Consider the following 217,750-nt stretch of genomic DNA (forward strand, 5'->3'; position numbering starts at 1 on the left):
TGAAATAAAAAGACAAAACAGAGCATAAAAAAATTGAGGCTGTCTGAGGAGAAAAAAGCAAGCAGGAATACCAGATGGCAGATTTACTCTTGTGTGCTGGTGCTGAGTATTGCCTCCAAAAAAGGTCTGGAGTACTGACTCAGAAAATGTCTAGTGGTAGAGTTGGTATTTTTATGTTACAGTAGTGAACAGAATGCATTTTGTAATGAAAAAAATCCAGTAGGAGACATAACAAGTTCCAATTAAACATTCTCTTTATTGGGGCCTTGCTCTGAAATGGCACAAGTGATAAACGCTTAGAGTGCTCATCGGTGCTGCTAATGAAAAAACCCAGAGTCACATGTTACACTTTTATTTGGATTTAGATCAACACCACAGATAAGATACTTTGGTCAAACACAAGAACAGATTGCTATGCTGCTCCTTCCTGGCTGCAATAAGTACAGTAATGTGTAAAAAAAAAAATATGCTGGTTCTCCTGGAACACCATGTAAATCTTGGATTGGCACACACATCTAATAAATACGCTGTTTGCACTTAGCACTTTAAAACGTAATTGCACATGCAAGATGTAACCGGGCTACTGATCACCTTTGTCATGGTCCCTGTCCTATTTTTACTTTATAAGTTCTTTGCTTGCCTTTTTCCCAGCAAGAAAAAAGAATGTAATTTGCTGCTCTACTCAGTATTTCAGTGATTAATCTGCTGATTTTGACACGTTTAGCAGAGGTCACATTGAGGCCTTTCTGATAGAACTGGTATCTCCCCTACAGCTTGGCTTGAATCACAATGCAGGTGGCAATGGAAGTCCACAGAAGTGAGGCGAGGGGCGTGCCCAGAAGCTGATGAGGAGAGGTTAACATCAAGCGAAGATACAGTAGAGGGACAGGCGTGAATGCAGTTCTTACAATATCAAGAGTCAATACTACTACCACACAAATAATGACATACCAATAATATATTGTACAAGCTTATACAGCAACACATGTTGATTTGCAACATTGTACAGTTTAAATCTAAAGTGCACAGCCTCAATCTGAGGTGACAAAACAGTACTATCAATATAATAAAGGCAACACAATTACAGACACTATTTATTTTCTCTTACTTCATGTCCTCATATTACATTAATCAATACTCCATTTATCTATTTTAGATGAAATTAAACCCACATTGCACTTCTTTTTTTGTTTTCAAGTATTTTAGAGACAGCAAAACCATATTGCTTTACAAACACAAGTTGGCCATTTAGGCAAAGTTAAAACCAAAACTTTAGTAGGGTTATAAGTAGACAGGTCAAAGCTGCAGAACTCTTACCAACACTTCCAGATGTTGGGGGGAGAAAGGATAAATTTAAGTTTCCATGCCAGAGACACCTCTAAAGCTAAGGAATGATGCAGCAAATAATTTCTGCAAGAGCTGTGCCCATGGTTTCTAAAGAGGTTGTGAGGCTCTGTAGGGGCTGTTCTTTGGCAGATAGTATCTTGACTTCATTGTAGACAAGGACGGAGTCCAACATTGTGAAATCCTTTGACAAACCAGTCTGTACCTAGACCCCATCCCTGTCACTCAGATTACAGTCATATTTAATTTAGGCCTTGTCTTGCAGACCTGTACATCTGTAAGAAGTCTTCACCTTCTTAATGTAGCTGTGAGGTTTTCAATGTAGTTTGGGACTGCTCACAGCAGAAATAGTTTTGAGATAAGAATTTACTCAGACGTGACCTTTTTTTTTTTAAGTAGGCTTTTTAAACACAGAAACCATCCAAATACAACCTTATTTCAGTCTTGGTTAGCACTGTATATTGATTGTGTGTCTGCTTAGGCCACGTGGGAAACATAATCAGGAATAATAGCATCCTATTGTTGTACTGTAATTGATCTTATTAAGTGGTTGTAAGAGCTGCAGTCCTCTTGAGGTTTTTCAGTAACCAAGCCTGGAGATGTACAATCCATATGACATGGAGGAAAAATGTATTACGTGGGCTTGTCTTTCAAAATAAGCAGTAATAAATATTTGAGGCACCTCCATCAAAAGAAAAAGAATCCCAGTTAATTTTTAGCTTCTGTACTTGCAGTTTTATAACCCATATAAAATAAAAATATATAGTTTACAAAATAGGATTTTTTATATATATATATATATATTTCCTTTTGTAAAACTATACTTATTTAAATACATTTGAAATGTTGCTATAGGTAAATTAGAAATTCTGTTCTAATACTACGAAAAAGGCAAAATCCTTTCACTTTTAAACATATAGCATGTATATTCTGCATCTCACAACCCCCTCCCACTTCCCCCAGCCTGATTTTGTCATAATTTTGGGCAACTTTGGCATCATTCAGTCTGATTGCTGTTAATTTAAAGTAATTAGGTTAAAATTTGGGGTAAAATTTTAAGTATCTTCTGGTCTTCCTTATTTGTTTCAATGAAGCTTTTTTGTGCAGCTAATTATTAAAGAGGCATTCTAAAACTCAGGAAAGGACTTTAAAGGAGCCATGTTTCTTGATTTTAAACTGTACTCTACTCCAACGCCACAATACAGAAATAGATTTACTTTGGAACAAACTACAAATACATTCGCACAGTTTGTGACAACTTAATTGTCTACTTAGAGATCCAGGAACAGACTTTCACACCCAGTTATTATAAATCTTGTCCCAGGCGTTCTATTTCATCAATCAGGAAATCAATGTCTTGATGAGTGGCCGCAGGGTTGGAGATGACCATCCGGAAGAAGTTCACTTTGTCTCCCAGGGGCTGATAGCTCACCATGGTCGTGCCATACTCCATCATCCTGGCTTTTATCACTGGTGCCACCTGCAGAGCAACAGAAAGTAGGGGATGATGATGATGACTATTATTATTGTCATTACTATCATTATTTTCATTATTGTCATCACCCTCATTGTTATTAAAACAGAATATACTTCCTTTTCTTTATAGAGGATGGAGAGCTACAAGCAACTGAAATGAAATTACATCCAGTATTAACAAAAACATTAACCTCCAGTAAGGAATAAATGCCACACTGAAAAGGCATTCAGTTTATCCTGTTTCTTTGTCAGGCTCTTTAACTGACTGGGGAAATTTCCCTCTGCTACTTTCTCAATGTTGCTGACAGGGACACAGTAGCTGTTTTTTGTACTACTCACAACATGGCCACAATTGTTTTCATAAGCTCGGGTGCTGTAGTGTTGTTGAGCTTTTGCTGCCCTTGCTGTGTTTAGTGACTGCAGTTCACAGTACCTTCAGTACATAAAACACTGAACAAATACGGGCTCTGGACATCGGGCAAAGCCAGGGAACATCACACGTGGGGACCAGAGCAAGATGGTGCCAGACTGACCAGCAGTAAAATGACCATGGAGCTGTCATTTGCCAGAACCTCACTTACCCTGTGCCCTGGGAAATCATTCTGGGGATTGCCTGCCTGCAAGGGTTTCACTGCTCACCTTCATCAGGCGGCTTGTTCTCTCTTCACTGTCCTCCACTCCACGCAAGCTGGGAGGTATGTACCAGAAGCAGACATTGGTGTGCTGAGGCTAAGCACAGAATAATAATGGTTTACGTGGTAAGAAATGCTCATAATGTCTCAATTGCAATTAAGTTCATGCCTTCCCTCCCTCTCATACATCATCTTGTGACAGCAGTCAATGATTTTCATTATTGTGGTCCACTGAGAGTCATCATCATTATTAATGCAGAAAAGATAATTCTAAGCAATTTATTCCCAGGGTGTCAGATGCAGAAACACATCATCCAGCTGGGCAAATATATTTACACCTTTCTGAAAGGCATCTGGATTTTGCAGCTCTTGTCCCCTCCAGGGGCTGAAGGGATTGTGTGGCTAAGGCAAGAGTCTATTACAGATAATTTAGAGGTGAGGACCGTGTCATTTACTCTTATTACGTGACAGAATAATACAGAATCTGATTCTGTAAACAGGACCCACAGGTGTTGCATAAGATAGTCTAAGATTTTCTTACATTTAATGAAATTTATTATGTCTCAATTTTATTCAGCTAGCTGCTGTATTAATACGCATGCACCACAGCATCTTAGCTCATCTAACATCTATGGGACCACTAAGCAGAAAGGCATAAAGTGAGAACTAGTTGACATTTTTTGTGCATTTTGTGGGGTACTGTACACCCACTCCTAAGAGACCCTGCTATTAGCAAACTGCAACTTGTTTTTACAACGTAAGAGCTGGTTCTCATTTTACCTCTGTGTGCTGTGTTAGGCTGAGATACCGGGGTTTTGTTTCAGCAGGGTTAAACTGAGCAAACTGAACACTTATGCACAGCTGCCTCATCTTCCTTGTCCCTGCACTCCATGAGGAAGAGAGGAACAGGCACAAGAGGTTTTGTTACAAGGGTCCCTGCTTTCTGTCTCATACTGCTTGATTTGACCTGTTGGTGGCATCCCACTAGGTAATGAAGCAAACACTGCTGACCAACTGAGAAAAAGAAGTTGCACTACATACCTTTCCATCAAACACCATTTCATACCCTTCTCTGTTCTTTATTTTATTGTATAGGTATTCAGCAAGTTCCAAGCACTTATCAATTTGTGCTTCAAATCCTGTGGTTCCCTTTACAGAGAGATGAAGAAAAGAAGTTACGTAAATATCTGTTCTATGAATTAAAAGGGCAAAAGGACCATGCAATACTTGCCAACACATCAGCTGAAGTCACCTCTCAGAAGTCTCTGTGAGATCAAGGATCTGATTCTATGTGATAAGGGCACTTTGATAAGCAGAGCTCATTTGTCTCTAGCTCTTGCCACTGGCACCCCTATAGCCAACTCTGCAAAATAAGCGTCAGGTACTTGCTTGGTTCTCAGGAATATTTTGCTGAGAACCTGAATAACACCTCAAAGGGCACCTTTGGTAGATTTTGCAGAGAGGCTGAGGATGGTTTTGGACAGCTTGGACTGGCACGGAGGGGGGTCTTCAGGAGGTGTTGAGTTCCAGACATGGGGAGTCTCACACTATTTTCAGGATAGGGGATTTTCATCTTCCAGGAATGACATGCTGGGGACTTTCCAAGATTATTTTTTTCTTTTTTAGTTAAGCACAGAATGGGTAGATACACTTTTAGAGCCCTGTCTGATGCCTGTGGAAATGCACACTTTGTTTAGATACTACCCTGCCTCTGTAGTGTTCTTTCTTCTTTTCTAACAGATACCATGCAAACTCAGAAGCTGTGTTTTTAAGAGCTGCAGAAAAGCCTGCTTTTTCTTCCCTGGCAGAAGTCATAATCCTCTCTGTGACATCATAATTGTTCCTGCAATCCCCAACTGTGATGCTTCAAACAAAGGATGCAGCTTCAAGAGGGAGGAAGGGGAATAAACAGATGGAATAGACAAACTCTTTAAGAATCACACATCCTATTTTGTAATGTTAGTATTACAAGCAGAGTGTGAAAAGAGAAAAAGCAGTACAAGCCATATTGAAAAAATGGGCTTTAGGAGAAATGTCTCTGAGTAATAGATGCATGTGCCTGCTAAATCTGTTCTGGCAGTGCAGAACTGACTTAAAAGCCCATGTCATTATCCCTCTGTGTATAAAGATTTCAAAACAGAGTAGAGGTAGCCGTGGGAGAAAGGCTTGGAGTAAAAGAAACATGTGGCTAAAATCGCCTGCCACTCTGCAGACCCCAGTTAGCACTACAGCTATTGCATCCTCCTTTACAGACTCCCACACCTCCTCAGAGGTTTAATGAAGCACATGAGAATCTTTAAGGCTTTCTGGAAATGAAAACAGTGATGTCATCTCCTCTGAACCAACCTTAGGCAACCTGACATAATAGATTAAATAAATACACACAAGAACTTATTTAGCAATATAGATAAGACACTAGAGCTAGTGTTTACAGATTTCCCAATGAAGTTATCCTCTACTCCTTCAAAAGATTACTTCATATCTACTGCATGCAATTAGGTATTGCCTAGGTATTCCAGTCTTGATTTGCCATGTATAATTTCTGAATATAATTAAAACATCTTTTTATTTCCAGAAATCTTTGTAACAACATTCCTAGGCATATGATTTATGCTGTTAGACTCCTATGGTTACACAAGGCAAATGCTATGCAAAGCCATATACAGTTCAAGGTTCAAAATCATGTGTGCTGCTTTGAAGCTCCATCCTTAAAAGTATAAAATGCCCAGAAAATAATAATGTTCTTTCTTTCATGTTATATATGTGAAATTCAGGTCAGGGATTTTCTAAAATTATGATTACAGAAAAAAAATCCCTCAAGTGTATCTGGTGTGCATTATTTTAATACAAACAAATGTGTAGCAGGCAGTCCTACCTTTGCCCTCCACATCAGCCATAGCTTGAAGACATCAACATGCCGTCCACACTGCAAAGCCTTGTCTCCCGTGTCGTAGGACAGGTCGTAGTGCTTGTCTTGTTGAAAGAGGTAGGAAGCATGCATTTGATTGCAACTCTGCATCAATCCCTTATGGACACAAAGACACAAGCAGAGGGATGTCAGCACAGATTTGACTACTGCTTTGAGGGTTGCTTTAGGTGAAAAAAACACCCAAATTCAATTGAATATATGTCCAAGGACAAAAACAAGACCAAAAAAAAGCACAAAACTAGACTTAGTTGCTCAGTGGATTCATCCCTATCAGTGCCTAAGATGCCTTGGTACCTGATCCAGCAATGTGTAATCCACTCCCAGATCCAAATAATTTTTTAAAAAAGCTGGACATTGTGCCTCCTAGCATTCTTATGCTTAACTTAATTTTTGGACCTTGCCTTTTATTCTTTGTTCTGGTTCCTTTTCATCCTTTCCTTTGAAGGCTTCTTTTCTGAGTCAGACCAAGACAACTGGTGACTAATCTAAAGAATATCACAGCACTTTTCAATTGCTTTTGCCTCTAAAATTCTGATTTTTATTGTTTTCTTTCTTTGTAGGAACAGCTCTTTTCTGCAAAGCCCTCAGTTGTAGATTGGTTGCTTCAGCAGTATAGAAAGCTTTGAACAGACAGACGAGCATATGGCCTTTAAAAACCCAGCTAGACCTGGGCTGCTAAGAGGTAACTCTGTGGGAGGGACAGAAGCCAACAAGGTGAGGAAACCTGGCTCATGAAAGCATGAGGTTTCCTTTTTAGCTTTTTAAGTAAAAGGCAGAGAGCCACATTCTGGCTCTAGTTAAGATCTCAACCAAGTTTATGGTATACCTTAGGGCTGTTGCCTAAAATGGCTATTTCCAGTCCAAGAAGAATCATAACATGGCTGTTTATCATCAAGTCTAATCTTTATGTGTAACTCAAAACTGAGATAGCAAAATGAGAGGGAGAAAAGAATTGACTTTCTCCTAATCTGAACCATCTGTTCTCACTAGAAGTGAGGGATGGTAGACTTCAGCTGGGCAGGCTTTGTCTTGGGGAACTGCCCTAGAGGGCAAATAAAAGCCAGTTTCTCTCTTCCTAAGTGCAATCACTTTGTATACAATCTGTTGTACAGCTGTTAGCAAAACAGCAACCAGCTTTTTGATAGCTGGTCTATTAAGTGGTGGCTGTACGGCAGCTGTCCCAGTCAGTGATGGTTATATGAAAATTACAGGCTTGAAGGGTAATTCAAATTCTAGCACTAAATGAAATGTTTACTTTTTATTCCAAGTGCACTTTGTGTTCCATTTTTACTTCCATGTGCCCCCAAGTGGATATATAGATCAAAGTTGGGTAGGAATATCATAAAAGTCTAGAAAGTGTAATGATGCCTCGATTCTGGACCAAATGTTGTGCTGCATATAAACCATGACTTTCACCCCAAGAGGATCAGAGTTCACCTGCAGTTACATCTTACGCTACACAGCAACTGGTGGCGTTACACAGTCATGCAGCCACAATTTAACCATGGACATTTAGAATGGAAAGTCACAACATTCTGTACAGATATTGCCATTGATTGCCTCATTTTTGCTAGGTATCTGCTTTAATTCCTTCTGCAGTCATGGCTGTCTCTTCTCAGTTCATGTTATAATCCTCATCACATTAGCAAGTATTAGCTATGGCACAGTTATGAAGAAAATACCCAGGATTTTTAGAAGTAAAATGCCAGAAAGAAGCAGAGAAGCACATATATTGTGACATACCTCTTCTCTTACCAGCAGGGCTGAACACTGCAGTGGGACGCCCATCATCTTGTGAGGGTTCCAGGTTACTGAGTTAGCCCTGGGCAGAAAACCACATGAAACTCAGACATTGTACTATGTGATGAAACCCCAGAGGCATTTAGAAATAATTAGAATAATACCAAACATGTAGCAATACTCACTTTTTTCCTTTTTCTGAGCAACCAAAGCTGAAAATAATCATGCCTGATATTAGGAAAGCAATACCTTCACAGGGGACCTAATCCACTCCAGTTGGCTTTTGGATGACAATCCTGGCAAATTACCACAGGATAATTGCTCTATCCACTAAATTTAATCAGCATTAAACTTTCTGGGGAGTCATCTATAGTTTAGAAACATAGGGCAAACTTCCTAAAAACATGCACTTGACTGATGAACTTTCTAAAATTGCACAGTCAATTAAATACACAGATAGAAGCTGTCAACCTAGCAGATCTCCCTGCCTCTGATTCCAGTTTCAGCAAGATTTTAGTAAATAGCTTACACAGGCATTTTGAAAAATTCTTTTTAATACTTCTGGGTATCAGTAAGTCTCTGAGTAACCTGGAAAAGCTGGCCCAAAGTAATTTTTCTTGTTGCTCTGATGATGGCAAATTTTCACAGCTCCCTAATTTTTGCTTGGCTACAGCAATTCACACAACTACAGTAATAAGCATGGAACTGGCCCATCTTGCCAGAAAAAAGTCTTATTCTGCCTCCCTTCAGGACACATGTGTTGGAAAACCTGCTCTCAGCCTAGGTTTTGGGAACAGAGAGCTGACACAATACAGTCTAGAGAAGAGACATTTGAGACGGTGGTGAGGGCTGAATGGAAGATTGTCCAGTTGTTTATTATTTTAATTTTGTGTTATGCTTGACTGGCTATTTTATAATTACTATTGTTACATATGATGAGTTAGCTGATAAACATATGTATTTGCATCCTATTTGGCAAGCTGTCAAGGACACATAGTGCAACATAATTTTATCTAGTGCAGTGATTTGTATTTTGATATTTTGATGGTATAAATTGGTATAAATCAGTCAACTGAGGGATGGGAATACTTAAAGGACCCAGGACACACTTGAGGTAACACTGATGTGAACAGAGGAGAACATGTTAGAATCTAGCAGTGTTTTCCTTTGTAAGACTTGGAGACAGTTCTACAGGTTTATGCACCTCCTGCCAAATTGCTTCCACTCCTTCAAAGCAAGCGACTTCAAAATTCATATGGACATCAGGCAGTCTTTCTTCTGTGCTTTCTTCTTTGCTATTTAAATGGGACTGTGCAAGTGCCTTGTGTAAAATCTGTAGGGAACAGTCTTCCACAGGCAACATCTGGCCACTTGGCTTGGCTTTTTGAGTATTTGGCAGATTTTAATCAGCACAGTCAGTCATCTGATTACAACACCAAAGCTAATGGTTCTGAACATCCACTCAGGTCTATGAGTTTCCCTTGATATGCTAGTTTTTAATTTTATTTGTGCCTATGGAAAATCAGATGGAAATTCTTTAAGAGATCTCTAAGTAACAACAGTGGTATGCATTTTCTCAAGCAAAAGGGTTACTTACTGACAATAGCCAGATGGGAATTATCTGACTAAAACACTTAATTTACCCTACGGTCACTTATTTACCTAATTACATACCAATTGCATACAGAAAAAGCATTTATTATGTAAAATCAAAATCCACCATTTTTCATTTGTTATCAGTTATTTTGGGCTTCTGTCATCAGTATGTGTTTGAAGAAATTGCTGACCAAGACAAACAGTGAAGTAAAAAAATCTACAGGAATCCAGAGATGTTTTCCAAAACCATGTCATGTTTGCCCAAATAACCAAGCACCAAGAACCTATGGGATTTTTTGGCTATGGGTCAAAGACAGAAAAAAAATTTTTCCTTTACAGATTTCAGATTTCATCAAATGGATGAAATTATTACAGATTTCATCAAATGCATGACAGAAGAGATTCATCACTGGCAGAATTTGGTCCTGAGCCATCATTAAATACAGACTGATGCAATCGCTGACCAGCCACAGCCCCGGGAAGGATGTCCAGACCCTCTAAGGGAGCACTCACCCACTGCAGGCATGTTGTTCTCATGTAGCTGCGACCCCCTGCCTGAGCCTCTGGACAGGGGACACCAGGCTGGAACTCCTGATGTTGGCCAGACCTATCTACTCCACACACTGGGGCTCGTGCTTCCTTCAGTGTGCCCTCCAGCACCTTGAAATCTGCCATAGGGAGACTGGAGGGCATGGTAAGGACAGTCCTGCAACTCGTCCTCCTGTGACAGGAGTATTCCTGCTGGGCTGACTGTTACCAGAAGGATGTGAATACTCAGGGCACAGTGTGCTGCAGTAAATGTTCCCTCTCCCATCAAACATGAGTAACAGCTTCAGTTCTCTTCTACTCAGACCTGTGATGACTCCATTATCTACCACAAAACAGAAAAGTCCTTAAAAGGTCTCCTCTAAAGGTTCCCACACTTGAGATCTGGACAAACTGAAATGAGCCGCCGTGTCCAGCAAGGAGAGGAACAGTATTCAAAATACCAAATATCCTTAATTCACTGCCAAACATATTGAGATGGTACTTATCAAAGCACTTAATAAAATCCAGTGGAGTTCTGGATCTAAAGCTATTATGTGGAAAATGTTCCAGAGTAGATTTAACCTGAACTTCTCATTCCAGCACAATTTGGACAGCAATTTGAGAGGCAATCCCTTTGTTTCATACTCTGCCCTCAAAGGCAATGAGGTAGATTTTTGCTTGTTGGATATTTGTCCTTTTAATGCATGATATATAAGTCTGGAGTGCTGTAGACAGTCTTAACTAAATGAAATCATAGAATCATTGGCTGCTTTCCAAACTTTGCATGAGAGATGTATGAGAAAAGAACTGAATCAGCAAGGTATCCTCCCAATCTCCAGGATAATGATTAGGAAGTTTTTTGTAATTTTAATTGGCAAGGAACAGCAATTTGATTTAGTGATAAAGAGGGAGGAAGGGAGTAATGCTTTACCCTCAAACATCATGAGCTTCAGTAAGTACAGAAATGCAAATGACTCCATCCAGCCCAGTATACTGACTTTAGAAAGTGGACTAAATAGGTGACTGGGAAGAATATAGACCAGGGCAAGCATCTCTGAAATGTCTCTAAATACTCTCTGAGCTTTCACTCATTTGTGGCTCACAGAAATCCTGAATAGTTTTTATCTTTCCTTGAATGTAGATAAATTTCAACATCCTATAGAAAGTATTTCCACGGCTTAACTAAATGTTTCTGAGAAACCAGCTGGTTTTAAGTTCAAGCTCAGTCCTTCCAGCCTGGACCAGCATCACTTACATTCATCTGCATTATCTGCAATGTGTATGAGCTCATGACGATAACTGTGTATATGTCCAGGCGCAGATTTGCTGAAGACATCAATAACACAGTCTGGAGAGGGCTATTCTCTCCAGAAGTGACAGAGCAGGACATGTGTCCTAACTGCATGTGTACTCACATTTTATACTTGAAGTTTTATACTTCGGTGTACAAGACCTAAAAGATTCACTTCTTAGAGAAATTAAATTGCTTATTCATGTTGGATGCTGAATTAGAGAATGCTGCAGCAAACTACTCTGGACCTGTGCATGCATGGTGGGAGATGAAAGAAACAAGCATGGAATGTCTGTTGTTTATACTTCCAAACAAATTGCCACACTACTGTAGCACAAAGGCACTCTGCAATGCTGCTTCAACTGGAAGGACAGTTTGTATGATTTCTCCCAACTGTATCTCAGAGATAACACTGATCCTTAATTTTTACAGGCATTGCTATGGTAATCAAGAGTATGTTAAAATGCATTTAATAAATGTCTTTTACTGATACTAATAAACCATACCTTTCGACGCCATTTAACTTCCATTTGTGTTTCCTCGACATCAGGAGCCCACCACCCCATGCTCCCTGGAAGGCAAGACACATTATCTTAATGAGAGCTCTGCTTTCCTCCGTGATGACATCTGTGCCTTCCCATCAGTTTGGGACCCTTTTTATCTCACTGATGTGGCACATTCCAAAATGACCAGGCAGATGGGGCCTGAGGCATGAGCTGTGCAAACAATTTTCTTCCAGTAGCTTGGAAGCAGCAGTTAATAGCCCCTAATCCAGGCTCCCACCCTCATCATCTGCAAACGCCTCACTCGCCCCCTCTGACACTGGCACACGGGGTGGCCCCATGATGTAAGTAATGACTCGCTGATCTGCTCCTGGGTCAGCTGCCTTTTGTCTTGTAGTCACTAAGTTATAACAACAAACCAGGCTGGGATCTCAGCTGCTCTGGGGGATTTTCATCATATTTTGGACCCACTACTGCTTGCCCTCTACTCATTTGTTTTCCTCACAGAGATCTGGGACAAGCAGGCATTTCATGTGACTGAGAAGTATTTAAGGTAAATACAAATTCTTCCTCTGAATGGACTGATTTTGGCTGACACAGTAACTCAAAATCAAGACTCACATACTTATGGGAAGTCAATTACCAAGCCTTTTTGGAGAAAGGATTTGCAAAAATGACATAGAAGATATTCTAGGGCTGAAAGATGATCCTTCAGAAAGATTTCTTGGCAAGAGCCTGGATAAAGCTAAGAAGCCAATCTGATAAATTTCCCTAGCACTTGCATTAACCTGATCGGCAATTTGCAGTACTTTAGTCCAGACAAATGTATCCTTTTCCTTAATATATTTATTTTGCAGCTGCTGCAGAAGCTGAGCTAGTGCTCAGTATACTTCTTATGCATTTCTTTACTAATAGCATTTAAAGATAAAGCTGAAAGCCAAAAGCACTAAAACTAGGTCAACTTAAGTGTCCCAGTTGCTACAAGTACAACTACAGTCCCAGCTCCTAAAATATCCCTCTGACCTGAGCCTTTCAAAGGAGTGGGAAGTCAGTGCTTGAATGTTAGATTTAATTACAGGAACCAAATACAACGGGTTTTGAACAAAATGACACTCTCCAAAATGAATAAATTAATGTTAATGCACCTTGTAATCCAGCCCTAAACGTATGATGGTACTTACATCCACGTGCATCCAGATTTTGTATTTCTTGCAGATGTCTGCAATAGCTATGAGAGGATCAAATGCCCCATACACTGTTGTCCCAGCTGTGGCACTCACCAGAAAAGGAACAAATCCCTGCAAGAAAGCAGAGAGACATTATGGATGGTCAGAGTGCTGCAGCCCCCTCATATCATGGCAGACCCAGCTCCCCTTTTGCTGCCCCCACAGTGACCCCACAAGTGTCTGCCAGAGGCCATCCCTGCTGTGTTACACTGGTTTTCTCCACGTTTAGATGCCAGCGATATTATAGTTTCTACCTTAAGGTGGCAGCAAACTTCCAAACCAGCATCCTCCATTTATTACGATGCATGACACAGGTAAGGGCTCAACAGAACAATTCTGCTTCACATCACCTGCCTGAAACAAAAAAGTCTGCTCTGCAGGATGTCACATAAACAAACCTCAACCAGGCACCACAGTGAGAGAAGCATTTCTGGCAGACTGTGCCCTGGGCTGCATTGCAATTATCCCAGCGAGTGTCTGGCCATGTGGTGCCCCAGTTTTGTCAGTGGAAACATCGTGTCTGAGGGAGGCTCCTGGGCAGCGGGCAGGGGAGGTGTGGGGCTCCAGCCCCTTCCCTCCCGCAGAGCAGGGAGACAGCTCCTCAAAGGTAAGAGCAGCAGCTGCCACAGGGGCCAGGGACTATCTCTTGAACTCCCTCTGCTAAATGCTGTGCCTCACAGCAGAGCATTTACCAGCCATCACTTCTGCACTATGAGAACTGGGGTCTGCTACGATTTATAGCAGTGTTTCATTTTAATTTCATTTTTAGTTTTGTTGATTTCATAAGGAGTATTTAGAGGTCAAGAGTGGCTATGTTTTTTTTTTTGTAGAACTGGGGTTCAAACCATCAAAAAGTCCAAACTTCCTTCTGCAACAGTCAGTGGGTTTGAGTGGCACTCTATTACCATTCTGCCTTATTTTCTAATCTACTGTATTGCTTTTATTGGAAAAAATGTGCTTTTAGTGAAGATTTGTGTTATTTATCAGGTTTGGCTGCTGTGTGTCTAGTGAATATAAACGCTGTAAGCACTGGGCTGAGTTCATTGCATACTTTAATCTGATGCTTTAATTCTAGCTTCTTCTAGTGAACAAATACGAAAGTATGTACATTTTTAGAGATATGTGGATTTTAGTTCACCTTCCATTGATCTGGTGAGTCTATGAAAAGTATTTTCAATGCATTAGAATAAAACAAATTTCCCAAAATGATGACTCAAGTTTTGACAATATTCAGCTGAGAACCTGCATCATTGTCTGACAACATAGAAGAGGAGGATGTTATGCAAAGCATCATATAAAAAAGAAAGCCAAATAGCTCATGGATGTTATAAAGTAGTTTTAAACATATTTTCTCAGCAACTCTTGCCTCATTAATTGGCAGGCTACATTTCTCAGAAAGAAATCAAAACTTAATGGGCAAGCCTGTGTTGTTTTACCAAGGAAAGCAAACAACTGGCTTTACCATTCTTCAGGGTTTTTCATCTTTGGAAGCAGAAAAGCTGGTAAACTTACTTTTTGTTTGGCTTCAACAATTCTTCTTTCAAGGTCTGATGGGATCATTTTTCCTCTAGAGGAAGAGAGAGTTCTATCAGTAACTTGATCCTGAAATCAACTTTTGCTGTTACTTCTTCACTTAACAAGAAACCCAAAGAAGGAGCAAAGTGACTTTTTTGGCCAAGAGTTATGTTGCATTGAAGAGCACAGAAAGACTCTGTCCATTAGTCTGAGTTTTTACCCTGTTTATTTAGTCAATATTTGCAGCAATATAGTGATGGTAACTGAGAGAAAGTATCTCATGGCCACCCCATTAAAGACTGATGCTGCTCCTTGGAGCCTCTTGGTTCTGTCTGAAGTTACAGTCCTGGGAATAAGCTTCAGTCTCCCAGGAGAGGCTCAGCCCGGTGTCCCAAGAAGTTCACTGGGTGCCAAATCCCATGGGCCTCTCTCAGCAGGCACAGAAAATGCCAGCTGAGCTGCACAGCCTTGAGCAGTGCAACTCAGTGGTGCTGTCAGCAGCTGTCTCTGTGATCCCTTCCCAGGGATGAACATGTTTCAGGGTGACTTTCCCACGGTTTAGTGAATTACATGTTTGCATTTACTGAAAGCAGGGTGTGAGAAGCTGCCAGTCTAGACTTGCTAAATGCACTGTCAGGCCCTTTGCACTGACTGTATTTGCAACACCCCCAGTATGAACCATCCACTTCAGATTCAGTTGGGTAAGGCATGAAGGCTAATTTAGGAAATCCTGTAAATTAACTAGGTTCAAGATAAAACAGAGCTGATACTGAATATTAAGGCTATGGTTTTCTTTGCTTTAGACACAAGCAAGTCTATAAAAGAAGAGGCACTATGAATACCTGCAATACAAACATGATAGATTCCCATGTTACAGAAATAAAGTCTTCACTGGCTTTGAATGTTGTACATTTAGTTTGCTATAAATTTTAAAAGACTTTTTCAGATTTTTTCTTCCACTAGGCCCTCATTTCCCACTGCTATAAAAAAACCTTAATTAAAGCTCAAAATGTAGTGGAGATGAAAAAACTCATTAGCTTTAGTTTTCTTTTGCATATAAACCCTTGAACTGTTTTCATGATATTTGGATGCATGACCTTTTTTAAAAATTATTAATTTATTGTAATAAGATACTATTGGTTTTTTAAGTTTCCATCCTCACATAGCTTACAGTAAGATGGTATTTATTTAAGCAGAAATGGGTTTGTACTGCTGAGTTTTTTTGCAAAATCTCTCCTGCATATTCAAAACAGTAAAGTATGGAAAGGATAACTAAAAATAAAAAGCTCTAAATCTAAAAATTAACCCAATTTTTTTTTGCAGAAGTGCAAGGAAGTTCTAAAGAGTATTCAGCTCCTTGTGAGCTCCCCCCAGACACATGTACATGATCAGAGAAAAGCAGTAGTAGTCTAATGCTCAAAAAATGCTCCTGGGATCATTAGAGGAATAAAGAAAATAATTAGAGGAATAAAGACAATAAAAACAAAACCATGTCAAAGGAGGGCAATGAGTTCCTCTTCAAAACATTATTTAGATGTTGATCTTTATAGTTTCTGATTTAGTGAGCTTGTGCACAGAAACATACACAGAACTTGGCAGATGCTTTCCTTGCCCAAATTTTTTTACCAAAGCAAGCGATTATGCAGCCCCACACCACATCAAGTAGATGCAGGAATTCATGAGTGCAATACCCAAACAGTGTCAAGGTTTACCAGCTAAACAAAGCAAACTTGGCAGGCGTGGGCCAGAATGGGAAAGAGGCACCAGGAAATATGCTGGGTCATACATCAAACAAGATATCAACATGCTCCTTCCACATGCCCACATCTTCACAGAGGCTCTTCTCAACCACACTAGCCCACATGCTATGCAAACAATCTGCTCTGTCTCTGTGCTGTCTGCTGTGTCCCTGTGGTATCTGTGAGACACACAGGAATCCTGCTGTTTACTTCAGCGTGGGCAGGCCAACCTTTGTGGTCTTCACAGAAAACCATCACGCTGAACTTGCACAAGGAGAAAAAGAAGACAAGACTTCATTGATCCACATCCATCTCTAGTGAATAGAAACAACTGGGGATTTATTTTGATATGTGTTGGTTGCTCTGACGTCATTAAATCCTCTTGAAGGTGTGTTCAGTCTTTTGTTAATAAAGAGATAATAGGATCATAAGTCAATACACAGGCACTGTGATAAGCACAGTAAATTGCTTACTTGATGCTTGTTTTTTAATGTAGGAGCAGAGTATTTTGATAGCAGCAAAGCCTTCCATTTCTGTTAAGAGATTCAATACCTTATAACAGTGAGGGACTCAAATAGCATTTTCTATTGGAAAGACTCAATAGAATCAGTAAAAATGGTTCTATTAATTTTTTGTCCCCTAGAAAGTGTTTTGCCTAAACGTGAAATTTTTTATCAGAACATGTTGATTTTGTTAATATACTGTTTTCTCAAAATGGGCTTTCACAGAAAATTGAAATCTTTAAGTTGGGTGAGTTAAGCAGTAAGGTACCTACAACCCTTTCTCAGAGCCTGTGTGAGCTGCAGATTAGCTGCCTCCTGAGCTCTTGGTTTCCAGGGACCACCATCCTTCCTAGCCTATGCTTCCCACAATGCTGCCAAGATCCTTCTCTTCACATCCTATCACAAACACATCCCTATCAAGGGCACTGAGGAAAATGCAATCCAGCTGAGAAAGATGGTGGGGGTATGAAGTAATAGAATTATAGTAGCAAATGCTCCTAAATATTTTATTCCTATGAAAGGCCCACTGCAGCTCATTTTAATGGATTAAAACACGAGAGTCTGATTTGACCAAAACAAGCTTCCTCCTGGTTTCTTAGCACAAAATGTCAAGAATTGTATTAGTTTGATATCCTGTTTCACATCAGAATGAAACAAAAAAAATATCAGAAACCTCTGAGGAAAAGAGCATTTAAGGTATTTTATGAACTCTGAAAATGGACCAACAAAGAAGCTACTAACAGAGCCAGTTCCTCAAGTGGGATAAATTAGTGTAGAGCTGATGAAGACGACAGTGCTATGACAAATTATGCCAACTGCTGACCACATCCTACATACTCGGTCTGAGATAAGCACCTGATGATCCTCTGTTATGCACCACAATAAAAGGTGTATTTGACATCTTTACTTACCTTTCATCACATCTAATCAAAATCACACTATCTGTACCAATACCCAAGGCTGCAGCTCCTTTCTTCACAGAAAAGTGACTCTGAAAAAATAAATTTATTATTATTTATTTGTTTTATTATTTGTTATTTAATTTAATATAAAATACTACGGTCTTGCAAATCCTTCAGCAAGAAGTCCCACAAGGCATTCAGAGCCCTTTTAGAAACTGATCACTGTAATTTGAGGCTTCAAAGCAGGTCACTACCATCAACTGGAGAAACAGTGATCACTCTAATCTGGGTTTGCTGCTGGAATATTACATACACAAGTGTGGTCCATGCTGGACCTTCATGCATACTTGCAGCTTCTATTGCTTGTACAAAATAAAATGTGTAAGTTACATACTGGAGTGCATGTCGTCCTAATTTTCTCTTGCTCATAGGACTTAATTCCCAAGCCAGTGTTGGTGCATAATCCTAAATTGAATCCCAGTGACTATGATAATGCAACAGTTTTATATCAAATTATATCCCAAAGAATTTGATTTTGTATTAACTCAAACCCAGCTGTTAACAATATTGTCTAAAGTAATTTTAACTACAGTTTATTAAACACTGAAAAAATGGAAATTCTTTAGATACTACAGTATCATTAGCCTAGGATGTAACACTATAAAAAAGATCCAGAAGACAAAAACCTAACAAGACTTTTTAAGTGTCCAGAATGTTAAAGAAGAAAAGAAGACCTAGTTTGCAGATTACAAAGCTTTGTCAAGGGAGTATTTGCAAGCAGCAGAGAGCAGTAGGGGAAGAGACTGGCACAGTGGTTACACATGTGGACTTCACTTAAAGGCCATGAGGGCACAGATTCACTGCATGCTAAAGGACTCTATACATTATGAACACTTTGAAAATTACAGTAATTCTAAACCAACTTAAAGAAAGAGGAAGAAGAGTAGAACTGCAACATGTACATCCAACTTCAGAAGTAAAAAACCTCTGTGTTTTAAAAATTGCTCAGGGAGTAGTTTTCATTGAGGCTTGAGTGCTATGGTTAATATTGCTGTGCTTAAGAGTTTCCAGTACAAATTCCTTTTTTATATGCCTGTATTCTCACCATTTTGGCTGAAATTCTTAACGTTTTCATGATGTCTGCTGATTTTTTCAATATCCAGAGATTTTTAAGAAGTTCAGATTGCTCTTAAGTCATGTTTCACTGATGATACATGAACAATTTGAAAATACTTTCTCAGGTAAATATTTTTAATACTAGATTTATTTTTTAAAGGCACTGGTTTGGTACAGCTTTTCCCTGTGGGATATGGCTGCAGTGTATGAACAATGTGTATTGAGCAGCCCTTGAACATGTTGCCTAGATGAAAAATCAGTTTTTGAGTACTAGTACAGCAAACCACCCCAGTCCCTGAACTAAGCACACTCTGAAAAGTAAACATACACTCATTAGACCAACTCTCACATGAACTGATGATAAATGAAATGCATACTCATCACTTAGATGAACCACAGGGCATTTGTGCCTGTGCTTAAGTGCTCTGCTGTCCTAGACTTCGTCCTTTTCAGGTAGCCTAACCAAGCTGACATCACCAAGTAGGCTTCCTCTGCATTCTGGGGGGAAAAGGCACCTCCAGGCAAAGATTCATCCAGTGTAAAGGTGGCTGGTTTGGAGTGGGTGCTGAATGACATCAGGTGAAGAAGCTTCTACCCCTTCTCTCTGAACAAAGTCCTTTGATACCCGCTGTGAGAATGGGAAGTGTACAGCACGTGCAGCCACCAGCACTCCAGACACTGCAGATGTTTAACACCCAGACATCATCCAGCATATTAAAGCCACTGGTCACTCGTATGTTCATCTTGGAGTTTGCTTTGTTGTTTTTCTAAGCTGGGAGTCACAAGGTGCTATGAAGTATTTATACACTGAACATCACAGCTCAGCCATCACACTTACATTTTTCATGCCATGTTATTTACTTCACAAAACTGAATTTTTGAACAAATGCATTTCTATGAGTTTCATTAGCTTCACTAAATTCAGTGAACTTTTCCCCAGCACAAATGCACTGTAGATGGAGGCTTGGATTGTGACCAATCCAAAAACCTCTACACATCAAAGATACAAAAGCCCTGTTCCCAGCTCTGTGGGCCTCCCAGAGCCCTATGGGGCAGCAGCGCAACTGCTGAGAGAGTGGGAAGGAGAAGAGGCCATGAAATGCCTATTGGCAGGACGAGGCTTATAAAAAATTCCCAAGTTTAGGGAAGTATCTCGGAACTTTGTAAAAATTGAAAACAGAGCAAAAATATTGCCAATATAATGACAGTTCACAGATATGCTATATGAAGATAGAATTGAATTCATATACTTAAAAAAATTTAATCTGTTTTTTATTCATGTATTACACAAACTGATGTCCACATACTGGGTGGTGTAAATGTATAATTGCAGGTAGAGATTTAGGAGTGAAGAGTTGCAGATATATTTCACTGGGGTTTCAGTCGATGACATTGCATTCATTAATTTTGCTCCTTACTCCACACTAGTTTAAAAAGATTTACTGTTGCAATTTATTTTTCTACTAAAAACCAGAACTAGTTAAAGTGTCTTAAAAAAGAAAAGACAGATTTAAATGGTCTACTATGAGGAAAGAAATTAAGCCCATGTGCTCAAAGGCATCTACTGGAATATGGCCAAGTGCAGCTGCCTTGCTAAGAAGTCTCATGGCACTGCTAAAAGAGCACTGGAAAAAAAAAAAAACGAATGTAGTGCTGATAGCTCAGTTGCCTGAAGGCTTTTTACAGACTGAAGGGAATTCAGTGGTCAGGAACCAAAACTGGTTTACAGATAAATTGGGAAGAAATACAGAAGTCTGTGCACAGAAGGGCAAATGCAATTACAATTTTTAAACCAACTCTGAATATGAAATGGCTCAATCTGTGTATACAGTCACAGATATATGACTGCTGTTATGTTTCCATGTTTTAGGGCAACACTACAGGGATTACTCCAAGTGCTTGAGGGGCTCTGAAAGACCAAGGATGAAAGCAAAATAGAAAAAATATAGTTGTAGAACCAAAGAAAATTTTCACAATTATAAGTATTAAACTTTGGTTTAATATTCCTGTGATGGTGCTGAAAGTTTGGTTGCCTGTGTAATATAATGGTAAACACAGAAAACTATAAAGGTCAAAGAGATGAAAAGGTTTGCAGAAATAAACCTGATCAGACAGAACTATTCACAGATGATTTAACTGGGCTAACAAGGAAGGACATTAAATGTGACCCCTTTGCAAATACCAGGGCTACAGACTTTTCAGACACACCAAGAAGGGAGCTTGAACACCATCTTTCACAACACAGCTGTGTAAGAGTTACGTGGATCTGAAGCCTTATGGTGGGAGAACCAGGGAACAAAGAGGGAGGACAGGTGCAGGCTGCCTGATGCCAGTCCTGAAAGACAAGCCAGGCTTGGGGACGCTGGAAGGTCTGGAGGTCTGTCCTGGGCTTGCAGACAGAGGAGGACACACAGGTGGGAATGGGCTGTCACTTCGGCTTCCTGGCCTCCTCCCTCTCTCTCCTCATGCACTGCAAAGGGTGCATGGAAGACTGCAAATACATCCCCAGCAGAGAGGAAGCTAATTTCTATACGTAAAGAAATATAGTGGTAAAATTCAGTGGTGAAGGAGAAGGTATGGATATTAGTGACTAAGAGCATACTGACAGTCAGAAAAAAAAATCAGTGATACTGAGCCAGGGGAATTTTCCCTTTATGTAAAATTTCAAATGCTGTTAGGTATAGGTTTGTTCCCCAGATAGCCATTTTTACATGGTTAGCTTTGTAAGGTAGAGACAGTGTAAATGTATTACACGTGCAATAATGAATAGGCCTCCTGAAAAATGGAAGAATAATTAAAAATGCTATGATGCTGAAAAGTACAGCATTGTTATCTAAAGTGCTTCAATATACAGATGCTTCTATTTTTATAGCTTACTAAATTACTTGCTCATCATCTGGCATGGTTAAAGCTGTCACAAACAACCATCCTAATGCCAGAAGCCCCACAGGGCATGGCTGTTTTTTCAGATTGCTGCTTCTCCTTGCTTACATAAATCCAGAGTGACATGAGCTTTGTGGAGGTGGCTTATCAGTAACGAGTTCCCAAATGCTGAGCAAGCTATGACAGACATCCTGCAGCTGAAACTCCCCGGAGGTCTGTCACTGGCAGCCTAGTGCCCAGGAGATTGGGACCCCCAGCCTCACCTTATCACCTATTCACCAGCAAAGGAGAACACACTTTCCTATTCACTTCTCTTGGGCTTTAAGCATTGTGCAATCCCTGGATGTGTAGGCTGGGCTATATCTCTCTTAATAATCTAAAAATGTGTTGCCAGTTCAGACTTGCTGTTTGGGCTCCCAAAAAGTTGGTGAAGAAAAGGTACCTCCAGAAGGCACTGATCTCTTAAGGCTTTGGCACCTGTTTTAGACTTAAGATGAGTTGTCTTCTGCAGATCTTGCTTTTTTTTTATTGGCCATAAAAAGTGTATAGACTAACTCAGATGAAATGTTTACACTTTAGGTGATTAACATTAAGCAACATGAATCCTATCTTTATCATCTGATTTCAAGCTACAGCTTCTCCTTCAATTACCTACAAAAAGAGCACACTGTGTCCTATCCAAATTTTAAATACACTGCAATGAGAGATATATTTGTTATGGTTTCATTTACCTACTGCTATTCAGTTTTTAAAGTCCCTTGTTCGTATCAGGTGAGAAACGAGGATATTAATGTTTCTGAAAGTACTAGTATGCACATCTTTTACATTTTTCAAACACACAACTTCATGCTGCTTTTCTAATAAGAAAGACTAATTTGTTTTTTTTTTTTTTTCTAGTGCAGATAGTTTTGCAGCACTGTACATGATAAGAAATGTTGCACTGAGTTCAGGAGGATACTGTAGCAGTGTAAAAGCCACAAGGTATTGACCAGATGAAGGATTAGACACAAATGATGATTTTCTCCTTTAGGATTGACTGCACTAGAGCACTACTTTTCTAGAAAATGCTTCTACTTTGATTTGAATGGTGCTATGTGAATTAAGTTGTTCCTCAAATAAGACCAAATTTTCAGTTTCCCCTGGCTTTAAATACTATAAAAATAATTTTCTAGTTATTATGCAGTAAGTAATGCAAATAAAAAAATGTGTAAATCTATCGGTTTGATTTTGAGTTTCCTTAGGTGTAAACAAATCTAATTCCTACTCACTCTGTATGCCCAGAGTGTAATTTACAGCATTGTAGTCTGTGCTACAAAATAGAAAACAGGACCTTTCAAGCTCCTCAAATCTTCCTCTGGACATAGCACCTCACACAACACCCCTTGGACTGCTTCTGGCAGGTGGCAGTTCTGCAAAGTATCTCCTAAGTTGCAGGGACAGAGGGCAACACTATGTATCATGGAAGTGGTAGACTAGAAATCAGATTTTCATTCATTCCACACAGAAACCAACCCAAAATCTTTCATAGCCTGTGTGAAATGGTCTATCAAGCTACAGACATAGAAGACACTTTTTAATTTCCCTCTGCATCAGCACCAAGAAGCTTCATAGTAGGCTTCTGGAACTATTCAGATAAAAGCTTCCCAAAGCCACTCTTCTCCCACAGATACTAGAATTGTTTGACACACTCCCTGCAACTAATGGGGTTTATTCACAAAGGGAAAGCAGCATGCATGAAGCTGAAGAGGTGATTTATTGCTAACTGCCTCCTCTGATCTAGCTGCTGTGTGGATGCCGAGTGCATTGTTGCCGGGAGGGTGCTCCCCTACCACCCCAGACCACCTCTCCCAGTGCTCACCCAGAGGATGAGGTTCCTCCAAGTGTGTCCAGCTCCAGCTGTCTACAATGCTGATGCCTTCAGTCAGCACATGCCAGAGCTGCACTCCTAGTGAAGCCTTCAGCAGCAGCTACTTCAACACAGGAGCAGTGCAGATGGAGAGATGCCAGAGGCAAGGACAGCCTCCTCTGTGTCCTCTGTGATCTCTAACTGGGTGAAGAGGTCCATTACGGTCAGATCAGCCTGAATCACCTGCCAGTTCTTAGCTGTGCTCTTTGTTTTCTAAACCTATGATAAGGAAGAGTGTTGCTATTCTCTCACTGAGCACCTGACAAGATGTTCCTTCTTAGGGGGCTTCTAGATGAGTGGGAAAGTAAGAAAGCTGTTGTGAACTACATGAGAACAGTCTTGCTGGGTTGGAGAACAGTGAAGATGAAAAATATTTTTGTCTTTCCAATTATGACCAGCTTGTTTTTCATTCTCTGAACTGTGGATAAGCCCATACAATCCCTAATTAATGAAGTCCACAGAAATTATGCAAGTCTCTTAAAGCTATTTTCCTACTATCAATGAAAAGGGCCAAAGGCGGTTTTGTGACTTGAACCCACCTAGTTCTCTACAGCTAAACTTCCCCTTTGCACACTTTTCCTCCTCAAGGGCAGCATGACTCTGTCCTTTTGCCTCCTAGGTGTAATCCCTGCTCCATACAATCTCTAGCTACTATTGGATACTCTTTAAGACAGTGCTGGTTGGGCAAATCAAAATTACAGTAGGGAATTGGTTAAAATTTAACAGGTCTTGCCTCGTGTACAAATGGAACAACTAAAATATTCTGAGAAGGCAGCTATCCCTTTAAGCAGCTTTCTCCATGCTGAAAAAGGGATGGACTCCTCTGAACAGCAGCCTAAAGCTGATATGCTGAAACACAGGAGGAGGCCTTCACTTCAGATTTTTCATTGTATTTGAAATGATAGACTGAAATAGGTTTTTACAACTGGCATCCATCACTTTTTCCCCTCTGAGTCAAGGTGTCTTGCATCATATGTAGTCCAGAACAGCTGTCCTGAAGGACATCACTGCTCCTGCAACAGTGCAAATGAAAGAAGACTGATGATGTCCTGATGAATACAGAGGACTGAATTAAATCCTGAATGCAAGTGTGTCTCAGTGAAATTAAACCTGAGGAAGACCTACCCAAGTAGTTGCATTCATCACTGGTGATACAGAAACAAACAGCAGCAGTGTGCTAAGTTGTGGGCTGGGGAAAATTTGCTGGCTGGGAACATGCACAGTTGGAATAATCACATAACCTATTTTAGGCACCAAATGTAGGTTGTGTATATGAGGAGGCTCTTTATGGCCAGTGCACAGAAGTAGGTGCAGCCCTCCCAAAGGTGATTTAGAACACTGAAATTCATTAATATTTAGGTTCCTAATTTGGATGCTCTGAGTTTCTCTCCAGAGGTGCTTCTCTGCACTGGTTGTGCAGAGAGTGTAGCTCCTAATTTTGGAACATGATGCACTCCTAAATTAGGGAAGTAATTACTTAAAAGCTGTGAATTACTCCTCCCTTCCCTTCTCCCCAACTGGTAGCTGAACCTGTAATGGCATCAGACTACACCAGATTCTGATTACAGTAGTAGTGGTGGCAACTGTGACACAACTTCATTCATTTATAGTACAGGAAGCTCTAGACTGGTAATAATGAAAATAGAATCTCATCTGGGATGCTGAAATTCTTCGCAGAGAATTGCTGATATTAAAATCTTTGCATCTGACTGAAAATTTCAAAACCAAAACCTACGAGTTTCTAAACACATACAGTTACTTTAAGCTTTGTATACTATCACACCATGCATGCAGAACATGGGAAAATGATACTATGGATCTGCTGCTCCACCTAGATCCCTACAAATCTTTGGGGCTTTATCCCTACAAATCTATTGGACCTGAATTCTCAAAGAGCTGGCTGAAGTAATCACAAAGCCTTTCTCACTGATTTTTGAGTGGTTTTAGGAATCTGGAGAGGTCCCAGCTGACTGGAAGCTGGGGAACATCATCCCAACTTCCAAGAAGGGCAAGAAGGACCCCATAAACTACAAGCCTGTTAGTTTCATTTCAGTAGCTGGTAAATAGACAGAAAAGATTATTCTGGGAAGCACTGAAACACAACACCTGGAGTACTGAAACACAACACCCAGAAGACAACACAGTCATTGGTCAGAGCCAGCACAGCTTCATGGAGGAAAGCCTTGCTTATCAAACCTGAGTTCCTTCTACGACAGGGTTACCCATGGACCTAGGAAAGCCAGCAGATGTAAGCATTTTGGACTTCAGCAAAGCTTTTGATACTGTCTGTCATAGTTTCCTTCTGGACAAAGCATCCAGCTCACAGCTGGACCCTCCTGATACACAATGGGTGACCAACGGGATCATGGGCTGGGCACAAAGGGTTACAGCGAATGGGGTGACCTCAGACTGGTGACCTGCCACTACTGGGGCTCCACAGGACTCCATCCTCATCCCTGTGCTCTTTAACACCTTCATTAATGACTTGGACACAGGACTGGAAGGGATACAAGGTAAGTTTGCTGATGACACTAAACTGGGGAGAGATATTGACTCCCTCAAGGGCAGAGAGGGCCTGCAGAGAGACCTCGATAAATTAAGAAGACTGGGAAATCACCAACCATATGAAGTTTGACATGGGAAGTGCCAGATTATTCACATGGGATGAGGCAACCCTGGTTATGTGTAAAGACTGGGGAAAGAGAGGCTGGAGAGCAGTGGCATGGAAAGGGACCTGGGGGTCCTGGTCCATGGCAGGTTGAACCTGAGCCAGCAGTGCCCTGGCAGCCAGGAGGGCCAACCCTGTCCTGGGGGGCATCAGGCACAGCATGGCCAGCTGGGAAGGGGTGGGGATTTTCCCCTGCTCTGCACTGGGACTGCCTCCCTTTGGATATTATGTACAGTTTTGAGTGCCACAATATTAAAAAGACATTAAGCTGCTAGAGGGTGTCCAAGGAGAGCCTCTGAGGATGGTGAAGGGTCTGGAGGGGAATCCCTATGAGGAGTTGCTGAGGTCACTTGGTCTGTTCAGCCTGGAGGAGAGACTGAAAGGAGACCTCAGTGTGGTCTTCAACAACTTCATCAGGGGAAGCCAAGGAGCAGGTACTGATCTCTTCCCTATTGTGATCAGTGACAGGACACGAGGGAAGGCACCAAGTTGAGTTAAGGGAGGCTGAAGTTTAATATCTAGAAAAAGTCCTTCACCCAGAAAGTGGTTGAGCACGGTAATAGTTATCCAGTGAGGTAGTCACCAGCACCAAGCTTGACAAAGTTCAAGAAGCTTTTGGACAATGCTCTCAGGCACATGGTGTGGTTTCTGGGGTGTCCTGCACCGGGCCAGGAAATGGACTTTATGATCCTGATGGATCCCTACCAACTCAGGGTTTTCCATGGGCATTGTCTTTCTAGAGCATCCAACTGTGGCAGAGAGAAACCTCAGTCAGGCCAAGGAGTCTTAAAGTAGGTAGATAATCAGCATGATGTGATAAATGAGACAAATTACATTTGCATATCTTAAGTGTCTGTTCAGGTCCTGCATGACACTTCCTATCTTAAAAAGGATTGTATTTCTAGGCCTCTGTAATTTCTGTAACAGCTTCTTCTGTTTTGAGGGTTAAACCATGATCCCATATCCTTTGGGCAATTAAGAGTTAAAGGGTCCTGTCTTCACATAGTGCAGTTTCTTAACTTCTCTAGAAGATGAGAATATACTTTTTATAAACCTTGATTGAAGAAGGGACAAAACTGCAGTTTCAAGATACTTTTAAAATGTCATGGATTTCAGATGCCATCCTATGAATTCTCTAGTATATTTGATTTTTGAATGTTTAATTTGCTAAGGGAACAGCTTCTTCCCTGGCATGAAAACACAATTATTAAAGCTCATTTCATTATTTTGAGACTGTTAGCACAATTTGTGTCATTGTTTAACACTCCATCACTATGAAAACAATGAAATTCTCTAATGATCAATAGAATTTGTTACTTTAAATAATCATGTTGAACCTCATTTGCTCGACTTAGGCTTGTTACTTCCTTATGACTGATGTATCTCTAGCTGTACATCCAGCTTTGGAAAGTTGCTAGTCATCTCTAGACTGTCCTCTTTAACTGCTATGGGGACAATAATTCTGCAACATGGAGCCCACAGCTGTGTATCGCATCTCATCCCATCCTGCTGCTATGAAAGGCATCCTCGGAGAGATTTCCTCCTGCACTTTTGTGGTAACTTTTAGGGTATTTTGTTCTTCACACTTGCATAGAATTGCACATTATATGGTAAGTCAAAACAGGCACCAGGAGGACATTGTTACCTAACATGGACAGTACCCTGCTGAGCCTCAGCCACAAATGAGTCCTTTCTGGCTGAGCCCACACAGCTGGAGAGAAATTTAGAAGTGGACAATGAAGTCTGAAAACAGCTCACAGCCCCTCCTGGGGATTAACCTTCCTCTTTCTCTTCCTCCTGCACCCACATTCTCCACTCTAAGCTATAAGGAGTTCTAAATGATCAAAAAGCCAGTAAGAACCCTCCCAACAGAGACTTCCATATGGCTGTACAAAGAGCAAAGAGCTCTCTCTGTTTCTCTTGTGCCCACCTCCCCTTGCCTCTGGCACTGCCAGGTGCCAGTGGTGCCCGTGAAGAACCCCCATGTGCTGAAGCTTTTGCTCACAGGCAGAAATGCACAGCAAAGGCCAGCTGCCCAACAAATACTGCAGCTCTTCTGCTGTACACACACACAGCATCGTCATATGACTGTCTTCATGTATGTTATCACCTTCTCATTAAATAACAGCAGGAATGGTTTCAGATGGGAAGATTTTGACTCAAAAGGATTTTCTGTTGCCCCAGAGTGATCAGAACAGAAGACATTCCTGGCAGAAAGTGCTGAAGCCCAATGACGAGCTCGCCTCGTTTGATGTGGTCCTTACTGCTCACATCAACATTTATATGGACACAAGTGAGAGCAAAGAAATGGCAGTGGTTTGTAGAGACTGCTCTGCCTGGATTTCAGCCACAGAGAAGTGCAGAGATCACCCCTCTATAGATAAAAAAATCACCCTCTTCCCATGTTTTTATTCCCAGTGAAGGCATAACAGAAATGAAGACAGTTGTCAACAAATTCCTGTTCAGCTATTTTCTTCATCATAAATTCATACAAACAGATGTAACAGATAGGAAAAAACAGAAACACATACATGTTCTGACGTGAAGGCAACCAGTCTGGGAATAGCTGCCATTCCTTTTTCTTTAACTTCTGGGAACATCTTGAAACGTGCAATCAACATAGCATACATGTTAGATATGGCACCACCTGGAGTCCACAGTAATATACTGTTACTTTTTCTATTCATTGTAATATCATTTCAGAACAAACAAGTCTTGTTACAGTTTATCTATATAAATGTCTCTGCCTCATGGCAGAAACACAGATTCTTCTTCCCGATGCTCCTCACAGCTGGGCTGTGTAATAACAGGATCTACTACACAAAAAAAAAACTTATGCAAAAAGTACCACTGCAAAAAATGACTGGTGCTTTCTTTCACCCTCATTCTAACTACCATCTCTCCTTCAGTCCCCAGTCTTAGCTTTCCATGTGCCATCAACACATAATCCCACTTTATTCCACCTCCTAAGCAGATGCCCCCACAAGGCAACTTCCTAAGGGATTTCCAAGTGCCACCTAATTTGTGCTCTCCCCTCCAACATCAGGGTGGTGTTTCATGCCCCAGCTTTGAGCAAACCCACCCACTGAGACCCAACAGCCACTATCTTCTGGATAATGGGATTGGAAAGAGGGAAGAGAAAGGAAAGGGGTCATTCTAACAAATATTTTTAATTTTAATTGTTCTCTGATGGGAACAATGGGAAAAGATTAAACGTCCCTAATACTTGCCTTAAAATCACTGGCATACATTCACTTAAAATAGCCTTTTCAAGATGGGTATTTAAACCACTTCAAGATGGGTATCAGATCTACAGCCCTGCAGTAGTCTGTTTCTCCTTTCTGAGATTTTTTTTACAAACTGAGTCTCTGTGTCTACAGTGGAGCAATGTTTGGCTTTACATTAATGCTGCATGAGCACTATGGGAATATAATGCAGTACCTGAGTCGGAAGCTGAGAATTTTTACATTTGTATGCACACAAACACACACACAGGGAGACATGTATACATGAAATCCATCAGGTTTATCCTGTATATATGTGTGTACCTCCAGAGGATGGTTCAGCTCATCCTATGGCAGCTGTTTGTGGTAGGTGGAACTTGCCCTGCAGAAACATTCCCACTCTCCCCTGAATACACAGGAGTTGCTGTAACTAGCCCAGGGTAGACACCCAATGCTTGGACAGCCAAAGTGAGATAAGATAAAATCCATCCTTTGAGATGAAGGAAGCACTGTGGGTATCTGTGCTGGCAAATTTAACATTGTTTTGACTTTTGTAAGATTTGTTTTAATCTCACTGGATATATATACTGTTCTACAGCCCACACAAGCTGTGCCCTTCATTTCTAATCAGTATCCTAGCTCTGCTCTTGCAGTGAGGCTGCCCTGCTGTGTTCTTTCCCTGACCTCTCTGGCCCTTCTGTGAATCCAAAGGAAAATGCCACGGAAGAATGGCATTGCTGCCATACGGGTCAGTACAGATTGGGGTTTTCTTCCCCTTTCAACTACCTTGGGATATGAGCATATTTCAACACCTCTCTTCAGAAATGACAAAATAAGAAATGGAAAGATTAAGAGGAAATGCTCAGGTACCTGTCCCTAAAAAATGCAGATGTCATGTAAGAGCTGCTATTGATGATTTAGGTGACTGAACTAAGTTGAGGTAATTTGGCCTATCTTGTCCAAAGTCATTGGCTCAGTGTCAAAAGAATCAAGACTGAAATGTTTAGTTTCTTCAGTACCAAGGTTTCCTATTAGTATTTATCACTCAGTCATTTAACCTTAAATTTATTCATAAGCCTGCATTCTGCTTTTAATTGTGTAGTTGTGTTCACGTCCATAGTTAATTGCAGCTAACAAAACACACCTACAGAATTTGGAGAAAACAGTCAGGCTTTTATGCTTCACATGTATTGATACTGTATATTTCATTCCAGAGAATGAAGAGAGAAAGAACCTTTTCTTCGCAACAGTAAGGTCTTCAGCTTAAGGCCATGAAGTGAGAAGACAGCAAAGAAATTATTTTGATTATTGTCTAAAAAAGCAGAACATGCATACTGAGTATTGCTGCCTTAAGAGAGAAAATTAGAAATACGCACTTTGCACAAACCAGAAATTGCAGAGAAAGAAGGAAAGGAAGGAAAGGAAGGAAAGGAAGGAAGGAAAGGAAGGAAGGAAGGAAGGAAGGAAGGAAGGAAGGAAGGAAGGAAGGAAGGAAGGAAGGAAGGAAGGAAGGAAGGAAGGAAGGAAGGAAGGAAGGAAGGAAGGAAGGAAGGAAGGAAGGAAGGAAGGAAGGAAGGAAGGAAGGAAGGAAGGAAGGAAGGAAGGAAGGAAGGAAGGAAGGAAGGAAGGAAGGAAGGAAGGAAGGAAGGAAGGAAGGAAGGAAGGAAGGAAGGAAGGAAGGAAGGAAGGAAGGAAGGAAGGAAGGAAGGAAGGAAGGAAGGAAGGAAGGAAGGAAGGAAGGAAGGAAGGAAGGAAGGAAGGAAGGAAGGAAGGAAGGAAGGAAGGAAGGAAGGAAGGAAGAGAGAGAGAGAGAGAGAGAAAGAGAGAAAGAGAGAAAGAGAGAAAGAGAGAAAGAGAGAAAGAGAGAAAGAGAGAAAGAGAGAAAGAAAGAAAGGGCAGCCCTGCAAATGCCAGTGCAGGTACACGCCTGCCAGAGAGTCCGTCCCCACACGGGTTTCAGCTCGATGAAGTGAGCTGACACACCAGCAATACCCTGGCCCCATGCCAGGCAGCACCTTTTGCAGCCCTAGCTGCCAGCAGCACCTCCTAAGGCACATACCTTTCCTGACTCACACTAGCTCTACCTGAGTTTGCCAGAGTCGGGCAGATCTGGCACAAGCACTTGAGCCTTTCACCCAGCCCGCTGCCATGGCCGGCTTTGCCCTGCAGAGCTGGCTGGGCAGCACTGCTATTGCTCTTCTCTCACCCTGCACGTCCCTGACCAGCCCAGTGGGAAGGTGAGGAACTAAGGGCAGCTGTACCGAATCAGGTCAGGGTTGGTAACCAGCCACCAATCAGTTTCCAAAAGTTTTCACTTTGGTCCTAGGCTCATAATACACACTCAGATACCCGGTGTGATGGAGGCCAAGGTTTTCAGGGGGATCTCTAAGCACCACAATAAAAGCTGTCAGTGCTTTTGGTCTCAGGCTTTTTAACTAAGAACTCATGAAAAAGCAATGTCATTTCTTCTCATCTATTTCTCTACATCTGTGGAAAGGGACAGAATAAAACTCCCACATCACTTCCCACATATGCATTGTGGGAAGATGTGGGAAACTGAAGATGAGCCTTGCCTGACCTTCATGGCCTCGGAGAGCTGAATGTCCTAGGCTGTTACCAGTGAGGCCTTTCCTCTACTCAAGAGTGCACTCTTTCTCTCTCCATTAGGTCAACTAACTTCCCTTCCAAAAAGGCTCCTTCTGCAACAGCTAACAGTCTGTTCTCTTTTGACAAGCCAAGATATTATACCCAATGTAAATTCTTTCATTACTTTGCAATTTCATAAGATAGACAGGCCAAAATTTTTGAGCAATGAAATTACAGAGTCAGAGAAGAGGTGACAAAGAGTATAAATCAAAAGACTAAGTGGAATGATTAAAAAAAAAAGTCTTAAGAATTTTTGTTAATGATTTCTCTACACTAACATTTTGCCTTACTAACTTGCCCTGAAGAAACCAGGTTTCTAAGCCTTTAAGAACTCAGATTAACTAAGCACCCAAGTCCCCCACTGAGAAAAACAGGTCAGCTTCACATGAAAAGCTAACAGTATGGTCTAATGCTGGCAGGGTCTTCCTGACTCTACTAAAATTGCTGGAAGGTATGCTACGTCTTTCCCTGTTTGCTCCAATTTCCCCTGAGGAGATGGAGAGCTTTGTTGTGTTTCTTCCCTCTGTTATTAATACAACAGTCTTTCTATTTCATGGAATCCATAAAAAGTGGGGGCCAAGCAAAACTGCAAGGCAAATGTCTGTTCTCATTATGTTTCCCATGTGCCATTACAGCTGCTCATCATGCAGAGCAATTTGCTCAAACAGATCCTCATAATCACATCCCTGAAATTCATAAACATGCAATACTTTATCTCAAAGAGGCCACTGGTGTTTACTAGCAAGTGTCCTCTCGAACATGCATATTTAATTATATTTATTCTTTAGCTGCAGGGGATGTCATATACCACAGTCTGAAAAATAGAGAAAGCTTGAAATTTCATGTACCAGGTGAAAATATCCCATCGCCACAGCCCCCTGGCCAGCCAACCATCTCTCTCATTTTCCTTAGTGTGACATATTCCAAAAGTACAAACACTGGAGCAATTTCATAGGTGAACCTGAAATGTAGTAATGTCCATATTTAATGCTTTCATCTACAAAACTAATACATCTTTTTCCAATATTACATTACATTATAGCCACAATATATTCTATCTTATACTGGGTAAAGTTCTGTTTCACAATATTTCCCATGGTCTTCTTTCTGATTTGACATCAAATGTCTAGAAGGAGAAATGCAGGGAGTGCTTAAGAATCCATTTCCACCCAGTTCAGTGAATAAAATCTTGCCCACCTCTTCCAGGTTCAAGGCTTTGCCCTTCATCCAAGAGATGCTGGGCAGAGCCCCTTTGCCTTGCACAAACCCGTGTGCATGTCTGGAGGCACGTGTCAGCAGTCCTATTCATAATGGCCAGACAGTGCATGAAACTAAGCAAGTACACAAAAATGCTTCCTAATCCCAAAGTGAAAAAAACCCCACACTTTAAATTCCACATCTCTTTCTTACAGAAAGCAATGGCTTTGACTGCTTCGGGTATGAATTGTACATAACCCCTCTACATGAATGCAACTGCTCACTCAGGACCCCTTTCATTTTACATATTTATGCATGCAAAATGCTAGTCTGTATATATTTTTTGTGTGCTTTTGGGAGCCAGCACAACCAACAACCTATCATGATGATGAAATTTTTAAAATGACAGCCTACAGGACAACACTGAAGGTCTTTCTATAAATAACTGTTGCAACCATTTAAAAAACAGCTTATTTTTTCCCCAGCAATTTTAACATAAAATTATGCTTTCATTCAGATACAGGAACTAGTATTTTAGTGTATAACTGTGAAATTACATTAAATATCTATATATTAAATAAAAAAATCTACTTACATATTAGTATTTGCTGCTGACGTCAGCCAGTCTGCCGCCAATCCAACCATGTCCAACCCAGTTGAAAGTTGATTAAAATATCTAGGGTGCCCTGCAGAAGATGGAAAATGTTATCAAAAGGCTGATGACTCTGAATGAAACTATTCAGTGCTGAACAGTATATTTACCTCCATATTTCTATAGAGAAGGAAGCGCTTTCAAGGTATGAAACAAAGCAAATGGCAGTAAATACATTTCTTGAAAAAGGCAGGATAATTTCTCTTCTTTCTCATTCCAAAGTCAGTAAAATCAGAGTAATTATACTCAACACAGAATAATGAATTCCAACATTCCCTATTATCCTTTCAATATGCCTTGAAAATTAGCACATTGCTGCCTCACAAAAATAGCTGTTTGCTCCCGTTAGTGTGTCACATGTTGTCACTGGATATGGTTTTGCCTGACTAGGTTTGAAAGGCACACATGAGACACCATCTGAAAAGCTTGCCAGAACATATAACATCAGTGATGAATAGCTAATGATTGTAATAGACAGGGCGAAATGAGAAAATGGAATATTTTGGTGACTGCTTTGCACATGACTCAATGGCTGATGATTGTACGAAGATGGCAGGGAAGGTGGTGGTCCTTGTCATTTCTTCACTGTCAGAGTGCAATTACAAATAGCCTGGCTACTTGCAACTGTGATTTTAATCAAACAATATAAAAACAAGCACTACTGCTCCAGCAGAATTATGCACAGGACTATATTCAGTGAGCTGATAATCTCTTTACTTGGTCAATCTAACTGGCTCCTGTTTTTTTTCCTAGAGATTTTCCTTAAAAACGTGCCTAGAGCCATTAAACACAGGAAGCATTAAGATTCCATTTTTAATAGTTACTTCCCACAAGCCCTTGATAAGTGGCATAATTACTGGTACAAATTATGGATGGTCCACAATTACTTAAATGCCATCCAACTCAAAGGACAGCAGCGTCTGCTTGGAAAACACCTGTCCTGACCCTTTGATGATGTACTGTTATTGCCATCAGAGAAAACAAAAGATAGAGCAAGATGATTGAGGAAATGCAGACCCAGCACTGAGAGAAAACTTATCTTTGGTCTCTTGTGGCCTCTTATCAGGCGTGGACACATGGCTGGCAGAGCAGCATGGGGAATTACTCCCCAGCTCCCACCCTGCAGCACACAAAGGCAGAGTAATCAAGCCGAGCAGGCAGACCAGAGCTGAGGATATGGAGCAGGGGACACATGCACAAATTCCAGTTGCCTGTGCCCTTAACCTCAGACCAGCCCTGTGCTATTGCCGTCCCGCCTGATTGCATTTTGCATGGAGCTCCCCTTCTCACTGACAGGAACTGCCACCTTTCCTTGGTCTGTGCTGCCAAAGACAGGCAGCCAAAGCCCCTGAACACCGAGGAATGACGCTCAGATCCAGCAGAATGAACTGGATCTTGCTCCCTGCTCTTCACATTCTTGAGTGGGCTCGGTGGACCTAAGACAAATGTGCACCCCATCACCACCACCACAACCTCAGCAATCCTGCTCCAGGGTCTATGCCTGCAGAGAACTGCACCTCCCCAGACGGAGGAATTTTGAAGGAGATTTCCATGTTTATAGCTTAGGTTCTATATCATAGCTGGATGACAAATTTCACCTAAAAGCAACAGAAAATTAGGAGCTAAAAGCCTTTAGTGGATCAGGACTACAGGAAGACTCAAAGAAGGTTACAAAAATTTCTGTTTTGGAAATAAATCCACAAAGCTGGAGAATAGCAGAATTTGTATCTGCAGCTGCAGTGTCTCAGCGGTTTTCTGTCAGCCCCACAACCAGCCCAAGGAGACAGCCCTGTTGTCACTGCTTGTTTCTTCAAGCAAACCTCGCAGCACACCACCTGCTTTGGGAGCCGCCATAGGAACAGGCCCGGGCGCACGCAGGGCTCGGGCAGCTGCGCCCTGGAGCGAGCGAGGTGGAGGGAGCACTGCTGCATCGAGAGGTGTCAGGACAGAGAGAGCAGCAGCTGCTGCTGCTGGGAGAGCACCCTGCACCCACACCTGTGACACAGCCGCCTCCACTCCGTGCCCTTCCCTTCTGCAGTGCGGCTGTAACACAGAAGGGCAGGGAATGCACTGCCCCAGACTGACCCCTGCCCCAGCTGCAGGGCTTTGCCTGTCCATGTGACACTTCACTAGGTGAGCGAGCTCTCTTCCCTTGGCTAGATGGCCATAGAAAACTGAGGCTTTGCTTAGAACACAGGTTCCACTGGCCAGGTAAGAAGAGTTTGTGAGACCTGCTCAAAAATCTCTCCTCTGCCTGAAATACACATCCTTTGTTGAAGTTGTTCCTGAACAAAGAGGTACCAGAAAAGAGATTGTGACAGGGCGAAGAATTGCTTGAGAGGTGAAAATAGGAGATTATTACTTAATGGTTTGTTTAGCAATACATAACGTATTCACAGATATCCCAGAGTAAATCGGGAGATGATGGCCAAGAACCAAGGCCAAGGCACAGGGACACCCGAGGCCGGGCTTTCCCCACTGAGGGCGTTGCCTCTGCCCCACACACCCTCCCAAACACACTCCCACCTGCTCCGGCTTGAGGCACGGGCATGCCCAGCGTGAACACCCGGCCTCCAGAGCCCCCACAGGGAACCGACGAGAAGGGCTGGGCACGGCCAGACAGCACGGATAAAGGCACGGCTGGCAGCACTGAGTCTCGCCGTGCTTGCAGCTTCACTGCGTGCATGGCCAGCACCGGGGCTGCCAGGGAGCAAGGCTGGGCCAGAACCGGCTCTTCGCACCCTTCCCGGAGTTTCCGAGCTACTTTTAAACGCTCGTATTTCAATTCCCCTGCTCATTTTCAATTGTCCAGAGCACAGTAACTGAATTTAACACCCATCTTTCCCTGCATTCGCAGTCACTGCCTTTTACATCCTCTCATCTGTCTCTGTTGGTAAGGGGGCAGAAAGCGTGGCTTTCCCGGGCACCGCAGTGAGCCGTGGCATGCAGGCAACACCTAGGAGCAACCCACACCTGCCCCTCGGCCGAAAAACCAGCCATCTGCCTCGTCGAATCCCTGGACCTGGGTATCCAGCTGTGAGGCTAATGCAATACAATTTATTTTTCAATCAGCCTCCCGGGCCCCTGCAGCCAAACGCCGCCCAGGAGGGGCCGTGTCCGAGGGGCTTCTGCGGCAGGAGTGGAGGCCGACGCTGCCGCCAGTAACCTCACCATACTGTCCTTCCTCTGAGGGTAATTTACTCTGAAGCACATGCTGGGGGGTTCTAGGTGTAAACCCCACGCATTTTGTGAACCGCCAGGCTGGGGTTGTCACCCCAGCATGCTGACGAGCAGCAGCAGCCAAGCGAGGTGGCTCTGCACCCTCTGGGTTGAACCCTGCCACGCCACCACATTTCACAAAAACCCCCAGCACCCGTTTTCAGACTTTAAAAACATTATTTTCATTAAAACAAATTATAAAGTGCCAAGATGGGAAAGCCACCGATATTTACAGAGAGGAAGAGAAATGGTAACATTGTTTTAAAGAGTCTGTTTTGGATGCACAAAATTAAATAGGTCTGTTATGTGAAAACAAGCTATAACAGAAACGATTAATGCAGATCAGCTGAGAAACCCTATTTTTTGATTTCCCAGAATCACAGATCCCACATTCTTCATCATTCTGTGCAAATACGTTTCCTGTTTCCTATCCAGACACATCATATAGATCACTGGACCGATCGACTTTGCTCCTCTGGATATCATTTAATCCAGTATTTTACAAACATCTTGACAGCACCCGACCCATGCATCAAAACATGCGGATGGTCATTTCCACCACTAAACGAGGAGGATTACACCGATCCCTCATAATCTTTACCAGGATCAGTCTGTTTTGTTCTCTTCTCAAAACCTGAGATTTTTTTTTCTTTTCCTCTCAACCTCTAGTCACAAATCAGCCTTTTGTCTCTTTCAGTAAACGGCTTCACATTTATTTCTAAGCAATTTCTCAGTAATTCAAATTCCCACTAATTGCTCTCCGGACCCCTTATTATTTCCCAATGACAACCGTAATTGCCGCTCCGGCTCTGCTTTCTGCCTGCTCCGCCGCAGTTTAAGGTGGCCCCGGTGCAGAGTCGGGCGCTTCCCCACGCCTGGGCGAGCCCCACGCTACCTTCCCTCCACGAAGCCCACAGGGGGGCACGACTAACGGGGCATCCCATCCAAGGAGGAGTCAATCCATCCCTGCTTTCCTCAGTGAAAACCAGCAAATGGCTGTTGAAACAAATCGGACTTCGGTTTTATTGCTTGAGCCTAAAGTTGAAACTAAAACCTCGATATTTCCGTGTCTCTTTTTATGTCTTGCAGGCGAAGTGACAGACACGGCAAATGGCCGCTCAGAGTTCGAATTTACAGACCGTTTACTGCGATTTCGGCTGCTAAATGGGCTGGTCCCTGCTGCCCCCTTGCAGGGACTCCCCTCTGCCCCGAGTTCCGCGCCCGCCGCACCCCGCTCTGCAGGGAGCAAGAGGCAATCGCCGGGGCATCGCATGTGAAATGATGAAAAGGAACGGCAGAAAGTGGGAAAGGCGATGCAAAGTCTGCTCAGGGCACACTCGGCATCTCCGACGCACAGACGCATTAATTTTAAATCGGAAAGGGTGTGCGAGGCTGCACTGACAGCTACAGAGATGGAGCTGCTGGAGTGCTTTATCATTTTGGAGAACGATTTCTGTCTCTGCTAGAAATTGCTTGGAGCTGACAAAATACAGTTGCTGCTTCAGTCTTTAACGTTTCAAGCTAAATTGAAATGACACCTTTAATCAATGGATGAGACCATACAGGGTAGAAAATGAGCATTGCTATTACCTGTTTTAATTGCATACTTCAGAGTTGTTCTGCAGTTCAATAAAATTTCTTCCAAGGTCTGTGGCTGGTCTGCCAGTTCCCAGTTATATTCCTGGAGCAACTCATTTGGGTAATGGAAATCAATAACTTTTGTTGATCTATCAAAACTTTTCACCACATATTGAAGTAAAATGTCCACAACGTCTTGCAGGAAAGACATAGTAGTTATTTCTCCATTGCATGTCGGCAGAAGATCTGGGAATGGACAAATTTAAAAGTTAACTTCGTTTTATGACCACATGCATAGATTCTGAACAAAGCCTCTCCCATTTATGTTTACAAAATCTTTACACTGTAGTCAATAAAAGCAGGTTTTGTTTTCATTTAATAACCAAATTGGCAAGGTTGTATTTTGAGGAATGTTCTGAAAGATAACAAGATTGAATATCTTATCTAAATTGGCCAATTCTGTCCGCAGTGTATTTCAGACTGATTTTTAAGACAGTGAGAGGAGGGAAACAAAAGAAAAGACAAAAACGAATCTCACAGGAAATAAAGATTGAGCAACAAATGCTACAAGCAGCACCCTTAAAACTGTCATTTGCCTTGCAATAAAATACCTTCCTGGTGACTGGCTCTCCTATGCAAGTGACTTGTTGATAATGTAATGCCTTTTTCTGAGGCAATGCTGCACGGGGTCTTGGTGTGCACAAAGCTTTTGTTTAAGAGCGATGGCTCAATCAAAAGCAGACTATAGTGGAAGCCCCTAATTTGGGGTCCCAGGCTGCCGAGCAAACGGGAGAGTCCCTGGCTAGTGCATGTCGGCGGGGAGCTGGGATCTATTCACTGGAGGAGACGATACCTCCAAGGTCAGAAAAGATGAAGTGCAAAAATATCTCGAATTAAAGCAAATGAGTAGGAGAGTGCTCCGTCTCCCTCCTCCCCTCCAACCTTAATTACATCGCAGGGTTTTCAATGAGAAGGTCGATGCTTTCAGTGCTTCTTAGAAGGAAAAACCTGCGGGCTCCAATACGCGAGATTTTACTGCTTTGGGTTTTTCTTTTCGGGATTTTTTTTTTTTTTTTTTTTTTTTTTTTTTTTTTTTTTGTTGTTGTTGTTGTTTGCGTGATTTTTCGCAGATTTGAGAAATGCCCGGCGGGGGCCAGGGCTGAGGGCGCAGAGCTCCGCCGCGCACCGCCGGACCCCCCACGCCTCAGCGCAAACACGGGCGGGGGCGATTTCCCGACCGAACCGCTGTTTGTTTCTTGTTAGTTTTAGAGAATCAGCGTGTCCCGGGAGCGCCGTTACCTGTTGAGTGCAGAAAGGCGTAATTCACGTCTGCTTTTTGACAACCGCAGGGCTTTTTGTCGCAGGTGCAGGTCGGCCTCGGCTCCGCTACCCCCGGGGTTGCTGCTCTGGCGCCGGTTTCCACGGGCTTCTCGGCATCTCCGTAGAGCAGGGCTTGACAGCGACACGGACAAACGGCCTCATTACCGGGGCATCGACCCTCGTCCCCCGCCCCCCCGGCCCGAGGCAGGTCCCGCGGCGCTCCGGGGGCGCACAGCCGCGCCCCCGCCGCGGGCTACCGGGGCCTCCCTGCCCTTACCACAGAGTTTGTTTCCGATCCCTCCTGTGAACTTCTGGGCAACCTGACACCAAGCTCTGGCTGTAAGAAAAAAATCGAGGGGAGGGTCCGTGGGGCGGGAGTGGGCTGAGGCCGTCTCGCCCGACCCCCGGCCCCGCTCCCCAGGAACCGCCTGCCCCGCAGAGCCCCGCGGCGCTGGCACGAGTCGCCGTCGGTCCCCGCCGCCCGCACCGCTGCGTCCCGCCGGTCGAGCTGTCACAAAGGGGGCTCCGGCGACCGGGCAGCGCTGTCTCGGCGGCTCCGTCGGGCCGGTCCCGCCCGGCCGCTCGGCGTCCTCCTACCTGTGCCGGGGGTGTCGGCGGCTGCGGAGCCCTCCTCGGCTCCAAAAGGCCAGAAGCCGGAGCCGGGGCTTGCCATGGCGGAGGCGAACCGGCGGGGCGGGCGAGGAGCGGCGATCTGCAGCCCAGGCGGCCTGAGCGAGTGTGCGTGAGTGTGAGTGTGCGGGTGTGTAAGTGCGCGCGGCTGCGCCAGGCGGCGGCAGGCGAAGGGGCGGGAGCGCCCCGGGCACGCGTGGGTGGGAGCGTCTCCCGTGGGCGCCCCCGGGGCGCGCTCCGCCGAGCTGCTGCGGCCGCGCCCCGCAGGCGCTGCTGCCCGGGACGGGGCGGGTGGCTCCACGGGAAGAGGTGCCCGCTGAGGCGGCCGGCGGCGACGGCGTCGGCTGTTCTAAGGCGTGTCCGCACCCTGCTGCATCGGAGGAGCGGGGAGCGGCGGTGGGAGAACGGCAGCGCTCGGGGCAGACCCGAGCTATAGGCGCTGCTTGAGCTGGGGCTGCAGCTGCCCTGGGGGGCGAAGGCGAGCCAGGGTGCCTGTGCCGTCTTCACCCTACCGACGGTCCATCCGGCGGGGCGGGCGGAGAGGGTTGAGCCGTCCGGTGCCGCTGAGCGGAGTGGAATGGTAGTTTTCCAGGTCTTGGCGTGGGCGGCCGCGGTGGTCCAGCCTGGTACCTCGAGGGGAAGGTTGAGACTACGGCGAAGTGTCCTCAGTCCTTTAAAATGCAAAGCGAAGGGAAATCTCCCCACCACACGTCCCACTTGTGCACCGGGGCACCTCCGCACTTGCGAGCCGGGCGCTCCTGGGCGGCGGCGCCGAGGCCGGGCCAGCCCGTGCCGCCGGCGGTCCCGGGGTAGGGAATAGACAGCCCCCGAGCCCCCGCCGTCCCATCGGTCCGGCCCACAGCGACTGGCGGGAGCCCCGTCGGGCCGGGCCCCGCGGAAAAGGCGCTGGTGGAGGGGCCCACGGGGGGGCTGCGCTCCCGCTGTCCCTCCTGCTCCCGGGCAGGCAGTGGCGTCCTGGCTCGTAGGGATATGCTGGAGGAGCCTTACGCGACGACGCGGCTGTCCCCGCGTGTCCCTGGAGCCCCGGGGCGCTCCCGGGGGCTTCCCACAACATTCCGACTTGGGGACCCTGGAGGAACCGCCATCCTGGCTCCAGCCTCGAGGAGGCAGAGGGCCCGGCGGCCAGACGGGAAGGGCACGACAGCAATTGTTCCTATTCCCTTCACGACGTCTCTGAAGGCATCCAAACCTCCCTTTCCCACCCAGCCGGGTCTTCGCGGGAGAGTTTCCCTGCCGCAGCTGTCTCTCCTCTGACACAGGAGGGATTTCAAACCCTGGCCTTGGAGGGGGACAGGCAGGACCACACCAGGTGAGAATGTGGGTCTGCCAAGACGGCTGGTCAAGCAGGGCCCCCACGCCGCTCGCAGCCAGGCCTTGTGTTCAGCCCGGGGCATCTCTCTACTTTTTGTAGGCACCCACATGGTTATGAGAAATGCGTACCATGAGACCTCACAGAAATGGCTCAATGCTTTAAAACACTGCTGTGGTGGGAAAGCAGAAGAAAACCAGTCCAGGCATCTCTTCGTGTGAAATTAGTCTGTTCCAGTTGCCGTATCACACTGGCTTGCACATAGACAATAACTCCAGCTTTCCACGGCCAGAGGCTGCTGCGAGCCCTTCCCTGCCTTGTTCACTCATGCCCCAGTCCACAGTGTTTTGCCGGTTCTGGATGTAATTCAGACACAATCAACCGTATCACTGCTTTGTACATTTTTATTTACCATTTTATTAATACATGACAAAGCAACTTTAGAACAGATTTTAAAATTTTAACAATTTATAGCAAATTTTACCTTGTAGTACGTTTTAATCCAGTGTACAGCCTTGTAACTAGTTACAGATCAGGAAGCGATGGTTATCTGTCTCTGGGGAAAAGGCCAAATGTGTGTGGGGAATGGACAAAACCCAGCCCCTGTGGCTGACTGCTGCCGCCAATTGTCACATATAGGAGAGCTGAGGAACAGAGTAGGATCAGGCCTTTATGCTGGCATCATGAAATTTGCCTTCTCTTGCTTTGCAGCTGGGAACATGCAATTATGAATCCTGAAAGGAAGCGCTGCAATTATCTGTGTGGTTTCTGTGAATTAAGGTCTTTTGAATACGGAATCAGGGGGAAATTTGAACACTGGCTATTGCTTTTATTTTTATTTAATTTCTAGTGGAACTGATTAAGAATGATCATTACATTTCAGCAGCAATCAACCAGAGAGTGTATTTCTATTCCTTTCTTGGTACCCCAGAGATTAAGATTCCTAAAAATCTAATGCAAATGAGAACAAAGCAAACATGATTTAGAAGTTCATCACTTAGTCACAAAGCTCAGACGCAAAGGAGAGGGCTGGATATACTTCCCATAAATGGACATCTCCAACATAAAGATTATACACACAATATTGACCTTTAAAACTAGCTACTAGCTTTACAATAAAGTCAATAATGAAATAAATTGCCATAGTATACTATTCAATTAATTGTATACATTTTCATTAAAGGAACACTTGCCACAAACAGGTCATCCCAAAATTTAAGCAATGTAAACTAAAAGAAGCAGAAATTCCCCTATGGTGCTCTTGTATTTTTTCTTCCCTGTAGAACAATTTATTAGAAATAATAACTAAGGTTTTCTGAAGGTGAATATGGAAATTAGAAAGCTTAACCAGGGAACTATAAAGTAAATTATTATTTTGATTGGATGAGACTGATGAAATGGAAAAAAAAGAAATACGCACTGAGGAAAGTAAACTAGACTTAAGCTGTTTAATAATTTTAGGATGTAGCAATGGTACACAAAAGAAAGCTGATTTTTATATTAGGGAAGAATAGGATACATGACTGACAGTGTCCCTTTGCAATGGTCTTGGGCTGTAAACCATAGTAATTCATATTCATATGAACACACACATAAACTTGAAACACTGAAGATTAAAAAAAAAAAAAGGAAACACGTGGTATAAAATGATAAAAAAATTTATGCTAATAAAAGCCAAATGGCAGCAGGAACAGCAGCAGCAGCTAGAACTGCTGGATAAGGCGCCGGCGCTGTGAGGTCTTCCGCAGCAGTCGTCTGTAGTCATAGGGATTATCTTCGGCTTTGCTCTCTTCCAGGGGTCTTTCTACAACCCTCGACCTAGGGATTAAGCACAGAAGTGTTTTAGAAATTAAAGTCAAAACATTTACCGTGGCAAACACTCCTAATCGACTGCTTAACCTCCACCCTTGTTGGGGAAAAATAAAAGGAGAAAGAAAAAAAATCAGCTGACTTTGCTAGGCCTCTTCCTGTGCTGCACAAAACAGGCACCTCGGAACAAACACATTATATGCTAGAAGCAGATGAACACAGTAGAACAACATGTTCTCCTGTGAAGGGGACATAATAAAAGGACATAAAAACGTTAAGAGCATGGGGATGCTTTGCAGCAGCATTTGCCTGATGGTTACTGCACCAGATTTTCAGTTGGCATAAATTTGTTTGCTCTGTATTTAACCTGCCTGCAGAGTTCACTGTAAGCGTCCATCTCATTTAATTTTATTTTCAGATGACAAGATGCATTTTGGATGCCACCTCTGACAAGCTGGAATAGTGATGTGGCATCAGCTGTTACCATGAAGCAAGATTAAAAATAAAAGACAGTTATTTAAAAAGTAAATTACTCTGAAATAATTACAAAATTTGTAGTGTTCTACACTTAAGGAGCCCCCACCACTGTCAAAGGTAAACTGCTAAATAAAAAGTACTCAATGCTTCACTTCTTGAAGTAGATTGAGATGGCTGTACAGTCATTGGTTGTACAGTCCTGGTGACCCTATTCAAAAGATACTGAAGTGCAGAAATGTTTATTAATTGCATTCATCTGCCCTCTGAGGTAACTGTAAATTTAGAAGTTACACATATTTTTGTTCACTATGGCTACTTAGGCTGCAATTAGAACAGCAAACAGTAAAGGGTAAGAAATTTGCTCAGTAGCACAACTCACTCACCTAAACCAGACCTCAGGGTGACAGATTTGATTTGGTGTAACTAACCACCTTAGAAATGCAACATTTTCTCATGGTTGTAAACTATATGGTAATTCCCTGATACTTTTAATTACATGTTTTCACTTTCCTGAAACTAATTTAGATACTACGTGAAAAAAAGGCCAGAAATGAAATACATAAGGTGCACAAAATATTCTACATTTGTAATGTTCTACAAACATTTCCTCCATTACTACAGATGCGTTTTCAAATTCAGTGCTCATCCCAGGCTTAGCATTTCCCTTAAGACTTTGACCTAGATAGTTTTCCAAGCTTTTCTTACATTTAGGAACATGCAAGAAGATACAACTATATTAAGATACATAGATGTGTGTTTGTATGTGCAGTGTGTGTGAGTGCACTGGCAAGAGTGAGAATATGAATTTCCTTAGCCTCTCAGTGGTCACCCTCTATTGAAGTCTATGTGGGAAGAAAGGAGGTTGAGCAAACCCTCCTTTTGGGGTTTTTCTCCTGGCTGTCCACCTTGGCGAGGTGCATGCAGGCTACAGACAACTGTGCTTCTACAGGACAGCAGGAGAAGGAGGCAGTCAAACTGGAGTCCTACCTGCAGAAAACATGCAGAAAGTTTGGTGCACATCCACCCTGTTTAAAACCTAACTAATCAGAAATACCGTTTTTAGGTTCTGCTTCAGTTTAATTTTATTTTAGATCAGAGATGCAGAATGTCTGTCAATCTGGCCCTTGGGAAACCAAAAACTGGCAGGTAGGCTGAACACCAATCACACTGGAATTTATCCCTCTTGCACAGAGAATATGTGAGATATTCCCATTTTGAGATGGAAAATTTTAGCTATATGTTTTACAACATAATTTGGCAAAGTTTCATGTCTAAAGTAATAGATTTATGTGTAATTTGAAAGTGCATTTCTTTTCTTTTTATTAATATTTTGAATATGTCAACAAGGATAATATTTATTTTTTCCTATTACTATTCTGTATGAATTACCGCTCAGTAGCTCGTAAAATCGAAGTCCTGCGCTCAATTGGGTATCTCTTCCTTCTTGTGGTAGTGCTGCTGTCCTTGGAGCTGGAGTCAGTAGATGAAATTTCTTGGTAGTAGATATCAAAATCTAGCACTTTGCTCAGACTGTCAATAAATAAGAACACTAGGTCAACAGTTTCACTTTTCAATATTATTTTCAGCATACAAACCCAAGGCAGCCAAATATCATTATTCTGTTTACGTGTTGAGGATCTAAGGAAAAATATATACAGGCACAAAAAAATCAGTCTCTGAAGTGTGACTGCTGTACAACATAGATATTGAGAATTTTGAAATGCTAAGTACTTTTATATATTCATAAAGGAGACATGACTGAAATTTTTGGGGTTTGCCATTAGACTCAGTGGAGAGGCATTTTTATGGTATAATTAATCTGATCTATTTTAGATATCTCTTTGAACAAAAGATGAATAATTTTCCTAAATATGACTACTTTTTTCTCTGAGTAGAGAGTCTAAAGCAACTAGTTTAGATATGGGTGTCAATAATGCAGATATCTCTTATTTTGTTAGGTGAATGCTATCCAGGATATTATACATACAGAAAAAAAATCAATCCCAACATCCATTTTAGAATGGCTAAGGAAAGAAATAATATCCTAAAAAGAAACTGAATAGAGAAGTTCAGAATTCAATCCTCACATTGTTAGAAACCAGAAGTAATTAATTGATTTCACTTGCTATGTTCCACTAATACAGAGTCAACACATGAGAGAAGATGCAGTCAGAGAACTGGTTAACTATATTTAAGATGAGTGAAACTTAATTGAGGCCAATGAGAGAAAACACTAGATTTTGGTGTGTTAGGTTTTTTTTTTTCTTTTCCTAGACTGGAGTCAATAGGTGTGAAATTTTTTTAGGATCCAAATGACATGAGAAAAAATGTTGAAAGAGACCAAATGTGGGGGACATGGATATAGCGTCGATCCTTTAAGCTGCGGCATAATCAAGTGCAATTTAAACTGTGGTTGAATGAAGCTCAATGCTGTGAGCATATTTTAAATAAATGTAATGTCATGCAACATCCTCTAAGATACATAATTTAGCCATGGAATTCGTATTCTGCAAGTTTGTATTGAGCTGAGGACAGTGTAGAGAGCCCATTCATCTGGCAGCTGAGCGAGCTGCTATCGCACACGTGGTGCCACAGCAGTGCCACTGAGGGGGCAGCAGGAAAGCCTCAGTATAGAAACACAAATAAAATAAAGCTATGATGTATGTTAGGAGCTGCCAACCAGGTCTGCAGCACACATAAGGATCTACTATACAGAAGGACAGAATATACCTATTGCTTACTTCTTTGCTGCAGAGATCCATCAAAATAGGTTAGTTACACTGGGAAGAAAACACTTCTGGTTCAAATTTCAAGGGCTACTCTTCTTTAGCTGTTATTCATAGTTATTGTTTTAATTTTTTATTATCTATTTCCAGACACTCATATATTTTTAGGAGAAAATTTTGACAGTCTTTGTATTTTTGCTGACAAAAAAGAACTGGTTGCCCATTTGCTTTGACTAGAATTTTAAGCACCTTCAATTATTTTCTGTGTCAGAACTATCTTTGATGAGGACCTTATCTTATTATAATGCCTGTGTTACCATGGTAAAGGACCACATTTTAGGAAAACTGAATGGCTGAATTCTGTAATGGATTTTAGTCAATGAAAATTTATTCTCCTGGTTGAAGTACAGCTAAAAACTATTCTAGAGTACTGGAGTGACAATAGTGAGATAATGAAAAAAATTACCTTTCTTTCCGTGGTTTCCGTTTTTCATCTTGTATTGATTTCTAAGAAAAAAGAAAAAGTAATTAAAAATAATAAAAGGAAAGCTTATGCAAATTTACAATTCATCAGTGTTACGTAGGAGAGTGTTGTATATTTTTCAGTAAAAGAAATTATAAAAAATGAGCAAATGACCCAGAAAACCCTCTTTTAAGAACCTCTGAGACTGCAAATGAGATTACCATTGTTGCTCCCAAATTTGTTGCCATACTGTGAAAAAAAAAGCCAAAGTAATGATGATCAGAACAGAAAAAGGAGGTCTAAAACTTTCAAATAGCTATAGTTGTTTTAATGAAGTTGACAACACTATCTCACTGAGGCATATTTACTGTGATGCCATAAGAATTTCCATTAATAGAAGCAATGCAGTGGGAAGAGGCATAATCCTATTCTCATTAATGCCAATGTAGTCTTCAAACAGGTTTAGTAGAATAAAATGGACAAAGGTCCCATTTAAAAACAATAGAATAGGTGACAAAAGAACCTTTAGGATATAAGATTTCTAAAAATGCAGAGGAGAGAAGATTTATAGGGAGTGTGAATAATTTCTTATCTCTATTAGAGTTCTATCCCTACAGCCAAAACAATGCTATGTTGCAGCACCTAACACATCATACTTCAAAGGCAGTATTTTTTAGTGCAGATTGTGGTCTTAATTGTGTTTCTTGCAAATGAGTGAAAGTGTATTAGAACTAGGGACTGTAAAGTCACTGAGAATCAGAAATCCTAATGGACTTCAGTATGCAGGCAAATGAACATGACATATAATTCCAAAATGATAGGATGATTTAAAGAAATATACCCTAAAATAAAGTTCTCATGCCTTATATAAATAATGGGCTATTGTCAGGTTTCATTTATACTTGTATACCCCTGCAGGTCATCTGATAGGCAAGATGTGTGAGAATGTAAGGCCTCTAATTAATGTCTGTAGCATGACATGAGAGAAATTTCTGATTTTGCAAAAGATAGAGATTTTTTTTTTTTAAAAATGCACTCATTTTTTTTTAAATGCACTCAAGAAAAGCATTTATTCACTTTCATATGATCTGAGCTTGATAACAATCTGTGAATGCCTGAAGGTCACAGAGATTTTTAATAAGGTAGAAAATCTGTAACAGCTGGGAAAGCTGACTGCCCTCTAAAGCTGACTACCATCCTAAGTTAGATCTTAATGACTTACTCAAGGTCTAAGAATTTAACAACTAGTAGGTCTCCTTTCTAAGCTTCAGCTTTTTATGTTGAACCTTTCCCTGACCAGTGAACTTCATGTCACGAAGTCAGGTTAGGTTTCTCTTTTTCACACCTTCTTGAAAATACAACTCATTGAAGGTAATGTTGATTAATACCTTGAAAAGCTGTTACTAAAAAATTGATTAAAAATCTCCTGGCACTACTGCAGTTTTTGTTTGCATTGATGCCATGGCTGTTTTCTGGTATGGAGCTGGCTATGTAACAAATTAGCTCTCAGAAAATACTATACTCCTGACCTTATAGTCTTTAGTTCCCTAAATAGGCATTTACTTCAGAATTGTGCTTCTCAGAAATTTCCAAATACAGATTCTGTGTTGGGCCTTTCATTTCAGTCCACAAAACAAATTTTATTCTTACATGCAAATTTATTTTTAAGAATGTTTTTTTTTTTCAGAATATCACTGTTCCAAAGCTGTGTTATTTCAAAGTCCCAGAATAAAATATAGCTGTATTTGTCTTTTTTTGGTATGCCAGACACAACCGTCCCTACAGGCCCTGGTGACACCTTCTGTTGAAAGGAGAAGCAATTGCTACGGTTAGTTTATTAGCTGGGTTCTCACCGGCTGTTAAAATAGGTCACTAAGATACAGGCACCTCGAGCAAATCAGTTTAATTGCTTTTTTTGTTGGAAGTGCTTTCTGAGCTGCTTTTACATTTTCACTCTTTCTGCTTACTTTCTTGCCTTTTTTCCTATGTTTAAGGGCACTGAAGTCAAGAGGGGAAAGCAGCACTCGGTATCTGAACTTGGACCAAAGACTATATATAGTGACACTCAAATCCATTAGTCTCCTGAGCTGTTGGTATTTGCCAGTGCCTTCATAATCACAATCTGACACATTTGTAAAGGAAGTTACAGTGTGCATACTAATACAATTTATTTTAGTATTTGCTCTCTTTGCAAGATCAAGTACTAATTTAGATGCTCAAAATAGCTCCAAACAAACCTGTGCCTCTCCTGGTTCTCTCCTGTGACTTACAAAGAAACTGTGGAGACAGGGCACTTGATGTGGGTATTGAAAATGCATATGCTACTTATGCCCATCATGAAAGTGTGTTTAGGTGCAAAAGTAAATACTAGTCTGGCATAGCTCCCCAATCTGGGTAACTCTGTACTTCCATTTCAAGTCTCGTTTGAAATTTGAGGTTTGTGGCCTGCCTCCTTTCAGCAGGACACAGGTTTTATGCTGCATTAGAAAAGAATAATGGGAATTGGGCAATTAGAAAGATAGTTTAGGTGGGAATTATCTCACAGTTTTAGCCCAGAAAAGCTTCTTAAACTCACATGTATTAGAGTGTAGTAGGTGGAGTCTTCTGGATTATTTAATGTCTTGGGCTTCCGTGGCCTTCTTGGGGGTCTCTGCATTGGGCGAGAGTCTTCTACTTTGGCCACAACTGTAAAAAAGCAGAAGACAGCAATGCTTATTTCTTCACAGAACTGGAGGCCTTTAGAAAAAATAAGAGAGAATTTCACCAAAGGGAGAAAAAAATCCACACAGCCACTTTTACTGCTTGCAGTAATTCGAGTAAGCAACTAATTTGGACATTTTCATCAGCAGAGAATGTGTTTATCCATTTGAGTCCTGACTGCCCACAGGGACAAATGCCACATAATGAATGCCAGGCTGGAACAGCCCAGAGGTCTGCCTGGCACAGGCCTCTCCTTCTGAAAAGGGCTGATGCTCCACATTCAGAAAAGGGCTCCGAAGGGTAATGACTACTGTGAGGCCACTGCCTCGTAATGGGCACCTGTGTGGCAGGGGTGATGTTTTTTTCAGACTCAAGTAATCTTTAAGATGCTGAATGAGGGAATTAGCATTAGGCCTCTGTTTCAGAGGTTGTCCTCTACATTATCACAGTGAAGATCTTCCTCCAGATCTCCTGCTGAGGCTTTTCATTTCAAGCCAAATCACGTGCCACTGGGCAACACAGCATGGCCATGTCCATCACATCCAATGTAGTCTATGTTAGTGTACTCAAATTCTGGTCTCTATTTCTGCAAAAAACATTCTGCAAACATGTGAAAAATGCCTTCATTCTAATAGAAATTAAATCAAGATCTTAACACAAAATGGAACTATTGTCCCCTGGCAGTCTCCCAATTCAGAGTTAGACACTGACTTGCAGATTACATTGGCTGGCACATAGATAACTAGAAAAATATCTTGGGTATTTGCTTGTTGAAAATCTATATGCAGTGCTGACAGTGCTAAGATACAGGGCTGCTTAGGTTCATAGGTTGTTTGGCACAGAGACAACAGAGTGTAGGGTTCCTAATGCATAGGAAGACCACAGAACTGGCCCTGGAGGGACAAGAGACCACAAATATGGTCACCTGGTGAGCTTGGTCTCCTTCCCTTCAGATTCAGCTACAGGAAATGTTAACGGCAACAGCAATTACTTCATGATGAAGGAGAAAGAGGTTGCACAGCAGCAGAACATCAATGGCAGAGATGGGTCATGGAGACACATGAGGGGTGGTGAATGAAATCCCAGAACAGTGAACTGAATGTCTAAGGTAACTTGCATTATCCAGTGAGGTTTGATCTTGCCCTTGTCCCTTCACAGATATACTAAGGACAGTCCATGAGAAAAAACATCTTCTCATTCATAAATTAATATAGTGTGAGGTTGGAATGGGGATCTAGATCCCAGTGAATTACTAAAGTGTGTTTTGCTGATATGATCAACTTCCACAGGAAGTTAAGTAAACTTTAACACCATTTAGTTCCCCTATGACCATCAGAAACCCTTTTACATGATAGAAATAAAAACTCTCCCATGTACAGCAGACATCTTTTTAATTAAGGGTAAGGTAGCACAATAATTTAAAATGAGAAATGACCAGTAATACATCAGTGTTGACTCCTGCAAAATTAGCTGTTTAAATTTTTTGTTATGTGTGATAAATAAAGGCTTGTAAAGGTTATGGGTATACAGAGAAGCCAGAATGAATAATGTTAATTTAATTGTAGTTGGATAATGATTACATTTATTGTTTTAGTTTCTTATCTGAAATGCAGACTGCTTCTTCGGTAATGAATGAGCAAGTATCTTTTTAACATTTTGCACCTAAGAGAACAATGGTGTTTTTCTAAGCCAGTTTATAGATAATCCATGTTAAACAATGAATTTTAGATGCAATAAATTAATTTCAGTAACCTGTATTAAATATAAGTAAGATTCCTTGATTTCAATAGGTACAGCAGGCTTGACTGGGCTATTAATATGGGCTGTTGCTACCTTGTTGCATTTCAAATGGGCCACCTGGAGTAATCTGACTTTCCATTTGTTTGAGAGAAGAGGCATATCTTCCCTATTTTATATTTAAACACGAGAGGAGTCCAAAGTGGAAAGACTACCTTAAAAAAATCCCTTAAAATTCAGTGCTGTTGAATAGAAACACCTAACGCCCTGTCTGTAGGACATTCAAAAATTTTGTCAGAGATCACGACTGCATGAAAATCTGAAAAAATAAATGAAGTCAAATTGGGGGCACTAGGAAAATCCCAATGAAAAGGCTCTCATTATGCCTAAAGATTTTTTACTGTCTCCTAAGAATGCATCACCGTGTAAGCTGTTACATTATTTAATTCATCAATGTCAAACAGATAAAGCATTATTGTATTCTAGATTACAATTATTCCAACTGAAATTACTTGTATACTTCTTGTGTGTGTGCTCTGCAAAGATTGCTTTATACATTCAAAAATACCATTTTGACAATGATAAAGGTTTTATTAAAAAAAAAAAAAAAAAGCTTTTCATCTCAGCTCTTGTGTTGTACATATGTGTAAGCTGTGCAAAAGAACTGAGGAGAAAGAAATACCATGTTGGGGCAGGTAGCCTTCTAAGCTTGGACCTCCATCATTCCTTTTTAAAACTGAATACAGGAATGAAAATGCATTTCAGAGTTTTGCCTCCAAATTACACAGTAAGGTTTTGCTTTCTTTGTTTCACCAGAAAGTGAAGCTGTGATTTCCTTTTGCACTTAGATTTGCATGTTCACTGGCACTGAAATTCAGCAGATGTGGTAGCTACTTGTATTGGATAATACAAAGTAAAATTTGCTTTTTTATTCTGATAAATACAGAAATAATTTACTTAGTAAAATTAAAGGTTGGGGGTGCAAATTAAATACCCAAGTGTGATAAATAGTGAGTTTGATGGACTTGTTTTCCAGATGGCCTATACCTTTCTGCAGCAGGCAATGAAGCAGAAAGGAGGAGTGAAATAATTCACCTATTAACAGGGCAATTACATTACTTCTGTATTCCATTACAAAGAAAAGGTTTTTATTGAAGTCTAGTCTCTCCATAGTAAAGTCTCTTGTAGCTTATTTTTCCTTAAGACTTAAAATATCTTTAGCAAGATCTAGCCATGTGCTTTCTATGTAAAAGGAAAACCAATGTTTCCCCTCTAACAGTCATTTAAACAGATATTTTACAGATATGGTACAAAAACCATTCACACACTAGCTGTTGAAGTGCTTTGGAAGTGCCAGGTTGGCACTACCATCCCTATCCTAATAGAATGGTAAATAAGATGCACAAAGACACATGGAGACTTGCTTAAGGCTACATCCTAGTTAGGCATTAGCAGAGCTAAGGACTGGAGAGCTGTGCTGAGGCTCCCATCTCTGCTGCCAGCCCACACCTTGCTGTTGTATCTACCTGAAGAGGTGCTGTCAGTGCTGGGACACGCCTCAGGAGCAATGTGTAGGAGAAACTGGAAACTTTGATGTGACACAAACATTCCCTAAAGGGTTTATCAGGAGGAAGACAGATTGAATAACAGGTTGAAATGGGGGGATTTTCCTCCTCAGACTTCCCAAGTGTATTGAGTCAGTACTTGGTTAGTAAAAAAAAAAAAAAAAAAAAAGGCTAAACCAGTGATGATAATAAAACTTGAAGTTCTTCTCCATGAGAATAAATGAAATACAGTATGGCTGCCAGATAACATTCAAGAAAGTTTAGTAAATCTAAGAAAAATTCTTTATTTATATCAGTATCTCAGCTAGCTCATTTAGCACTACTACAAAGGTTCCTACCTAAGTTGTACACACACTCAATTCTAAAACAAATAATTACTTTCATACTCAGCCCTCACTGAAAGCTCCAAATACGTTGAAATGTGTATACAATATGCATGTGTATCCTGAACACCACCACAAACTTCATGAACTGAGGAGAGCTGCATGTGCTTGAAACATTCAAGGATGAGCAAAAATGTTTGAATAAAGATAAAGTATCAACAGCCCTTTAGGTTGAACTATCTGTACATTCTGACATACAATGATAAGCTTGGAAGACAGCAATCTTGAGGAATCAACATCTGTGGAGGCTAATGTAAATTAACTATGACTTACAACAGATTTCATACTGAAGACTGGAGAAATAGTGGTTACAGCTGTGATAAATATCTAAGGGACCAAAGGTCTCTATTTATTAAGCCACCTGGAGAAACAGACAAAGCCATCTTCACATCATTTAAGTGAAATGTTACATGCTTGATTTAGAGCTGATCCACATCTTAGGGAGACAGGAGTATAAAGCCAGGCTCAGAATTAAGCAGGAAGGATAACAAAAGGAAAAGCAGTAATTGTATAGGTTTTGTAGAGGGAGTTGAAAGTAATCAGTAAAAATGGAAATACAGCAACTGGAATTCCAGGACTTGATAATGAGAAGCTAATAGTTATTACTGCTTACATCATCTATGTGCACACAATTTTACTGTTCTAATTGTACACAGCATGAGGATGCAACTACTCAAGTTTGGAATTTGCACTGAGAAAAGCACTGCTCTTCAACATTCTGGTTAGGAACTTTTAGGTATTTTTAATTCATGTAATGTTTAACATAGCCAGATTTGGGAATTACAGCTGATGGCTGCAAATTCTTAGCAATCTGGAAAAAAACCAGAGGATTACTCTGGCACAGACCTAGAAGTAGAAACTGCAAGAGACTGAGAACTTTCAGATTGTGTACAGCAGAGGTTGGCAGTGTTCAATCTCTCACACCTAAGTCCCACAGCCCCACTGAGGGAAGCAGTTTCAGTCTCTGGCTCACACTAATACAGAATGACAGAATAATAAACATTGGAAAAGACCTCTAAGATCAGCCTTAACCACCTTGCCAGGTAGACCATGGCATGAAGTACCACGTCCAGCTGTTTCTTAAGCACCTCCAAGGATGGTGACTCCACCACTTCCCTGGGAAATCCTGGGAAATGCTTAAAAACCCTTTCAGTGAAGAAATTCCTCCTGTTGTCCAGCCTGCACCTCCCCTGGTGCAGCTGGAGGCCATGTCCTCTTGTCCAGTCTCCAGCTGGCTGGGAGAAGAGCCCAACCCCCACCTGGCTGCACCTTCCTTTCAGGCAGTTGTAGAGAGTGATAAGGTCACCCCTGAGCCTCCTCTTCTCCAGGCTAAACTCCCCCAGCTCCCTCAAATGGTCCTCATTGGAGTTGTGTTCCAGACCCTTCACCAGCTTTGTTGCCCTTCTCTGGACTTGCTCCAGCACCTCTCATTTCTCCAAGTCTGGTGACCTGGGATTACTGCTTTTTAAGAGAGGATATTTAATGGAAATGGCTGTGTTCCACTTCCACAACCTCCCAGATTGTGTGCTCTGCCATGGATCTGAGCAACTCCCAACACAGATCTTCTACATCCTGGCTGTGTGCCCAAAGGACCACACCTGTAACTGAGAACCACCAGCCAGCAGTGCTTGCCTACCGTTTTTCTCTAGTCCCATGCCTCAGTGCTCCCTGGCTGACTACTCACTTGCAAAGAAGGAAGTCTGGCTGGTGAATACTGCTCTGCTCAGCCAGTGCTACACAGGCTCCCTTTTCCTTGCAAAGCCTGCCCATTAAATTCCCGTAAATAGTGCAGACTACAGCAGGAGGAATCCTGGATGAAAACCCTGCTTGTCTCATTGCCTTATTTAGTTGAAAATGTCCTCAGCTGCATCGGGGTTCCTCATACCATGTATATTTCATTCTAAATATAGAAAATTCTCTTCCTGATATTTTTTACTTGAACTGTCATTTAATAAGTAGAGGGATGAGCACTATGATTCATCTGGAAAAAAAAAAAAAGAAAAACATTTCCTCCCATAATGATCAAATTCCCCTCACTTCAGGCTTTGATCTCAAAAAACCTGACAGCAGCCATTTGTGCATCTGTTCTAACACCACAGCAACCCAAGACTCACTAGCAGTCCAAGGGTGCAGTTCTGGGGTGCAGCCATTACATTTGGCTGAAAGCATGAAAGAAGTAAATATAACCTAGTCAGAGATTCTAGCCATGGGGAATTTTGTTTTTTCCCAGGAACCTTGTGTGGCTTGCTTTCTGCATTTTAAAAAAATGAAGAAACTCATTTAAGAACAACTTAACCTTGTGGATTTAAGATTAAATTAACCTTTTGCTCAGATATTCTTTGAACTGCAAGCTTTACATTTTTATTAAAAACAAACAAACAAGCAAACCATTTAAAAAATGTGAACATTTGTCACAGCATGCCATTAGCTGTCCCCTCAGTTTCTCCCCTTCTATGGGTAGCAGATGTAATAAAATATTTTATCAGAGGAAGTGGTAAATTGTGTTACTGCACAATGGCCACCTACCCACAGACAAAGGCAGCCAAGCTCTCCTATCTAGCTATAAAGTACAATTAACGTGCAATTCATTCTCTAAAACAACATATATAAATAGTGAAGCTGATGAAAAAGTATAAATAAATGTAAATGATCAATGTAATTACAAATAGGTAAATATCACATGATTTAAAAAACACCTAAAGCTCAACAATCCCTGCCTTCCTAAGAGTAGGACAGGAAAAGCAGCCATAGAGGGAAAGCTGCAGTAAAAGCATATCCTTCTGTAAATGAGTGTGTATAAATCCCACTGTAACACATAATGTAGGCAGGTAGACAGGAAGGTTCCTCCCTATTAATAAGGCATTGGATCACCTCGTCTACCTGCTTCACTTTAGCATGACCATCTGCAGGACCTTACCTCAAATCTTTGGGAGTTTTGTAGATATTTTACTATATTGCATAGAGGAAGAAAATACAATATTCAGAATGTTGGTAACTCTTGTGTTTTAGACAGTAAAACTTAAATGAACTGAACACAGGCATATTGTTACTTAAATATTCTCTGCATCTAGTTAGATCATGTTTGATATGATAAACATCTACTTAAGACAATGCAGCTTTGTGATAAAGCCAGTTTCCAACTGGCTTAAAGGCAAACTGTGGAATTACTACAGTATATTGTCTTCACTATCATGTGCATTGGTCATAGCTGGAAAAGAAACAGTTTTCCTGTCATGTGAATTAAGTTCAAGTGTAGAAAAAGAAAGTTCACATTCCACACCAAGAAAGGTTTTCCAGTGGACAGGTTAGCACACTTTACCACTGGAAAGCTTCTACGCTGTGACACCGCAGGGTTTTACAGCAGCATGACATTTTCAGAGATAAAGGGAAGTGAAGTGGCTGAATGGTCACCCTTTTAGGCAGGGTTGGATGCACAGGTGACAAACCCTGGCAAGCTTTTGTCTCCTATATAGCTACTTAAATTAATAGCACTGTGAAGGGTAGACGTCACTGCATTTTGCACATAGCAGGAACATACTGGTACATTTTCACCTGGTTCACTCATGCAAGTGATGAGATCTTTAACCAATAAAACAAGGATTTGTATATTCCCTTTCCCTCTATCTACCTCTTTTCTCTTGCTTCTGTTGGAAAATGTGTTAGAACCAAGAGGTGTTTTCCAAAGCATACTTTTTTAACTTCTCAGATTTATCTTGTAAAAAAAGCAGCAGTATTTAGTCGAGAACTTAATATAAGACCATTAATGACAATCACAAACCTTGCTCTGTCGTTAATGAAAGGTCATAGCACTTAGTTTTCCATTTCCCATTTTTGTTCTCTTGCAGACTTTGGTCTTGGAAACAGGCTGAACTACACAGATTACCTACCAGCAGCTGGTTTGCACTTAGAGGTGTAAACACCAAGCCCTCATTTTAGCAGCTTGCCCATTTGAGAGGACTCCAAAGTGGGATTGAAGTAATTTTAAGTTCTTTTCAATGTAGTCATGGGAACAGAAAGAAGTTTCATCACACATGACAACTGAATCCACAATGTTATAATGAAAATAGCACAACTAGCCCTGGGCAGTGAGAGACAGCCCTAGATCTTATCCTAGTTTTTCCCCAGAGGCAGTGCAGTGAGCTCACACAAGCCCTGCCACACAAATGGAGACACAGCCAGTTATCTGCCACATTTGCTCTCATCCTCCACATCTGCAGCCCAGGACATGAACTGAGAAAATTCCCTGTTACATCTATTGCAACAGAAGAGGTCTGAGCAGCTCTGTCAATTCTTTGGGTCCTTTTGGTGGAGTTCAGGTCTTAATGATCTGCATGCTCAGAATTCCATGTCCTCTTTATTCTCCCAGTACTCTCTCCAATGCCACCCAAGCTGCTCCAAGCATGTTTGCATTTTGGGAACCTTCACTACCCATGTTAACCAGAATATAAGTAACTCTGGAGCGTATTTCTAGAGATCACACCCTCTTCAATGTGTGAGTTAAATGGATGCTGATATTAATAAAACTTTACAAGCAATTACAATACATGCAATACATTCAACATACTCACCAACATGGGTAGGAGTTACAGGTTTTGAATAACCTCAGTTGTATCTGTGGATAGCTAAAAATTCACTCAGCATATATGTCATATACTTTAGTAAATTGTTTGACATATTACTTAAAAAACTGTTGTGTTTTGAAAGCATAGTCCCATATCATACCAATAGCATACACAGTTGAGAGACAACTGAGTTAAAAAGAGCCAATATGGAATTTCACCAAATAAAAGTATTCCTAGAGATTTTGTGTTTAGATTCATTCAGCAATCCTAAGCAGCACTGAAACAAAAGACCAAAAAAATCGGTAAATACATAAATCCCAGCCATGGAAACTGTGTTCCAAACATGTACTGATATGGGGCTTAATACAAAAATATACAGCCAGAGTAATATGAGAAGCTGGAATTAACTCATCTACTTGTTCCCTGACATGACCAGGAGTAGCTTCTTGTCAGTCCTATTTACAAATGAAAATTCTGCCAACAGTAAAGTTAAACATTACCTGATTGACAAACATGAGAAGAAAGCCGGCCATTAGCTTGCTTATCTTTGGACATCATCACAGGTCTCAGCTGATGGGACAATATCATTTCATTCAGTTTTTGCTGCAATGCTAAGTAATCTTCAGATAATTTTGATATCTGAAAAATATATTTTTACATTATTATAGAAATAAGTATACATGTTCCAAGGTAATCAAAGGTAAAATAGTGGACTAGAGAATTAATTTAAAAGGTATTGCCCCACCGATTGCAGTGCACACCCCTACCACATTTACCTCCTCATTTCTTGAAAAGAAATGAAGATGGGAAAAACAAGACACATAGGAAACTCAACACTGTAGTCCAGTCCTACAGCTACTTCTCATTGGTTCACTCACATGGGCAGATGGTGCCTTGCTGATGCAAGATTGCTTCTACAGCTGTAAGCATACTTCTTTGCACATGTGCAAGTCTCTGACATTGGCACAGCAACTTTAGTTTCATTTACAGGGACATTTCACACTGAATTAGGGACCTCGATGGGTAAACAAACATTTGAAAGGCAAAACTTCTGCATTTAACTTAAATCAGATTAACATTATTTTTGCCAGTACTCTTTGACTTTTCCTCCTTCCTGAAAAGGATGTTTTCTCTTGCAAACCAAAATACTCATTTTCATAGAACATACATTACAAAATCTCTGTCTTAGTTGAGAGAGCAAAACCTTTGTGCCATAGAAGTCAGTAAAATAACTGCCATTCTGTCGCTGGTCAGAGTATTATGCTCCATCTACACTGCTTACAAGCTTCTTACCTGTCGTGAAAAGGCTGCCAAATCACAAGCCTCTTTCTCTGAGTCTCCCTTCAGTGTCTTAGAATCTTCAGCCTCTGTACTGGTGCTTTCCTTAGCGTTTGTTGTTTGGGGATTATTTTGAACATGTATTGCTTCTTTTGGTTCCTTTACTGTTTTCTCTTGACTTTTGCAAGGTAGTTTCCCTTCTTTTCTGAGTTGTCCTCTCCTTCTGTAACCCCGGTAATTGCTCTGAATTACTACTGCTGCCTTCTCTTTGTCTTCTGGACCTTGTTTTTCTGCCTCAGCTTGCTTCCATGAGCCTCTTCTTAGTGACTCTTTTCTTGTGATTCCTTTACTTCCTGTAGGCATCGCTGCCTCACGCTTAATGTAGTTTCTTTCCACGTCCCTCTCAGTCCTGGGCTCGACCACAGCAGATTCTTGATTTTGCCAGTCTGCACTGAGTGTGTCTTGATTATCTTGCCCTTGCTGGGGTCTAGGTTCACCTGAGGTTTTGACAGAAGATTTGCTGGGTAACTCTTCCAAAGAGTCCTGTTCTTCACCTTCACTAACCTCTTCTACTGCCAGGTTCTGCTTCACAGAAGCTGCCTCTCCTTCAGTAGATGTTTGCTGTTGCTCCTCTCCATTCCCTGTATCACTGTACCCTGAGCACTTGCTGTCAGTGACAGCACCAGGTTCATCTTGAGTCTCCTCGCTTGCTACTTCTTCCAATGTATCATTTTGAGCTGGCTGCAGTTGTGCTTCAAGGAATTCCACAGCAGATAATTCATCCTCTGCTATGGCAGCTGCTTCTTCTTCTGTTCTAGGGAGGGCACTCTCCACTTCAGTTGGACTTTCCTCAGGATCTTGAAGTTCTTCATAATTTTCCTTCTTGCTAATGGTTGCTGCATTTTCAATTTCTTGCTTTCTAAGTGATTTCCTGAACAGAACAGAGTTTTGGGCAAAAATTACACTGAAGGAGATGAAGAATAGAGACAACTTTGCAACTACCTTTGGTGATCTTTGTGTACTAACTGGAAATTTGATACATTGCAACATGAGAAAGATTTAGTACATATAGCTGAAATTAAAGAGAGCAATTTCTATTATTATTATTATTATTATTATTATTATTATTATTATTATTATCTCTTAAAGTGAAAAGGGATAATATTATTATCGTCGACATCATCATCTCTTAAGTTAAAAGGGACATCTCTGTTAAACTTCACAGAAAATTGCCAGGAAGACAATCTAGGTGGTGTGAGAGCTGATAAAACAGTAAAGAATTAATTTAAATGTTAACAAAAACATAAGGCATAAACCTCTTAGCATTTCAAGAATGTATATATACATACAATCCTAAGGGTATTCTGTGTTTCCTCTGTCATCAGCTTTGCTTATCTTGAACAGTGACTTAAAATGAGAACAGTTCCTTGTAGATATCTATCTCATTCTTGTCTGAACATTTTTTTATTATGAGCTAATTCCAAAAAGAGACTCATCTATAGATTACATTAACATTACAGGTAGGTACAGTATTGTTGATCTTTCTCCTACATGTGCCTTTATTCCTTGGGCTTGAAAAGATAAGAAAATTGGCTACTGCCATTAAAAAACCTTCACATAAATATATATTACTTCTGCATACATATCTAGAATAATCCTAATTTTCTTCACTCTTATCTTATAATGTTGTTATTCAGTGCTGTAATTACTGGAAATGGACACATTTGAATGACAGAAGAGAAAATAACACTACCTCTTGCTTTTGAAGACCTTCCTCTCCTTATATCCCCTGTAGTGAGACTGAATTGTTATTGCTGCTTTGTTTCTTGTTTCAGTTAGTGCTTTTCTCTTCTTCCTGAATAAGTATCCTCTGGCAACTGATACAAATTGTAATGCAAAACAACCTTAGGCAACAAGCAATGGGTGCCACACACATTTCAGACAGTCAAATACTAACTGCATTAAAAAAAAGCTAATAAAGAAATATAGACCAGGGTGCCTATTATGATTATGTTTAATCTGAAATGATTCCCATAAAATTTTTGAGATTTCAGAAAGCTGTACCCATTCTATATGAGGTTCCAAACAAGCTCTTTCTTCATATTTTGTTGGACTAAAGAAAATATATGAAGAAGCAGAATAAAACAGAAGCACAGAGCTATACAAGTGCCTCTAGAACACAGTACTCAGAGCTTAATGTACCTGCTTTGCCTGATTCAGGCAATTGATTTGACTCTGTCTTTCATTTCCATGGGAAATGCCTCATTATCAGGCTATAGAGATTACCAGGCTGTCAACTGGCACGGGCTTGGAATTAGCTGAACATTCAATATATCAGAGAGAAACTGAGAATTTTATAGCTCAGCAGTTACAGAAGACTTAGCTCATGCTCCTTCTGCAAAGACTATTCAAAATGAAAAGGTTCAGCATGAAAGATGTGCTAAGCTCCACAGTAACCAGGTGCACTGTGGCAGAGAAACTCCCTACCTATGCTCTGTGGGAGGCACAAGATTAATTTTCTGGTCTGAACCAGAAATAAGGACTCAAACGTGGGCCTTCCCTGGGCCATGTAGGTGCTGATGGGTCACTGGGGCCTTGATGCAGTTGCCAGCACGTTGGTATCTGGTGCCATCTGAAGTGCTCCAGGATAGCAAGGCATCCACATGGAGCTGGCGGAAAGAACAGGACAGATGGGACGTTTTGGATAGGAAAAGTTGGGTATACCAGGTGAAAGAAAGCTGGAGGCCAGACAAGATAACCAGGGCACCTCGAATGACACTAGATACCAGTATGAGGGCAAATGAGCTGAGCATTTGCTGATTTTGAATAAAATTATTCAAACCCTAGGCTCTACTGACTATAACAGCAGTTTAGACACCTAGATCACACTTAGACATCTGCACTGAAGTGTCCTAATCAGTGAATTGTATTCAGAATCTTGCTTCAAAAACTTTTGAACTTGCAAATCATTTCCTAATGGGAACTGGCACAATCTCTACAGTGCTGTGATTTGGAAGAATCTGCAATTCCAGGGATTCAGCACAAATCCGCTAATCCCTGGCAAAATAAAAATAACATAGTGTTTTGTCAAAATATTTCTGTTGCACTGTAATTCCAAATGCAGTACCAAGAGTATGGGGATAGTGGATTCAGGTGACTTAAATATCCTGTGGACATGGTATATATAGGACTCTTTCTTCAACTCTGCTGAGAGTGTTTTGTATCACAGTGAAAAGGTCAAGCTCACTTGAAAATAAGAAGGGAGCATTAACAGTCTGTTCCAACACATTAATATAATTTAGTGCTAAGTTTTATGTGCTTTAGCATTCCCCACTCATAATTTAGACCAGCTTGGGCTCCACTAGGTGCAGTCAATGAATGTAAGAAGCACCATATAAAATGGGCATAAATTACACCTTGATAATTGCATATTGGACAAAGAAACACAAATACTTATTGGAAGTAGCACAACTGGATTTTATATTGCAGTCTTGACAGAGCCTTAGAAAAGTGGAAATTGTAAAGCACTTGGAATACTTCTTGAATTTCTTGGACTTCTGAAACAATTTTCTTTCCATTTTCATATAAAAGCAACTCAACAGGAGTAGTTTTGAAACAAATCAAGTTATCAATGGGCATGGCAATATAAGCTGCATCTAGTCTTTTTAGACTATTCTTGTTCACTTTTGAGGTTTTCTGAGAAGTTTGTAATGATACAGTGTCGCACTATGACACAAAATAACTCACGCATGCACATTAGATGTAAAAGAGGGAAAAAGAGGAAGTTTATTTCTGACTCTGCAATATATAGAATTCTAAGAGTGACAGTGGATTAGAGGATGAAATTACTACTTCTCCAACTACACTAGTCAAAGTAACAGTCTATTAATTTTCTCCTCCCACAAAGACAAATGCAAAACAATCATTATGTACATGACAGTGTGTGAGAACTCTAGTAAAAATATGTAAACATTAGAAGATATAAAAAACTTTTAGAAAAACTTTAAAACTTTCAAAAAAAACAAAGCAACAATATAGTCGCTGTCTAAGCTTTGTTTTCAAACTGGAAGAGGAGTTTTGTATTGCTTTAGAAATAAATGGGGGAAAAATGGAGAGAGCTAAGTAAAAATGGATTTCATTTGAGTTTTGGCTTCTTGTGCACTGAAAAAGTTGAAATGCAGCTGCAGACATGACAGAGAAGGTGGTCAAAAAGAAACATTTGAGACAATAACAGAGTGAAGTGCTAAGTTTATACTTTTGCATTTGCTAAATATCCTAATATAATTGGCTGTGTTCAGATGTGTAATAATTTTGCCACATTACTGGTTTTAATGCTGGTTTTAGATTGTTTTCTACACTGATAAAGTTCTACCGCCTGCAGTGAGGTGATCTTCAGTACACACTGGTCCAGGGCAATTAACAAACGCATCTGACAATGATTACAACCAACACTGGTGGTGGTATATACTCATGAAGGCACATCTGAGGTTGTTTAAATCTAGTAGATAGCCTGGGTACTGGCAACATTAGCTTATATTTGGGTTTCCACCTTTGTAATTACTGAAAGTGCTGTGCAGATTTGTGCCAGCTATTTTTATAGAATCATAAAATCATAGAATGGCTTGGGTTGGAAGGGATCCTAAAGATCATCTAGTTCCAACCCCACTGCCATGGGCAGGGATACCTTCCACTAGACAAGATTGCTCAGAGCCCCATACAACCTGGTCTTCAGTCCTGTATCTCTCCAGCTGTACTGCTCCTGATTTCAGAGCTGCCTAGACTGTGTCTAGCTTGGGGATGTCTCTGCAGGGACAGGGGAGATCAAAGTACAGGGAGAAAAAAGGGGTGTCCCAGAGCAACAACCCCTGGGCCCAGGGTCATTATGGCTGCAAAAGAGAAACAAAGCGATGGCAAAAAAGAAGAAGAGACATGAGTGAATTTACAGCTTGCAGTCTTCCCAAATATAACCATTACTGACACGTAACAAACCCTATTCCTAACTGAGCAGCACCCATACACACGATATGCAGACAGTGGTGTGTGGGTTTCAACAATACCCATAGCTGGGCAGCTGTAGTACTCAGACCAGGAGTGACAACGTTTGCTATGGCATTTGAGCATCCTACTTCACAGCAGCGGAAAATACCTAAATCACTCTAAGGTACAGGTAACAGAATACAGTGACCCATTTCAGCCACTGTATATAGACATATAATAGATAAGTTGTACCTCAGAACATGCAAATGAGCATAGTCAATCAGTGTAGCAAGAATCTGGGTCAACATATTGTGTATGGACAGCACATTAAAAGCCAAGAAAGCAAACAATTCTTACTTGCTTGAAATTTGGTAAGGTATTCTTCCACTTTTTTATTATGCTTTGCATTTTTGTATTCTTTACGAGCAACAAACCCCCTGTAAGCTGAAAAGAGATGTTAAAACCTAGGTAATCCACCAAGTACAAAAAAGAATAAAAATATTCTGGAATTACAGACCTCAATTAAAATGTTCATAAATATTTTGTAGGATTTATGTTTCAAAAAAAACATGGCAAATAAGCACAAATAGTAAATCTACATAAAAATACATTTTCTGGTGAATAAAGTTATTATGAAATAAATGAATATAAAACACAAGATAATCAGAATGTAACATAAGATTACGTTTGAAAGTATTAAAAAAATCAGTTGATGCCTCCATCAACAGGGTAATTGGCTTTATTATCTAGGACAGTTAATATATTTTATTTTCATTATTACATTATACAACCTTGTCAGTGCATGCCAGAATATTATTAATAAGAGTATCATCTGTGCAATCACATTCTTCCATTCTTAAAATTGCCTTTTAAATATAACACTGATAAATGTAATTTCAGTAAAGAGATTGTCATAATCTGGTTAGAAGAAATTTTTCTTCATAAGAATAGATATGACCAAGTTTAAGATATTTTGTCAAATGTAACAGCAGGAAAAGAGCAAAATCCACATCCACCATGCACATTCATCTATCAACTGTACACATGCACTAGTTTTAAGAAAAATGTTAAATGTTTTAAAGCTATTACCTGACTGTATTTTAATAGCACTTTGTTCCCTTTGTTCCTTTATCTTTTTGTATCTCCTTGAACCCAGCCACCCTCTGACATAAGCTTGAATCAAAATAATCATGTCAACTGTCTCCTTCCGCATTAAATTCAGCTGCTCCACATGATAGTATTTGAGGAATACCTTAAAAAAGAGAAACAAACAAAAATTTTATTTACCTTCCCAGCCCTTTATTGACTTGATCCATTTAACATCAGCAAGAGTTACAAGTCGGTTTCAAATGATAACAGGCCCTTCAGTTGTAGTACCTAAGGGATCATTCTTAGAGATAGCATTTTCATTGTTTGGGATATTAGTTTACCTTACTCTACTCTTCAGCATCTTTAGTCAGTCCCTGCTTACTAATTTGTTTATGGCAAGATATTTTAAAGTTCCAGTGCAAACCTTCAGTCTGTAACTATAAACTATTTTCAAAACTCCAAGGCTGACTTGGCTGACTCCAAGTTTTGTTAACCTCACAAATCTAATGTACGTTACATAAATGTGATCCAAATCTGGAACCTTCAATTTCTCAGTTTCCCAATTTTAAACCTGAAGCATAGTTTATTTACTAAATTGCTTTTATCAAGCATGAAACTCACATAAGTCCTGAAAAGTGAGTCCAGCAGAAGGGTCACCAACACGTTCCTGGTATATATTAAGGACCTTGCTTTTTAAAAAGAGTAGAGACCAAGAGCTACTCCAACCAAATTGGTGAGAAAACAAATTGTTTACTATGTTAGCAATGGCATACTGGAATGAAGAAGATACAGTATATTAAAAAATTACTTTAGTTTTTCCAAGAACCCAGTTGTCAAGGTGGGCTTTTTCCAAGATGGCAGCACAGGTCTCCGGGCTAACTGGAGGATCATCATTTGTTTTGTAACAGATGAGGTAATACCTAAAGACAAATGCATGATTCTTAATTTGATTAATGGAGGGTAATACATGCAAATACATTTAAACCATTCTTTTAAGTAATAAAAACAATTGCATGAAAGAAAACATAGCACTGAAAAAAACAGCATATGAAAGAAAGTTGCAGTTATTTATACACAGTACTAAGAAACTCAATCAAAAGTGGATGAGTGACATATTGTACAGCCTGGAGGATTTTTTTAATTCTATACCAACACCAGAAGATTTTTAAAAAGAATTCAACCCAGTAGAATAGCACACCATTTCTTTCCTGCTCACTACATTCTGTGAAAGTGATTTCAGTGGCAATATAAAAATAAAATAAAAATATTTTAAAAGCTTTTCTGCCTAAATTATATTATTTCTTATTTAGAAATGTCACAGAAATTTCCTATCTTGTATCATGTGCTAGACCATCTACCTTTGAGATACTTAATATCTCAATATATGCTGAGATGCATCCCAGCTCTTGTTAGCTCCTTGGAATCAGTTTTGCAGATCCTTTTGGAATATATAAGTGCCATTGTGACACATCATCTGTAAGCACTTAATCTGGCAAACTCATTACTCAGAATTAATTCTGACTAGGAAAAGAGGTCACGATGCTCACACATAAAAATTACCTGTGATACACCAGCTCAGCTGCTGGATAGAAAAGACTTCTTTGTTCCAGGACTTTCCAAAATGCTCTATAACAAAATGAACCATATCTATCTTGGCTTTTTAATTTAAGAAAATTACATTAATTATGTGTGCTTCCTGACAGTACATTCTGCTTTTTTCTTGTTATTCAGCCTTTAAACACAAAGCCTGGGTTTACCAGCTTTAAATGGTAACAGTTTGCTCATGGAATAATAAAAAAAGAGACAATGTAAATTTCTTCATTATCACCTACAGTTCCCTTTTTTTTTTCTTTTTGTAAAACACAATGAATTGGCTTATTTTTATTACAACCAAATAATTATGCCATTATCTCAGGTCTACCTGTAACTCTCAACTACTAAAAAACCCAAACCCAGAATAAGACATACATTTAATAAAAATACTTTTTCCTTTGAGGGCCACGTCCTCAGTGCCAGGGATCTGCCCAGTCTCACTGTAATCAGGGGCACAGTCTCTAGAGAGCTACCCCATTATGTTTACTGCTTTTATCTATGTTACTTGAATAGTTAAGTTTGTTTTTTTTTTTAATAAAAAGCTGTCACCAAAAGCTACAGCACATCTTGTAGTGATAACTATCTCTTTCCATGCTGCACTCATCTAAAAGCTGCATTTTTCCAAAACAGCAACAGTTCCAGGATTATTTTTTCCAGAAACAGGGCTTTAAAAACATCCCTTTGCTGTTCCCCTCTCATCTCATACACCTGCAGCACTCTACTGCTAGCTCTCTTTCTAATGCTTCTGTCTAAATAGGTGATGCTTGCTTCTTCCCAGTTTTGATCTCCATTCTACACAACTCTGTTCTGATTGAGACAAGTACTCAGGGTCTTTATTTGTAAGAGAGAAGTGCAGATTTTTGGGATGGAGGAAGAAGGTAGTTGAAGGAATAATATAACCACACTGAGTTCACTGAGTTCTGCTTCTTAACTAATACTTACGAATTATATTTTAAACAACACTATGCACTCAATGAACTTGTCATCCCTAGACTAGGAATCCCAAATTATCATCTACCCTGCACAAGCAGATGTTGCACAGTGCTGAAGCTAGAGAAACTGTGGTGTTCCTTGGATGCTGTGGCTGCAAATTCTTGGCTTTAATTTGAAGCAATACATTTCTAATACTCAAGTCCTTGACGAAACTTGCAGAGTATAAGCAAGTAAATTTCTACCCAAATGCTCAGAGAGCCTGAAAAATCATTCTGTGATTCATCATCTTTCCCTACCCATCAAAAACACTGTGTCTGAACTACTCTTGGTCATCCAGTCTATAACCTTCTTTGTCACAGGAAATGCCCTTGTATTTTTTTTCAAAGACCATGCCAAAAACACTGCTGGCGCTTAACAAGCACTGGACGGCAATTGTAGGAGAGAAAAGAGCTTTTTCATGTTGATGTTACCGTTTTATGAAGTTAGCGAAGAGTATACGATGTGAATAACCCTGTCTTCGAATCCGTGCTGTCTCCAGAATTCCTGTGTAACGCAGCTGAACCAAAACTTTTTCTTTGTCAAACTTGTTTGCCTGCCGGTCGTTGTTTGGCTTGATGCACCTGACAAAATGGGGCTGGCCAACGACCATTTTGGATAACAAATCCATCAGAGAATACTGCAAAAAAGTAACAAGAGATCTGTCTCCAGGGTACTTATGAAACTGGTGTATAGGTCCATGTGTAGCTGAAATTTTATTTCATATGATCAGAATCATATCCAAAACCATTTACATGTCATTAAGCTGATACTTTAAGAGTAGATGAAGTAAATGACCCAAAAAACAATTCTAGCTTTTCTAAGCTACTAGTGTATACTAGTTGAGAGAAACACTGATTCCAAATAAATGTACCAAATTTCATCCAGAACATTCTCGCAGATTTCCATGATGTCCAACATACGACAGAATACTTACACTCCTTACATTTACTTGCTTGTCTTGGAACTTTGCTAGGTAATTACAGCCATTTTTCTTTTTATTGTTGTCACCTATTTGAAGACCCTTGTTCACCCAGAGAGTAAATCATCCATCTATGGATGGGAAGTGGAACAGCAGCAAGCCAGTAAATATTTAAATTCCTGCATTAGACTGGAGGAAACTAAGGCTACCCCAGAAGAAGGGCTGGTTGAACTGCTCTGATCTTGGTGTGTCCTGCTCATTGTACAGACTGATGGTGATACTGTCTGGCCAAGAGGAAACTTCTGAGGAGGGCAAAGCTAGAAGATCACAATTCCAAAGTTGCATTTTTCCCACCTCACCAGAATACCAGGCTAGCAGAGGGGATGCAGCCTGTAGCTCCCCATGCCAGCTGAGGGGAATCTGACCTTGATCGGTGTTTTGAAAAATTGTTTCAAGGGAGTATCTTATTAAAACACAAATGAAAAGGCTCATTCCTCAAGATTCAACCTGACTCAACAGAAAGAGGCAGCCAGGAGGTAATGCAGCTCAGCAGTAGGTTGGTTACATGAAACCAGCGCAGGATGTCAAGAGCCATATGTTTCCTATTAAAATCTGCAATTCCGTTCTGGACAGAAGCTGCACCATACAGCAAAGTGCTTAATTAGCTCCATCACCAGTGTGCCAACTGAACACAAACAAATAGGACACGCTAATGGATATATTTTTTCCATGCAGTCTGAGATGGCATATGCTTTTCTCAGTCACCATAGATTTCTGTGTATGAATAAACCAGTGGGGCTGAAGGTGAATTTTCATTTAAAAGCATTAGCTATCATGACCTGAGCAAGGATGGCCACAGCAGAAAATAGTATCAGAAAAGTGTAAACATAATTAACTCATTTGCAGCCTCTGATGCTAGAGAAGTGCTAGAAGTGCTGATAATGCACTGAATTACAGACATTAATTTGAATGAGATTCAATATTTTTTTCCATTTAGAATATGCAAAGTATATAGCTATGGACCACTGTGGTACCTAAACTGAAATTATCCTTCACAGTCCACAAAGCTGCGCAACTGTATCTAAAAAGAGAGATCTGGCTCCTCATTGTTCTGACATAGATCTAAGTGGACTCCTACAGGTCATAAAATCATAGAATATATTTACTTGGAAGGAACTCATCAGGATCATCAAGTCCAACTCATGGCCCTGCGCAGGACACCCCAAGAATCACACCATGTGCCTGAGAATATTGTCCAAATGCTCCTAGAACTCTGTCAGACTGGTGCTGTGACCATTTTTTTGGAGAGCCGGTTCCAGGGCCCAGCCACCCTCTGGGTGAAGAGCTTTTTCCTGATATCCAACATAAACCTCCCCTGATTCAGCTTCGTGCCCTTCCCTTATGTCCTGTCACTGGTCGCGAGAGTGAAGAGATCAGTGTCTGCCCTTCCTCTTCCCCTTGTGAGGATGTTGAAGGTCACAATGAAGTCTCCCCTCAGCCTCCCCTTCTCCAGGCTGGACAGACCAAGTGACTTCAGCTGCTTCTCATATAGCTCCCCTCCAGATCCTTCACCATCCTCATGGCCTTCCTTTGGATGTTCTTCTCTGGTTTAATCTCTTTCTTACACTGTGGCACCCAAAACTGCTCCCAGCACTCGAGGTGAGGCCGCCGCAGTGCAGAGCAGAGCAGGACAATCTCCTCCCTTGCCTGGCTGGCGATACTGTGCCTAATGCCCCCCAGGACAGGGTTGGCTTTCCTGGCTGCCAGGGCACTGCTTGCCATGGACCAGGACCCCCAGATCCCTTTCTGTGGCACTGCTCTCCAGCCTCTCATTCCCCAGTCTCTACACACAACCAGGGCTGCCCCATCCCAGGTGCAGAATTTGGCCATTGTCTTTCTGAATTATCATATGGTGGGTGATTGCCCATCCCTTTGATTTGTTGAGGTCTCTCTGCAGAGCCTCTCTGCTCTCAAGGAAGTCGAGGGCTCCTGTCAATTTAGTGTCATCAGCAAACTTGGTATTCCTTTGAGCTGTGCACCAAATTCATCATGAACATCCCCTCAGCCACTTCATGGTTTGCTGGGAGAGATGACTAAACAAGAGTTGGAAAATCAGAGCAGAACCAACTCTGTGTGCCACTTCAGAGGAAAGGATGCTCTTCACTGCTATTTGCTGTTTTAGGACCAGCAGCACAGCAAGTGCTTGGGAAGGTACAGAGCACTGCTGAAGGAGCCACAAGGATGAGCTCTGGGCAGCCTCTGTGCAGTGACCATCAAGAACTCCTGCTTCCAATTAACTTTGCTCTCTTTCTTAAACTCTTAAGGAAATGCTATACCACTAATGTTCAATCTCCCTTTATCTTCTTTGATGGAAAAACAAGCAAGTGAAAGATTAATATTGATTGTCATACATCATCATGACAGCAGTGTGGCTGTGTAATCAAGTACAATTAAATATGAAGCATCACAATCTTGAGGTATTTGTACTGCACAGACTGATGCACCATATACACAGTTCATAAACTCTAAAAGGATCACTACTGACTCTAACTCAACAGGTGCATTTCAAAAAGTAAAAGAATAAACATTTTTTGTACTCTAGAAATATTTATTAAAATATTTGATATCTTACTCTAAAATAAGAAGCAACTGTCTGTGTTTTCATGCTGGTTGTTTCTCTTGGATGATGTCCAGTATCTCCTGCTTCATTCTATAAATATGAAGGGAAAAAATTACACTTTTTATCTCTAATTAGCCTGCAGTACCCTTTCCAATGCCCCAAGAAAGCACTCCTCAGAGAATATAAATAATTTAAAAAGTATTCTAAAGAGCAAAAGTTACAGCATGATCACTAGCACAAATCAGTTACACCAATACTTTGCTACACAATACACAAACATTCACACACACAAAGGGCACAAAGTTGGTAACAGAGCATCTAATAACTGCCACAAATAACTGGACAATGTCTGACGTCCTGTCTGTTATTTCATCATCACTGTTAATTTGATAGTTTTCTAAGGAACATGGTTATACTCCACACTAATATTTTAATTTCTCTTTTTGCTACCATACAGCTGGGAAATAGTATTTTTCCCCCGAAGCTGTTATAAAACTATAGCCAGAAAGAAGGGAAATGTTAGGTTTTTACCTCACGGAAGGAATATGAATTGCACAACACAAAGATATCCAGCTAAACAGAAAAGAAAATAGAAGAGGGAGAAAAACCAAGGAAGGGGTTACTTGCTTACTTTCAATACCAAAACAGCTACTGCCTTTCTAGTTTAAATTAGGCTTCAATGCAGAATCACAAAATCTGTTTTCTTACCTTTGTATGACTGATTGATTTTTGGGAGGTCCACATTTGATAACTGATTGTAGTTTTGCTTTTGGTGTGTGCCAGGTTACCTATGGGAAGATGAAAGAAAATAACCTACCAAAGTGCTTACATCTTGTCTAAACTAAGAATGATCCTGAACCACCTTATTCATGCCCCCAGTGCAACCATATGATTATAAAGGTCATTGACTTTTTCAGAGAGTGTCCCCGTTTCCCCTTTAACCCTTGGGATGGAATGAACTCTGAAGATGTTGCATGAACACAGGTCGTCACGTTTTTTTCTCCTTCAGCTCATATGTCATCTGCTAGATAAAAAATAAAGAAAGAGATTGCTCTAGAAGGTAAGACAGATACATCTTAGAGCATCCATGTGGTTTTACCCTAAGAATGTTACTGTACTATTCTAGTTCTAATGCTACATATTAGTTACAGAAAAAAGTGCTAATACCCTTTGTTGCATCTCCCGGACCCGGGAGAAACAGAGAATGCCACAACCCTTCTCTGGCCCTGTGGAAAAGTTACGTGGCATAACTCAAGATTATACACCTAAACTCTACTCTTTACTACTCTTTCAACCCCTGGTAAAAATAAGATTGTATCTTTCCACAGAACTTCCTGGAAACCATCACTAGCCTGTCCTTCCTCTGAAGTGTGGCTGGGTATTCCTGGGTGGCTACTAGCTGACATGGACCAAAACTGTCCCAGGGAGGCATTCTAACCATTAATCAGAATGAGCAGCCCTGTAGGAATGTTTCAGCTACTGTTCACTGTCTCTGTTTGGTTTGCTAGCACATAAAAAGTCTTAAGGCTCTAACTCTGGAATTCTAAGCCAAGCAATATCTTCATTATGATGACTTTGAAGGACTAGGTGCATTTACATGCTTTACACAGACACTGGTCTTTTCAAACAATAATGAAAATTTTGCTGATCTTTCCATCAAGTCTCTCTGTTTTGATAAACTCTAAACATTGCTGCCACTGCTTCTGCTAACATAACACCTCTGGGATCTCCTTCTCCCCTGGGAGAGCCTGTATCTCCCTGTGCTCAGCTACTATCAGGAAGAGGTGGGTATGAGTTGGAATAACAGCTGCAAATATGTGTCATGGTAATGCATCTGGTATTATGTGATGATATCAAGGCCTAAACCTCCCTGGGGTTCAGCTGAATATCACAGGGTGGGAAAGAAAAAGAGAGGATTACTCACAGCTAACTTTAGCTATGTGAAAGTGAGGTGTCTGCAGGATCCCTGCTGTATTCAGTGGAGAGAGACACCTTCAGAGGAGATTTTTCCCATCCCAAGAGAAACACCTGAGATAGGCAAGATGGGTTGGACTTTGGGTAATTCTCCACAACTACTCTGATTCTAGATAAATTACACGGATCAGAAACCTAACTTTTAGTTGGCTATAGCTGGAAGGTTTGAGCCAGTTTTGAAACGCTACACGCAGCGTTTCACAATATTTAACAAGAGGACTAAAACAGCCTTCAGAGTTATCTTGCAAAACATTAAGACTTGGGATCAGTTCTTGGAACCATTTGGATGATTACTTGGACTCTATGTAAATTATAGTTTAGTATATTACCAGATATCAACAAGCCAAAACGGTCAGGCAAGGGCATTGAGCTCTGTGCTTTCCCAGGAACACTCAAAATAAAATTCCAAGACCAAATTTTGCATTCTAATAGCAAAGCTCCCTCTGTAAAGAACTGAAGCCTTGCCAGAACCTCAGCTTCTGTAAGTTATGATAACATTTTCATTTCCATTAGGCACTTTCAATTTAGCTTTTCTGTTCTGCTAGAAATATGTCTCCCATGTAATTATACAAGAAAGTAATGTTGTAAAGTACTTACTGTATGGCATCAATGGCATCACACAGGGAGTACTACAACACAGTAACAAACTGGTTGTGAGGAAACTTACCCATCATCCTGCAGTGGAAGGCAGGACACTTTGCAAGGACATAGTTCAAACAAGGTGCAATTTAGGAGTAATTTCTGTAGAGCCAGTTTTATTCCTCCACCCCTACTTACGAATTTCTTCAGGAGGAGCTTACTACAAGGACCCCATCAGTTACCTATCATAAAGAAGTCTAAGACTGTAAATAGAGGAGTGTCTTCTCAGTCTTTGCAGCAGACGTCAGAAGCTCCAACCTTTGTTCTCTACCACTTAGAGATAAATTGCACTGAGGCAATTTATATATGCCCTGTCCAAAACAGACCAGTGACTTACCTGATCCTTCCTGTTCAGTCCTCAGCTCAAGAGATGCATTCCACTCCCTGTCTTGATCCCCCCACCCTGAAGACAGGACCCTGAAAGAAGTCTCTACCACTTCCTTGGCACTTGACCAGACTAATATTTCTCCTGCAGCTTGAGATGGCTGCAGCTCCATTCAGTATAGATTGCATGGTTGCAAAGTGAAGCCACAAAGTGTATAACATCACCAATGAGTGGGCATATGAAACCTAGCAGTGGTCATCACGAAGGCTGGAAAAAACTAAGAAGATCACCACAAAGCAGTACCTGTTTTTGTGAGAGGGTGAGTTACCAGCTGTCGTGTCAGGTTGTTTTCAGATGATCGCAGTAGCAGCACAATATCAGCTGGCAGAGTATCTCTATTTTTGGCTAGGAATCCACTTGCATTATATAGAACCTGTTTAAAAAGTGCATTTATGCATCTTTTTGGATTTTGAAAAGTAATTGTAAATTTAAGCTTTCTGGAATAGGGCTTTTGCTTTAACAACATCCACAAATAATTTTTAGCTATCAGGCTCACTCTCACTTCTAGTCTTTTTTTTTTTTTTTTTTTTTTTTTTGATCACTGAAAGTTCTACCTTTTCAATACTGAGATATGATGCAAATAACTAAAAGCAAATCTATAATTCCAAAGTAGCTTGGGACATTTATTTTTCCTAATGCAGGTAGTAGTTTTAACCTGTGGGGATTTATCACCAGGACAAGTGTATTGCAGTCCTCCTTTACACCTGTACATGTGCTAATGCACAATTAAGAAGGCACTTGATTTCAACAACATCACACAGCATTACCCATATGACTGTACAATCTTTCTGTGCTATTCATATTATGCTGTACTGGACCCAGGACTTAACACTCTTCCTAGGGATCTCTGTATTAATTATAGAGGAAGTTTGCAGAATCACAAACTGCATATCAGCAACTTAAATGTCTCTAAAAATTCCAAGAATGGTGTACCTAATTCAAAATGTAGCTTCAGGGCTCTATCTCGACGGTCTAAGGGATTCACAAGAAAACTTGACCTGTCAAGAGGGGTAGAAGATACTGGGACATATAATTTAGAAAAACCCATCACAGAACCACTCAGCAAAAGTCTTAAATGATGAAAAAGACTTGTAAAGGAAGTGGAAATAAATTGTTCTCCAGTTTCACAGTAAGGGGTAATGAATTTACGTGGCAGCAATGGAGACATAAGTTGGACAGCAAAAGAAACTTCCTAATGAAAGAGTTTTTTGAACACTGATGGGGCACTGGTATAATTCCCCATCTTCAGTGGCTGGTAACAGGAATGGTAGAGGGAGACCTGGCTTTCCACTCTTTGCAGTGAGTTATGCTATGCTGGTGAAATGCAACTCAGCTGGAGATGAGGTTCAGAGGAGGCTCTTTGTAGCTGGTGTCTTATGTAAGGTGTAAGGTATTTTCCATCAGCTGATGGGCAGTATTTGCCTCTTCCCAGGCCACCTCCTCCAGCACTGCACAGAGCAAACATGGTTTCCCATGTGAGACATCAGTGCTCACTGTACCCTTTGGAAGAGCTCAGAAGGAGGTGGGAGCTCCTGCTTTCCCAAGGCAGGTTCGGGTGAGCAGTGCCATCCTGCTGCAGGGTACCAGCAGCTCCTCCTGTGTTTGCGCAGCACGTGCAGCCAGTGACCTTGTGCGGGAAGGAAGGAAGTATGCTGCTGCTCACTGAATGAAGCAGGAAGCAGGGCCTGCACTCTCTGTCTGGCTGATTACAAAGAACAGAACTAAGAAAGGTTGATGGTGTGTAGGAGATAGTAGAAAGAATGAAGCTGGGTCCTGGTTAGAAACAGTGGGAACAAGCTTGGTGCAGGACTTTGAGGAACTAAGGGGAAGAGCACTGAGTTGCATTACATACCAGTTATGTTTTGGGTCTTCTATAATACAGTCAGTTCATTTACCTGGTGACATTTAAGAAAAATACACTCCTGCTATTGCTTTTTTTTTTTTAATGACGGATAATAAGTTTTCAATTTACTTTTGATATGTAAGGCACTGCCAACATTCCCATGTCTGGACTGAAGAGACAGCTGTTGAGAACTAACCCAGATGACCTCTTCTACTTCCTTCCAGCCCTACCATTCCACAATCCCCAACTAACATTATCATGTGTCTTACCTTTCCTGCATAATGATAAATTCCAAAGGTTAGATCTACTCTTTTGGGTCTCCAAAAATATTTTGATTTCAAATTATCTTCAAATTTTTCTGAAAGGAAACACATAGCTTATCTTAGTGGAGTTACTGTACAATCATTCTCTTCTGAAACTGCATCCCTCCAAGAAGATTTCCTGACTTCTCAGCCAATGCAGAGGCACAAAACAGACACTGATGTTTGCAAGGACAGAGATACCAAAATGGTCTTGTAACAAAAGACATTGGATAGAGAATATGGGAGCTCTTGGACAAGTTACTTTGTTCCCATTTTTTAATGTGTGACCTCAGAAAATCATAGAATCATTAAGGTAGGAAAAGAAGTCGAAGATGATTGAGTCTAGCCCTTAATCCAGCACCACTCTGTTCACCACTAAGCCATGTCCCCAGGTGCCACATCCACGTATGTTTGCCAGGGCTTGCCTTTCCAAGATTTTTATCTACATATAAGAAAAAATGCAGAAATCTTTCCTAAGGATTACTTGAGGAGTTGTGAGGAAACATTTACTGATTGAGCACTTCTGTACTGCAGGCTAAAAAGCATGAGGATAAAAGAACAACAAGCTCATGTCATTGCTTCAACATAGGCATTGTTACAGGATTTTATTAGGTCTTCTGATTGGGTGTTGGCTAGAACTCTAATTTGACACTTTGCCCATTGAAAAATTAGTAAACCCAGGATTTATCTGCACAGAAATACCACTGAAATAATGAAATCAATGGTAATTGCAGCTACTCAACAGCACTGAAATATTCAGAATCTGAATTACAATGACTTTAGGTGTTTTAATTTTAATTTGTGAATAGAAAACATTCAGAAAACATAATTTGCTGAAAGGCACTGAAGCATGATTGCAGTCATTACTCTTAAAAAGTATTAAACTTCTTGCTCAGATATTGCTCATCCAAAATCTCAGAGCTGAGCATGACTGATATTTGCAAACAGTGTTCCTGGTCTATGAACCTAGAGTTTTAACTCACTTTGATCTTTACTTTTCAAGCTCTGCAGCAAAAAATTCCTGAAGCAGGAATTCCTGGATCAGCAGTTTAGGTTCATTTGTACTCTTGATGTTTCCCTATGAACTTCAAGGACACAACCATCCCAGCATTCATGTCTCCGTCAAACATACTGTGACACTGAAATGGGGGCTCACTAAAAGCACAACTAGTGTGTAGTCTGAACTGTACGTGCCAAACGGAAATCAAACAGAAGACAAGCTGTAAAACTGTAAAATGAACCATATACTTACCTACAAGTGTCTGATCTGTTGCTTGTGGGAATCGACTTTCCTCATCTAGCAGAGACAATAAACCCATTGGTTTCTGCAGGAACATATCTAGGAGGGGCCTGTTGTCCTCGTATTCTATAACTCTTGCATCAACACCTTCGTAAAGGTATTCATTCTGCAGCAAGAAACAGAAGGCATGCTTTGTCTGTGTATACAGAAACACTTCAGAAAATAATTCTCAAACTGTCAATTGTAGCAAATTAAAACTGCATTGAGAAAGTATGCCTCAGGGCTAAAGCCATCAAGGTTTTGCAGAAACAAATGTCAGCTGGGATTTTGGTTTTGAATATGTAAATTCAATACTCCTATGGCATATTTGGTTAAGTAAGATACTTTACAGGAATGGCAAGAATTAAAGAAACAGAGTTGAAGAAGATAAAGTATATTGTTTGCAAATAGAGACCTCAGGGTCTATTTATTTCCCTGGTCTGAAATGTAGAAAATTTCTTAACCATTTAGAGCTATATTTACATTCCCAACTCATTGCTTAAATCCAAGTGATGGCTAAGATTTATAAAAGTGACTACAAGTTCCAGTGGCTTTACTTGTTTGATCACTCTCCTCAAACACCTAGAAAAATTCTTAAGTGGAGAAAAAAGGTGCACATACTTTCTAAAATTAAAGAACTGTATACATACTTCCTAAGAATTAAATAAATTGTCTCAGATTTGCCTCTAACACATTTTCACTCCTTTTAAGGAACTAGGGAAAGCTATTCCCCAAGATTTAAAAACAACAAAAAAGCTGGTGGAGTGGACTTCTTTGTTTGCCTTTTTCTTTTTCTTTTTCTTTTTTTTTTTTTTTTTTTGGTTTGGTCTGGCTGTTTTTTTCCTGAAGACTGCAAACATCTCTGGATTCCTCCCAGACTAAGAAAAAAACAAATAACAAATGTGTCCACAGTGTGTTGAGATGGTTGTATCCTGACTATAATTTAGATTATAGCTGGAGAATACATGAATGACCTTCCTGAATCCTTTAGCAAGGCAGAGGACAGCTGTAGATTTACCAAGAGAAGGTTGCTCTAGGGACTACCACTCCCCACTATTTTTGCTTGAATTTGGTAAAGCAATAGCAGTTTTCTACCACACAATGCTCCTGTTTGTGCCAGGGATGCCTTCAGTCCTGTGAAACACAGAGCTTTTGTTCTATTTTAAAAATCATCCCTCTGCCAAAGGATAGGACTTATTAAGTGTTGTATTCATGTATAGTGTCAACATCACAGTTTTGCCATCCTGAATTCATTGTGAGAAGAGTGTCACAAAAATGAATGATGGCTAATATTAATGAGTTCAAAGACCTCTAACCTTAGAAGACCTCTCCTTATGTGTCATTCACTTGAGTCTGAATGAGTGAAGAAGGCAACACACTGAGCATTTAAAAAAGTTCATTTTCATATACAGCAGAAAAGCACCTGTTTCATACCTCTTAATCTCAGAGAAACAACAAAAGGCACAAAATCAATAAGAGTGGTTTAAAAATACAGGCACAAATAAAAATCTGCTGATCCATTTGAAAGAGGACACAAAATATATACCTAAACCCTTCCAGTATCCAGACTGATGTAATTTCCCAGGACACTTTTCACTCTAAGGATAGGCTATAATTCAGTTTATATGCCACATAAGGGTGTAATCAGTAGAAGCTCACCTACAGCCCCATGAGGACTCCTCATTTGAGACAAATAACATTAACCTCATTGCGTCTCCCCTAAAGCAGTGGACAGGTGGAGTTTTGCTTTTTAATTTAATCAATGACCTGAGTAGCAGGACAAGACAGGACAGTAATAAATGTATCACTGATATAGGTGAGAAGTTAATTATATACCTGTAGGAGCTGGTGGCAGAAAGGGAATGAGTCTGTGTTATCTCCCAGAGATAACACGGCAGTAGGGGCAGTTTAACTGAGGGCTACAGCTACACATTGACACATGGAACCAGCTGTTACTGCTTAGGATTATCTAGAGTAACATTATCAAGGGGGCAAGGGGAAGAGACTGCTCAGGATGGTCTATCCAAGGAGAGTGTTTCTGTGACACTTGGACATCCTCAAACAAGCTCTCACAACCAACCTGTCTAATCATACCTTTTCCAACTTCAAATGCTTGTGAGAGAGGCTGGTGTAGAGAGCTGATTAAAGTGTTCTCCTTGAAAAAGAAAGGAACTCTTAGTAGCTGTACTACTATGCTATAACAGCAACACCTGCTCCCCTCCCTACCCAGGCAGCACACTGGGCCTGACCTCTAAGCCTGCAGTGCATGTGACCACTCAGTTTGTGTCCTTTGTGTCTTGACAACTGAATGAATGTCAGCCCTGACAGTTTTGGTAATTCTGCCATCTCCCCAGCAGGATATGAAGGAGTTCACTCCACCACTTCCCACGGGCTCCTGAAGGAAAGCTGATGACCAAGCCAGGCACCACTGTGACAGATGACTCAGAAATTATACTGTACTACATTTTCTGATGCAGTGCTGGTTTCAACCACATCATTAGGATACAAGCAGCAAGTATAGAAGCTTTAATGATGGACATCATAAAACTGTAATGAAACAGGTCTTATTTGAATTAATAAGATGAATCAGCTACAGGATTTTGTAATCCCCTGTGATGTTTTTGACAAGAAAGCTCCACAAAATAGATATTTCTTGAAATTCTAAAGTATCCATTACTTTTTAATTAATCCATTAGAAAGTATTCCTGTGAATGGGATGTCAAAAAGAATAATTGAGTTACACTCAATCTCATCTTAGTATTACATGGTATCTTTCCTATGATCAAAACTATGCAACATTAGCTTGTACCACCTAGTTTCAATGGAAACAAAAGAATTACAAAATGCACTAGGAAATGGTCTTCGTGTTTAATAAAGTAATGCCATTTTACCAAGAACATTTTATGATGACATTTTGGTTTAAATGGGGACACCAGAGACTTATTCACAAGGGACCTTTTCCAGCTGAAAGTAGAAGATAAATTGTCATGAGAACGTAAAATAAACATTGCATACATTTAATGCAAAAACTGTCATCCTTCCAACTAATGGCAAATTTGCTACTTTCCAAAATGTTTTAGCTATCTGCCATTAAACCCTTTACTTCTTATGGGGGAATGACAAATGAGAAAGGAATGGGAAGGCTGTCTTGCTGGACAATGTGACCTGCAGATCATGGAGCTGACAGAAATTAACATACATCAGTATCTAATATGTAAGGGGAACACCTTGAAGGACAGGACTGAAGGTCCAAAAATTCTGCTTTGCTTTATATTAACCAAAAAAACCCCTTGTGCTAGCAAAACAAAAAGCAGTGACTAAGTTGAGAGGCCACATTCTCTCCTCAGTCAGTAGAGATAGGGATATATCTATTTGTCTCCATTGACTAGTGGGAATCTACACTATCTTTATCTTAAACTATATACCCACTTCAGTCTTTCTGTTAAATTAGTGAAAGGAGATTGCATTCAGGCCTAAAAGCCTTTATTCTTAAATGCAAACATTAAGTCAACAATAAAGAATAAATTCTCTTAATTTTGACTTGAGTTGTCCATGTTGGCCCACAGACACTCCACTCTAGCTGACACCCTGAGCCTCAGGTTGTGATAGTACTACTGTTCCTTTATTCTACCCCTGTCACTACTGTGACCTTTTTCTTTTTTTTGTAGGTCATACTTCCAAGGAAAGCAAAACTGTGAACATTTTTCAGATTCAGATACAGAAAAGAGGCCACTGGCAATGATAAAACAATGTCACCTGCAACATTCAAAGCACAATCAACCTTATGAGTGTATTTACTACTTGGCTTCATTGGTCAAGTTACCAAAATATGATTCACCTTCTCTGGTGACATAATCACTACTTAGTACTAGCTGAACATGAGTTAATTACAAACTAAACTGTAATCAACTGATTAGGCCTCAGCTTCCCACTGGATATGTCAAATTTCATCAAATTGCATGTGATATGATATTGAACAGGGCAAAACAGGGAAAGGAATGAAAAGACAATGAATCTGTACTTTTTACATCTCTTGAGGGAAGTGTAAAAGAATTTAAATTCTTCAGTCTTCCTTGAGTAGATCTACAGGGTTCAACACAGTGTTGTGTTACAGATTTCTGAGGTAGCACAGGGAAATTTGACATGTCTGTCTGGCACTGCACAGGGCTGTGAAGAGACATTAGCCTGGGTCCCCAGTGACAGTACAGCTCCAGCAGCACAACATTCAAGGCTGAGGGAAAGTCAACACAAAGGTCTTGGCGACTTCTGGCATCAGCCTTCTCATAAACATAACTTCTGTCTTTTAGACTCTAAGACACAAACCCTTGCATATAAAGTAATTTGTAAAGTCAGGCAGATACATCAGCAAAGGGCAGAGGTCATCCTCATGTTTGTTTTACACCAGTGATATTTTTTTATTTTAGTTTACAATTAAAGTACATTATTGGTGTCAACACAGCAGAGTCCTTACAGCGAACAGAAAAGATTCTGAAGCTACCTGCTTTCTCAAAGGCTGTTTTTGTGATGTAAAATTGGGACAACCAAGTAACAAATAAATGAAAAGTGATGTCTTAAAATTACTATGAACCATACCACAAATCATTCTGTGCCATTGGGTTGTAATGCAGAATAACACACTCCTCATTTCCCGTCTCTGAAAGGGGCAGATTTACACCCACACTTACATGGACTTAAGCTATATAGCTCCTTCTGCACTCCTTTTGTAATATGTTTGGAGACTGCTACAAGATAATATAATGAAGTTTGATTTAATCTGATGTAGTGGTTTGATGTACATTAAGGTAGACAGTCACTTGGTTGGTATTACAGGCTGGATGTGGACACTTGTAATAGAAATATTAGGACTGATATGAATGAAATATGAATGGGAATGTGCATATAAGCACGAGAAAAAATAGTCTTAAAAGAATAGCTGTGTGATAGCCTGTGATTTGAATTAAGAACCTTTGTTCATAACAATAAAGCTGAGGAAAGAGTTCCTTACATCAAGAACAGAAGGCCTTCACTTACATAAAAACACAGTGCAGAGAGTTAGTGAGTGGAAGCTGACAGCAGGAGCATGACTGTGAGGTTATAGCACATCACACACAATTTTCTTATGAGCCCACCAAGGAAATGGACTGTAGGCACAAAAATGTATATGTTCCAAACAAGTAAAGCCAGATAATGGCCTTGCTAAAGATTATGGATGCTGCAGTAAATAAAGCTTTGAGGCAAAGAATGATTGCTAAAGGCTGTAAAATATGTCCAAAAGCTATTTCAGTAAGAAGAACCTAACAGACATGATGAAGACTTGCCAGATGGTGTCCATTATTCTGTATGTCACTCACAAATTTTCTTAGCCAGACCATTTGAACACACACACACCCACTCACACATACCATGGTGCATTCTATGTATCTGTGAGTCCATGAAATTTGTAAGAGAATGAATGGAAATGGGTAAAATTGATGTACTTAGAAATTCTGTAAATGAAGATTACCTTCCCCTTCTATGGATTCTATAGAGGAGTTGTACTAATTTCCTACAGGGAGAAATGGGCAAACTCTATATTGTCAAAATAAGAAGTTAATTTTCCCCCCCATCTGCTCAGTAGCAGAATAATTACCCTGACCATGGTGCAGCAAAGCACATGCAAGGGAGCAAACTGTTCCTCCTATATGGTGACACCACAAACCTCTGCAGTGATATAGGTCTGGCCAAAAAGTTCTGTAATGGGATACCTAGAAATAAGTAAAGGTAGATTACACTGAACTTGACTCTAATTAAAAAAGAGAAGTAACCTTAAGACAATATTTGGGTGTACAGGAATAGGGCTAGGAAAGCCAAGGCCGATCCCTCAGCAACAAAAGGCAACTAGGGAGAATGTGGTCCTGCTGCTGAACAAGTTTGTGGATGACATGGGAAAGGCTAAGATATTCAATGCCTTCTTTGCATTGATCTTGACTGATTAAAAAAAAAAATCCCAGGTCCCTGAGACCAGAGGAATAGTCTGAAGCAAGGAAGACTTAACACAGGTGGATGAAGTTAGTGAACACTGAAGCAAAGTGGACATATGCAAGTCCATGAGACCTGGTCAGTGCCTGGGTTTGACAGGAATAAATATTGTTGCTGCAGTCTGTGCTATTTCCATCTCCCAGCTGTTAGAAACAGCAATAGCCAAGTGACCTTCTTTTGTGAACTTGTGTACTTTGCAAGGAAGATGCCAAAGTAATTACAGTAGATCTAGTTAAATTTTCTCTGGTTTTTGGATGATATTAAAACCAAGAAAACACTTGTGTCAATAATCTTGCACATAAATCTATAAAAACAGCTACAAGATACAAGACTGCAAGACAACATTTCCTGAAATAATTGGGAAGAGGATAAAATATTGAGCCATTAAAAATTGTTATATTACACATAAATATATTCATTTCTAGACTGACACATGCTTGTATATGCATGTACACACCTGCATACATAGACATATTCCAAACTTGTATCTGTCTCATCCTTAAAACAAACAGTGATTAACACTGACAAAATACTCTGTTTACACTTACAATTAAAATTACTATTCAGGAGAATTTTCATCCATGTATCATAAACACCACTAATTTCAGTAAAACAACAGAAGTATAATTTTACCTATGGTTTGAATTCTGACTGTTCTGCCATAGAGAATTCTGAAATATTTCAATTTTCAGCAAGATCATTTTTTCCCCCTCAACATGTTATTTCTTCAAGTAACAATATTGAATGATGATTTAAAGGTGGTTAATTTAAATCTGGAATTATTTACAAAGTTGAGATTATTTTTTTTAGGTTTTTACCTCTCCTTTTCAAATTAATGAACTTTTATATTGACAATGTTATTCCTTTTCTCTGCTTTAAAATAAATTATTTAATTAAATTCATCATTATTTAGCTGAGATGATCTAGTTTCTCAAGAAGAACAAAACAGTTGTGAGATTTGCAGTTTTTAATAATGCAATTTCAGTGATCATTAAGCTTATTAGTAAACTATTATGAACCCTGCACTTTCAAAATTTTGTTATCACTCATTTACTTTTTTACTATTGAATCATACATTACAACACTCATTATTCCTCAAGAAAACAACATTGCATTTGCATCAATCAAATTATCACAGTGCACAGTGTTATGTTGCTTAGTTACTGTAAATTTCAACTTTAATGCATTTTATGTTGGCATTTTACTTGCAAATAACGAGCACTGCTTCATGGAAAACATACTTAAAACCATTTTTATAAACTGCTATTTACAAGCTATCATGGAGAAGGAACAATGTTGCTTCTTGAGACAAGTTTTTATATGTTTTATGTGAAAGCTTTATATGTTTTATGTGTTTAATAATACTAAAGATTCATCAAAATAACCAACACATACCTGTTCCCAGGCAAAGACATGTTGATTGAAGTAGAACTGAATTTGTTCATTGGCAATGTTGATACACAGTTGTTCAAAAGAATTTTTTTTGAAATTCTCAAAGCCAAAGATGTCAAGAATTCCAATATTCAAGCCATCATCATTTTCACTGCAAAGATGAAATATACTTTTCATTGTTGTATCTTTATTTTTCATTAACTACCTTCATTACTATTTCACAAAAGAAAATCATGGGCCAAATCTGTACACCAGTTAGACAGGATAAGTTTTACTGAACCAGAGATCTCTTAAAGTGACAATAATTGTTAGTTTGAAATACATAAATGCAGATCAATTCAAAGATTACTATAATGCAGACCAGATATACTAAATCACACAATAACCAAGTCAACTGATAAGTGAATAGGGGATTTACAATTTTATTTTTACACTAATATTTGTAAGTAATTATTCTAAAAAGCTGACTACAGTACAGAAAGAACATGCAGTTCTTTTTGTTTCTCTTGTAATAACACAGGCTTTAGTCACCAGTATCCTAAAATTAAAGACTGTTGTCATTAAATATTATTTCTTCATATTATTTACTCATAACAATTAAAATTGCTTAGTTTAACATTAAAGTAAAAAGAATGACTAGCTAGATCCTTTATGCAGCTAAATAACTTTATGCACTGGGATGTGGTATGAATTTAAATTGCCAATTAAATTCCAGAGAAGCATTGGAAAAACTTTGGTTTGATATTTTAAGTAGGACATACTCAAGATATGTGATCACTTCTGCAACCAGAAGAAAGCTCTAATATTTATTTGCTGAAGCAAAAAATTAAGAGGATATAATTTTATAACAAACTGAGAACTGACATTAGTGACCTTTCTAGGCAAGTAAAATATAAATCACATTCTTTCTATAAAACCTCTTTGAGGGGCTATCTGTAATCATTTTTTAAATAAATATCTAGGAAATCAGAAATTAAGAATCAGCCTCAAGACACTCATGAATAGTACTTAAACCTCTTTGTGAAGTCCATCTCAAAAAAGGAAGAGTTTCATTGTGGAGGGATCTGAATTTGGTGACTATTTAATCTGTGTCAGAATTACATTTATGTTGAATAGACTGCTAAAATTTATCTTCCCCATTCCTTTTTCAGAGCTAATTACATAAAAATAGAAAATGCAAATTATTTTACTACCACAAAATCAAGTAAAATTTGTTTGGTTTTTTTTTTATAGTGAGCATTCAGGTTGAATTTTCTCCCTCTTCACCAGCATACTAAGTATTCAGTTTGAAAAGGGCTCTGTAACAGACAACTGAGAGAGGCACACAGGCTAGAAGTGCCGACCCATCTATCATGGATTTTATCCCATCACTTACTGATTAAAGTTTTGTTTATTGTTGCTCTGCCATAACCAAATACTTAAAAATTTAGGCAAATTTAATGATTGCAGCCTTAGCTCTCCTCTGATGTTTAAAAGGAAAAATCCAGGAAATCTGCAGATCCAGGAGATCTGCAAACCAAAGCTATTTGCTATTGATACGGCATTTAAAATGTCACCTTGTAAGTGTAAAGTGGACAATACCTTCAGTAAATATGCTTAAAAACTATTCCCATTCATATATGAAACCATGCTCATAACAACAGTGACAAAAGCAACAGCATCAGTGTAAATAAGGGCAGAATTTGACATATGTAATCAACATGATGAATATCAAAAGTTTACTCTGAAAAAATGCAAAAGAAAAAGCGTTGAAAGTTAAAAGGTTTAAAAATACAAAGGAAAAAAAAAGAGTTAGATGATAAAGATCAACAGGAAAACACCAGATGCTTTTCCAACCATATCTACTGTATTTTCACTACATACTATGAACAGGACAAACTATTTTTGACATGGTGGGGTCATAAACAAAAAAGTAGCAGAGGAAAAAAACAACTTCACTACACTAAATGCTCTAGTGTAAGACAATATTATTACCACAGGAAAAAAATACTCCTTTATTCTGCAAAATCTCCTTTTACCTTAAATGCTTGTCAGGTTTGAGTAAAGTGTTGATGCGATTGACTATCCAGCTGAAGAGGCGCCCATACAGTGCTTTGGCCATAGCATCTCTGACATCAGTGGCTTTTTCCACAGTGTTGGGACGAATAATTGTTTCTCCTCGAGTCACTACACAGTGAGAGGTGAGGGCCTCTTGCAGTTCATCTGCCTGAATACACAGCAGGGATGCACCTGGGAAGGAATGTCACAGGCATTGCCCAGAGACAGATTTTGGAAGGTGACTATGTTAGAAGTACCCAAGTTGTGAGGTGTGATTACCCCTCTCAGTTATAACCCAGTCATACAAGTCACTACTGTTCTCTTTTTGCTCCAAAAAAGGGGTGCTTCTTTCCCTGTTCCACAATATTTTTCTATGGCAAGAAAACATACAAGAAGATGGTGTGAAGACTTCATTATCTCCCCAGGTGTAATTACTGAGAAAGTGTAGCAAATTTCTGGAGAACCTTTGCCCCTCTGCCTCCTCTACCTCCTAGCAGCTTATAATGTAAGGAATCCCTTCCAAAGAATTAGTGAGACACATTTCCACAGGCAAATGTGGGGAACATGTAATGAGCAACTGAGAAAGAAACTGGGAAAAAACTACTCAATGTGTTAATGAGGTTGTCCATCAAATGTTCAAATAACCTTGGAAAAATTCCAAAGATTTTTTCAGGCATCTGCAGTATTAGTCATGTTTCCTGTATGCCAGTGCACTGGTTACTCAAATAAGATGCACAACATGGAAATTTTTTTCTTTTCTGCATTTGAATTCAGGTGGGCTTACAATTGATCTACTTTCAGTTTTTCATTATTCTTGCAAAATTTCCATGTGAATACAGTTTTCATTGATACCTCTCTTACAATAAAATAAATTTGCTATGAAAACACTAAAGAAAAAAAAAAAGTTAAGAAAAAACACTCACAGTTCTCAAGGGCTACAGGATTGGAAATGTTGCTCTTGTCGATCATATGTTCAGATACTACTGCAGAAAATTCAATGTTACCCACATTTAAAATGGCAGCCAGAACACTGTACACACTTCCAAGTTCCTGAAAAGTATATTTAAAAAAATGCAATACTTAATAGCCAGGTAATTAGTCTCTGTGGTTTGTGCCATGGGCATACGCGTGTGTGTTGCTTCCTGCTGTCTGCCACGTGCCCGCTACTTCTAGGAGTGCTGTTCCAGCAATTATTCCCATTCTGTACTTAGCAAAGTCTTTCAAGAGTAAAACAGTCAAAGAGGGCTAGACAAACCATAGTCTAGCCTTTCTTCTGTACTTGTTGACAGGACAGGATTGACAGGAAGTAAGGAAAGCAAAAACAGTGGTGTGCATGCCCTCTTACATAGAAAGAATTCAGAGGTTATTTATATCTGCCCTTCACTGTGTCTGCAGGTGCAAACATGTCTAAAGATTTAATACCTAGATCAACAAAAAATATTAAAAAATCTGTATTGATGTTTCTTGCATCATGAACACAAAGGTACTCCAAATAATTGGTCTATATCATCTCCCACCAATGTCATCAGAAAAAGTTTCACTGGGAGAAGAGTGAGGCCTCACATCTCCAATTTGGCGAAGTACTTTATCCTTTAAAATGTCACTTAGGGACTCACCAAAGCATCTTAATATGGACTTTGCTTAAACAAATCTAGATTTCAAATTATTTAGGAGGTTCTGCCATGGCTTAGTTGGTAAGGTGGTGTTAGATCATAGGTTGGACTTGATGATCTCAAAGGTCTTTTCCAATCTAGCTAATCCTGTGATTCTGTGAAAAGGGACTCTGTCATGAAAACAGCTGTTATTACTCTGGACAGTGAAGTGATATACAGTAAATATACACAAATACATTTGTTTCAAATAATACTTGGAATTAGTAAAATAATGCTTTTGTTGCAGATTGGACTTAGATTTTAACTGCAAATTTTCATCTGAACAGTGAATGTTTATTATTATACGTGATGATCTGAGTGTTTTTTACTCAGAAAATTCTAGGTGTACCTGTAAAGCAGACTAGCAGTCTGTGACACTGTGTATTTTGAGGCATAGCATGTTTTACAAATAGCAGGTTGAAAACTTTTGTAGCAGGTTTTTAAGAAGAAGTTTTAAAAATCTGAAAATCTGATTGGTATTTTATAACTGTGAGCTTTTTATAATTGCACAGCATTTTATCTATATTATTCAATACTTTGCCGGTACCATGTCAGGCATCATTTACTCAGATAAAATCTCTAATTGCTCTAGAATACTTGAGCTTGTTTTCAACACTTTCAGAAGTTAATCTAGCAGTTAATAAATAGTGATTCCAGTGACAGCAAGACAAACTGGATAAGCTCACTCTAAAAAATTCTGCTGAGGATAATTGGCACACAGTTTACTTAGGATTAAGCACTCATTTTCATTTTAAGCTTAGGGACACAGTTGAATGCAAAGAAATGGATTGCTTAACTTCTGCCATCATGCTGTACAATATGTATAGCTGCTGACATTTTTCTGCCCTTTTCCAGCGTGTTTGAAATCTGGCTTGATCTGTCTCATACAACATAATTATTGTTCCCCTCAGGCAGTCCTTTCTTAATAATTTTGCTGTGCAGCCTGAAATAAAACTGTGATTTTAAGACAGGGAGTACTGACAGTTACTTTTAAAGCCTGTCAGTCAGTTTAAAGCAAATTTCAAAGAAATAAAGCTTTGTTTAGGTCTCGGTTTTAAGATTTCTCTTCTGTCCATGGCTTTCTGCTAATAAAACACTGAACATGCTTATACAGAAATTCCTCTGTGCACTGGGATGAATGTCAAAGCTTAAGGCTGAATTACTAAAAAGTGAACTTAGTAAAGGAATTCAATGTCCTATGGGGCATTTTTTTCACTGAAAAAAAATTTGTCTTTGCACATGTATCCGATATCAGAACCTCAGTGGGGGAAGAAGACTCTTCCTTCACTCCTGCAAGCACAGCCTCAGACACGTTAATTCACCCTGAGAAAGATGCAAGGCAGGCTGACATGGCTGGGGCTCACAAGTAGCCACAAGCAGATTGCCTATGGCACTCAGCCTGCTTCTGAAACTGCAGGGTTCTACAGGTAGATAATTCTTCACAGAATCAGCTCCCAGTGGCTTGCTGAGTTAATCAAGTGAAGATCCATGCTAGAACTGCACAGTGCAGCCAGTGACCTGGTTCTAACTGCATCTTCAATGTACATGGCAGGCCTCTTTTGGATGATCAAGATTATTGTTTCTACCCATCCAAGTGAACAAAAGAACTGGAAACAAAAACAGACTTGCTGCTTTTCATGCTTTAAATTAGGACTTATCAAGGTCTCTGGTGCTGTGACAAAACTGCTATCAGTGCTGAACCATGAATGTCCTTTCATGCTGCTTCTGAAAGGTGAAAGCACAAGTGAAAGGATGTGATAGTACAGGTGTGATATTACTAAATACAGTTGTGAATAAGATGTAGAGGAGAAAGAGACTGTGAATACCACTGCTACTACAACCTAATGCAAAGTGACTCTGGAGGAACAAAATAGGTGAATACATCTGTTCTGCTAGCTATTTCATTTCAAATATTTACATTGAGGGAAGCCAGAAACAGTCAACTGAAGTGAGCAATTTTCTGTGAAAAGCTTCTTACCACATACAGTTTTGTCAGAGAAATGAAAACATACATCCATTCTGCAGCACTAGTGCTATATTTCATGGATACTGTATGGATCATACCTCTACTATTCATATTGTTTATAAATAAAGTCAGAGATAAATGACACTTGTGATGCACCACTTCTCGTAAGGCAACACTAGGTCACAGGATGAGATTTCTTTCCTTTATAAATCCAGTCTTTTTTAGATTTTAATTCTACCAAAGAGTGGCTGAGGAGAGGAGTTTAACAGCTAGCTGAACAATGATATGAGATCATAAAGAAAAAATGGGCTCAGTTACTGTTTAGTGATGAGATTAATCTCCAAAGGGATTTAAGAACTTCATTCAACTTTATCCCTGAAGTTGTGAAAATGTATTGAGTTCATCAATACTCAGATCAGCTCAATGCATTTTTAGAACTCTCACCATGGACTTCCTCTTAAAACTGAGATGAGGCTCATATTCACAGGCCTAAAATTATTGGCTAATAAACAGTTACAACTTAATTTTTCATGCATTAAATTTGTTAAAATCTCCCCCCTGCCCCCCCTCAAATTACTCAGCTGTGCTATGTTCACTGATTTCATGGCTTTGATGGCTAATATAATTTTATTGGTTTACCAATGCCTTGAAACCTTAAAAATTAAATGTTACTATATAACAGTAAGTTGACCATGCAAGATCCTAAAACATAAACACAATATGCTAAAAGAACAAGGGAGATTTGAATGCTTTATATAAGTTTTTCCTGATTAAGGTAGATGGTGAAGTTCACAAACAAAAAGGGTTATCAGCACTCACCTCCAGTGTAAAGCCTATGACTTTGAAGCACTGTTCTATTAATTCAAACTGAGACTTATAAAAGCTATTGTTCATGAAATCTTGCACTATTCTGAAATGATCATTTTGCAGATATCTGAAAGAGTTGATGGATACAGAGTTAGAATGTAAATGAGGCTGAGAATTCAACACCGCGTTTCTTAGTAATCAATTTATGCAAAAATAAACTGCATTACCTGGGAGGTCTATATTCTGGCAGTTTATAATGTGCCAGTTTTTTCTTTTCTGCGAGACCAGCATAAATATAATAAAAAATATGGAAATTTTTCTCTCCTCTGAAACAACAGAAACAACAAACTGGTTTAGTAATACAACCATGCTACATTTATTAATGACACACACACTATTACTAAATGTTATTTTAATAACAGGCAAGACTCACACAAAGTGACAGAGGACTCTGAAAGAAGCTTTATTACGCAACTTCCTGTGAACACCCTTTTCATGCCATTGTGTGTTTGTCCTGACACTGCCAGGGTGGCTGCTCAGTGCTAAAGCAGCTCAGTGCTGCTCCGCCCTTGATGCAATTGGTAGATCCTGCATGAGATCTTGCACATTCCTCACCCACCCACACTGAATGGGCTGCTTAACTTAACTCCAGTTATTTTAAAAAACCTTCTGACTGTGGGAGAGGTATATGCTCTTGGCTCACTGAATGCAGTAGGTCTGTTGCGTCTTTTGGCCCTGAACCAAGAAGCAGACATTCAGCAAAAGGGCCTTATGACTTGGCATGCTTTGCCTAGATGCTACATGCCCAAACCTAGGACAGAGGTTTGTTACATATTCAAGTGTGCTCCTTATGAGAAGAACTAGGTGAATATTTGCAACCATGACTGAGATGACCTGAGATGCCCAAGTCAGTCACAAGTGAATGGCAAAAAGGAATTGTGTTCACACCCCTATTTTGTGCATGAGCTTAGGTCTATGTCTCAGGGGCACCATTAGATCACAAAACCATAGAATGACTTGGGCTGGGAGGGACTTTAAGGGTCATCTAGTTTCAACTCCCCTGTCATGGGCACGGACACCTTTCACTAGACCGGGTTGCTCAGAGTCCAGCCTGGCTTTGAACACTTCCAGGGATGAGGCATCTCAGCTTGTCTGAGCAGCTTGTTTCAGTGCCTCACTACCCTCACATTAAAGAATTTCTTTCTAAAATCTAATCGAAACCTACTCTTTCTCAGTGTAAATCTATTGCCCCTTATCCTGTCACTATATGTTCTTGCAAAAAGTCTCTCTCCATCTTTCTCGCAGGTTCCCTTCAGGTGGAAGGTGGCAATTTGGTCACCTCAAAGCCTTCTCTTGTCCAGGCTGAACAATCCCAATTTTCTCAGCCATTCCTTGCAGCAAAGGTGCTCCATCCCTCCAATAATCTTGGTGGCCTTCTATGGAAATTCTCCAACAGGTCCACATTCCTGTAGTGGGGATCCCAGAGCTGGATGCAGCACTGCAGGTGGGGTCTCACCAGAGCAGGGTAAAGGGACAGATTTCCCCCCTGACCAGCTGCCCATGCTGCTTTTGATGCAGCCCAGTGCATGTTTGGCTTTCTGGGCTGGGAGAGCATATTGCTGGGTCATGTGCAGCCTCTCATCCACCGGAACCCCCAAGTCCTTCTTGGCAGGGATCTTTGACCCATAATCCTCTATAAACAAATCCTACTAGATGTTCCAAAATAGAAAAAGACGAGACAAACAAAGAAATAGGCTACAATACTACAGGAAATTTAGAGGAAGTAAATCCAAGTGATATAATTAATAAAATACTTCAAAATCCCACAATGAAACGTATTCCTGAACTATTAGTAAGTTTTTAATTGTTTGCACATTCTTATTTTATATATCACATGGGCATTTTTATAAGATTTGTTTAAATAACCCAGGAGGCAATGACAAAAAATCTGGAGTAGTTTTCAGCTAGCTGACAGATTCATAAGCTATTCATATACAACTTTAAAGGAAAAAAAAATCCAGTTATCTCATTAATTTTTGTGTTTTAAACCAAGGTGATTTCCTGTATCATAGGCCTACTCTATAACCCCCAAATTAGGTCAAATACAATTTTGATACTTACACTGCCTGGTGGACAACTCTGGATTTTTCAAGGAGATACTCTGAAATCTGAGCTCCTACTACAGTGCCACCACAAGTGAATTTCATTTCCAAATATTTTCCAAATCTGCTTGAATTATCATTGATGATAGTGCCTGCATTCCCAAATGCTTCTACAAGGTTGTTCACCTGGAGAATCTTCTCCTGCAGAGTTCTGTTATTAGCCTGGATATGAAAAAGATATTGCTTCAAATTATCAGTAATTATTCAAATTAATGCTTTTTTAGGTGTTCCTTTAATCTTCTCATTGGTATTGTGAACTCTGACATAATCAGGGCAGCTATTCCCATGGAAATGATATGGAAAAAAAGGCATATATATATATATAGATATATATATATAAAATGAAATCTGTGAGAATATAGCAATCCTCAGAACTAAGGCTGTCTGGAAGAAATAACACACATAATGACAACAGCACTATAAATTAATTTCTATGGTTTCTGTGGTTTTGTGGCTCTGAGATGGCCAATCTGCTTTTAGGATCCTTGTTAGCATCTGGTTACTGCTCCACTGCACCCTACCAATCCATTAGCTTGCTTTCATCTCACTTTGGGCATGTTAAAAATGGCATTTTATTTAACAGTTATGGCGGCCACTTCCCAGAATGAGACTATGTCCCACTGACAGGAATCTGGTTGTGGAGGGATGAGAAGCTAGAAGAGGATTTTATTTAGTACTGCTTGTGTGACTCGAAGGCACTCAATTAAACAGGGATCTGACTAAATGACAGCCCTCATTGCAGTGGGTACTTTTTGTTGTGGAAACCCCAGTATATTTCCAAGTGACCCTAGGAAGGAGGAAGGAGTAGATAGATCAGTATCATGTTCTAATGTTCTTTGGAAAATGTGTAACAGTCTCACCCCACAAACAATGCGCTGTCCATAGGTTCAGCCCTTTAGACCCAGGATAGCAAAGCCTTAAAGCCTCACAGAGATATCCCCTCTGCCACTTACCTTGCCAAGGACAGTGAGCTGCTGAACCAGCAGATGGGCACTTTGTGTCTTGCCAGCTCCACTTTCTCCAGAAATAACAATACACTGCAGAGAACAGAGCAAGACTGAAATCATAACATCTCTCAGCCTGGCAGAGGATGTAATTGACACCTCATCCATACCTGATCAGAGTTGTATGTCACCATGGACTGATAGCCTATGTCAGCAACAGCAAAAATGTGAGGAGGGTTGGCAGTCCGTTTGGCTCCAATATACAGTTTGGAATGCTAAGTGTAAGAAAAATAAAATCATTATCACTGTCCTTTAGAAACTTGGGTTTTTTTAAGTTTGGTTTTATTTTTAGATTAGTGTACAGCATGCTGAGGTTTCCAGCAGTGATGTTTTCTGAGAGAGCTGTTACTGCACTCACTATACCATGAATCTGTATGTACTTAGGACTATAAGAACTGCTAAAAAATGACGTGCAATTTTCTATCATTTTAGCCCTAATTACATTATGAAACTCAATTTATTAGGAGAAAATTTACTGTTGTCAGACATCATAGTTCCAACTTAAATCTATTTGTGCTTCCCTTCCTATTAGTATCTCTGCATGGTATTGATGTTAAAACTTGAGATTTTTTCTGTACTTGTAGTATCTGATAATTAATAACCCCAAATTATTGTATGATCCGACTTTAATATCTTTCCCCTTTTGTATAATAGGGAGACAAATTCCCTTTTGTATAATAAGGAGACAGATTCACAGCAGTTAATATTTTACAGGATTGCTTTCTGCATGATCTACACTGTAGACATAAAGGCACTAGAAATTAATTATTTCAGAGTTTCTCACTTCTGTGCTAAAAATCAGCAAGTGTTAAGAATTTGTGTCAATGTGCACTTGAAAGAACATCTCTACTGGTAATTCTGTTTTTCAGAGTAAACTAAAATAAGTCTCAAGAATGGTCTTACTTTATACTTAACACAAATATTTATATTTTAGTGGAATTTGGTGCTAGTTGAAAATAACAAAACCTAAATTTTCACACCTGTGAAGAATAAATATCTATGTTCCGAAATGGATTGACAGCGATGAGAATGTCCCCAACGTATGTGTAGATCTGGTCCTTGGCATAACCCTTCTGCAACTGTTCCGTTACTGTATTCTGATGGAGAGGGAACAGGAACCATGAATCACAGGGGGGGAAAATAAATGTTAGGAAAATGTATTACATCTTTATATAGTTTCAGTGAGCGAGGATGAGGAGGGAAGGTATTTATAGCCAGGAGTACAATGGATCATGATCAAAAGTAAATAATATTTTCAAACACACTGGCATTTCTAATTTTTTGTCTCACTTTGAACAATACATACTTACGGATCCTCAAATGGCTGTAGAAAAAGGAGTTAATAAGTACTGCTTCCATTCAGTTCATCAGAAGTTTCCATGAGACAGTCTTGTCTACATTTCTACTACTAAAGTTTCACTTAACTTATCAAGCAAGAGATTGAGTCCATAACTGCCATTACAGCTGCTCTAACATTACTCTCAGTTATGATACAACACAGATGTTCAACTGTTTTGTTCTCATTAATGTAAACAATGAGGCATCATTTCCTATTAACAAGCAGTCTCTGCTGTGATCTTTGCTCTTACAGAGCCAGTTCCCCCTGAACCAAGAAAAAAGAAGGTTCAGGGGGAACCTTCAAATTTCTTGATGTAATTTCCCCCAGCTTCTTCTGCATACACAGCTGGGTATATAAAGTGCCTGGTTAGGTTTCCAATCAAAACAGGCCACAGAGCTGAATGAAGAATTTCAAACCAGCCTTGAGACTAATCTGGGGTACATGTGAAAATATTTAGGCTCCATACCCACTGGAACATACCAACTGGCAGCAGAGAACTACAGAAGGAATTTCTTTCCTTCCTCATCTACCCATTCACAGTGTTGTACACTGTGTCCTGTTTAATACACTTACTAGCCAAATTCTCACCAGCTGCAGAGGCTATATTTCCTTCATGAGAAAACACAAGGAGAAAATCTTGATAAACTTTCTGGTTTTGAATGCTCTGTTTTATTTTGGCCAGAACCAGATTCATGTTACAGGATTATTTTAGGGGAACTTCTGCCCTTTCTGAAATTATTTCTTGCACCAATAGAAGGTCTCTTGTCTTTCTCATATGATGGGGCTATCTAAACTGGAAGAAAAATTTGAGTGGAAGAAAGAATACAGTTCTGAGAAGCTGCCATTCATATGTGAAAGTGGTTTTAAATTGGATTTGATTTGGTAAAACCACATAGTCAAACAATGCATTTAGACAGAGGCTTCCTGAGGATTTCCATGAATGCTCCACCTCTGAGGAGATGGGATATGTACCAAGTTTATCTGCTTTTTTTGTCCAATAAAATCTCTTTAGCTTGGATTTTTTATATGTATCATGATAAAAGATTAAAAAAAAAAAAACCTCACAACAGTCTTACTCCTCCCAATACTAAAAAAAAAATGCTTAAACCTGAACTTTGCCCAGTAGATGAATTTTGGGTTAGTTCAATTACAATTAACTAAACATCAAGCTACTATAACAAAGCTCTTGGGAAGATGGAGGATGTTCTGTGAGCTGTCAGCATGACACACTTTACCAGCTCAAGTGCCACAATGAATATTCTGGACTGACAAAGGTACAATATACCAGAGAAGATTTACAGATAAGAGAATGTGAATTATAGTCTATGCACAGCCCAGTAGATGAAGAATGACAGTTTGCTTACAACCAGTGATGGCTTCCAAGACCTGCAGATAATGTGCTGCAACCTGATTCTTCTTTCTGGTTTTGAAGCTTCAAGCATAGACACAGCAGACTTCCTCCCTCCCTTATGCCATGTTCCCCTGCACCCAGTGGACTAATTTTTGAACTTTGACAAACCAGTGGTATTTGTATCAGTAATTTGGTCAAAGGCTTACCAGCAGGCATTGACAGATGAGAGGCTCAGCTGACATAAACGGACCCTCATGCATTTCCACACCAAAATAAGTCAATGAGAACCCAGTCTGGCAGAGTATGGTGAGCTAGTTTAAGACAACTCTCAGTGCTCAAGCAACAGGGCTGGAAGGTCTTGGACCTAGACCAATTTCAGGTTAACACACCATTGCAAACTGGATACTTAGCTGTAATAAAATCCTGTGATATAAATCCTGTTTAGGCAATGGTGTTACAATACTCTTTGGTCTACGGCTGTAACTCCAGAGATTTTTTTAGCTTTGAGTTGGAATCTTTCTGACACAGTAAATCTTGTCTAAAATATTTGCCATAAAGTGGTGAAATGTCATTGTACACTTACACAATTGAAGTGTGACAATACAGTTGATTTTGAAAATGAACAGCACACCATTTAATATTAATTTGTGATTTAATATGTGATTACTCCTCTTCAGGAAAACAGGAAAAAAGAGGTTCTTACCTCATCCAGTACCTCCAAGGTTGCTAAATCATCTACCTCTTCTTGGTTTGAAACTAGTGACTTACTGTAGTTCCCTTTCTTTGTGTGAATACGTTCAAATCTAGAAGAGATAAAATCTCCTGACGTAAGGAAACACAGAGCAAATCTTGCATCTGCAACCATCGCAGAGGCCAACACATTCTAGCTTTCCATTGTTCTCAATTTAAATACATACATCAGCTGCAAGACAGGAGCTTGGCAATACAAGTTAAAAAAGAACATATTTATAAAGCATGTAAGAGTGAAACTCTGGCACCAACATGAAAAAGATCCTGCTAACAGTTATGTATAGGACAAAACCAGGGGTGTATGATGAAATAGTACAGCAAAGATGATGCTGACAAAGTATTCATGATGGAAACATTTCTAGCTTAGCAATGACAGTGCTCTAAAGTCTGGCTGAGATGATGACACTATAGAGCAAAGTGCTACAGAACCACTGGGGTAAGCGAAATACATCTTGACCAAATTTTCTTGGACTCTCTACGAGAAAAAGTCATACATGAGAAGGAAACAAAATTTCAAATATCTTTCTTATCAGGGTTAAACTTCAAGTTTAATGTTTAATTTGTCTTAGATTTCTTTTCCCCTTCAATCAAACCATAAACCAAACTTTATGCAGCCTTATTTTAATTAGCAAGAAATTCCCAGAGACTTGGATCATTCTTTATCCAAGAGTAAAGGCATTGCTAAATAGAGCAAATACAGCAGAGAATGCAAGGTTTACAATTCATATTAGTTATACTTGTTTTATGAGATGAGGGAAAATAACGGAAAGGGAAACTGGATAAGTAACAGCACAGTTCACAAACTAAATCAAGCTCAGATATGTAATAAGGCACAAGCATAGAAAAACTATTAAGTAAATCTGATCTCCTGATATGACCTTACTCCCTTTGATGCCACTGGTGGGAAGGCACCTCTCAAACACAAGGAACATTTACCCTGGTAAACTGAGACAACCAGGAAACTGTTGTGTGAAGCACAACACTCACTCTACCTTGATCCCAGACAAGACCAGGGAAATCTTTATTTAATTTTGATATTTGGATATATGGCATAGGTAAAAGCAGACGGGTGTTTTCTACACAGGCAAGAATTCTGATATACAGTGAACAGATGACAGAAGAAAGAGTGTAGTCTCACCAAGATGGAAAGTTAGAGTGAGTGAGCATCACACAGATAGGGAAAGCTGAACACCCACAGATTTACTGCATATTTAATGGGCTGTACCTGTTCCATGAACATCACCTAGTTCATGAGTGCTGCTTCAGGTCATGCTGGCTGTGCAGTGACGAGGGATGTAGGTGCAGACACTCAAGCAGGCACCAGCTTGGTGCAATAACTAACTGCCAGGACTGAAAAGGGACTGGAAGAAACAGGCAAATGATACCCCCCAAACTGTAAGTGCACTCACAATCTGGATGATGGAAATCCAGACAGGAGTGCACTTCATCTATCACTTCTTTCAGTTTCTCTTGTCTCTAACAATCATTTCCTGAGAATGACAGAATGGCCTGTCCTCATCCTGGTGACAGTTTCTTCCTTCTTTATACAGGTACCACTAGAGTTTTTTAATTGTCCACAATGTAAAGGCAGGAGCTTCACACCCACAGCTGACTAATTCTGCAACTTTAATATCAAGACACAAATATACAAGACTTCCTTGCAAGAGCTATGATAGTTTCACAGTTTCTGTGCCAAAAATCGCAGCACAGTATCCACAGTGAGGAGGCTAAGTGACCAGAAAGCAAAATGAACCAAAGGACTGACAGGATCTACATTATCCTAGGTTTGACCTATTCCTCTCATTCCTTTGTAATCCAGTTTTACCAGGAGAGCTGTCCTGATAGTATTGTCCTTGCAACAACAGTATGAGACCACTTTTGGTAGCATGTACCCCCAGGTTGTATTAAAGAGGAGGTGGTAATATAAAGATTTAATTTAACTCCTCAGCCTTGCATAATCTGCTGTTTGATTTGCATTTAGCAGCTAAAGGACATTACTGAATCCAAAATCAGAGGTGCAGACAATATCCTACCCTCTCAATAGAAATCCATCCCCTCTATAATTCACACTCCTATTTATACCTCTTTGTAAAAGTTTCATTTGAAAAAAGTTAAATTTGGACAGCTGAAATGTTTTGTCCTCTGTACCTGTATGAAGGTCATTTTGTGTTCAGAAGATGCATCTAATATCAGTGTGACTTTGAGAGAGAGTTATCAATATGCACACAAGGGAAAGATGTGGCAATTGCAGGACAATGTCAAGCTCTACTGTTCTATTTTTTTCCATTGCTGAAGAAAGACCCCAAAAAAAGCATCTGTCAAGCTTTGCTTTCCACTTCTGCTGGAACTGTTAGACATTGAACACATTTTTTTTTTTTTTAATATGTTAGATCCTTAAATGTTACTGCATATCAGTGAGAGTGGTATTTCCCAGGATTAGCTTCAATTACCATTTTTCATTTAATGTAAGAAACTAACAGTTGCTGTGCAGGAAGGGAGGAGAATGCTCCAGTCATGGACACTTTTCTTTTTTCAATTTTTTTTTTCTTTTAAGGAAACAGATCTCTGTGTATGCCAGGGAAGTTTAATTACATAAAATCGATCCTCCTGTAATCCTCTTCAGCTGACATTATGAGAACACTAGCTCTTGTTGGACTAGATTATATTCTCCATTCTCCAGAGTACATAAGAGTGGCAGATTTGCAGAACACAATATTTTTCCACTTTACTGTCAAAGGGCACAGACCCCTCAAGGGCAGTTATACTGCTTCACTCCAACCACTCAAAAAAACCCACATCAGTGCTGTTGACATCAGTGCTGAAGTTTCATTAAAATCATGCACATAGACATTGTGAACTGAAATAACCATGCATCTCTGCTCTGCTCAAAAATATATTGGAGGCATTGGATTTTACAAGCATGCCCAACAAGCAATTCAGGCAGCTAAAGGCCAGAAACTTCAATGCAGTAAGGACAAGAAAATGAGTCAAGGCAGCATTGTTTCTGTGCACTCTCAGTGCTCCCCTCCCCCTACTTATCTTTCAAGATTCAGTTAAATCAAAATGAGGCAACCACAGCTTTTCTTCTTCAAATTGTCAGAATGTATTTAAAATATTTCTGATAGTTCCAAAAATACCATGAAAAGGAAAGTGTGACTCATGATGCCCTGCTGAACTCTCTGCCTAAACTCGTTGGAGAATCATCTACAGACTAAGAAGCGACAGGAAAAGGGTTGGCCTTAGTCTGAGTGTAAAGAAGAAACTAAAAATAATGAAGTTTTTGTAAGGTGAAGGTGGAAACAGCTGTACACCTCCCAGAAGTTACAAACAGTAGTAAAATGACAAAGAGGCAACACAGAGAAACCTCTACAGGATCTGTCATTGCTGGTGATTCTATTTCTCTGGAGGCTGAACAAAGCACTATTAATTCACACTTAAAATCAGGGTTTTTTTTCTTCACAGATATATCTTTTGAAATCTGCTTAAATAAAACTACAGTCTGCTATCTATGAAATATCTGTACCTGACTTAGAAAGTGTAGCACTTCAGTGATAAGTCTCCAGCTGCATCTGCACAATGCTCTGCAGACAAACCTGTGTTCCCCTCTGTATTTAAATGATTGACAGCACTGAGACTACAGGCTGCAGTCTCAGGGAGCTGTGCTGCAGCTCATGCAATGTTTCTGAGAGCACACTGTTGCCCTGCAGAGCTATAGGGCTTTTGATTCAGAGGTGGCCTGTGCCCAGCTCTGCACAATCTGTTTGACAAAGCTTGTGCTGCTTTTCCATGACCTGTAAATAAAGCAGATTATTATTCCTTCACAACAGCCTCAAGAAACAGCTGTATCCCTGACAAATTTCAGGGGGAAGTATGTGTTCTTAACTGAGGAAATAGGAGCTCTCTAAAAGGAGAATCCCCCTCTTTGGGATTAGCTCCTCATGAGTCAGGCCCACACACTGTGCTTAGAGCCATATTGAGATGATAAAGGGGAAGCTCCATGGGTACGAAATGCCTGCTGAAGTGTCCCACCTTCAGGAGAAATGAGCTGCTGAGCAAGTGGACTGGCACAACAGTACAGTACCACTTGCAGGGCATTTTTCCTGAGGAATTCTGAGTGCAGGAGGAACATCTTCCTCCTGTTTTCTTTAGAAGGTAAACTATTCTTCCTTCAGGCATTGCTGTTGTCCATTGTGTTATACAGAAGAACATAGAGATATGTTTTAGCTATGGGACTGAAGATCAGATTATTCTAAGGCCTTTGTTCCCAGAACTCCCTACTGCTTCTACAGCCTGAAAGAATTTTGCAGCACAGCCAGCCCTCCAACGTAGGAGTGTCCTCAATGCAGAAGCACACACTTCTTGATATAACAAAGGTCACACTGAGTTCCAGGAGAGGAAGAACTGGCCTGAAGGGATCAAAGATTGAACTGGAATTCCAAAGCCCCCCATTTCAGCCACTACTCCCATTCAGATATCATCTGGAGACCTAGGCCTGTCAGCACTGGACTCTCTGTGTACTGTCTTGTACTGCTCCTCATATTGTCTTTGTCAAGCCAGCATGGTGATCTCCCATCCTCTCCTACAGCCTGTCCTGCAGAGCTGAGCTTGAAGGATTGCTGTCAGCTGCTTTCCACTGACAGCATGAGTCAGAGAGACTGGGACAGAGTGAACATAGAAAATGGGTGACACAAGTCTGTGCAATCAGGAAAAGTCACAAAAGGAAACTTTATGGTACTCTCTGCTTTTAATAGGGGTCAATAAATTGACAGCCACCTTTGTGCATTTTGTACATGAACTTCTATGAAATTATCTCCCTGGCCTTTCCAAACAGTTTAACAGAGCAACTGTTTAGTATTCTGTTACTGATTTCAGTGCCAACCCTATAAGGCCAATACAGGAGGACAAACGCCTAAGAAAATAATTCAGCTCACCCAAAACTTTGCATCATTTTGCAGTAGAATAGGTCTCTTTCCCATAATTACTCAGAGAGTATCTAAAGATAACTCTTAATCTGGGGACCAGAGTCATTTGCTGAAATCTAGGTGCACTGAATATCCCTTGTATGTACAGCTCATTTCTGGAATGACTCACAATTCCCAGGAAATACACAATGTACTAATCATTGCATGTTTCCACAGAGATTATTGTAAAAGCAGTCAAGAAGAAGACAGCCAAACAATTCAAGATAAAAGTCTTACAAGCCTGACTGTCAGGTGTAGATGCGACAGTTCTGAAGGTTATTTCAAAGGCAGCTATTTCTGTTGCAGAGTAAAATTCTTTACAATGCAGGGATTTTTTCCCTCTTTTGGCCTAGCAAGAAGTGTATTTTTAGAACTGTTTTGGAGTATATACTGCAGTACTCATTTTTAATAACTATTTTCATCACTAATTATATATTTTAACTATAAATATAGCTATATATAAATATATAAATAATATATATAACTATAAATATAACTATACTGCTATACTGAAAGCCCTTGTCAAGCTCAGGGCCCCTGTCCTGCAAGTGACTTTCCTCACAAAAAACCCACCAAAATTAATTGCACTTAGTATGCAACTTTGCCTGCTTCACATCTTCTCTAATGTGATTTTAGCCCATATAGTATATCTCATACAGCATATTTGATATATAGCTCATATATCATTCTCAGCAGCAGATTTTAAAGATGCTATGGGAAAATGTTAACGTATCAAGGGATATTTTCTCCTGCTATTCCCATTGTCATTTCAGCCTGAGTTCTGAGCTAGGAAAGGTTAAGTTGCCAATAGATATTTTTAGCATTAAAAAATGATGATTTTAGAGAAAAATGTACTGCATTTGCTCAAAGTAAAAAGTGGAATTTTGAATGAAGATCATTGTTAATACTCATGCTTTTTTGAGTCTTGAGTAGCACAAGATATTCTAGTGCTAGAACACTGCTCAAAGGCTACTGAAAAACCACTATTACCTTCTATGACTTTGATTAAACCTGGAGACAGGCTGTAGCACATTGCCATCTAAAGTTTTATCAGTGTTAATTGAAATTTCTCTGGTTAGTCAGGTGGTTGGTGGGCTCTCTTCCTCCCGTTGTTTCTATTTTCCCACCTCTTGAGAGGATGCAGTACAATGCAAGACCTAAACCTTGGTTTCTCTTCACTAGAATAACAACACTGGGAAGGTTCTGAGGGCCCTCATGACTCGGTGACTCCTCAGTGTTGGAAAATACCTCAGGAACAATGGTGCCAATAGGAGAGACTTCAGGGTGGCTTCACTCTGTGCCTAGAGATTACACACCCTTCCTGAGTACACACAGTGCACAAGGACCTGATCTGAGGGTAAGGCCCTCTGCAAAAAACCCATGAGAACATGACATAAAGTAGTGAGCTTTTCTTTTTGAACTCTATCAATGGCACATTCAGCAAACAGCAAGGTAAGATCACAAGCACATCAACAGACTCCTGCTGCAGAAAGCAGTCAAAACCAAATTGCACCTCAGCCCAATGGGCTAAGAAGGTGACTTGATTTTGAGTGAAAACAGAAATAGTGCAGCCAATAAAACCTAGTGGCTGGACCTCAGCTATTAATTTTTTTTTCTTTTGAAATACAAAACTGCAATTAATGAAGTAAAATTTGATGAGGAGAGTAAACACATTCAAAGAAAATAACCGGATTCCTAATTTTCAGCTTTAACTCAATATTACCAAGTTTTATTGACTTTATATTCCAATGCCCGTTTATACAACACAATACAGGTAGCAGGATTTCTTCTCTCAGTAGAAGGAAAAGATCTTTAATCCCTTAAACTACCTGCCTCCCACTGTCACTGCCATTGTCAAGGAGGAGAGTTATGCCTTCAAATTAGGCACTGAGAGAGTGTGAGCTCGAGATCAGGAAGACATTTTACAAGAAAAGTTGCCAGCAACCACTGAAAGTTCAGAAATTTCACAGTAGGACCCTAACAGTGCTAGAATAGCATAAACAAGAAAAGAGCAGCTCTTCCAGGGGACTTGTCACTATAACACTTATGTCTTGATTCTAAATCAGACTTACATGGTACTTCTGTACAGATATTGCTTTTAACACCATTTGCTTTGTGCAAATTAAAGGTCAGAAGATACATATGATTAGTAATAAAAGACTTTTTAAAAAGCATGACTACTGAATTTAAAGATCTTTGCATAATCTCTTATCATTGACAGCAGAAAAAAACTTCAAATGCTGTTCTGTAGTCAGTCATACAGCGTATTTCACAAAATTACAAAATCACAAAATCATTTATGTTAGAAATACTACTTGTTAGAATTTTAAACTGCTAAACAGAAATATGGGCTTTGCTCAGTTTAACCCTACCATTTAAATTACACTCTGAATTAAATAACTACATTTTTTGCACAGATTCAAATAAGAAACTATGGGGTTTTTTTAATTATTATTTTGAAAGAGAAAATTCTGTTTTCCTTTGGGAAATTTGACATAAAAGTTACACTTGATCAACTATAAAAGCATAAGTAACTTCATCACATGGTAATATATTCCATTAAATTCTAATGAAGAGCCATCAGCTTATAAAACACAGTTTAAACAGGACAGAGAAAATACCAGTAGATCATCCTGTTCTTGTGCCACCTGACTGCTCTGTACACATGTAAATTGGGCCACCTTCTTTATGTTTGTATTGTACAGAAAACAAAAAAAGTTCATGTAGTTTGCTTTATGCAGCATTTACATGAAAAAAATAAAGGATTTGGAAAAAAAAAGAATATGGAAACAAATGTGAGTTCTCTAAATTTGGTTAAAAAATCACAATAGCTGATTGACTGGAAGCTTGATTTTTTTCAAAATTATTTAGGCTTTAAAAAGACTAATATCACAAGTGTTAACAATATTTCAATTCATATAATCTCATAGTTTGGACTTATTTTACCACATATCATCTCCCTGTGATTTATAAATAAATGCTATTTAAAGCCTGGATTATGTTGCTGGTTTAGTGCTCGGCACTGACATCCAATAAGCTTACTTGTATTCAAGAATCTTTCTGGATTAAGCAAATGTCAAGTCTGCAATATCTAGAGCATATAAATCCAGTCTGAAGCTTAAATGTAAGCCAAATGCATAGTTTTATACTGCAATGTCAGAAAAGAGAAAGCACTATTCCTCCCATATCCAATTAAAGTTGAAAAAACTTCAATATCATTATTATTTAGAAATATATTTTTACTATTATCTTCAAAGCATAGAGTAAATAGAAAATTCTCCAGAACTAGAACTGAAGTCTGCTGTATATATTGTTACTTGAAATGTGTGAAAGGAAATGTGGCAGATTTTAACAAGCTTTTTCCACATCGATAATAATGCTAAAATGTCTTTTAAATTTCATGTTCCATTAAAAAAAAAGTAAAAGCACCATGCTTTTCCTTGAAGCAGGAGCAGTCATACCAGTAGTACTTCAATACTATTCTACAACATTTCACATCTGATACATGAGTATATTATATGGAGTTTTTTCAATTGTAAAAGTGAGCCAAGACATTTTTAAGTATTTTAAATAAAAGCCATCAGGTGTAAAGTGATTTGTTTAGAATTGATATCACTTAAAAGAAAGAAAGTTTCCATTCAAGAAGACATAAGATTTGAAGTTTGCAAAACACAGTCTGTTAGGACTATCATTTATTTCAGTCAGAAACATCCAATTCCAGCAGGAACCTGACTAGCTGGCTTTAGCACACTTGCTCAAACTAAACATTAGCTGACCATGCAAATGTATGAAAATACCAAACATTAATTTCACCTAACCTTAGCTTTCTAAAAGCTGGGGTCTAAGACTATATCTTGAGACACAGAAGAAAGAGAAGGCACTTCTAAAGATTGTTTCATCCCCCGTGTGAATCATGATGCCTCTCTCTTTTGACTGGCAGTACAGGGGATCCCAAATATTAAGCTTTCTGTTTTTTTGCCATCTAAAGTTATAAGGGTTGAATCTTTCTCTGAGTGCTAGTCATTCTGAAACAGGGGAAGTATCAAAATTGACCCAACTGGTCCACTCTTTAGCTACTTTTACCTTGCCTTTTCAGTGACTCCCATTTGCTGATGAACATCAATAAATTCCATGAGTTGCCTTTGTAGCACGTTTTCTTTTCCTTCAATTTGCTTAATAAAATCATGCTGCAAAAGAGTAGATACTGTTGGACGCTTCTCATAATCTTTAGTCAAGCACCTGTGCTGGCAGAAAAAAACATATGATCATTGAGGGTTCGCAGTTAAGTTTTGAAATGCTTGTCTGGAGTTCATTCATGCCTCCACAATAAATGTATCTGTCTTAATCAAAACAGCTCTGCACTGAAAACTGATACAACTTCACACAACTGATGAGTCCAAAAAGTTAAATTATTACATTTTAAAACTAAATATTCTTTAACTTAGAAAATCTCAAGGGTGTTGAAATGCTATTTCATGTTTTAAATACAGAGCCTCACTTGGAAGTCAAACTGGATTTACTAACTAGCCTTTTAAGGGAGAGTATTAGTTGCAACAGATTTCTACAAAACCCCTTTTACACAAGACATTTACACACGTTCCATATTCAACCAGAGTGGTCTCAGTTGTTACTCACTTGTTAATGAAGTCATTGAATTCAGGTGACCACAGTTCAGGCTGCTGTAGCGTTGGAGGAGGATTCCTGCAAAGGTCAGTGCGCTGATAAGTTAATAAGCTACTCACTTGACAAAAACAATGTGTGAAGGCAGGCTGAGTAATGAGTTTTAGAATGCCACCGAAAAAAGATATTGATTTCCACTGGTAAAAGGAGCATGGGTAGATGATGCAATGCCTCACTGGTTCTCCTCCTTTACATAACTAATAAGGAGAAATAGCATTAATATAATTTACCAAATGTAGCTAAGAATCACTGTGATTCTTTTCAATCAAATCAATAAAAAGAAATTAAACTAAGAACCCATTAATCACTATTCACTTGTAATGGCAAGTTCCTTTTTTCGAGCCTGAAACAATATACTTAGAAGAAATTTTAAAAAGCAATTATATTATAAGTTTTCTCAGAAGAACTGAATTCATCAACTTGCTGAACAAAGTGTCCAAAGGAATTGGTTCTTTATTAATTATTCCTCATTCCTCAGAAGATAATCGAAAGTGAAGGTTTAAATGTAGATCTATTGTAAATGGATATACTGCTTTCTTTTCTAATGTTAGAGCTGTTTACTCTAGGTGTTAATTTAGTTGAAACGGTCTTGACAGTTTTTTTCCATTCAGAGATGCCATTTTCACTGAGTATGGTCGTGAAGACAAAAGGAATGACCAGCCAAGAGACAAGGTCCCTTACAGTCTCTTTTCAATCAACCATAACTGCTTTTCTTCAAGTGCTGCTTAATGTTTACTCTATCGCTCTCAGGTTTTACTTAAAGGAACGAAAGGGTATTGATTGTATATTTGCTCCAGGGCAGAAAGGTGGGCAAAGTATTTTAAACCTACCTTCTCGTATAAATAAAATAAAGAAAAGTCTAAGTTTGAAGAAAGCAAACTTTTGGGAAGCAAAAACTTTTGGAAAACAAACTTTAAGGAAAAAGTTCAGTCTTTAACCCACCAAAAACCAAACAAATCAAGCTATTACCTTGGTATTTTGAAGAGTGCCCTCATGGGGTGCAAATCAGCAAGGGGTGGATCTCCATCTCCCAACTCTATTGCAGTAATACCCAGTGACCATGCATCACATCTAGCATCATAGGAGCTATCTAGCTGCTGCTCACAGGCAATCACCTGTTGGAGTAAAAGACAGGGATGGTTAAATGTCCACATTTAAGAGCACACCCACAGTTGCCAGAATCTCTTACAGATAAACAGATATGCACACATTTAGAAAGCTAAAGCATCCATCCAATTGCCGAAACCCCCTGAATATTTAAACTAGAGGAAGCAGGTGTCCATGAACACCACATTCTCTGGGCAGATGATCTCTAATTTGGAGAAAGGGTACAAATTCATGGCTATTTCAGTTGAATAAATTGCATCCCACAACTGAGGAAGTAGAAGGAAACTCAGGAACTCTACAACTCTTTATATGGATTATTCTTGCTAAGTATTATTGTAAGTATACTGCTCTCTCTATGAAGTAAAACAATCAGGAAAGCAGAAGCTGGATTTACTATCTCTTACTGGGTCCTTATTCAACCAAATCAGCCCATTTCCAGATCAAGTGGATCTGGACAAAATTCATTAGATCACAGCAAAGTATTTACCTTCAAATACATTTCAGCTCATCCGTAATGCTGGATGAATCTAGAAGTTTTCATCCCATTAGCTGCAGATCTAAACCAACATGTATGCCACTAGTTATATGGCTAGATCTATGTGTATGAACAGAATGTGTTGATAAAAATAAATATGTATAAACAGAGTAGTTTCATGTGCTATAAACAGATGTACTTGCATGTGTTTGTGTGCACACAAATACTCTAAGTAGATAAGCTTATTTATAGGGAAATATTTTTCCTGTCTCATCTTAAAATGTATTTTTATATGCTTCAATTTCAGTTAGGAAAAACCTCCACAGAATCATAGTGCATCTTCTTCATTCGTAATAACCTTTTCCATTTCTTGCTGAAGCAAGTATGGATCTATAGTATTAAAAACATTCCAGGTGCAGAAGTCAAAAAAATAGAGGCTATAATGTGTCACAGTACCATCCTGGAGTCCTTCCATCCACTAGGAGATAGCTATAGTTTCAGAGCTTGAAAGGCCGGAAAGTATCAATAGTAGTACTCTATTCTTCAACATTTTAGTATACATTTCAGAGTCTTGCTCCCTGTCTCTAATCTTGTAATTTCAAAACCAAACCTCATTTTAACTTAATTCTTGCAAACATGTAAGACAGAAAGGTTTAAAACACTTTTTTTCAAGGACATTGCTGTTTCATTTGGTGAAAGGACCAGGAAGAAAGACAAAGAGCAGAAATGCAGAATACAGCAGCTCGAGTACCAGTGACAAAATGTTTTGAAACCTGACCTCTGGAGCCATCCAGAATGGGGTGCCCACGGAAGTGTTCCGACGGAGACGAGTGCTGGTCAGCTGAGCAGACACACCTGGAAGAATGAGGGGAAGCTATCATCAGAGCAGTGGCTGTTTCCATCCAAGACAGCCCTTCTGAAGGGTGGCATCCTCATCTTGTCATGCTACAACTTCCTGCACAGGTGAATCTCAGATACATCTTTCCAGTTCTCTGGAAAGAGAGGCCCAGTCCTGAAAGGTTCTCCGCATTCTTTCTTCCAGTGGCTTCAGCAGGACTGGGACTTAGTCCCAAATGAGCATTTGATTAGTAATCTGACTCCATATATTTTGACTGGTTAATTAAACGTTTGCTATATCCTGTTTCAAGAGAGCAGTAAAACACCTTAGGGAGAGTGGAAAAGTGCTGTACCTTCCACGGCTTCTAATGTTCAATACTGACACTGCCCTCTGTTTAGTTTTATATATACATATATATATATATATATATATATATATATATATATATAATGTTAACACTATAAAAGATAACTATTCTAGTCTCTTAACAGCTCTGCCATAAAAAAGAAACAACAAAACAGTGAAACCTCAAAATTTCTTACAAAAGCAGAAGTCTCTCCATGCTCAAAGCACATTCTCAAAGCAACAATCCTGTAAATCAGCTTTGCAATATGAGCTGTAGTTTAGGGAATTAACTATTTCAGGCCAAGGGTTGGAAAGTGAACTCTGAAGTTCAATGATTCCTTGCAGTTTTGAGTTAGAAGACACTGAAATATTAGAAATTCAAGTGGGCTATAGCACAATTCTGAGCAGCCTGCCACCAATTTCCTTCCTAAAAAACAAGGGTGTACTGGTTGGAAATAGCTCTAGTGCATGCAAAGGGAAAAGTACAACATGGAAAAAAACAGCCCCTCAGCCAGCATGCCCTAAACTATTATGGATTTATGAGTCACAAACAATGGTGAAGTCCACACATGGAGAAAAACAGCCCTTCAGCTAGCAAGTCCTAAACTATTATGGATTTGAGTAATAGCTAAAGTGAGGTCCACCAGAGGCATATTCTGAAGAGCTGATGCCATGGATGGCCAGAAAGGTCCTGTGCTCTACATACACATACTCCAGCCTCAGTCTGACTGACACTGGAGCTCACTTATTTTGCCTTCATACATACATCTGCTTTTTCTTTAAAAGGTAAAACGACTCGGTTTCACTCTGTGAGTTCTACTTCATTGTTCTGAAACACATGAAGCTCCAGTGAGCACCACTGTCTAGTTTCAATTCTGTATTGTCTGATTTGAAAATGCTTGACCTTCTCTTCCTGAAAAACCTGCAGACAGTTCATAACAAGAGCAATTCACATTAACTATCCAATGGAAATATTAACTAAACCTCTGTTAGGGCAGGGTTTGATTGTTTTCAGTATAGGTAAGAAACCATAGAGAGCTTGATCTGTTTTTTCACTCTAAAGCTATATGTTCAGCTCTGATTCACTAAATATCTGCATTTGGCTCTCACAGAAAAGTATGCAACACCTGAAAATAAAGACTGCAAGGAATACCCTGCCTGTTCCTTTGAGATAAATGCAACCACTGCAGCTGCTTCCCTCTAGTCTAAACCAGCCTTGAGAAAGTTCAATCTTTTTCTCTCTTTGTGTCTGCAGAAAGTCCAATACACAGTGTTATGCATCATGGGAAGTAGGACAATGTGAGTCTTAGCACAAAGTCCATCAATCCTACTTCTACTCAGCTAAGCAGGAGCTTTGTTTTTGCCATCTCAAGGAGTTGTCTGAGATCCAGCTTCCGGCTCACAGTCTGTGGCTGTTCTGGGCTCCCAGAAAAACATGTCACACATCACCTCACCTCTGAAACCACTGCAGGGATGCCAACAGACATTAATATGTGAGATCCTTGATTTCAGAGGGAGCTGAGGCTACTCTCCCTTCCTCCATATTGTGGGAGTCCCCTGTGCAAAGCTCTTTTTTTTTGCAGTCTTGGACAAGGATATGAGATTCAGATCTGCAGGCAAAGAAAGACACTGACTATATTTTTATGATTCCACTGTCAGATTTTATAAATAATCATAACCTTCTGTAGAGATAAGGAACAAAATTTAAATGTACATTAATGTGTTCAGTCTTCTCTGTCTATGCACTGTTGGGTTTTTTCCCCTCTTCAAACTGTAATTATTAAATGAACTTAAGATTTTTTCCTCCTCACCCTTCTTTCATTTCAGTAAAAAACTGATTTAATTTGAATTGTTCACCACTTTCTTTAGGCTCTTGGGGGTTTTGTGTGCTTTTTGTTTGGTTGTTTTTTTTAATCCTTTTGCTCTCAGCATTAAAGTGGCATTTTAGATTATGCAGTGTAGGTCTTATGACAAATGATATTTCCTTGGGCTTTTTCTATGTATAGAGGAAAGATGATGTAATTCCACACTTAGTAACATTTCTTCCACCATTTCAGTAACCAGTCAAGCATATAGCTGGCCACTTCTTTTAACCTACATATTTTCAAACAAAACCATCTTGCTCCTCCCCTCCCCATTTACTACTGCTTTGTTGCAAAATGAGCCAAATATTATCCTAAGAAAATCGAAAATATGTCTTATTACATATGTTTTATTACATATGAATTATTTTTTCTTATGAAAGTTAAGAGCTTTATAAATATGTGCATTAATAGTACCAAAGCACACCAAAAAGAAAACATTGTGCATATAGCTGCATTTCTTCTTTTTTTTTTTCAGGCACCATTTTACTAATAAAAACTGAAAATCAGGACACTTACACTATGAGTATTTTTCAAGGCTTTCATTGTGAAAACAGGCATATTGAAATAACCTTGCAAGTAAAGCCACAGGGCAGAAATTAGTTCCCTATTATTAGGAAAGACTTGTCTCTCAGTGCCCAACCTGAGCAGACAACATTATGATCTCAACTGGAAGGCTGTACAACATCCCCTTATGATGATGTCCTGTGACAGAAGTATGCCCATTTTAGTGCCTGATGCTAGTGAGGGAATGGCAAGCCCTAGTAAGTTGTACTAATCTCCCATTTGACACACAGCAGGGAGACTGCATTCATATATAACAATCTTGACCTTACCCCCACAGGCTTACACTCCTTTAGTTATTTCTTCCTTCTTTATTTGTGCCTTCAGTGTACACTCCACTACCAAAGCATCTTCACTGTGATCTTCTGTAGACTAAGAACATGTAACTCCATCATTCCTCAAGGTAGTGAGCCAAAAATGGCTCACACCGTTAACTCTGCAGATCTAAACAGGCCAAAATGCTTTGAATTATTTCTCAATCTTTTTTTAATCTCCCAGGGAAACAGATATGAAACAGCAGCAGTGTTTCACACTGCATTCACCTTAAGCTCTCTGGCAAGTATGTTTTGCCATTTTTGCTCCCTGTTGTAGGATGTGAAAAGTGGCCTCTCCTTCCACACCTCTTTGCGCAAAGGTGTGACGTCAGTCTTTTATCAGTCACTCAATTGCACCTTTTTTGTAGATCTGGAGGCAGCAGATCCTAATGGTCCCAGGTTTTCCTTTAGCACCTTAAGCTTCACTTTGAGAAGAAGCCACTATTCCTGTCAGGATGCAGACAGGGAAGTAACTACTTCCCTCTCAACAGTGGTGGAGTTATAACTCAATTCCTCTGTAATTGCTGATACCCTTTACACTGATTTCTTTGTTTGCTTATCTCAGGTTGTATTGGTGTAATGATACACATCCAGACAGAATATTTCAGACAGCTGCAATGCATACAAAATTAGAAGCAAAACCTCAATTATGCAATTCCTTCATACTACAAAATGACAAAAGACAACAGAGAAAGAATAATATTAAACCAAGGCAATTCTGGTAGTCCAAATGGCAAACATCACAACACACCATGTATGTAACTACATGTAAACACATATAGTGCAATCCCCACTAAGACTGTAAAAGGAGATGAAAGAGCTTCTCCCAACTTATCATTAATAGAAAGCATAAAGACATTTAATTGAAAATATTACTAACAGACCATAAGGACACAAATGACTTTACAAGAGATGTTTCAGAATCTTTCTGAAACAATGTCAATATTCAAAATTTCTTATGGATTACAAACTGACCCCAAAAGTAAACTTTTAAATAAAAAGGGCACAGAGACTATAGAGCTCAATACAATACTATACAACAGTGAGCTGTTGTGAGAAAAGTATGCATGAGAACTTCTGCTCAGTGATAAGGGCTCAAATTAAGTCTAGAACTAAAAATCAGTTTCTGACCTATAAGATGGAAATAAAGAAATAGGAAACGAAGTTGAAATGATGAGTCAAAAGTATTAGAATTTTCAGCAGTATTTTATGTTGGAAGGTGTTATGTTATGAAGAAGTATGACTTGCTTTTCATAAATCCATGCTACCTCCTCCCAATCAGCTTCTTGTTTGTCATAGTTTAGAAATGGTTTCCAGGATTATTGGCTCCATCACCTTCTGTGATGGAGATCATATTTGGGTCTGACCAGACTGTAGTTCTCTGAAACCTCCTTCTTGCCTTTATTGAAGATTGGAATTAAAGTAATTTTCTTCATTGCTTTAGGAATCTCCTCCAATCTCCAAGATGTCTCAAAGATTATTGGCAGTGATCTTGCAATGGCATCAACCAGTTCCCTCAGCACTCTTGGGGGCATCCCAACAGGCCCCATGGACTTGTGTCCACCCAATTCTTTTAAATGCTCTTTAATCTGATCCCCCTTTCCTGAAGGCACATTTGCCTTGCTCCAGACTTCCCACTCATCTCAGGGATCTGGGATTACAAGTTAAGACAAAGTGGCAAAGAAGAGATTAAGTGCCTCCACCTTTTCCATGTCCTTTGTCCACATTCTCCATCTTTCTGTATTATTTTGATGTACATAGTGTTTTACTGTTGAAAACAAATATTTCCCAAACCCTCAGGAAAACACACACTGTAGATGCAAATTTTTAACTGAAATAGGCATAACCAAAAGATAACCAAAAGGCCCAGAAAGATCAAAAGCTTAGTATCCAGGAAGACTATATATATAAACTGCCTGGGAGATGAAAAATCCATGGCATTTACTACAAAACCAAGAGTAAAAGGGGATAAAAAAGTTAATCTGTACTATCAAATACAAGTTGTATTAAATATAAATAATATATAAGTATAAGTATAACTATAACTATAAATGGATGCTAACAAAATGAAAGTCCATTGGCTTTCATGGTGAACTCACCATGATGTTTCAAGACAAAGAAAAAATATTTTTAAACATACAAGGAAAAAAATTAAAATCCTAAATCTGATACAGAATCATTAAAAGGTACATACTGATAATAAAAGGACAAACAGTGCCCTAAATAAAAGGCAGAACTTTCACCACATTTGTGAGATATATAATCTTTTTTTAAACAAAAGGGTTTAATACAATTTCTTTCTTTAATAAATCCAAGATCTTTCATTTACAGACTGGGCCTCCAGTAGAGCAGGTGACCACAGACTCCCCTCCACATGCTCCTGCCAGTTCAGTGCATCACACCACCCATAATTCTAATCAAATCTCATGCTTCAGGGCTTCAACTGGTTTCCTGAAAGGGATGCACAGGAACATTTGTTGTCCTGTTGCACAATTGGCCAGATGTACTTGGATAGGAGAACTACTCTTCTCTAGAGCCTCAGGGACTTGTACAGCTACACACAATCTGGCGCAGTATGATGGTGAGGAAATTCCTCCTTCTCAGATGCTGCCTTTCTTACACCTTTGATTTCAAACTGACTGCTGCTCTGACACCCAAAAAGGATGTTTTCCTCCCTGTATGACTAGCAAAACACTGGACATTTTTCTCATTGTTCTATGAATGTTTTTCCTGTTATGATAATCCTGACACAACACCTATGCTGTTGGAACAGAATATTTAAAATACCTCAGGACTGGAATACTCCAGTATAAGTAAGTCACTGGGTTCCATCTTCAGGTAAAAAATGAATGGCATTTAGTATACACAGATGAGACCAGAATGTTTCTAATAACCTCAAGAGACGACTGTTTTGTGACCCATGACAAAACCAAGTGGAAGTCTTTGCTGGCCAGAAAGGGCTATTTTCTCACTTCATGTGTCTCTGGCATCTGACACTAGCTTTCAGCATCAAGCTTCTTTAATGCTTAAGCCACCAGTGACATCCTTATGTGACTTAATCGAAGAAAATATTTGAAAGACCAAGTGAACAGCTTATCCTGGATATAGCATTTGGCCACATGATTTCTCTTTTTTATTACTGGACAGCACAAAGGTTTTCATTCAAACATGCCCCCCCCCAAAAATTTTTCAGGACTAAGCCTTTAACAAAGAATTAAACATTCAACAATGAAAAACCTCCACAGCTCAAGTCAATGCAATCCATCTTATCCCTGCTAACCCTGGGTTGAAAAATTTGGAACTATTACTTTGATTGGGTTCAAAGCAGTTTGACAAGCTGCTTGTGAAGAAAGCTTTCTTTAAAGTCTTTTACTTTTATTGGCTTCTGCCATGTCTCCTGCTGCATTTTAGCAGCAACATGTGAATGTCATGCTATATGGTATGCAGAAATGACAACACAATAACAGCCTGGTTTTGATCTGAACCAGTGAAGCAGATAGCTTTATTATGGATGTATGCTAGAATGACTAAGACAAATACAAGTCTTGTTATGACTCATTGCTTAAAGTAAGCTAAGGGCAGAAAGAAAATGATTTTATTTTTGAATACTTTCAAATTAAATTATTTTAATTAATTGTTTTATTTTTGCAGAATGATTCAGACAGCATTTATAGCTAATGCAGGGCAAGCACAAAAGGACACACTAGGATATTCTGACAACTCCAGAATAAGTCATCTACAAAAGTTTGGAACACTACTCAAGGTCATGCTGAGCTCCTCTTCAATGTCAGCAGGACATGCAAAGCTGAGAATGATGATATATATTAAAAGGGACAGAAACTGAAATGCCCCAACATTCAAACTTGGATCACTCACAACTGACTTCTCTGAGCACAAGGTGGCTCTAGACTCCCTCTGTTGCAGCCTGACCTGCGCAATCTCAGCACAGTCCTTAGGAGCCTTCTTGGCCTCTGCAATGCCACATGGCCCAGACACTTGCCAGGCTGAGCTGTGATCAGCCAACAAACTGCCTCTAACAAGGCTATTCGTGGTCATCTAGGTCATGCTAGGAATGGCCATAGCACTGTGTCACAGCAAGACAACATTAGAGCTGGTCAAGGGTCACGGTGAAAGGATGACACCCAGGGCCATGGTTCCCTGCCCAACCTCTGACCAGAGATTTCACATGCTTTTTTCCCCACAAGACCAGCAGAAAGTTCCCTCACAATCAGAAAACCAGGAGAGCTGAATAGTTAAAGAGATGGAATTATCAAGGTGCAGTTGTACCTCATTATTATTGACTCATTATTCCATGGAGACTGCTCCCATTGTTTTGGACAGTGTAACTGATTTTACTTCTCTTGTTTTGTCATTATAGCAGCTGCTGGCTCAGATACACTTCAAAAATTCAACCTGTTTAGCACATTCACAGGATTTTAAATATTTTGGCCCGTATTTCCATATCAGAATAGGCTTAAATATCATGGAACAATACTTAACAGAAATACCTGTGCATTCTAACTCATATTGATCAATTGTTATTGATCATCAGTAGTGGTAAGGCACTACTAACAATCCGTAATTTGTAAGGAAGAATAGTATAGCACTACTGAGACACAATACAGAATGTTGGCAGAATAACTCTTTCTAGAGGAAAAAAAACCCAATAAATTTATTTTAATTACTCGATTGAATTATGAAATTAATACTTGCATTTAGTATTGCCTAAATGAAATTATGTATACATTTTAAAGTAAACATAGAATGAATTTTAAAATATGCTATCAAAACAGTGTCTTGCCATTGACTAGTTTCACCAAATTGCAATTTTGAATAATAAGAATAATAATAAGGCCATCTAGGAATGCCAGTATTAAGATTTCTTTTTTTCTTAACTTTGAAAGACTTCAAATAGCTTTAAAGGAAGCTATTTTTTTTTATTTTTGGGTTATTATTCTGCTCTCCATAGCAGAATAATAACCCAATTACATTCCAAACACAACAGCTCTCCCCTGTCTACCTGCAGCTTCCAAATTACATAGAAGCAATAGTTCAAGTATTAAACAAAGCAAGATCAGTATGTCTAAATAGAGCAATACATATACGCTTCCCCAATTCATTTTTCCCCCAATGAGTTGTACTCAAGGTAAATCTCTAGCTGACCCTAGCTACTGTCCATTACAAAACTGTGCTAGCTATATGCAAAGTGAGATATCTGAAACTGCATTTGGAACGCCAAGAAAATATTAACACACAACTTCTACATCCAACACTGACACAAAAACAGAAAAATGCAAACTAAGTGTGTTTAAAGCACAAAAATCACCCTACCTTCACTATATATTCCATTAATATTACAATATATGCTTTAATTATACAACCTATTTATCCACAGTGCTAAAGGAACACTTGAAGACATTATTCTATTAACTGCAGCAACACAGCTTGTATTTTTCCACCATCTGCCAGCAGCAGTGAGATTGCATTACCTTTTTTCCATGTCTTCCACTGGAACCTGCTTTACATATTGAAAAACATAGATCTTTCCTATGTATTGCTTATCCAGAGCCTCTAGTGATGGAGAACTTTAGGTACTATTAACAAAACACCTAAGAAACTGAAAATGGACAGTGCCAACCTTTTTCAATATCCCCTTCCCCACTGTTACATTACTGGGCAAACTATGAGGAATCATGGGATCCCTTGTGGCTAGAAGTAGGCTTGAATTCTAAAGATTTAATGAGTCTGCCCACATTTTATTTTCCTTATGTGTACTTGAGTACTTCTAATATCCATCTAGATGTCTGACTTTTTTTCCCAATGACCTTTCCTGGTAATAACAGCAAAAGTCTAATTACATGTGGTATGTAAGTATGTTTGATGCATAGACAGGCATGGCCTTCAGAAAGAAACAGTGCTGCTGGAAAAATATGCATTTCTTAAGTGGGGGAGTATAATTTATATATTTTTTTTTAGATATTTCCAAGGCAACAGCTGTTCATCCTGAGATATTTCTAGTCTGAGAGAGCAGGTTTCAGTAGTCCTGAAGAAGTATGAGCTACCTGTGCTCTTGGTAAAGATTATCAGCCTAAAGGTCAACCCTCAAAAATATAGCTAAAGAGAAATTTTCCATCAGCATTACAGTCTTCTCTTTTTAGCTAAAACAGTCACTTTGCCACGTGACCATAGGTGTTTCACATAACTTTTAGTGGAAAAATGGTTCTTTCCTCCATGGCTTCTGAGACATCAGCAACTTGTCTAGTTTGCTGACAGAGAGTTGTGTTCTCTAGGATCCTCTAGGAAAAAATATAAGCATGAAAAGCTCTTGCTTTTGAGCTCCCAGAAGCACTGAAATGGCAGGGGATTCCAGAAATAATTTCAAATCTTTCAAAATGAAATGTCACTCAGACTTTTTCAGACCAAAGTTAAAGTAATAACAACAACAATAATAATATAGCTAAACTTCTCCCATTTTGAAACTGCACATTATAGAACTGTGCCTGAGATTGACATTAATACATGAAAGACCCTGTGCAGCATCCTGATTTCAAGAAAAGAAACTGAATTGAGAGGGACCATTCAAAGAAGCAAGTATTTGTCAGCAGAAGCAGATGTTACACCTTTAGTATCCCATGAAATTGGTTGCACATTATAAGATGCAGATGAATGTATGAATTTTTACTACAGATGAGGTGTGCTATTTCTTCAAGTGACTCCAGGCCAGTTTTTTAACTGATGAAAAGAGATCAGACGCTGATAAATATTTAGGCAGCAAAGGTTGCAGATAAATTTGTCACATGATTTTCAAAAAGTATGTCATTAAATTAGTTTCTTTAAATTTCATTACATTAATTTCTTGCACCTTTAGAGGTTAAAATTTCATTTGAAATCTGTCTTTTTAACATCAATCCGCTGTGTGCAACCAAAGTTCTGAAATAGATGTAAAATACTTTCTCCACAGAACAGTAATAAGAAACTGTGAATATAATTAGGAATTTTTATCAAAAAATAATTTAATCCACTCCTTACTTGCCTCCAGTTCTTTTTATACAACAGATTACATAGCAGTCACTCTTTAAAGTGCTACAAGGAATTTAATGTAAATGTATATTTTCCTATCAAATCTCTATCTTATACTGAAAACATAGCAGCTACACTTGAATATAATGCAACTATATGATTTGGTAGAGGGTATTCCTTGCTTGAAGCCTAATTGCTGCAATTCTCAGGCAGAACATCAAAGCTTTTCTATCAGAACAGCTTAGGAGCTAACTCCCACACATGTTCAGGCAGTGAAACTGCCTTCACTCAGCCTTCTTCTCTTACAAAGAAAATATGGACTATTAATGTATTTAGAAGTTTAATGACTTTACAGACTGAATCTGTGATCAGTGGACATTCTCACAGTAGATCCCCTTGGCTGTTACTCATTTTCTGTAAAAAATAAAAATTATTTTGTTTCTCTCTGCTGATCTAAATTATCATACTGGATGGATGCAAGGCCAGAGGACCCATCCCTAGTAACAGTATTTCAAAATTTTTGTGGCTTGGACAGTTTGAACTAAAACTTTATCTGACAACTCCTGGATAAGCAATTAAGCTCCAGAAGCATTGTTGTAGGATGTTACAGAATCATAGAATTGCCTGGGTTACAAGGGACCTTAAAGATAATCTAGTTCAAACTCATCTGCCATGGCAGGGACATTGTTCACTAGACCAGGTTTCTCAGAGGCCCATCCAACCTGGCTCTGAACACTTCCAGGGATGCGGCATCCACAACTTCTCTGGGCAAACTGCTCTAGTGCCCCACCACCCTCACTGCAAAGATTTTTTTTTTCTAATATCTAATCTAAAGTTACTCTTTTTCAGTTTGAAGCCATTCCCCATTGCCCTGTCCCTACATGTTCTTGTAAATAGTTTCTCTCCAACTTTCTTCTAGGCTTCCTTTAGGTTGAATGTATGTAACCTTTAGGTTGAATGTATGTAAAAATTCATACATTCATTTGACTTGATTTAATCATTAATCTATATTGGGATTGGGTGTTTCTTAGATACGAGAATGTTACAGGGGTGATTAAACAATATGACAGCAGAATTTTAAGGGAAAGCAAAAATTTCACTCTTCAAAGCAATCTGAGTGAGGCGTGGCTGTGGGGCTGCGGTATTTTTCCAAAGTCTGTCTCTTTAACTATCAGTACCTCTAGAAAGGCAAACTGTTCAGAGAGTTAGCCTGGATTTTGGAAGAGCTTTTCCCTACAGTTTCTGTGTCACCTCCAGCAACTCAGTCTCTCAAAGTTTCAGATACCCAGCTGTTAACTGGGAATTAAAGTAATTTACTTCTCCATAAGGGTGTTGTGATGGTTATCCATTACAAACTGTGCAGTGCTCAAAAACTATGGTCCCAGCATACATAAATATCTATGATACAATGACCACAAAGCAATGTGTATAAATTGTGTCACAAAATGAAACTTCTGAAAAGTTTGTACAGCTGTGCAAGAAAGGACTCACCATGGCAGAACACTATACACTGAGTACAAAAAGTACAAAAGCAATGAAGGAAAAAACAAGCCATTTTCAAACATGACTTAATTCACTAGAAGGTAACTGTTTTTTCACATATGACTTTTAAAATGTTCTTAAATGTACTTTTAAAAAAAGGACAAAAAAAGCTAAATGATTGCACAAAACACACAGACTAAGAATAGGTCTTTTTCTAGTTTTGTGTTCCATAAGGCACTTCACAAGCCCATGTTTCAGACACAGGGTTTATGTTTAGAAGGAAACCACCATAAATAGTATCAGGGGAGGACAGCAAAGGCTTCTTCAGGAACATCTCATCAGCATCCAGCATGCAGAAGGATGGTGCAGATAAAATTATCTTGGGAAAGGCTCACTTGGTCATGTGTGTTTGGTGGTTGAAGGAGTCCTTGGTTCCCTGCCTCTGTTCCCCTCTCCACACAGAAAAGTTGTGTGCGTGCTAGAAAGGGTGATGTGATTATTTGGGTTGGGATTTCTTGTGTTTGTTTGCCCCATGTAATAACTGGGTCAGCCTAAACCAAAAATTTTGCTTCCTCTGAGGATTTACTGGGTGAAAAAGACACTATACCTCCATGTCTATCTTACTCTGTAGCCTGTCAATTTTATAGACTTGTATAATAAAAGATGGCTGAGTTTAAGTCCCTGATCCAATAAATGTTTATGTACAACAGTCTGTAGCAACGCCAACATGAGAGATTTTCATCAACTCACATTCTTGGCTAAAAAATGATCTTGGAATCTGATTAATGTGGGATTAAATCCCCTTAAGTAGAAAGCACAAATCCCACAAATCCTAGCTGAATACCTTAAGCAGCAGCTTGAATGGTGAATGGTACATCTTCCATGATGATTTTATGAAGGCTATAAATTTATTCCATCTGAAACTACTCATTATTGTTTTCAGACTGTTTTTCTTCCTGGGGAGGTAGGGGAAAGCCAGGGAAAATATCAATCTACTCTGAAGTTAAAGTGCCATTTGTATATTCCTTTGAGAGGACAGACTGCAGCTATTACAGGCCCCTTTTGAGCCCACATAAATGTGTGTGCATGTATAAATTTTTTCTTTTGCATGTTCTAACCTGTATTTTGGCGTCACAATTTTCCCACAAGAATTGAAGATTATTTTTCAATTACAGCCTTATCAGGAGATTGCAGTAACTAGGGAATAAAGAATTCAGGTCCTCATCCCTACCGCTTTTAAGTTTTGATATCTGCATAAGTGATTTAATTTTCAGAAGCATTGATCCTCTAATTGCCTCCAGCACCTTAATTTTTTTTTCCACAACAAATTAAAAGCCTGTGTGCAAAAATACTGCTTTTTGCCTCACAATAAACTTCCAGACTATCAGAAAATACTAGTAAGTATATTGCAGATGATTTAGGAAATATAAAGATTTTTCAATGGAAGATTTTATCTGAGGAATATAAAAGAAATACATGTCATTTCAAAAGAATTACTAACCCTAACAGTTTGGGAATTTGTGTGTGAAGTCTTGAGAATTCCACAAATACAACCTACTGGCCGGAAGATACTATACTAAAGCGAGTTAAAATCCCAAGATTAGTTTAAACAAATGTTATATATCAGTTGAATCAGAATCATTAACAAAATAGGAGGGCAAAGGAAAAATGAAGATTTTCCATCTGCTGAATTAAATATATTTACAGTTGTCTGCTGTGCTGTGAAGTAGTGACCAATAAATTTACTGTTAACCTAAGAAGGCAGTGTTCTACCTGAACATAATATTTCATAACAACAAGCATTGGAAATTTTTATACCCCTCATATGAAACAAGAGTCAAACCTAACCTTTTAGGCAAATGACTGTGGTATTGCTGATAAATAACAGGTTACATCCACTTATTCATGTCTTTCCTCTTCCCTTTCGGTGGTGATACCAAAGATTGGAGCATGCAGGAATCCTTTTAGGCCTAACAGGCTTCAACTGATCCTTTTAATGCCAATTCTTAGATTGAGATTTGCCAAAATCTGTCTTCCCAGACTTTAGAAAGTGGGGATTACCTATATAATATTTCCCCCTCTACTGTCTTCAAATATCTCTTGTTTTATTTTAAATCAAATAAAGGAAGTATATGCATCTGAGGTGGAGCTCTCCCATTCTTCAAAATATCTATTAAGTTTTAAATGCTCTCATTTAAAATATGAAGCTTTTTACTATCAGCTCCTAATTTCACTGAACCAGTGTATGGTTCCTGGAGGAACTGAACACCAACCTTATTTTGCCTCCTTTCACTTACTCTGTGCCTCAAAGCATTTGGCACTTACCACCACAGTATTATAATTCCTGATTTTTAGCCATGCTATTGAAACAGGGTTACCAAAATTACTAAAGTCAAAAAAAGTAACATTGGTTATCCAAGTGATTTTCAACACAAACTTAACAAAAAATTAACCCAGTTAATATTTTCTGGCTTATTGACTCTATTTTCCATACTTCAGGTGCAAAACATTGTATATATAAGTAAACAAAACATACCAAAATCCACAAGCTTGACTCCTCCTTCAGTGGTCAAAAGGATATTATTTCCCTTAATATCACGGTGGATAGTTTTGTTTTCATGCAAGTGCTGAAGTCCCTGGAAGGCAAAATGTAAGCATGAACTTTTAACAACAGCTCTGTCCTCCATACTACATTTGTAGAAACAACAAGGTAGTGGAAAAGTATGGAAAATACTTGAAACCTTTTTTATCCAAAACCACAAGGATGTCATTCTTACTGCAAAATGACTTGCCACATGACAAGGAAAAATATTCTTTCATTGCCCCACTTTATGACAAATTGAAATTTTAAGATGATAGCAGAAAAATATCACTATAAACCTACATATAATACCTTTAGAGCATAAACTCAAAGAAAACTACTAAGACCTAAATTCCACCAGAGAAAGTAAAATTTCAGTTATGAGAAAATGATAAATCAAGACAGTTGACCCTAATGAGCAGAAACAAATTCTTGTAGCAGGGCTTGAATTTGCTAAATATGTGGATTATTTTACTATAAAAATACTTTGGATCCAGACATAGAAGCCTGAACAGTATTTTGATGGTATTTCTGCTATTTCTTAAAAGAAAAGCAATTTTGATGCTGAACTGTATTTACTAAGAAAATTGATCAATGGTCAGAAATCAATTTTCATTCTCTTAATAGTGAAATGAACAGATTAACTGCTATTTACCTTGCTTGCTTAAAAAGAACCGTCCTAATTACACATTGCCTTGATTTCATTAAACACTGCTATAATACAAGATAGTGAGCTGTGTTAGTGGGGACATGATCTTCATTCATTTAAAGAAAAAAGTATGAGCTGAATATTGACTGTCCTTTCATTGAAAGCCTATCTTACCATCAGAGCTTCACGTAAAATGTAAGCAATTATAAGTTCATTCATCCTTTCACCTCTCTTCAGAAATCCTTTCACGAGATCAGTCACAGAACCGCCATTGCACAGCTACAAAACATAAGGGGAATATAAAAAGGAATTAAGGAGTGTTGGAGTAGTCACCTGGTTTTCATTTTCAGTAATTTTTTGTATCTGTAGCCAAACAAGATTCTACTAAACTGACAAGCCACAAATTTGTCCTAAAGTCTACTATTTATACAAACAACATACACAACAATTTTTGTCAATTATTTTTCACTACTTTCTGCATTTAATTCTTCTTGTCCAAACACAAGTATAGTAGTGTATCTCTTTGTTTACCTATATCCATGATTGCTTTTCACAGAAACAGAAGTAGATTACAGTGCAATAAATTAGCTGTGAAGGCGTGTTTTGTGGGGCATACTAATTGCTTCTTATATTCATGTGGAACTCACCACCAATGCAAATTATTACAACATCAATTCTCAGGTACAAAAGCTATATACAGAAAAAAAATTATTTAAGGCATCAGAAGACAGGCAGCAGAGAAACTTCCCCAATGTGAAATCTACCAAAGGTAAAGCTGCCCTTTTTGCCAAGCAGCACTTAATTCCTAGCAGAGGGAGCTGTGATGCACAAGGCATGGGCATTGTGGAATATGATGAAAGCACTCTGGAAAGAAAGGTCTCCCACTGAAACAAGGTGTGCTGTGAGTGTAGGATTAATTATACCCCTTGTTGCATCAACCCTGTCAGCTCCTTGTTCCAGATGTAGAGCCACAGTCTGCTCTGGACAATCCTCTCCCACTCTCCAGAGAGAGCCCAGCCAGACTCCTGCAAACCCCAGACTCCTCCAAACTCCTTCACGTGGGAAGAAGAGACCTGGCCTTGCTCTATAGAAAGGATAGTGAGCACACATTACCAGTAGATTAGTTTAGACTGCAGTATTTCATATTTTCATTTTTATAATTTACAATTTTTTTGCCAGAAGAGGCAACAATGTAACTTTAGTGAGTACCTACTAGGCAAAGATGAAATAGGCACTTAAGCCCTTAAACTATCCATAACGCACCTGACAATACTCATTGATTGAAGAGCCATTTGTCTCTGTAAAGGAGTAGCTGCTTCCAATAAGACAGTAAAGTAAACTTTAATTCTTACACAGTATTATCATCCACTAGCTTTCCACATGAAACTAAATTTCCATGTAAGGTATTTTAACAATGCAGCCCAAAACAGCAATTCCTTTGCACTACATTTGAAGTATATTCAAATCAAGGGCATAATTTACTAGTAAAACCTTTCAACTGCAGAATTCTAGTCATCAGATTCTTTTGTATATGTATATTTTTCATCTGTTCTTCTATACCCCTACATTTTTTTCTGTACTGCAATTAATAAAAGACTTTCACCTTACAGTAAAAAACATTTTTTAGCCCTTTGTACCCAAACATAACAATAATTCTCTGACTACCTCTAAAATCCCTAGGCTACATTGAACTTTCACCACAGGAATGCCTACAGAAATACCATTCAATACATAACTCTTGTTGCAAGATGTGTCCCCCATCCGGGCAGCAATGGCTCCGGTCTGCCAGGGGCTGAGCCCTATGGCAACAGTCTTGGTACTCACTTAACCTCATCCTTACCTAAGTGGGACAATATGCATGCTTAAAGAGGGAAGAACTCATATGCTTAAATGATGGGATTAAATGCTTTACTGGATAAAGATCAGATTCCCAAGCAGGATTTCATTTACTGTCATTAGCCATGTTGGTCTGCCTTCTACACTGACTTTTCCAAGTTAGTTATTTTTTCACAATGACATTTTCTTTTCAGGATTTCTATAATTTTAACTTCGGCACATCACTGACATATTTAATCAAATCAAAAGGATTATGACAATTCTGGTTAATTTAAAACTCTTGAATTCAGAGCACTGAAACTGACAATTAACAAACTAATTGTGAAATACATTACACGTAAGATATTCTTCAAACTATTTTTCTTCATTATATTATATTTTGCTTCTTACAGATGGATCTTTTTTCTTTACAGAGCTGTATACTGGTTCAATGCAAAGAAAACCAATGCAGAAATGAATACATTCTTTTTTTAGGCAGAAGAAGGGAGAAACTACACCTCAAAAATCACCCTCTTTAATATTTAGGCAGTAAAGCCAATACTGAACCTATTTGCCTGGGTCAGCAATACTAATTTTCACTTTCTTTAACATGTTGCTCTAACAAATTTTTCTACTACTCTCATAACATATAAATGCTTATTATGAGATAAATATCTGCATTGTAAGATAAAAGTTACGTAAAATATCAGGTAATGTAAGATACTAAAACTGTGATTATTTTAGACCAAATGAAAACTGAACTTGGATATGTAAAAGGTCAGCTAAACAGGTCTTGAAATAAAGATCCCAGAAGTCAGCCCTACCACCATGGAAACCTTCCACAAACTCCCAAGGCAGGGTGGCTGCTTAGACAGAGTTCAGCTGAGGATGTTATAGACACAGGTTCTTGCACGCACTCAGGACAACTTTTCTTGTGTTACTTTCGCGTCAAAGAGCTGTACTTTCACTTACATCAGACAATAAATATTTTTCTGAGACCACCAGCATAGGAGGAAGAGGGGGAAAAAGGCTGGGTATTAGAATGCAAGCAGCTATAAGGAGGAAAAGGGATTATTGGAATACTGCCACAATTAGAAAAGGAGATTATGGCAGACACTGCATGTGTGTGCTCTACACTGTGTGGGAGGGAGGAGGAATGATGACGACAGCGATGACACAGGTTAGTATTAACTTTGTTCTATTTTTATCATCATGGGTAAAATTTTGTATCTGCCTTAATTTCCTATCTCTACTGTGCATTTTTTGGAGGTGAAGCTGCCACATGTCCCTAAAACCTGCACATAACTAAAGCTGAAATGGTGATTCTTTCTCCGGACTCTGGTTATCAAGCTGCATGTGTACTCACTCCAGAGGTATCATACATACCTCAAAAAGTTCCTCTCCTATCAAGTCTGGCTCTTCTGTTCTATCTCGAAACAAGAAGCTACAGAAAGTTACAATACTCCTCCCCAATACGATGCTGGACCATGCCTGCTTGAGATTTGAGTAGAAAGGAAATAAATTATCCTCGGGGATGTACCCTAAATCATTAAAAAAATCACATAACTTTGATTTATACAATCATTTAATGAGAGATTATGGGATAAACATTATTTAGCAGTACTGCTAGACAGAAATTTTCCTGGGGTGTTGTTAAATATTGCAGCTTATAATTATGATATCTGCTGCTTCTTAGTAGCATGCTCTCCACAGCATGTTGTAAAAACACTGTGTAGCCTCTTAGTAAAGCTTCTCAGTTCAAGTTAAGCCAACTGAAATACTTGGATGACAAGAAATCATGAAGGCAACAGAGAGAAATTTTTAAAAAGATCTTTCCAGTTTTCAGTGAAGCATCTAGAGAAGGGAGGTGCTGGTAGCTATTACTTTGTTGCAAATATTGTGAACTTACATGACCAAATAGCTGATCAGTCTGTGTCATTTGCTCTACAACATTTGGCAAAATCTCCTCAGAACAACTTGATGACAGGCACTATACGCAGAGAACAACAAATGCACAGAGATCTTGGGACAGCCATACAGCAGGAGCTACGTGTCTGTCTGAGCTCTGCCCCAGGGCTGCTCCCTACCCTGAAGGTCAAAGCAAATAACCTTTAACCTGTCATGAGACATGACCTCTTCTGGAAGGAGAAGACCATAACTATTTTTCTGTCCACGATAGAAACCCCCACACATTCACACACATTCTCTTGCATACACAGAAACATTTCTTGTGGTTTGTATCAGATGGAAGCCCCCATTTAGCTTTGAATATACTCAGCTTAAAGGGACAGACTCTTGGAATGTCCAGTCTGTGAGACACAGGAAGGGAAAATATTCATGATTGTCCCAGAGGGAAGTAACTTAGAAATGCCAGAACTTTGCACATAGGTAATTTTCATCAAATTAATATTAGTGACTTATTCTATTGTCCCCTTGTGATTTAGAGATATTTTCCTTACCAGCAGTTTTTTCACTGCCTGCATTGATAGAATGCAAATATTATGTGCAAAAAAAAAAAAAAAAAAAAAGAAAAAAAGCAACTAAAGGAGGGTAAATTGAAGCCTTGAGGCTACCTAAAATGGGGTGGAGAAGAAAAAGAAAGAATCTTGCTACTGTCACACAGCAAAGGATGAGAGGCAAAAACTCCCCACTGCAAGACAGGAGATTCCTACTGGACTTAAATGAAAAATTTTCCCACTCAGTTAAGCACTGGGAGCAATTACACAGTGAGTCTGTGTTATGTCCATCCTTGGAGATAGTCAAACTTGAATTGAAAAGACAAATCTGTAACATTTCAGTTAATAGTCTTTGAGCAACGGGTTGGACCAAATAACTTCCAAAGGTCCCCTCCATGCTGTACTTTTATATGATCCAGAATATATGAATTTTACAATATTCAGTTCCTAGTTTGGATTTTCAGACAGCAGAAAGAGTGGGAAAGAACAAAGGAAATCTTGCATACCTAAACCAATGGAAAGAAAAATTAAATAGAAAGCTTGATTAATATAAAAATCTGCCTTAAAGAGCTGTAACTCTGATGACCATGCATAGCTGTACCAAAAGAGGTGCTTAGGAATCTTCCACAGTGGTAGAGAAGGGCTCCTCCCTTATGATTTTCTGGCACTCAAAAAGGCAAAGACTCATACTGGGATGTCATGCAGTTCTCCACCCACCCATCTGCTACAACCATGTGCTACTGTAATTGAGCTATTAGTATGCTAAGCTATCTTCAGGAAAAAAAAATATAGAAAAGTATGATCCTAAACCCATGAAATGTCACTTAAAAGTGCCATCACATCACAGTCATGCAGATGTTCTTTTAAGGTCTTAGTCACTCTTCACCTGACCCAGTTACATATTTCTCCTCTTCAGCTCTTCTCGATTCTGATGCCCATTGAAGATTCAGTATCAGCTACCCTTTTAAGAAAATCATCAGTTGCACTTTTGCTAGGGCCATTAGAGCCTTTAATCATCCAACTGCTCCTGTCTTATGCATCTGTACTAAGCTGTCAGGTACTGTTTGCTTGCATCCTGCAGTTATCAAGGTGCTTTCATTGCACTTCAGTAGCTTGGATGCAAACAATGGGACAACTACAATTACTTCCTTCCCTATCTTTACAGGCTGCTCAGACATAAATGACTGGGCAGCACATCACATATGCACAATTTATGTCATGAATGAATTACAGTTCTGGAAAAAAGTCCAACCTTGCTATAATGTTATCACACAAAGGAATGCTAAAAGCATCACAGGCACTAATCTCTATTTTTTTCCCTGTTCTTAGAACAGATCAATAATCTGACCTGCTCTCCTAAGCAGCACTGCCAGTCTCTTAGGTGACTGCACCTTTCTTTCAAGACTGATTGCTGTAAGAACAGAAGATTCTTAGTTGTTGCTGGTTTGTCATCATAAAATTACAGAAGCAGATGAGTAAAAAGGATCTCAAGAAATCACTTAGTCCACCATATATGCAATGTGTAGAGACCTGTACTTTCAGATATGGCAGATATATGTCTAACTTGCTCCTAAAAATCTCCCATTGAGGAAGATTCCAATCTTTCTGAGTAGCCTGTTTCTGTGTTTCTCTAGCCCGATAGAGCATTTTTCCCACTATCCAACCTGAATCTTTTTTGCTTCCAACAAAACTGCATTTCTTTTGCTCTTCCTTTCAGCAGTATCTGATAATAAAATATCATTATTTCCTATTTCCATCTCTGTCTGACTACTGTCATGATACACCATTTTTCCTCTTTTTTAGGCTGCACAATGTTAATTGTTGTAACTTTTTGAAATTCTTCACATTTTCTCAACTTGGACTGCCTTCAATTTGCCACTGATGTTTGTCTCACATTTTGCCCCAAACTGCATACATAATTCCTTGGAAGTCTTGTCTTAGCTGAGGAAAGCTGAACAGAATATAATCATCTCCACTTTACAGAGAATCCCTTTCTGAAGAACCACAGTCTGGTCAGGTATGTCCCATTTCTTCTTCCTATGGATAGCAGTGTATTGCATGAGTCTCTCTTCTGTGATTCAAAAAAATTTCTCTGTTATTCACAACTGTGAATCTAATGCTATTCCCCAACGTGCCCGTAATTAAACAAGGTATCTACTTCAACTTTTTATATGGACTTTTTTTTATCACTCAAGTTATTACTGAACAGAAACAGACCAAAAGCAGATGCCCACTTGAGATTCTCCAAGCCTAAAAGTTAACTAAATCTTATTTTGTGAAAAAGAGGTAATTTGTTTTATTGTTTTGGTGAAATTTCTGTATTTCCACATTTTCCTCACAAGCATGCCACATGGGACCACATAAAATCCTTACAAAAGAAACAGTATCCTGTTGAAAGATTATATTGTACTAATATAATTTGGTCCAGTCCAAGTTGACCACTTATAATGTTACTGGGTTCTGCATATTCTACACTGGTTTCTATTAATTTGTTCTGGAACTGTTGTGGGTATCAAAGTTAAGAAGGTTGGTCTGTATTTCCCTAGGACATTATTTTTCCTCACTTTGTAAAGACATATATTAAGTATTCCTGTATCTCATTTCTCCAGTAACATTTTCTTTACCACTCTCCACATTAGACCCCCTTAACATGTCTTTAAATGCTTTAGTGAGCATTTTTGTTTCTCCTATTTGAAGGCACTCTTAAATTGCATTCTTACTAGTCTATTACTGTGCTTCTATTTTTCTCTGCACCAGCTAATTTGTTATTGTGTTTTTAATGTGTTTAAAGAACTGCCAGCTACCCTGGTACTTTCCTGCATTTTTACATTATTTTTCGTAAATTCAGGTACCCACCAGCTCCTGAAGCCAGCTAATGCATACTCTCCCTAAGCCCATTATCTTTACCCTGCTGCCATCTTTATCATCCTTTCTTTTCTAAGGTGAATGAAAACAACTATTTTGGGGCCTTTTCCACTCAAATTTCCTTCCACCTCTTTTCAAAAGAGATCTTCTCTATTAGAACAGAACAGAATCTACCTCGTACAGCCATTTCCAGAGCCACTTTCTTTGCCTTCTCGCTCCAAACAAGAACTGCATGGGCTGTCCATCATACAGTTCAGCTGTGACCAGTAACTCTTACTCTCTGCCTACAGTGTGACATGTTTTCATAATTATTACTGCCAAAGAGCACATTCCACTGACAGCACTTAACACCTACCACCCATACTTGAAGGTTCTTCTGAAAACTTACAGGGAACTAAATCAGTTTCTTCAATGGGCCGAGTGGTTCCGTATACAGCTCCTGTCTGTGCAGCAGTTCTAATTTCATCTCCAATGAAAGAAAGATGTGCACTGTTGCTCCTATTTTTCCTAACAACTAGACAAGGCAACACATAACCAAAAAGAAACCACAGCAATGGTTTCTCTATGCTTTTAGACAAAGTTGATTGCTTTCAATTTAGCATGAACAAAATGTACCACTGAAACAGGCATCTTTCCTAAATTGTTTTGCTCCAGTGATCAAAAACCATGGATATTTATGATTTTGCTATCTTATATCATCTATCACCTCCAGGGTTGTGTTAGTCACAGCCTCACAGATGTTTGTTGCTTCTAATTTCTTTCCTTTCAGTTTGGTTTTTAACTTCTCATTTTCTTTGCCATGCACATGCACTGACAAGACAGCCAGCCAGAGGAAAAGTTTGCCTGTTTCATCTTATGCAATGCTGGCCTTCACAAACTCATATTTCTCAGTCAGAGCATAGATATCTTCACATCATGGACATGTGACCAACTACGCAACTACGCAATTATTGTATAAATTTCTTCTTTTAAATTCAGCATAATTGAATGAAGCCAAGTAAGCTTTACATAAACAAGAAAAAAAAAACCCTTAATCCCCAAAAGAAGGATTTTTCTGTTCTCAAACATTTGTAATATTGTGAAAAAAAAGCAAGAAGGTGACAGTGCTGTTACAAAGGTTTAATGGACAGAGCCCCATTCAATTCCCCTTCTAGCTCATCCCAACACAAACTTTAAATTACTCCATCCCATATTTCACAATCATTTGGTTATATTTACATTCCCATCAAGTTGCTATCAATGAAATCAATGTATCACCTGTCCACATCTCCTCAAAAGATTATACAGCTGAAGTGGTACCAAGTTATTATTTCAAGTAATTTTCTGTAAAGCAACTGGGAGTGAAATATATTTAGAATAGAAATTCTGAACGAGCTTCAACTATAGCTTCATGGCCTAGCAACACCATAGCGCAGCTGTAAATTTTAATTATCAAATAAATGGAAGGGTCATTTTGCAAAGTAAGAGCTAACCTAACTACAAAACTGAGAGGCATTGGTCAGTAAAAAGCCAGGACTTTCTGAGCAAATACAAGAGGCAGCTTACCAAGAAAGAAGATTTTGATAAAGCAAACTTAATGCAATTCATCATTTTATCATACACAAGGAGCAGTGGTAAAAACAACATTTAGAGGGTAAAACCATTCTCTAGGCTAGGGAGAAAAAACAGAGTACTAACTTCGGGATCCATAATGACAGAAGTATTTCTACTGACTGCTGCAAACCTTAGCTGAGGCTTAGAAAACACACAGAAACCCCTAAGCAAATAGGGCAGCCTGAGGTAACAGCAGGCACTTCACAGCTTTTATTTCCTGCTCAGAGCTGCATTACTTTTGTTCACTCTTCACCAGTTAAGAAACATTTCAAAGCACCTTCTTTTTCTGTAGCATAATTTCTATATTATTCAGGGTTCAGAGAGTAGTTCCAAGTACTGCCATGTCCACACTACTCATAATCCATTTTATGTGTGTGTTTCTACACGAAGACAGTAATTTAGTCTAATTCACTGTAATTTAAATTACTGCAATAGAAATCTTCCCTATTGAGTTTGAAATCATGGTTGGGGAAGCACAGATCCAAACAATGGGGCTTGTCTAAAGGCCACTTTTAAAAAAGGAGTGAAGCTGAAACCCACTCATCCCTAAGGCAATTTGTCTCTTCATGGGACTGTGTGGGACACAAAGGAGCTAGAGGACTCTGCAACTGTCACAGGACCTTACTAAGCAAGCACATTCTGAAGAACTTTCTTAGAGGTAATTTTATAAGAACAAAATGATGTTAAACCCAAAAGCCATATTTTTCTTTTTTTTTTTTTTTTTCTTTTTTTTTTTTTAATGAACTACTGGAATGATTAACTCAGAGAGACTAGATTGGACAGAATTAAAATTAGAGTGTTTTGTAAGCCAATCTCTCCCAGCTCACTGTGTATGAGTAAAGCAGTTCCCTGCTTCCAGGCTTTGATTTCAGCAAAGTCAGCAGCAACAAATGCTGGCATTATTTCTGGAGCCCAGGAAACCTTTCATCATCACTGACACCTGTCTTGTTTCTGAACCTCCCAGCTCCTTGCTATAGTACTTTTCTCCTTTAGTCCGCAGCTTTCAGCCACCTCTGCCTGACAAAGAATGAGAAGGAGACCCCTCTCCCTACCATTGGAGTGCCTTCAGTCACTCCCTTTATAAAGAGACCCAGCATGTAAACTGGCCGCAAAAGCAGCAAAATCGTTCTGTCTATCACACTTGAATTTAAGCACTTAACCATCAGGTGTCAGAGAGCAAACCCTCAAAGAAGGAACAAACAACTCTTAGTCCAAGCATTCTTTCAATGAATGATGCTATTCCCCATTAAAGGTAAAGGAGCCCTGGTTATCTTGGATCTAATTAAAAACTACACAAATGTAGTTTTTGGTGTTTTGTTTTATTTTGTTTTTAAATTACCTTACATCTTTGGTAAAGCTGTGTTCAAAAATAAAATGTACAGAAAGCAAAGTGATGTTAAATATTAGAATGTGAGAGGCATATTACTCATATGCTACTGAATTAAATAGTGGTATGGTAAAACTATTTTCTGGGTTTCTGCTTTACTGCATGGTGGCAAAAATTGCTAGAGGTTACTGAGAACCAGGTTTTTGCATGTGAGTATTCTCCAGCAAGATGGGCCATAACCAGTTGTTTAAAAGATGCAAACTGTGCAAACCACATTGTAATATGAAATATTCATTATGCAGAGAAATTAGGAGTATTTTGTAAAAGTTTGAAGTATCAAATGATAGTTGTAGCCTTACATCTTTGGTCTTGAGAAAATAGGATATGATTCAAGAATGAAAAATTGCTATAATTGGGAAGCAAAGAGGGACACATTAGAAATGGAGAAATCAAGCCCAATTCAGGCATGTAATGGATCAAAACATTCAGTGTTGGTCTGAATAGAGCAATTATAACCAAATACATTTCTGAAAAATGACCTGTGTTAAGAAATATGAAAAAGCAATTTTCAGTTGTTTAATTTTTCTGCTATATATGCCATTTGAAAATAGCTAATAATATTTAGGCAAATGACAGCTTCCTGACCTTCACGCAGTCTTTATGAAACCTAAATGGACTTGTTATTTTCCATTATATTAATTGCCTGAAACATTACTGTTTTACAGCAAATATCACATGCCAGAAACAACTGTATATCTGTTCTCTTATTATAACTCTTATTATATATTCCATTAAACACTTCCATTAAAAACTTCAATTCAAAGCTTTTTTTGAACTCCATAAACTTGCCTTTATTCCCATAGATGGAAACACATCTGCATATAGTAACTCCTATATCTAACAAAAGCATACTGTAAACATGCCAAAGGAAAATCCTAAATAAATTATTAAATTGTCCATACCACAGGGTTCTCTATTTCATGCAAAACAGAAGTAACTGATACAGGGATGTCTCTAGTTTATCTCAGGTAGGCTCATCTTTTTAAAAGCCAAAGTGAGACTGTTGGGTCTTGCTTCAAGGCACTCCCACAAATTCCTGCGGGGCTCACTCCAGCCACTGGTCATTACTCAGAGAGGTGTCACAAAAAGTATAATGAGACTGAATTTGGATTTTCCCACTCTTGTTAAACAGTCACAGCAATAAAACCAACACCAGCATCCATACCCATTCCTTACAGAATCATAGAATATTCTGAGTTGGAATGGACCCACAAGGATCATTGAGACCAGCTCCTGGCCCTGCAGAGGACAACCCCAAGACTCCAGCCATGTGTCTGACAGTCTTGCCAAAATGCTTCTTGATTCATTATAATTGTATGTTTTTTTTAAAGAAAACCTCTTCAGTCAAATGGAATTCAACAACTGAAGTCCCAACACCTTCAATGGCATGATTTTTTTTTATTGAACTTTTGCATGATCAGTGACTTCCCAGGCTCTGTGCTTTCCTTGCAGGCTGCAGAACCTGAGGCTGCAGATATTTTTAGCCAAATATTCTTGCACACCTAAAACAAGAATTAGTTTTTTATAACACTGACAGCCACTCCTCTCTTCCTCTTCCATGCACAGAGAGGTGCCATGAAGAGTGACAACACCATTAGCTGAGAAAGAAAAAAGATCAAGCAAATGGAGAGAAAATGCCTTACTGCCAGCCATCAGGACTCTTACACAGCGCTGGAAATCTCAGCAAGAGAGAAGGGCAGAACTATCCATCCTGCCCTGAGCTTTGCTTTTTTTGTGCCCAGCCTGCTTAGGCATAAACAGCCTCCTGAAGAGGTAACCTGTGCCTGGAAAAGGAGCAGGGGATGGATATGGTTCTGGCAGAGTGTGCTGTCACCCCCACATGGCCAACACAACAAGACCCTGCACAAAGCCACTATTCCATACATGTTACAGGACTCTTTGCCCCTTTAGACTGGGATATGGGAATGAGGTGAAAGCATCACAAGCTTGGTCAAGGAAGATTATCTAGATTTTTTTTTTAAATATTGATCTATTTACCTAGCACACAGAAGTTATCAGTCTCCCTATATAGCTTAGAAAATCAAAATTAATGTGCCAAAATTAAATGTGTAAATATATTGCTATCTACTGCAAAAATTGAGGTGATTTTAAAAGTAAAAGAATCTGTCATGCTTGCTTTGGGTTTTTTTTGATTAATTGGGTTTTTCTGGGGAGGGTGGGGAGAAGGGTGGTATTTGTTTTTTTACAATTTCTTCTCTTTCTTTATATTTTACACCACCCAGACTTCCAGCTCTCAAACAGCTGAAGCCTCATTCAAGTTAAGGTATGCAATAGCAGTGAAATATTTTAGCCTCCTTTTTTTTTTTTTTTTTTAATAAAAATACCAATAATCTTGCTATTTTTGGTATATGGATTACTGGTAAATACCAACAATCTTGGATCTTTGGACAGTTGTTTATCCTCTTTTTTAGAAACCACACTGCAACCTAAAATTGCACTACTAACATCTCAGCTCCGAAGTAGGAAAAAAAAAATGTCCCATCCTCTCAGCAACTGGACTTGCTGAGACTGTTATTCCTTTACATGAACATACTCCATAGATAGGACATTATATAACAAAGCAAAGGATTTTTGTTGTTGTTTCGATAAGGAGGATGCGCTTCTGTGAGCTTCCCCATCTATTAGAATTACATGCAATGTTTAAAAGGCAACATAAACAGAAGCTCTTTCACATATAGTGGGTCAGTGAAGGATCCAAGACTATTAACCACACAAAATTTGGGCATTAATTATACTAATTTTTCTCTGACAAACATGTAAATTGTGCTGTCACTGTTCATTTATGAATCTGTGAGGAAATTGTATAAATATTCCATGAACTCTAAGGCCCTCTTTGTGACCACAGTTAGACTTGCAAACATCTGGAAGCATCTGATCTGCTAAATTTCTCTCTCCAAAGAGCAGATATAACAGTGCAACAGCACAGCAGACTCACTCCAGGCCAGATGCAGCAGTGTACATGTATTGTATAGCATTCTTAATCTTATGTAGGAGTTCTTGCAACACCTCCTTCTCTTGGCTTTAGCGAGTGCTTATCCCTAACCAGCCATCTCCAACCATGCCATTATTCCTTTGAACCCTCACACTGGCTGCCCTTTCTCAATCACATCAAACACAAGCTGTTTTACCTGTCAAAGCCCACAGCAGTGCTAATACCATTTCTTATGCAAAAAGAGATCTACTTCTATCCTTGATCAGCTCACAGTGGTATCCATTACTGGGTATCTGTAGGCATAACATGTTTTCCATTCTGCTTTGAAGGAGCAACTAAACCAGAAAACCATAACACCATCCTCCTTCAAATCCTCCTTAATAATTCTCCTGTACTACAGTGCTGACACATGCTTACTGCTGATTGGGATCACAACTGACTTCTGTTATCCATTCAGGTCTCCTTTCCAAAGCTATTTGTTCTATTGGGTTAAACCTTCGAAGAAAGCTCTCTGCTATGAAGAGTCACTTTTCGGAAAGGAAAGGAGTGAATAACTGATACTCTTACACATTGTCCTGGGTTCTCTGTCTCTAGGCAAACTCAAGAATGATAGTTCTTCTATAGGATCTCCATAAAACCAGAAAGGATTTCTATCAGGGATCTCAGCTTGTTACATTCTCATTTAATTTAAACACCTCACCAAAGGTGAGGTAACTGCCCTTGTGATTGGTAACTGGGCAGGAGCTGCACTGGTGTGCTATTCTGCACCCATAACACAGCAACACTCTGTCGACTGGTCCTCTCCAGCTCTTACCCTGTTACAAGAATTTTGGCAAGCTTTACTGGAAGTAAACTAGTATTAATGGACTGACATAACCCTGGTATAGCAGGCTGGCAGTTTGATATACTGGCATTTTATTCCCTTTTTCCATATGGTGCTACATTTACAATTGTTACAATGTCCGTACTCTCATTAACTATGGGGTTTCACTTTGTCTGTGTTTGCAGAAAGAGTAGCAGGTGACCTGATGCACTAGTTTTCTCTATTTTAATTCAATTATACTAGTTTAATTCAAACTCCTGAGAGCTTCTACTTACCAGCTTTAAGATTTTTTCTTCTTTCTGAAAAAAATCCATCCCAAATAAAAGCATCTCAAGGACATAAAAAGAGAATTTAGACATTTGTGCATTCCACTTTTTTTCCTCTTACTGTTAACTTTAAATGATCGAAGGTAAGTAAAAAAAATCTGAATCACTTCAGGCAAATTTTAAATTGGCAAACATAGCTGCCAACTGAATCACAGTAACCCATCATGACAACATTTCTGTAATTCTTTTGAATTATCAGTGTCTGGTTAGCAGGTTCAATTAACATCACAAAAAACATTTAGATGATGAAACTCAAAGAATACCGCTTTGCAAAAAATCCAGAATTACACAAATTATCAATTTATTCAATGATTTCTCCAAAATCATTTGAGTTAAAAGGTTGAAGGAAAGGGAAAGGCTAAAATGACACCTCTTCAGAGAAGCAGATTCCAAACATAAGCTACTCTACACTCCCACATGATTTCTCTGGTGAAGATTACACTAGATCAACAAAAGGTTCCACATGAGAAGAAAGATAAATCAGGTTCACTCAGTCTGGACTGTGCACCTGTACAAATTGCATCAATTATTCTGCAAGTACTTCTTAACAACAGAGCTGGCTAGAAAATAAAGCCTGCAATCCATTGGAAACTGTAACATATTCCCCATTCTCATATGAGCAGGAGTCTAAATTTCTTCACGCTGAAATATAATTAGATTTAGAAACATTTTTTGCCATTTTGAAAACATTATATTCTACTACATGGAATATTATACAAATAGAAATCAACATATAACAGTGATGCAAAAATTCAACTTGTATGCTCATAGGGAGATTATAGAGCAAGCCTGTATAATCATCAGGTTTAGTGTGTCCATTTATGGATATTAAATGGAATAGTCTGGGATATAATCTGTAATAGTCAGCAAAACAGCAATCATGGTTGCTGGAAAGCATGAGGGAAATGGACTGCAAAAACTGGACAACAAAGTCTTCCTAAATAGCATCTTCTAGTGCCACCACAGTACACAGAAAGTTGAGCTACAAGGACCATTGCCCTAACTCAGCAGGACACTGCATATGTTCTTAAAATGTTCATGTACACACTTCAGGGGAAAAAAAAAATCACGTAAAAATAATATTTTGTCAGTCTTCTTGACATTCAGCAGAGTGAAAGGAATGTATTTCTGTAACACTTCTTGGCAATTCCCTCTACCTCTCCAGAAGTGAGAGGTTTCTACAATACACTTTGATATTACAAAGTTGTATTTTTGAGTGGAAAGTAATTTCTTCCAATTTTTCCCCTACCAAGATAAGTTTTAACCCATTAAATAAGTTTTGTTTTTTTTTTACTGTAAAAATAATGCATGCTTCCTCTATTTCCTATAAAAATATATTGATGACTATAAAATACAGAAGCGTACATATGTGACCCAAATTCAACCAAATTCATCTAAAATAGGGTATGCATAACTTTGCATCTTTTGAAAATGGACTGAGATGCTTCTTAAAAGTTCTACCTGATCTCTGTAGGAAGTGAACTATAGAAATATGTTGCATTACGATTCTGGTTTACAGCAGCAAGTAAAAGCTGTGTAATACCTACCACTTACCTTGCTATGGCTTTTCAGCCTTCACTCTTTCTTGCCTAGGTTGTTCTATGCACCAGGCAAGGCCTGTGCCATTTGTTCTCCCCACCTGTCCCAGACCTACATGCCCACCTGTAGGGGCCTGATACAATTCCTCTCTGCTCCATCTTACATCAGATGATTTACAGCTATCTCAGGTATTTTCCCTTCTGAACTAACATCCAGAGCAGAAAGAAATGGGCTACAGCACACTCTGCCTCAGCTGTGTCATCATGCTCCTGTCTGCTGACACCAAACTGCTAAGCTGATTCATCCCAAGTATGGGATTTCTTTCCAACGCAGACTCAGTAGGACAGTTCCTCCTGCCTGCGTCTCTGGACACACACGGCAAAGCTTAATGCACCCAGCAGGAATCCTCCTTCCGGCAATATTCTGTATTATAAATGTGATTAGAACAACATCAAAGGAGGAGCAGATGTTCAGCTTATCTGAGTGCAGCCTACAGAGAGAAAGGCATTTCTGAACTGAGAGTCAAGAGTACTGTCATTCTGTACAGCTGTTTTTCTTGTTTCACTTTCATTCCCATAGGTAACTTTCTTAAAAATACATTGCATGGGACACATCTTAAGAAGCCAAAGATTTTTCCCCTAGGAAAAAAAAAACCAAACCCAAACATCTAAATATATGGATTCAAATGCTCCAGTGAATAACTTGTTTGGTAATCTGCAGTGGTGATTCTAAATTCATTACTAAATGCTGAATTTTACCATCTATCACAACCCATTCCTAGTGAAATTTGAGAAACTTTCTCTCCAAATTGTGTTGCCTGTGTATCCCATCAAAGAACACAAAATGGAGATAATGAAAAGATACTTATTCTTATAAACTGCAGGACACCTTAATAGCCGCTGTGAAAAGCAAACTGCAACTGTAAAGCTGCACACAAGCTGATAAGAAGATGCCACTTGAACAGAGAAATCTGTTTCATAACAGTTTTCTTTCATGTACACTATTATTAATAGGAAAGCTTCACCAAAGTCAATACTGAAATTTATTTTCCTGCTTATGCATATCTACACATACCAGCTGAAATCCACTGCATTTACAGATCTACATGTGCAGTGACAGAAAGCATCCAAGACTGTTCCACATGCTCCATACTTGAACATGTATAGCTTGGCTTAAAAAAAGTAAATATAAAACATACTCCACATGTAGGCTCGTGTTTTTCACATAAAGGACATCATTCCATGTGAAATATAAAAGTTAAAATAGAAACACTTGACTGTTTCCTCCCAGCCTATTTCATCCTGGCTGTTTGGCATTCATCCTTTACAGGCCAGAAGTTTCACAGATGGGAGTTTCCAGTGCCCAGCAGACACAACGGACGCCAGATTTTCCAAGACTTCACAAAGACCTGATATCTTTTGATGTCAGTCTAACCTAATAATTTGTTATGATTTGCAATGCAAACCATTCTTAAAAACATCTTCCAATGAAACACATATGAATTTGGAATAGATTTTTTTTAGAACTAATGCATTACTGATAGCTTGTTTCTAGAATTTGATACCATTGTATCATTGAGATATTTGGTAGGAGATTTGTATTTACTTAGATGACAAATCATAAAATATAACCATTTCTTCAATCTCAACCTTATCAAACCCTGATCAAATGACAGCAAAAGTCTTCATTCCTAGGAAAAGCACACTATTCCTGTCAGAGATATTCTTAGTTTTCCTCTGGATACAAGAGGAAGTTTTTACAGAACAAGCTGTGAATCTATAGAAACTGTTATGATCAAGCTCTTTGCTCACAAATTACTCAAAACTAAAGACAAACACATCTTGCTCTGAACTTAATTTGAGGAAATCCTGCTGCTGTCAACAGCATTTGACAGCAGCTACTGCATTTGGGCAGTAGCTGCTTTTGTTGGCTTATTTATCTATTTGTGCATTTACCTCCCACAGAAAAAAAGGAATTCAGTTGAATAATTTCTATAATTTCGTTTGGAAAAAATCACCATACTGTATTCTTTAACTGCTATGTCAAATATTAGTGATATCTAAAGAAATGCTACTACAAGAAGATTCCCATGGCAAGCCTTTCACCAAAAAAAGATTTTAGGTAGCAAATCCTATGAGTTTATTAGAATTTATATCCTAATTCTGAAGGCACAGGACTATCAGTGTAATATCAAGATAAGAACACTGAACACTGAATTTAATCAGAGCAGTAAAAAGACAGAACAGCATTTATCACTTTGCATGCAACTACTCTTAAAAAAAAAATACACAAATGACTTGCATCACATTCAATTTGTTTATACTCAACAATGGAATCAACTGGAATAAACCTCCCATTTTTCTGTATTATTTACCTCAAGAACTAGCCAAAGCTGGTCTCCGTTTTTGACATCTTTCTTATAGTACATTCCGTAGAATTTTACTACATTGGGATGATCAGAGAGAGCTTTCAAAATGTTGTATTCAGCTTCAATTTCTTCATCAATATCCTAGTGTCACAAATGAGAAATACATAGCAGTTAACAAATAAATAATGATAGCCATTTAAAAAAACCCCACAAAGTATTTTCTGTCAATTCAAATGTAGTTTGAAATGATACAAAGAAAATAAACAAATAGAACACAAATATACCATTTAGAGAACTACAAAGCCTGGTTCTGTTTAATGAATACAAAACAGGGGGGTTTTTTGGTGGTTTTTTTTTTTTTTTTGAATTTTGTATTTATCAATTTTGACTAATGTGGGGCATGACAGAACAGCCCTGAGGTCCTGGAGGACAACAAGTTGTCCATGTGCCAGCAGTGGGGGTCCAAAAAGGCCGATGGGATCCTCAGCTGTATTAGGAAAAGGATTGCCAACAGGTTGAGGGAGGTGATCCTGCCCCTCTACTCAGCCCTGGTGAGGCCACATCAGGAATGCTGTGTCCAGTTCTCGGCTCCTCAGTACAAGAAAGACATGGAGCTAATGGAGTGGGTCCAGAGGAGAGCTACGAAGATGATGAAGGGATTGGAACATCTCTCTTATGAGGAAAGGCTGAGGGAGCTGGGCCTGTTCAGCTTCAAGAAGAGAAAACGGAGAGGGGACCTCAACAATATCTTCAAGTGTCTGAAGGGAGGGTGTCAAGAAGATGGATTCAGGCACTTCTCAGTGGTGCCAAGCAACAGGATGAGAGGCAACGGGCAGAAACTGATGCACAGGAAGATCCACTTGAATATGGGGAAGAAATTCTTTACTGCATGGGTGACAGAACACTGGAACAGGTTGCCCAGAGAGGTTGTGGAGTGTCCCTCTCTGGAGAGATTCAAGAACTCTCTGGATATAATCCTGTGCCATAGGCTCTAGAAAGACCCTGCTTGAGCAAGGAGGTTAGATCATATGACCCCATCATTGGTCCCTTCCAACCTTAACTATTCAGTGATGTCAAGGCAAAGCCAGTGCAATCCACAAGTAGGTAGGTATGCAGATGCCTTGGGAAAATACTGCTTTAGTCTTAATGGTAACCCCAACTAGAAATGGTGCAGCTGGGACTACCTCTCTATCTCTCTGTGCACGAACAAGTATGAGTGCAGCCACATCTTATTCATTTGCCATCCCACTTTCTAGAATTATCTGGGAATTCTTCTCATTTTCTACTGTCATAAAAGCTGGAGACATCCATAGTCTCTCTGGGTTCTGCTACTAAACTATAATAATCATGGCTTTTTGTCACACTCTCATTACAGACCTTGGGTTTCTTAGTGAGGGAAATCCTTTTGGAGGTGAGATATGAGGACCAGTTTTGCAAACAGATGCACTGGGAGCTGTGCAAATCCCTTCAGACCAAAAATGGACACAGGCATTGGCAGGCTTTAGCAGGCATTGGATGACTCAGGTAAACCTTTCCCACCTGTGCACTGGAATTGCTCATTGAGAGATGATGATTACACTGCATTTGAGTCATGCTGACAAAATATTCAATCCCTGCCTGATAAAGGCAAATATCTGCAGCCATTTTCCCCTCATTGTTTAGATCTCAAAAAAAAAAAAAAGTTAGTGTACTCGTTGCAGACTTAAAACATTTTTAATACAATTTGCTATTTACAACTACACAAAAATAAGTGAAAAATCCATTCTAGAAGAAGGCTCCCTTATGAACTTCTCTATCCATATGAATGGATTTCATATCAGTGAAAAGCATCTACTCAGTGCCAAAAACCTGTCTCAGCAAAGCCAAATAGAAGTGACCACGGCAGAGAAAGGGGAAGTTTTCTATTCCCCATGAATGATGCTCCTTCTCATTCTGTTCCACACACCTGCCCCAAGAGCATTTTGCTCACTTGTTTCTTAAACAGGTCTCTCCAATATGCTATTCAAGTTCCTCACAGGAGCCTTTTGTCTTGAGACCAGCTTGACTGTTCTCTAAGAACTTCCTCTGTCACCAGCATCATCATAAACCAGGCCATAAAACATTCATATTAAGATTACCAGGATAAGTCTTCTCACAAGGAAGGATTTTAGAGATCTTGTTATTGGAACAACTGAAAAACAGCAGGGATTTCCCTCTTTCTAATAAAGGAGAAACTCACTTTAAGGTAACTTTCTCTAACACAACACAGAATACAAGAAGAAAAAATACAAGAAAGGAAGAACCAAAGTACTGAAGGCAGCAGAGAATGGAAAGAGAAAGAAGCAGGGATGAAGACAGAAAACACATCTGGCAAAACCAAAAGAAAGAAAAAAAATACAGTCAAAAGCCAAAAAATTAAAAACAAAGCATACAATAGTTTTGACTGCCTTGGGGAAATTGGAAGAGAATTAGCCCACTGTCCTACTGTGAATTAATAGATGTTTCTGTCTCCTGAGGGGTACTCAGATTTTATGAGATTTTTTACAATTATAAGGAGAAATTTAGTGATAGAATAGTCATTCTGTGCTTACTAAAACAAAAAATATTCCTTGGTATTTTATGAAGGAAAAAACTTTAAATATTTGGTTGACTTTAGCATATTTCCCTTCATAAAAGAACTGTATTAGAAATGGCAGACTGAAAATTTTCATCCTATATATAGGGTAATTTGGCTAAGAGTTCTAAAGTACAATGGTATTTACTTATAGTTCTAAGGACAAGACTAAGCCTTCTCAGTTCCATCTTCATAAATTCTCATTTCAACACCTTTGCTTTCCTGTTTCAGTTTCAAAAAGCTGAGCTGTTGTCCAGTAAAAAGAGTTTGTGCTCTAAAGGATTAAACATTAAATGCTTATTTCAGTCTTATATCACCCATGATAATGTAGGTTCCAAATTTAATTTCAAAATATCAGTTAAACCAAATCATATTTCTTCTGCTTTGTGTCCCATCTACCTCTCAAGAGTCACAATTTTGAAACAATCTCCAAAGAAAAAGAATTGTAAAATGTAAAGAAGAAAATACTTAAAGTATCTTTTCCTTCATTGCAATGGCTCCCTCTGCAGCCATTAATAATACTTTCAGTTTCAATAAAAAGAACTCATTTATTGCTTTCACTTTATTTCCAATACAGGATTGTCATTTTAGCAGTAACATGGAGGTACAGCAGCTACTTCAGACACCCTGTAAATAGAAGAGGGCAAAGAAGAATAGTGTTCTTAGAATAAAAAGGGTAAAACATTTAGTTAAGAGTCAAGTCTTGGAAGACTGATGTTGACTGCACTACTGTAATTTCTTCATTAAAATAAAGAACCTGTTTTCATCAGTTATACATTTTCCCATCTGCAATTTCGTATATTGCATCTTTATCCATCCTATTTCTTCCATCTCCTTTACATTCTATTCCTTTATTCCTACTTAATCTATTTCCCTTTCCTCTAGCATCAGCTTTACTATTTCTTTTTTCTTCCTATCATCATCCTTTAATCTTTTTCTGCAACCTCCAAAGTGTACAGAACATTGGAAGTTTCACTGATTTCTTCAGGAATTCCTGCCATAGCCAGCTGCCACTTAAGAATCACTCCTGAACACTTCTGAAGAATAGGAAAGCAAAAGCATTTCCTGCCACAATGACAAGGAAGTCATACCTATTTATTGTAAGCACAAGAACCTTGTTTACAGAAAGCAATAGACTCAAAAATAGTTTCCAATACATTTGAACTCATCAAGATGCTTATCACTTGGCAAGTTATGTTTACTTTGGAAGAGGTTGTGGTATTGAATTGAGATGAGCACCCTTTTGTTGCTTTGAAAGTACACTGAAATAAAAAGCAGATCAGTAAGAAACATAGCATAGATAATGGAAGATACTGTGTTTTCACCAATGTATTTAATAGAATTTTGGTCTATGGGATCATAATCTGACACTGTGTGATATGCAGAGGTAGAAGAGCCCTGTGTGGCTGTGCAGCTCCAGACCTGTAGGGTCCACACAGTATGGCATGGTCCCCTATTCCTGCCCAGAGGTCATGCCATGGAAGCACACACCTCATAAACCTATACTGGGAGTGCAGAAGAAAAGGGCCTCCAAAATAGGAACTGCTGCTTTCCCATGTTTTGTTCTCAAGAAAAGTCCCAAGCCACGTGCAGCACCACTGAAGTCAGTGAGGTGTGCCTGTACAAACCAAGACTAGTGTTCTTCCTTACTCTCTGAGCATTAATCTGCAACCCAACAAATGTCAGTTATTGAGAAAAAAAACATGCTCTACAGCTTCATAATTCCACCTCCCAGTTGCCTGGTGCTTTTTGTGTAGAGCTAATCCCTTTGCATTTTCCATTTGAAAAGATGGATTCCTCTGTGAGACCTACATATTTTGGCACATTCCGAAAACACTGAATGAACAATAACAATAAAGTATGTGAATTTATTTTTGAAGTATCATTCCTAGCATGTTACTAGCTACAAGCGTGTACTCAGATGCTCGAAGGTATAGCTTAAGTACTTAGAAGTACATACCTTCCTTACTGGCCAGTTGTCAAAAACTTAAAAAAAGGAAAGGGAACAACAGTAAAAATAGAATAAGTTAGGACTCTTAATACTGAAAAGGAAAATAATCAGCTCCGCTTCCGAAAACAAGAGAGAAGGGGTAACAAAGTAAAAGCAACAAAGTTTAGGTATATTTCTGACTTTTACCATAAGCAACCACTTCCAAGATCACTTATGTTAAGAAAAATGCATTGATAGCTAGCCTGATACATAGCAGGCTGAAATAGTTTATTTCACAGTCACTTCTAACACAAATTATCTACTAAGATTAAGAGAAAATAAAAGACTACATAAGCTCACAATTAACCAAGTAATTTAAGTAACTTACATGAACAGGATCCAAAATTTTGACTGCTGCTTTGCTGCCATTTTTCTTATTTAACACCTTGAAAACTTTTCCATAAGTTCCTTTGCCAATAGTCTCAATTATTTCCCAAGTATCTGAAGGATCAGGAAAGCTATCAAATATTATTGTTTTCCCAGACAACGGAAGCATCTCAAATGATGGCTCCTAGGATAAAGAGATGTCAGTGTTCACTCAGTATTCAATGGTTAATAGCAATTTGCTTCCTAGAAATGGGAAGAGAAACACACATTCCAGCCTCAAACACTAGAAATCTTTTTGCATATAGTATGCATGCACAGATAGCACAATGAATAAGAACTGCTGCACTTTAATTTCCCTTCATTTGATATCGTGTTGACTACACAATATCAAATGAAGGTATGTGCAGTCAACACAGTATCAAATGAAGGGAAATTCAAATGATAATTTGAACCAAAATCAAGTTTGAGTGAAGCCAGTTTCCCATGCATTTCAATGAACATATATTGTAACTCCCAGATCTTTGGAGGGACAGGGGAATGAGAGTCAAGTTCATAGAGTTCCAAAGGATTTAGGTCCATTACCAAGAATCAAGCAAGAAGTGGAAAGAAACCCACACAAAACAACTTAAATAGTAGCATTAGATTCATTCAAATTCTTACAGCAAACAATCTTAGGATTTGAATTATGACATAGATCTCAAAAGGCCAAGCAGATCAAAGTGACAGATCTTTTCACAATGCTATGGTCTTCTGACAGTCAAGCACGCTCAGTCACGGAAAACATGTTTACCAATGTACATCCTTTAACAACTGGTTTACATACTGTAAAGGAAACACCTTTTACAATGATTGAATTGTGTCCATCACTGACCATGATGGTCACCCTGGTCCATGATGGATACAATTCACCGGGAAAACTGCAGCAGTCTGTTGTGTACTTAGTACTGCAGCCAGTACTGACCCAGCTCCTTGATTCCAAATACTGTGGGAATGAAATAACCCAGTTTTACCTGATACAATGAAATCCCCCTTAACACTATTCCACGTTAAGGTCAAAGTAAAGATCAAGATCCGGAAACATACAGTTGTAAGAAGTATATTCTCAGGTTTCCATTCCAGATTCAAAATTTGCTTCTTTCTCCTGTCCCACAGGATTCACAAAGACTCAACTCAGAACACTGACTATAGTCTCTTCGTAAGGCATGACCTTAAGTCTAGTCTTTATCCATGCTTTGGGAGTTTCACCACATTTGGGTAAAGCCACTTCTTCCTCCAAAAAAGAACATAAATGAGTCACGACTTTCTTCTTCTTTGCCTTTAAGGTAGTGCTCAAATACAATAATTCTGTTGGCATTTTTTAATCACTTCATGCATAAATGCTTTGTAATTAGCTCCTGCACTCTGCTGTAATTAGGATACTACACGAAACAATAACTAAATTTGGGATGATAAAGGGATGAGGATTCATAATCTCAAACCCTTGTTTTGAGAGTTTCAATAATGATAGCATTTCAAAAATTCTCTATCTAAGCTTTAGTTTTTTAAATTGAGGCTAACTATTTGTTTAAGATCTTACTGGATATTACGAAACCTGTAACTAGTGATTTTTTTTTAATAAGAGGAAGAAAAGTAAAAAGGTATCAATGGTTGCCTTTATAAGAACTGAGGCACCCAAACCATATTGAAGTCTGTCTGCATACAGGCTATTTTCTACAGAATATGTAATTTTCCATCGAAATCTAGAGCCTGCTGTGTCTCACATTACAAAAAAACATAGGAGCTTCTGACCCAGGCAGTAGAGGTACGCAGCGCTGAAGAAAGGAAGAGTCAATTCCTCCCTTTTGAAGATGAGCACTTCTGACACAGGAACTCAAAGAACAGCTTCACATATTTAGACTGTGCCATAGCCAAGCTGGGAACTCTGATACCGTGAATCTTCAAATAAGCAAAGGACCACCCTGTTGCAGAGATATTTTAAACTAAGTAGAACACTCCAAGAAGCACCATTCCAACCTGCTGTTTCAGACAACCTCCCAGGCTTCATTCACTCCCTATACATTGACAGAATGAAGCTGCAATTAATTGATTCCCAGTATCAATTGCTTATTTGTCTGCAGAGACTGGTACAATGAGAACTGTTAAAGGGCTAAGGAAACATGATCCTGCAGGTGCTATTTGGCTACCAGAGAAAAAGTGCTAGAGAAATTGCCATGTGCTTTTGTTTTCTTTTGAAAATTACAATAGTTGCACATCATCTAGTCTTAAGAAAAGTCACCACATACTTTAAAATATGCATTCAGTAGCTGTCACATTTAGTTCAATAATTTAAGAGTGCTATTCCAGAAAAAAAATTATTCACCCTAGTTCTTTCTTTTAATTTACAGCTTCAAAATGATAACTTGAATAAATTATTATGAATATCATGTTTCCTCGCTTTCACCAAGTTTAAGAACAAGTCCCTGCAGATAAATTGTTTATTTTTCACTTATATTATTAAAAACATATTAAATAGAATGATTTCAAGTGTTCCATTCTGGATGATGGATAATGTTTTATTACATCTCAGTGAAGTTGTCAAAGCTGATAATTATTTAACCTCATATTTCAGCAATAAATTGGACTGCTCCTGGAATATGTCTGGATGCCCAACCAATTGGATAATTTATCATACCCTTCACCATTAAAAAATTACTTAAAAGCCACCACAATTTATAACTTGATCCAAACCTCTAAGCTGGGAATGTACCCTTGAACCGCTAGGAAAAAAAGAACTTTTTAAAATACTTCTGGTGTGTTCAGTGTGACAGTTTGCTCAGCTTCTGCTCAGATTTTGGCTAACCTGCTGGTGAGGCCTGATGGATGCTGAGCACAGTGCCAGTAAGTCAAAGCAAGAGCACCAAGTAGGCAGACAGGTGGCCTGAAAGAGCTCAAGAGCCATTATGAGCATTACGCACCATTATCACTGGCAAATCTCTGCCTCCTGTCATCTTTCCTGTTGCAGTTTCCCCAGAATCTGCTCACTTATAAAAAATGGTATAGGCCAAACCTCCAAGCCGGAAGGTATAAAATATCAGCTTAACCAAAAAGCTTTAGAAGCAAATCCAACAGGAGCTGGACTGCTGAGGCCTTCCTGCTACTTGGTGTGGTAAAGGGAACACTTGTCCCATGACAGAGGAGAAGGGATAATCAGGTAGGTTTTATTAAAAAAAAATAAAAACCTCAGGTAGGTTTTATTCTTTTGTTTTGCTTGGAGGTGTACCAATTAAGAGATATAGGTTATAAATTATGAAACCTTATGGCTTGAATGGTGCTTAAATGAATTAATGTGATAGACTGATCTAGGCAAAAGGGGATAGAGCCCCTCTTTGTCATGTTAGTTATAGTTCTTAATGAGTTCATGAAACAAAGTTTAAATCACAGAGTACATTGTCCTGTAAGTCTGAGAGAGCCAAACAGACAGACACAGCAATTAAATTCAGGATATTCAAGACAAGGAAAAAATAGATTTGGAGTTCCAACAAAACAAGATTTGGGGTTTTGTTTGTTTGTTTGTTTGTTGGTGGTTTTTTTTTTAATCTGAGATGGGGATTTGGTGCCAGTTATAAGAACAAACTGGGTGAGAATTCTTATGAGTGATTCCTATATGCTTTTTTGCTTCACATCAAACATATGCACCTGATACAGCAGACTTCAGGCCAAATATTAGAGATACCCACAGATGCCCTGTTTAGCAGCGCTGCTGACAGACCACTGCATTCTCCATAATTTTCATTATCTAGTCAGTTTGGAGGGGGAAGGGGAAGCCTGCTGAAGAGTATAGTATATCTCCTCTGGACTATCTCATTGCTGCCAAGGCAACTCAGTGAAGTACATTTATCAGACCCAAAGCTTCAGACACAAACCAATTGCCCTGTGGAGGGCTTTTTAGTCAAGGCCACGGAGCACTAGAGACAACACATGGGAATAAACAATTGGTTTTGCTTCTGCCAGCTGGGTTGAAATGGAGCAATGAGCCTGAATTTCACATAGAATATTATATGTTGATCCAATATTTTCACCATTGTTTCATACCACCTAACTGTGCAACTTTCTAATAACCTTTCCCCCTCAACAGTTTCTGAATAGACCTTCATCTCAGTTGGATGAAAACATACCCATTTCCGCCATAAAGAGCTAATAAAATGAGAGCTCCTTGCCTGATGTCACTCATCTTCCTCCACACAGGGAGCCTACAGGATTAGCAAAGCAGACATCTATTCACATTTAACTACAATGAATGCAGCCTTTAGGTTCCCATCAGCATCTTGTCTCCTGGCTACCACAACTTTCTGGTCTTGAAAACTGGAACCAGGACCTCATCAGTTCAGTTCAACACATACCTACTAAGGCTGTCTTCTGGTTTATTTGCCCCCATCCCTCTCTCCTTCACATTCTAAACATTCCTTATGTTTAACCAGAGAGCTCTTGCACACATCCTACCCTGAAATGTGCCAGACATCTTCCTGTATGTCAGGACTGGCAGATGTCAGGTGCCAAGAACACTGGCACACATGGTGTATCAGGCCTATTACTTCTGAAGGTGACACAATGCATTCCTTCAGATTCTGAAACTTCAACCTCTTGCCTAATGGATGCCAGAAAAAGTAATCACCCTAACAAAAACAAAACAAAAGTAGAGAGCTTGTTACATCAAATAAAAATCTCCATCTCACCTTACTTTTTTTTCCCCCTTTATTGCTTTATTCAATATCTAATTTGGAAGTTCTTTGGTCTGGCACTAATCACAAGGCACAGTGGGGCCTTCTAATACTTAATGCAATGGCACAATCAAATCCCAAACCACATTTCTTCTTATTTCATGAGTTCTGCCACACTGACAAGTACTTAATAAGAAAGTTAAAGCCTGCCACATGGAATTCTCAAAACAAGCCAAAAAGCATGAGGCTACAATATGCCCTTCATCGTACTAGCACCTAGCAATTTCTGGATAAATAATTTGATTATTCAACTAAGAGCATGGACTGTAGCTTATATTCTTAGCTAGAGCTATAATAACTCATTTATATAGTATATTATCTTAGCCATCATTCAATGAGTAAGTTTTGCTCTGGAAATTCAAATATCACTCCCATTCAATTCTGGGGGAATATTTAGCCTCTGATTTCAATGGTGATGCAACCTATATCTGAATGGGAACTATACTCAAATCTAAGCTTGGTGTGGGCAGATCATCTAATTTGGCCATTAGTTAAAAACAAGTGTTTGGAGGTTTGCAGGCTGGTTTTTGTTTTGTTTTTTTTTTTTTTACTTAATTTGCCAAAATCTGAATGCACTTAGCATTATAATTTCACTCTAAAACAACAACAGATCTGCATAATTACATAATTTTTGTACTCTCCATATGTCTAGACAAATTATCCTCTTCAATTGCACATCAATTTGCTTACTACTTTCTACTCTATATATTCCCCATTGCTTTCAATTGTCCTTCCTGTCTGCAAGAAACCTTCCAGAGGGAAAAAACACCTCTTTAGTCCCAGATATGGTAGATGAAGAATAAAATTCAACAACCTTCTCTAACAGTCAGTCCATGCCTTTTGCTGTTGTGGGCTTACACCAGTAAGAAAGACACAATTTAGGTAGGCTTCACCTAAGCTGATGTGTAGAATACACCTATTGGAACCTAAGATAGATGCTTTAATTCCATTTCAATCAAAGAAATAGAAATTTGATTCACCTCATCTGGTTAGCATTTATCTGCATAAGACAGCTCAGTCTCCAGACACTGTTGATTCTACTAGCTAAGTTCCATTGCCTACAACAGGAGCCCCATTACACTGCTTCAGATACAGACATGTTAAGGTAAATTAATTCTATCTACTTAAATGCTGGAAATAAAGAGTTTTAGCTTGGCAACTGACAAAATGAGTATCAGCTCCATACTACAGACAGGAAAACTGCAAGCCAGCCACATCTCATCACCTGAAAGCCATCAGGTGACTTGGACGTAGTCTGATGATGTATGAACAAGGCAAGCACCATGCAATGACATTGCCAAGAAACTTTGAATCCAGCAACCAAACCCTAAATTAATGTAAATGCAGGAATAAATGGTTAAATAAAGCATTTGGAGGCAAGGAGTGGTATTCAATTTAGGCAATATATCTCCTGGGCACAATTCAACATACATACATCAATCTCAGGGCTGTTCATGGAAGAAATTTATCTGGTTTTGAGGCCACTTTTTAATGTTTACTCTCTGAAAGGCCGGGTAACTGCTTCTTCTGTTTCTAAAAACACTTTTTTCTTTGCTAACTGTTATCCAGTGACAACTTTCCCAACAAAGCAAGACAGCTTTCAGAGACATTTGATGCCTCTGGACTCCTTGACCTGTGTAAAACTTCTACATGCAGTAGAGAAGCAGTACTGTGCGGTATCAGTACCTGATCTCCTGCTATTGATAAATGCATATTGGGTGTCCACACTGACATTTCATCTGCAGATTATTATTCAGCTGATCTTGACATTTTGACTTGCTGCAGACTGAACTGGCCAGCCCTGCTCATGGCAGGCTCCAGCTCCTTGCTTTCTGGATGTTCTCAGAGAGCACAGATGCAAGGGGTCTGCTTCAGTGCTAGGTTCCACCTTGGTTTCCATCCATTCCTTGCCATGCCCCACAACAGTGAAAGTCACACTGCATGCTGAGGCTTACAGCTCTAAGGCAACTCCATTGGAGGAGGGGATTTTTAAGCAACAGGTTAAAGAATCAGCGAGGGCTGTAAGCATTCAATAAGCATTCAATCTATTCTCATGCAAAGGGGCTACCCACTAGATTGCAAATCCTTCAGAGTTTAAACTTGATACAAGTACAGAACCCAAACCTTTCTAAAAGCCAATCTTTAGTTAAAGAAAGAGGGTATGAAAACAACAGGGAAACAAAACATTAAATTTAATTACTGTCATCAATTTTTAAAGCTCTGATGTTTTTAAAAAAAATGACAACTAAAGATTTTTGTGGCACTTATCATCCAACAATATTTTTGCAGGGGCATTACAATAATGAAAGAAGATTAATAATGGAAGGGGGAATTTCAATTTGTATTTGGACTTTGTGCCACCAGAAGTAATGAACTGACATTAGCAATCCATGAACTGAATTATACCCAGCTAATTTTGTGGCTCCTAGAAGAGAGGTGCTGCAAATGATGAGGATAATTTTTCAGTGACTAAACACTAGATCAGTATATTAGCAAATAACCTGGTTTTCAAAGCTGAAGCATCACTTAATTTTCCTATTTTAACACAGTAAAACTTTATAAAGCCATTAAAACCAATATGGTGTGACCTCACTCACTCTGTATTTCTCAGAACTTCTAACGACAGAAAAGTGGCAACTCAAAATTAATTAAGCCGCTGTATCAATAAGCTTTGTCAGGTCTTGAAATTAAGGCGATACAGTAACTTGATAGCAAGATAAGGAAGGCATTGCAGACAACAAGCAAACTTGCTAGCACTTAGCATTAGCCAACAAGAAGTGACGGGGTGTGAGTGTACAGTGGTCACGGCAGGACTGCACATGTGTCCTGCCGAGGCCACGGTCACGCCGCAGCCGCGCGTGTCCCTCGGGCGGGCGGCGCTTTGCCCTGCTCCGGGAGCGCCCGGCTGCCTCACCGCGGGCACCACGCGGGCCAGGCATCTCTCCCGACGACTCCGCACCCGTTTCTTATCCAGAAGCTCACGCACAAGGGGAAAAAAACCCAAAAAAACCAAAAAACCAAAAAAAAAAAAAAAAACAAAAAAAAAACCACAGAAAAAAAGAGGGAGGAAAAAAACAAACAAACAAAAAAAAAAACCAAACCAAAAAAAAAAAAAAAAACCACAACTGGAAACAAGCAGGATTTAGCTGAACGAGAGACCGCACGAGCCAACCCGCACATGCCCCGGTGCCCGGAGCTCCCGGCTCCGAGCAGCCCCCGTCTGCCCCGCCGCTGCCGGGCGCGCCTGTCCCGTCAGAAGCGGAGCTCCGCCGGGCGGCAGCGGCCCGGCCCGGCCCGGCCCGCACCACCCCCCGGGGGCCGGGCAACTATTCCGCGGGGGCCGTCCCGAAGCCCCTCGGCGAGGCGTGGCCGCCGGGCAGCGCAGCTCCGCGGAGAGCCCCCTCTGAGGCACCGGCGCTGGGACTCGCCCTGGTGCCCTGCCCGCCGCTCCCGGCCGGGGATTACCCGCAGCGAAACCTCCGGTCCCTGCCGAGCCAGCCCCGCCGAGGGGGCAGGGGCCGCGGCACCTCCGGCCACCGTGCCTCGGCGTCGCCCTCCTCCTCCTGCGGACGGGCCCGGCCCGGCTGCGGTCCCGCCTCGGGGTCAGCGGCGGATGAGCGCTTTGCCCCGCTAATCCCCCGCAGGCGCCGGCAAAGCCGGAGGGCTCGGCCCGCCCCGGGCAGGGCGCGGCGGGGGCGCCGGGGCGGCCCAGGCTCCCTCCCGGCGGGAGCGGCGGCCGCTGAGGGGCAGCCGGGCCGGCCGCGGCCACTGGGGATCCCGGGCCGGCCGCCTCCAGAGCCGGGACACGGCCCCCGCACCCTGATCCGCCCCGCGGGGATTACACGGCGCCGGGCGGCCGCCGAGCCCCAGCGAGGCTGCTGGCCTGGCACGGGAGAGCTGCAGCTCGTGCCCTTGGGGCAGCCCATGGCTGCGCTGCCCTGAGGAAACGTAATGGACCTACCCGGCCCTGTAAAAGTAATTCACATCTGGTGCATGCCCCGAGCTCACGTTAGTACGTGTTGCAAAGAGGTGACTGCACCGCAACAGCACAACATAAGTGTAATAACGTAATAGCAGGGTGAAGTTGCAAGACAAAGTACTCAAAAGTTGGAAATGGATGAATTTTAGGAGTACAGCTGCTATATGGTACATGAACCAGGCTTTAATTATGCTAGTTAGGTTTTCTTTGCAAGATCCCCGACAAATTCACTGCAAAGGAGCACCAAAACTCTGTCAGCACTGGAGACCATGTACCTCCATCAGAGACTGTCTGTTGAGTTGCGTTTGTCTCCTTTCATTTTTCTGATAATATTTGAACCTGGGTTTTGTTTTCAGACAGGTCTGACACGAGGGGAAGTGTTTCAGAGCTATCTATGTTTTACATCTTTCTCAAAAGCAGAGTAGACATCAGGTAGCTCCCCCTCCCTGAGCAAAGCTCTCATTGCTTTCAAGTTGTGCTTGGGAGTGCCTAGCACCCCGCTGCCTTTCGGCTGCGTGTCTAGTGCATGGCAAGTCATATGCAGAAGCATAACAGTCTAATCCTCTGATCATGCAGAAGCTTGGCCAGAGTGCACCACCAGAAAAGGGCTACAAGCCTCTCAGTGGAAATTCAGGTGCAAAAAGGAGTGATGGGTACTCATAGCTCTTCTAGAAAGGGCTTGTATGCATCCATGACCTGGAACAAGGAACTGAGAAGTGTTTTGACACAATCATGGGAACCAGAAAAGACAGTAACATCAGTGATTAGCTGATACGTTCCTTTCCACTTCTAGCAGTGCTGTCTTAAAACCACGGCTGGCCACCTCATCTAACTCCCGCTGTGTGCCAACATTACCATCCCTTAGCTCTGAAGACCTAAAATTCACTATGAGCACTCCCTCTGTCAAAGGGCCTTAAAGGCAAAACCCCATAATAGGGCTCAGATAAACCACTTGGAAATATTGAACACATTATGTCTTCTGCATTAATTAATTTTTCAGGTGAACTGGGAAACTCCAAAAAAACTCCTAGCTGTTTCACTTAGGTAATCCTGAGCGATACATAAGTAATGGCAGCCTGTTGCTGTAGAAAGGGTCCTAGTTTAAACCAGTTAAAGTTTAAAGACCAATGTCCAAGGCCTATAGATCTAGGCACTGTTGAAACAAACAGGGAATTTATGCCCTTAGGGAATCTTTGTCTGTCAAATGGACACTGATGATGCTGGAAAATTTAGTCATGAAATGATTACGTGGCAGTCAGTGTCATGCAGCCTAGCCACATTCCTCCTTTGCTTTTATTTTCATTACTTCATGTTCTTTTCCATCTCAACCTGACTTGGCTGTTGCACCTCATTTTCCCAAAAAAATTACTGCTTTGCTTTTATCTAGAAAACCTTTCAGATGAGATTTCAAGGTTCTAGAGTAAATATGGGTATATGCTTTCTCTGCCCCAAAATAAATTTAAAAAAATTAAGGACAAATATTATGTATTGACAATATCCAGATATATATATTAAAAGATAAGTGAAGTGTGATCATCTCCAGCTGTACCTGGTATGAGGTTAAGTTTGTTTGATGCCACAAGACAGCATCTATACTACACTCTCTTTTTAACAGATTGTGATTAGATTAGTTTCAGACTTCTACCTTGCCTTTCAATGTGGTTTTAACCTTCATTAGAAGCATTGTGGGTGCAAGTCTGAAAACTATTTCAAAATTACAATGTGACAAATATGAAAGCAGTATGAACAGACAGCCTTTCAAAGCATCTTCAACATTAGATCACATTAGGGAGTTGCTTTTATGTCTTACTCTTCATTATTAAAATGTAATGGACCCAAAACACACATAAGTATAACAGACCTCTTTTACTCCAGAGCTGCATTCTTAGAAGAACTACATTCTTAGAAGCTTCTAATAACAAAAAGGGATGGAGAGGTGGGAAAGATGCCCTTGTGATTAAAGCACTAAATTAAGGCTATCATTTACTTAAAATAATATTTTCTATATTGTGAAAGATCATGCTACATCCAAATAAAGTCAGGATGCAGATAGGCAGGACACAGTGGACCCTCCCTACAAAAGGAGGTCCTTGGCTGCTAGGCTCCAAATCCTGGGCAGAGTTCAACCATGGAAAGTTTGTGGGACCTGAGACATATGTTCCTGCTTTTCATCTATTTTTCTCTGTATAATTGATCTTTTAATAGTTTTCTACTCAAGAGGAGTTGTTCTGATGGCTAATAAGGTACGTATGCAAATAACAAGTGACACACAGAAAGATCAGGAGGTATATAAATGATAACTAAATAAAATAAACAAGCATGCTTAACTAGCAGAAGACCACCACTATAAGAACCAAAGAACTTACCTCTCTGGGGAAGTGCTTTTTGACCTCTCTGGCTGCTTAACCGAGCACAGCCTGTAGCAAATATAAGGAACTCCTCCCCTTTGGTGTTTATTACAGAGAAGCAGTACTTCCTGCAACACCTGAGTAAATATCCTCTAGGAAAACCACCACAGAGTTTGTCTACATCTAGCTCAGTATTCTTTTGATCATAAATACCATCTACCATAATGAATTATCAAGGATGTCCAAAAGCATGTTATTTATTTGAATGCATAGTTTTCTCTAAAGCAACCCTGAGCTTTGCCAGATATTTTCTTTAGTTGATCAAAAGAGCCCCATAACCCCTTTTGAAGGTCTTAGATGTGTGATCCTTGTAATCACATTTAAGGGGCTGGTTAGCTCAGGAGATTGTTAATAGGATACAAAACCTTTAACATCCAACCCAGATCATTGCAGATGAAAAGCTGTGACTATTCAACAGCTTTTTCATGTCCCATGACCTAACTTAGTTCCTAAAGGAGAAATGTTTGTATTCCTTCAAATTCACAGAATGTGCTTTTCAGACTTTTTTAAACTGCACATATAATACGGAATATTTGACAAATGGGAAAATTATTTAAAAGCTCAGTGGTAACTAATGAATCCAATTAAATCTGCAATCAAAAAAATTTTGGAATTTTCCACTCCAAAACTGTCTCCACATTCTCAACAAGCCCATAAGCACAGAAATTGCCGGAAAGTAAGAGTGATTTAGGAAGCTGACAGTTCTTCATTAAAGTGTGCCTCTTTAGGTCCCTGTCATTAGACCCAGGAGCTGCACATCTAGCACAGAAGTATTACCTTTGAATGGTGATAGCCTAACTCATGCTTATTGATTCATACCCAGTAAGGAAAAAGTATTACAAGTAAAATGTGCAAGGCATTGTACTGAAATTTCACAGCTGTTTCTATTTCACTGTGTTTGAGATAGCAAAGTTTTAGGGTTTTGCAGGTGTTGTTTTCCATCTAAGTCCTAAGTTAGACACAGTTTGAACTCATGTCTCAAATTCAATTTTAAAAAAGGGCTCTTAGTGTTTATTCAAACAAAATACTGGGAAAAGATGCATTGGAAAATTTTATACAGAAAACCTTCTACAGTTCTAAAAAATTGCAGTAGATAAGCTCAGGGACCAAGTGATAACTGCAGAGAACTATGCTGCAAAATGTGTCCTGGCCTCTACTTAGTACCCTTATCCTTTTCTTGGAACACACTGATCACTAAAATAACATTAAAGGATTTTGCTTATGTGCAGTGATGTCAACAAGTAAGAAGGTGTTGGGACATCTGAGGATTGCTGCTTTCTGCATACCTGGGGGTAATGGAAAGTGCCAATCTTGAAAATGTGCAGGTAAAGATCTGGAGTTGTGGTACTGCCATTTCCAAGTGTGCATAACATATCCCTCAGTCATTAAACTGACTTTAAAATTGTGGTATTAAAAATCTAAACAAAGCAATAAATAGCACCAGTCACGTGGTAATATTGGTCACATGGGTCATCTTGTTAGTCATCTTGTTAATACAGCAGTTCCCAAACTAACTGCTTAGAGATTTCAGGCTTGGTTTTTTATAGTTTTTTGCAACATTTTTTTTTAATCAGTTGTATGGAGGGTCTCCCTTGTATCCTGGAGTAGTAGTGCCTGTCTTATGAGGTGTTATGTGCATTTCTTCACAGTTGCCATTCTTCCCAGCCCTTGAAAGTTTAGGTGATCAGCAGTCTGACATTAAGTAAAATACCTATTAAACAAATACCACTATTGGCACTACTAAACACAAGTGTACTTTGGTATATAAATAGGACTGTGAAGTAGTGAAGTATAAGCAGCATCAGAGTATTGATAACTGAAGCAGTTGAAATTATTTTTGATATGTGCGTCTAATTAGCATCTAGCATTCATTACTCTTCAATTTGCATTCCAGGTCCTACTATTTAACCATTTTTAATGGGGCAAATAGAGTTCTTTTCATAGCAGGTGATAAAAGAAGACTCAGTGTTGAACAAGTGTATTTTTTCTTCTGCCTCTGAAGGGGTCTTTTCTGTCTTTTGCTGGAAGTTTTAACCAGCAATGATAGATGTAATTTTCTGCAAATGAGATGGAGAGAAAATTTTGCTGTTTGGTAGCCAGAGCACACACATTTCTGTACAGGCACTAAAGACATTATGGTTTATCTAACACCAACTTCTCTCGAGACTGTATCAGTTCCAATAGTCCTGGCAAGAGTCACAAGGCACCAGATCCTTAATCTGTGGATTAACTGGATGTTGAGGTTACCATTTGGAAAAATTATACTACTAATCATCGTAATATGTAAGGAACTGTAAAATGTATTTTAGGTATTCAGCAGCAAGATGAAAAAGAATGGTAACCTAAGGAATTTCATGAGCTTTATTTGGCTATACCTTCTTTTACATAACATTTTTTAAAGCATCTACCTTCATTTTGAATGGAAATTACTTGTGAGGTTTGCAAATTTGAGGCTCAAAATACTATTCTTGGACAATTTGAAGTTTGGAATATCACATAATGTCCAATACTTCCAATGGATAAACAGAATGTGTCCAACATTCTTTCTTTTACACATATTTTACCCCTGTTTCAGACATACCAGTAGCTTGCTATCAGTCAGTCTATTCCTTGCTGTCAGTCTATTCCTTCCCTTGGAGCCAGAGGTAACAATCACATTGCCAGACTTCATACACTTCACAAATACGTGCTTCATTAATCCCAAACAATTGCAAAAATAAATAAAACCTAGAAAATTCTTTTTCTTTCAAGCAAAAGAAGTGACAGACACAAAAAGAGAATGACAACATAATCTGAGAATAACCTGGAAAGCTTGTTCTGGAGTTTTTCTCCATTATTCTATCCATACTATTTTGAGTTCCTCAGCCTCCTAATCCAGAGGCATGCCACAAATGTGTTTTATAAACAGTTTCCTATTTGTGAGCCTGTCATTAATCTCTGAAGATGTTCCAAAGATAGCCCTTGGAGGATTTGGATTTGTCTTCTTTTTGTTTTTAATCCAGTTAGGGAGTATAGCAAACAGTGACACAAACAGGATTACATTTGGAAGGGTTCTGTTCCTGGTTATGTGAGTGGCACACAGACGTGCTGAGCTCTGCTTTCCTGCTCTGCAGCTTGTTGTCTTCCCAGCTGCTCCTACTCTTCTTTTATGGTTGATTGTAAATACATTTGGAAAAAAAACCACTCCATTCTCCTGAATGATGTGACAGCCTTGTAATCTCCTCTAGTAGCAGGAGCAGACCCAAAGGTCCTCTGCTCCTACAGGGTACTTCCAACTGTGGTGATAGTTTTTTAGAAGCAAATTGTCATTAGGATATTGGAGGTAACAAGCACTTTTTGAAATAAAAGCATGGATTTTTAAAAACTGAGAGTGAGTTAAGACACTGAAATGAAATACAGAAGGTACCAGTATATTGTCCATTTCAGATTACCTTCAAGGTAAAGATTTTAAAACAATGAAAAGCTGTTAAAGCATCAATAATTCTGTGTTCCTAGAAGTAATAATTGCATATTGATTATGGCAGCTGGTGTGCTAAATGGTCCCAGTTGCTCTATCTGTGATCATCTCTCTCCATTATTTGTAACTCCCTCAATTTCTGCCATTAGCTGCAAAGTGTATCAGAAAATAATTTTGCTTCCCAGCTATTGCCAGGAATAAAATTCTTTAGGAGACAGATTGATACAGACTTCCATTAAAAACATGCCTGGTTTTGAATGGTTTTTAATCTCTTAAGATTTTGAAACCTACATGTAGCCAGATTCAAATGGTGATGGGCTGACTTTATAGATTCTTTAGACTAATAGAAGATTATCTAGAGTGACTGACTTTGGTATATAATGTAAGTTGTTATAGGTAGCAAGGGTTCACATTTAAGAAGATGCCTGATAATATATTCTGTCAAAAACACTCATAAGATAATCAAGATAATAACCTCTCATGTTTTTCTGACTAGAGGCCTAGTTTTTAAATATACCTTATCTGTACTATGTTATGGTTTTCATTAAAATAAAAAAGTCACAGAATGTGTTTTACAGGAAGTTCATATATAATTTCTGCATTAGGTAGTATTGATTTTGCTGCTTTACTGTTATACCTCAGATGGTATCTGACATGATTCAGTATGAATTGTAAGTCACAACAACATGGCAGTGTAAATCACCCAAATTAGCTCTGAAGGCTTCAATAAACAATATCTAAACTAAATGAAAAAGCCAATATTCAAAACCTCAAAGCCAACAGTCAGTAAAAGTCAAGTAAATTTTTTTCTCCTTCACATTTTCTAGATAGGAAAGAAGACTGTACTCTGTGTGTTTGTTAAATAATACACCTTTGCAAAGCTGAGGTAAACTTATCTGGCTGTTCTTTAAAACATTTAAGTTGCAATTAGTATAATGGTCCAGCAGTTTCTGTGTCTAGCTGCCTTCCAGTGCCAGAGTTAGATCTTCAGTTTGCCTTTTAAAATGTCTACTTAAAAGGGATTGTTGAGGAAATCTGAAAAGGAGCTGTAATGGATCTAACCCTGTGGAAGTTTTCAGTCCTGACAGTGAAAATGGTCTTTATGAAAGTGCTGTAAGGCGCAGGTTGAGTGGCATAAACTCTGTTCCTCAAACTCAGCAGCCTTTGCAACTGCTAATGCTGAAGAGTCTCAGAGGAATGGATCATGCAAAGCTAAATTTCATTTCAATCCACCCTAAATTATAAGCATCATGTAGGTGATGGGTTTTCCCTTACAGAGACCTATGTGAACTGGACTTTGAACTGGTTTTCACACCATAGTACAGTGTCTCAAGAGGTGAGAGAGTGGGGCTGAAAGTGTGTTGCTGGAAGCAGGAGGTAGGGCTGTTTCACCCCCCATTACAAAGGTAGCACTGAGAAGAACACCTGTTTTTAAGATAGGATCTGGCCTTACTCACAGGCAGTCTGAAGCACAGCCTATTCTTGACTCTGTGAGCATAGTAATATTCTCTTCCTCTAAGCTCTATATTAAATATTATATATTTAATATATATTAAAGATATATAGCAATTTATAATAACTAATGCTCTTTTCACCTGTCCTTACACAACTGGGAATCCACAAACACACTATTTGGAAACACCAGACCGTAAATTCTTATTCCGGGTGTCAAGCCAGTCCCAAATGAGGAATTAGGCTGAGGCATTTCATATGGGATTGTCTTATCCCATCTCTGCCTGTTACAGTGCTTCATGCACCTTTCTTTGATGAAGCTGAAATTGCTCACTGTTGGAGGCCTGACCCTAGACTGGGTAGCCCACAAGTTTGGTTCACAGTTGTGAAAATGTGGTGGTCCTGCTGCAGCCTCTTGGCCTCGGGATTAGGGTGTTTTCCTACCCTGTTGTTGGCTGACACAGTCTCCTGTGGAGAGCATCCTCAGCACAAGCCAAGACTGTCTGCTTTATCCCTTTTAGATAAAACATACTAGTTAGTCATTGTTTTCACACACAATTGAGACAACAAGGCAGTTTTTTACTTTTGATAAGTCATGCAGAGGTCAGGGCTGCTGCTGCTATCTGGGTGCACTGCCATCCTCAATAAGCCGTCTAGTGCAGAAAGGTTGTTCTCAGAGATGGTTTTGTGTCCTGAGGTTCTGACTTTGATTGTGGCAGCTGCCTTGCTTAGCAGGCACGGCGGGGCGCAGAGGGAAAGCAAATCAGAGCAGCGGGGGAGGCTGGCGCTCACCGCTGAGCGCAGCGAAGAGCAGGGCCACCCACCGCTCTCCTGCTGCTGTCTGACAATTGAGCTCGGATTTCTACCTTCAGGTCTGCTTGAATCCAAAGAAAGGAGCCATGTGTAGCAGAAAATTGCATACAAACTTTCCACAAATACAAACAATTATTTTTGTTTTGGTTTGTTTTGGGGTTTTTTGTTAAAAATGGACTTCATCTTAGGAGAAATTCCAAATCTCACTTAGGAGAGCTTTGTGTGCATTTCCCATGCAATGCAAACCTCCTGCCTGCTCTGTCTGGGAGTGCTGGAAGGACAGTGAGCCTGACTCTATGCTCCCTGGGCCTGTCTGACTCAAGAAGAAACTCCCAAATCTGTTATGTGAAAGCTATGTCCTCTGGTGTAGCGTTCAGAATGCAACCACGTGCAAGTATTGAATAGTGAATTACTGTGGTTGTATGAGGGAGTTCACTATGGCACTGTTTTTTCATTGGGGGAGCACATGTGTGTTTCTGATTATCAGATGCACCTATTAAGATTTGCACTCCTATCAACAGTGTCATTTAAGCTAACAGTAAAACTTGTGTTGGTTTGGAATGGGCTGGGGACTGACACTTGACAAGCAATACATTTAAAAGAAAATGAGTTCTTTTCTGCCTTTTTAGATATAAGACAACAATAAGAAGCAATACTTTACACTTTCTGGTACTGTTTATTCCTAGGACTTATTAATATGCTGCAGTCCACATGCACATCATCAGCCCATTGCCAAAGGTGTTGCAGTAGGGAGTAAAGATCTCCATGCTCACAGAGAGCAGGCAAGATTTCACTTTGGAAATCTGATACAGAAGACCCATTGCACAGAAAGCATCAGAGCATCTCGGATGGCTGTCTCAGAAGGAGCAAGGCGCAGGATATGATGTGTTTTGCACCTGTTATGCAACAGAGAACAATTTGCCAATTAATTCAGGTAGAAGAGATAACATGTCTTGGATTTCCTGCTCTTAATTTATTGAACAGCTAAGCCCTTGGGACTAATAAAAAGTATTTCATGTGCCTGTAGGAGGAGGTTTACAGTTTCTGATATAATAGAAAAATGCCAACTCTCAGAATGGCAAAGTATCATTAACTGATGCAGACTTTGCATTAAGAGCATTTCTGGTGGACTAATCAAATAAATGTTCTACCTTACCTTCAAACTGTACTCCCTGATGGGCAAAATGATGAACAACAAGATATGTGGGTGGGCATTTCCTCATTTTCTTACCACTGTTTCTTGACTAGCCATGAGAAAATAAGGTAGGAAATAGCCTTTCCATCTTCTACTTTTTTTCTGGCATGTAGGTGACAGGAGACTTTAATTTTGTTGGCATTTGTTAGATAGGATTGAATCCTAGGACCTAGGTGACAAGCTCAAGCGTCTTAGATACTAAACCATGACTGAGGGAATATGAATACAGAGGACTCTATGTGTTTACTTAGGAAATAACTGAAAATAACTCATAAAAGATTAATTCACTTTCTAGTTTCTTCTTCTCTGCAGCTTCATTATACAAATTGGAAGAACAGGTAATACAATAGAAAGTCTTCTAGCTTGACAACAAAGTCCCAGAATCTTCTCACTTTCAAACTAATAAATAAATCAAATGTTCCTTATTCATGAAGATGGCAGTACCATCTTACAATGCTTGCTGCGATGCCAAGAGCAGTTTAACTAAAACATAGGGCCTTTTTGTTTTTCACTTGGGGACAGAGGTCACCAGCTTATTGAGGTCACCAGCTGCTCTAAAAGTTGATAACATTTTTCTGCAAAAAAAACATTAAAAACTATATGTTGAGTTAATGTTCTTCAAAGAATTGTTTTTTTTTTTTAACTAGTTCTTGTTTCTACCACATCTATTGAGCTTCTTCTGGAGGGCCTGTACCAAATCTCAGATGATTATGCAACTCCTGATTTGTGGTCTTCTTGCACAGTTAATGATAAAATTTATTTATCAAGGTACCAGTGGAGTTATGATCAGATAGACCAATGAAACACTGTCTTGCCTCTTCTAGTAGATGCTTTTTGTCTCTTTTCAAAATAGACATCTCTGTCTCCAGTAGTAAAGACAGTCTCCTCAGTCTGTAAGTTTGTTTCACAATGTAGTGAGGTTCAGTCTCAGCTTTATCATGAGATTCATGACTGAAAGCTTCAAACCAAACTGCAAACATGTCTGTTTTTTAGCTGAAATAGTTGTGCTTTCTTCCACAGACAGGAGGCTGTATCTGCTGAGATGTGAGATGTCAAACATGAGATTCATCTTACAGGAAACCGAGAACCAAACAAAACCTGTTTAGTTTACAAAGTAGCTGAGGTCAGAGACTGTAAAAACCACCCACACTGAAGCGCCTGGTGGTGAAGTCCCCCAACACAGAATGAAGTACTTACAGTCAAAGACACAGGAGGTTTATGTCCAACCTCCAGCTTTCAAAGAGCTTCTGAGAAGCCGAAGTGATTAATGTGGCTTCCAGGCAAACCTTACTGGCAGTGCCTTTCTTACGATTCTGACTGAAGCTGCTCAAAAAATTAATTTCAGTTTCTTTCAGGTTTCTTTGAATCTCCATTATGTTGGTCACTCTAAGTCAGGTTTGTTGTCATCCAGGTTGGTTGTCTTGGATGTCCTTGCCAGTACCTCAAAGGATGCTCACAGGATAAGGGCTTCTGCTTTTGTTCTCTAGATAGCTTTAAATAATTTTTCTTCTCATGTGTCATATATTCTGCAGTTTCTAAATCTACCTAGGTAAAGTGAGATGATCAGTCACTTTAATTATTGTTTATAACTTTGCCTCTACAACTTAACTTGAGCAGATTCCTATTCAAGTATAGAAACAAGAAAGTTACATTAGATACTCAGCAGAAATCTTTGTCCAGTTATACATGACACTGAATTTTTTTTCCTGTCTTATATGTTCCATGAAATCTTTCTCAAAGGGAAAGTGGTAATGGAATGCTTTCATTTACTATTTTTTTTCCTGTTTGCTGTTTTTTTCCATGTTTACAATGTACTATTCTCTGTATTTGCTATTTCTCCATATCTCTGGATCTCTGGGTTGAGATGTTGCTTGTTTTGTTGTTTTTTTAAAGAGACAAAGACAAAAATGTGGAGTACAAAATTCAAGATTCTGTATTTTAGAGAATGCTCCTCAGTGCCAATACAGCTTCACTCTCAGTTCTTCAACAGGGTGACTTGCAAAGAATCCAACACAGCCCACTGAGTCTGCAACACTGTTTTTACTCATTTCACACAGATCTGTCCACAGCATCCAGCTTCCTCCAGAGCAGAATTAGATCTGCATTGCTACTGAATGACCTGGCTAAGTGTCATCAAAAGATTTTTGCAAGCAGCTCCTATTAATGCCATTAGGAATGTGACATATTAATCTCTCATGTGCAGGACAGAGAACAAATCCATTCAGTTGCAGAATAAAAATACTGTTAGTGTTTGAGGAACTATAGAAACCTGAACCATTTAACAAGAGCAACAATCAACAGAACAATACTTTCGGCTACTTAGTACCATGCAGTACAGCACAAATCAGTATAGGTACAAAGATAATGCAGTGTGTCCCTCCACTCTTCCACCTCTGCTGGGATGTTTTTTGCTGTTCTGTCATATTGTTAAATTGCAACAGCATTATTTCAGCTTCTAAGAAAACCTGAGAATGCATAATATAAATAATTAGCCCATTGTAGAGGCAGAACTGAAGACAATGAAAAACAACTAAGGTAAAAAATTAGGTCTTGATTACCTTCATTTTGGTAAAACAAATTAATTTTACATTCTCCTGTTTAAGCAGATATTTTCATCCTATATTCATGTGTGCTTATCTATAGTAATCAGCAAGTTACTCTTCAGCTATTTTCTGGTTTTATAGTGTGATTTCATACCTTCCTCCCAATAAATATTATTTGTTTACAGGAGCTCAACCACAATCCAAATAAAGCAAAGATTCTTCTGAAATCCTGTATCTTTACTTTTATCTCAGAATCAGTCTTACAGTGTATCTTTTAAATTTCTACCTCCACTGTTTAAAAATGGTAACTCTAAAAGGGAACATTATAGGGGAAACTGTGAGGAAGATTCAAACCTATTGACTGGTTGGTAGAGGACACACAGTTTTCTAAACCAGAAAAAAGAGAGTAAAATCAAATCTGAAGATGTTGCAAGGAAATTCTGGGTCATGGATGTTTAAATGTTTTGTATGTGCCTGTAAGAGACAAAAGTTTTTTGTTCTATTCTGCCACTTGTATATTCATGAGCAAACTGCCATATTATGAGAATGTGTCTGGTGCATGCTGTGAACCAGCACAAACCTCTCAGAGGCACATTGGGTGGCTTCAGAATGCCATCCTCTCCTGGATATATCTGCCCAGTGAAGGGGACTAGGATGTCTTGCCAGGAGTGTCCCTAGGAAAGCCTTGCTGTCTGCGGGTGAGACACGGAGTTGAAGAGGCTCACAGGGGAGTCAGACTGGCTGGAGGCACTGCAAGGACCAGCTGCTCCTCAGGTTTCTCCCTAGAAGCAGTGGGAGCATGTATAAAACATCCCAGAGGCATCCTACAGACTGAACAGGGAAGGTCCTTCAAGGACCCTCTTTCCTTCCAGTGGACACGCAGCCTTGCCTGACTGACACACTGGCAGCACTTCTTACTGGGAATGGGGAGCTAACCAACTCAGCCAGTTTTTCTGCATACATTTGAATGACAAATACAGTGCTGATTGCAACAGCATTTGCTAAATGTATAAAATATAAGCCTAATTCAAAGCCGATCAAGAAGACTCTACAAAAGAACCAGCTAAGACAAATCTCCTCTGGTGCACTGAAATAAAAGTCAGCCCTGTGCAAAGCAGTGGGTTCCTTGGGGGTTTGCGTTGATGCTGGCTGGTGTTGAGTCAAGAGGCACACCTGAAGGGCTCTGTCCTGCCGGCTGAACTGAGAACATTGCCAATGGGGGTGAAGCTCAGAATGTCTCCTTGATGTTTGAAAACCTACCTTATGCAGCCTGTGGATGCCTTGGAGGTCTTCCAAGAAGATGAGGATCCCAGACAACAAAAACAAGGCATTTCTTGAGGAAATGAGAGATAGCTCATATGGAAAGAGCAAACCAACCACACTTGAATAAGCTCTTCAGGCACTAAAATAAGATAACTGTCATACATTTCTTGTCACTGCTACAGCTCCATGAAATTTACTTCTGTTTATACATTTTAACATACAAGCCTGTGTTGGTTTTTCATGGCATGGTTCTTGGTAGTGGGGGGTAGGGGGGAGCACAGAAGTTGCTTCATTTACCAAAAACTGTAGTCTGGCCCCACTAGAGGAAGTATGAACACTTGTGAACTCATTCCAAAAAATAGTTTCAAAATGACAGTTCATCTTTCACCTACATCAAGTTCATTTACTATGGTTTTCAAATCTGTAAAATATATTTTTCTTGTGATTTATACTGGACTTTATGTTTGGCTCTCCTAATTTGTCTTCTGGCCTGCAATTCAAGCAGCATCCATCATGCAGTTCTTTGGCTAGACCTGAATCTTTCTGGCAAAGTAAAATCTCAGGACTCTGGGAGTTTTGTTGTTTACCATAACCCTGTTATTGTAACGTTCCATTCTGGAACTAAGAGCAGGGCAGCTTCTGGGGCTAAATTCATAGACTACCTTCTTGGTTTAAAACATCCAAAATGGAATTTCTCGATTTTGGCTACATAAATTTACCCATAAGCTCCTACCTGTCTTTCTGGATGTGATCTGATGCCCCACAGACAGTTTTTTACTATTAAAAAATGAGTAGTTGTGCACGTGGATTCAATACCATGTCTGCAAGTTAGCTGTACCATTTTTGTTAGCCTAACTAACTCTCCTTATAAAGGTCTCAGCTGATCTCATGTGTACAGGCATTTGCAGCTAGCTGGTGGCTGCTGGGGGTGCTTTATCTGTGGCTTTGATCTCACCAGCATCTCAGACTCATGGCAGGATCAAGGCCTCCGCTTTAGAAAGGAGGGAGGATGTCGCCGTTGAGACAGGATGGGAATGAAAGAACTCCAGTTCAGAAAGCGAGAAGAGAACTGATCTATTTCAAATACATCGCTCTTTTTATAGAGCACATTGTGCAGACCAATTTCATTGGTCTTGAAGTAAAAACATCTCACACCATTGGTGCACTATGAAGAGCACACGGTGGTAGAACATATCTATAAACAATATGAACAGAAGGAGAGATAATAATTGTTTATATTCCTCTCGGACTTTTTCCCAGGCTTAGCCTGGTAGAATCTCTCTCCTTTTCTCTCTGACTGAACTGAGAATATCCATAGGAGGCGGCTGCTGCAAGGTGCTTCATCTGTCACTCTGGCTGGTAATTCAGTAATTTATTTTCTTCCCCTTTAATCTATGTCTTATAGAAGGTCTAGAAACTTTACTTTCTCGCTTTTGCCTTGGATCTGCCCTCTGTCACTATGAACTGCTAAGATCATTTCTTTAAAACTGCAGAAATGGGAAGAGGACTTTGTAATCATCTCAGATCTATTTTGTCACATTAGCCTTGGGCTTATATTTGCATTTGAGGCCAGTCTCCCAATTTTTCCTGCTGCCCCAGTTTTGGTACTATGTCTTGAGTATGAAGAGCCAGGTAAGTCAAGAAACAGCAAAGCATTGGAGGATACACGTGGCTGAAGCTCAGCCCATGTCTTGACAGGGTCCATGGCCATAATCATCTTTGACAAAGTCCTGTGAGGTTCTCTACTCAACACTGGATTAAAAGAAAATAGCAACTTATCCACTTAAGAATACAAAACCAAAATTGATGGAAATTGTGATATTCTAGGAGAAAAATGTTGTGCTTAGGAGTCCCAAGACAGTGCAATTTTACAGCCAGAGACCTGGCCTAGGGAACCAGTCTGGAACATTCATGGTGTGTGTTTGTCATCAAGTAAGAAATGTTATCAGCTGCCAGAGATTGAGATATCCATTAATGAAATCCAAAGGAAATACAGAGGGCAACGTGCATAAGGATTGTTCAAGTGTCGCTACATTTCTGTTTGTATAACCAGAAACTTCTTTTGAGTGAAGACTAACTAATCACGTGGGTTTAGACAGTCACACACCACAGACCAGCAGTTCTGTGATGGAGCTTGAGCTGCAGTGTGCTCACTCAGCATGACTTTCCAGATCACTGAAAAACACAGAATAGCCATGGCCGTGGCTACAGTCGTTACTAAAATTTCCTTTGCTGCATCAGCTGGCAACATATATCTACACCTGCCCGTGTGCAGTCACATAGGATAGCAGGAAGTCCAGACCAAAGCAGTAAAGTGTATTTAACAACCAAGACAGCCCAACAGATATGAGATCCATGTACTGGGCAATGTGAGAAATATGCATGGCAACTTTTGATGGAAATCATCAGAGGCAAAGGGCCAAATTTTCACGTGCTTTTTGGGTGAGAGACAATAGGCCATGGAATAGTTAAAAGAGCCATGATATGTCAGAAACCTAAGACAGCAGAAACTGCTATGAGACTGCCTAACAGACATCCTGCTGCCACCAAGAAAGAAAATTGGGCTGTGGACACAAGACAGAGAACTGCATCAATGCTACAAAAAGGAGAAAGTGCTGAGCCTGCAGGAAAAACAGAAAACATCTTTTTGATTTCTATCTGGCAATGCTTCCATTTTTTCAGGAGCAGTGCGGGCTCATCCAGCCATCTAGGACTGTGAAATAGCCACCAGAGTAACAGGCTCTGTGAGACAGAATGAGCTCTTTAGTCTTTCTGTTTTGTGAATAAAAACAAGCATTTAAAATTGATCATGACACCCAGTGTTAGTACCTTATATGCTCTGTGTTCCCCCTTTTACAGTAGCTCTGCACAGTATTCCCCCTTTACTCCATGTTGTTGGATTCTTGGGCAATTAAATAATTGTTTTCAGGCAAATGGCTTCTACCAAATATTTAAAAATTTTGTTTTAATTGCTATGTTAAAGAGTCACAAATCAATGAGTCGCCAAATCAATGAGGCTACTAATGAACATTCAATGAAACTATAGGGGAGTCCCTCATCTACAAAGGATAAAACCATCTACCTATGGTGTCTATTCTCACATCCCCACAGTTAACCAGCTGGCAAATAAAACTTTGAGGTTTATCAGCACTACTGTGTACATTGTGCTGTCTCTGCAGGAAGGAGTCAAGTATTATTTAATTCAACATCCCATGCATAATAAAAGAGGGTTTTGAAACCAAACTTTGTATTTAAATGTACAGATGTGTACATATATTGCAGGTGGATAGCAGTATGGCTAACAGGATGGCATTAACCAAAGCAGTATCTTCTGTCCAGGAAAAATCATACACAGTGAACCCTAGGAAGAAATATTCAAAAGCAATAGAGTACCGCAGAGTGCTTTGAGCAAGTCTCTCTAGAGCACCAAAGGACAGAAAAGCCAAGCATCAGCTTTTCATCAATGAATTAATATGTTGTCAAAGGTCTGACCACTGCTAAGTGTCTTTGTATGGAAGAGAAACCTCAGCACCTTTTATCTCACTCCATGAGCACTGACTCATCTTTTCTGCCCACATTAAATATCTACTGAACTAATCTAAACCTTCTGTAAATGTCTCTCTTCCTTAAAAGAAAGGAGTTTTCTGTATTAGATATGGCTGTATTTTTATGAACTAAGATAAATGAGAGTTGTTAAGACACTTTTCAAGCACTTATTCAGGTTTTCAGGCTTGAAAAATCAAGCTAAGTACATCAGTAAGAAGTCTGCATTCAGCACTGTCGTAGTTTAACACAGAAGTGATTTTTTCAAGAAGTTAGTAGTCAAACCAATCAGTGGTCGGGGTTAGATATTGGCATTTAGACTGACCACTGAAGGTGTGGACACGCCTCTGAGAACACGGGGGTTAAAAGCAAGAACTCCCAGGGGAACTGTCACTTTGGTTCATCAGAGAGTGCAGTGCAGAGCTCCCCTGCCCAGCCACAACCTGGGTGGGGGAGGGGAAGCCATGCGGCCTGGTCGAGGTAGGCCCAGGGGGCTGAAGGACTGGAACCGAGCCAGCTCCTGCAGACAGAAGGGTGGAGAGAAACGGAAATGCCTTTGTTCCCCCCGCCCCCCCCGAGGGAAAGAGACAGAGAGTTTGAGGGCACCTGGAATTTGCCGGCAGAGGAGAAGGAGAAGTGGGGGGGAAGGTGCCCAGCCATGGGAGTTGCAGTTCTGGGCAGAGATTTCAGCCATCCGGGGAGTCTGAACTTTTAACCTTATCCTGAGAAATTAAGGCTTTATAAAATATTACTCCTCCTTGTTTTAAAGTAGATGAGAGATGGTCTGGGACCTGAGATATTAGAGGAAGAAATTTTTAGGTAAGAGGAAATGATAAAGTAGCTTTTGGCTAGACTTTTCTTGTTAGCCATAGACTGAACCAAATAATTCTCCTGCAATAGAGAATGCATTTTTAAGGGGATGCAATGGTAAACCAAAGAGACCTGCTTCAACGACTACCAGCACAGGAATGGCAAGAATGGAGAAAAGCTGAGGAGGGTGTGGTGATGCCCTCTGTCTTCAGGAAGAAGATGATCTCTGTTCTTAGACCCTTGGCCCCAGGGGAGAAAGAAAATAGAGGGGGGACTGTAGTCCCAAGATGAGAAGCTGAACTGTTGTCTCTTTAGGTCCATAGCAAAGCATCCTTAAAGGAGCTCTATGGGCAGTCTGTCCATGCACGGTGGTGAGAGCACTGTGACATGGAAAGGAGAGTGTCACACTGGCAGATTTTCTCCAAGCAGTTGCCATGTGTGACATGGAAACACAAGAAGTAGCAACTATGTTTCCTGGGGAGTCTATAGTGCAAGAGAGACTTCTCTCTCCCTTGATAGACTGAGTATTGATTATCTGAAGGGTAGCAACTTGATCAAGAATTTCACGGTAGTTGTTTTAGAAATTAGGTAAGAGAAAGAGTGTTTTAGAGAGTCTTCATCCTAGATTTAGTGTGTGTGTCTTTTACAGTAGTAGTAGCAGTTTAATAAGGTTTTTTTTTTTTCTTTGTTATTAAGCTTAGGCCTGCTCTGCTCTGTTCCTGATAACATCTCACAGCATTTATGTTAAGGTGCATTTTCATAGGGGCGCTGGCATTGCGCCAGCATCAAACCGTAACAAGCACACACAGCACCTCTGTCACTGGATGGTAATTCCTTCACTCTGGGATTAAATTCCAATGGACCTTGTCCTTCAAGTCTTACAGAAGGTAATTAATGAAGAGATGCTATATGAAAAGGTAAAATTTGGTATAAGAATGAAAGATCACATACAGGGGACGAATATGTCTCTTGATTCCTCTCATACTTAGCTTGTAATTACTTCTGAAGTGTTAGGATATGAAGAAGTCCAGGTGGTCTGTTAGCTCTGCCTTTTCTCTAAGTGCTCAGCTAAACTTTTCTTCACTCTGCTCCAATCCCTTTCTGGAATCAAAACTCTATGAGTTTAAGCAACTTTGTAAGGTCATCAAAACTTTAACTACTGCTTGTAAAGAAAATACTAATTTTCCTATGAGCAAGAGATTTAGTTTTCCAAATTATATCTGCATATGTGTATATAGATGTTTTCTGATTGGATTTGTCTGCTAAAAGCTTCCTCCATGTCTGACAGAGCCAATTCCAGCTGGCCCCAGGACAGACCTGGAGCTGGCCAAGGCTGAGCCCATCAGCCATTTGAGGCAGCACCTCTTCGATAACATGTTTAAGAAGAGAAATAAAGGTTTTGCACAGAAGCAATTGTAGCCAGAGAAGAGAGGAGTGAGAATATGGGACGCAATTGATTCTGCAGACACCAGGGTCAGTGGAGAAGGAGGGGAAGGAAGTGCTTCAGGCACCAGAGCTGAGCTTCCACTATGACACATGATGAAGGACATGGTGAGGCACCTGTGCCCTGCAGCCCATGGAGGAGCCCCACACTGGAGCAGGTGGATACCCAAAGGGCTGTGACCTTGTGGGAAGCCCGTGGGGAGCAGGTTTGCTGGCAGGACTTGTGTACCCCATGGGGCCCACACTGGAGCAGACTGTTCCTGAAGGACTGCAGCCCATGGAATGGACCCACACTGGAGCAGGTCAAGAAGAACTGGTACATGTGGGAAGGACTTATGTTGGAGAATTTCATGGAGGACTGTCCTGTGGTAAGCACCCCCTTCCACAGACTGGAGGAGGGCAAGAACTGCTCTCCCAGCAGAGGAAGCAGATGTGATGAACTGACTGTAAACACCATTCTGTATCTCCCTGCAGTGCTGGAGTGGAGGGGTAGAGAATCAGGAATAAAAGTTAAGCCCAGGAAGGAGAGAGTCAGAGGGAGATGAATCTGTTTTACTTTTCATTATCATACTCTGATTTTGATTAGCAATGAATTCAATTAACTTTCCCAAGTCAAGTCTGTTTTGCTCATGATGGCAATTGGTGGGTGATTTCTTCCTGTTTTCATATCAACTTATGAGCCTTTTGTTATATTTTCTCTCCCCTCTTCAGTTGTGGATGGGAGTGATAGAATGGCTTTGGTGAGGCCCTGGCCTCCAGTCAGGGTCAAAGCACCACAGATATATAGGAAGGTTGTCCTTCAGAACAGTCATTGGTTTGGTTTGGACATTGCTGGACTAATTGGAGTCTTGTGGTTCATGCCTGGGACAGAGTACACACTTGTTCAGTGAGTGATTAATTTTCCCCTATTAAGGTTCACCTTGAAATTTCAGTCAATAATACAGTAAAGCAGAACTGCAAATGCTCTAATCAGCTCTATCAGCACCAATATTTGCAAAGAGTATTGTAAGTGACTTAATTGTGTTGCTCTGTGCAGTAAACTGCTCCAGTAAAATGCTCTGCATTAGGGGCAGGTTACAGCTAACACCTGGCAAATGGTGTGAAACAGGCTGGAAAGTGTAATGATCATACAGTAGTGTGTGTCTTTATTGTGCCTTGTATTTCAAGAAATTATTTCTGGCCACCCACAGTATTGTTTTAAGTGAAGTACTAAATGAGCCCATAGCTCAATAGGTCTGTGTGAAATATTTTAACAGTCTAAATGTTGCAGATGAGACAAGACCAAGGGCAAGTTGCAATGTACATATGTGTGAGAAAAATCACTTTAGCCACATCTGAAATAGAGTTTGCTAGTGTAACTCCTGGAGGCTGATTACAGTTCATACACAGATACACAGCAGATTACCATGACCAGGTGAAATTGCAGGGGGCATTTTACTACAATAGGACACAATCATGCAAAGACAAAATGGGAAGTTGAGCCTAATGATCCTTTCATATACCAAAGCTATATATAGTAAGAAATCACAGACAGACAACCCCAAATTTCTACAGTGCCTGAAGTATATCTCCTTGTTTTGTAAAACTAAAGGCATAGTAACATGATGTTCCCAAACTATTCTAAGGTGCCACATCAGACTGACAGAGAAGGAAGAATGCTACCTGCTGCTATTTTGAAGGATCCAGGCCTTCTTCACTCAGTCACTAACCCAGGCTGGCCATATTTATATTAGAACTGATACAGTCACAACCTATGCAGGCAAGTCTGGAGAACCAGCCCAGGCAGCTAGAGATAATGCCACAGATCATAAATATAAAACTATTATTATATAAAGTCTCTGAAAACACCTGAAGCTAAAAAGTGGCTGTGACCATTTAATTTTATTTGTATATTTCCTGTTTCCTTTTGTAGCTGTATTATTCTTCAGAACCGTGAGGTACTTATTGATAATTTCTATAATTTCAAATTCATTTTTTACACATTGGTCTCAGGTCATTTTTCATGCTCGTTTCCTGCAAGTTATGTCCCTTTATGTTCACCCTGTGAAAGGAAGGAAGAATTTTATGCATCCAGGACAGGAGTTACCAGCCTGAGCATTTGAGTACTCAAACTAAAAGTGACAGACAGCATTTCACTTAATTTTCCACTCTGGAGGAAATACTCACTCTCAAACATGTGGGCAAGAGAAGCTGGGTCTGACAGCATCTCACTCTCCATCTAATGACTTTTCAGTGGTTTCTTGTAGTGCAGAATCCTACTTTTCTCAATACTTTGGCTTCCTTGCGGGACTTTTGCATTCTCCTCAGTCTTTATGCCCCCATGCCCTGCCTGCAGGTGTTTGGGAAGCACCTCCATCCCCATCACTGCATGGCCCCAAGGTATGGCACAGTCTCCTCTTCCTCTACAGGTTTCCTCAGAACAGGAGGGGACCATCAGGACAAAGAGCAGCCTTCCACCCTGCTGCCCTTCCTCTCAGGCCTTTTCACAGAAACATGTTAACACACAATATTCAAGAAAGCATTTTAAACAGCTGTGCCACCCATTCACCCATTTAAGCCAGAGTTTCCTACATGGAGTCTGCCCTGGCTAGTGTGAAGTGCACTGAAAGGGCTGTGGTGGCAGCTGGCTACCGGAAGACATTATCTACTACATCACTGAATGTCCAGACCCATGAGACATGGATGCAGTTTTGGCCCTGCAACCTCTGAAATGAAACGAACAAAATTTCTTCTCATGTTCAACCAGAGGTGTGCCCAAGGGGCCAAGAGGGCCAGTGGCATCCCAGACTATATAAAAAATAGTGTGGCCAGCAGGACCAAGGAAATGCTTGTCCCTCTGCACTCAGCACTGCTGCTCAAGTCATGGATCCAGTTCTGGGCCCCTCATCACAAAAAACACACTGAGGTGCTGGAGTATGTCCAGAGATGGGCAGTGAAGCTGGTAGATGGGCTAGAGAGTGAGTTATATAGATGTTATATAGAGCTATATAGATGGTCTAGAGAGTGAGAGTCTGAGGGAGCCTGGTGAAAGGGAAGCTCAAGGAACCTTATTGTTCTCTACAACTGCCTGAAAGGAGGGTGTAGCCGCATGGGGTCATGTCCCAGGCAGCCAGTGACAGGACAAGAGGATGGCCTCAAGCTGTGCCAGGGAGGTTCATGCTGGACATCAGGAAGAATTTTTTCACTGAAAGGGAGGTTAAGCATTGGAATGGTATCTTCAGGGAGATGCCAGAATCACCATCCATGGAAATATCCGAGAAACGGCTGGATGTGGCTCTCAATGCTTTGGTTTAGTTGATGTGGTGGTGTTTGATCAAAGGTTGGACTTGATGGTCATGGAGATCTTTTCCAACCTTAACGATTTTATGATTCTCAGGGGGCATGGGCCTGGGCTTTCCATGTCAAACCCTCTCTGCTTTTTTTTCCAGTGAGTGGAAGAAAGACAAGTCAAGACCTGAAGAGCCTTTCCTACAATGAAAGGCAGCCCTGTTTTAGAAATCTCTCGTGCCATTAGGAATCATTTTTCAGACAAGGACCATCAAAATGGCAAGGGAGCTGATGGCCAGTGGTGAGTGGGGAGCAATGATGTTTCTGGCTCCTTGTGCAGGGAGCCCAGCTGTGCAGGGAGCCCGGCTTGCCCTGGCCCAGCAGAGGGCAATCCTAGTAAACAGGGATCCCAGCAATCCCAGTGCTGTTGCTGGGGTTCAATTTCACTGCAAAAATGAAAGGCGAAAAAGTAATAGAGCCACAGCTACCCAGCTGCTTGTGCCCTGGCCCCTGGCACTCAGCCTGTGAGTGAGTGTGATGTAGGAGCTGGGAGCATGGGATGTGAGGAAATGGCCCCATTTCCGCCAGTTTTGGGTCAGCTTGTGACCTTGGGAACTCTGCCCCTTTGGAAGATTTGATAGGATCAAGCCGTGCTGGAAAGACGAATTCTGAAAAGCAGCCAAATTCTGCAGACATAGGTATATGCAAAGAGCCAGGAAGAACTGTGCTACACCTTGTTTATGCCTCTCTTTTTTTGTACACTTGTACAACGTCAAAAGTTTTCTAGGCCTGCCTGGAAGAATATTTGCAAGTAAAAGAAAATCAGAGCAGCTTAGTAGTCAGACAGTTTCTGGGTGCTTATTTCTGCTAATAAATGAAGTGACTCACTTCTAAGCCTCCAAGTACACTGAGTTTACTTTCCCACGCACTGGCATCAGCAAACATTTTCACTGTAAAGCATATTAGCTAGTCATAAGCTTTTTTTCTTATAATTTGATGCAATGTGTGCAAACCCCTGCTCATTTACATAGGTACTTGTTTGTTATTCTAGGCAGTTGATTAGCACCGGAAGCCAGAGACACCACAGAAATCATACAATACCAAGAGTCATCATACCACTTTTCTATATAGAAGGGAACTTAATTGTTCTTAGCAGTATAAACACACACGAGAGAGATCACAGAAAAAGCACATACCTATTTAAGGTAATGTTGCAAGAAGGCTTTTGATGTTCCCTCCATCAGCAGCACTGCTCAGCGAACAACCTAAAACAGTTGCACTACAGTAGACAAACCTGGCAGAGACAGAGTCATGGATGAATGCTGTAAGGTCTGCAGTTTCTTGGCCAGCCAAAGGTGCTTGACACAGCACAGACTTGTGTACTGCTCCTTAAAAGCTGCTGCAGGAAAGCAGGCTGGACAGGATAGAGATAATTCCAGGAAGCACCATTAAGTGGAGATCTGTAACATTTGGAGAGAGGTCTCTTCTAGGGCTACCTCTTGTTCCATGTGAGGAGGAAGAAATTGCCTGGGATGTCTTGTGATTTTCATACAGGCTGTCATGTATCCCACACTACCAATGGGTTCAGGAGCGAATGGCCTTTGAGGTACATCTTCGGATATTTTCCCTCTGACTTTTAGTCACAGGATAAGATCCACAAAATCCCTCAACAAAGGAATACAATTGCTGAACTCATCTCTTCATTCCATCTTTGGAGAAAATCTACTAAAATGCAAGTCTTCAAGTAAGGATTTACCCCAACCCTCCTAAAAATATATATTATGTATGCAAATAGATATAGATACAGCTATAGATATAGCTATATATATATAGATAGATACATAAATTATACTTATAGAAAAAAATATAAATATATAAAATGTATGTATTCCATACCATTTTCCTAAGCATCCTGATGCAGTATGTCCTATCTATGCTCATCAATGCACAGTCAATTCAAATGTTAATGAGATTTAAGAATTGTTTAGAACTTGGCTGGCTGGTTTATACTCCTTAATTTGATAGTCAGCTTAATGTGGGTTAGAAAATCATATCAAATCATCAAGCTCACCTCATAAACCCTATAGAGAAAGAAATAATCACTAGAGAACCAATTTGATATCAGCTGACTATTGAATTAATTAGTAGAACAAGAAAGATGAGTATAAAATTTCTACTAGAAATAATTTCTACAGAAATCAATATCACAAATACATAGATCATACAAGGAAGCTTGGTTTTATAAACTCCTGCACTGCATGTTTCATTTGAAAACTTCAAAACATTTTTTCAAGCAATTAAACAAATTTTTTTGCTCCATGTCACAGCGTGTCATTAGGAAACACAAAGAAAAATTGAATGCTGTCAATGATACAGTGAAATGACTGCATCATTTTGAAATACGAATATAATACAAGCATGCTGTTTCAAACCATTTTAGTTAGGTCCTGTGTATGCCATTTTGAGTGCAGTGACTTGGCTGAGGACTTCGAAGTCAGCAACAAAATATTTTGGCCACATATAGAGGCATGGAAATACGTACTAACATTTTGGTAGTTTCTATCATTCTCTTCTGAAAGAACAAGGAAAATACTGTCATTTTCTCATTTGAAGGAAAGGGATGGAAAAGGCACACCAGAACAGACCAGAAACAGACAGATTATTGAAAGTGTGATGATAAGAGAACTGCCAAGATGGATGATTTCAACTGTCACATTTAAAAATCGGATATTAAAATTATAATTGCATAAATAAATTGATATTCTTCTGATACCAATGCAAAAGTGAAGACATAAATAAAACCCCCACCACTGTGATTCAATCTTTTGGCCTTTTTCAGGCTAATGTTTTGGATTTTTTAAAAATTGTACTGGGTTGCAGCCAGCCATTATATATTCACAGAACTGACGATTGGCACCTGCCTGCCCACTTCTCACGTGGAATTGCCCATTCTCCAGGCCAGTGTACACACAATGCTCTTTTTTTCCAATGTGTCCCCAGCTCCTTCATATTAATCACAGTGATTCATGTCATGCCAGGCCAGAAGAAACTCCTTGCCATCAAGTCCTGTATATCTTGTGCAATACAGAGGTCTGGTGGATGTGCTGACCCTGGAGATGTGTCTGAGGCTGTGCCAGTGGAGGTCAGCTGCTTTAAAACACATGGACATCTGAGGCTGAGGGGTTGGCCCTGAAGTGTTTCATGTTATTGTACAAAATATGCTTTAGATGAAAAAGAAAGACTGAATCTGCATTTATGCCTGCCTTTGATTTCTCAATTTGCCATTCTGTAAGTCCTGGACAGACAGGCCCCGCAGCAAATACGGCCTGCAGCAATAACCCACACTGTTGACAAAGTGTGTCAGATGTGGCAGATCACAGAAAAAAGTTAATGTATGGACTGCAGTGGTAATCTTCTGCTGAGAATATCTGCTCATGGCATTTGCAATTTAAAGATATCCTGGCTTCTGGGAGCTTTCCTCTTTACACTCTTGAGTGTCCTCTCCTTCCACAAACTTTGATCATTACCCTCTACTTTGTCCTCTTCCTCTGAACTGTCAAATTGCCTTCAAACAAAGAAACATTAACAAAAGTCCGCCCAAGGGATTCAGCTCAGGAGAATTCAGTCCCTTATGTCTAGGGCAGAACACGTCAGTCCCAGCATTTCCATCCTCCACTCTGGTCATCCTATGGTCCATTTTAAACTTTGCACCTCTTCATGTAATGCCTATTGGTGTTCTTACTGGTGCTGAGAGGGTGATCATTAAACTTTAATTTCCAAGTATGACCTGCTCTGGTATGTATACATCTCCTTAAAATCCCAGCAAATCAGATCCTCCACCCCAGTTCAGCTAGGGACACATCCAATGGGGAGTGTGAACCCCTCCTCCACACGGGCTAGCTTTGCCCTTAGGGCAGTTACCAGATCGGCAACAGACTCATGACACAATTCAGGTGGTCTGTACTGTACCAGGGAGATACTCAGAGTCAAGAAGGAAAGGTCCAAACCTGATGAGGATGACTGCTCAGAAAGGACAATGCAAACAACATGGGAATGGTGAGTTGGACCATTGTAGGGAGAAAGGAAGGGCAAAAAAGGTAAGTGAAATGGCATAAGTGAAAACAGACTTTCCCGTGGAGTATGGAAATGTGATGGCTGATCCAGATAAAAGTTACAAATATTAATTAAAAAATAATCTGGGAAGCAATTTTGTGCAAAGTAAGAGATTCCAATGCTTTGCATCAGGTGATGTTGTCACTCTTGGTATGAACATCTTTTTTCACTGGAAGGAAACACTGAGCATTTCATACTGCCACTAAGCCTGAGAACAGTTATTGCAGTATGCTGGAACAGGCACAGAAACATTTAGGCAAAAACCTCTGTTCGTTTTATACAGTCAAATACTTAAAGTCTCTACTAGAAGCTGGTTGACTCCCTGGTTTTCACACAGGGCTTACCCAGAGGCAGTGAATCAGGCTCAGTGTTTTGCAGTTGTATTCTACCTTTGAACTTGGTAATTCTCTCATCTCTTAATCTCCTTTCCTGTAGGAACTGGCAGCCTGCCTGGCTTTAAGCAGAAGCTCAGGCAATGATTTTGCATTTTTTGCGTGTGTGTGGGGGGGTTTGTTTTGTTTTTTGCGTTTTGGTTTTTGTTTGTTTGATTGTCTGTTTGTTTGTTTTTAGTTTTTAGGGCACTGCTCAATCTTGAGTTTTGGATCTCCCTACTGATATTCAGTTGCAATGACAGATACAGGGAAGAAAACAAGTTAGAGTCAGTCCAGTCTGTCTCACAGACAGATGCAGTTATTCCCTAGATTCCTATGAATTGTATGATTTCTTTGATTGGCATTTGGGAAAAACAACAGTGACAGCTATATATCACAGCTATCTGTTATGGCATGATGAACAGTTATTTCCAAGGACCACAGCTGATCCCTGGGACATGGCATACAAGATTCAAGGTATCTGTCAAGGTATCTGTCCTCTGATTAGATGTTGTGCTCTGCTTCCTCCTGCACAGAGGTGGCAGACACAGGTTAGATATGTCCATCTCACATTTGGGCTGTCCTTCAGGTTCTCCATCTGTGTTATAGTATAAATTTTTGGTGGCAGGTTTTTAAGTGTATGTTTTGAGATGTAAGAGAAAATCTGGAACATCTGTGAGTTAAATCAGAATTGATATCCTCCTTATTGAAGCCACCAGTTTTTGAACGCTAAAGCCATGGGTTTTGTTTAGGAAGTTCATTTTTTCCCCTTAGATATCTGGGCTCATAATACTTTCCCCAGATTATTAAAAAATAAGAGGGAGAAATCTTTTATCACTCTTCCAGTGTGGCCTCTGAAGGACTTTGGCACATTGTTGCTGAATAAAATCTGTCTGCTTCCTGAAATACATCCTGACTCTGATGTGGTTCCTGATTCCATCCATCCAGTAAGGTACCTGATCCTCTTCCAAACAGTGCAGAGGAGAATTTTCAAGGGTATGAAGAACATCTACATCACTCCTGCAGCATCACATGAAGTACACTCTTAACAGAAATACTGTGGATGAAAATAGCATTGACTGTATGATGACAACAGTGCTTTTGACCTTGGGATTTTCTTTCCTAGTCTTTAATGTTCCTGCTCCTTTAAAGTGATAAAACTGTACAAAATCCTTCACTATCTTCTGTTTCTCTTTTTTAACAGAATCAGCCACGTATCAATAGTGGACATAAAAGACATCTTAGGCTCACAGGAACTGAAACATCAGCCTCATGGGAAGTTTTTTTTTTTTTTTTGCTAACTCTTCATTATAGGAATTAGGAATTAACAGCTTGAGGTTTGGGAATGATACAGAAGTTGCTTAGAGTGGAGAGATACAGAAGTTGCTTAGTAAGAATTAGGTTGGATACTTGTCCACTTGGAAACTTGGAATTTTCACTGTGATTGATGAAGATGTTGAACAAAACTAGTCCAGAACTGGTCCACACTTGTCCTCATATCAAAAAGGGACTGTTAAACACTAGTGCTTGCTTCTTGCTCCTTATTCAGCTTTCAGTCTGTAAGAAGGCCTTCACTCCAATCCTTTCTTTAATATTTTTGGGGAACAAACCCAGGCAATACAAACTGTCCAGATGCTGGGACTGACAGATGGAAGCCTGTGCCATGGTGTAGCTGGTTGTAAAAAATTTATGTCCTGTGGTGATGCATGTCTTGCCAAGTGCCAGGTAACCCCAGTACAGCGGGCGCAGTAAAAGCTGTTATTGTTGTGAAGATATGAAAGAGGGCCAGTGACACAACAGAGGAGACCCTCATTGAGAAGAAGAAAGCTTTATCTGCCATCCAGAAAAGGAGGGAAATGGGCAAAGAAAACTGTGGGGTTGGAAGATGCAGCATGTAAAGCAAGTTAGAAAAGCAGCTGCTGTCAGTTACCAGTGACTGATGTACAGGTTCCAGTCAGCCTCTCTGGCACTGTCTGAGGAACCCATAAGGACCAGTAGATCAGCAGGACTTGTGCACTCTGTAATAAACAAAAATAGTTATATAAGAACATTTTTCCTTTGAAATTTTCAAAGCCTTAATGCTGTGTCAGCTGCAATGGGACATCAACTTCAGACTGAGACATATCCTACCAGCAAAGCAAACTATCCTCCAAAATCCCTAACTCCAAATATTAGAGCTTTGATTTTTCTTTGGCTATGCTAATTGCAGCCAACATAAAGCAGGTCATCAGTGAGAGATGGCCTGAATACCCCTTCTCTGAAAAGGGTAAGCAGAGATCCAGCCAAATAGAGTGATTTTTTTTTTAAAGAAGCAGATGTAGAAGGATGCTGACATTGATAATTCTTTATCACACAGATCTGAATAGATTCATAAAATATGAAAAATGGCAAAAAAAGAAGTCAAAGGCAAAAGTCTATGAGGTTCATTAATCAATGATAAGGAGTGGAAGGATATAAGACAAATGAAAAATCACAGAATAATTACTTCGACACTTTATCACATAAGACATTATTTCATATTAATAAAAAAAAAAAAGAAAAAAAAACAAATAAAAGGTTCATTTTAGCACAGTTGACTCCCTCTGGCATAAACTGTGAGGAGTGCAATAACTATTCCTATGACAGAAAATGGGGCTGTTACTGGTGACTGGGTGGGCAACAGTGGAAAAGTCTCAGCATGTGCAGATTTCATCAGTGATGTAATAGCCAAGAAAGACAGAGATGCAGAAACCCATAAGAGTAAATATTGTTCTGTAGTTTCCATAGGGTAATTGATGCCAGCCTAGAGAAGAAATGGAAATTATGTGTGGCTCAAAAAATGGGTGTTTCAAGAAAAAATATTAATCAAGGCTTTGAAGAGTTGTGTGAGAGATATAAAATGAACAAAAAGTGTGTGCTAGAATACTCCTACTCCTTTGAAGAAGTTTCCAATGGATTGGTACTTCTGCCCAGATGGCAGATTGCAAATGAAATTATGTGTTTTAAAGGTAGAAAGAGATCGCCAGTCCTTTGGTTATGACTTCTTGCATAATGTAGCTGCAGACTTTCATTCAAGAGAACTTTTTAAGAAAAAGTAGTAGTCTTAAGATTTCAAATAATTGAGAAACCACTACCTTTCTTTTCCATTAACTTGAATTATTAACTGGCACATACCATGAAGGACACATGCCACATAAGAAGGGAACAAATCCAGAGAAGGGCCACAAAGATGATCAGAGGCTGGGAGCTCCTGTCCTATGAGGACAAGCTGAGAGAGTTGGGGATGTTGAGCCTGGAGAAGAGAAGGGTCTCAGGATATCATATAGCAGCCTGCAAGTACCTAGTGGGGGTGTATAAGGAAGATGGAGAGGGACCTTTTACAAGGGCATGTAGTGACAGGACAATGAGGAACAGCTTTAAACTGAAGCACAGTAGGTTTAGATTAGATATGAGGAAGAAATTCTGTACTGTAATGGTGGGGAAACACTGAACCAGGCTGTGGATGCTCCATTCCTGGAAGTGTTCAAGGCCAGGCTGGATGAGGCTTTGACAATCTGGTCTAGTGGGAAGTGTCTCTGATCGTTGCAGGGAGGTTGAGTTAGGTAATCTATGAGGTCTTTTCCAACACAAACCATTCTGTGGTTCTTATCAAGTTGACATTGTCCAGTTCTAATTTCTCACTAATAGGTGGTATTACCTCTGTGTAATATGAAATTTTTACTAAATACTTCTATTTTCTGAAAAAAAATGAACCTGTGCTCATCCCCTCCAGATGCTTACTGACAGGAGGCAAGTCATATTCAGTGGTATATAAAATTTAACAAAAACATTTCTAAAATATTACTGTTCCACATTGTTGTATTTGATAGCTTAGTTGACAGTGTTCAGTTCCTGGAGATAAAATGGCTTTTCTCTCTTACTTTTTCTTTTTCTCTTATGTAAGTTCTCCCTTGGCTTCCTATCCAGACTTTCCTTGTAGAAGAAAAAAAACAAACAAACAAACAAAAAAAAAACCAGACCAAAAATAGTTTATTAATGCATCATCTTGTCAATATACAGTGAAAATTGCCTTTTGTCATCATGTTTCTGGGTGACATTTCTCTCTCAGTCTGTAACAGTGCAATCAGCAAAACCTTCCTGTCTAGGATGCATGTTATGAGTACACTTTCTATGTAGAGAGGGTAAAAAGAGTGATGTCTAAATTGAAGTAAACTAGGCTTCTAGATCTAATACTACTCTTCTTGCTTTTTCTGGAAACATCTTCTCCATTAGAGTCAAAGGAAACAAGTCAACAAACATCTTTGCTCACTGATTATCTTTCTCTTTGGAAACATGAATGACAGAAAAATATAATAATGCAATATAATATAATATAATATAATATAATATAATATAATATAATATAATATAATATAATATAATATAACATAACATAACATAATATAATATATAACCCTGTACCAACCTTCTCTGCCTGCCCTGTCTTGCACAGGGCACAAGTGACATGCCTCTCAAATTCACTTGCCCTGCCATCACACCCTCCCACTAATACCTAAGGGCTGAAACACACCTTCCTTCAAAGCCAGCACCACCCTTCTCCTTCCCTCTTCCTCCCCCATCTCCCTCTGCCCTGCATCACAGCTAACTCTGACCCCAGCCCCTTCACACCTTGGTCCCTTGCTGCTGAAATTCCTCTTGAAAATACAGGCTCTGGAGAAATTTAGTCAGTTAATAATAGTACCTACATAATCTACATAAGTGGATTAAAGTTGTATCTTTTTCCTATTAATGTCTTATTTATATTTGAAAAAGACCTAGACTAATCAGAAAAGGAAACCTGCCAGTGATATGGCCTTTGCTGGCAAGGCTGTTCCTCTGCATATCCTCAGAGATTGAAGGCAATTCCATAGAGGGGAGTTCAGACAAATCCTATCCCTCAAACAGGAATCACCTTGAAGGTCTAAATATTAAACAGATTTCTTTAGACGACAGTCTCAGAATGAATCTCAGAATACATAAGGAGGACCTTTCAAAAAGTGTATTAGAAGGAAAATATCTGTATTTGGATTACAAGTTAAGAACACAGTTTATTATTCAGTGTAATTTAATTGCTTTGTTACTAGGGGACACCCAGTCATAAAAATGCCCCAAAGCAGCTCTTTACAGGGGGAAGGTATAAATATGAACATGCAGCTGAACTCTTCCATTTGCTGCTGGATGCCCAGATACTAGAAAAGGGACCCACAAACCCTACTTGACACACAAGCCCCTTCTGGTAAAGGAAAGCCCTTGTTTATCTAAATACCCCTTTCTAGTAATTTGGAAGCAGCTGCTAACCACAAGTGTTTTAATTGCCACCACACTATTTCAATTACTAATTTTTGAATTGTTCCCATCTCTCTATGGACGTGTTGCAAATTATTATAATTTGTTAGGATGGACAGCATTAGAATAGCATCTATTAGCACTTCTATAGATGAAAGACCTTCCTAATGTCTATTAGCAGCCTCTGCAGGTGATGACAATGATGGAGGGGAGGTACACCATCCTACATCCACTGTGAGCAGTAAAGCAGCCGTTGAGGTCTGAATAATTACTTTTTTTTTTTATTTGTCTGGGGGTTTTTCCCCTTTTGTTTGTCTCTCTTCCAGACATAAATATTGAAATAAGTAAAGTCAGTCATCCTAAAATTCCAGTAGAAAGAGTCTGTAGTATTTTACTACATTCAAAATTATTTTAAAATCAAGCATTTTACAGACAATGAGCTCCTCATATACTTAATGCTAATTTTTGACAATTTGTTTCGAATATTGAAAGAGAGCAAGTTAGGATTCTAAAAGGTAGCAGGAGGCCTATTGCACAGTGTGTGGCAACACAGAATGGCATAGGAGAGAGCTTCTCTACAACCTTAGTGACCCCTGCAAGCTGTAAAAATCAATAAGAGAATCCAACCAATTAAGGGGTACTGAGAAGTTTACAGGGGCTGAAAATGGAACTGAGGATACAGCCATTGATTTATTGTCATAGCGTGTTCCCAAATAATAGATTTATAATTCCATTGTTTGTCACTGGATTCTTTTTCTTCTTTAAAGTAATCAAATACGAGGCCCTCTTCTGATGCAGGTGCATTAGGTAATTATCCTTGTGAAAGGTGCTTTTGTCCTCCTTGTTCTTTAAAATACTTGAAGATTCACTTAGACAGAAAAAAAAAAGACTGGAAACAGCATATGGCTCAGCAGATGAGAGCATCATTCTCACTCCATTTCTGTGTCAGTAGAGGAAATGTAAATGCTTTTTAAGAAAAAAAAAAATGGGTTTCCTGCTCTCACTCCTTTGCTAGTGATAAAGACTTTAGAGAGTATTCTCCTGAAAGTTGTTATGTTCTTGGATCCATGCAGAGGATGCCACCAAACCTTGCTCACTTCCATGACATGTCCGTTCTCCTAATGACCCAGCAAGTGTCACACCTTATCCCTCAGCTGTTCTGTGCTCCTGCTCCCTCAGAAGAGTCTTTTTTTCTTCTATGTACCTAAACAAGACGGTTTCGCTCTGAACCAAAGGGAACATCCTGCAGCAAAGCCAGTGTGAGGCGTTCAGGACTCTCTAATTACAACAATACAGGACCAATGACTTACTGCAAGTGTACTGGTCCAGGGCACTGGCTGCCTGATGTTCATTTCAATGAACATCACTGATACAGGGCTTCCCCTTCTCCATGTGTTTGGCTTCACACTGCAGAAATCTGACTGCTTCAATTTTGATGTTAAATAGATACACACTTGAATGAAGAGGTCCTTCCCTCGGTGTCACAGCTGTGCTATTGCAGGAGTGATAGATGCTTGCAATCAAGGTATCGAAGCCAGTGCACAAGGCAGCTGCCTCAGTTTGCTTTGAAATACACCCATATTCTGGGGAAATGTTCCAGAATTATCTCATGTTTCAACCTCTCTGGCATCCCTCCTGGCTGTCCATTTCTTGGACAATGGAATGCTTCAGTGCAGCGCATGTACTTTCCCTTAGAAGGGAATTTATGTGCAGCCTTCCTTGTATCTCCAAACTTGAAGATGCTATGAGATACAACTGAGTAATTCAGGATCACTTTAGGAAATGAATGGCTCCATCGTTTGCAAAAGTTCCTTTCTCCACTTTGTATTTCATTAGAAATGTCAAGTTCCACCAAAGAGGTAAGACACAATTGTGTGATCCATGTCTCACTGCCCTCTTTACTCTGCTGTACAATCAGGGGACTCTGAACCTACACCAAAATGCAATTACTACTCTGAACTTTTTCTGAACTCTGTTCCTTCTGCTGCCTTTCCCATGTCCTTTTTCTTCCCAAACAAGATCTATTTGTTGAATGCAATTTCTCTGTCTTGCTAACACAAGCACAGGGTGCATATAGAATGAAACACAACATAGCTGACATTCTCGGTACAGGCAAATTTAATTTTTTAATCCTCCTTTAAGGGAGAGGGGCTATGATGGTATTGGAGAAGCAACAGAATGAGGATAAAGGTAAAGCTGGGTTTCAGAATGAGGAAAGAGGAACAGTGAAAGGTCCTTAGCACAACTGCTCTGCTGTTGCTGCTGTGTGAAAGAGGGCAGTAAGTGCTTCTGGAAAAATATATCCAGATCTTTTGAAAGTAACTGGTTCTCTGCCAGTCTTCGCATCTTCCTTCCTCGATGCCAGCAGTTGCCACGCAGGGCTGCAGGGCACAGCACAGTCAGAGCAGGCAGCAGGGCCATGGCTGGGTGACAGCCTCACACCAACGCAGGCAATTGCTTATCTTGTCCTTGTGGGTTCTGAAAGTTGCTCCTAAGGACACAGAAAGTTCACAAAATCAAACTGGACCTTGTGTGTGTGGAGATATCACCCTACTTAATACAGTTTTCTCTAAAAATCAATCTGAACTGCTTGCAGACCCTTAAATTTTTCCGAACACATGCAAATTCTGTCTTAAGGGTCTAGAAATCACCTTAAATTACTTTGGCTGTATGATGGAAAGTGCTGAAGATTACTTAGTTAATCTTTGCAAACACTTTAAAGATAAAAAGCATCAATTTTATATTACTAGTAGCAATAAATATATCCTTACATTATTCATTTCAGGTGAGATACCTGCACTTCAGTTAAAGCTGAGAAAGTAAAGGGCGAATTGTTATCAATTGCACGCCACTGCTTTGCATTTACAGTCAGCTGAGATTTGTTTATTCATCTGTTTGCTGATTTAACTATGTGACTCCCCCAAAGCCAGGCATCATCACAATAAAATTCTGATGCATTTCCCTGACAAACTTATCCTTAAATTGCTTCTTTATTATTTACTGAAATATAACCACGCAGAGTCAGTTCACTGATCCCAGTGACACTGAGGAGTTTCAGCCTTGCTAGCAGCTAAGTGGCACTAATGTTATACTGAATTTGGGAAGCAACTTATTTGCATGGAAGAGCTCATTGCTCAGCTATAGTTTGTAGTCTGTGGAAATCCAGCAGCATCTACTGGATGTAGAGGCCCATGAGCTTTGTATTTTTTAAAGTTTTCACAAAAGAGATAAAATAGTTGTCATATACCAAGTGTTTTCACAAAGCCTTTGTCCAGCATTGGCATAATCCTGTTTATAAAAAGACAAATATATTTGGTCTTTTGTAATATACAAATGAACAGAAAAAAGTAAACTATCCCACATTCTCCCAAACACACAAAAAGAATTAAAACCACCTCTTGAAATAAAAATAGTTTACAATAAATGGGGCTACTTCTTGTTAAAGTAGTTCAGGGTTATGTTTTAGCTCAGTGATATTATACAAAATGAACAGGCATAGCATATTCCTGGTGATGAACTATTTACTATTTTTTGCTAGATATTAATAATGGTATACATTTTTCCAATTAAAATGATAATAGCTATTAATTTAAAACTGTCTTAACATGACTGATGCAGTTTCATATTGGCTAATAATATTCCTCCATTTGTTTCTCACCTATTTCTGTGTTACCACTTAGTGTTAGTGAAGCATGACCCTGCCAGATGTGCCTGCAGAATTGAAATGAGTGCACAGCAGCAGTGAAAGCCCTTCATGTAGTTGACATTATTATGTGTACAGGAGGATGCAGGAGGAACAGCAGAACAGCAGTTTGTTTCTTCACCAGACTTTCAGTGCAAAGCCACAGTCATGTCATCCTGCCAAACTGAAATGCCTTTGTCAGGAGATATTCCCGCTGGTTTAGTGTGAACTTTTAAAGATTCAAGTTCTTTATTGACAAGAGGATCTTAATCTTTACCATATTTACATGTTTTATTAGAATCCAAGCAATTATCCTGGGTGGGATTATGCAATTTAACCTTATTTGGATACATGTTTTGAAAGACAGGGCATAAAAATGACACTTTCCTCCCTCCACACACCCCTCCTCATTCAAAGGCCACCTTATGGGAGAAAATGTCAAGTAAGACACAATTTTTTAAAACCAGTATAACATACCATTGTCTAACTTAAGACATTTTTTTAAATCTCTTAGATACAGAGCTGGCCTTTACTTTACATTACAAATACCTGTGGAAGCTGATGCTAAATTCCAGAGGGATTATTCACTTTAGGCAGCAGCTCCTTACAGAGGCAGCCCTCAGTTCCAAGGCTGAGGTGGGTCTGAGTCCTTGCCCATATCTCAGAACTTTCTATAGCACCTGGAAAACAAATTTCTTTCCTACATGCATTGCTTTGCTCCAGATAGCTAGACCAACAATGCCTCAAGGATACTGCACTTGTGAACCAGCTTGGAAATTGTCTATTCTCCTGCAGAGATAATGCATTGCCTTTGCTCTTGCTGTGGTGCTCAGGGAAGGGAGTTTAATCCTCAGACTACTTCCTTTCTCCTCAAGAAGTTTATGTGTTGCATGTGGCAGGGACAGCAAAGACCGGGAGTACAGCAACAAACCATGTCCAAACATGGCTGGGTACCATGGAGAAGATGAGTTGGATGAGGCATTGGTTGGACATGGATGGGGCAGCCTCAACAAGACTGCAGCAACCCAGGATGAGCTGACTGCTACACAGATGCAAAGGTGAGCAGCTGAAGCTCAGCAAACTGAGCAGTTTTGAAATCAAACCTTTTTTAAGTAGGGAGAGTAATAAGCCATGGAACAAATCTTTACATATAAAGTGTCCTTGCTGCCACCACTTGAAAATGTAAAATCTTTGGTTTCTTTTTGATATGGACTTTGACTTAATCAGTTTTGAGATGATAGCAGGATCTGGCTAATCTCTAGGACTAATATGGTTTAAGTCAGTAATGTAAAAAGAAAAATATTTACGACACTAGAAATGCTGAAACATACGGAATATTATTTCTAACAACCTGAAAGAAAAAGTTGCTAAATAGCAGTTCTTGCCTTCTCTTTAGCAAGGCTATTCTTAGTCTTCATTTGTTTTCCAAATGACATTATTATTCAGTAAATAGAATATGAAGCCAAGGAATTGAAATTGCTCAGTTCCTGGCAAACTTTATTCTCATCTTGCTCAATAATCATGATTATAATGATGTTATTCATAAGTCATATTAAGTTTTTCCTTATGGTAAAATTAAATGCAATGGGAATTGAATGATCTGTTCTCTAAATGCAAAGCTAAAAGCAATACTTCTTGCTCCTACATGAAGCAACTATATTTATGCTCTGGATAGTCAATGACTGAACCAGAAATAACTATTCTGATGAACACTGGCATTCAATTCTTCCTTTTCTTTTTGTTTCATAGCAGAAGAAAATGTCAGTCTAATAAATTAGAGCATTGATATCTCTATCTATGGAGACCCCAGAATGTCAGAAAGATTGATACCAAATGGCTGGATGCAGAGTAATCAATGCCATCTGGGAGATCAGAATCCAGAAGTCAAACATGACACTGAACAGATTGATTTGTGTCATGTTTTATTATAAAACATGTGCCATCAGATCTTTACATTTCCCTCAGACTGAAGGGGACCAACTTTAGGACTAAATTTGGTGTGAACATTTTGTTGAATTGGGGTCTCCTATAAAACCAAAGGCTGGACAAAATTTGCTGAGATTGTGGTTTAGTAGAAAGTAATTTCTTACAATTGGAGAGAAACTCTGAAAATCATACACTCAAAGAAAGTACCTGGGGTCTGAGGTTAGCATGCAAAATGAAAGAAGTTGCATCCTCTTAGTTCACTATTGCCTAGTGAAGGTATACTGAGATGTCCCAGGACACCTTCTGAAGGAAGCAGGCTAACTGCATGAAAGCCAAATAGTCTTTTCCCGTTGAAGTGTAGCAGATGATTTTTGGAAGAGTAGGGCAAGCACAGCACACTCACTTGGGGCTTGACACAATCCTGAACCTGGCAAAGACAGAGAACAAGTAGGCAAAGCTGCAATAACTTAAATCAAAAACTTGAAGCCTTGGGAGATGAGTGACTGATGTGTTTGCAAAAGGCATTGCAATGTTTTTGCTTATGTTTTGCTATATTTGCTTGGCATTTATGAAGGGTCAGTCTTCTGGGTTTATACTTGTCACATACAGTAAACTGTGAAGATTTGAGGGAAGAAAACTTAGTAAATCTGCTAAGTCTCTATGAGTATAAAAGATTGTGTCATAACAGTGGCAGCATTTACTTGAGATATCTGCATTATTCTGGATAAATGCTCCCATAAAATTTATGGTTGTGATGTTCAGCAGCTCACCAAACTTAAAACAAGTTTGATAATGGTTGAATATTGTATATTGCTTGAATTGAGACTATGGCATGTCCATGACACAAGTCTTGGAGAGCAAATGTCCCCACCAGCATTTTGAAAGCAAAATTAGTTAAATGCATGGGATCACTGAGCATAAAGAGTTTGTTTTGTCCTATCCAGGTGTTGTGGTTTAACCCCAGTCAGCAACCATGCACACACAGCCACTCACTCCCCCACCAGGGGAGAGAATTGAGAGGATAAGACCTACAAAACTCGGGGGTTAGCATAAAGACAGTTAAATAGGGAAAGCAAAAGATGTGCACACAAAGAACACAAGGAACTAATTCACTTCTTCCCATGGGCAGGCAGGTGTGCAGCCGTCTGCAGGACAGCAGGGCCCCATCATGTGCAATGGTTACTTGGGAAGAAAAACGCCGTAATTTCAAATGTTCCCCTTTTCCTCCTTCTTTCCAACAGCTTTATATACTGAGCATGATGTCATATGGTTTGGAATATCCCTTTGGTGTATATATATTCCCAAATATCAGTTTGGGTCACCTGCCCCAGCTGTGTCTTCTCCCATCTTCCCATTCACCCTTAACTTCCTTGCCAGTGTGCTCATAGGAAAAGCAGAAAAGGCCTTGGCTCTGTGTAAGCCCTGCTCAGCAATAACAAAAACATCTCTGTATTATCAACTCTGTGTTCAGCACAAATCTAGAACACAGCCCTGTACCAGCTGCTGTGAAGAAAATTAACTCCACCCCATCCCAAACCAGCACACCAGGTTATCATAACACAATAATAAAAGTTTACTGGAGAGCAAAGCAATATAACTAGACTTGCAACATTGTGTCTGCCTCACAAAGCGTATTTTCTGGTGTATGCTGAATTTTTCTAAAGTTTTGCCACAGAGGTCCTTTTTAGGATTACCTTTTGACAGCTTGGGAAAATCAATGCCAATTTCCTTGGGTAGTTTGAGGCAGGGGGACTTGTTAAGGCAGCACAGGAGCACACCACCACGTCACCTGACTCTCCTATCAGTAAACACAGTGAACAGAAGCAGCTCTGGCAAGGCAGATGTAGGCCAGCCCAATCAGAAATGTGTGGGGCTAGGAGGCCACACTTAACCCCTAGGGACTGAAATGCCCAGGGTAGGCAAAAGCACACTGGGCACTGAGCAGTCCTCCAAAAACAATAGCTTGGTTTGCTCAGGACTCTGTCTTTTGAATATAAACCTAAGCAAATAATGACACCTATTTCTTTATTAATTTCTCTCTCTTGTTTAAAGTGCACTAGAGATCAAGAATCATGCCTGTCTAGTTTATGCTGAACTTATGGCCAAAGGAAAATGTGATCAGTGTAGAAACCATATTCCCCCCAAATAACAGAACTAATCCCATAATTCAACAAGAGTGCCATGGAAGCAGCAAATTTAAAAGAAAAACAAGGCTTTTATTAACTTATTTTCATGTATTTACATGCATATATGTACATAGTATGTGTAAAAGTTTATGTTTATTTACATCTGGCATACCAGATACTCCCTTGCAGGAAAGAATATGTCCTCTTTTTTTTTTTGCCATGAATTTACCTCTTGAACTACAGATGGAAGAACATTAAGATTTACAAAGCTATTACAACTGACATATTAAATTTCATGGGGATATGTATTTTAATTGATAGCCATAAAAGCAGTGCAGTAAAGGTTATCTTGCAACTATATTTGGAAATCACTTTCATAACATTGCTTAATTCCTCTAGAAGATATCTTTAATCAAAGAAAATCTCTGCTGATATTATTGCATATATTTTATCTGAAATAAATATTGACCCTATTTTGTCTTGTTGTGACCTTCTCTTATGCATGATTCAACAAGAATGGGAATTCATTTACTTCCCACAGATCCTTTTACTTCATATATCCTGCGTAGATTTTCTATCCCCAAACAGGCCACCGCGAGAATATAAACACTGGCTATGATATACCAGAATCCCTGCTCAAAAAAGGGCTGGCATGTAATGGTGCAGCTGACTACAAAATGTTGGAAAACTGTGGCAGAAGGCTGACTTTTTTCCTCCTGTTTTTGTAAAATAAAGACTTTGTGGTGTGAGAAACCAATTTAAAAATCTCCCTAGGCTGTGTAAGATCATCACCATTTCAGGGAAGTATAACAGCTTGGAGGATGATTTGACTGGCAGTGGTTGTTGCTCTTTCAGTCTGTGTTTTCCCTCCTCCCATATTGAAACACACTGTCTGTTCAGCTGCGCGTGGCTGTGGGGAGGCTGGGGTGTACAAGGCTGCAGAGCTGTCTGTAAGGCTATCTGCAGGAGTGGCTGTGATGGTGTTGTGGGGATGTCTACAAACATGACACCTTTTTCCTTTTTTCAACATGACAGTTACCATATTCATTAAATAACTTATCCAGTAGTCAACAATGAGCAAGTGTGTGTTAGAAACTGTATCCATATTATTCATGGAAGCATAAGTGTTAGAAACACTTTCAAAAATGAGAAAGGTGTGAAATGAGAGCCCTGGTAATGCTCATGTTTTTTACCATCAGTGCTCTTTCACAGCATGTGCCCCAACCCACCTGTGCTCCAGGTCCTGGTTGTGAGACATCGGGCTGTGCTAGTGACTCATGTGCAAAAACATGAGTTTGCCAGTAAGCAAAGTTATGGAGCAAACATGGACAAAGCAAACTGCAACAATTTGATAAGACCAGATAATTTCCAGCCAGCATCAATAGATCTAGACATTGACATATGTGGTGTTGTGAATTTAGACACCCAAAAGTTCTTGGATGACTACTGGACAATGGGCTTGTCAAAGTAGTTCAGCTGCAAGGGTGGAAGAAAGATGGCTCTGGCCTGAACATGTTCATTGGTTTCAAGATAGAACAAGACAGTAAGTGACCAGTTTTAACAGTAGAGGTGATTATGAGCAGGGCGAGTGGGTGAGTGGTGCAACATAATCATAGACATTCTGGAAATGGAATGAGCAGGGAAGTGATGTGGTCTGCTGATGACACAGAGTTATTCAGAAAGAAAAAAAAAAAAAAAAAAACAAAAAACTAGGGCTGCTTGTTAAGAGCAGCAGAAGAATCTAAAAGTGATGTTGAACTGTGAAAAAAAAAAATTAGGTTGAATTGAGATAAATATAAATCACAATGAAAACTTGGATGACCTAACAAGCAAAAACTTGGGCTATAAGTACCATATGAAAATTGCAAGTTCAAAGTTCAGCAGTCAAAGAAATGCACCCAACATGAGAAATTACAAGAAAGGAACAGAGAACAAACCAGCGAAGATGGTTGTGCCTCTGTAGCAATGCATGATGTATTTGAATTTCACTTGTTTAGGTAGTTCTGGTCCACAGATTTCTGCCCACAGGGAACATAATGGAACTGGAAGAAGTTTAGAGGAAAGGAAATAGGATGGTTATGGATATTATGCAACTTCCATCAATTACACTAGAATGCATTTGCTTAACAATAAAGGAAAGAGTTACTCTCTAAGAGCACAAGTGTCCTGGACAAGGTGAACATAACAGTGAGGAAAGAGTAGATGGACTTCAGATGAAAAATTCATAGGCCCAAAGCAAATCAAAGGGGTTTTTCCCCCATGATGTAGAGTCAAACTGCTATTCCTTGCTGCAGCATTATGTCTTCTAAGTGTCATTTCCACAGGACCAATGAGATAAATTCCACAATTCCACCGACAAAATGAAATATATATTTATTTCTCTCTCAAAAAGTGTCAGAGGTATAATTTTTCAGAGGCTGGAATGGTAGAGCTTATTCCAAGCTTGCCCTGTGCTTTTACTGCTCTCTAGCTGCTGGGTACTGCTTAGGGCAAGGCCCTGGGCTGCCTGTGGTTGTGATCTGGCCACTGCTACCACTCTTGTCAGAAAAGTGTTGAACAATAAATACACTTTCCCACGTTTTTCAGTAATTATTTAAATACAAATATAAGAAAAGAATTGAAAAAGTGGTAAAGTGACAAATGTCTTACCATGCAGTAGTGGATCCTGGGGTAGCTGCTGTCCCTCTAGGGTCTCTAGGAGATACATATCTATATGTTTTGTCCATCTGTGGTAGTCTTGAACATGTTGACCAGTGATCAGACTGACCAAACAGGGACTTTCTGTGAAGTTAACCTGCAGTGTTCAGCCTGACAAAGAGGTCAAAACTGGTGTTTTATAACTGACCCAACTCTTCAGCTCTTCTCTGCCAGCACAGAACTGATTGGAACCTGAAGGACCATCATGCCCATATTAATTTACCAGCTAGGATAAATGAAAAAATTTTGCTTGTATAAGATAACCAAATTAAATAATTACTGGCCTTTATGCTACTGTTTGCAGAAAGTGCACTGGGGCTTTGTTATTCTTCTGTTATTTCTTAGGATTAATTCAGATTAATCTTAAAGCTCATGAAACCTTTACACAGTATTACAGAGATCATGCCAGTTCATCAACAACTTTAGTCACAAGTTTTTGACTGCATAACAAGCATATATTCTTCCACTAACCCCTTTCAGAACTGTACTTCCAGTGAATTAAACATATAGAAGCTGGAAGATTCAGAAAAGTAGAGATGAGGGGAAAAGCAAAGAAACAAAATTGAGCGCCTGCTTACTGACTTCAGAAGCATATGATCTCCCTTTGGTCCCTGGTTAAAGGCTAGACAGTCTTGGTGAAAACACACCTGATTCAAAAGAGGAACCTGAGCACTGGAAAAATGCATTGTACAGAAAGACACAAAGCATTGTGACACACCATTTAGGGGGAAGTGCGTGGATTAAATATGAAGAAACAAGTGTTCTCCTGAGGCTGATGTTTTTAGTTGCCTTCTGGAACCATATACTGTGTGGTATATTTAGCATATATGTTATCTTACAGTTCTGCATTCAAAAATCCTATAAAACCACATCCTACTAAATTCTGGTGTACTTTTCTAGAAAATAATTATATCCACTTACAGTTGTTTTCTTGGTGTATGTCTTCTTTAAAGGTTTGTGGTTGACTAAAGCTTCCTTCTTCAAAAAACAGACATTGAGAAAACAGCACTGCCAAGAAATCCAAATCAAGGTTTAGAACTCCCTGTTGCTATGGAAATAGCCATTGCATCCAATATGACTTCTGCTGGGCTAAAAATAGGTTGAAAAAACAGGAAAGTCTGGCCTGAATAAAATAAAACAACAGAGTAAGCAAATTGAGTGAATTGCATCAACAATACATTAATGGTGAAAATTTAGCCTTTATTAATTATACTTTCACTGGCTCATTTTTGACTGCAGGCAGAGAAACCGACTCCCACCAGGCTGGGTAAGTGCAACAGAGAGGAACTACTTGCCCCCAAGTACCCAAAATGAGTTCACTGTTTTGCTGAGTGTATGTTTAGTTGGAGTGGTTGTATCTGCTCTCACTCAGCAGTGCTGACACTAAGGGTTGGGAAATCATGACTTAAGTCTGCAAAAACAATGTAGCTATTGGAGAGCGAAGGCTCCGTGCTCCAGGACACTGTGAATGGGGACTTCAGTCAGGGCTACTGATTATTCTCATGGATTGGCAGGGCCCCATAAGGTCTCAGCCCCATAGAAGGCCTGTAGCAGTTTATTCTACATCCCAAATTAAGCCAGGTGCACTGTACAGGTATCTTTTCTGTCCCATCAAACTCCAAGACATGGTAGTCTGCATCTCCTGTCTGCTCATCTGACAACACCCTGTGACAGTTCTGTCCTTTCAGCTCCATCACATCCCATCCATTGACTTAATTTTGACCATCTATTATTCAACAGCTGTGCCACTTAAATTGATTCAAAGCATCATGCTGTAAGGAAAAAATTGACCACAAGTTCAGGAGTAGCAGATTCTGATCCTGGGTCTATTGCAACATCAATTCTTGAGACTCTTGAACCCTTCTTTTGTTTAGTTTTGTTCCCTAGTTAAAAGATTACTGAAGTTGAAGATACAAATTGTCATTTGTGCCTGGAGAGTTAATGTCCTTAACCTTGCAGGTGAATCAGGGTGATTTGCACCTCCTTCTGGTCCTGGCTCTTGGATATTTTCCACTCCAGGTAGATCTCATCACTTTGACAGTGCTCAAGAATGTGGAATCAATTTAAAGATGAAAGCTCAGATTATGGAACAGGAGGTGAGTGGCTCGTGCCAAGGATGATGTGTAGCACATCCATTTTGGGGCTGTTCATGGACATATGGAGATTGTGGGTACAATGGTGACTGAATTCTTTACAGCAGTGGCTTTACAGCACTTCCACATGCTGGGCAGGATTGCCTCGCACATGTATAGTGCAACTGCAAGTACAAAGCGCAAATTCTGCTTTTCTGTCTCCCCTGCACCTGAATATCTGATTTTAGACCTGAGCAATCATCTGGGTGCAAAACCTTCCTGCAAAGCTATATGCTTTTGGGGGAAAATGTGATATTTGATGTACAACATGGAAAAACCCATATTATATGGGGTGCTTAAACCTAGAGCTGGCAGATGGATCTTGGAAGTCTTTGGACTGTGTATTATGAATCCAAATCTTAATATCCAGCTGATCCAATGCAGCTCCTTCTAAGCCATCTTATGCCAGTGATGACTACAGTGAAACTAGTTTTAAAAACTAGAACAAAATTGTCTAGTTATTTCAACTGAAATTTTCACCTTTTAATTTAACCTGATATGGCCTCAGGATCAAAAAAAGAAACAGTAAGAGTTAAGTCCAATGTTGGTAGAAGGACATGCTCTAAAAGCCTGATTATCCAGATGGAACAGATAAATCTGTTACTCTTTCTCTAAATATCAACACTGCATAATTAGCAGCTGCTAAAATAATGGAAGCCAATTGAAGAAAAGCATGGTATACTCTGCATTCATTTATTAAATACCTTATGTTTCCAAACAGAGCTTTCCATATTTGCTGCAAAACTCAGTAGCTTCATGCTTTACACAACTGAGCAAAGATGACAGCACTGAAATGAGCTATTACTATTTCCATCAGGAAGATATGGGGAACTAGTCTGTGTCTTTGAGGCAAAAATATATATTCATCAAATGGAAAAGCTTTAAAAAGCAGCACTATCTAAGATATCAGCATCCCGTCTCCCTTGGAGACAGCTAAACCCCATATTTATCTAAATTATCTTGGTAATATGACAGAGTGATTGCTCACTAATGGTCAGTAACAGTTTTCTTTGTCATTTTCCTAGTCATTACCTCCTCAGAATGAACTCCAGAATAAACTGCTGATGCATCGTGACTAGAATATAAAGCTTATCACCACAACAGAAACCATTTCTATTAAACTCACAAACCTGTACATTCGACTTCTGACATTTTCATTTACAAAAAATAATACCCCTCTGTTACAAACTCTAGAGATGAGCTCTAGATGAGCCTAGAGATATCTTATTCTTAAAACAGAAGTAAAGTAATATTTATTTTGCACAGCTGTCTTCTATTATCTTTCTCCTCACAGCTATTCATGCATGGGAGCCACATTCTCCGCAAAGAGCACAGCCCAAACCAGGCTAGCTTTGTAGGTACTGTATTTCACAGCCCGTTCAGCTGCATGCTTTAATTTGGATGTTTAAGTCTATTTGCCCTTTTTCAGGAGCTGGAAAGAATCACTGATTACACAGTCTGCCCGAATCTCATTTTCCCTGCTGAGTCTGAGAAAAGCCCTCACAGAAGGCTTGTGCACGTGGCAGCTGCTTGACTCCTTCTTCTCCTCTCAAATACTGGAAATTTTCAGTGCTGACATCCATTGTCTTTATTTCAAATTAAATGGAGCTGATTTTTTGAGCTGCCAAGATGGAGAGGACAAAAAACTCAATCAGAAGGAGCCAAAGTGCTGCCATAGGAAGCTGCCTGACTTTGACATAGTGCATCAGCCTAGAAAAACAGCATTAGGGTGACCATAAAGCAGGATTTTATCTTTTCCAGTGTTACAACAAATGGATGTGTACTGATCCTTCAGGGAGTCCGAAAGGCCAAAGTGCTGGGGAAATGCTGTGGAGCTTCTTTCTACACTGCACTATCTGACTTTCTTTTCTACAAGAGGCAATCCTGTCTGTTTGGTGAGCAAATGGTCACTGGCATCATGGGCAGCCACAGAATGAGAGAGGTACTTCCTCCTGTATGCTGTCAAATACTCTTCTAACCTTGCAAAAAAAAAAAAAAAAAAAAAAAGCACAAATAAGCTATATGTATAAAAAGCTATCAATACTAATTATAAGCTCTGATGTAATTAGGAGGGAGGAGAGAATCTCAGCACACTCTGACTCCTAAGGAAGTGGGACCCACCTGGAAAGTCTGATATTTCTAAGTCATTAGGGCACAAGGAATCAAAGAGATCAAATTTTTATTTCTCTAAGGCTACCAAGCCACATGATTTCCCTTGAAGTAAAGAAAATTCTGTTTTTCTTTGCTCCAGTGCTTTGGGGGTTAGGAGCATTTGTGATGTTATCAGACAGCACTTTTTGGAAAAAAACTTGGATGCATTAATCGCTGCCTATTCTTGGGGGTCAACTCTGAAAGGCATCTCAGGAAGCTCTGTGCCCTCTTTTTCTTTTGTAAACTGTGCACCTGTGGATTAGCTAAACTGAGGACATGACCTGAACTCCATGGTCATGAACTCCAACGCTCTAACCTGAGCCCATGGTCAAGCTGACCTCCTCCATGGTCCTGACCATGGTCAAGCTAGGTTAGCAGAGAGCTCAGGGAGGAACAGCCCTGAGCTGGGCTTCTCTGCTGAGCCACATCCTGGGGCTGTGCAATGCTCCCCTCATCAGGGTTTGGGCTTGCTCGTGACAGTGGATGATGTAAAACACTTACTGGCAGCAGCTTTCAGTCACAACTTTGCAAGAAACACAGATATATTCTTTCTTTTTTAAAGGGAGGGGAAAGACGTGAATCTGAAGTCTGACCATGATTAGATTTTTCAAATCCAGGTTGCTTCATTCCTATTGCCTTCCCTGGAACCCAGTGGTGAAGATTTGCATATTTCTGTCTATGTGCAAAGAGTAGATCTCCTTGGCAGGCAGCGTATTTACCTGATAGGGCAATGAAGGACTGGCACAGAAAGGAAACATTTTTCCCTGCCAAAGTGTTGGTGCATGTCTATTCAACTTCTGTTTTCTTATTTTCAAAAAGCCATCTACCATCTGAGTATAATCAGTCTCCTTGAGGGCTAAGAAACAAAAAGGTGAATTTTTCACTTGCTGAATGGGCCATGAGGATAGGACTAGGAAGTTGTCCTGAGCCTTATGTGTCCTGCCCCCATGGAGTGAGGGAGTTACGCCTTCAGCATCTACAGGAAGAATTCCCACTATATCCATGGATTAGCATGAACTTGTTATCTATTAATCTGAAACTAGATTAATTTTCTAGATGTAGGGTAAGAAACACAATAGGAACCTGAGAGTTTAAGACCCAACAGGCTGAGCTGGACAAAAGCCCAAGTGAGCTCACTGCCATATCTCCAGTGCCCAGCATTGCATAAGTATCCACACTGGGCATTTTGTGGCAGCAACTGATTCCACGGTTTCATTATGGATTCTGTAGCAAATTGCTTCATCTTTTGAGACTTGCTGGAAATGTCATTTAATGTCCTTTAGTTGCTTTTTAGTGAGAAACAGTCACTACCTTTTCACCTTCTCTATATGTCTCTCTCCCAAGTCAGGACTTTTAATCTGATTTTATATGGAACATATTCCCACAGACAAGATTTGAATGCTAAATGACTAATTTGCAAATCAAGTAACATAATGAAATGTTTTTAAATAAAGCTAATATGCCTCAGAAGAATATCTATTTTAAGATGGAGATCAGTTCAGATTGCACTGAGATAGGTAAGATTATTTTCACTGTTTGATCCTTTGCTCTTGGGACAAATTAAAACACTCAAATATTTGAAAATATATCTATTGCAATAAAGAAGCAGTAAAATTATCAGTAGGAACCACCTAAGTATGTGTGGGAGAAGTGAGAGGAGGCAGGAGGAAAGGGAGTAGGAGTTTAACCCAGCATAGAAAATTCCCTTCCCAGAATAATTTGAATGCAAAAAGAAATTAATCTATTCTATAATTTCCTATTATAATAAATTATTTTTGCTTCAGGCTGCCAATCATTTCTGCTGACAAGGACTCCAAACCTTCAGATATCTTGCATCATGCTATATTGCATGAGCTAAAATTAAATGTAAAAGATGGTTTAAAATCTATATTGAAAATTTTGCTAAATTTATCAACTAGAAAAGTGGCAAGGGCTAATTTATAAGAAAATAATATCATTCTCCAAGGTGATTTAGTCTATCTTTCATAATTGTGTCTAGGAAGTTAACACACTATGTCAGCAAAATAGCTCTTTTCAAAATGTGCAGTAGATCTGCAGACAGATATTTTGGTCCTTAAGGGAATTTTAATTCATGTTTGCACAACCCTGAACCCAAGTTTTCAGGTGGCCTTGCCTGAGGGGAAAAACAAGGTAGAGGAAATAGGAACACATGAAAGAAATACCACTATCCCAACCTGGTGAAGGGAGAAGTGTCATAAGAAACCAGTCCCATGCCTGGGATATGCCCTGCTGGTGACACCAGAGTGCCAAAGGGGATTATCACCCAGGAACAAAGGCTGGGGGTACCTCAGGGCATCCCCTCTAGCAGTGAGAGCACACAGTAATCACTGCTGATCACATGTGGGGTGCTTCCCTTACCAGCATGGCCTCTGAAGTGGACAAAATGTATCCTAACTTATTATTACTATTATTATTATTATTATTATTATTATTATTATTATTATTATTATTAATGTATTTACAGGGAGACAGAATTTTTAGGAAAATAAGTTTTATTATTTTAACAATGAATGGGAGGTCTTTTTGACCTTAAATGACATGCACAATTCTCTAATCCTCTCAGAAGCAGCCTCGTCACGCCACACGAACCATTTAGAGGAACTCCAGGCCACTCTAAAATCAGGGGGCATATGATTAGCATTAAACCAAAAAGCATTTTAATCCTGCTGCAAGATTAAAAGGGTGCTGAAAAACAAGGTGGTGTTCCTGTTTCCATCTGAACAAAATATTTCATAGCAACAGGAAGCTCTAGAGAAGAAACACCTGCACATTGAGGAAGATGAGCATGTGGCTGGGGGACTTTTCAGCTTTTATCTATCCAGCTATTAATTCCAGGGCAGTTGCTCCAAATCTGCATCAGTATCACTGGAAACCACCCCTGGTCTCCAGCCATCAGACCTTGCTCAGTTCTCAAATGGCTTATCTGTAACTCCCTAATAGAGAGGCTTACAAATAAGTGGCTCAGCTTGGTAAAAGCCATTTTATAAGCTGCCTGCTACAATAAAAAGCTTCCTTCTTTGATTAAAAGGTACTAAATTTATGGGAAGACAGCAGTGATACACCTTCCTGACACTTATTGAGAACAAACTGATTTATGAGAGCAGAGAATCCAATAAAAATGTATAGATTGAGTCAAAACCTTTTGGATGGAGCTAAAAATATGCTTTTAGATATTTGTAAATGATGAACTGCTTCCTGGACTTAGAGACATAAACTGAACACTTTTAAAAACCTCTCCCTACTTAAAAACTGTAAACATGGGGCTTAAATTATCCTATTTAATTAAAACACCTGGCTGACCATCAATATCCTGGGCTATCTCTTGGTGCAATAGGATCAGAAGTGCTCTGAAAGTGACTATTTCTTTACTCAGGACTGAGGGATCCTAAATCCAGGCCATAGGCTGAAAATGTAAGGAGGCATTACTGCCATGTTACCATTTCTTTGTTATTTTATATGTTGAATTTGGTCTTGAACCAAGACTGGATAGGGATTTGCCCTTACTATCCATCCATCTGTTCAGTATCTATAATATGTGCCATGATAAGAAACAAAATCCAGAGTGCTGTGCTAAGATGGAGCACCTATACTTATTCTCTTATCCATTTTCCATTGTTCATGGCAAATTTCCACTCCAGCTAGTGGAAACTGTAGTACATTGATGGAAGGTTATTCAAAATCTGGAGAGAGAGGAGACAGAAAAATCAAAGGGAAACTTGCAGATTCAGCATCTTTATTACAATATAATAGTATCAGAGTGTATATTTTCTTTTGAAGACATTCCATTAACATGTCACTTGCTTTGGATTCTTGGATTTAAGAAAAAAGATCTTAACCAGCACTTGATGGAAAATGTGCTGCAGGAGAGCCTGGTGCTATGGTAACAGAGCTGCATGCCCGTGTGAGCTGCACTGAAGCGGGAACCATCAAACACCAGCTCTGCTCCCATTGAGTTCCACTGGAAGAGCCACTGTCGTTTCAAGCATCGTGAAATCACTCCTTTTGTTTCTGTGTCAATGCAGGATCATCTTTCTCCAGATAATTTCCCTTCAATATGAATTTTTTAAGGGAGCATGCATAGAAATTATGTCAGTTAAAACTGAAAATTCCTCTGAAAACACCTCCTTTACTCAGGGTTGAATACCCAGATACCTACTTCTGCATCTTAGGTTTCCTCATGATTCTATTACCCTACGTTGCAAGTTGTTCATGAAATACAAGGAACTAAATGTGTATGCTGAAGATCTGAAAACAACAGACACACTTTGTCCTGTATTTACCAAGCAGCCAATGGCCTCACAAGTCTGCATTTCTGAGGTCTGATTTCAGGAACCATAGTAGGTGTGTGCAGGCAGATAGCAATTCCTTCATATTAAACTTCAACAACCATTAGTCGTTTCTGAACATGTGAGCTGCTGACTGTGTGCATACAAGTGCTGATGGGATCAGGGTGCAGTGGTGATTGAAAACAGGTATCTTTTAATCAGCCCCAAATCCCCAAGGAGAATGCCTGACTTGAACTATAAACCTCTGCAGTTATTTCGTAATTTGCACTTACTTTCAGACCCTTGGATAGTTTCATTGATAACAAACAAACAAACAGACTGAAGCTGCTAATTTTAAATTGATTGCAAATGCAGCAGGAAAAGTAATTATGCCTAATGTCCTAACTCAATAAATTGGTCACACAAAGAAGGCAGCTCTGTGTTTCTAGGGCATGTGTGAGGTAGACCTATCTTCACTTTTGGAGTTTAATTTGGCTGCTGTGTCCCCAGAACTCTAGGGCAGGCTGGCTCTCACAGCTTCTGTATCCCAAAGGTGTAGGTAAAGAACTATCCCACCCCATGTGAGAGCCTCACTCCCTGCATCGATGGTTTGGGGAGGCCTGAGGGACCACAGTGCAGCCTAAAGAAGCCTGCAGAGCAGGCAGCTGTTCCCTGTTCCCAGCCTGGCATACTTCTCATTCATTCACGGGACCACAGTGTCTGGGAAGCTGAGACCAGAGGTCCAGCAGAGGTGAGCAGAGAATAAAGCACAGCTGTAATACACCCTGTTAAAGAGAAACAGCCTCATGATTTTAAAATTGCTCTAGAGTATGTCTGCTTTCATCTTTTACCAGACAAGACAATAGTGCTCATTTTTCCGCTTTGCAAGAAGAAAAATGGAGACTGCAAATAACACTGTAGCCCTTTAAAAAAATGAAGGCACAAACAGTGAACAGATGTAATGAACAGCACTTCAGTAAAGACCTCCAGGTATATGAATACCAGACCCAGTGTGATGTTAGACACAGTTAAGAATCAGGATTCATCTCTCTCAGAGAATTTTTTGGAAGGAAATTACTTTCTTTTTGTTTCAAATTGCTCCTCAGAAAGTTGTGCCCAGAACTGCATACAGCTCAGGGTGTAATTGCAACAGCTTCCTCACAAGTGAGGCATACCTTAAGGGCAAATGTTTACACATTTAATATGCAGAGGTGCAGAACAATAATAGGATATTGCTTGTCCAACTTCCTTCAAGTGTTTTTGAATGTTATTAGATCCTGGTGGGACTTGCCATTTGATAAAAGTTAGGCAAGTGCATGGATTATAGCAAGAAGTGGGCCCATGTCATGATAAGAAGACTACAGGACATCTTGAAGCTATTTATAATGACTTTCACCCTGCCCATGTTTACAACAAGGTGCTAACCTTGCTGTCCTCTTCTCTCTCTCCAGTTTCCTCCTGCAGTGCTCAGGCAGCAATTGCTCTCCTGGCTCTGAAGAGTGGAAACCCAGAGGAGTCATTGTGGAGCAGCACGCAGCAACTTCAAAAACTCACTGAGAGACAGAGCAGCTGAAAGCAAGCTCCCATCAGTCAAATCTGTGTCTGGGTCTAAAAATAACCCTGCACCGTCTGTGAGAGGTGAGAGCCCGTGACAGCCTCCACCTTGCCTTTGCTCAGTGTGTCCTCACAAGGCACAGAGCAGGATCACTGGAGCTGACCAGGGTGAGCCTGCCTGTGCCCCCACGAGGAAAACAAACAGCCACTGAAAAATGAAGGCAGATCCTTATGCGTGGTGGTTCAGTGCAAATAGTTGTCCAGGCAGCAGCCTAAGGCAAATCAATATCTGTAATAAGGCTCATCATGCTCCAATAACTGCTGCAATCTGCATAAGAAGACTCATGCTGGATGAAGGGGAAGTGTGTGTTCCTGAGGGAAAAGGCACTTAAGAGTAAATTCTCATTAAGTGAAAATTATTTGCTGATGAAAGATTAAGCCAGTTGGCAACTGGACAAAAGATGGGTGTATGGCAGGGAAAGAGCACATAATGTTTTCTAATAGATTCAGCTGAGGTTTGTGGTGGTGATATTCAATGTAAGCTGCACTAAAAACTGCAGTTATGCTTCCAAGCATAAGTACTTTTTAATTCCTTTTTAAGAATTTTTCTAATATTTCCACAAAAGAAAGCCAAGGCAGATCTATTGGAAAATAGCTGGAGAGACTATTTTTATATCTTTAATTAAATATTATAAAGAAGTACACTTCTGAGGAAAAAAATGTTATAGTAGGAGGCTTTTTTCCCTAATGTGTGGTTAGGCTGTTAGAGATAAGAGCATTTATGATTTTCCATATAGATCTGATGAAACAGCTTCTTCATTTACATTTCAAGGAAGGAATTGGATGGGTGAATTATTCAAGAAAAGAAAATAAGACAGAAGAAAAAGAAATCAAAAGTGAAAGGAACATCATACAGCTACAAATACCTCCTGGAGTTACCCTGGAAAGAAGAGTGTTCGCAGCTTGCTGTAGCTTCATGCCTGACAAACAAATTTTGACCATTTTACTCTGGGAACAAGATCATGCATTATGGTTCAGGGATGAGGGGGAGGGTTTCAACTGCTTTTGTTACTGAGTATTGGCTTTACACCACTAGTTAATGGCTCTTTAGATGTGCCCTGGCAAATAACTCTTCCTCGACAAAGCCGAGGAGTGGCACAGGCATGCAGACAGAGCCTGGCTCCCATCAGGGGGAAGCTGGAGCTGGTGTCCCTCGGGATGCTCCGATCCGATGTCTCTGGCACTGCGCTCCTGCACCCGGCGGGACCCGGCATCGACACTGCCGGGCGTGCTGGCACGGAGGAAAGTTTTGCACTCCCACCGCTTGCTCCGGGCACAAGTAAATAACTGAAGCCAGGGTGGGGAGGGTGTCTGCCTCGGACGCCCTGCCTCCTGCCACCTGATCTCGCAGCCATGCAGCCCTTCCCTCCCTTCCCAGCCAGCAGCAGGGAGAGCCAGCAAGCCCCAGCTGGAAAGGGAACAGCATGGCCGAGACAGAGTGAGTACAATGATTTAAATGGAGCGAGTTGGACAGTTGTCAATGGAAAGGAAATTAGTTGGAATCTAAATCTAACTAAAAGAAACGACCCAGAGTACTGACACTGTAAATTGGATTAAAATGAAATCCTACAGGAAAATCGATGGAAAGCGATAAGCAAGCAAGTCAGAATGACAGCAGAAAGAGGCAGACGCTCCCTGAGAGCTTATTCAAGAGAACCAGTCAGAAGTAGAAAAGAAAATTTAATTGAGCCAATCCAAATCTAAATGGTAGAAAAATAAGGAGGAATTGGAAGAGATTAGAGAGAAAGCCCAAGGAAAATATTTTTAAGAAGGTTATAAATCAGTACACAAAACAGAAAATGGGAGGGAAATTAAAGAAAGGGAAAAGGCAATTTTAATTAAGTCTTAAAGTAAGTGAAATTAAGTACCTGGGAGTAGGCTTTTCATAGGATGCATTTGTTTACATGGAAGTAGACTTTAATTGACATGAAGATGTTGTTTTTCTGAAAACTGGCTGCTTTTTTTTACCTGTGTGTGCTGTTACAAAGCCTCTGAAATGCATGTGTCCTCACTCCGTGCTCTGAAAAATACCGGTTTTTTCTTTCTCTCTTTTCTTTTGCAGGTTCATCCCTTACAGAGGAGCTGCTCAAGGCAGTGGGCAGCTGGAGCTGCCTGCCTCCTGCCAGCCTCCCACGGCGGGGGGGGGGGGGGGGGGGGGCAGGAAGCCTGTCCCAGGGTGAAAGGCTTTACCTTTCCTTGGCTACACCTACAGTACCACTGGATGTCACTGTTGTTTCATAAAAGACAAAAATCTTACTGTGATCTTTTTGACAGATAATGTTTAGTACATAAATATATGCATCTCTTTCCCACAACTTTTCTGCACAAGGATTGAAATTACAGAAAGCCTGTGCAGCCCCCTGGCTCTCACTCAAATGTTGATGACTATTTTTATAGAGACTGTGTTTATGGGTCCTTTTGTGGCACTCCAAGAGGCATCTCTTCCATAAAAGATTGCTTTCTGCTGTGGTAGATGTAGAGTGTGGCAGAACTGCCACAATAGATTTCAGTTGTTTTGGGGTTCTTTTCTTCCATTTGTTTTATTTCTAGGGAATTACTTCAACTCACCTTGGCTGGACTGATTGCAGAAGTGTTGGGGCAGAGGTGTGAGCTGCCTGTGGAGCAGCAGCATCTGGTGCTGTCTCTGTGCAGCCCAGAGAGCTGGCCACTGCCAAGGCAGTGCTGCCCATAAATCAGGATTGCCCTGGAGGTGTCTGCTTCCCTCCACTGTTACAGAGGGTGCAGAGACTGACCCTAAATCTCCGGTACCTCCTGTACTGAGAGTCAGTGAGAAACTCGAACCCTATTCCTTACAGAGGAAAAAGCTCTTTTTTCTTCCCCTTTGGTTGCCTGGGGTTGTATTTAGCTGGCCAAATGAAGACAAATAACTCTCTTTAGAGTCAGTGAAGAGGAACAGGCAATTCCAGGAAAGTGATTCATCCCATCTGAAAGAACACTTGTAAGAGACAGGTGATGTAGGTAAAGGCTTTTAGGCATCTATTTCTGCCGAGTAACACTGCAGAAACCTTCAGTGACCAGTCACACAAGAAGATTCCTACCCATTTTTCCTGGTATAGGCACTTCTACAGCAGGTCTTTTGTGAACCAGTAGACAGACTTTTTCTACATGATCTCCACTCCAATGTTAGTCGTCTTTGAGGCAACTTTCTACATATTTCCCTAATGCTGAAATTGCCAGAAAAGGCACACGATGCCCAGTGACTCACCCCGAGCTGCCCATCAGGAGCTCTGCTATCTCCATCCAGGGACTGGGAATGAATCAGGAAAGCCCTTAATAGCTCTACTGAAACATGCAGGAGCTGACCCAACAATTTGGCAGTATGGACAGGGCACTGCTGTGCCCAACAAGGCTTCTGGTGCTATTTCATAATCAGTGCTGCAGCTTAGGGAAAAAAAAAAATCTGTTGGTGGCAGCTACATAGACTTCTGTTTCAGTCTCCAGCTCCCAGAGGTTTATCTGGTACACTGAAGACAACAAAATTGTTATATATGACAGGACACGAAATGCAATGCTGAGAAAGTGGTTCTCTATTTGCATGAAAATAGTTCAGCTCTGTAAACTGTTCTCCCTCTCACACCCATTTCAAGCAACAGACTTCTATAGACATATAGTTCTAGACATAGATAGTTATAGACTTTAAGACATTACTGACCTTCCCGAGCATGACTGGTCTGTGCAATGAGACAGCAGCTGTGGACTTCTGTACAGAAGCAAAGTGTGAGAGTCCAGCTGCTCTTAAGGAGCTCTTAAGAGGTCATGCAAGTGTAAATAGGGTAAATAAGGAGAATAAGAAATTTCTGGCAGTTGCCTGTATCACTTAATGGGAGCAAATAAAAAGAAGAGACAAAGATTGAGAATAAATGCCTAATTATTCCAGTGAGGAGTTAACATATTTGGGTCTAAAAGTCATGTATGCTGACTGGCCTAAGAGATTTGCCAATTTTAATTAAAAATTATGCTAAAACAACAAGGAGGAATAATGTGTGCTGTGCAAATTGAACGGGAGACTCTTAAGTCCTGGCTGTTTCTAGCAGCACTCTTTTAATTTCCTATCCATAAATAAAGGAGTGTAAAAAGACTGCTGCCATTTAATATAGCACAAGCAAAATGTCTGAATCATGCAAAGTTAGTTTCAGGGAATCGAAATGATAAGACATTTCTAAAATTTCTAAATTTCTATTTCTAAAAATAAGGCTTTATAGAGTAACTGCTCTGAGTGGGGCTCCCCTGGGTGTGATAGGCAATTCCTCCATTTCTCCACGGCACAAACCTCTGCCACCACCTGCGCCTTTGGGCTACTGCTACCGACAGTGACAAAGGCAGGAAACTTGTCTCCCCAGTGTGTGCATATGCACACTAGCTGCATCTTCTAGGTCTTATTTTGATGGCCACCAGGAGGTTTGTACCTGCCAGGCAGCCTCGGGCACTCCTTGGAAGTGCGCAGTGCCCCGGGGCTCCAGCCCATGCTCCCCACAGCCGCGGGGGAGCCGGGCTTCCAGCGCACTCTGCTTGCCATCGGGGGCTGCCGTGGAGCCGAGGCTGCTGCGCTGCCTGCCGGCCACAGCCCGCGGACCTGACAGGCAGAGCTGCAATCACATTATGTGCATAAAATGAAGCAGCCTGCAGAGTGCCCAGAGAGACGTGCGAGGTTGGGGCAGGATGAGATCGCACCCCGCTGCCTCCTGCAGTGCTGCGGTGGTTGCATGTTGCCCCACGGGTGCAGGGAGCTGAGTAACATCCCTATACCCTCACTTCGTCCCCAGGTCCGGGACTCCTCAGGACAGAGGGCAACACTAAAAATATCAGGTTTTCTATATTTGTCATTGTATGAATTTTCCCCTAATTTGATGCTATTATTCCCATCACTCAAAATCACTAGTGATTTACAGAAGGTGGAACAAGCCTGATCCTTCTCTCATGTGTTTGCTTCCCAAGCTGTTTCATGGTACACATTCCCGTGGCAGTCGTGGAGATCTAATCTGCTTCACGCTCGTGGCTCAGGCGCTTGGAGATTGTCACGGGCTGGGAGCCTTTGTTCCTCCACGCTCCACAGCACAGGGAGGCTGGGAACAGGCACGGGCCCGTGGCTGAGCCCTGCGCGGGGGCTCAGCCGACGCGGCAGCTCCTCCTCGCGGCTCCGAATGGGGAGCCTCATTCCCGCTGGGAGCGCTTCGAGGCGGGGAAGCGGCACCCCGGGAGCGGGAAGCTGACAGCATCCCTGTGCAGCATCCTTTTAGAAAGCTTTTTGCATTTGCTGTTATCTCCACGAGTCATATGTATGCAAATTAAACACGGCTGGTAGCAGCTAAATAGGTATTTCTTGCCAAAAATACCTGCTCTCTGGGGTCTCCATCCTCTTGCGTTTGCAACCTGCATCAGATGCCGCATAAGACATCCTCCAAAATGTGCTGACACTCATACCAGTATCAGGCAAGAAATTCCCATCCCTCCCCACTTTTTCTCTTTAATCTTTTTTTTTTTCCTTCCCCACCCCTTCCCCCCCCCCCCCCCCCCCCCCCCCCCCCCCCATGATTTTAGGTTTTTACTTTTACATTTCTAAGCAATTAATTTTTTGGCTCCCATATAGGATCAACAGGTGTGGAACGACTGATACGCTCCATCTGGTTGCTGCTGATAAGGTAATCCTGGGAGTTGAGGGCGATATCTCCAATAAGCTTAAACCGCAGCAGCCTAATCTATTTGCAAGGGAGAACAAGCCCGGCAGCCAATATTGTTATTTCACGGGAACAACTGGGCACAGACAGCGCTTTCACAGGAGAGGTAGGAGGGTTTTCACCCTCCTATTTTTCCCCTGGGAGTGATGATTCACTCTGTGTTGTCGTACTCCCGCTTAGAAAAAGGAAAAGCTTTGCTTTGAAATTTGCCCCCCAGACCCATGATTTCTGAATCAAATCATCGCTTTGCTTCTTTACATCCCACTCATGGGTCCTTATTTAATCTTCCCTGAGGCAACGGCAAACTGTTTGCTTTGGCTTGATAATAAATACTATTTTCTGTAACTTCCACAAAACTACGATAGCTGTTGAGTTCTGATGTGGGGTGTGATGAGAGCAAGGGGGTGTGCTTGGGGTGCCCCCTGCAGATGAAGGACACTGCCATCTCCGCTCAGGTTTGGGTTTGTCACCACAGGCAGGCACACTGAGAGAGCCGCGTCGCCTTCCCTTCGGGTGTTGTCCCAGACTATGGCACGAACCACGCAGTGTCGTGCCGACAGCATCACAAACCTACGGCAGCGCCTTTCCTGGCGCCCATTTAATGGGATTTCAGCCAACAGCTTTGGAGTTTATTTATCGATGATTTCTGCTCTTAGCTCTCACTGTGTGCTTACCCTGTTCAAATACCTCCTCTAGTTTCCCCGGAGCCAAACTCGCGCTGCGGGGTTAGCACCCGAGCCGAGCCACGCCGCCGGAGCAGCCAGACGGCCGTGCTGCAGCTTCCCGGGGAGCCACGGCAATGAACCGCGTGCTCCTTCTCCCCTGGGCCGCGGGAAATGCAGTGGGCATTTTAAAGCCAGTGTCGTCTTAGAGAAAAAGCAGGCAGTGCTGTGGCAGACACGTTTCCCGACGCGCAGGACGGGGTGATCCCGCCCCGTCACCCAAGGACACTGCGTGGCGGAGGCACCTGGATGCGGAGCTGCCAGCCCGTGCTGCACTCCGTGGTCCAGTAATGAGCACCAGCAGTGCCCCTGCAAACACGGCGCTGATGGCGTCGGCGGGAGCCACGGCATCATTGCACCGCACAATTTTATCTTTGCTTCTGTCACCCACAGCGACATTACAGCACCTGATTTAGACAGCGAATGCGCTCGTCTGTACCCGAGCGGGCAGCAGCCGGCAGCAAGCCCTCAAACTAAGGGCGGGGGGGGGGGGGGGGGGGGGGGGGGGGGGGGGGGAAAGCAGGGAGCATCCGGGTTCTCCTTCATGAATAGTTAAGCTTTTCCTGTTTTATACCTCGAGCTGCTACTGGTGTCAGACATTACCCCATCTGCTGGCGAGCAAAGCAAGAAGTTTGCAGCAACGAGACAGAGTTTCTGCATCTTGTCCTCCCTATCGTGGACAGGGGTGTCTCGGCCATTTCTGGTGCCCGAGGCTTCGTCCTGCCAACCCACTGTGGCGAATCCCTCTGCCTCCACCTGCTGCTCGAAACCAAACACATTTTTCCTGCCCCCGAGGTTTATGTCATTCCTGGATTTACCAGATGAAAAGTTAAGATTAAACATACATAGCTGATTCTCCAGAGAGAGCTTCATCTCTGTCACCTCCCTTCTAAATCCCCAAGGACATCAGAGGACATCAGGATACAGACCAGACTTTCAGCTCCCAGGTAAGAAACAGGGTTGCCTCTGCCAGCACTTTTAAAACGGACTCTTAAGAGAAGTGGCTCTTCCCCCCCCCCCCCCC

The 217,750-nt window shown here is 39.9% G+C and overlaps 2 protein-coding genes across 4 annotated transcripts; both read right to left on the bottom strand.

Moving 5' to 3' along the window:
- Positions 1–236: 236 nt before the first annotated feature.
- Positions 237–41,184, bottom strand: GAD2 (glutamate decarboxylase 2). Its single transcript, XM_053994160.1, has 16 exons — positions 40,931–41,184; positions 40,611–40,670; positions 40,313–40,465; positions 39,026–39,259; positions 34,160–34,250; positions 33,216–33,328; positions 29,029–29,144; positions 17,934–18,013; positions 14,778–14,832; positions 13,221–13,337; positions 12,043–12,107; positions 8,125–8,203; positions 6,328–6,477; positions 4,494–4,601; positions 3,460–3,549; positions 237–2,824 (listed from the first exon to the last, which is right to left on the bottom strand). The coding sequence occupies exons 1-16, from the start codon at positions 41,004–41,006 to the stop codon at positions 2,651–2,653; spliced, it is 1,761 nt and encodes a 586-aa protein (XP_053850135.1). The 5' UTR covers positions 41,007–41,184; the 3' UTR covers positions 237–2,650.
- A 1,519-nt stretch (positions 41,185–42,703) lies between these two features.
- Positions 42,704–157,348, bottom strand: MYO3A (myosin IIIA). 3 transcript variants are annotated; one of them, XM_053996341.1, is made up of 35 exons: positions 157,199–157,348; positions 148,978–149,160; positions 144,073–144,207; positions 126,116–126,220; positions 125,248–125,347; positions 111,065–111,141; positions 109,674–109,819; positions 108,660–108,725; positions 108,108–108,263; positions 99,017–99,116; positions 96,604–96,720; positions 95,734–95,838; positions 95,573–95,656; positions 94,579–94,781; positions 92,685–92,783; positions 92,470–92,584; positions 88,956–89,082; positions 88,014–88,224; positions 85,999–86,146; positions 78,559–78,712; positions 77,274–77,362; positions 75,405–75,534; positions 72,872–72,951; positions 72,176–72,253; positions 69,056–69,261; positions 66,868–66,979; positions 66,060–66,222; positions 65,328–65,414; positions 61,747–61,870; positions 60,009–60,924; positions 59,216–59,354; positions 50,344–50,453; positions 47,772–47,812; positions 45,969–46,109; positions 42,704–44,111 (listed from the first exon to the last, which is right to left on the bottom strand). In XM_053996341.1, exons 2-35 carry the CDS (start codon positions 149,143–149,145, stop codon positions 43,997–43,999), a joined length of 4,947 nt encoding a protein of 1,648 aa, XP_053852316.1. In that variant the 5' UTR covers positions 149,146–149,160; positions 157,199–157,348; the 3' UTR covers positions 42,704–43,996. The 3 variants fall into 3 exon arrangements, with proteins under 3 accessions (XP_053852316.1, XP_053852324.1, XP_053852332.1); XM_053996349.1 differs by lacking the exon at positions 42,704–44,111 and adding an exon at positions 45,520–45,566; XM_053996357.1 differs by lacking the exons at positions 42,704–44,111; positions 45,969–46,109; positions 47,772–47,812; ... (2 more) ...; positions 60,009–60,924; positions 61,747–61,870 and adding an exon at positions 63,844–64,879.
- Between the last annotated feature and the right edge of the window lie 60,402 nt (positions 157,349–217,750).

This window comes from Vidua macroura, chromosome 1 (assembly GCF_024509145.1).
Source record: "Vidua macroura isolate BioBank_ID:100142 chromosome 1, ASM2450914v1, whole genome shotgun sequence".
Classification (NCBI taxonomy): Eukaryota; Metazoa; Chordata; class Aves; order Passeriformes; family Viduidae; genus Vidua; species Vidua macroura.

Excerpts from the sequence above, each read along its gene's own strand:
- MYO3A (XM_053996341.1), bottom strand. The coding sequence starts at position 149,145 with ATGCTTCCGTTGTCTGGGAAAACAATAATATTTGATAGCTTTCCTGAT. Across the intron at positions 111,142-125,247 it reads AGTCAAGCTTGTGGATTTTG|GTGTGTCTGCTCAGCTGACC; the intron begins GTATGTTTTGTT and ends TCATTCTTCCAG. Across the intron at positions 47,813-50,343 it reads CCTACTACACTCTAATACAT|AAATCAATACAAGATGAAAA; the intron begins GTGAGTTTAAGA and ends CTTTTTTCTTAG.
- GAD2 (XM_053994160.1), bottom strand. The coding sequence starts at position 41,006 with ATGGCAAGCCCCGGCTCCGGCTTCTGGCCTTTTGGAGCCGAGGAGGGC. Across the intron at positions 33,329-34,159 it reads TCAGCAGCAAATACTAATAT|GTTCACCTATGAAATTGCTC; the intron begins GTAAGTAGATTT and ends ACTACATTTCAG. Across the intron at positions 3,550-4,493 it reads AAATGGTGTTTGATGGAAAG|CCTCAGCACACCAATGTCTG; the intron begins GTATGTAGTGCA and ends TTCTGTGCTTAG.